Here is a 219,029-nt window from a genome sequence, read left to right as displayed (position 1 = left end):
ATAATATCTGTATTCTGTACAATATCATTACTCTCAGGGTCCAACATCCACTACTCACTGCACAAGATCATCATTATTGTGCAATATTTAAATTATGTGCAATAGCCCAATAGTGCAATCGTTATTATTCTTTCCACATGTATATAGCGTCGCAGAACATTTTTGCAACTTCTTTGCACCATTTGTGCATTTGTTTATTTACTTGTTGTATTCTACATATACAGTAAGTCTGCACTGAAGGAGCTGCTTTTAATCTCATTGTACTCGTGTCAAGTGTATAGTGACAATAAAAAGGCATTCTCATTCTCTTCTCTTCCCAGGTCCACCCTGCGTGGAGTTTGAATGTTCTCCCCGTGTCTTCGTGGGTTTCCTCAAAAAAATAGTCCAAAGATATGTAGGTTAGGTGCATTGGTGATCCTAAATTGTCCCCGTGTGTGTGTGTGTGTGTGTGTGTGTGCGCCCTGCACAGGGTTTGTTTCCTGCCTTGCTCCCTGTGTTGGCTGGGATTAGCTCCAGCAGACCCCCGTGACCCTGTAGTATGGATGGATGGATGGATAATTTTATTGATTTTATTGAAATCACACAACATTCCACACAAATAGATCGATTTGACAAGAATAGGATTGAAAGCAAATCAAGTGAACCTCCTACTCTTAGTAAGGGACTCGGGTTCGGAAAACAGACAGAACCTTAGCCCTAATTTGATCCCCTTTGATGAACTGCAAAAAATAATCGCCAGACCAATTAGGTCGATCAAAACAAACAGAGTATATATTATGAAAACCCAAACAGAATTATAAACTTTAGAAAATCCTACCCAAAAGAAAACGAAACCAGTAAACAGATACTAATTAATAGGATCAGACACCTGAACCACCACCCCTTATAATGAACTACACCAGCGTTTCTCAACCTTTAAGTATTTAACAGTTTTAATCGCGCCCCCCCCTAACATTTTTTTGAATATTCTACCTACTTAACTTTTATCGACATTTATCTAACTCTATATTTATTGTTCTAGTATCAGAATGTAGTTTAAGTTCATTTGTTTTGGTTTCAACAGATGTTTTTTTTTCATATTTTTGATTCTTGTTTTCTTTTTTTCACATCTTCGCGCCCACAGTTTGAGAACCACTGAACTACACTTAAAAACGACAAAGCAGAAAAGGAAATGAGTCGAACGATAAAGGGAAATAAGCCAACTTAGAGACAGCACACGAATATTCACAGCACACACATACAGTACATATATAATATAATATACTGCTCCAAATAATGAAAGACCCTCTTTGTAATGAGAGTACAGCATTCAATCAATGACACTTGTGGGCTGTTGATCTGCTCAGTTCAATAGCAGAGGGGCTTGTTCATCAGTTTCAGCTGCTTTGGTGCACTAGAGGGGGCAACAATGAGACGACCCCCCAAAACAGGCATGAATGGGTTAACAGGTTTAGGGAGGCCACTGACATTTTACCCTTCTCATCTGTTTTGTCACTCGTTTTGCATTTGGTTACAGTCAGTGTCACTACTGGTGTCACATGAGGCCATACCTGGACCCTACAGAGGTGGCACAGGCAGGCCAGCTTCTCCAGGATGGCAGGCACATCAATATGTGGCATTGCCAGAAAGTTTTCTGTGTCTCCCAGCACAGTCTCAAGGGCATGGAGGACATTCCAGGAGAGCTGGACAGGGTCCCTCGTAGAAGGTCCTTAACCCATCAGCAGGACCCACCAGTATCGGCTCCTTTGGGAAAGAGGAATAGGATGAGCACTGGCAGCGCCTACAAAATGACCTCCAGCAGGCAGGCAGGCCACTGGTGTGAACGTCTTTGACCAAACAATCAGAAACAGACTTCATGAGGGTGGCCCGAGAGCCCAACAATGTCCTCTAGTGGGCACCGTGGAGCTCGATTGGCATTTGCCATAGAATACCAGAAATGGCAGGTCCACCACTGGCGGCCACCCTGTGCTTTTCACAGTTTAGAGCAGGGTCACCCTGAGCACATGTGACAGACGTGAAAGGGTCTGGAGAAGCCGTGGAGAACGTTATGCTGCCTGTGACATCGTTCAGCCTGACCGGTGTGGTGAGGAAGGCATATCCATGGAGGGACACACAGACCTCTACAGGCTAGACAACGGCACCGCAGGACTGCTATTAAGTATCGGATTGAAATCCTTGGACCCATTGGCAGACCCTATGCTGGTGCAGTGGCTCCTGGCTGGCCTCCTGTGGTGAGAAAATGAAGGAATTGATACAAAAAGAGCACAGCTAAGAAAACTCACTTCCATAGTGTATGTAATATGCCACAAGAAACTACATTTCCCATGAGCCTTTAAAGGGTTGGAGGCAGTCCCTCAACTGTGATGGACATGTGGCCCCACCTCTTGAGGAACCACCCACAAAATACAGTACAGGGAACACAAGAGATTTTTAAAGAAAAAGGACATAAATATTGTTAAACACAGCAAGAAACATGATACATTAAACATATCACCTACATGGAAAACAAACAGAACAATATAACAGAAATATTCAAATTGAATAATTCAAACTGAAAAATGAATGAAAAATAGGCAAAAAAAAAAAGAAATGTAAACATAAGCCAGCACAGGAATCCTTAAAATTAACAGGGACCTGGCAAAATAACACAGAAACATCTCAAAATAATAGCAAAAGCCACACGTGGGGAGGACTGCAAACCTCCAGGAGAAATCAAGTACTTTTTTTACTGATCAATGTTTTGATTAATAAAATGAAAAAGGAAAACAGTAAAAGGAAATCCAAAAATACTAACTGCTTTTTGGACTATGTAAGAACATTCCCCACTGGTGCCCAACTGCCGCTCCCCACCTAAGATGGCTTATTAAACACTAAGACAATAAGCAAACACAAAAAAAATCTGTCAAATTGACACACATACACACAAATAATGAAACTTTATAAACACAACTAGAATGACCCTTTGGTCATTCCAAAGGGTTCATGCACTTTTTCTTGCCATTCAGAGTATTATTTGATTTATTGATTGACTAATTGTTCAATCTAGCTGTGTAGCCATCCAAGAAATTTTCAAATCTAAGTAATCAATGTAGACCTTCAAGTGTTAACATTTGCAATGCACTATCTACTGGAATGTATTTTGCAATGCATGTACTAATACAATTTTTCGCATTTGTCAATCCAACAGATCACAAGCATTTATACTAATAAATTACATTACTACAAGTGTTTGTGATGCACCATCTGTTGGAAAGACAAATGCAGTACAAAGGCCTCCGGTATATGCCATCTGGCATGAGGTACATAAAAGCAATGTTAATGTTGGTGATGCACCATCTGTTGGAATGAAAAAATACAATGTATTTTATTACTACAAATGCTTTTGATGTACCATCTGCTTGGAAAGACAAATGCAATACATAGGTCTCTGGTATATGCCATCTGGTATGGCATTCATAAAATCAGTGTTAATGTTTGTGATGAACCATCTGTTGGAATGAAAAAAAAAATGCAATGTATTTTTTTACTGCAAATGTTTGTGTTGCACCATCTGTTGGAAAGACAAATGCAAGGTCTCCAGTATATGCCATCTGGTACGGCATTCATAAAAGCAGTGTTAATGTTTGTGGTCCACCATCTGTTGGAATGAAAAAATGCAATATATTTTATTACTACAAATGTTTGTGTTGCACTCTGTTTGGAAAGACAAATTCAATGTGTATGTCTTTGATATACGTATGGCATCTGGTATGGGATTCGTAAAAGCAGTGTTAATTTCTGTGAGGTGCCATCTGCTGGAATGAAAAAAATGCAATGGATTTTCTTACAACAAATATGTGTGATATGGCGTCTGTTGGAATAACAAAGACATAGCAACTAAATGGACACTCAGACACACAGACAGTTATCTTTTCATTAGGCTTGATTCTATGAGGGCCTCTTCATTTATTAGCCAGGGTTTATTGGCTTTCTCCATATTTGTGAGTATTTTGAATGTTTCTGGGGCTCATATAAGTACACAGACGATTGTCCTTTAATTAAAGTGGATGACTGATCGACTAACAACTCGGCTCACTGAACGATTGACAGACTAGTTGGTGAATTTTCAGACTGGCGGACTATCTGGTTCATTGACTGGTCGATCGACATACGGATGAGATTCTTCATTGACTTACTGGCTTTTCCGTCCTGGAGTCATTTTGGGCCTTAACGAGGCAGACATGTCATTACAGAGGATGTCACAGCAGGATGAGAATGTGCGGACCCTGTTTCATCACTTTTTTTTCGAGCGCTCATTTACAATCCTCTGCTTATTGCCAGATTCTCGCTTTCTCCTTCTGCAGCCTCTCATGGTTTCTCCATTCCTTCTGCTGGTTTCCTGGATCTGGAAAAGAGATAGACTTTTCGTCACAGGACCTGTCAATGTCGTATCTTTGACAAATTCACTTCATTTGAATTTGACGGAGGGAGGTCGGCGCTTTTATTTTTTTTCTTTCCAATGGAACAGGAACTCATTTGACAGCAGGAGAGCTTTGAGGTAAATAAGGCTGTAAATGGGACAGCGGCTTTCACTGTCGTACTTCATCCGCTAAATTAAAGAAAGAAAGAAAGAAAGAAAGAAAGAGTCATAAGCCATTCTTTATTTTATACGGTGCCTCGCAATGCAAGGCTAAGAAACTGAATCAGAGATCAGAGAGACGCTGAGGAGGACGAGGGGTTAAAGCAGACTTGTGAATTCAACGCCATTGATCGACGTAATCAGCAGCAGTTGTTGTGATAGACCCCTAATGCAGACAATTGTTTCAATGCACATCTTTTTGATCATTTTAACTCTTTCAGGGCTGATGTCAACTTTTGTCGTAATCAGCTGTAATCTGCGACAAAACCCGCCCTTACATTTACGTTTGACTCTCTTTGCTAGAAGGAAAGTTAAGTAGCTTTGTTGATTTAACCTCGACTCCCTGCATGAGTAGCGAAGAACAAAGAACCTCTAAAATGGCATCGACATCTGGCGAGAGACTAAATACTCCATGGACATTTTACAAATTATCACTGAATCGGACTCTGACTTGTCGGACTTGGAATTTGATGCAAGTGATCAGGAGATGGACATCAAAAATGAAAGTGAGGTACCATTCCCCAGTGGATCGTTTGTGTAGCTGATACACCTACAGCAGCGTTCGCCTGGGAGGACCACCACTTATGATGACAAGAGGTACAATCCGTATTGCGTCACACTGTGACTGCCATTGCTGCCCATCGGCTGTGTGAAGACAGCCAGGCAGCTGGCCCACCGTGCATTCCTGCTGGCCATCGAGGTGCCCCTGTGCAGCCACTGCCGCCAGAGTTGCTGAACATGCGCCAACAGCAGCCACAGAACGTAGCAACAGACATTTTATGTTGAAATTATTGCTTTGTGTGAGTTTTTCGAAAAAATATTCAGCCCTCAAAGAGTTAAAAAAGCAAGTTTGGAGGGGGGGTATTATAGTCAGACACGGGGACTTTCATTATATGAGCTCGGCTCTGCCCAGATCCTTCTAGATCTCTCCTTTGCCTTTGGCACAGTCAACCGTGAGATCCTTCTTGCCACCCTCCCTGTCCTTGGCACCACCATGACTGCTCTAAGAAGATCTGAGCACCAACATCTTGGGCAGATCCCACCATTTGTCCTGTCAAGGGTGCATCAGACATGCATAGGGGTATCCAAGGGTCCTCTGCTCTTCCCTCTAAACGTCACCTGACTGGGCCCCATCATCTAATCCCATGGCTGCTCACATATCACTTTTGTGGTGACGCCGCACAGCTGTACCTGAGGATAACGTGGTCTTGGCTAACATCGCTGCATGTCTTATGGATATTTCAACCTGGATGAAGGACCACCATGTACAGCTCAGCATGCCAAAGACAGAACTTCTTGTTATTCCAGACTGCCATTCCGTTCATCTCTGTACAGCTTGGCTCATCGTCACTATAACACCTGCCAAGTCGGTGCCCAACCATGGGGTGGTGAGCGATAAGCGACCATGTCAGCTGTCTCTTATTCATACAGAGTCACCCTGTATGACATCTGCACCTTCAGCCCTGATCTGAGTGAGTATTCAGCACGACTTGTGGTCCGGGCTTTGGTCTGGTCACGTAGGGATTACTGCACCCCACTACTAGCTTACATGTCATTGCAGATGGTCTAAAAAGACCGAGCAACGCAGCACAAGAACAGGAGTTCCACTAAAAAGTCAGGCTGGGCTCAGACGAGGGAGATTGCGTTAAATAATAATCTTCTTCTTCTTCTTTTGGCTGATCCCGTTAGGGGTCGCCACAGCAGATCATCTTCTTCCATATCCTTCTGTCCTCTCCATCTTGTTCTGTCACCCCCATCACCTGCATGTCCTCTCTCATCACATCCATAAACCTTCTCTTAGGCCTTCTTCTTCTCCTCTTGCCTGGCCACTCTATCCTTAACATCCTTCTCCCAATATACTCATCATCTCTCCTCTGCACATGTCCAAACCAACACAATCTCACCTCTCTGACTTTTTCCCACCTGAGCTGACCCTCTAATGTCCTCATTTCTAATCCTGTCCATCCTCGTCACACCCAATGCAAATCTGAACATCTTTAACTCTGCCACCTCCAGCTCTGTCTCCTGTGCCACCGTCCCCAGCCCATATAACACAGCTGGTCTCACTACTGTCCTGCAGACCTTCCCTGTCACTCTTGCTGATACCCGTATGTCACAAATCACTCCTGACACTCTTCTCCACCCACTCCACCTTGCCTGCACTCTCTTCTTCTCTTCTCTTCCACAATCCCCATTACTCTGTACTGTTGATCCCAAGTACAGGGTGGTCCAGATCTTATTATGCAGATCCAGATCATCTGGATGACTTTGATTTATGCGGGGACGATTCCAGTTCAGCGTGAAGGTGATTCTTCATATCGTCAGTTCGCACGCTTCTCGATGGTCCGGGATTTTTCGGGTGATTTTCTATGTAATAAACTTAATAAGTTATAATGTAATGAAAATTGCATAATTAGATCTGGACCACCCTATGTTTAAACTCATCCACCTTTGCCAATTCTACTCCCTCATCATCCTCACCATTCCACTGACCTCCCTCTCATTCACACACATGTATTCTGTCTTGGTGGTCCTACTGACCTTCATTCCTCTCCTCTTATATCTCCACCTCTCCAGGGTCTCCTCAACCTGCTCCCTACTCTCACTACAGATCACAGTGCCATCAGCAGACATCACAGTCCATGGGGACTCCACTCTAATCTCATCTGCCAACCTGTCCATCACCATTGCAAATAAGAAAGGGCTCAGAGCCGAACCCTGATGTAATCCCACCTCCGTCACTCCTACTGCAGGGCTCACCACGGTCACACTTCCCTCGTACATATCCCTGTACTACTCTTACGTACTTCTCTGCCACTCCCGACTTCCTGCTCAGATTAATGAAAGGAACACTTTGAAAACCCATCAGATCTCAATGGGAAAGAAACTCATGCTGGCTCTCTCTGCTGCTATGGTGATGTGCGAGGAACGAAAGGATGGCAGCCACATCGTTTGACAGAGGGCTGAATTCAAAGAGACCCCGAAAATCAAAGGGAAAAAAATGAGGCAGCAGGCAGGCAGGCGAGTCCATTTGGCCGAAATGTCATTGCAGCAACTCCAAAACGTACTCAGTAGTTTGTATGCCGCCATCCCCATGCCTGATAACGTTCTAATGAGATCACAGATGGCTTCCTGGGGGATCTCCTCCCATATCTGCACCAGGGCATCATTGTGCATTCTGGACAGGCTGAGGTGTTGGGTGGACCGAAACATAATGTCCCATCCAGAGGTGGTCTATTGGATTGAGGTCAGGCGAGTGAGCGTGGGGGAGGGGGGCAGTCAATGGTATCAGTTTCTTCATCTTCTCACCACGTGAGGCCGGTCATTGTCGTGCACCAGGAGGAACCCACATAGGGTCTGACAGTGGGTCCAAGGATTTCATCCCAATACCTAATGGCAGTGAAGGTGCCGTTGTCTAGCCTGTAGAGGTCTGTGTGTCTATCCATGGATATGCCTCCCTCCCCAGACTGACCATCACAGACCCCCCACCAAACTGAACGATGTCACAGGCAGCATAACGTTCTCCACGGCTTCTCCAGACCCTTTCACGTCTGTCACATGTGCTCAGGGTGAACCTGCTCCCATTTGTGAAAAGCACAGGTTTCCCACCAGTGGTGGACCTGCCAATTCTGCTATTCTATGGCAAATGCCAATGGAGCTCCACGGTGCCCACTAGAGGACGTTGGGCCCTCAGGCCTCCCTCATGAAGTCTGTTTCTGATTGTTTGGTCAGAGACGTTCACACCAGTGGCCTGCCTGCCTGCCTGCTGGAGGTCATTTTGTAGGCTCTGCCAGTGCTCATCCTGTTCCACCTTGGCCAAAGGAGCAGATACTGGTGGGTCCTGCTGATGGGTTAAGGACCTTCTACGAGGGGCCCTGTCCAGCTCTCCGGGAGGAACTGCCTGTCTGTCTCCTGGAATCTCCTCCATGCCCTTGAGACTGTGCTGGGAGACACAGAAAACCTTCTGGCAATGCCACGTATTGATGTGCCATCCTGGAGATGTTGGACTACCTGTGCCAGCTCTGTAGGGTCCAGGTATGGCCTCATGTGACACCAGTTGTGACACTGACCGTAGCCAAATGCAAAACGAGTGACAAAACAGATGAGGAGGGTAAAATGTCAGTGGCCTCCCTCCACCTGTTAACCCATTCATGCCTGTTTTGGGGGTCGTCTCATTGTTGCCCCCCCTCTAGTGCACCAAAGCAGCTGAAACTGATGAACAAGCCCCTCTGCTACTTCACTGAGCAGATCAACAGCCCACAAGTGTCACTGACTTGATGCTATACTCTCATTAAAAAGGGGTCCTTTCATTTTTTTGAGTAGTTTACAAAACCTAGCATTTAAATCATCTCTTGAGCTTTCAACATGAAAATCGGTGTTTTACGTAAATGAAAAATAAAAACATGATATATTTTTCTTTGTACCTTTTCTGTTTCCGGGAAAAAAAAATTCTTTCGCTTCACTCACATCACGTGTCATTAAATACTTGAGTGCTCAGTTCACGGTCGGTTGTTTCATGATTGGAGTCAACAGCGGCGCATTTCTCCAGAGTGCCGCTAGAGGGCGCCCGCGTATTTTTCTCCCGTCTTGAGGTGGCTGGAGCGCTGCGGTTCAACTGTGACACATATATATATATCCGAAAAGCACGAGGGTGCCGCTCATTCCTTCGGAATATGTATATTCTGTATGCTGTCTTTAATGAAGATATGAATGCCTATGTGTTCACTGGGGCGTACGGAAACGTCGCGTGGTATTTTCTTTAAGTCTTTTTTTTCCACTTCGCGGTTTCAAATATCCCGTGTGGCAGAACTTTCAGGTTTCAAAGGGGAAACTGAAACGATATCTTGAAGTGTGTCTTTAACACAGTCGGATCGTCAAACTCAATCCACTTCCAAGCGGGACCTGCGCACTGAGTGTGTTTACCGAGTGTTACCGCAGAAGCGCACCTGGGAAGCTCTACCTGCCGCTCAAGATCGGGAGATCGGAAGAATGCGTAAAATCCAGAACAGGAATTGGGAATAAAGTGTGCAAAAATGATTTTGACATGGGAGGATCAAACAGCTGTTCCACTGTAATCATGTTGCACTTTACACAAATGTGGGTGCCGTCTGTTTGCTTATGATTTATTTTTCAGGAGAATCCTGGCAAAATGAAAAGCTGAAAATTTGCTTCTTCTTCTTACTTTACTTCTTTTTTTCGAGCGAAAGGGAAGGAAAGCGTGACGGGCAATAAAATGAAACCATTGTTGTTTTTGTTTCACGCGATTTTCGGCCTCGTGTGGAATAGCTGGGGACTTCTGGATTGCGTCCACTGCGGATTAGGGGACAATCACGTCCACTCGAGTTTCATTTACAGGAGGCTGCGCAACCACGAAAGAAGGGAGATTCAAAGGGAGATCCTGTCCATTCTGGGTTTACCTCATCGACCCCGTCCCTTTTCACCTGGCAAGCAGGCATCCTCCGCGCCCCTTTTCATGTTGGACCTCTATAATGCCATGTCGATCGAAGAAGATGATGGCATTGCGCCCAGCACCGGCAAAGGATCTTACGGCAAAGGTGGCTCGAGGAAAGGATATCACGCGGTGCCAAACGGCTACTCCCGTGGTGCCCAGCCATACAGGGCATCTCCGCTGGTCACCCAGACACCTCCGTTGGCGAGTTCGCATGACACCAACTTTCTCAATGACGCCGACATGGTGATGAGCTTCGTCAACTTAGGTATGTAGCTTCTGACGATTTTTAACGCTTCAGCTATGAAATTCAGCCACATTTTCCAAACCAAAGTATAACTTTAAGAAATAAATGCGATTGTGTTTTTTATGAAGACAAACAATAATTAATGTATACCTTGATGACGAATACGTGTATATAAATTGCAATGGATTTACAATCAATCGGTTACCGTGATTTTACGGTGATGGATCCATCCAGGGGTGAATCCTGCCTTTGCTCCTTAATGTTGGCAGGATGGGCTTCGGCTCCAAAACACAAGCAAGTTTAGAAACCGATTTGACGTTTTTATCAAATATCATATCTGACATATATCTGACGTTTCAAGGTTTGAATTAGCCGGAGACCACGCGGACGGAATTAACGTCAAGGTATAGAAACAAATTTGGGACGTACAGAATGTCATCTTAAAATAGTCACCTTCAAAGCTCAAAGGCAGCCTGGGTGGATTAATCAAATATCGTTTCTGACATGTAATGTGTTTTAGAATTTGAAGAAGTCGGAGACCACACGGACGGAAATCAAGCAGAAGCTAAAAAAAATCGATTCTGGACGGCGAGTCAGCCCCGAAAAGACACTCGCTCGTACCGGCAATATTTAGAGTCTCCGCCAGACGCTTCAATAAATAAAAGTAATAGATGGACAGGTGACACCTTGATTATTAAATATTATTTCACTCTCTAAACCCGCTGATCCGAAACTGGGACAGCTGGAGCCAACACTGGAAAGCATGAAGCGCAAGGCAGGAACAAACCCTGGACGGGGCGAGTGGTCACCGCTGAACCCGCCAGCCTTTCTTTCTTTCTTTCTTTCTTTCTTTCTTTCTTTCTTTCTTTCTTTCTTTCATACATAAGAAGAACGAATGAGGGACTTTGCTAAGCAAAGAACGTAATTTATTAACGCTGATATATTTACTCGTGTCTTGTAACGAGCACAAGGGTTTTCTTTTTATTTGAATACAAGCTATACATAAATGCGTACCGTTTTGACAGATACGAGTGTTTTTGCACTTTGATGCTTTGATGCTGGGCTCCGGCTCCCTTGCAATCCTCCGAAAAAAAAAAAAAGTTCGAAAACTGTCTGGATGTATTTATCAAATATTTTACCTGACGTTTAATGAGTTTTATGGTTTAAAGAAGCCGGAGACCTGCACGGACGGAAATCAGAAGCTAAAAAATCGATTCTGGACGGCGCGTTAGCCCAAAACGGACTCACTCACTCATACCGGGAATATTTAGAGTCGCCCCCAAAGGGTTCAGCAAATAAAAATAAGAGATGAACAGGTGATAGTTTGATTATATAACATCCATTCATTTTTTAAATCCGCTTATCCGGAACTGGGACAGCTGGAGCCAACCCTGGAAAGCACGAGGCGCAAGGCAGGAACGAATCATGGACGGGGCGAGTGGCAATCGCAGTACTCACTAGCCTTTTATTTATGTATGTATTTATTTGTTTGTTGATTTTTGTTATTTGTTTTGTTTGTATGTTTATGTATCTCTATAGAAAGCATATACAAGAAGAACGATTGAGGGACTTTGCTTAGCAAAGAGTGTCAGTTATTAGCGTTGATATGTCCACGCGTATCTTTTAATAAGCGAGCACAACTTTTTATCTGAATACAAGCTATAAGTAAAGGCCATTTTGACGGATACGTGTGCAATAGATTTACAATTAATCGATTACGGTGAATTTGCGATCATCGCCCCATTCAGCATGCTTTTTGCGAGTTATTGTTACGTTGGGCTTCGGCTCTTCTTGCAACCCTCTGAAAAGTAAAGAAAGAAAAAAAAAAGAAGTTCAAAAATTGGTTGGATGTATTTATCAAATATCTGGCATGTAATGCGTTTTAGGGTTTAAAGAGTCCGGAGAGCACACGGACTGAATCAGACAGAAAACGATTTTGTACGGCGTGTCAGCTCAAAACGGACATAGGCTACTCACTCATACAGGGATTATTAAGAATCGCCACCAAACTAAACTAAAATAGATGGACAGGTTACACCGTTATCATTTACAATTAATCCATTTACTAAACCCGCTTATCCGGAACTGGGACACGGCGGGAAGCTGGGGCCAACCCTGAAAGCATGAGGAGCAAGGCAGGAACGAGCCTTGGACGGGGCGACTGGCCACCGCAGTACCAGCAGCTAGTCTTGTGTGTGTGTGTGTGTGTTATTTTCCTATAAAAAACATACAGAAGAAGAAAGTTGGGGACTTTTTAACAAAGAGCATCATTTATTAGTGTTGGTCAGTTCGAGTGTCCTGTAATGTCGAGCACAAGTGTTTTCTTTTTCTCTGAAGAGCAGCTATACGTAAACGCATGCCGTTTGTTGGGTACGCGTGTATCTATTGTGATGGATCCATTCAGGAATGAATCCTGCTTTGGTGCCTTTATGCTGTTACGGTGGGCTCCCGCACCCCAGCCCTCTGCAAAACGGAAAAAGAAAATCAAAAACTGGCTAGGTGGATTTATGAAATATTGAATCTGCATGATATTTAATGTGTTTTAGAGTATGGAGAGGTGGGAGACCACACGGACGGAATCAAACAAAAGCTAGAAATCAATGCTGGACGACGCGTCAGCCCAAAACTGGCACATAGCGAGGATATTTAGAGTCGCCATCAAACACAAATTAAAGGGTTAACTACACGAAAATATTAGACAGATAGGCGACACGTTGATCGTTTACCATCCCTCCGTTTTTAATCCGAAGCTGAGTCACCAGCAAGCATCGGGCGAATGGTGGGAAGAACACCTGGAAATGCGGAGAGGCATCGTAGAGTGAACACACACACACACACACACACACACACACACACACTTCAGGGGCCAAATGAGCACCGCCAGCCCAGCTTCCTGCTAAAATGGCAGTTGTTCGTTTGGTCAGTTTCTCAATTGTATTATTGTTATCAATAGTAATAAAATGTTAAGCCATCATATAGCGCAAATAAACGGGTTGGGGAGCAGATGATGTACAGCGATGGGGGGTCCATAAAGAGTCGACTGTCACCCTGTCGTGACAGACTAAGTTACGGCGCTCTGTTTTCATTCGGGGCTGGCCCAGTAGTAGTGGACTAAAGTAAAAAATGTTTTAAGTGCGGGAGGGCGGATGGGCACCCGAACCCCGAACCTCAACCCTACAACTAACCCCCGCTTCCCACACCTAGATTTATCTGGTCTCTCTGATGGAAGTACAACGTTAAAGTGCATATTATAGTTTTCTGTCGGTTTATCTACCATTCCTTTCATATCTTTCTATTATACGGTGCCTTTCACATCTATCTATCTATCCATCCATCCATCCATTATCCAACCCGCTATATCCTAACTACAGGGTCATGGAGGTCTGCTGGAGCCAATCCCAGCCAACACAGGTCACAAGGCAGGAAACAAACCCCGGGCAGGGCGCCAACCCACCACAGTATATCTATCTATCTATCTATCTATCTATCTATCTATCTATCTATCTATCTATCTATCTATCTATCTATCTATCTATCTATCTATCTATCTATCTATCTATCTATCTATCTATCTATCTATCATTATGTGGTACCTATCATATCTTTCTATCAGTCTCTATAATGCTTTTAGTCATCATACAGTCCCATTCATATCTGTCAGACTGTCTTTTTTATCATTATATAGTGCCTTTCATAGCTATCTGGGTATCTGTAGTGGCCTTTCACATCTATTAATATCTATCAATAACTATAAAGTGCCCTTACGGTGGGCTAGCACCCTGCCTGGAGATTTGTTCCTGCCTTGCGCCTGTGCTGGATGGGATTGGCTCCAGCAGACCCCTGTGACCGTGTGTTTGGATATAGCGGGTTGGATAATGGATGGATGGATAATGACTTATTGACTGCCTATAAAGTGCCTTTCATATCTATACATCCATCTGTCTATTTATCATAATGTAAATTTCATATCTTACTATCAGTCTCTCTATAGTGCTTTTAATAGCTGTTTATTAGTATATCTATCTGTCATTATAGTTTGTCTTTCATTTCCATCTACAGCACCTTTCATATCTATCTATCTATCTATCTATCTATCTATCTATCTATCTATTATATAGTGCCTTTCATATCTATCTATCTATCTATCTATCTATCTATCTATCTATCTATCTATCTATCTATCTATCTATCTATCTATCGCCTTTCATGTGTCTATCTATCCATCTCTCATTATATACTGTCTTTCCCATTTATTTGCCTACCAATCATGATATAGTGCCTTTCATACGTGGGGTTCCTGGAGTATAATTAGGCAGCGGCCCTTAACAGCAGCCGGACACACTGCACAGCTCCAAGGCAGGGACTCCTTGCTACCAACTGTCCCTTAAGCATGTAGCCCTCCTCCTATGCATTCCGAACACGCCCGGCCTGAGAAGTGACGCGGGGACTTTAAAAGCCCCCCCGACGGAGCAGGGCCGTTTTCACTCGCAGTCTGACTGGCCCCCAGCTTCACTCTGTGGTCACTTGGGTCCGCCATCATCAGCAGGCGTTTACGAGGGTCTGAAGGGGTCTGCACGGCAGGTGGTGGGTAGCCGGTCTGGATTGTTTAACTACATGTCACACATTCGCCATTGGGACCCGCTGTATCTCCAAAATACCAGGAAAGCGACACTTTTTACAACTCAGTGCTACCATTTTCGCATTGCTGGGGACTTTTTCTCTTGCATTATAAGCCCTCAGATGTAACGCTTACTTACTTATTGTTATTAAACGTATGTTATTGTGCCTCACACACGATTAAAACGAGTCTTCCTCACTCTATAGCTGTTATTCTAACGAAATGCCTGGTCGGGTCTTCTTGAACATCAATTGCCTGTAATGACTTTTCACTTCTTGGACTTTGCTTCAGTATATCCCGTCTCTGTTTAAGCTATTAGTCATGTATAGCCTGCTGCCGTTTCCTCTTAATTTAATTGTTTCCTTCCTGTAACTATTCCTGTAGCTACTTAAAAATGGAGGATTTCAGGCCACAAATTTCCAGTGTCTAATGAAAATTAAAACTCATTCCATGTGTCATTCCTTCCAGTACGGCTTACACCACTCTGTCCATATAAAGTGGCCGCGGTGACTTGGGGGGGCTAAGGCGCAGGGAGAGGTCAGTGGACGTCGCCGGGCTGACTTCTTCACAGGGCAGAAGTCTTGTAAATTGTTAGGATTTTTAGGTTGAACGGATATTCGGGTCGCTTCTGAATTTTACATAACGCATTTACACCTAACCAGTTTCTTACCCGCTTATCCAACTGAGGGTCGGCGGTGCAAGTACATGCTGACTGAGGCACATCGCTACGGGGCAACAATACCCATTTGGTAAAACCCCCAACACACACACCCATTACAACGTGCAGCTTGTTGCGTCCCCTAATCAATGGTGACAGCTGAGCCGTCTGTCTTGGTGTTACAGTTCAAAGAATTCTGCAGGAGGCCCCTCTTTTTATTACTGTTGTTGTTTGTAAAAGATAATACGTTAGAAGAGGAATAAACAAAAATAAATAAATAAATAAATATATATTTATATTCCTGAGCTAACATCTTTAATCACAGTTGAAAACAAAAGCACATAAACTTAATCAAAATGCACAAATTAAAACTGTTTAAAAATACATGAACTAAAACTACATGAAAAAGCTGACATTGAAACAATATGAAAACGCTTTCCTGAAGCTATAAGATAAGACACGAGTTAAAAAATGCACAAATGAAACGGTTTGAAAATGCTAGAACTTAAATTTTATGAAAGAAATCACTAATTACAGCTGTAAACATTAATATATATTGAAAGGCATGATTTAAAGTAGATTGAGAAATGCACAAACTGAAATTAAACGAAACTGCACGTACTCAAACAATGTGAGAAAGTACAAACTGAAAGCGCGCAGTATGTAAGTTTTCTAATACACTCCGTGGTAAAGTCTTAAAATGACTGCATAACTTCCTCTCTAACAATACAAAACAGAAATTATTATAATGATAATGGAGAAAGGCAATGAATGTTAAGTTAATTACCGTTTGTATAAGTAACAAGCACACTACAACGCCATTTTATTACTTTCTTCCACTCTCTGAGCATGTAATATCCCACAGTGCAACGGGGTCTTCTCCAAATACAATTTTACAGTAATTTGCTGTCTTTTGACAGACGACAGCGTATCTTACTGTGATTACAACAAAAATTCTGAATACAGTATTTTATTGTGAAAACTTACAGTTAACACCTGTGAAATCCTGGCAATTTTTACAGTGTACATAAGAAGAACGAATGAGGGACTTTGCTAAGCAAAGAACGTAATTTATTAACGCTGATATATTTACTCGTGTCTTGTAACGAGCACAAGGGTTTTCTTTTTATTTGAATACAAGCTATACATAAATGCGTACCGTTTTGACAGATACGGGTGTTTTTGCACTTTGATGCTTTGATGCTGGGCTCCGGCTCCCTTGCAATCCTCCGAAAAAAAAAAAAAGTTCGAAAACTGGCTGGATGTATTTATCAAATATTTTACCTGACGTTTAATGAGTTTTATGGTTTAAAGAAGCCGGAGACCTGCACGGACGGAAATCAGAAGCTAAAAAATCGATTCTGGACGGCGCGTTAGCCCAAAACGGACTCACTCACTCATACCGGGAATATTTAGAGTCGCCACCAAAGGGTTCAGCAAATGAAAATAAGAGATGAACAGGTGATAGTTTGATTATATAACATCCATTCATTTTTTAAATCCGCTTATCCGGAACTGGGACAGCTGGAGCCAACCCTGGAAAGCACGAGGCGCAAGGCAGGAACGAATCATGGACGGGGCGAGTGGCCATCGCAGTACTCACTAGCCTTTTATTTATGTATGTATTTATTTGTTTGTTGATTTTTGTTATTTGTTTTGTTTGTATGTTTATGTATCTCTATAGAAAGCATATACAAGAAGAACGATTGAGGGACTTTGCTTAGCAAAGAGTGTCAGTTATTAGCGTTGATATGTCCACGCGTATCTTTTAATAAGCGAGCACAACTTTTTATCTGAATACAAGCTATAAGTAAAGGCCATTTTGACGGATACGTGTGCAATAGATTTACAATTAATCGATTACGGTGAATTTGCGATCATCGCCCCATTCAGCATGCTTTTTGCGAGTTATTGTTACGTTGGGCTTCGGCTCTTCTTGCAACCCTCTGAAAAGTAAAGAAAGAAAAAAAAAAGAAGTTCAAAAATTGGTTGGATGTATTTATCAAATATCTGGCATGTAATGCGTTTTAGGGTTTAAAGAGTCCGGAGAGCACACGGACTGAATCAGACAGAAAAACGATTTTGTACGGCGTGTCAGCTCAAAACGGACATAGGCTACTCACTCATACAGGGATTATTAAGAATCGCCACCAAACTAAACTAAAAATAGATGGACAGGTTACACCGTTATCATTTACAATTAATCCATTTACTAAACCCGCTTATCCGGAACTGGGACACGGGCGGGGAAGCTGGGGCCAACCCTGGAAAGCATGAGGAGCAAGGCAGGAACGAGCCTTGGACGGGGCGACTGGCCACCGCAGTACCAGCAGCTAGTCTTGTGTGTGTGTGTGTGTTATTTTCCTATAAAAAACATACAGAAGAAGAAAGTTGGGGACTTTTTAACAAAGAGCATCATTTATTAGTGTTGGTCAGTTCGAGTGTCCTGTAATGTCGAGCACAAGTGTTTTCTTTTTCTCTGAAGAGCAGCTATACGTAAACGCATGCCGTTTTGTTGAGTACGCGTGTATCTATTGTGATGGATCCATTCAGGAATGAATCCTGCTTTGGTGCCTTTATGCTGTTACGGTGGGCTCCCGCACCCCAGCCCTCTGCAAAACGGAAAAAGAAAATCAAAAACTGGCTAGGTGGATTTATGAAATATTGAATCTGCATGATATTTAATGTGTTTTAGAGTATGGAGAGGTCGGAGACCACACGGACGGAATCAAACAAAAGCTAGAAATCAATGCTGGACGACGCGTCAGCCCAAAACTGGCACATAGCGAGGATATTTAGAGTCGCCATCAAACACAAATTAAAGGGTTAACTACACGAAAATATTAGACAGATAGGCGACACGTTGATCGTTTACCATCCCTCCGTTTTTAATCCGAAGCTGAGTCACCAGCAAGCATCGGGCGAATGGTGGGAAGAACACCTGGAAATGCGGAGAGGCATCGTAGAGTGAACACACACACACACACACACACTTCAGGGGCCAAATGAGCACCGCCAGCCCAGCTTCCTGCTAAAATGGCAGTTGTTCGTTTGGTCAGTTTCTCAATTGTATTATTGTTATCAATAGTAATAAAATGTTAAGCCATCATATAGCGCAAAAAAACGGGTTGGGGAGCAGAGGATGTACAGCGATGGGGGGTCCATAAAGAGTCGACTGTCACCCTGTCGTGACAGACTAAGTTACGGCGCTCTGTTTTCATTCGGGGCTGGCCCAGTAGTAGTGGACTAAAGTAAAAAATGTTTTAAGTGCGGGAGGGCGGATGGGCACCCGAACCCCGAACCTCAACCCTACAACTAACCCCCGCTTCCCACACCTAGATTTATCTGGTCTCTCTGATGGAAGTACAACGTTATAGTGCATATTATAGTTTTCTGTCGGTTTATCTACCATTCCTTTCATATCTTTCTATTATACGGTGCCTTTCACATCTATCTATCTATCCATCCATCCATCCATTATCCAACCCGCTATATCCTAACTACAGGGTCATGGAGGTCTGCTGGAGCCAATCCCAGCCAACACAGGTCACAAGGCAGGAAACAAACCCCGGGCAGGGCGCCAACCCACCACAGTATATCTATCTATCTATCTATCTATCTATCTATCTATCTATCTATCTATCTATCTATCTATCTATCTATCTATCTATCTATCTATCTATTATATAGTGCCTTTCCTATCTATCTATCTATCTATCTATCTATCTATCTATCTATCTATCATTATGTGGTACCTATCATATCTTTCTATCAGTCTCTCTATAATGCTTTTAGTCATCATACAGTCCCATTCATATCTGTCAGACTGTCTTTTTTATCATTATATAGTGCCTTTCATAGCTATCTGGGTATCTGTAGTGGCCTTTCACATCTATTAATATCTATCAATAACTATAAAGTGCCCTTACGGTGGGCTAGCACCCTGCCTGGAGATTTGTTCCTGCCTTGCGCCCTGTGCTGGATGGGATTGGCTCCAGCAGACCCCTGTGACCGTGTGTTTGGATATAGCGGGTTGGATAATGGATGGATGGATAATGACTTATTGACTGCCTATAAAGTGCCTTTCATATCTATACATCCATCTGTCTATTTATCATAATGTAAATTTCATATCTTACTATCAGTCTCTCTATAGTGCTTTTAATAGCTGTTTATTAGTATATCTATCTGTCATTATAGTTTGTCTTTCATTTCCATCTACAGCACCTTTAATATCTATCTATCTATCTATCTATCTATCTATCTATCTATCTATCTATCTATCTATCTATCTATCGTGCCTTTCATGTGTCTATCTATCCATCTCTCATTATATACTGTCTTTCCCATTTATTTGCCTACCAATCATGATATAGTGCCTTTCATACGTGGGGTTCCTGGAGTATAATTAGGCAGCGGCCCTTAACAGCAGCCTGACACACTGCACAGCTCCAAGGCAGGGACTCCTTGCTACCAACTGTCCCTTAAGCATGTAGCCCTCCTCCTATGCATTCCGAACACGCCCGGCCTGAGAAGTGACGCGGGGACTTTAAAAGCCCCCCCGACGGAGCAGGGCCGTTTTCACTCGCAGTCTGACTGGCCCCCAGCTTCACTCTGTGGTCACTTGGGTCCGCCATCATCAGCAGGCGTTTACGAGGGTCTGAAGGGGTCTGCACGGCAGGTGCTGCGTAGCCGGTCTGGATTGTTTAACTACATGTCACACATTCGCCATTGGGACCCGCTGTATCTCCAAAATACCAGGAAAGCGACACTTTTTACAACTCAGTGCTACCATTTTCGCATTGCTGGGGACTTTTTCTCTTGCATTATAAGCCCTCAGATGTAACGCTTACTTACTTATTGTTATTAAACGTATGTTATTGTGCCTCACACACGATTAAAACGAGTCTTCCTCACTCTATAGCTGTTATTCTAACGAAATGCCCGGTCGGGTCTTCTTGAACATCAATTGCCTGTAATGACTTTTCACTTCTTGGACGTTGCTTCAGTATATCCCGTCTCTGTTTAAGCTATTAGTCATGTATAGCCTGCTGCCGTTTCCTCTTAATTTAATTGTTTCCTTCCTGTAACTATTCCTGTAGCTACTTAAAAATGGAGGATTTCAGGCCACAAATTTCCAGTGTCTAATGAAAATTAAAACTCATTCCATGTGTCATTCCTTCCAGTACGGCTTACACCACTCTGTCCATATAAAGTGGCCGCGGTGACTTGGGGGGGCTAAGGCGCAGGGAGAGGTCAGTGGACGTCGCCGGGCTGACTTCTTCACAGGGCAGAAGTCTTGTAAATTGTTAGGATTTTTAGGTTGAACGGATATTCGGGTCGCTTCTGAATTTTACATAACGCATTTACACCTAACCAGTTTCTTACCCCGCTTATCCAACTGAGGGTCGGCGGTGCAAGTACATGCTGACTGAGGCACATCGCTACGGGGCAACAATACCCATTTGGTAAAACCCCAACACACACCACCCATTACAACGTGCAGCTTGTTGCGTCCCCTAATCAATGGTGACAGCTGAGCCGTCTGTCTTGGTGTTACAGTTCAAAGAATTCTGCAGGAGGCCCCTCTTTTTATTACTGTTGTTGTTTGTAAAAGATAATACGTTAGAAGAGGAATAAACAAAAATAAATAAATAAATAAATAAATAAATAAATAAATAAAATTCTGTACTTGTTAAAAACTAACTCAAGCAATCTGGAATTTATATTCCATCAGTCCTTAAAGTCAGGACCCCCGGAGAAACGCACGCAAAGAGAAGACGAACTGGTTTGGAGACCTGATATTTTGTTTAAATTAAATTACTTTTAAAAGCGATATTTCAAATTGTTTCAGACCTTTTTTTTTACCACCATCAAACGCGCTGAAGTGTTAACAACAATTCCCCAAGAAACAGCAGAGCACACATAACACAAGTCAGTGACAAAATAATACACGGGAGCTACGCGGCTGTCCATTACTAAGCCCTAGGAGTTCTTAACTGTTCTGTTTTACGGTCAAAACAGTGCAAACTGTTACTTCAAATATAGTTTAAAAAAACGACAGGTGAAATAAATTGCTACATTGTTTTTCTTAAACCGGTTAACCTGGGTGTGGATAACGGGGGTTTCGTGTAACGAAGTGCCACATCTTCGGGGCAAAAAGAAGATTTATTTAACTATTCGTCAGCACAAAATTGGGCTTAAGCACACTTAATAAAAAGGCTGAACGTGTGTGTGTGTGTGTGTGTGAACGATTTGAGAATACCGCATCCCGGATGTCCCTAACACGTGACCATAACACACGCTGACAGATCTACAAACAGACAATTGCGCATAGAAAATGCAATGCTGGTTTATATCTAAAATAAACAAACGTATTGCAAATTTTTTTTAATCCACATCTACTGAGACTTTTAAAATTACGTTTTATTCCTCTTATAATAAGCCTACAGGGTAAAAAACACTTTGGCACCTCTCAGATTTTACTGAACCAGCATCAAGAATCACCTTAAATGCTGCCATGCATCAGTAAATTCATACGTGTGTTTGTTAAAATATTTATGTATGTATGTGCATTTATTTATGAATGTGTTCATTTTTGAGCTTCTGTAAAGAGGCACTTTTCCTCCTTTGGACAAATAAAGTGCTATTTATCCATCTATCTGTCTATAATTATACAGTGCCTCTCATTTCTATCTATCTATCTCACATTATATAGTGCCTCTCATTTCTATCTATCTATCTATCTATCTATCTATCTATCTATCTATCTATCTATCTATCTATCTATCTATCTATCTCATTATATAGTGCCTTTTTATATAGTTATCTTTCATTATATAGTGCCTTTCATGTCTATCAGTCTATAATGCCTTTCATATATTTCGTTAAGTGCCTTTTCTGCCTGTGTATCATTATATAGTTTTTTTTCATGTCTATCTTTAGTGCCTTTCATATCTATCTATCTAATATTATATAGTGCCTTTCACATATCTATCTATCTATTTATCTGTCTGATAATGATAGAATTTCTGGTATAATTTCTTATCCTAATAATAACAATAAGGCAGTACATTTATTGTCCAGCGCCTTTTTTCAAAGTGAATACCATCTGAAAGCTCTTTAAAAGCCCTTTGTGGTTATTCCCTTAATTGTGTGGACACCAGGAGATTTAATAAACCCTTTAGTGGGTGTCAATGCCAGTCAAAGGCAGTGGGAAAATGATCTATAATCTATCTCTCTCATTATATATTGCCTTTCATGTCTATCAGTCAATCAATCTATAGTGTCTTTCAAATCTTTTATTATACAGTGCCTTTCCTGTCTGTCTATCATTAGTGCCTTTCATATCTATTTGTCTGTAATTATATAGTGCCTTTCATGTCTATCTATCATTACTGTATATACATTGTAGTGCCTTTCATATCAGAGTTACAGAACATGGAGTTAAAACAATAAGCTTGACAGGCTGTCCATTTTCTTTCATCACCTATAAGCTCATTGTTCTTCTGTCAATGTACAGAACATTTTAGGAGTTTACCATTAATCCATTTTCTCACAACTTTTTCCCAGCACGGGATAAGGAAGAATCAAAGTGGCTTTTGAAAGGAATTCTCGACCATTCGGCCATAAAGCAGCTGTGATCTGGAGGGCAGTCCAGCACATGGCGAACCTACAATATGTGCAGGCAGTAATTTGATTTCCATTCGTTTTCTCTTTTCTCTAGAGATGATGTCACACTCACACACAGAATAGCACTGGTTATCTCTTTGGAATAATTTAGCATCCTTAGAAACGTATAGACGCACGGGTAAACTTAAACATAAAGGTGCCAAAGGGGTTCTTTAGAGCAATGCCAGACTGAAATGGTTCTTTGTCAAGCACTGGTAAGAGCCACACAACTCAGTAAAGTGCCAGGAATTTTAAAGGTGCGGTCAAAGACTGCAACTGGGAATCAAATTCAAGTGTCACATTGCAAGATCACAGCACAAGTCACAGTGAACCACCGTCAGTGCCCATGCCAAGTTATTTTGTGCCCTAAGCCAAGTTTATTAGTGTGCCAACCAACTGTTCGCTAGCTAACCTGTTTAACTGGCTTATGATCTGCGCCTAATTCGCCTAAATTGGCTTTAAAAGAAAAGCTAAATATTTTCAAGTGTTTTATTATTATTATTATTATTATTATTATTATTATTATTATTATTACATTTTATTGAATTTATTAAAATCAGAAAACATTCCGTAAAAGCAAGTCAAATTTTAAGCTCAAATCAAATCATACCCCACCCATGAGAAAGGGAGCGCATCAGAGTAAAACTTTAAAAGTAGGAAAAAATAAGTAAATAATAAATGGAATAAAAACGTGAAGAAAATCGTCTTCCTCAATTTAAATGCTTAATCCAATCTGTCATTAATTAGATCCTTCCAGGTTGTAAAAAAAAGGTTTGATTTTTTCCAATTTCAAATAATAAATATTGACCTTAATTTCCAATTTTTCCAGCAGTTATTGCAGCATATTGTTACGTTGGCTCTTACAATTATAAGGATTAGAAGGACAGATTAGACATAGCTCTCCCCCCTTATTATTATTATTATTATTATTTCACTCTGAAAAATGACATTGTCCGATATAGGGCCACGGGACTGGATCGTACGCAATATCCCAGGGCACAGCCCTGGAGAGTGCCAGTCCATCAGGGTACCCACGCCTCCACATTCTGGTCATTATGGAATCCCCAGCTTACCTGCCCATCTTTGGTGAGAAGAAGAGCGGAGGATACCCAGAGAGGAACCCACAAATCCTCATAAACAGAAAAGTGCCAAAGTGGCTCTTCAGAGCGATGGCATAGGGGCGCAATTTTTATTCCCACAAGAGCCGTCTATCCTCATGAAGGTTCGAGAAAAAGTTGGCATTTCGATCCGTAACAAGTTCCATAAACGATCACGAAGAGATAACGGGCTTGTGAATTGGCTTACTGATTTTAAAAGGGGTCTCACTGCCTATAAACACCTGCAGGCTCGGTTGAGGTTTTCCTGATCTGCTCGTGTCCTGCTTAGGTCAACCATAGCGGTTTGCTTTTCTTTTTTGTCCTCATGTAAGGACCCTTCTCAAAGCCCAAAGAACCAACTTCATAAGCAAAAAAGCAAAATGAGTCTTGTTTAAGCAATCGAATAACACCACCTCGTCAACTGGCATTGTTTTTAAGGGTCGCGGGCACGGGTAGAACGCGCAACTCGCACACGGACATCAACTTGGCACGGGATGCCAACCCACTGTGAAGTGGCGCTCTCCCCCTAACCCGTTTAATTTCCAGCATGTTAGATTTTCATTTTTCAAGCTAAATCAGATAACGCGGTTTCAAATTTCGAAGGACAGCAAGCGCAGTAATCGCAAGCCCCATGTGCGCTTTATCTTATCTTAATAAAATAATGAAGTCTGAGCATATTGGGGACATAAACACGCGCTGATAGCTCCGCCAATGAGACCTGAGAGCTTTCCTGCTGCTTACCGCGGCGAATCGATTCGTTTCGAGTTTTGTTTGATTTGAGTTCCTCCTTCTCACCGCCTGTAATGTCATTCGAACTGATTCCACTCCCCTGCGACCCCACAGAAACCTCCACCTTTCTAATTATTTTGGGGGGCATTCTCGCTCTTTCATTCATTTCCTCCCCACCTGCTTCTCTTTCTCGTTTTCTCTTATGCCCTCCAGTAGAAAAGACAAAAGTTTGAAGTCACTGAACTCTTAAATTCGCTTAGTGCTTTACTTCCCCCTCCGGCTGCCTTTTTTTTTTCTTTGGGGCTCTGCACGTAACGAGGAGGCATCGGCGGAATTAAAGAAGGCGTGCGGCACAAGGTGGGCGGGGGAGAGGGGGGTCCCTTTGTACGCCCATCTGTTTATAAGTGCAGCGTTTTTCTGGAGATCACAACGAACTGCATATTACCGTATCGTAAATACTGCGACTCTCCCACTTAACCACTGGCATGCACCGCGCGGGGGCATGAGGGGCAATTACCCCTACCCTTACTTTGTTGTTGAATGTAACCAGACGCACCTATGAATAAATATATTGTAGCGTCCCCGCTAGGTTGGAGCACGGGGTTTGGTAGTGACTGTTGGGTCGATCGAGGGTGGGCGCAGAGGACCGACATCGGGGTATGATTGACGGAAAAAGGGAGCGAAGAGGGTGGCGCCCTGAATGGAGAGGTGGGGGACGGAGGCAAGGGTTGGTTAGTGGGTGGGCTGTGTGGGATGTCAAGATGATGATGCATGTGCTTGTGAAATCACCGTATTTTGTTCGGGGTGGGGCGTCGCTCAGGGCCAGAACAACGAGAGATTCATAGACAACTGTAAATAGTTCAAGTTCAAAGTCGTTCGTTTTTGCTTTTAAAATCGTGTGTTTATTTATTTAGTTATTTATTTATTTTGACTGTTCCCGTAAACTGTTCTGCAATCCCTACTTTGTCCTTCTGTGTTTCTTGTTGAAGTCGATGCAATATATTCATATTTTACAACTAAACTGTGCTGCCTTTAAATTTTTTAAATTTAGCGACTTCTGTCATCTTGGTAAAAAGAACGGACAGGGCCGGGCAACATGCCGGGCAATACACACACACTCGCGCGCGCGTGCGCACACACACCAAACAGAGTTCAGCCAATGATACGCGAGTGCCGCTACTGGACCATAGACATATATAGATAGACGCCACATTCACTGTGTTGCCCAGTCGACAGGAAACGTTTGCGAGTGGCAAAAGTGCCATTTAAACCAATACAGGTAGACATGGAAACTGGGTTTTCTGATGAAAAAACAATAACGTTTAAAACAGTATCGTTTACATACAACAGATTTTGGCGAATCGTTTACATGCAATTATTTATATCCATTTATACACTAATAATGGCAATTATATTATTAAATAATTCCTCCCATGTAAGTAACATTTCTTGGACTGCCTTCTTCCATCTCCGAAACATTTCTAGACTTCGTCCTGTTCTTGCGCAGCGCATTACTGAAGTATCATTTAATGCCCGAGTCACCATATAGATTACCGTAATGCTGTTCTATCTGTCATCCCACAAAAACGTATCCATCGCTTACAACTTCTTCAAAATTCTGCTGCCAGGATAATAACCTGCTGTTCTAAATCCACTGAACACATCACACCGATTCTCTCTCAACGTCACTGGCTCCCTGTTCACTACAGAATACGATACACAATTCCGCTCTGAACATTTAAAGCTCTCCACAACCTCGCTGATCTCCTCCAGACTGGCACTCCTCTCTCTCACTCAGATCCTCATCTGCAGCTCGGCTTTCTGTACCACACGTCAGACTCAGTGCTATGGCAGCTCGAGCGTCTCTCATTGTGCTCTCATCCCTCTCATATCCGTCAGCTCGATTCAATATCACATTTTAAAACTGCCCTCTAAACTTATCTTTTCAAACTGGCATACCACTTGTGAATTTTGCACTGTTACTGCCAGTTATCTTTGTTTGTTTACTAATTATTGCTTTTTGATTTATCCTTCTCTTGTTTTAATTTTACTAATGTTGTTTAATTTTATTGTATGGTGACCTTGACTGCTAAGATTATAAAACGGGATTTTCAAATGGCCAAATATAACCAAAACAATTGTTCAGCCTTACCTATGAAATGTAATCCCCTGAGATCTGTTTTGCGGTTTGCAAAATCCCAAAAAGCACATTATTCATTACTTCATTCCACAGCAGTGCCACTCGCAATATGGCGGCGACGTTGACGTGCGATGCTGCAGGTCATGCGGCGTCTAGTAATTCTATGTCTATGTATTGGACGGTTGCCGCCCCTTTGGTCTGAATTTGATTGGGCAGTGCAGGTAACACGTGTAATCTGACGACACTGCATTTAATTTTAGTTAATACGGTAATGGCCCCAAAGTGTCAAAACACTTGTAGTGATGCTGCCAGTTCTCGAAAGCCTAAGAGAAGCCGCGAAAATAAGTTTATTATTGTGTGAGGAAGTTTTGCTTCTTCATTAACCACAACTTTATATCTCACTATTATAAAAAAAAAATCCTTACACATCCCGCAAGACGAGTCTTTGTGCCAAGAGATTTAAACACGCCCGGGGCTGGAAATAAAAGACAAAGAGTAGATGACAAAGTAGAACATCGTAAAGAACTCAAAAACGTTGGCGCAATACACATGCAGAGCAGGTTAGAGATAATGGATGTACGAAAATTCTCAAAAAGTCTCAAAAAAAAAAAAAAAAATGATAGTAAAGATCGCATTGGCCTAAACAAACGGAAATTATTACTCGGTAAATTAACGGAAACAGTAAAAAGAGAGGGTTGGTGAGCAAAGCGAGCAGGGGAAATATTAATTTAAGATTCTGCTTATTACTTCCAAGACCCTTCATAGTCTGGCACTTCCTTATCTTTCTGATCTTCTTCACATCTCCATTCTCTCTGCTATCCTTAGATCTTCTTCCTCTATCAATGTTATTCCTGCTCGCTTGACTACCATGGGGTTCAGAGCTTTCAGTCGAGTGGCCCATCGCCTCTCCCACAAGACATTCGTAATATCGGACTCTTCCTACCTTTAAATCTCATCTTAAAACACATCTTTTTAAGGTGGCTTATTCTGTCTGATAATTTTAGCTGATAAATTTAAATTTCATTTTATTATTGTATTTATTCTGGTTTTATTGTGCTGTAATATTTTATTAATTTTATGTTGTGACTGTTGTTATTCATGTGCTCTGTAAGGTGTCCTTGTGTGTCTTGAAAGGCGCTTATAAATAAAATAAATCGTTAAATTATTATTATCAATATAAATGGCAGATGACATTTCTCATCCTTACTATTCTGTGTGTGGGTGGCACGGTGGCACAGTGGGTAGCGCTGCTGCCTCGCAGCTAGGAGACCCGGGTTCGTGTGGAGGTTGCATGTTCTCCCCATATCTGCGTGGGTTTCTTCCCACAGTCCAAAGACATGCAGGTTAGGTGCATTGGCGATTCTAAATTGTCCTTGGTGTGTGTGTGTGCCCTGTGGTCGGCTGGCGCCCTGCCCAGGGTTTGTTTGCTGCCTTGTGTTGGCTGGGATTGGCTCCAGCAGCCTCCCGTGACCCTGTAGTTAGGATGTAGCGGGTTGGATAATGGATGGATGGATGGATTTATCCTGCATGTCCGCAAGTGGACAGCCGGAGTACGATTTGTGTTTCTTCTTAATTGGGCGACGTCGTGCTTTTGTCGTGAATGAACCACACGCAGAACAGAAACCGTCTGCATAATTAAGATAATTTCTAGGCATGATAACAACCGAAATCACTCGCAGTTAATGCCGTCTGCAACATAAAAATACAGACAGCTGTCGTTAAACCTTGTAATACGCTTATGGCTAATTATAACAAATAGTATGCAATATATAATTAGCCTCTTCAGAAAAAAGAAAAAAACTAGACGTGCTTGAGTAAAACTAAACGCAATCAGCACTGAAAAACACTGGAAAACCCTCCGAAAATTATGGCTGATGAAAACGATCTGCTGACGTGTGGAACTGATCTCATTTAGTTAGCGGGTCTTCTTGTCTCTTCTCTTATTCTGCATTCAGACACGTACAGCAGTATGATTTTTGCATTAAATGACATTTCAATTTTTTTTTTTTTGCTATAGCTTTAAATGCTTAACTCTTTATTGTTGTTTTCCTGGTCTTTTGCCTCTTTTTTGTTTGTTTTCTTGCTCTTATTTTTGCACATGTGCGTTCAGCGCTTGGTTAAGTGAATGCGCTCTGAGCGACTTAAGCGTTTACGTTGCGTGTTGTAGTGGCGCTTAACCCTTAACTCAGGGGTTCTCAACGTCGGTCCTGGGGACCCCCTGTCGCTGCAGGCTTTTGTTCCAACCAGCCTCTGTTTTTTTAATTAAACTCCTGGGCTAATTAAGTGAACTGATATTTCCCAATTTTTGTGTTTAGGGAACAATATATTAATTAGAAGACTAAGTTTGCTAAAAACAAATATATTAAAATGTACCAAGCAGTTATACACTCACCTAAAGGATTATTAGGACCACCATACTAATACGGTGTTTGACCTTCAGAACTGCCTTCATTCTACGTGGCATTGATTCAACAAGGTGCTGAAAGCATTCTTTAGAAATGTTGGCCCATATTGATAGGATAGCATCTTGCAGTTGATGGAGATTTGTGGGATGCACATCCAGGGCACAAAGCTCCCGTTCCACCACATCCCAAAGATGCTCTATTGGGTTGAGATCTGGTGACTGTGGGGGCCATTTTAGTACAGTGAACTCATTGTCATGTTCAAGAAACCAATTTGAAATGATTCGAGCTTTGTGACATGGTGCATTATCCTGCTGGAAGTAGCCATCAGAGGATGGGTACACGGTGGTCATGAAGGGATGGACATGGTCAGAAACAATGCTCAGGTAGCCCGTGGCATTTAAACGATGCCCAATTGGCACTAAGGGGCCTAAAGTGTGCCAAGAAAACATCCCCCACACCATTAGACCACAACCTCCAGCCTGCACAGTGGTAACAAGGCATGATGGATCCATGTTCTCATTCTGTTTACGCCAAATTCTGACTCCACCATTTGAATGTCTCAACAGAAATCGAGACTCATCAGACCAGGCCACATTTTTCCAGTCTTCAACTGTCCAATTTTGGTGAGCTCGTGCAAATTGTAGCCTCTTTTTCCTATTTGTAGTGGAGATGAGTGGTACCCGTGGGGTCTTCTGCTGTTGTAGCCCATCCGCCTCAAGGCTGTGCGTGTTGTGGCTTCACAAATGCTTTGCTGCATACCTCGGTTGTAACGAGTGGTTATTTCAGTCAAAGTTGCTCTTCTATCAGCTTGAATCAGTCGGCCCATTCATTCTCCTCTGACCTCTAGCATCAACAAGGCATTTTCGCCCACAGGACTGCCGCATACTGGATGTTTTTCCCTTTTCACACCATTCTTTGTAAACCCTAGAAATGGTTGTGCGTGAAAATCCCAGTAACTGAGCAGATTGTGAAATACTCAGACCGGCCCATCTGGCACCAACAACCATGGCACGCTCCAAATTGCTTAAATCACCTTTCTTTGCCATTCTGACATTCAGTTTGGAATTCAGGAGATTGTCTTGACCAGGACCACACCCCTAAATGAAGCAACTGCCATGTGATTGGTTGATTAGATAATTGGATTAATGAGAAATTGAACAGGTGTTCCTAATAATCCTTTAGGTAAGTGTATATCCATCCATCCATTTTCCAACCCGCTGAATCCGAACACAGGGTCACGGGGGTCTGCTGGAGCCAATTCCAGCCAACATAGGGCACAAGGCAGGAACCAATCCAGGGCTGGGGGCCAACCCACCGCAGGACACACACAAACATACCCACACACCAAGAACACACTAGGGCCAATTTAGAATCGCCAATCCACCTAACCGGCATGTCTTTTGACTGTGGGAGGAAATCATTCAGAACAGCAGGAGGGAGGAGGGAGGAACACTTTTGGGAAGGGAAACCAGAGGCAAGATTGGAAGGAGGAGTGAAGTCGGAAGAGAGGAGTCGGTGAGGTCGGACACTTGTGAGGGAGCAAAGCAATGGCAGTCCAAGCAATTGTGTTGGAGCAGGGATCTGGAACTAAAGCCTCCCAGGGACCCAAAAATGCACGATAACGGAGGTCCAGCTCCATGCGTTTTGCCAGACGCTTAGTGGAGGTTTGCAGGACGTGAGTCGGGAGAAACCAATCACAGCTGTTGGCATCTCTGCCAGCTGTGGAGAGCCGCCATGAACTGATTGGTGACCTGCATAGTTTACTGAGTGGATGTTAATTATTTATGGTGGTTTTTAAAATGCTCGTCAGTGCTGGAATTTATTTATTTCTATTTGAATAAGGATTTCACTTTGCACAGTTTTGTATCTCCTCTCTCATTGCACTGGCTCATCTTGGTTTACGACTATCTACATTCAGGGTTCAAGGGAGACTTAGCTGGTGCTGCCAACCCAGACCGTGACATGTCCAGCTGTGGGTTTTTAAGTAAGGGTCAGAGAATTGCGGCATTCAGTGTTGAACCGTCGACAGTGCTAAGAATGGGTGCTGCCAGGACAGCCAATGAGCTTCTCTCTAGTTTTGTCAGGATTGGATCCATGGAGCAAGTTATAGGTTCCATTTTTGAAATTAAAGTTATAACTTCCTGTTCTGCGACCATATTAAAATGGTCACGCAAGTCGAGACAGGGTACGCCAATCCTGTATTAAGTTTATGAGGTGACACTGAGGTGACACTGAGATCTGAGCTCTTATGCAGTCAAATTTCCCATTAAAGTTCAAAAAGTCTGCCCTGCTAATGTCTACCGGGATTTTACATGGCTGTTGAGAATTTCCAATCGTTCGATTAGCTGTTATTCCAAACAGTTCTTGAGGATTATTTCTGTTGTTATCCATTAATCTAGAATAGTAGTCCGAGCGGGCTATAAAGAGGGCTTTTTTATACCTTTTAATGCTCTCTGTCCCTGCAGCTTTGTCGCTCTCCTCCTATGCACCAGTTTTCTGCACTCTGATTTATGAGTGCCGAACTGATGGGAGAAGGACCTCTAGAGTAAAAGGGTAGAGGGGGGCAAATGTGACATTTGAACTTTCAAATCATCAATTTAAGCAGAACAACAAGACACAAGGTGGTCATCCAGCATCTCCAAGCAGACAGGCGTTTCCAGATATGCTGCCCAAGATTTTGTGAAGAAGCAGAAAGGGAAACTGGCCAATAGGGAGGACCAGAAATGGAATAGCAAGCCATGGAAATGCAGGGTGGCAGATGAGAGACACATCTGGTAAAATCAGAGTCCAGCACCACTACTGGAGAGACCACTGGAACCCAAGTCCAGCCCTTTAGAGTTGATGGAAGTGCTGTCAGAAATGGAAGAGTTGCTGCCCAAAAGCAAAGTGGAATCAAAGCCAAGAGGCTCGCAGAAGCTGAAGGACTGGGGTGCGGTAAGTGTCCTGCACTGACGAGTCCACATTTCAGGTTTTTGGCCCAGTTTCTCCAAGGAGGGGCTGCAGAGCGAGAGCTACACAGATGAGTGTCTGGGTGGGCCAACAGTGAAGCACATGGCAGAGGCAAGTGGAGTTGGTTATCTGGTTAGAAAGAGTTGAGAAGGACAAGCACATTGTCATCCATCACACAATCCCATCAGAGAGGCATCGGGTTGGTCTCAATTTTAACGAACCCCAAACGTATGGCCAAGGTTATAAAGAACTGGCAAAAAACAGAAAGAACAAGAAGTGCTCCAGCCAGATGAGAGATGGCCTCCACAGAGCTCTGAACTGAAGAGGATGGAGGCCATCAAGAAATGACGCAGAGAAACGGAAGCAAGCAGGATGGCGGCCAAAGTGTGCAGAAGAACTGAGCCGAGTGGAACAAGAGGTGGAGAACAAATTGCCTGCTGCACGACGGAGAAGAGGGACAAACAGTGGACCTGGTAGAATGCTGGAAAAAAGGCAAAGGGTGGACACCAGTGTTGCTACTGGTCCAAGGTTGTTCTGCCCAATTAAGCTACTTTTGATTGGCATCTGTGGGGGGAAAAATTAAGCTTTTGTGGGATGCAGTTTTTTGGGCTACTTTTCCAAATTTAACGTGGTATTTTGTGCTATTTTTTTCACCCCACTCCTCCCTGTTATTATCATGTTTTTCATCCATCACACAATCCCATCAGAGAGGCATCGGGTTGGTCTCCATTTCAATCACTCCCAAACGTTCGGCCAAGGTTATAAAGAACAGTGAAAACAGGAAGAACAAGAAGTTCTGCAGTCAGATGAGAGATGGCCTCCACAGAGCCCTGACCTGAAGAAGATGGAGGCCGTCAAGGAACGATGCAGAGAGATGGAAGCAAGTGGCCAAAGCGTACAGAGGAACTGGGCCGGGTGAAAGTAGAGGTGGAGAACAAATGGACAGCAGGACAGACAGACAGACAGACAGTAGACCAGAGAGAACTGAGGCAGATGGAAAAAGTAAAAAGGGTGGACACCACTGTTGCCACTGGTCCAAGGTTTTTCTGCCCAATTGGGCTATTTTTGGTTGGCATCCATGGGGGATTTAGCTTTTTCGGCTACTTTTTTCGAAATTTAATGGGGTATTTTGGGCTATTTTTTCACCCCACTCCTACACATTATTACTCATCCGGGCCTCCTTTCCCTGCTATTCACAGTTGTAGACGTACTTTGTCCTTAGGAAGTTGTCCTTTGGAAGTTGTGAGATGGTATATATCGATTCTATCACTCTCAAATATCTACAAGAGGACCCGTCCCCCTGGGTTTCAATGGTACGTACCTAATCCCTTGCTGTCAACACCACTCCACACTTTCCGGTGTGTCACTTTGGCTACGTCAACTGTTGGGCTATTTTTTCGGGCAACTGTGCTATTTTTAAACTGTCCTTGGGCTATACATGTTTAAAGACCTGTTAACCCTTGGTAGACATACCAAATGGTGATTGGATTTAGGTTTCTACCGCTCTCTATAGTCAATTTTTTTGATATGTAGTAAGTTTTCATTTCATTATTTTTGAAACTATCTTCGCTGTGGCCTTCAAGTTAGCATGTAGGCTCCATTACTATTTACATGGGCAGGGTATCAAGGCTTGTCCGAGGATGAGTGGGTGTCTGCATACCTCTCAGCATCACTAAGGTGCGCAAACCCCACCACCACGTCACCGTGACAGGCGTATTAAGTAGAATTTGTTCACTGTGAGTGTTGGACTCCATCCAGGCGTTGTCTTTTCAACGTTATCTCCCATTTGAGGTTTTCATGGACAGAATAGCTGAAAATCTGAGGGTGTCCAGTTGGGGATGCTATGGGGAGCATCGTTGCTTGATGCAGATGATGTCATCCTCTTTGAACTTCGGCGTGTGCTTGAGTGATTCGCTGCCAAGTGTGAAGCAGCTAGGATGAAGATCAGTTCTCATGGCTCTCTCATGGAAAAGCATGGATTGCTTTGTCCGGGTAAGGATTAAACAACCACTCTTAGAAAAGAAGTTCAGGTATCTCGAGATCTTCTTTACAGGGTAATGGAAAAAAGGGACGTGAGATCAGCAAACAGATCTGAGCAGTGGTGCCGTACCAGTCTATGGTGGGCCATGGTTCTAGAGACAAAGCTCTCGGTTTACCAGTCGCTCAACATCCTCCTCCTCAACTATGGTCATGTGCTGTGCAGAATGACCAAAAGAATGAGATCACAAGTACAAGCGAAAGATGTGAGGTTTCTTCACAAGGGTGGCTGCTCTGATACTCTGTGATGGAGTGAGAAGATCAACCATTTGGGAACAACTCAGAGTAGAGTCGCTGCTCCTTCAGATTGAGGAGAGCCAGTTGAAGAAGAATGTCCCCCATCAGGCGGCTCCCACCTCAGAGACCCAGCGACACAACTAGGATCCACCTCAGGAATTATATGTCTCGGTTGGCTGCCTGGGAATTCTACAGAAAGAGCTGGAATCTGTAACTGGGGACTTGAAAGTCCTAGGTTGACCTGCATTGGTCTGCTGCCACCACGACCCTTGCCAGGAAAAGGCGATAAAGAAGATGAGATGAGATGAAATGAGATGAGATGGAGGCTCCTTGTTTCCTTTGCCCTGAGTTGCAGCCCACCGAGTTTGAAATGATGAGTGTATCGCCGAGACCCCGATGCCCGTTTCAATTTGGCCAAGTCAGTGCCTGTCAAGAGACCCGCTGCTCAACGTGATTTCATGTTTACCTTCGCCTGCATGTGAAAGAGCCCGACAATGTTTGGGTTCCTCAAGTATGAGATCATAGGAGCGTGTGGGACAGGGGAACGGATGAATCAGCCTCTGCTATCTCATCTGATCGGATTGCCTTAAGCCAAAACAGTTTTGTAAATAGTCAGAAGTTCATAAAGAACAAAGGGCGATTTTTTCTTCTCTTTTTTTCCGCAAAATTAGCTGCTCTATGAAGAGCTGCAGGATCCCGACAAATAATTCCGACGCCTCCCGTGTATGCCACACCAAAGACAGAGGGTGCCGTGGTTTGTGTTATCAGCAGGAAGCCTGCGTTTGATAGCCGACACAGTGCAGCCCAGGTCTGAGGATCAAAAAAAAAAAAAGGGTGGTGGGCCAGGGGGGCTGCCATTATTGTTACTCCTGCAGCCTGATGGGCTCGGGGTAATCTGAGAACGTCCTCACTGATAAAAGTTTAGAAAAATGAAAGGATGGATGGACAGGTAGAGGCGTACATAGGGCAGCCAGCTCTCTTTCTCTGGAGATGTGGACATTTGGGTCAAAAAGTGAGGACTTTTGAGGACGCCTTTCCATGTAATACGCCTTTATACTGTCTTACGGTTTTTTAAAATGATATAAACCTTTAGTAGCAGTTTATCACTATAATGATGATATGATGGCCACAATCACAGTCACTGGCAAACTAAAAAGCCATTCGATATTTTGAATACGTCAAGCCTCTTTAAATGAACAGACTTCATTCCTTCCATTCTCATTGGGATAGCTTGACTGTAAAAAAATGATACACTTGGTAAATTCACTTCTAGTAGAATAAAAATAATTCTACTCTTTTCAATTTACAGCATATACTCGCATATAAGTCGGGGCTTGAAACCCGAAAAATCGATCAGAAAATCAGACCCTGACTCATACGCCCGTTCAAAAATGCGACACTTGATTATTTTTTTTTACATCTTCTTGCACCAGTTTCTCAGACACATCGAATTTTGTTGCAGCGGCACAGTTACCAATTTCTCTGCCCACAGCCTCAGATTGGCGCGAATATATTGTTCCTGCAAGAGAGCTATGATGAGAGAAGTCGCAAAATCAACTGGAATGTTCAGGCAAATTCTAGAAAAAAAACAAAACAATCTAAATCCATGAAGTAGTTCTCTCATTCGCTAGCTGAGTGGAGGTAAGGTTACGCCCCGAGGCTGGTGTATGAGTGAGCAGGGCCCGCCCGCTGCATGTCTCTTGGATTCGCACAAATAAATCGGTACCACAAGCAAACTCTGATGCACAGCGAAATGAGAGAAGTCACAAATTCAAGCAAATTCTAGAAAAAAACCCGATCTAAATCCATGAAGTAGTTCTCTCGTGAAATCCAGACAGACATACAGACAGAAGATGGAGTTTATATATATACAGTGCATCCGGAAAGTATTCACAGCGCATCACTTTCTCCACATTTTGTTATGTTACAGCCTTATTCCAAAATGGATTAAATTCATTTTTTTCCTCAGAATTCTACACACAACACCCCATAAGGACAACGTGAACAAAGTTTACTTGAGATTTTTGCAAAGAAAGCACATGTCCATAAATATTCCCAGCCTTTGCCACGAAGCTCCAAATTGAGCTCAGGTGTGTCCTGTTTCCCCTGATCATCCTTGAGATGTTTCTGCAGCTTCATTGGAGTCCACCTGTGGTCAATTCAGTTGACTGGACATGATTTGGAAAGGCACACACCTGTCTATAGAAGGTCCCACATCTGACAGTTCATGTCAGAGCACAAACCAAGCATGAAGTCAAAGGAATTGTCTGTAGACCTCCGAGACAGGATTGTCTTGAGGCACAAATCTGGGGAAGGTTACAGAAAAATTTCTGCTGCTTTGAAGGTCCCAAAGAGCACAGTGGCCTCCATCATCTGTAAGTGGAAGAAGTTCAAAACCACCAGGACTCTTCCTGGAGCTGGCCGGCCATCTAAACTGAGCGATCAGGGGAGAAGAGCCTTAGTCAGAGAGGTGACCAAGAACCTGATGGTCACTCTGTCAGAGCTCCAGAGGTCCTCTGTGGAGAGAGGAGAACCTTCAAGAAGGACAACCATCTCTGCAGCAATCCACCAGTCAGGCCTGTATGGTAGAGTGGCCAGAGGAAGCCACTCCTTAGTAAAAGGCACATGGCAGCCCGCCTGGAGTTTGACAAAAGGCACCTGAAGGACTCTCAGACCATGAGAAACAAAATTCTCTGGTCTGATGAGACAAAGATTGAACTCTTTGGTGTGAATGCCAGGCGTCACATTTGGAGGAAGCCAGGCACCGCTCATCACCAGGCCAATACCATCCCTACAGTGACGCATGGTGGTGGCAGCATCAGGAACTGGGAGACTAGTCAGGATAAAGGGAAAGATGACGGCAGCAATGTACAGAGACATCCTGGATGAAAACCTGCTCCAGAGCTCTTGACCTCAGACTGGGGCGACGGTTCATCTTTCAGCAGGACAACGACCCTAAGGACACAGCCAAGATATCAAAGGAGTGGCTTCAGGACAACTCTGTGAATGTCCTTGAGTGGCCCAGACTTGAATCTGATTGAACATCTCTGGAGAGATCTTAAAGTGGCTGTGCACTGACGCTTCCCATCCAACCTGATGGAGCTTGAGAGGTGCTGCCAAGAGGAATGGGCGAAACTGGCCAAGGATAGGTGTGCCAAGCTTGTGGCATCATATTCACAAAGACTTGAGGCTGGAATTGCTGTCAAAGGTGCATCGACAAAGTATTGAGCAAAGGCTGTGAATACTTATGGACATGGGGTTTCTCCGTTTGTTTATTTTTAATAAATTTTCAAAAACCTCAAGTAAACTTTTTTCACGTTGTCATTATGGGGTGTTGTGTGTAGAATTCTGAGGAAGAAAATGAATTGAATCCATTTTGGAATAAGGCAGTGACATAACAAAATGTGGAAAAAGTGATGTGCTGTGAATACTTTCTGGATGCACTGTATATAAAATATATATATATATATAGAGAGAGAGAGAGAGTGATGGTTATGCTGTTTATTTGAACTGCTTCCTTCCTTGTACAGCACTCTGGTTCAGTTTCGGCTCTCGTCCATGGGCTTTGAAAATAAAGTTTGACTTGACTTGACAAATGGGATTTTCATTTGACGTCCATACCACTGGTGAGGTGGCGGGCCCCCCCAGACTCTACCAATGCTCTTCACTTCCTCTTTTTGTTTTTTAAGACGTTAAAGAATCCTCATCTCTCAAACAAGAAAGCCATCAACATGCAGTCGCCCTCTGCTCCTTCCGTGCCGCCCCACATGCAAATTTGCACAAAGCGAAGGGTCCCATTGTTTATCACGAATGTCAAAACTTCCATCAGAAACCACAGGAACTTACTGCGCTTGTGGGGCTGAGCGGCCGGACGTTTATTAGACTTGCGGATTTGTTTGGACAACATCAGAGATGCACTTTATTAATCTGCTGGCACTTTTAGGACCGTCTTTACTGCCAAGCATTTATTTTGGCTTTAAGTACTAATGGCCTGCAGTGGACTTGAGGCTCGAGCGGAGGAAAGTTTCGCCTGGAGTGAAATATTTTCTAAGATTGAAATGATCGCCGGGTTAATGAGATGGGCTAAAATGCAAAATCATAATGGTGGTCTATCTCTCTCTGTCTGTCACGGACAGGAAGCAGCTGGACACACTGCCTCTGACGTCATAGGTGGTCACCGTCCAACAGCAGACTGACTCTCCTTTCCTTAGACTGAAATGTTGAGCTGTTTTTGAGGTGATTTGCACACACACGTGGGTGACAAAAAATGGAGTGTGGCCTCCAAAGCCGAACGAAAATAAGAAAATCGGATTGAGACCCAAGATGATGAACTTTAAACACATTGTCTACACACAGACAAGTAACGATGACTGTTCAATTGAAACATTTATGGTTCAAGCATATAATCTCACATGAATATTAATTTTAAAAAAGAAGAGGCAGGTAAGCATAAAGTTAATAAAACAAAAATTATCATTCAGAACTGGAAATCGACCCCTGAGGTACATCACTGTCAGCGTAAATGATTGGTGTGCTTTTAGTTAAGGTCAAGGTAAATGGTTTATTGTCACACGTACAATCTCCTTCCTCTTCTCTCAGCTGCTCCCATTAGGGGTCGCCACAGCAGATCATCTTCTTCCATATCTTTCTGTCATCGTCATCTTGTTCTGTCACTCCCATCACCTGCATGTCCTCTCTCACCACATCCATAAACCTCCTCTTAGGCCTTCCTCTTCTCCTCTTGCCTGGCAGCTCTATCCTTAGTACCCTTCTCCCAATATACCCAGCATCTGTCCTCCTCAAATGTCCAAACCAACGCAATCTCGCCTCCCTGCCATCCCACCTGAGCTGACCCTCTAATGTCCTCATTTCTAATCCTGTCCATCCTCATCACCCCCAATGCCAGTCTTAACATCTTTAACTCTGCCACCTCCAGCTCTATTCTTAGCATCCTTCTTCCAATATACCCAGCATCCCTCCTCTGCACATGTCCAAACAAACGCAATCTCACCTCTCTGACTTTGTCTCCCAACCGTCCCACCTGAGCTGACCCTCTAATGTCCTCATTTCTAATCCTGTTCATCCTCTTCACCCCCAATGCCAATCTTAACATCATGTTGACCCCAAGGATTTAAACTCCTCCACCTCTGCCAACTCGACTCCCTCACCATTCTCACCATTCCACTGACCTCCCTCTCATTCACACACTTTTATTCTGTCTTGGTGGTCCTACTGACCTTTATTTCTCTCCTCTCATATCTCCACCTCTCCAGGGTCTCCTCAATCTGCTCCCTACTCTCGCTACAGATCACAATGTCATCACAGGCCACGGGGACTCCTGTCTAATCTCGTCTGTTAGCCTGTCCATCAACAATGAACAGTGAAATTTTTACTAATGTAATGTCCCTTGTAGACACAACAATCAACATAATACATCAGGAAAAGCAAAACCTCACACCTAACACAAAAATCAATAATAATAACCCCAGTGATGAACATTAAAGACAACATCACATGCATGAGAATCACAGAGATGTGGCACTCCATTCTTTCAGTTCATTACAGTTTGTCACATATGAGAGCCTCACCACCCGCAGGCAGAACCTGTTCTGATATCTCACACTTTAGTTGGGATTTTGAGATCAACCAGTTTCAAAATCCTCCTCCAGAATACACAGAGGGTATGGAAGGTACTGGATAGATAGATAGATAGATAGATAGATAGATAGATAGATAGATATGGAAGGCACTATATGATAGATAGATAGATAGATAGATAGATAGATAGATAGATAGATAGATAGATAGATAGATAGATAGATAGATAAATAGGAAAGGCACTATGTGATAGATAGATAGATAGATAGATAGATAGATAGAACTGTATTTGTGCCTTTTGGCTTGTTAAAGTTATTTGAATACATTAAATAACTATTATACACACACACCATAGTCTTATACACCAGAATGACAAAAATTAACAAAATTAAAAAGAAGGAAAAACTCCTGCCTAGCATTCCCGGTGAGGCACTATACAGGTGGTGTACAGGAGCCCTCGTCATGTGTCCTGATCCTCTTCTGCTGATTGATTTGTTGGCTGAAAGTCCTCAGTGTTGATGTGTCACAGAGAGAATGTGCAGCTTTGTTCATAATGGCTCTTAGTTTTGCTTTCATTCTCTCCTCCTCTACGACCTCCAGGGGCTCCAGCACGTATCCCATAATTGAGCCTGCCTTTCTGATTAGCTTGTTGACTCGGTGGTCCTCTCTTGAAGTGATGTTACCAGACAAGCACAACACACTAGTCATCACAGAGTGGTACAAGATGTAAAGGAAGTGATTTCCCACATTAAAGGAACGCAGTCTCCTATAAGAAGATGACCCTGCTCTGCCCTCTGTATTACGATACCAGTCCAGCCCGTCGTTGATTTAGACCCCCAACTGCTTGTAGGAGTACAAAAAGTGTAGGGTCTAAATAATGTCTGAATCGACTATGAGATACAAATGTACAACTAAGGGGTATTAATGACTCGTTTTTGAAAGAACGTGATGCCCTGCCATTCCTGCCTACTGTGATCTTACAGTCAAGTGTGTGAGGCATCACCATTAATCTGCTGCTTATCTGTCACCCAGCCTGCTTGATAGTCTCAGTCTCTGCTTCCAATTAACAGTCATTACTGGTTGAGCTGAGTAATTCCAGTAAAAGACCCGGGTCACCTTTGACCTTTTTGTGTTAAGTAACCACAAGCTCTCTGAGCAGATAAGCTGCCATTTAACTGCACTCAGAACAAAATCTGTCGGTTGATTCATTGATACTGAAAATAAGCAGAAATGTCCAGCGTGCTTTTTTGGTTTATTCAAGTGGTCTTTCATTCCTATTAATAGAAAAAGACCTATTTAGACTTACCAATAAATATTATAAAAGTATAATATGTGCTCCACAAAGGAAATGTATCAATTAAAAAAGAAAGGTATTAAGAGTGTGCAGGGCTAAAGAAACTCCTCCATACTGAAACAAATCCATCTGAGATATCTGTGCCCTGTTGGGGGAAAAAAAAACAGCAGAAATTGGCAAAGGAGAAATGATATTCTTAGAAATAGGGGAAATGATATTGGATTATTTATTTTACTAATTTACCTTAACAAAAGGATATGTGTCTGTGTGTCAGCATATCTGCATGTCCATTTGGTTTCTATGCCTCTGTCATTCCAACAGATGGTGCATCAAAAACATTTGAAATAATAAAATGCATTGCAATTTTCATTCCAACAGATGGTGCATCAAAAAACATTGTAGTAATATACAGGGTGTGACTGCATAACTATGGTGCCAATCACACTCTGACTTTTTCTCCCAAACTTTCATGAGCCCTAGGTACCTTATTTCCTAAGTAGGCTCCAGCATTAGGTTTACAAAGTTTGGTATGGACCTCATGTCTGCTTTTAACTCTTTGCTATGTCTCTCTGCTGCATTTTCAGCTGCGTGCCCCAAAACTCAGATGGCACATCACAAACCTTTGCAGTGTTAAAATGCATTGTATTTGTCATTCCAACAGATGGTACATCACAAACATTTGTGGTAATAAAATGCATTGCAATTGTCGTTCCTACAGATGGCACATCACAAATACTGTATTTAGAGGAATAAAATGCATTGGAATTTATTACTTCATTACAGTCCAACAGATGGGGCATTTCAAACATTTGTAGTAATAAAATGCATTCCAATTGTCATTCCAACAGATGGTGTATCACAAATATTTGCAGAAATGCATTTTATTCAACATAACATCACAGGATAGGACTGCATAAACATGGTACCAATCACATTTCTACCTTTTTACCTGTGGATTAAACAAACTTTCAAGAAGCCTAGTTACCTTATTTCCTAAGAAGGCTCCAGCAGTATGATTACAAAAGTTGTTATGGTGGTCATGTCTGGTTTTGACACTTTACTATGTGTTTTGGATGCATTTCAACTGCTAGTCTCCCTGTTACTCATAATACACCTTGGGCACATTAACATGCCAATTAAACTTTTATTAAGATGGTGCCTAAAACACATTTGCTGTAATAAAATGCATTGCTGTTGTTATTTTAACAGGTGGCGATTCACAAACATTTTTAGTAATAAAATGAGTTGCATTTGTCATTCCAACAGATGGCGTATCACAAACATTAATACTGCTTTTATGAATGCCATACCCAAAGACATATAACAGAGACCTGTGCATTGCAATTATCATTCCAACAGGTGGGGCATCACAAATATTTGAAGTAATAAAATGCATTGCAGTTGTCATTCCAACAGATGGCACGGCACAAGCATTTCAAGTAATACATTTTATTCAACATGACATGACAGGATGAGACTGCAATGATATGGTGCCAGTCGCTCTCTACTTGATTCCTCGGTAGAATGAACAAGACCCCAAGTTACCTAATCCTTTCCTTATATTGCATCCATGTTGTAACCAGTACTTGCTATCCCGATTCACTTTTGTGCACTACCTGGCCAAAAAAAAAAACAAGAGAGTCACACACTTTAATATTTTGGTTGGACCGCCTTTAACTTTGATTATGCCACACATTCATCGTGGCACGTCTTTCGATGAGCTTATGCAACACTTCAACATTTATTTGTATTAATGTTTCAGTGAGATCATGCATTGATGACAAACGAGTCAGACTACTCCATAAGGTCTTCTCCAGAACATCCCAAAGACTTTCAATGGGGTCAAGGCCAGGACTCTGTGGAGGCAAGTTCATGTGTGAAAATGATTCTTCATGTTCCTTGCTGGTGAGTCTTGGCATTGTTGTCCAGGAATAGACCTGTGCCAACAGGGAAGAAAAACAAGTACAGTCATGTGAAAAAGTTTGGGATCCCCTCTTAATTCTTTGGATTTTTGTTTCTCATTGGCTGAGCTTTCAAAGTAGCAACTTCCTTTTAATATCTGACATGCCTTATGGACACAGTAGGATTTCAGCAGTGACATGAAGTTTATTAGATTAACAGAAAATATGCAATATCCATCATAACAAAATTAGACAGGTGCATAAATGTGGGCCCCCCAACAGAGATATGACATCAATACTTAGTTGAGCCTCCTTTTGCTCCTTTGAGACTCCAGACGCTGTCCTCCTATAGCCTGTGACGAGTGTCTGGATTCTGGACGTTGGTATTTCTGACCATTCTTCATACAAAATCTCTCCAGTTCAGTTCAATTTGATGGACAGCCTGCTTCAAATCATCCCATAGATTTCTGATGATATTCAAGTCAGGCGACTGTGACGTTCATTCCAGAACATTGTACTTCTCCCTCTGCATGAATGCCTTTGTAGATTTCTAACTGTGTTTTGGGTCATTGTCTTGTTGGAATATCCAACCCCTGCTTAAGTAACTTCAACTTTGTGACTGATACTTGAACATTATCCTGAAGAATTTGTTGATATTGGGTTGAATTCATCCGACCCTCGACTTTAACAAGGGCCCCAGTCCCTGAACTGGCCACACAGCCCCACAGCATGATGGGACCTCCACCAAATGTGACAAGAGGTAGCAGGTGTTTATCTTGGAATACGGTGTTCTTCTTATGCCATGCAAAGCACTTTTTGTTTGGAACAAATAACTCCATTTGTGTCTCATCAGTCCAAAGCACTTTGTTCCAAAATGAATCTGGCTTGTCTAAATGAGCATTTGATACAACAAGCGACTCTGTTTGTGGTGTGAGTGCAGAAAGGGCTTCTTTCTCATCACCTAAATTGAATTGTAGAACAATGTACAGATACACCATCTGCAGTGAGATGTTCTTGCAGGTCTTTGGAGGTGATCTGTGGTTGTCTGTCACCATTCTCACAATCCTGCTCATATGCCTCCTCTTTTATTTTTCTTGGCCTGCCAGACCTGCTGGGTTGGTTTAACATGAACTGTGCCTGTGGCCTTCCATTTCCTGATTCCATTCCTTACAGTTGAAACTGACAGTTTAAACCTCTGAGATGGCTTTTTGTAGCCTTCACCTAAACCAGAAGACTCAACAATCTTTGTTTTCAGATCTTTGGAGAGTTGCTTTGAGGATCCCATGCTGTCTGTCACTCTTCAGAGGAGAGTCAAAGGGAAGGAAGCACAACTTGTAGTTGACCACCTTAAATACCTTTGACCACTCATGATTGGACACTCCTGTCTATGAAGTTCAAGGCTTGACGAGCTCATCCAACCAAGTAATCAGCATTGAGCAGTGACAGGCATTCAAATCAGCACAATGACAAGGGGACCCACATTTGTGCACAGCCAGATTTTCACATTTGATTTCATTTCATACAACTAAATACTGCGTCAGCAGGCCCCCGTGACCCTATTTGGATACAGCGGGTTGGAAAATGGATGGATGGATGAAATACTGCGTCACTAAAAATCTTTGTTCGGAAAACACCGCAGTGCTCAGATGTTCCTAGGAAATGAAAGACACACCACTGACATCTTTATTGTTGAAAGGAGAGTCAGTGATTATGCAGGCTGAGAGGGGGTCCCAAACTTTTTCATATGACTGTATTCATGGAATAACCTGGACATTCGGCAAATTCATTTTATCACTACATAATGTTGGGGAGACGAGACCAGAGCATGTGAAGCAACCCCCACACCCTACCATTACCTCCAGAGGCTTCTACAGTGGGCACCATGTGTGACGAGGCCATCGCTTCATGCGCTTCCCTTCTTACCCTGATGCACCCATCACTCTGGAATTGGGTCAGTCGGGACACATCAGACCTCACGGCCTTCTTCCATTGTTCCACAGTCCAATCTTCACACTTCCTAGCAAATTGGTTTTCTTGTGGCCACACAGTCCTGTAAGTTCTCATCATGTTGTACGTGTAGAAATGTTCTTAGTTTCACTACTAGATATATTGTAGGCATGAGTTCTACGATCTCCCGTCACGAACATCCATCCATCCATTATCCAACCCGCTATATCCTAACTACAGGGCCACAGGGGTCTGCTGGAGCCAATCCCAGCCGACACAGGGCACAAGGCAGGAAACAAACCCCGGGCAGAGCATCAGCCCACCAGAGGGCACACACACACCTAGCACACACTAGGGACAGTTTAGAATCGCCAATGCACCTAACCTGTGTGTCTTTGGATTGTTGGAGGAAACCCCGTTGCGATCGTTCAAAATTTTATTAAGATCACATTTCCTCCTGAAGTGGTTGGTTTACCACTACCCTCCGAGGATTTAATAAAGTGTTGGACAATTCCATTTATTTCAGCAATCGCCTTAGTTGTTTTCTTCACTTGCTGTAGGCCAATACTGCAACACAGGAACATCTTTTATGTGAACACCAGAAACGACTTCAGATTTGGTTGTTTAAGAAAACGAGAAGCCATCAGTTACGTAAAATATATGAAAAAAGGATTTGGGGAATGTCACCCCCTTTATCGTGCACAATACGATTAGAAGATTCTGGGTGAAATCCTGGAAAAGACAGAAAGTGAAAGTTCAGACGGACAAGAATCTGCATAGCATGGAGACGACAATGGTAACTGCTTGATGGAAATCCATGCGTACAGCCTGTGGACACCAGGGGGTGCTCTAGCTCCCCAAAGCAAACTCATACAGGCACAGGGTACGAGTTTAAAAACACGAAACGTTTTTTATTATGGGAAACTCTTCCCAAAGCATTTCCCACCACAGCCACATGCACAACAGCACGCAATTCTTCTTCTTTCTCTCTCTTCCTCACTGCCTCCTCCACTCCTCCCAGTAAGCTTCGTCCACCTTCTCCACCCGACTCTAGCTCGTCTCTGTGAGGCCATCAGCTCCTTTTATGTTGGCCACCCCAGAAGTGCTTCTGCTCTTCTGCCCACATGGTCTGTAAGCATTTCCAGGCCATATAGCTCTACAGTCCTTGCAGCGCCCCCTGGTGGCACCCAAGGTACCCAACAGGGCTGAGATAAAGAGAGTCATGATGCCCTGTGGAAAACTGGGGGCACCACCGCAAACCAGGGGAGTTGCCCTCTAGTGTTCTGGTGCTGGCAGTGCCCTAAAGAAGCTGCTTTCCCTCACCCTTTCATCTTTTGAGAGTTTTCCAGGCGGGGTTGGGCCGCCGGCCGTCCCTTACAAACCTCAAATTCTAAAAATCATCTGGACAGCTTGCAAAATGCTAATAAAAACATTACGAGTGATTTGAAAATGGACTTATATAACGTATAAAGACAAGAACGTTCCATGCTGGACCTAATCAACTGCTTTGTTTTTTGAAGATACACAAAAACACGGTCCATAAAAAAAAAAAATTGCCCCCATGTACATTAAAAAAATCTTTTTTCAAGAAATCGGATTCAATCATAACCTCATTTATTTGGAATTCAAAAATTCCACACATTCAAAAGGTGACCCTACAACGACCTAAATCAGAAGGTGGCATGGCACTACCTAATTTTTATTTTTATTACTGGGCAGCAAATATGCAAGCTATAAAAACCTGGACATTGACACAAATAGATGAACACACACAGGTTTGGTCTGCAAAAAACAAATCGGGAGAGGAGTAGATTAGGACCGATGACGATGTGACAAGTTTGTAGTGAACCCACGTCTTTTAGAAAGTACGGAGGGTGCCATCAGATTTACGTATCAAAGGAGCCAACTGCACTTTTGAAATGAGGGACAGATAGAATCCGGCCAACACCTAAACCCTACTGTGTTTCCACCCTGACACCCAGATAAACACATCCAACAAAACAATTATTTGAATATTCCTTATTTACTATAATAACTACTTACATACACGGAAAGGAAGAAATATGGCAAAAGTACCAAACAGACACCACAAACATACAATGACATTTACAGTCCTGGCACAAGTCTTTCCTGTAGGTGATCAGGAAACGTAAACCACAGTTAAAAGATGTGGTGGGACGCGTCCCTTTAATAAACAACACCAGAAATCATTCTGCTCAGATTACAAGTACATGCCTTCTGCGTGGCACATCATGATGTGCAAAATACAGCAACAATGGAGCAATACAATTGAAGGCCGTGTCACACATTAGTGCATGGGGACCCCGTGCTGGGTTCTGAGAAGGTCAGCGGTACCACCCCGGGACAAGAGGGGCACTGACTACAACAGCATCTTCTCCTTTCCCCATAGCCACCAAAGGGTAATGCCTAGCCATGCCCATAAAGCACCCATGAACAATAACAACAACATTTACTTCTAGAGCACATTTTCATACAAACAATGTAGCTCAAAGTGATTTACATGATGAAGAAGGAGAAAAAAGACAAAGTAAGAATTAAAATCAGAGAACACTAATTAACATCGAATAAAAGTAAGGTGGTCCAATGGCCAGGGAGGACAGAAAAAACAAAAAAAAACTCCAGACGACTGGAGAAAAAATAAAATCTGCAGGGGTACCGAGGCCACAAGACCACCCAGCCCCCTTTAGGCATTCTACCTAACATCAATGATTAGTCCTCATTGTATTCAGGGTCCCCATAGAAGAACTTGATGATGACGGTCACGTGGACTTCTAGTCTTTAATCCATCAATGTAGGGACATCACGGTGCTTTGATCAGGTGGTGGTGGTGCAGGTCGCCACCACAGAAAACCGGGAAAAGAACAAAAGAGAGAGTAAGGGTTAGTACGGATTGTGGCGCCACCAGGAATAATAATGATAATCTCCTTAACGCACACGTACCGGTCCCGTTACAGTAATGTGTGCATGCCCATCTGCCATGCATCTCGACATACTACCCATCAAATGAAACTTCAAAGTCTCGTCTTACCGATGATGTAAACCATTTTGACACACAACAACCACAGCACTGACACTAAAGCCTTTTTTACAGAGAAGTACATACTTTTAAGAGTTGACTTTCCCTACCTTTGAAGACCCCCTGCAAGTCAAACATCAATATTTCCGAGCAGTATTGATCCCATTGTGTCCGTAAGGCTCCAGCGAATATAATCCAGTAAAACGATTAGGTCCAAAACACACGATATATCCTCAAAGGGACAAAAACTCCAGAAAACGTTTCATAACTTGAGACCACCTACGTAATTTTTTTTCATTTCTATTGCTCATATCAGACGTAATTTGTTTCTGTCGGCGATAACCATGCTACCGCATGAAACACGGAAGTGTTAGCTTCTGATCGACACCTAAGTTGGCCAATTACGACGGGTCTGGGGTTGACTGGCACCTCGTATAGCCAACGAGTGTCACAGATAGCTGAATGATGACGTACGACTCTAAACCCTGGTAGAATCTACCAGTTTGATTGGACACTGTGACTGACACTCAAAACTTACAGCCAATGAGCAGCCGAGCATTTTGATATGTAACTTGCCATACTAACTTGTAAACAAAACGATCGGAGCTGTGCGAAGGTGGCATTTGTGCCAGTCTGCAGAGTTGGTGCGTGGTTGTTTATTGTGATTTCGCCAAGTTTTTTCGCATTTTAAATATGAATAAAAGTAGAAGTTTAAACGTAAATAAATGCTCGATTAAATAATAGATGCATGTACGCGGCGTGAAAGTATTCAACCGCCCAGGGACGTCTAATGGCAGAGAGCGACATGTGACACGCCTTGTGCTTTCTGCTTGCTAGTGATTGCTGCCATCAAGTGGCACATGGAAAAACGCTGAGCTGTGTTGTAACAGTTTGTAAAAGAAATGTATATAGTTTGTGTGCATTTTATAAAAAAAGTAAAAATAAAAATATAAATATATTTTTGGCCCATAAGACTTGTATTGACTATTTTACATAGAAATGTGTATTTTTATTGTTTTTATTATTTTTATAACTAATAGAGTGACACTGTGTGTAGATATAGATTCCTTTAGGTGTAAGCTTTCAGTAGAGCCCTCATTGATATCTGTGGGTTGAAGCATTCAAAAGTTATTACACTTTTCCATACGTTCCAAAATGTGGATAATGGTCCTCTAAAAGCCCCTGGGCATGCCCACATAAAAACTGGTGTACAAATGTCATTTTTACAGGTATTCTTTTCAAATTTGAAATGTGAGTAGTCAACAAGTTATTCTGTTGGTACATAGTGTGTTTCTGTCCCCACCTACCTACTGCAGCTTTATTTTCCTTTATTTTCATAAAAAAACTTAGACGAGAACAAAAAAATTCGTTTTTTTTGTGAGTTCTAATGTGCATAACTTTTGATCAGTCACACCTACAGTGATTCTGACTACTAAGGGTGAAACTAGAGAATGTGACCTTTACAAAGAGACCAGACATGTGTTTATACTCCAGATAGTTCAATAACAGCAATGATTCGAATTTGGAGAGGTCGAATTACAAGCGATTTAGCAAAAATGACCCCGCTTGATAAGGGGTTTAAATGCACAAAGAGAAATCAGGGTTACACTAAAATGAAGTTATCAGAAAGCCATGTTAACGTAATGTGTTTTTAGCAGTTTTTTTTTTCAGCCTGGCGAATTCCTATTGGCAAGGCTATTCCAGATTTTAGGTGCCTAACAGCAGAAGGCCGCCCGCCTGCCTCACCACTTCTTTTAAGTTTAGCTCTTGGAATTCTAAGCAGACACTCATTTGAAGATCTAAAGTGACGATTTGGTATATAAGGTGTCAGGCACTCTGATTTATAAGATGGAGTGAGATCATTTAAGGCTTTGTAAACCATAAGCAGGATTTTAAAGTCAGTTCTAAATGACACAGGAAACCAGTGTAGTGACGCTCAGACTGGTGTGATGTGCTCGGACTTTCTTTTCCTTGTTAGGATTCTAGCAGCTCCATTCTGCACTCGTTTCAGTCCATTGGTGTCTTTTTTTGGGTGATCCTGAGAGGAGTGCGTTACAGTAATCTAGTCGACTGAAAACAAAAGCGTGAACTAATTTCTCAGCATCTTTCAATGATATACAGTAAGAGATCTAACTTTTGCTATATTTCTTAAGTGAAAAAATGCTCTCCTAGTGATCTGATTAATATGTGATTTAAAATTCAGGTCACAGTCAACAGTTACCCCTAAATTCTTTACCTCCGTCTTGAATTTTAATCCTAATGCATCAAGTTTATTTCTAATAACCTCATTATATCCAATATTGCCAATCAGTTTTTTCTTTATTTAGCTTGAGAAAATTGCTACTCATCCACTCAGAGACACAAGTAAGACGTGAAGGCTCCACCCCCTAAAACGGAGCCACTCCCGGAAGGTGACGTTGTATTCTGACCTGACTCTCAAGAAGGATGGAGCTCTGGTCTTTATTTCATTCTTATGGTGGAAAGCCCGTTATTTACGTTTGTGATTTGAACCCTAATGGCCATCTTTTTTGGTTTCGGCTGAACGGGGTGACCTGGTTGGTACCCTGATTATTTCCCAGAGTTTTCTTATCTATCTCCTGGCTGTGGTATACCCTGTGTATAGGATGAATGAGAGAAAATTATGTTTGCTAAACTTAACCATCTTGTGCCTTCAACACTCCAAATGCTTAATAAGTTGTGGAGTTGGAGACCACAAGTGAAGACCAGGAGAACTAAAGAAATTTTGGGGTGCCAACTGGGCTACCCTGTTTAGTGCAATTGTCCAATAAATAGAACAGAAATGAAACTGAAAATAGGTGTTATGTCGGCCCTTTTACCCTCAATGGCTTTTTGCTAAACAATCAGCTGTCTCAAGCGGGTCTGTGTCAGGAAACTCGTGCTTGAGGGACGAAGTTCTGTCAACTGAGATGACATCCTCCATGAGCTCTCAGTTTTATACCATCCTACCTTAAGGAAGAGAAAAGAGAAGATACAGTTAGCTTTGGTGCCCCCTTCTGTCCTGGCGGGTTATTGCATACCTTATCGGAGCCTGGAAGGTGATCCTCAGACACCCATGCGTGATAAAGTGTTATTAAAAGAAAAAGTGATGTGACACAGTGGGAAACGCTTGACTGTCCCCACTTTTGAGAAACATACTGCAGTTGTCCTATCTGACGTGAGTGGAGAAAAAATAAAAAGTGAAGTAACACTTCCGGTTAGTGGAAATAGCCCAAAAGTGATAGAAATCTACGTTTTGTACCTAATACTTGTATGCCAAATTTGGTTGACTGAAGTGAAAGCGAACTGAAGTTATCGTGTTTACACACACACACACACATAGACAGACAGATATAATTCCAAAAATGGTATTTTTGGACTCAGTGAGGTCTAAAACATTGAGATTCATCAGATCTGTGACATCGAATTTTTGGATGATTACAATACTTTCCCTATACTTCATATATAAGAAAGTCAGGGCAGTCTAAAACATCGAGTTTCATCAAAATCTCGACATCGAATTTTTGGATGATTACAATAGTTTCCCTATAATTTGTATACGAGAAAGTCAAGGAGGTCTAAAACGTCGAGATTCAATAAAATCTCGACATCAAATTATTTGGACGATTACAATACTTTCCCTATTATTTGTGTAGGAGAAAGTCAGGCAGGTCTAAAAGGCCGAGATTCATCAAAATCTCGACATCGAATTTTTGGATGATAACACTACTTTCCCTATACTTTGTATATGAGAAAGTAAGAAACAATGAAACTCGCAAGGTTGAACTTTCAATAATGTGCTGTTGTGGTGTTTTCAATAGAGTCCGCAGTGAAGAGAACTAACAAATCACATCTGTGCTTGCAGTCGCGTTCCCCATCCTGTCCCAAGTTTTTGTTTGGATTTTGGGGGTTGTAGCTGTTTTAATGGGCCTTCCCCCTTGAGCGTTCCTGTCCACGGCGAAACTCACACTCGCTTCTTCTTTCCCTCTTTCAGTGGAGCGAGATAAGGACTTCTCCCATCAGAGACGGCACTACAAGGAGTTTCGTTTTGATCTCACCCAGATCCCAGACGGTGAAGCCGTAACAGCTGCCGAGTTTAGGATTTACAAGGATCGAAGCCATGCCCGGTATGAGAATGACACTCTAAAGATCAGCATCTATCAAGTCATCCAGGAATACCAGAACAAGTAAGTGCCTCTTCTTTGGTGAGATCTTGTTTAAAATTCAGTGAGGGGAACTGGGATTGGGGGTCTACTGCCTCTCAGTTTATAATAATCTCGGAAGGGTTAGGGTTAGACGTTAGAGTTCATTCACTGTAAGGAGTAGGTGAAGGGCGATGGACTCGCCACCCAGGATGGACATGTGACAGTGCAAACGGGTCAAAGTAAAGCTGCAATGATCTCCAATATGCTTTCACAACTGGTTTCTTTGGAGCAAATGTTTTGAAACCCTTTAATAATTTGCCCCATCTGGTACATGAACATGGCAAAACAGCCAAGACCAAGGGCATCATGTATAAATGGTGCTTAAGCACAAAAATGTTGCGTACTTCCGTTTCCACGCTCAAATCGCGATGTATAAAACCTAAACTTGGTGTAAAGCCACACACATTTTCACGGCAGGTCATACTCTGGCGTACGCAAATCCTCTGCTCGGTTTTGCAAACTGGTAGCACCCAGCTTCAAAGCAGTGTGGTTTCCCTTTCTTTTATAGATCCACATCCCTGACGTGGCTTTATCATATACAACTGAACCGCATATTGTTTATTAGTATAAGGCATCTGATTGTAATTAACCTGTAACAATTTAATGGTTAGCGGAATAGTCAAACTATTCTAAATACCATAGCTGCTTAAGGTTGTTACTCTCACTGCACCTTCTTCTTCTTCTTCTTTCAGCTTCTCCCATTAGGGGTTGCCAGAGCAGATCATCTTTTTCCATATTCCTCTAACTGCACCACTCGGGGTATTTATATCACTGTATCTGACTGGGGAATCACAGATCTACAGCAGCTGATCAGAAAGAGAATTATCGGGATACAGCATCAAGCACACGCTGCCTCAGCCATGCACACAGTCTATTTGAACTGCTCTCATACGACAATCACTTATAAGTACAATCACCTCACTGTAAACTTGCACTACAGTTCTAATATCACACAACCTGAGCCACTTTATAACGCACGTATTTACATATGATGACAATATCATTTTTAAGATGAAATGCAGCAAAATATGTTTATTACATTATACAGACAAAACTTTAACTTTGTTTAAATAATCCATCCATCCATTATCCAACCCGCTATATCCTAACTACAGGGTCACGGGGGTCTGCTGGTGCCAATCCCAGCCAACAGAGGGTGCAAGGCAGGAAACAAACCCTGGGCAGGGTCCCAGCCCACCACAGGGCACACAGACACACACACACACACACATCAAGCACACACACTGGACAATATAGGACCACCAATGCACCTGACCTGCATGTCTTTGGACTGTGGGAGGAAACCCACACAGGCACGGGGAGAACATACAAACTCCACACAGGGAGGACCCGGGAAGCAAACCCAGGTCTCCTTACTGTGAGGCAGCAGCACTACCCACTGTGCCACTGTGCCACCTAAATAATTTATATTGTTAATAATTAAACATGCAAGGACATGGTGGAGCAACACTAGTGACGAGCTGGTGCTCCGTTCATGGATTGTTCCTGCCTCGCTCTGCATGCTTTCTGGGATTGGCGTGACACTGGAAAGATAGATGGATAGAATAATTAAACACGTACTACGAAGATATTTCAATGTTCCTTAAAAGTTTTGAAGAATCGGCGCTCTAAGCTTACAGATGGCTTATCATCTATTACAGAGCTGATTGTGTGGCGATTGGGTATTTGGGGAAAGAAAAGTAAGGATAGGAATTGGAACTTAGTACGTTCGAAAGAGACAGGACTGCTGCAATAAATGAGTTCATCGAAGGTCACACACGGCGCAGCAAGCATCCTGTGTGAGGCAGGAACAATCACTGCACCACCATGTTCCCGTGTTTAATAACGTGCTTTAACTCCAATCATCATGAAAATGATATCAAGCATACATCTCAGTATTTAAATTATTCAGAGAGCTGTAATATCACGACTGTAATGGATTCTGTGTCCTGTCAGAGGAAGAAAAAGCCGGTTTAAGATGCACGTAGTGATTCACACTCATAGAGCACATAGAAGAACAAATACAATACAAAGCTTTTAACGTGCTACTTTAGTTATGATAGGATTTGGGAAACTAGTAAATGAAACGATTTTAAGATGAAGTTTATTATGTTCTACTTTAATGATAAAATAAACTACGTGATTAAAGTAAAAATTTCGAGATTAAAGTTGACATTTTGTGCTTTTTTCTCACTGTGTGCCTGTTTTTTTTTTTTCTGTACCCTAATAAGCTTTCATATGACACTCAGACGGTGGGCTACGACTCGCCTTTTCACGGCGACTTTGATATCTGAGCACTTCTTATTTATTTTGGACACTGTGCGACTTTGTGAACTTGAGCTTTCGAGTTTCTCTGACTCTCTATGTCACTCGATCAACTTCCTTTTGTTGTTTAAGCCAACAAATAGTACGTTTTTCTTTGCTTCCATTTGGTATTTGCTGAAATTCTTCTATTCCCCCCCGTGCTTTTGCCATTGCCTTTTCACAGAATGCTGAGCTTAAGGGTTATTTATATTGATTTGCATATTCAAATTGTGTAATTCTGGGAGTTGTTTGGGGAGTGGCAGTTGGCACGTGCACTTGCATTACTTTTCACGCTGACCGGGATTTATGGAGCGGAAAAAAGTGGAAGTCGCACAAATTTATGCATCTGGATTTTTTTCTGTGTATGCACATTTCTGCTTTTGTCCTTACGCCAGCGGTTCTCAAACTGTGGGGCGTGCCCCCCTAAGGGGGCACTGAAGCAGTACAAGGAGGGCATCGAATAAATGAACAAGACATCAAAATATTTTTTTTCATTTTTATTTCAAATTTAAATTTGCAAGCATATAATCACAATGAATGCATTATAACTAAAATTAAAATAAAACATTTCTAAGGCACAGATCTAATGACTAATATGTGCCAGCTTTAAAGTACACAGCCTGTCCAGGTTTGGTTTGATATTCAAGATATCGAGACGCTCTGAGCTCCTTTTCTATTTGAAGTTTGTTTCCATGACGAGCGGCGCCGCTGCTGCTGCTTTTATAGTCGCGTATTTTCAAACCAGAGAGTTCGAGACGTTTCGGTATCTGTCGCCAACATCCGGGTAACAGCAGATGAGGTGATACTGCACCACATTGGCAGCGTAGCCAATATTGCCAAATTGAGTTAAATAATTTACTGCGTATTTGGGTTATTTTCATGATACAACGAACAGCGGGATAATATTTGTCGGACGAAAATACGTTTGTGTCGCGGTATCCTCATTTACGAGAATTTAAAAAATGAAAACATATTTAATCATTTCTTTACATAAAAAAAAATTAAATAAGAATAAATAATTTATTCTTTGTTTTTGGGATTAGAATTACTACCAAAAACCACACAAGGCATTTTAACAGTTATTAAAGCACTTTAAAAAAAATAAATTGCAAATATTTCATCGAAGTTAGCCGAAAACATTCAAATTTTATGGAAGTAAAAATGATAGGATATCTATCTATCTATCTATCTATCTATCTATCTATCTATCTATCTATCTATCTATCTATCTATCTATCTATCTATCTGTTATATAGTGCCTTTCAGATCTATCTATCTTTTATATAGTGCCTTTCGTATCTATCTATCTATCTGTTATATAGTGCCTTTCATACCTGTATACCACCTGTATAGTGCCTCACCGGGAATGCTAGGCAGGAGTTTTTCCTTCTTTTTAATTTTGTTAATTTTTGTCATTCTGGTGTATAAGACTATGGTGTGTGTGTATAATAGTTATTTAATGTATTCAAATAACTTTAACAAGCCAAAAGGCACAAATACAGTTCTATCTATCTATCTATCTATTATATAGTCCCTTTCATATCTATCTATCTATCTATCTATCTATCTATCTATCTATCTATCTATCTATCTATCTATCTATCTATCTATCTATCTGTTATATAGCACCTTTCATATCACATAGTTATGTATAGTTAAAGCTATGAGTTATATAGCGCTTTTCATATTTATTTATCTCAGTGGTACACTTTTTGGATGTATAATGGAGCTGATGGTTACAAAGTAAACCCACACAGACAAATTGTTCCATAACTTGGCTGGGATTTGAACCCGGATCCCTGGAGCCGTTAGACGGCGGCAGTTACCCATCTGTTCTGCGCAGGTTGTTTTCCGGAAGAAGAGTTGATAATGTAAGTCCAGACGCAATATACCAGGAATTTCCCCACGAGCAGAGCTGATTGGAGACGTCCTGAAGGCACACCACACATCTACAAGTGAAATCTGCGGGGAGTCGTACTTGTTGGCCGCTGAACTTTGTTTATGCAATCAGTTGTGAGTGCTGGACCAGGGCCTCTCGAATTATAATATTATTTCCTCCTTACTTACACCCAGGGGACACAGAGACTTTCTCCATGTGTGGCCTTTCATCCATTTTGTACATAATGAAATGGGATTAAAAGGAGGAAATTTCAGGGAATTAGTGAAACGTAAATCCAACAATGTTTTTCATCAATGGGGCACATCTTTAAAATAAAAGAGAATGAGCAAAATTAAGATAAATACTGAAGGCACAACATGTACCAGAATGATCCAATTGAATTGGCATGGATTTTAAGCCCACAGGAGAAGCATTATTTAAGGCTAGGATGTCATAACAAAAAAAAAATCCAAGTCTCTATTTGTGTCTCTGTCTTGTGTCTATTTTAAATGAGGGTGGCATGGTGGCACAGTGGGTAGCGCTGCTGCCTTGCAGTTAGAAGACACGGGCTCGCTTCCCGGGTCCTCCCTGTGTCTGTGTGTGTGTGTGCACCCTGTGGTGGGCTGGCGCCCTGCCCGGGGTTTGTTTCCTGCCTTGTGCCCTGTGTTGGCTGGGATTGGCTCCAGCAGACCCCCGTGACCCTGTAGTTAGGATATAGTGGGTTGGATAATGGTTGGATGGATATTTTAAATGAATTTTCTCCTGTTATGTAAGGGTGGCTAGGAGGCACTTTGGCATTCACGGCAGAGACATTCTTGGATTTCGACTTCATGCAATAAAAACGCAGCCAAGTCACTTCCTTCTTCAGGGCTCCTTCTTGAGCCTCCATTAATTATAAGTCATTTTCCAGACTCCAGATGAGTTCCTCTGTTCAGCTTTCCAAGGAACAAACTGTCCTTCACGTGCGCACGGAGGGCGACCTTTGTTTATAGGCAGCGCAAGAAAAACGAGTACGAAAAACGTCTCGATGGAAGTAACACCCGGGAGAGGTCTGGTGGATGACATTTTGAAGGCCGGATTGATATGATGGAATATACAAGAAGTAAGAAATGTCAGCTGTGACGTAACACTCAGGTGCAGCCTTGGACTTGCTTAGCTGGTTTGACACCAGCTGGGGGCAACTTTACATTTTGCAGAAAGTTTGTCCTCCCAGTTTTTGGGCACCATGTCTGCTCATCACTTTCTCTCTGGTGGCATCAGCCTCGCGCTGTGGAGGTGCTTCTCATTGGCAGGGTGAATGTGACCCATCAGAAATGACAAAAGGGTGAATGAAGCAAATACAGAGGGGGTCCTAGAACCAAAACCTACTCCAGAGTGGACATGGGGCTACCTGAATGACCTGAAGCACACGGCCATGATGATGCTGGAGTGGCTGAAGGTTAAGTCTTTGGGTGGAAAGCCCAGGCTCAAATCCCGTAGAACAACTCCAGTATTGGTGGGCCGCAATGGTTACAGGCTGCAATACAACAACAATTAATACAACTGGTGACCTTCATACAGTATCTGAAAATAAGGTGAGGGTCTCAGGAATGTTCAGCTGCTCAGGACCCCCAAAACATTCTCACAGTACTCTTAGAAAAGAGAAAATCAACAATTTCAGAAATGTCTGCTATTGCATAATGAGAGCAGCAACAAGCCACGGAATTAAAGAACGAGTTTAATTAACGACAAGACTCGGCGCCTCATTGAGCAACTGGTTGGAATGAAAGTGGTTGGAATTTGAGGCCCTGACTGAGGTGGTCTTCTGTTGGCTCACCCACTTCACATTTTATTTCTGCTTGGGTGCCATTTAAGGAAAGAAATGAAGTAATTGAGAGGAACAATGAAGAAATTCGGGGCAAATCTTAAAAAAAGCAATTCAATGAAAATAAGTTAATTAGCAGCACACATAGGACACTCATTAAAAAAAGATTGGAATGAAAACCTGCAGCCACTGTGGCCCACCGGGACGGGAGTTGGACACCCCTGCTCTACACCACGGACTCCCAGTACAGCACCAGCTCTTGCCATCTGCAGAGGTTACCATCATGGCTTTTACTGATAATGGAGGTGAGTTTGAGCACAGGATGCTGGTGAAGGACTTTGTTCTGTGGTACAGGAAGGACCACCTGCGGATCAACAGCAACAAGACAAAGGAGTTGGTGGTGGGTCTTTGTGACCACTATGGGGACACTGCAACCCCACAAATCCCAGGGGTCTGACTCTTCAAGAACAAGTCAATTCAAGTGAAATCAAAAGAAGTTAATTAGCAGCACTGATTAAGAAGATGGTTAGAATGAAAACCTGCAGACAGTGCGGCCCACCAGGACTGGATCCGGACACCCCTGCCATTGAACATGTGTGGAGAGACCGGAAAATGGCAGTTTACAGATGCTTCCCAAACATCCATTTTCTAAACCCGCTTTATTCCTCCCCCAGTGTTATGAAGTTTCAAGTTGAAGAAATCCAGAAATGGTTCTGTTAATTTAATTATGACAATTTGCACTGCCAGCAGGGTACAATACCTGCATGGGGGCATCCCCAGTAAATTTCAAATTCAATGCCTTAACCAACTGGCCCATTGCTGCCTTCCTTGGGTGTGGTAGCCATTTCTCAGGCTTGCTCTCCGGTATTGAACCCAGCTTCACCGTTACCCACGGTGGGCATAGAAAGGACCACCGACAGCTAACAGCGGCACATGATTGGCCTGAGGCTATCTAGTGTAACAGAAGGCCAAGAGAAAGAGAGAGGGGAAGGTTTGGGGGGTCCGCCCTGTGTATTGTAAGGCCAACTTAAATAGTAACCGAGTCCCAGATAGACTGCCTGACAGTGGAACCTCGGGTCACGACTGTAACTCGGTGGCAACCCGATTTGGTCGTGACCCGAAGTAATTTGTCCCATAGGATTGTATGTAAATACAATTAATCCGTTCCGGACCGTACGAGCTGTATGTAAATATATTTTTTATAGATTTTTAAGCACAAAAATAGTTAATTATACCATAGAATGCACAGCGTAATAGTAAACTAAATGTAAAAACACTGAATAACACGGAGAAAACCTTCAACTGAGAAAACTAACATTGCAAGAGTTCCCGCTACAGCCTTACGAGCCGCTGTAAACACTTTTTGTTTTAATGAGTTTTAAGCACAGGGAAAAAAAACGAACATTTGAAAAATCTGTAATTTATACAAAAACTAACCTTAAACAACCAAGAAAACTAACCTTGCAGGAGTCGAGTTCTGGCGTGAAGGAAGTGAGGAGGAACCTGGGTGGAGAGGAGGTTACAGTTTTGAGGCAAAGTCCTTCTGCGCGATGCATGTCTGACCGAGGACAACGTACAGGACTGGGAGAGACTGAACACGTGCGGAAATCACCGGCGCGTACGAACCGGAAGGGAAACTGGCACCCGAGTGTGTGGTCGTGAACAGATGCAAAAGTCTGGCGAACTGTTTGGTTGTCACTCGATCTGCATGTGGACCGAGACATTTGTGACCCGAGGTTCCACTGTATATATATATATATATATAGAGAGAGAGAGAGAGACATTACTGCTCTTTGTACATTTTCTTGATATTTTGAGACTCTAAATTTCATTTTTTCTGAAGGCATCTTCACCTTACTCATTTTTTTTTTCAATGTGCCCCCCAGTGTTTGGCGCCATACTGTGCTATTCGGAAACATCTGCTTTTAAGGAACAATCAGATAACTATATTTACCAATAAAAATAAAAGCTGAAATGGACACCATTAGGCAGAATGCAGTGTAAGCCCACCTGTTTTATCATGAGTTCGTTTTTTTTTTCATAATTAAAATAGTAAACTGCCTGGCGGAGCTCTAAATGAATCTTCACGGTGTTGGTGGAAGGGGGTCTTTTCCACCGGTGGTGGACATCTGTGAGCTCTGAAAGAAGCCCCCAGCCATTTGTGAATTTTAGTCAAGCATTAAAGAGCAAATTCCAGATCGACCTCTGATAATGACTAAACCATTTTGAATTATTTTTACAGTAACAACTGACTTGTGCCCCCCCATTTTTTTTCTCTTTCTGTGAACTGACTTAATTGCATGTTAAACTGCAAAAGAGATTTAGCCGAATTATCTGCCGGCTAGCAGGCTGCACCATAAGAGGACGTTACCCTCTGCACTCTACAAAAAAAAGTCAAGTTAGAAAATATCCGCATGGCACAATACTCAGGAGCGTTTGAGGCGCCGTGTGGGCACCTGTAAAGTACTAGTCGGACACGGGTGCCAACCATCCCCCCTTTAAAATTGGCAAAAACTAAACACAAATGAACGTGTGCCATCTCGCAATGTAACTCAGCTTTGTTTCAAGAGCTCCGTCTCTCAACTCACGTGGAGGTCAACAGACCCCGTCTGCTCTCGGCCGCCTGGTCTTATGGGCTACAGTGCCTAGAGGGCGGGGCTGATGGCGCACTTTGGGGGCAGGGCTAGGCATCTGTCAGGGTGACTGTTCAGATCTGGGGGGAAAGCAGAAGACACCGTCAACCCCACAGAGGCATTTGTCAACTTATTAGAGCCATCCTGACGATTCCAATACACACGTGCGTGACACTGCAGCACTCAATGAACTGAGGTCTGTGGGTCGGTTCTAGAACCTTCTCAATCCATCTCAGGGTCATGTGGGCCAGAGGCTATCCCACCGGGACTGGGCAATAGGCTGAAAACAGACCTGGGCAGGAGTCCATCACAGAGACCACGCTCACTTACACACACACACACACACACATATATTCGTATACAGTGACAATTTACATAACCTAAACAAAATAAATAAACATGCATTCCTTCTGTGCTTGAGCTTGTCTGGATGTAATAATGTTCATGAGACTGGCAGAGCTGTTCAGTTACGAGAAATAATAGGGAATATGAGAAGGGCAAGGCAGACATTACTGTTATGGGTATCAGCTGAATGTGGCACTCTGATGGTATATTATAGTGTGACCAGACTTTCAAACTTTCAAAGTTATCTATCTATCTATCTATCTATCTATCTATCTATCTATCTATCTAACTATCTATCTATCTATCTATCTATCTATCTATAGTACCTTTCATATCTATCTATCTATCTATCTATCTATCTATCTATCTATCTATCTATCTATCTATCTATCTATCTATCTATCTATCTATCTATCTATATAGTGCCTTTCATATCTATCTATCTATCTATCTATCTATCATATAGTGCCTTTCCTATCTATCTATCTATCTATCTATCTATCTATCTATCTATCAGTTATATAGTGCCTTTCCTTTCTATCTATCTATCTATCTATCTATCTATCTATCTATCTATCTATCTATCTATCTATCAGTTATATAGTGCCTTTCCTATCTATCTATCTATCTATCTATCTATCTATCTATCTATTATATAGTGCCTTTCATATCTATCTATCTATCTATCTATCTATCTATCTATCTATCTATCTATCTATCTATCTATCTATCATATAGTGCCTTTCCTTTCTATCTATCTATCTATCTATCTATCTATCTATCTATCTATTATATAGTGCCTTTCATATCTATCTATCTATCTATCTATCTATCTATCTATCTATCTATCTATCTATCTATCTATCTATCAGTTATATAGTGCCTTTCATATCTATCTATCTATCTATCTATCTATCTATCTATCTATCTATCTATCTATCTATCTATCTATCTATCTATCTATCAGTTATCTGTCTGCTCTCTCATTGTCTCCATGTCCCAAAATCAAGCAGTTTCGGTTCTGTGAAGATTTTGCCTTTCCAGCAGACCCCGTCTACTCAGTTCAGCCTCCGCCAATTGAAGATAAGGCTCTGGACCAAACAGGAAGGAGGACAGGCACTCTACTGTGCCACTGCTGCTTTGCTCTCATTGATTATTAGCGCTCATTCTTCTTACTCCATGAACGTTATACGCTGAAGTTAACTACGCTGGCTACTACAAATATGGCTGCTAAACTTTCAAACAAAACACACCGTCAGGTTCCAAAAGTTGAAATCCGCCAATAGCTGCAGTGCCATGTTTTGTAAGTTACCCAGGACAAATAAATTTCCATTGCAGGCAGTGTTGCTCCCCTCAGTGCAGGCTCCTTCTCATATTTGAAGATATAGAGATACCAAAATATCATTTGTGAAGAGCAATAAAATAAAGATGGCTTGTCTACTGATACATTCATTATCCAACCTGCTATATCCTAACTACAGGGTCACGGGGGTCTGCTGGAGCCAAGCTCAGCCAACACAGGGCTCAAGGCAGGAAACAAACCCCGGGCAGGGCGCCAGCCCACCACAGTGTACTGATACAGTCATTTGATAGTCACTGATAACTGCCGAAGACTGAGGGTGACTGTAGTTTGTCACATGTCATTTAAATATCTAGAGTCTAACATCTAGAGTGTTCTAATGTTCTAATATGTATTCACCCCCTCTGATATGAAATATCTAAATTATCATTGGAGTTGCCAGTTAGTAAAATATGCAGAGGAGCCTCAGCAGGTTACCCGCAGGTCTTCATGCATATTCTCGGTTGCGGTTAGATGCTAAAACAAAGCAGAACTTCATCGAACACAATTGTGCTGCACACCCTGAGCCTGTCATCACACTCCACAGGCCACACACACAAGTAGTCACTAATGGGAACATTCGCCCCAAGTTCAAGTGCAAGATCGTTGTCATGTGCAAAACATACACATCTCAGAACATCTGACAAGAAGTCTAATGTATGCAATGCGGCCATGAGGAAAGAAGGAACACGAGTGTTGTGGGCTACACAAACAGAAGAGAGGCTCAGGGGTCTGATGTCTCGTGTTTGTCATACGCAGCGAGGGTGTGAGGAAGGCTTTACTGCATCTACGCCAATAGATCACAAATCCAAGGGTCATGTTGATTGAGAGAAAGTTTTTTTTAAAAGTATTTTTTTTTATTTAAAAATTTACCGTATGTACTCACATTTAAGTTCTCATGCAGATAAGTCAGGATTTGATTTTAATGTATTTGAATTTCAATTTGATTTCAATGTGGAGCTGATTTCTGATATTTTATAATGTCGGTCGTATAAGTCGAATGCAGAAAACTCACGCTATTGGTCCAAGAGATTATGATCTGCTAACGGCCACCTGAGAGAAGAACCACGGAGCACACGGCCATTGTTTTCTATGTGGGTGTGGCAATGTGCCATATCAGCGGGGGCTCCTAACCCCCCTCTCTCTCTCTATTGTGCCTGCGTGACCACACGGTAATACCTGAACTATTCCGAAGCGACGTTTGCACTGTTTTGTGTTTGTTGTACCTCACACCCTCATACACCTTTATCGTAAGAGCATCCCTTATCTATGATGGAGCGCTCAATTAGAAGAAAATATGAAGCTGCTTTTAAATTAAAAGTCGTTGAAGTAGCGAAAGAAATTGACAACTGCACTGCTGCAAAAAAGTTTGATGCGTCTGAGAAACTGATTAGAACACTCTGTAGGAGACCAGGCCATTCAGCCCAACAAAGCTCGCCAGTCCTCTCCACCTATGTCTTCCAAGAAAACATCAAGTCGAGTTTCCACAGTCCCTAAAGTCTTACTGTCTGCCACACTACTTGGTCGCTTCATCCAAGTGTCTATCGTTCTTTGTGGAAAGATAAACTTCTTAATGTTTGTATGAAATTTACCCTTCACAAGTTTCCAACTGTGTCCCCGTGTTCTTGATGAACTCATTTTAAAGTCACCGTCTCGATCCACTGGACTAATTCCCTTCATCATTTTAAACACTTCACTCAGGTCTCCTCTTAACTTTCTGTAAAGGCTCAGCTCTTTCAATCTTTCCTCTTCACTCATCCCCTGTAGCCCGGAATCAGCCGAGTTCCTCTTCTCTGGACCTTTTCTTGTGCTGTTATATCCTTTTTGTAGCCTGGAGACCCAAACTGCCCCCCAGTACTCCAGATGAGGCCTCACCAGTGTGTTATAAAGCTTTAGCAGAACCTCCTGTGACTTGTACTGCACACGTCAAGGCGCTATATAACCGGACATTCTGTTAGCTTTCTTAATGGCTTCTGAACACCGTCTGGAAGTTGATAGTCCACTATGACTCCAAAATCCTTCTCATGTGATGGACTCTCGATTTTCAGACCTCCCATTGTGTATTTAAACCTCATATTTGGACTTTTTATGTGTAACCCTTTACATTTACTTACATTAAATGGTTAAAAGGCTCAGATCTTTTCATCTTTCCTCATAACTCATCCCCGGAAGCCCTGGACTCAGCCTAGTCACTGTTCACTGGACTTCTTCTTGTGCTGCTATGTCTTTTTTAATAGATTGGACACTAAACCTGTACCCAGGACTGCAGATGAGGCCTCACCAGGGTGTTATAAAGCTTTAGCAGAACCTCCTGTGACTTGTACTCCACACGTCAAGGCGCTATATAACCTGACATTCTGTTAGCCTTCTTAATGGCTTCTGAACACCAACAGCTGACAGTGTCTTTTCATTACTAAAGATGGCACTGGCAGTTGGCAAGTCCCATTTAAGAAGGCTGCCCAACCTGACATTCTATGAGACTTCTTAATGGCTTCTGAACACTGTCTGGAAGTTAATAGTCCCTTTAGCTGCCTCCCATAAGCAAGTGTGAGGTTTGAATACACAATGGGCGGTCTGAAAATCGAGAGTCCACCTTAAGAGAAGGATTTAGGAGTCATAGTGGACTCTCGATTTTCAGACCGCCCATTGTGTATTCAAACCTCACACTTGCTTATGGGAGGCAGCTAAAGGGACTATCAACTGTCAGACGGTGTTCAGAAGCCATTAAGAAGTCTCATAGAGTGTCAGGTTATATAGCGCCTTGATGTGTGGAGTACAAGTCACAGGAGGTTCTGCTAAAGCTTTATAACACACTGGTGAGGCCACATCTGGAGTACTGGGTACAGGTTTAGTGTCCAATCTATTAAAAAAGACATAGCAGCACAAGAAGAAGTCCAGTGAACAGTGACTAGGCTGAGTCCAGGGCTTCCGGGGATGAGTTATGAGGAAAGATGAAAAGATCTGAGCCTTTTAACCATTTAATGTAAGTAAATGTAAAGGGTTACACATAAAAAGTCCAAATATGAGGTTTAAATACACAATGGGAGGTCTGAAAATCGAGAGTCCATCACATGAGAAGGATTTTGGAGTCATAGTGGACTATCAACTTCCAGACGGTGTTCAGAAGCCATTAAGAAAGCTAACAGAATGTCCGGTTATATAGCGCCTTGACGTGTGCAGTACAAGTCACAGGAGGTTCTGCTAAAGCTTTATAACACACTGGTGAGGCCTCATCTGGAGTACTGGGTACAGGTTTAGTGTCCAATCTATTAAAAAAGACATAGCAGCACAAGAAGAAGTCCAGTGAACAGTGACTAGGCTGAGTCCAGGGCTACAGAGGATGAGTTATGAGGAAAGATGAAAAGATCTGAGCCTTTTAACGATTTAATGTAAGTAAATGTAAAGGGTCACATGTAAGAAGTATAAATGTGAGGTTTAAATACACAATGGGAGGTCTGGAAATTGAAAGTACGCCACATGAGAAGGACTGAGGAGTCATAGTGGACTCTAAGCTATCAACTTCCTGACAGTGTTCAGAAGTCATTAAGAAAGCTAACAGAATGTCATGTTATATAGCGCCTTGATGTGTGGAGTACAAGTCACAGGAGGTTCTGCTCAAGCTTTATAACACACTGGTGAGGACTCTCGATTTTCCGACTGCCCATTGTGTATTCAAACCTCACATTTTTACTTCCTATGTGTAATACTTTACATTTACTGACATTAAATTTCATCTGCCACAAATCTGCCCAATTCTGTCTGCTATCTAAGTCCTTCTGTAATGATATAATGGATTTCAAATTATCAGCTAATCCACCTATCTTGGTATCATCTGCAAACTTAACCAGCTTGTTCCTTATCCATCCATCCATCCATTTCCTAACCCGCTGAATCCGAATACAGGGTCACGGGGGTCTGCTGGAGCCAATCCCAGCCAACACAGGGCACAAGGCAGGAACCAATCCTGGGCAGGGTGCCAACCCACCACAGGACACACACAAACACACCCACACACCAAGCACACACTAGGGCCAATTTAGAATCGCCAATCCACCTAACCTGCATGTCTTTGGACTGTGGGAGGAAACCGGAGCGCCCGGAGGAAACCCACGCAGACACGGGGAGAACATGCAGACTCCACACAGGGAGGACCCGGGAAGCAAACCCAGGTCTCCTAACTGCGAGGCAGCAGCGCTACCACTGCGCCACCGTGCTGCCCTTGTTCCTTATATTCCTATCTAAATCATTTATATAGTATATGTATATTAAAAATAACATTGGCCCCCACACTGACCCCTGCTGGTCACCACTCTTCACACTGGCCAGTTCTGATTTGGTTCCTCGCACCATCACCCTCTGCTTCCTGTGTCTGAGCCAATTCTGCATCCACCTCACCCTGACCTCCCACTTCTTTTAATTTGATGCCCAATCACTCATGTGGCACCTTATCAAATGCTTTCTGAAAGTGCAGATAAATAATATCATAAGCTCCTCTCTGCTCGTATCCTTTTGTTGCCTCCTCATAGAATTCCAGCCTGTTAGTAAAACACGACCTTCCTCTTCTGACCCCACGTTGACTGTTAAGAATAACTCCTGTCCTTGCCATGTGCTGCTCAATCTTATCCTTAATGATGTGAGATTGTAGGAGCAAGAAGATGTTAAAAAAAAAAAAAAATTAAGTGTCGCATTTTTGAACGGGCATATGGGTCTGCAGAGATAATAGAGAGAGGATTAATGCACTCTGCCACCCCCTGGCCTGGCGTGGAATCACCTTCTTTCAATCCCTTTAGCTGTCTCCCTTAAGCACATGTGTGACAGCAGGTTGACTTATCATGCTCAACTGGAAGAGTCCCACCACACCACTTTTAAGTCAGTGGGTAGCTGATGTCCTGTACTCTCTGAAATTGGAAAAAATCTAATTCTCACTCAGAGAATCTGTTCAGAACGTTATTAAAAATATGGCAAGATCTAATCAAGAACATTTTAAAATAAGCTTCTGTAGCGGAGAAATCACAGATTTGCTCGGTTGGCTGGCTCTCCTCTCTTTCTTTTGGTTTTGTTAAGTTTCATTTGATTGTTATTTTTCTTATTACAATTTTAAATTCCATTTTTTTAATGTACAATTTTTTTTTTTAATTTTAAAAATATAAAATTAAAAAATGTTAACATTTACATTGTAAAAATGTTAAATTTTACATTTATTAAAATTAATTTTTGAAAATGTAGCTTTGAGTTTCCATGCACTGCGGTGGGTTGGCACCCTGCCCAGGATTGGTTCCTGCCTTGTGCCCTGTGTTGGCTGGGATTGGCTCCAGCAGACCCCCGTGACCCTGTGTTCGGATTCAGCGGGTTAGAAAATGGATGGATGGATGGAGTTTCCATGCATTTTACAGTATATGCTGTTAAAATCTGGAATGTGTTACGTTGGGGTGAGCAGCTACAAGACGTCAAGTTTTTATTTGAGTGTGGCATTTGTTTCATTCAGATTAGCCACCACGCCATTTCATTCTGATGAGATGTTCATTTGAGAACATATGATATTTTCGGAAATGATTTGATTGATTTTTGAAGGCAATACCTACTTTACACCCTCCCTCCATTGTATTCTAGTAGATGTTGATTATCGTGTTTGTCATACCACAATGTGGGACATCTTGAGGGTTCGCAGGGTCCCCTCGAGGTTGCTGGATATCATGGCCGGCCTGTGCACTGGTACTGTGAGTGCTGTGCAGAGTGGAGGCAGGACCTCCGTATTTCTCCCAGTTGATTCAGGGGTCCGTCAGGGGTGTGTTCTGCTCCTACTCTGTTTAATGCTTGTATGGACTGGGTGTTGGGCAGGGGCGTGGGGTCCAGCAGCTGGCGGGCATCTGTTGGTGAAGAAAGATTCACGGATCTTGACTTTGCTGATGATTCTGTGATCTTCATGGAGTCAATGGAGGCTCTGATCGGGGCGCTCGAGAGACTGAGTGAGGGGTCTGAGTGTCTGGGCTTGCAAAGTCCTGATAAAAACCAAAGAGCCAGGCCTTTAATGACCTCGTGGGCACGGCCATCAGCAGTGGGTCTGTCTGTGGAGAGAGTGTTGACCTCGGAGAGAGGTTTACTTACCTCGGCAGTGACATTCATGACTCTCGTGACTCTTCCTATGAAGTCAGTAGACGGATTGGGAGAGCATGGGGGGTCATGTGGTCGCTGGAAAGGGGTGTGTGGCACTCCTGATATCTATGCAAAAGGATGAAGGTCCAAGTCTTTAGAGTCCTGGTGCTCCCTGTTTGTGAGACATGGACGCCATCCAGTGACCCGAGACGAAGACTGGACTCCTTTGGTACTGTGTCTCTCCGGAAAATCCTTGGGTACCGTTGGTTTGACTTTGTGTCGCTCATGGAGTCCTGAATGAGGCACATGACCTGCATGGTGAGGGAGCGTCAGTTACAGCACTACGGCCATGTGGCACATTTCTCCTGAGGGTGATCTGGCTTGTAAGATCCTCATTGTTGGGGACCCTAGTGGCTGGACCAGGCCAAGGGGCCGCTCACGTAACACTTGGCTGCGGCAGATAGAGGGTCATTTCCGGAGGCTGGGACTGGACTGCGTGTCTGCCTGGGGGGTTGCCAACCGGGATCCTGAGTTGTTTCATCGTGTAGTGGGTGAGGCAACACGCTGTACCAGTACCCGCTCCCCAACTTGACTTGACTTGATACCACAATAAAATTGTGAACTCGCTATACCTGGAAAGACTTTTTAATTTTTTATAGATAACTTTATTGTTTCATATTCTGAAGCAACAAAAACAATTGGCAAACAATTATTATTAGTATCATAAAAGTATCACAAATTGTATTCCACCCCTCTGGTAAATTCATCCATCCATTTTCCAACCCCCTGAATCCGAACACAGGGTCACGGGGGTCTGCTGGAGCCAATCCCAGCCAACACAGGGCACAAGGCAGGAACCAGTCCTGGGCAGGGTGCCAACTCACTGCAGGACACACACACACACACACTAGGGACAATGTAGAAATGCCAATACACCTAACCTGCATGTCTTTGGACTGTGGGAGGAAACCCAAACATGCAAACTCCACGCAGGGAGGACCAAGGAAGCGAACCCGGGTCTTGGTAAAATCATAATAATTATAAGTATCTTCATATAGTCCTCCATTACCTGTTCCCCTCTCCAGTTAGAGACCAGTTAAAAATAAATGTATAGATTCTAAATAAATACACCACCACCACTACCCCCGTTACACATCCCATATTTTTCACATTGATTCATGACATTCCAAGGCATATACAGTAAAACAGCAGTTTGCTAGTTAATAAATACCAACAACAAATAATGAAGCCATCCCCACATTTCAACATCACTTCACCAATTTACCATCATCTCGTCCCTCTCAACAGAGCACAGCACTTGTCCAACCCCCCATAACTCATAAAACCCCCTGACATCTTTCATCAATTTATCCATCCATCCTCTTCCGCTTATCCGAGATTGGGTCGCGGGGGCAGCAGCTTGAGCAGAGATGCCCAGACTTCCCTCTCCCTGGCCATTTCTTCCAGCTCTCCCTCCAGCGTGTCCTGGGTCTTCCCCGGGGCCCCCTCCTGGTTAGACGTGCCCGGAACACCTCACCAGCGAGGCGACCAGGAAGCATCCTGATCAGATGCCCAAGCCACCTCATCTGACTCGTCTTAATCCGGAGGAGCAGCGGCTCTTCTCCGAGCTTCTCACCGTGTCTTTAAGGGAAAGCCCAGACACCCTGCGGAGGAAACTCATTTCAGCCGCTTGTATTCGCGATCTCGTTCTTTCGGTCACTACCCATAGCTCATGACCACAGGTGAGGGTAGGAGCGTAGATCGACTGGTAAATTGAGAGCTTTGCCTTACGGCTCAGCTCCTTTTTCACCACGACAGACCGATGCAGAGCCCGCATCATTGTGGACGCCGCACCGATCCATCTGTCGACCTCACGCTCCATTCTTCCCTCACTCGTGAACAAGACCCTGAGATACTTGAACTCCTCCACTTGGGGCAGGATCTTGCCCCCAACCCTAAGAGGGCACTTCACCCTTTTCTGGCTGTGGACCATGGTCTCGGATTTGGAGGTGCTGATTCCCATCCCAGCTGTGAACCGACTCAGAGAGAGCTGAAGATCACGACCTGATGAAGCAAACAGGACAACATCATCTGCAAAAAGCAGTGACCCAATCCTGAGTCCACCAAACCGGACCCCTTCAACACCCTGGCTGCGCCTAGAAATTCTGTCCATAAAAGTTATGAACAGAATCGGTGACAAAGGACAGCCCTGGCGGAGTCCAACTCTCACTGGAAACGGGCTCGACTTACTGCCGGCAATGCGGACCAAGCTCTGACACCGGTTGTACAGAGACCGAACAGCCCTTATCAGGGGGTCCGGTACCCCATACTCCCGGAGCACCCTCCACAGGATTCCCCGAGGGACACGGTCGAACACCTTTTCCAAGTCCACAAAACACATGTAGACTTGTTGAGCAAACTCCCATGCACCCTCCAGGACTCTGCTAAGGGTGTAGAGCTGGTCCACTGTTCCACGACCAGGACGAAAACCACACTGTTCCTCCTGAGTCTGAGGTTCGACTATCTGATGGACCCTCCTCTCCAGGACCCCCGAATAGACATTTCCAGGGAGGCTGAGGAGTGTGATCCCTCTGTAGTTGGAACACACCCTCCGGTCCCCCTTCTTAAAGAGAGGCACCACCACCCTGGTCTGCCAATCCAGAGGCACTGTCCCCGATGTCCATGCGATGCTGCAGAGACGCATCAACCAGGACAATCCTACAACATCCAGAGCCTTGAGGAACTCTGGGCGTATCTCATCCACCCCTGGGGCCCTGCCACCAAGGAGATTTTTGACCACCTCGGTGACTTCAGTCCCAGAGATGAGGGAGGCCACCTCAGAGTCCACAGGCTCTGCTTCCTCATTGGAAGGCATGTTAGTGGGATTGAGGAGGTCTTCGACATACTCCCCTCACTGACCCTTTCATCAATTTATAATACGTATATTCAAGTTTCAGTCTGCTCTTTACTAGAATTTGAAACATTAGCAGTGCGTCAGTTTTTTCTTTTTCTTCTCATTTTGTCTCATTTTTAAAACTGCTAATTTTTCTTGTCCTAAGAGGAAGTTCCCAACTGTAGACTTGTTCTTGAGCCCCTTGCTGTATTTTAAACCAAAAATGAAGACCTGGAAAGACTTGCTACAGCACCAGCTCTGTCAGGCAGCACGTGATTGGCTGTCAGAAGGCAGCAAAGTCTTCGTACTTTAAAAATTTGAAATTGATGTGGAAAGTCATCACGAAAACAAAAACAAGTCTATCATCTCCGGTGATGTCTAGTCATGTAATTTGATATCCTCAAGGCGATGAGGGTTACCCAGAGAAGTGAAGAATCAAAAAAGAGATCTTGTTAATATCATTTTGGGTTCATCTAGATGAGATCAGAAAGAAATAAAATGGCGACATGTTTCTTTTTTGTTCTTTTTGAACTTCAAATCCCACTGCTGACACCATTGTGTGACCACGTGCCAGTCACTTTGGCTGCCTGTTTTCCCATTAGAAATTGAACTGACTGTATCTCCGATGCTGTACGTCACCTTGGATAAAGTAAAGTAAACATGATGAAGTCTTGGAATCGATGTAAACAAAAGTAGAAAGAGATCTCACAAAATTGAACGTGCTTTTCAGAGAAAATTCTCGATTCTGATTCCTTTTTACCGCAACTGTATCTCATGTCTCCTTTCTGTCTAAAGCTGTTATGAAGAATAAATAAATCGAGGAATACTTGAAAAAGGTTTGGGGAATAGCCCCATATAATGTCCATAGGTTTGGGCAGAGAATAATCATAAGAGGATCAAAATAAGTCATTTGATAACAACTCGTGGAAAACATGACATCAGATGCGGGAGTACGGAAGTGACATCATCAAAGAAGGATGTTCTTGAGATGTGCCTGGCTCGATGTCAGTTTGGTGTGCCGGGATTGACGTCATCACAGGGGAGTCGGAAGCGACGTTGTCGATGGGAAACGGAGACAGGAGTGATGCAGGATAGTTATTGCAAATGGTCGAAAATACCGGAGGTGGGTTATTGTTTGCTTTTTTGGTTCTGTTGATAGAGAAAGAGAGGCATTAGTAACCACAATCGACCTCCTATCCCTTGTAGTATCGCTCACCTTAGGGCTTGTTCAAAAATCAGGCAAGACCAGAAGATCAGTTAGTTTTGTTTTTTAAGAATTTATCCGCAAATTGGATAAAGTTTGGTGCATACGCTGGCATTTTGTCCCGTCGTGTTGATGAACGCCCTTAGAAATACGGGATGCATCGTGCAAAAAACGGTTACACAAATTGGCATTCGATATGGAAAATAGAAACAGGACCCTAAAATGTGTTTTAAGGCAACTGTATTTTGCGATTGTGTTCTTCGAAAGCGTTACTCCGATTATATTTTTTGTTAAAGTAAACTTTTAACTGTATAAAAACTCATCAACGCCTGTTTGTGCCTTGCCGGGGATTTTGACGATGTCCCCCACTTCTCCCTTAGTGCTTTGGCAACTTTTTAGGGCTTGCGGTCTTTGAAACTTGGAGTGTCACGTGAATTTGACCAGAATTGCTTCTTGAATTTTCTCCACATTTTGGTCCGTTTGAGAAGTTTGAAGAACAGCCAGGAGGTGATGAACCATCGACTGACATATCACCCATCTTAAATAGCTTTTTAACGAATTACCAAAAATGACTACAGTCCTGTTTTTCTTTTCCCTTTCTCGAGTTTTGAGTATTGCTTGATGAATGGGGAAAAAAATGAATTGAAATGATTTTAGCAGAAGGCTGCAACCCAACCAAATGTGTAAAAAGTGAAGGGGTCTGAAGACTTCCTAGGGGCTCGTAGTTTTTCAGAATTTTTCATGGCACATGGCCCATGAATGAAAACCTTAGTAGTGGAAACACCCGTAAACTGTAAATGCACAGAAGCCAGGATGAAACGCCTTCCCTCTACTGTAGGTGCCTCTTTGATCTTCACTCCATTGTTGAAAACAGGATGGGATCGCATTACTCCGGTACAGAACTGAAGACATATGGAAAACATTTGTAATTATACCATAGAGCTCTGCGAGGCGGGGAAAAGAAAACTGCACATCAACAACGTGTTTGGGCTTCATACCCAATGTGGATCAGCAGACGGTGAAAGTAGCCTTTTAAAAAGTAATTGCTCTATCATTTAGTTGAATGTCTCAGATGTAAAACGACTGAAGTCTGGAATGAAATCATTCACTTCTGAAAAAGAACGTCTGTTCTGTGGTAGATCTACAGTACCTGTGGCTTGAACATCGTTCGAATGTCTCCGTTTGGATCTGCAGGCGTGACCCGTTTTTATTGATTTCATCAAATTTCCATAATAAGAAATAAGAAAAGCTCGACTGTAAATATGAAACAAAGGACAGACCACTCAAATCAAGAGAAACAGTGAAATGGTTGTGGAGAATTCTCTGCAAAGAAATTCTGCAAGCACTTGATTAATAATCAATAATTCACAGTTATTTCATACTGTGCCATCTCCATCTGTATGGTGTACCAATTGAGTACCATTTATATGTTGAAAGTTTTGTGTTTTTCAAGGCTCATGTTATATTGCTCAAACGTTTATGTTGATTCATCTTTGCTGGACAGTATGTTTCTTAATTTTGATGCAAGTACCAATAGAATGAATCTTCATCTTCTTCTTCTTTCGATTGCTCCCGTTAGGGGTTGCCACAGAGGGTCATCTTCTTCCATATCGTCCTTTCGTCATCATATTGCTCTGTACCTGCATGTCCTCTCTCACCACATCCATAAACCTTCTCTTGGACCTTCCTCTTCTCCTCCTACTTGGCAGCTCTATCCTTAACATCCTTCTCCCAGTATACCCGGCATCTCTCCTCTGCACATGTCCAGACCAACGCCATCTCACCTCTCTGACTTTGTCTCCCAACCGTCCCACCTGAGCTGACCCTCTAATGTCCTCATTTCTAATCCTGTCCATCCTCGTCACCCCCAATGCCAATCTGAACATCTTTAACTCTGCCACCTCCAGCTCTGTCTTCTGTGCCACCGTCTCTAGCCCATATAACACAGCTGGTCTTACTACCGTCCTGTAGACCTTCTCTGTCACTCTTGCTGATATCCATCTGTCACAAATCACTCCTGACACTCTTCTCCAACCACTCCACCCTGCCTGCACTCTCTTCTTCACTTCTCTTCCACACTCCCCATTACTCTGTACTGTTGATCCCAAGTATTTAAACCCATCCACCTTCGCCTCCTCCACTCCCTGCATCCTCACCATTCCACTGACCTCCCTCTCATTCACACACATGTATTCTGTCTTGGTAGTCCTACTGACCTTCATTCCTCTCCTCTCCTCTCATATCTGCACCTCTCCAGGGTCTCCTCACCCTGCTCCCTACTATTGCTACAGATCACAATGTCATCAGCAAACATCACAGTCCACGGGGACTCCTGTCTAATCTCGTCTGTCAACCACTGCAATAAGAAAGGGCTCAGAGCCGATCCCTGATGTAATCCCACCTCCATCTTGAATATATGTTTGATTTTAGCGACCATTTATATTTTTATTCCTGTGAGTGGTTGTGCAGGTAGGAGCCCCAAGTGCACTGCTTTGCCCCGGGGGGGCCTATAAATGCTGTTAAGACGGCCCTGGTATGTGGAGGGGCACGAGGTGGATGCTCTAACATTACAAACCTAGAGAAACACAGTCTTCCAGTTTATGAGATCAGGAATGAGGACAACCTTGGAGAACTGGGTAAAGCTCTTGTCTATTACCCACACTCCACTAGACTGGTTCAGATCCTCCCTCTCAGGCCGCACTCAGTTCATTCAGCTTAAAACCTTCACATCCCAACCCACCGCTGTCACTTCAGGTGGGCTCTGTCCTGGGGTCTCTTCTTTATATTATTTATCTTCTACTCCTTTTTAATATCTTTTGTAAATATGACATTCATTTTCACTGGTATGCTGATGACACCCAGCTCTACCTTGCTAGTAGACCCTCCTTCCTTTCCACCATCTTCGCTTATTGACTGTATTGCTAAAATTAAATCCTGGTTTTCTTCGAATTTTCTTAAATTAAACAGGAACAAAACTGAGGTTCTCCTCATTGGCTCAAAATCATCCTTATCCAAAGCCGATAATCGTTCTCTTGTGATTGACAACTCCGTTGTTTCCCCATCACCTCAGGTCAAGAGTCTGGGTGTCATCCTCGACAGGACTCTTTATCTTTCCAATCTCACATTAATTAAATCACCCGGTCTGCTTATTTCCACCTACGGAATATTAAATCACATCCACCCCATCACTCCCTCCCTCACTCCCCATACCACCGCCATTCTTGTTCACAGTCTTGTCACTTCTCGTCTGGACTCCTCTCTAATAAATCTCTTCATAAGCTTCAGCTGGTCCAGAATTCTGCCGCTCGCCTCTTTACTCGAACCTCATCTCTTCACCATATCACTCCGGTCTTGCAGCAGCTTCATTGGCTCCCGATTAAGTTTCAAATTGATTTTCAAATTCTGCTATTAACATTTAAGGCCATTCATAACCTCGCCCCTCCACATCTGTCTGACCTTCTTCACGCTGCCATTCCCTCCCGTAACCTTAGATCCTCTTCCTCCATCCAAAGGCGTAGCTAGGGTTTTCAGCGCCCGGGGACAACTGAAGATTTCGTACCCCCTCCTGTTTGCCAAAATGCAATGGGGAAGGGAAAGAAAATTTAAAAAATGTATTTAAAATAATAGTATTTTGAGCGGCACGGTGGCGCAGTGGTAGCGCTGCTGCCTCGCAGTTAGGAGACCTGGGTTCGCTTCCCGGGTCCTCCCTGCGTGGAGTTTGCATGTTCTCCCCGTGTCTGTGTGGGTTTCCTCCGGGCGCTCCGGTTTTCTCCCACAATCCAAAGACATGCCGGTTAGGTGGATTGGCGATTCTAAATTGGCCCAAGTGTGTGCATGGTGTGTGGGTGTGTTTGTGTGTGTCCTGCAGTGGGTTGGCACCCTGCCCAGGATTGGTTCCTGCCTTGTGCCCTGTGTTGGCTGGGATTGGCTCCAGCGGACCCCCGTGACCCTGTGTTCGGATTCAGCGGGTTGGAAAATGGATGGATAATAGTATTTTAAGAAAAAAAAAAAAATTTTTTATTAATATATATATCTTCTTCTTCTAGCCAACTCATGGTTGTTAAATAAACTTAATAAAGTTTGTAATTTTGCGATTTTGCAGCATCGTTTCTTACAAAAATCAAGAATATTTATATAATAATTAAAAATTTATGTATTACTTATCCCTTAAACTATGTTGTCTGAAACATCCATGCATCCATTTTCTAACCCGCTGAACCCGAATACAGGGTCACAGGGGTCTGCTGGAGCCAATCCCAGCCAACACAGGGCACAAGGCAGGAACCAATCCTGGGCAGGGTGCCAACCCACCACAGGACACACACAAACACACCAAGCACACACTAGGGCCAATTTAGAATCGCCAATCCACCTAACCTGCATGTCTTTGGATTGTGGGAGGAAACCCACGCAGACACGGGGAGAACATGCAAACTCCACGGACTCGGGAAGCGAACCCGGGTCTCCTAACTGCGAGGCAGCAGCGCTACCACTGCGCCACCGTGCCGCCCTGTCTGAAACATTGAAAAAAAAAATAGATACCACTATGCAAGAATGCATGGGATCCTGATTATTTTATTGTAATTAAAAAGTCAAATGTTTGTACGTGTTTGTATAATTTAATAAATAAAAAGTCTCTGAAAATGATAACCCCGCCTCATGTTCTTTAAAGTCTAAATCTGTCATTAGTTTTTGTAAGAAAAAATGTGTTTTCCGCATTTAAAAATGATTTTAAAGAACGTATATAGCAAATTATAAAGCAAAATAATAATATATTTATAAAAACTGCATTACTTACAATTTATTCGTACGAAAATATGACGGGGAAACGTCTAGACTTTTGCAGCCATCTACTAGAATACCTCACCACAGCCCAATCAATTTTCTATCAAACACATAAACACAAATCACTTGGCACGCAGAAATGGCGTTTGCGACAACTTAGACGGACAACGATACACTAATGCCTCGTGTCAGTCGTGCGGTGCGACCTGTTTAATAACGTCAAAAATGTTCCTGGGTGGGAGTCAAGCATGTTAGAGTACGTGCTTCCAAATCAGAAAGAGACAAAAAAGATCTCCTCATACTGATGGAGTGATGGACTGAGTATGCAAATGTTTTTTTATTTACTTTTTAGTGCATTTGAGAATGGAAAATATTTCATTCTAAAATTTCGTAACATCCATTTTTTAACATCAGATGCCCCCCGTTGCCCTCCCCCTAGCTATGCCACTGCCTCCATCCACCTGACCGTCCCTCTCGCTCGTCTAACCTCCATGGGGAGCGGCGCATTCAGCTGTTCTGCTCCCAAGCTCTGGTATTCATTACTTACTAAGCTCAGAAATATCGAATCATTTTCAACCTTTAAATGTATATTTAGAAGGCATCTGTTTAAAATGGCTTTTTCTTTATGATTACAGTGGCTTTGTTTGGTTTTAATTTTTATATCTTCAGTTTTTTCTGATGTTTTAAGTTGTTTATAATGTGTCTTTTTATTTATTTATTTATTTATTGTTTGTTCGTGTCCTTGAGTTCTCAGAAAGGCACCTTGTATAAATAAAATGTGTTATTATTATTATTATTTCAAATGAGAATTCGAATATCTGATTGGCTATTGCTTTGTTTTCAGGGATGCAGACACCTTCTTGTTAGACTTCAGGAAGATAAAAGCATCAGATGGCGGCTGGCTAGTCTTCGATATCACTGCGACTAGCAACCACTGGGTCCTGAATCCTCACCAGAATATGGGGCTTCAACTCTGCGTGGAGACAATGGACGGTAAGTAAAAGGGTCTCGTTGCTTGTCGATGGATGATGAATGTGGGAAAAGTGAAGAGATCTGGACGTTTTCCGAAGGCACTGTAGGTACTTCCTCAAGATGAGATGGCTTTCCAGAATTCTGTAAAGCTAGGAGAAAAAAAAAAAGAAATGAATAAAAAGAAATCCTTTGGCACTTGCTTCAGATTCTTTACTGGCAGCAGCACCATGGCGGACTGGACAGGGTGTGGGTGTTGGCACAGAGTGGCCTTGGGAAGCCCTCAAGTTATTCCAACCACTCTTCTCCCAGCAGGAGTGAGGGTGGAGTTATTTTGGTTAAGGGGGGGGATTACAGGAATGACTGAGAGACTGTAGAGCAGAAGAAACAGACATGTGCTTATTTGTAAAGTTCACTGGTGCAGAACCGCTAGCTGACTCCATAGACTCCGTGTGAGCTCACAAAACAAAAAAAGACGTTTGGTTAATCTAAACCTGAAGAAAGTCCTGCAGGATTGAAAAACAGAATCTTTAAAATAAAGAGTGTTAGAATATAATAAAGTGCAGTATGTATGGGGGGGCTTGTCATATCAGGGCAGCGGGGCCACGGGTTCAAATCCTTCAACAACAACATTTATTTATATAGAGCACATTTTCATACAAATAACGGAGCTCAAGGTGCTTTACATGGCAAAATAAGAATTAAAATCAGAGAACACTAATTAACATAGAATACAAGTACAGTCCGATGGCCAGGGAGGACAGAGAAAAGAAAAGAAACTCCAGACAGCTGGAGAGAAAAAATAAAATCTGCAGGGGTACCGAGGCCACGAGACCACCCAGCCCCCTCTAGGCATTCTACCTAACATACATTTATACTTACCTGGCAGGGGAGATACCATGATCACTAAGGTGGTTCTCCCAGGGCGAGGCTCATCCATTGCACTCTGGGTGTGCTGACCCCTGCGATTTCCCCAAATGCGGGAAACTCGACTGCATAATTTGTGGTAGTTGGGGACTGCGTTCGCACTCTCCCTTGATTTTTTTGTGAATTTCCCCTTGGGATTAATAAAGTATCTATCTATCTATCTATCTATCTATCTATCTATCTATCTATCTATCTATCTATCTATCTATCTATCTATCTATCTATCTATCTAACATAAATGACCTCAATCAGTCCTCATGGTATTCAGGGTTCTCATGGAAGGACTTCATGATGACGGTCACGTAGACTTCTGGCCTTTAATCCATCAATGTAGGGACATCACGGTGCTTTGATCAGGTGCTGGTAGCGCAGGTCGCCACCACAGAAAACCGGGAAAAGAACAGAAGAGAGAATAGGGGTGAGTACGGATTGTGGAGCCACCATGAATAGTAATGATAATTAACTGAATATGCAGATCATTAGCATTAAACTAAAATGAAGTTTATTATAGTGCTCTGCTGTATTAGCCTGGCGAGTTTCTATCGGTCAGCTATTCCAGATTTTAGGTGCCTAACAGCAGAAGGCCGCCCGCCTCACCCCTTCTTTTAAGTTTAGCTTTTGGAATTCTGAGCAGACCCTCATTTGAAGATCTAAAGGTTATGATTTGGAGTGTAAGGTGAGAAGCATTCTGAGATATAGGATGGAGCAGATTATTGAAGGCTTTGTAAAGCATCAGCAGGATTTTAAAATCAAGTCTAAATGTCACGGGTAACCAGTGCAGCGACGCTACGACTGGTGTGTGATTTTCTTTTCCTAGTTAAGATTCTGGCAGCTCCATTCTGCACTCATTGCAATCGATTTGATGTCTTTTTTGGGTGGTCCTGAGAGGAATGTGTTACAGGAACCTAGGCGACTAAAACCAACACACCCAGCCCTTGGCCCGACCTGCACACGCTCACCGACAGAGACTCGAATCAAACAAATGTGTGAAATATATTGAGTGAAAAATCATTTAATAACAACAAAAATCAGACAACCCTCCCATTCCCCTTTGACGATACAAATACAGTATATACCGCATATACTTGGGTAGACGTCGGGTCTTGAAACCCGAAAAATCAGACCCCGACTTATACACCCGTCCAAAAATACAACACGTAGAATTTTTTTTTTACTCCTCCAATCTCACACCAGTTTCTCAGACACATCGAATATTATAGCAGCAGCACAGCCACCAATTTCTTTTGCCACTGCAACAACTTTAAATTTAAAACCAGCTTCATATTTTCTTCTGATCGAATGCTCCATCGTAGATAAGGGATACTCTTACGATAAAGGTGTATGAGGGTGTGAGATACAAAACAACACAAAAAGGTGCAAATGTCACTTCGGAATAGTTTGGGTATTACCGTGTGGTCACGCAGGCACAATACATAAAATAAAAATGGCCGTGTGCTCCGTGGTTACCCTCTCAGGTGGGTGTTAGCATATCATAATCTCTTGGACCAATAATGTAAGTTTTCCACATTCGACCTATACGACCGACATTATAAAATACCAGAAATTATACTGTTAAAATTAAGCCCCGACTTATCCGCGGAGAACTTAAATGTGAGTATATACGGTAGATTGATAGAACAGAATACGCCTTGACACAAAAAAAGGTTTGGGGCAGCCTCCCATATACTTGGAGTGTGGCCGCAAAAATAGGCAGAACAAAAAACATAAGTGCAAGCTTCTTACAGATGAGAGTCCAAAACAGAACTGTTTGACAGAAGGAATATGATAGTTTTTAATGTCAGGCAGGGGAAAGGATGTCATCTGGACAGGAAACAGAAGTGACGTCCTCAGAACCGGAAACCAGAAGTGATGTCATTGGACTCAGGGGGAATTTCCTGTGTTTGGTCTGTAGGGATGAAAAGAGAAAGGATTAGCGCACTCTGCCATCCCATGGTTCACCTTCTTTCAAGCCCTTTAGCTGCCTCCCATGCACACGTGTGTGACAATAGATAGACAGACAGATCGATCGATAGATAGATAGAGTGAAAGGCACTATATAATAGATAGACCGGACGAAGAAGTGATGTCCTCAGACCCGGAAACCGGAAGTGATGTCATTTGGCACAGGAGGAATTTCCTGTGTTTGGTCTGCAGGGACAAAAGAGAGGGGATTAGCACACTCTGCCATCCCCTGGTTCACCTTCTTTCAAGCCCTTTAGCTGCCTCCCATGCGCACGTGTGTGACAATAGATAGACAGACAGATCAATCGATCGATCGATAGATAGATAGATTGAAAGGCACTATATAATAGATAGATAGAATATGAAACACACTATATAATAGATAGATAGATAGTACTTTAATTTTCCCAAGGGGGAATTTAGTTTTAAATTTTAAGAAATTTAGATTTAAAGTTCATAAAATTTAATGCAATAGTCTAACAGATCGACTAAATGCCCTCAATGCTAACACGTCACAGACAGAAGATGTCCAGCATTGTTCATAACATCAATTAGTTTTGTCTTAATTCACTACTACCTCCAGCGAGTCCAGAGAGCATCCCATAGCTAACTCCTACCTTCTTAATCAGCTTCTTAATTTTGTGGGCCTCTTTTTGAAGTAATGTTACTGGATTAACGTTATTAATGCAAAGTAAAATTACAGGGTGACATCAGCAAAAAAGGCTCAAATACAAGGTGAGACACAAAAATAACCGGATTGGACTTGGGGCTTTCCTGGAAAACCGTCTGGAGGTTGGCCGAACGTGAATCATAGAACTATATCTCCTTCTACATGCCCTCTCAAACCGCTGACCGGTCAAGTATATCCTGTGAAGAGCTCAGTCAGTATTTGCACAACAATGGCTACACGAGTTAATGTGAGATAATGTCGGGTGAAAAAAAATCGAACAGCGAATCAACATCAAATTTCTCTTGAAACTGAACAAAACGGCCACAGAAACTTATGAAATGATAAAACAGTGTATGGTGATCACAGTTTGTCTTACACACAAGTTTTTGAGTGGCACAAATGTTTCAAGGAAGGACATGAAAATGTGGAAGACGTTCAACGCCCAGGTAACCCACGCTCGTCTCGGGATGGATGAAAACAGCCAAACGGTGAGTCCGATTGTTCGAAATTATCGTACCGCTTTTTCTGTAAAGCAGTTTTTGATGAACAAAAACATTCCTGTCCTCCATCACCCTCTCTGTTCGCCAGATTTAGCTCCCTGTGATTTTTTACTTGTTCGCAAACATCCAAAGTAACCTGAAGGGGACACATTTTCCCTCAATGGATGAAGTGAAGACAGAAACAGCAAGCCTGTTTGAAGAGCCTCAAGCAAGAAGACTTCCAGCACTGTTTCCATCAATGGACGATACGTATGAAGCGGAGTAGAGATCGGGAGAGGAAGTAGGTGACAATGTTTAGAATGCTGGAATTCATCAAGAAATATATTTTTTTTTTTTACCAATCTGGTTATTTTTGTGTCTCACCTCGTATACATAAAACAAGAGGTATAATAATCTTACATATGCCAGCAAGGTACAAATACAACATGAATTATCTATAAGTACTGCAAATGAACGGGTATCTACTGAGTGTGAAGTGATAAGAATTGCCTATACTTAAAAGTTACAGTTTCACCGTGCAGGATGCCAGGCATTGGCACAATGTACCGCAGATGGCATCATTGTCAGTTAAGATGACTGCTAGACCAGCTCAGTACCATTCAGCAGACAGGGCACGAGATCACCTCGGCCGTGGAGGGGAGAGATGTCTGGGGGTAGAAGTAACCTCCCATGGTGCCCCTTGGAGCAGCACGGCTGTCCCAGTCTGTTAATGAAGGTGGTCCTCTGTTTAGGCCAAGCCTCACTCCAAAGGTCATCCAGAATAGTAAGCAGCTTTCTGAGTGACCATCTGTTCAACCAGCTCTCCATCATCATGGGGGGCTAGAATCCTGACGCCACTGGACAGGTAGGCTGGATGGCTGAGATCGGGGTTAAAGCTCCAGAAGACCCCACCAATGACAACACTGGTGTACAACACACTATAATATTGACATATTTTTACACTTGTGTGATCATTTTGTCTATGGAGGTGTTCACTTATTGAAATCATTGAGCACCTTTAAAGACTTTTGACAATATTTAGAGACATTTAGGGACAATGACAATATCGATGATGTCTGTCTCTGGTTGTCTGTGGCAGACGGCAGTTTTTCTTGGCTGAGGTTGAGGAGACCTGCTCACTGATCCTCTTACAATCTGGCCAGCAGTTACCGTACATAAACTATTAATACGTCGACCTTAAGGATTTCCATCGAAGCATGTGAATGATTGACTTGTGTTCCGTTAAAATGTTTTGTTTCCACAAAAAAGGAATTCAAACATGAAGTAGAAATGGACATGTTTAGTGAATGGGAAGCGGTAAACTTTCAAAGGTCTTCAACAAATAATTGCCAAGTACTCTGGAAAAAAAAAAATAAGGCTGTGTGGTATTCATTTTTAGAATTTAGTCTTGGAAAATGGAACAAAACAAAAAAAAATTAGCATGTGACAAAATTGAATTCTGTGCGATATAAATCAGTTTGTTTGCTAAATGTTAGCTCAGGCTTGTCAGATTTAGTAAAGACAGACAAAGGCTTTGTGTTTTTTATCACATTTTGACAAAATGGAGTTCCGTGCGATACGAATCAACTTGTGCTATACGTTAGCAAAAGCTCTTTGGAGTCGGTAAAGACACCCTAATGCATTTTGTCGTATAATTCAATAAATGTGAATTGCCCAATTATTTCAATATGGGCTCTGATTTTACTGTATAAATGTTAACATACCGGAGAATGTGGGGAGTTGTATTGAGTGTCACCAACTACATCTTAAACCTATTAAAGGAAAACACCTGAATAAACATGTTGTTAAACTGTTTTTTATCCCAAAGCGGGTCAGTTCAAGGTATGCGATTTGGTTGAATGTTATCCAGCAAACATCCAAGCCAGGAAAAGAAAATCTGAAATGAATTAATGCATTTGTTACAATGAAAATGCGGACGGAAAAATAGCTCAAGTCTCAAATTAAAAACCCCCTCACCAGATTTTTGGATGTCGGGATTGTGTTTCTGGAAAGTAATTTGCACCACTGAGTAGCTTTGTGTAAGAGGCAAAGTGAGAAAGATACCTAAAAATAATTGTAAGGGAAAACGATATGAGGAGATGAAGATACCAGAGCCTGAAATGCAGAAGTGAACAAGCTAGACAATGTACGTAAAGTGCGTATCGGTGACTAAGTTAGAAGATAAGGAGTTGGAGCGTTTCACAAGTTTTAATTTACTTGAACAAGTGAGATAAGGTATGCAAATCGCATGTTTGGCGAAAACGTTAAAAGATATGGAAGTTGGAGTATTTCACAAGTTTTAATTTACACGTACTTGAACAAGTTTGACAATATACGTAAAGTGCGTATCGGTGACTAAGTTAGCAGATAAGAAGTTGGAGCGTTTCACAAGTTTTAATTTACTGAAATAAGTTAGACAATGTACACAAAGTGTGTGTTCGGCGAACAAGTTAGCAGATATGGAAGTTGGAATTTTTCACAAGTTTTAATTTACTTGAACAAGTTTGACAATATACATTTTAAAAGACTCAAGAGAAAACAACATAATGGTTTGGGGTTTCCGGCCCCGTATATTGCAGATAAATCCACAATCAGAATTCAAAACAGGTCAAAATATATAAAGTCAAATAGTTCATATGCACGACCACAAACATGGCGTCGGCGGCCATTTTATAAAGGAGGAGCCGGAAGCGGAGGAATGCTGGGAAGGAACCGCGAAGGAGGATGGGACTGATGACGTCAGGAAAAAATGGCGGAGGAAGGGCGAAAGTAACGTGCTGTGGTAATGAGGCTTATGGTGGCGGAGCGTCTTTTGTCCTGAAAGAAAGCAAAGGAGGAAGGTTAGTACCCCGCCACTCTCTGCCGGTGAACGTCTTCCGATGTGTGTTAAGGTCCGTCCGCGGTCTCCTATTCGCGCTTGCGTGACAACGTAAAGTGCATATCGGTGACTAAGATAGCAGATTTGGAAGTTGGAGCGTTTCACAATTTTTAATTTAATTGAGAAAGTTAGACAATATACGTAAAGTGCGTATCAGCGACTTAGCTGATAAGAAAGTTGGAGCGTTTCACAAGTTTTAATTTACTTGAGAAAGTTAGATAATGTGCACAAAGTGCGTATCGGCAAATAATTTAGCAGATATGTAACTTGAAAGTTTCGCAAGTTTAATTTACTTGAACAAGCCAGACAATGTACTCAAACCATATGTTCGGCGACTAAGGTAGCAGATATGGAAGTTCACAAAGTTCACAATTTTTCATTTACTTCATCCAAAGGTGATTTATCACATTTTTGTTAATTAAACAGTTTTGCAGCAATGAGTCATCGTATTCAACAGTAATAGCAATAATCTAACGTGTTAGCAGATGATATTAGATCCTCGCTTTTTTCACAGTCACGTTCAAAACAGAGCGGAGAGAGGCTTGTGGCGGCTCAATGTCTTTCATACACAGAAGATTACGATTCAGACGATAAGACAATGGCATCCACTGATGTGTGTTAGTGGTGGTGCGGGGGGTCTGTAACTGATTGTTGTTCAGTTCTCTTAAACGTTACATTATTGAAGTATACCCGACAGGGTAGTATCCAATAATTAGCAATTGAAAAATATCTATTAATACAAGTGACTGATACTAGCATAAAATCGGCATCACTATCACCCTACGACAGGAGAAAAGGAACTGAAATACGTTCCCCATCAAGCTATTAATATTTGTTAAAACACTGAAATTCATTAAAATAATATAAAGTAGTAAGAGTTTGAAAAGGAAATGATTTGTTTTATAACAGTAATAGAAATGGCACATAACTGGGACTGAAGAGTCAGGGGGGTGGGCTGCACCCTTAAGCCGCTGAAGCCCCGCCTCCTCCTGCCGATACCACTAGTTGATTTTAAACTTGTCCGTTTCTGTTTTATTAATGAGTTAGAATGTCATTTAGTGGCAGGTTGATAACATTGGTTCTTTGCAGTAATAATTTGCAGATAATGGTGTCTTGTTTATGTTTGATTGCTTTTCCCTTCCGTTTATTTCCAGAGAAGTGACTTTCTGCTTTGCGCAAACCCCCCAAACCATAACCCATTGTCTATGGGGGAGGAGAGAAAGCTTTAGATTTGTGAAAAATTTTTGTTCTCCAGTTTTCGACAGATCTCGCTGTTTTATGGTCCCCTGATAGATTGGTAGTGGCTGTGTGTGTCTGTCTGTCTGTATGTTTCTTGAGGACGGCCTAAAGCTAAGATGGTCAGACGGAAAAAATACCAAACTTAAACTTGTTATGAGATGATAATGATGTGCGAATTAGTTTTGGAGGCAAATCATGCAAGGGAAATAAAGCCCTCAAGTACCGTAATTCTGCAATTAATTATGAATTCTTCTTATCAATTGCAATCGTAACAACCTATTTTATGATCAGAAAGATCCGTGTCAGGGTGGAAATTTTATTGAATAGTTTGGGTAACTTGGTTCCGAGGGTGCAAAGCCTACCGATGCTCACGGTTACATTTTTGGTCCTCTATTAGTTATCTTACTTATAGCACCAGGAGAGGGCGCTGTTGTGTGAGTTGTTTGCACTGAACCGGCGTCTGACTAACTTGTATTGGGCATCCGAGGGGCCCTCAGACGAGTAAAAATTACAAAAATGTACAAGTTGAAGCAACTGCTCTCAAGGTTAAAACTGAAACAGTAAACTCGCTTCTAGTTAATAAAGTATCTATCTATCTATCTATCTATCTATCTATTATATAGTACCTTTACATCTATCTATCTATCTATCTATCTATCTATCTATCTATCTATCTATCTATCTATCTATCTATCTATCTATATATATATATATTATATAGTGCCTTTACATCTATCTATCTATCTATCTATCTATCTATCTATCTATCTATCTATCTATCTATTATATAGTGCCTTTACATCTATCTATCTATCTATCTATCTATCTATCTATCTATCTATCTATCTATCTATCTATCTATCTATATATTATATAGTGCCTTTACATCTATCTATCTATCTATCTATCTATCTATCTATCTATCTATCTATCTATCTATCTATCTATCTATCTATATATTATATAGTGCCTTTACATCTATCTATATCTATCTATCTATCTATCTATCTATCTATCTATCTATTATATAGTGCCTTTACATCTATCTATCTATCTATCTATCTATCTATCTATCTATCTATCTATCTATCTATCTATCTATCTATTATATAGTGCCTTTACATCTATCTATCTATCTATCTATCTATCTATCTATCTATCTATCTATCTATCTATCTATCTATCTATCTATCTATCTATCTATCTAGTTGAAGTTGCACCGAACGTATCCCCATTTTAAGATGGACGAGTTCGCTGATTCAGCGATGCTTTTCAAAGGGAGATTTCGAAATGTTAAACCTTCGTACAGCACGATCGGTCTGAGATATCTAAATGAAAATTGAATGGACTCAACACAGTTTCTTTGACGAATACGTGTGCCACAAGATTGACCCACCATTGAGTTGTTTAATGCTGACAGACAAACAGACAGATGGGGGCTTTCACAATAAGTGCTTCATTTATTACATGTGAACGCACCTAAAAAACTAGATGGCTGAAAAAGTTGTCATTCTTATTGGAAGCGGAAACTAAAATTAAAAGTCAAACGAGCAAGCAAGCGTTGTAAGCCACAGGAGCCGGACCCTTGCTGTAGCGATTTTTTTATCTGTCACCATAACCCGTTGTCATATAAGCTCAGGCAATAGAATGTTCAATAGAGGGTTTAGCTGGCCGGGGGTCTCCGGGACTGTGATCACGTCAGACGTCCGTCTGTTCTAAATGGCCGTGGACCCCCAGAGGTTCCCCTTCTCTGCAGTTTTTGTTTTACTCTCATTTGTTGTCAGCTGCCCGGAGCTCATTGATAACATAAAGAGACGTGAAGATCCATTTATGTGAATCGGTGTGGAGCTGCTTTGTGTTTGCTCCATGTTTACTTGAATGTATGCTTGAGATGATGAACATGATGGCGTTTCTTACATTTTCCTGGCCTTGAGATATTCTTTGTTATGCTGATGGGTTTGAGGTGTAAGAAATTTGCTTTCACTTTTATTTTCCACATTGGTTTTAATTCAGGACTTTTTACTCTTATTTTTTAGGGAGCCATTTTGTATGTCTGCTGGTATAATGTGCCAGCCTCTTGGTAGGGAGTTTTTATGGTGGATTCCCCAAGGGCAGGCAACAGAAAGTTGAAACAAGTGGGGTGACAATTCAAACTAGCGGCACACACAAAATAAGAGGTGACGCAGGGGCAAACTTAAAAGAAGGGATGTGATCAAACAAGTGAAATGCACAAAATAAGAGGAGACGCATGCAGAAAATGAAAAGAAGTGACGCGGACAAAATAAGAAATGACATCCACAGACAAATTTTGTGAGTGGTGCACTCACAAAATAAAAGGTGACACATTCGCAAGATTAAAAGAAGTGATGCGATCAAACAAATGACACACGCAAAATAAGAGATGACACCCACAGAAAACTGTACAAACTGTGGTGATATGTGCTCTATAATCCCCATTTTTCCAATTTTTATTGAAATTTGTACTGTTCCAGTTTGGTGGTACAAAAGAAAACGGTAGACTGTCTGGGGTTTGGAGCTCCAAGGTGCCCCCTGCAGGCCACACCACATAGACATGCCCATTAGGCTAATTTGCAATTCAAAATTGGTCTCATGTTTGCGCCCTCTGATGGACTGGACAGGCATCACATCCTTGGCTGCTTTCTGCCCTGTGACTGGTGCTACAGGGGTAGTCATTAGCACCCCAGGGGCCAGAACTGGATTAAGGGGGTTGAAAATGTAATGTTATATTAGAGATTTTCCATGCATTGAAAAGTGCTACGTCAAGTATAGAATGACCGTCCATTAAAGATCGAATATCCTGACCCTTTTGTTCCCCCTCATTTCTGTTTCTTCAATAGGTCGCAGCATCAACATCAAATCAGCTGGCATCATTGGGAGAAACGGGCCTCAGTCGAAACAACCCTTCATGGTGGCCTTCTTCAAAGCAAGTGAAGTTCTGCTTCGGTCGGTGAGGGCAGCAAATAACAAACGAAAGAATCAGAACAGAAGTAAATCTGCTGGGAATCAGGACTCATCACGAGTGCCCAATGCAGGAGGTATGAAGAGAGCTTTTAACGTCCAAAATAATTTAAAGAGGCTATGGATTGAAACGAGGGTTAGGAACGATGAGGGAGAAACTGAACATATCACTCCGATAAAAAACAGGGTGGACTCGGATCAGCTTGTCTACCTGGGAATTTGTAAAGCTCTTGAGGGTCAGCATGACAAATCTATCTATCTATCTATCTATCTATCTATCTATCTATCTATCTATCTATCTATCTATCTATCTATCTCTTATATAGTGTCTTTTATATCTATCTATCTATCTATCTATCTATCTATCTATCTATCTATCTATCTATCTATCTATCTATCTCTTATATATTGTCTTTCATATCTATCTATCTATCTATCTATCTATCTATCTATCTATCTATCTATCTATCTATCTATCTATCTATCTCTTATATAGTGTCTTTCATATCTATCTATCTATCTATCTATCTATCTATCTATCTATCTATCTATCTCTTATATAGTGTCTTTCATATCTATCTATCTATCTATCTATCTATATATCTTTCTATCTCTTATATAGTGTCTTTCATATCTATCTATCTATCTATCTATCTATCTATCTATCTATCTATCTATCTATCTATCTATCTATCTCTTATATAGTGTCTTTTATATCTATCTATCTATCTATCTATCTATCTATCTATCTATCTATCTATCTATCTATCTATCTATCTATTATATAGTGCCTTTATTTATCTATCTATCTATCTATCTATCTATCTATCTATCTATCTATCTATTATATAGTGCCTTTTATCTATCTATCTATCTATCTATCTATCTATCTATCTATCTATCTAACTATCTATCTATCTATATCCTTTAATGTCTATCTATCTATCTATCTATCTATCTATCTATCTATCTATCTATCTATCTATATATAGTGTCTATCTATCTATCTATCTATCTATCTATCTATCTATCTATCTATCTATCTATCTATCTATCTATCTATATCTTTCTATGTCTATCTATCTATCTATCTATCTATCTATCTATCTATCTATCTATCTATCTATCTATTATATAGTGCCTTTATATCTATCTATCTATCTATCTATCTATCTATCTATCTATCTATCTTCCTGTTCTTGCTGTCGCTGTGCATGCTGGGTGGTTGTCTTGAGTGTGAGCGAGTGGAACTGGTGGTGGACGCTGAGGTGAGTGTGGTGATTCTTTTTCTTCTAATTTTCTAGTTTCTTATTTCTATCTTTTCTTTGGTGAAAACAGCTACACTTGTTTTTGTACTGAGTGGCTTAGGCCACGGCAGCCGCAATGGCTGCTAATCTTGAGCGTTTGAGCCGCCGCCATGGGATTAAACTTATATCGGAGGAGTTTGTTCCTTTAGAGGCGGGGGTTTTGGCGGTAGGCGAAGTGGTCGGATGTGACAATATTAAGTCAGCTTCACGAATGAGCGGGAATATCGTGGTTTTTTTGAGCTCTGTGGATTTAGTTCCGACAGTGGTTGAGAAGGGGGTGGTTATTAATGGCTCCTTTGTACAGGTTTCCCCTTTAGCCGTCCGTCCCGTAGAGTAACAATTTCAAATGCGCCGCCTTTTCTCAAAAATGAAACTATAGCGAAAGAGTTGGAGCGGCATGGGCGTCTGGTATCGAAAATTCGGCACATTCCTTTAGGTTGTAAATCGCCTGATTTAAAACATGTCTTGTCATTTAGGAGACAAGTTTTTATGGTTTTAAATAGAATGGATGACGAATTAAATGTGGCAATGAAGTTTAGAGTGGACGGTTTCGATTATGTGATTTTCGTCACTTCTAACGAAATGAAATGTTTTGGGTGCGGGAGTGAAGCACATTTAATTAAACAGTGTCCTGAGAAACACCACGGGAACAAGAAAACTAGCCGTACAAATACAGAAATAGAGGGGCAGAAAGTGGAAGATCACGAAATTGTGGCTGATGGCGCAGAGGCGCAAGGTGATAAGAATAAAATGCTACTAGAGCTGAAGGGCAGGAGAATCAAGTGCCGCCCAGAGATGAGCCGAATGAAGGCGGTAGTGAAACGGTAGATCAAACAGCGACTGCAGCAGAAAGTGTGTGGGGAGAAATTGATATGGATGAGGGAGGCAGCAACGAGACAGAGGAAAAAAGTGAATTTAAACGTCCTGCTCAAAAAGGCAAGGAGAAAGAGAAGATCGGGCACGAAAGAAAATTGTTTTAAGTCAGGGCTCGGGGGTCGTTGGAGAGGATCCCGCCTATGGTCCTTGTCAGGAGGATTTTCCGTCTTCGCGGAGACGGCCGATAACGTCTCAAATGCGGGAGTGTCGGGGAAGAAAACGACGACGGTAATATCTCCGATGGGTCTGCTGCCTCGGAGCCCCCAGAGTTAAAAGCCAGGGGGGGTTACAGCGCTCAAAGTGTGAAAGAGTTTTTGGTGAATACCGCCGGAAAAAAGGGGGTGGATGTGGCCGAATTTTTCCCTGACATTGACCTCTTTCTATCGTCTGTCCGCGGGTTGCGACGAGACAAAGCAGTCTCCGCAATGTTTGATGTTAAAGAGCTCGTGAGGCTAAAGAATTTAACAAGTAAACTGAGAAAACAGTCCAATCTAAACACCACCTAATGGCTAAGCCCCTGTTAAATCTACTCCACAGTCTTTGTGGTGGTCCCTGTGTTTCATTGTGTGTTCATCTATCTATTCTGTTACCATGGCAAGTGTACACATAGGAACCCTAAATATTAACGGTGGGAGAAGTCCAGATAAGAGGGTCGCATTGTTTGATTTTATCAGACAAAAGACTTGAATGTCACCTTTCTACAAGAAACCCACATTGATGAGCAAAATCAGTGGGAGTGGAGCAGAGATTGGAAGGGGGACATTTTATTTAGTAATGGGACAAATGTTAGTGCTGGAGTGGCCATTTTATTTCTTGGAGGACTTCAAGTAGAAGTTTGCAGCACTGATGAGCTGGTGAAAGGGACTCCTGAAAGTGACGGTGAAACTTCAAGGCAGTGTCGTCACTTTCATTAATGTGTACGCCGAATGAGGGTGAGGAGAGGCTCCACTTCTTTAACAAGTTAGGAGATCTTTTATCCAAGTGTGACCCTGAGGAAGTGGTGGTGTTAGGAGGGGATTTTAATTGTACACTTGATACCAGAATAGACAGAAATAATGGGCTGGAACGCACCCTCGCTCAGCACGAGCTTTAGGTAAAATAATTAAGGACATTGGGCTGGAAGATGTATGGAGGGCTAAAATGGGGCCTGTCGGCAATACACCTGGGGCGGACGAGTGGAAATACGATCTCAATGGCGAGACTCGATCATTTTTATAGTTTTAAGCACCTGTTAGGTTTATTTAAGGTGTGCTCTATTGTGCCTACTGGATTCTCTGATCACAGTTTGGTGTGTTGTACACTTATTTGTAACACTTACAGACCCCGTAGTCCATACTGGCATTTTAACACACTCCTCCTTAAAGATCAGAACTTTAAAGAGTTATTTGTTCATTTCTGGGGAGGCTGGAAGGCTATGAAGAAGGAGTTCACCAGCTTACAACAGTGGTGGGAGGTTGGGAAGAGTCACATCCGGGCCTTGTGTCAGGAGTATACCAGAAATGTCACCCAAGTATTGCGGTCAGAAATGGCAGCTTTAGAAATTAAAATAGCTGAATTTCAACAGCTTCTAGAGAAGGGTCCAAATGAGCAGCTTCAGGCGAGCCTGACTTCTGCTAAACTGGGGTTGGCTCACCTGCTTGAGACCAGAGCTCAGGGGGCTTTAGTGAGGGCCCGGTTTCAACGACTGACTGAGATGGATGCACCAACTCAATATTTTTGGTTTAGAGAAAAAAAACTCGCAGAGTAAAATCTTACATTGCATAAGAACACCCGATGGCAGTGAGACACAAGAGCCCAGTGAAATAAGGCAGGTGGTCCGAATTTTATGAACTTCTGTTTGCTGCAGATGGAGATGGTGGCAGTGAAGACCAACAGGCCTTTTTGCAGGACTTACCGCAGCTGCCCAATGCAGATGTGGCACAGCTAAATAGAGAGGTGACCTTTGCAGAACTCACCACAGCCCTGGGACAGCTGAAAACAGGGAAGGTCCCGGAATCGATGGAATACCAGTGGAGTTTTATAAAGAGTTCTGGGATGTCATCGGCCTGGACTTATTGGAAGTGTTCCAATGGAGTTTTAAAACTGGCTTGTTACCGCAGAGCTGCCGTAGAGCCGTGATCACGCTGCTGCCGAAGAAGGGAGACTTGTGTCTCATTAAGAACTGGCGGCCTGTGTCTCTCTTATGCGCTGATTATAAAGTTCTCTCTAAAGCCTTAGCCAACAGGATGGTCCAAGTTTTAGGGAGAGTGGTGCATCCTGATCAGAATTACTGCGTGGCTGGCAGGTCCATCTTTAATAACATTTTTTTAATTCGGGACATTTTGGCTGCTGCAGAACTGTTTGGTTTTCAGACTGGTCTTATTTTTCTTGACCAGGAAAAAGCTTTTGACAGGGTCAGTCACTCATTTTATGGAATGCCATGAAGGCGTTTGGGTTTGGGGGGTCTTTTATTAAACATATTCGTTTACTTTATAGTGACATTTCTGGTATCATAAAGGTCAATGGTGGCTTGTGTGCACCTTTCAGTGTCAGAAGAGGAGTCAGACAGGGATGTTCTTTGTCCGGCATGTTATATGCTCTGGCGCTGGAGCCTTTCCTGGTGCACCTGAGGAAGGTGCTGACTGGTCTCTCCATCCCCAACTGCAACATGGACCCTGTGAAAGTCACTGCTTATGCAGATGATCTTGCTGTGGTCATCACAAGCCAGAAGGATTTGGACAAATTAACTGATTGTCTGAGGAATTACAGCAAAGCATCTTCGCTAAAGTGAATTGGAACAAAAGTAGTGCAGTGTTGGTTGGGAACTGGAAAGGATGTAGTCCTCCTCGACTGAAGGGGTCTGCAGTGGACAACTGGAGGCTTCCTGTACCTGGGAGTCCATCTCGGAGATGACCACTACATCCAAAAGAACTGGGAGGGTCTGTTGGACAAGGTTACAGCTCGGCTTGCCAAGTGGAAGTGGATACTCCCTCAGTTATCCTATAGAGGACGGATGCTGGTCATTAATAACCTGGTGACCTCCAGCCTGTGGCATAAGTGTATTTGTCTACAACCTCCACCTTTGCTTGTTCAGCAGATACAGAAGGCGATCATGGATTTTTTTTGGACTGGTACCCATTGGATACAGAAGGGCGTTCTATTTTTACCATTGGATGAAGGCGGACAAGGACTTATTGACATTACCAGCAGGATTGCTGCTTTCCGCCTTCAGACCATTCAAAACTGCTGTATCCTGTCGAGCAGAGCCAGTGGATGAACTTAGCCGTACTCTTCTTTAAACAAGCCAGGCATATGGGACTTGGGAAAAGTTTACTGCTGTGCCACTTAGATAAGATCAAGACTTTACAGGTGCCAGGTTTTATAAAAGCCTTCTAGCAGCGTGGCAACTGCTGTTGATAAAAAAGGACTGTGATGACCTCTCCACATTTTGGGTCCTTCATGAACCACTGTTCTACAATCCTGCTGTTGGCACTGCTACAGGACTTTCTGAAAATTGTATTAATCATTTCATAATACATGGAATAACCACAATAAAGGACATAATTGACTGGGAAAATTACACTTGGAAAAGTGCACAAGTGGTAGCAGTGGAGACAGGGTACACTCAGTCCGCCTAATGGAGAAGTTTCTGTGGCAGGTACAATCATCAATGGACAGGGAATCCATGACACTCCTGCACGGAATTTTCTCATCACAATTGAAGCCAACTGACGAAACACCTTTTCCAACGCTTACTGTGTCTCCGGCTGTTGAACTGAGGGATGGTGAGACTAATGTTTTAGCCTTAAGTTCTCTAGAGGCGTTATCTCTACCTACAGTGCCGGGGAAACAGCTGTACAGGATTTGTGTGAAGGTGAACAACCTGGAGCAGCTGAGGACACGAAGACACGACACACCATGGAGAGACAAGCTTGGAGCCCCTCAAGGACTGAACCCCGCATGGAGGTCGTTGTACAAGCCGCCATTGGCCAGTAGGGTGGGAGACCTGCAGTGGAGGTTGGTACATGGGATACTAGCGGTGAACTCCTTCTTATCGATTATATGTCCGGGGGTCTCAGATTGCTGCCCTTTTTGTGGTCTGAGGGAAAGTGTCTTTCATGCATTTATGTATTGTGAGAGGCTCCAGACCTTTTTTAGTGAAATTGAAAGAATAGTAGAAGGGCTGGGGGTCCCGTATAATGGCACGGTGTTTGTGTTTGGGGTTAGAATTACAAAACACACCAGAGAAAATATGAACTTAATTAATTTTATTATCGGGCAAGCAAAACTGTCAATATGGAAGACCCGTAAAACAAGATTACTGGGAGTGGAAATGAAAATGTTGTTGTATTTTTAGAAAAGTATGTGAAAGTAGGATATTAGTGGATTTTAATTTTTATAAGTCCACAAATAATTTAGCAAAGTTTAAGGAAATGTGGTGCGTGAATAATGTGCTTTGTGTATGTGATGAAGATAATTTGCAATTTGTGCTTTGACTTTGGTGTTTCATTCCTTTATAAATTGGGTGGATAAATTGAGAATAAGTGGGATTGGAGGGTGGAAACAATGGGGGGGATTAGATAAATATATACTCCAAGAACAATATGAATATGTAATGGTTTAAAAATGAATATTCATCATTAGGAAAGTGTGTACGTGTTTTTTTGTAAGACTTAAGATTTTGAGTTTTTACTGTGTTTTTTTTTTTTGTATTTATTCCTGTGTTTATTTAATAAAGTTTGCTTTTAAAAATAAAAAATAATATCTATCTATCTATCTATCTATCTATCTATCTATCTATCAAAAAGCTTTAAAAATGACAGTGTGTGTGTGTGTGTGTGTGTGTGTGAGGTTGGTCTGAACATCCCCATTCCGCACAGCAGTTTACTCACTAGTGCCCCCCAGAGGCTGAGCACAGTAAATAAAATCAGGAGCTATGTGTTACATAAGAAGGCTGCAGACATAAGACGCTGGCCTGCCTGTTCTCACCTGCCATGCTGCCACTGCTGGCAGGTTATGAATGTCAGACCCTTATCACTCACTATTGCCCCTAGAGGACAGACCCACCACTTAGTATTATTTGCTGATGATCCCCTAAAGACTTCAGCTGCATGTTCTCCTCTGTCGTTATATCTCATCCAGGATTTCCTCACCAGTTTGGTGTTCAACCTCTTGTTTCGTGTCTTTTTTTTGTTCATTTTCAGTCTTTGATTTATGTTACTGTTACTTTTTGTTTGTTACTCTCCGTGCTCTCGATGTCTGTGCTGTGTTTCCTTGTGTTTTGTGGGTGGTTCCTTGAGAGGCGGGGTCACCTGTCCATCATCACTAAGGACTGCCCTCAGCCCTATAAAGGCGGGGATAACCCACAGTCCTTTGCGGTTCATCTGATTGCACTCGTGGTGTTATTCTGTGTTTATTCTTATGCTGTTGTGATTTTTTTTTTTTTGATTTTTGAACCTAGGGCTGTTTTTGATGTTTCCTCTTGGATTTTGTGCTTCTTTGCCTTTTGTGCTCCATGGAACGTTTTTGTGCAGCAGAGCCCTTTAAAAAAAAAATCTTTTATTTATAGCTATAATACATTACCCTGTGTGATACTAGCCAGGGTTTTTAACAGGACTTCCCCCTCTAGTGGGTCTTTTTGAAATTGTTCAGGACATTTTGTGCTTTGGAACACTGCAAATGGGAAGCATTTATCTGAAAGTAACAAATATTCAGCAGTAACCCCCAAGAAGTGTAATGTTAGGGCTTGATGATCCATCGTCGTTGGTGTTTTCTTATTTTTGAGTTGCACATAAAAAAAAAGATATTTGCAGCAAACGTCTAAATTAGGCAAAGAGATTGTCATGTGGAAATTGCTTACCAGTGCACACTGTGGGTGGGAGACCAGCATTGCACAGAGCGGCTCCTTATGCCAGACAACCATTGTCTTGAGGAAATTGTTTTGCTTTTGTGGCCGCTGAGGCATGTCTCTGAAGCTGCTGCCAACACTTGCCTGTTTCTGATTGTGTTCCCCCTCATATTTCATGTAATTTGCACGCCTCGTTTGAGTCATTGCCTTTGTTTGAGTCTGTGAACGGCGTTGTGGCTTCTTGCAGAAGCCCGATCCTGACAGCGACATCCCAGTGACTTGACCCGACCAAAGATGTCCACAGTAGACACCTGGCAGTACAGCTCTTGGGTCCTGAGGCGGGCACTGCTTTTTCATTCGTGTTGTGAGGATCAGCACACTGGGACTGGCATCCTGACCGGACTTGATCTGGGATCATAACCCGGCTGAGACGCCAGTATCACAGTAGGACAGGGGAAGGCAACGCATGCTGGTCATTATCTCCCCCAACACGCTAGGTGGCATCCATCCTGGGCGACAACACCTCTGCAAATACCCACAGGGGCATCATGGGAATTGTGGTTCTTTGGGCCAGCCCTGTTGGGTTACTGTGGGTGCCGCCGGATAGAGCTGAAGGGACTTTAAGTCCTACTTTGTGGGGCTTCAAACATGCTTCAAAGCCACAGATTTGGGGACACTCAAAGTGCTTCAGGGTTTTGTATGAAAGGAGCAGCCTGCTTCCATATGGGGAGCCCGAGAAAAGAAGACAAAGCTGACGTGGAGGAGTGGAGGAGAGATGGAAGGTTTGCTGCGAGTCTGATTTACATTCTGTGAGTTGTGGAAACGTGTGTTTCACACAATAAAAACCCTTTGTCCTCACTAGAACTTGGGTCCGAGCCGCTGTGTTGGGTGTTTGGGGTGCGGCAACGGCTCCCCCGGTGGTCACAGTGGCTTCATGGAGAGTCCCTTTAAGAATCCCTCCTGTTCTGATGCACCTTTGGGATTGTCAATCATGTCGTGATGGACCCCAGTGGTGTAACTATAGGTAGTGTGGGTGGGACACATTATGTTACGGCACTGGCTTTGTCCCCCGGCTTATGTTTATTTTCGATTTTATTGTTATTTTTCTGTGTGTTTTTTGTTTTTATGTAATATTACAATAATCTATCCATCCATTCTCTAACCCGCTGAATCCGAATACAGGGTCACGGGGGTCTGCTGGAGCCAATCCCAGCCAACACAGGGCACAAGGCAGGGTGCCAACCCACCGCAGGACACACACAAACACACCCACACACCAAGCACACACTAGGGCCAATTTAGAATCGCCAATCCACCTAACCTGCATGTCTTTGGATTGTGGGAGGAAACCGGAGTACCCGGAGGAAACCCACGCAGACACGGGGAGAACATGCAAACTCCACGCAGGGAGGACCCGGGAAGCGCTTGGTCTCCTCACTCACTTACCAGCTTCGGGTCGTGTTCCATTAAGTCCGCTTAGCTAGCAAATGAGAGAACAATTGAATTCAACTTTGTCTGATATTTAAAACTAGCTGAAATAACCAGCGGGTGGCACGGTGGCGCAGTGGTAGCGCTGCTGCCTCGCAGTTAGGAGTCCCGGGTTCGCTTCCCGGGTCCTCCCTGCGTGGAGTTTGCATGTTCTCCCCGTGTCTGCGTGGGTTTCCTCCGGGTACTCCGGTTTCCTCCCACAATCCAAAGACATGCAGGTTAGGTGGATTGGCGATTCTAAATTGGCCCTAGTGTGTGCTTGGTGTGTTTGTGTGTGTCCTGCAGTGGGTTGGCACCCTGCCCAGGATTGGTTCCTGCCTTGTGCCCTGTGTTGGCTGGGATTGGCTCCAGCAGCCCCCGTGACCCTGTGTTCGGATTCAGCGGGTTAGAAAATGGATGGATGGATGAAATAACCAGTGTTGCACGGGAGGAAAGTAAAGTGTTTTTTTGTTTAATTGTTTGAGAACAATATTATTAAAAAAAAACCCCATACATTTAAAAATAAAAATAAATTAACAAACAATGAAGACTCACTAATGTGCTTGTCTTACAGTCTTTTATGCACGTTATCATCCAGTTGACGTTCGGAACTGGCCAACTCTCTTTAATTTCAAAAGCAGCAGGTGGACGCAGTGGTGGCGCCCAAACATAAAGAATCACCTCCAGTTCGCCCTCTGGTGGTCGTTCCGAGTGTAACTGGATGATAACATGCATACAAGACCGCACGATGAAATACCACCCCGCCGCCCTATCCAGAAGGGGGTGGGTTAGGGCTGATTGCACCCTACAGTATTTTTAATGGACCAATGAGGAACATGTGTGCCAAGTTTCATGAAAATCGATCCAGCCGTTCGGATGTGATGCTGGAACATACATACGTACACACATTGACTTTTACTGTACATACGGTCATATGAAAAAGTTTGGGACCCCCTCTCAGCCTGCATAATAATTGACTCTCCTTTCAACAATAAAGATGTCAGTGGTATGTCTTTCATTTTCTAGGAACATCTGAGCACTGCGGTGTTTTCCGAACAAAGATTTTTAGTGGCGCCGTATTTAGTTGTATGAAATGAAATCAAATGTGCAAAACTGGCTGTGCACAAATGTGGGTCCCCTTGTCATTGTGCTGATTTGAATGCCTGTCACTGCTCAATGCTGATTACTTGTTGGATGAGCTCGTCAAGCCTTGAACTTCACAGACAGGAGTGTCCAATCATGAGTGGTCAAAGGTATTTAAGGTGGTCAATCACAAGTTGTGCTTCCTTCCCTTTGACTCTCCTCTGAAGAGTGACAGACAGCATGGGATCCTCAAAGCAACTCTCCAAAGATCTGAAAACAAAGATTGTTGAGTCTCCTGGTTTAGGGCATGGGTGTCAAACTCCGGCCCTGGAGGGCCACAGTGGCTGCAGGTTTTCATGCTAACCATCTTCTTAATTTGTGACCAGTTTTCGTTGCTAATTATCTTCTTTTGCCTTCATTTTAATTACCTTGACTCAGGCCCCTTTAGTTGTTCCCTTTTTCTTAATTAGCAGCCAAATAATAACGAGACACAAAACAAGAATCCATATGACCAGCTCACCTGTGCCCATCACAAAATATGTGAAAATATAGAAAGGTGGTGGTCTCAGTGAGGCTGATCTCTCAGCTCACCAAAACATTGTTGAGGGTGGTCTTAGAAAAAAACAGAAAATTCAACACTAGTTCTGGAAATGTCTGCTGTGGGAGAATGAGAGCACCAGCAAGCCATGGAATTAAAACATGAGTTTAATTAGCAGCAGCTCATTGTGAAACTGGTTGGAGTCTGAAGCCCCGATTTAGCTGGTCATCTGTTGGCTCGTTTCACGTCTCATTTCTGTTTTGCTGCCATTTAATGAAGAAAGGAATCAATTCAGAGGGATGAATCCTTAAAAACAGGGCTATTAAAATGAGGGGAACAGGAGTTAATTAGCAGCGAAAAGTGGTCACTGATTAGGAAAAGGGGTTAGAATGAAAACCTGCAGCCACTGCGACCCTCCAGGCCCGGAGTTCGACACCCCATCTGAGAGGTTTAAACTGTCAGGTTCAACTGTAAGGAATGGGATCAGGAAATGGAAGGCCACAGGCACAGTTGCTGTTAAACCAACCCAGCAGGTCTGACAGGCCAAGAAAAATACAGGAGTGGCATATGAGCAGGATTGTGAGAATGGATACAGACAACCCACAGATCACCTCCAAAGACCTGCAAGAACATCTCGCTGCAGATGATGTATCTGGACATCGTTCTACAATTCAGCGCAATTTGCACAAAGAACATCAGTATGGCAGGCAGGGTGATGAGAAAGAAGCCCTTTCTGCACTCACACCACAAACAGAGTCGCTTGTTGTATCAAATGCTCATTTAGATGAGCCAGATTCATTTTGGAACAAAGTGCGTTGGACTGATGAGACAGAAATGGAGTTATTTGGTCATCACAAAAAGTGATTTGCATGGTGGAGGAAGAACACCGCATTCTCAGAAAGTCACCTGCTACATCCTGTCAAATGTGGTGGAGGTCCCCTCATGCTGTGGGACTGTGTGGCCAGTTCAGGGACTGGGGCCCTTGTTAAAGTCGAGGGTCAGATTAATTCAACCCGATATCAACCAATTCTTCAAGATAATGTTCAAGCATCAGTCACAAAGTTGAAGTTACTTAAGCAGGGTTTGGATATTCCAACAAGACGATGACCCAAAACACAGTTCAAAATCTACAAAGACATTCATGCAGAGGGAGAAGTACAATGTTCAGGAATGGCCATCACAGTTCCCTGACTTGAATATCATCGAAAGCCTATGTGATGATTTAAAGCAGGCTGTCCATCAAATTGAACTGAACTGGAGAGATTTTGTATGAAGAATGGTCAGAAATACCTCCATCCAGACTCCAGACACTCGTCACAGGCTACAGGAGGACAACATCAGAGGCTCAAAGGAGCAAAAGGAGGCTCAGCTAAGTATTGATGTCGTATCTCTGTTGGGTGCCCACATTTATCACCTGTCTAATTTTGTTATGATGCATATTGCATATTTTCTGTTAATCCAATAAATTTAATGTCACTGCTGAAATCCTACTGTGCCCATAAGGCATGTCAGATATTAACAGGAAGTTGATACTTTGAAAGCTCAGCCAATGAGAAACAAAAATCCAAAGAATTAAGAGGGGATCCCAAACTTTTTCATATGACTGTATATAGATAAAGATCTTGATAAGTTTGAGTCCGGATATTCTCTTAAGTGTATCCCACATTGACAAGACGGATTGCAATTCAGATTGTGGATCCTTATTTTGTGTTAAAGGGATTGTGATATGATTTTTTGGAAAGATAGCCCACCCCTAATTTGACTAATTTATGTAGGATTCATTAACCTTTTGGTGAGCTACTTGGAAAGGGGTTTGCGAGTTACCGGTAACTTGTGAGCGACGTATTGGAGACCCCTGGACTAGAGGGATAACAGTCATGGAGTTAAGGGGACATCATCAGCCAGTCCAGAGGCAGAAATATTTCTTTAAAAAAGAAGAAACATTTTTTTTCAAGTTAATACACTTCACGTACCCCTAGGTGGCAGCACAAGGTGAGCTCGTACAGAAGTCCCGCCATGTAAATACTCACCTATTGTCCCCAATCCAAAAGGGGTGTTGTAGCACCAACAGGCCCCCCTCCCCTTCTCTGTCAATGGCTACCCCATTAAACACTGGCCAGGACAGTTTGTCTTACATTTCTGCAAAATTGCCCCTTATAGATTATTCTTAAAAATGCTTGATCTGATTTGGGGTCACTAAACGCCATTCCTTTTCAGTTTTTACACATGCATGCCTTGTTAATTGGAAACTCTATACAGGCCTGGTTTGAATATGGACTGGTGCCTCCTACTGGTCGAGTTTCCATCCCTTGCACTCTTGTTGCTACCTAACAGTCCAAGGGGAGTCCTCTACAGCGCATAGTCAACCTGAGCCTGGAACAGGGAAGAGTCCCGAGGCTTTGGAAAACATCCTGCATCACCCCAATCCCAAAGGAATCACATCCTGGTGAGCAGAGTGACTTCCAGCCTGTTGCCCTGACGTCACATGTGATGAAGACCATGGAGCGGCTGCTGCTTCACCACCTGAGGCTACAGGTACGCCACACCCTCGGCCCTCTGCAGTTCGCGTACCAGGAGAAGGTGGGAGTGGAGGATGCCATCATCTACATGCTACACCGATCCTTCTCCCACTTGGACAGAGGCAGTGGTGCTGTAAGAATTATGTTTCTGGACTTCTCTAGCGCCTTCAACACCATCCAACCTCTGCTCCTTAGGGACAAGCTGACAGAGATGGGAGTGGATTCACACCTGGTGGCACAGATCGTGGACTATCTTACAGACAGACCTCAATATGTGTGTCTCGGGAACTGCAGGTCTGACATTGTGGTCAGCAGCACAGGAGCGCCGCAGGGGACTGGACTTTCTCTGGTCCTGTTCAGCCAACATACATCAGACTTCCAATACAACTCGGAGTCCTGCCACGTGCAAAAGTTCACTGACGACACTGCTATGGTGGGCTGCATCAGGAGTGGGCAGGAGGAGAAGTATAGGAACCTAATCAAGGACTTTGTTAAATGGTGCGACTCAAACCTGAACACCAGCAAGACCAAGGAGCTGGTGGTGGATTTTAGGAGGCCCAGGCCCCTCATGGACCCCGTGATCATCAGAGGTGACTGTGCAGAGGGTGCAGACCTATAAAGTGCAGCTGGATGATAAACTGGACTGAAGTGCCAACACTGATGATCTGTGAGATGACAGAGACGACTATACTTCATTAGAAAGCTGGCATCCTTCAACATCTGCAATAAGATGCTTCAGATGTTCTATCAGACGGTTGTGGCCTATCTATCTTTCTATCTATCTATCTATCATATAGTGCCTTTCATATCTATCTATCTATCTATCTATCTATCTATCTATCTATCTATCTATCTATCTATCTATCTATCTATCTATCTATCTATCTATCTATCTATCTGTGTAGTAAACGAATTGGCCATTTCATTCACAGACCTTTTCATTCCCTCGTTTTCTGTCGGTAGTCCAAATCTCGTTCCATTCTTACACACTACAGGATGTTATGTCTAAGGCTCGCGTGTTTCTCTGCCAGTTTTCTAAACTGGCTCGCTTGTTTCGGAGCGCCGCAGTTTTTGCTTCTCCAATACCCAAACAACGGCGTGATGTAAGAGCGGCTCTTATTGATCAGCAGCCCCACGGAGCGATTCGTTTTGTTGTTCTTTTTCTTCTTCTTCTTCTTCTTTGGCTCGAAGCAGGCGGCTTTTGAAAACATAATTAAAGAGCTGGATGCGAAAAAAGAATGAAGCCGAACTTCCTGCCCCCTCGAGCGGGTGTGTGTGGGCTTTCTGTTTTAGCCTCAGGGGCCCAGCTGCTTCCCACAAGGTATTTGTTCATCCCTGGTAGGAATTCTAAATAAAACTAGAAGGAAAGGGCCGTGCTTATCTAACCTTGTTAAAACACAAAAACATTTGCGAGGTGCTTTGTTTCAACCTGTTAGCCTGTAATTATCCGGTAATTCAGATTTACACGTCACTTAATATGGCAGTGAGGAGGATCTTTTTATAACAGCCAAAGTATACGGCACCCCTACAGACGCCTCAGATGTTAAGAGACACGTTTCTAAAATGCTCTTGTTGCCGAGGATTTATGGTGTCATTGGTGGTTTGACGCTTCTGTGCTAAGGCTTTTCCCTTACATTTGATGTATTGTGCTCTTTTTTTGGGAATCGGGTGGTCCCTGAAGTATCCGTGTCTGAATAAGCGCACAAGGTGCTCATCAGAGGGAAAGCACTGCCACTCCGGGACGTGAGGGGGCGCTGTGGCTGACCTCTTTTGTCTCTTTTTTTCCACCCAAAACGCAGAGAATCCCACCCAATGAGTGCAGCTGACTCCCCTTTTTCTAAAGCCGAGAGTATTAAAAAAGGAATCGGGAAGTGTTGGGTTTGTGCCACACGTGCTGTTAACTCATGATGGCCAAAAAGGTTCAATTTTTACTCTCATCTGACCAGAGAAGCCTATTCCGTGTTTTTGGGGAGTCCATCAAATGTGTTTTCTTATTTTTGTTCCTTCTGTGTCACTCTTCCATAAAGCCCCTCTTTGAGAGGCGTATGGGCTAATAGTGGTGGTCCCTATGGACGGATACTTCCATCTCCACGGTGGATCTTTGCAGCCCCTTCAGGGTTATCCTTGGTGTCTTTGTTGCATCTCTGATCAATGCCCCCCTTGCCCGGTCTGTGACTTTGGAGGGGTGACCACATACATTTGGCCTTATAATGTAAGTTCAGGTAAATAAACACCTGATTAGCAGCAAAAGCGGGTCACTAATTAAGAAACAAGTTAGAATGAAAATCTTCAGCCACTGCAGCCCTCCAGGACCAGAGCTGAGGACCCCTGCCCTATCCTGTGATGCAGTCTGTTGCTAAAGGTGCTGGAGAAAGTAAAGAACGTGATCATGACAGTGGTGCCAGCTATGCCCAGGTGGGAGATGGCACCGTGGGGCACAAAAATTCACAGCGTCCTCCACGCAGATTCATGCTTCACGTAGACGTTCAAGGTCTGGACAAATCTGAACAATTTTAGCCTCGGCGGCAATATTTTTTTCTCTAAATAAAAACCGACTGTCTTCACTTTTTTATATATGGAGAGACGTCGCTGCCAAAATAAACTGAACTTACAGCAATGCCGAGGGGCAGCGTTAATTTGGTTGGAAGTGCTGAACAGCTTGCCCTTTGTGTCTCCTTCTTCGTATCACACGTTTAAAACCAAAGCCCTTGATATCAGACCTCGGCTTTACTGTGGTTTTGAATATCATTCCGTATGTTGGGATATTCCCAAATTGTGAATGCTTTATTCATTGCCAGGATTATCTAAATGGAAATATTTCAAAACGCTTACATTCTGCTCGGATTTAGGTCTTTGAAGCTGTGCCTCTAGAAAGTACAGCGCCTTTAACAAAAAAAGCTGTCACATGCTAATGTTACACAACACTGAATCCCAGGGCCGTGCAAAAGTATTCACCCCCTTTGCGTCCTGTTTTGTCACATTACAGTCTGGAATTAAAATGGATTTTCATTTGGATTTTATGTAATGGACTTAACAATGTAGTTCGAATTGACGAACTGGAATGAAAATAAAACAGAGGCATATGTACATATAAAATAACAAGTAAAAATTGTAGAGTTATGAATACATATGTGTACATCCCCTTTGCCACGAAACCCCTAAATAATATGTGATTCAACCAATGAACTTCAGATAAACATAACTACAAATGTTTGTGATGTGCCATCTGTTGGAATGAAAAACGCAATGCATATGCCTCTGCTATATGTCGTAAGGTATGAGTTTCATAAAAGCAGTGTTAATGTTTGTGATGCACCATCTGTGGGAATGACACATGCAATGCATTTTAATACTACAAATTAATGTTATGCTTCATCTGTCAGCTTGACAAATGCAATACATTTCTTAACCAGAAAACTGCTCCAGGGTCGCTTTACAATGGCTGACCCTCAGCACTGACCCCTCAAAGTCATGTGAAAAGACATCATCAATCATCCCCTTGGAGATTAATACTGTGTACCAAAAGATGTTATTGCTATAAATATTTGTGATATTACCATCTATTGGAATGACACATGCCATGCATACAGTATGCCTCTGTTATGTGCCATTTGGTATGCTATTCATGAAATTAATGTTAAAGATTGTGATGCACCATCTGTTGGAAAGACAAATGCAAAACATGTTAATACTACAAATGTTTGTTATGTTTCATCTGTTGGCATGGCAAATGCAAGACATTTCTGAACATGAAAATTACTGCAGGTTTGCTGCACAATGGCTGACCCTGCACTCTGGCCTACAAAGGTCACAAAAAGACAATCTCCCCTCGAAGATTAAGACAGTACCAAAAATTTGTATTACTACAACTGATTGTGATGTGTCATCTGTTGGAATGACAAATGCAATACATCTTATTATTACAACTGTTTGTGATGCGCCGTCCGTTGGAATGAAAAACGCAATACATTTTAATACTACAAATGAAAGTTATGCATCATCTGTTGGTCTGACAAATGCAATATAGTTATTAACCTGAAAATTGCTCCAGGGTCACTGTAGAATGGCTGATCCTGCCCTTTGACATAATACCCCCCCCCAATACAATTTCCCCTGAGGATTAATACAGTACATCAAAAAATAGTTTTACTACAAATGTCTGTGATGTGCCATCTGTAGGAATGACAAATGCAATACATCTTATTACTACAACTGTTTGTGAAGCGCCATCCGTTGGAATGACAAATGCAATACATCTTATTATTACAACTGTTTGTGATGCGCCATCTGTTGGAATGACAAATGCAATACATCTTATTATTACAACTGTTTGTGATGCGCCGTCCGTTGGAATGAAAAACGCAATACATTTTAATACTACAAATGAAAGTTATGCATCATCTTTTGGTCTGACAAATGCAATATAGTTATTAACCTGAAAATTGCTCCAGGGTCACTGTAGAATGGCTGATCCTGCCCTCTGACATAATACCCCCCCCCCAATACAATTTCCCCTGAGGATTAATACAGTACATCAAAAAATAGTTTTACTACAAATGTCTGTGATGTGCCATCTGTAGGAATGACAAATGCAATACATCTTATTATTACAATTGTTTGTGATGCGCCATCTGTTGGAATGACAGAAGCATAGCCACCAGACAGACACACAGACACATATCCTTTTATTAAAGTGGATAATTGTGGTAAGTCTGTGAGAATAAACTGCCTGTACATATTTTTGTTTCAACCCTGAACTGCGTAAGCCGGTTTGAAAGTGGATGAGCATACGGATAGCAGGCTTATTTTTTTCCGTGTTTATTTTGGCTCCCCTCTAATGTGTCTTTTATTCCCTTTTGATATTACAGATTATAACACCAGTGAACAGAAGCAGGCCTGTAAGAAGCACGAACTCTACGTCAGCTTCCGTGACCTCGGGTGGCAGGTTAGAGACATTCTTTGCTTTGAACATTTCCTAATAATCGACTTGTATACACATAAAATGTGCCATGTGTAACGCCCCCCTCCCCCCGCCGGGAAATGGATCGACGACAAAGAAGCTGTTATGCTTTGGCTCATGTGTTTTGATTTAAAAAGGGGAAAAAAGGGAGAGAGAGAAAGAGAATGTGCAGACTGTTTAATTGAGTTTGAACACTTGTCCCCAGTTAGATCTTTATCATAAAATGTCCTCCGTAATGAAATCCAGATGTCTCCCTCTCTCTCTCTCTCTCTCTCTCACTGTCTCTCTGCTTCCAGAGGGTTTAAGTTACCATGTTGAAGGGGTGCTAATGTGGTGCTGGAGGTGCTGGATGTTGCAGAGCCTGTTATGCCGATGATCACGCACGCCCTCCGCAGCTTGTAAATGTCTGCTCCTGATAAGAAGGGCCTTGTTCACTCACTTCGAGAGCATGTGGGATCCTGTTTTGTTTTGCTTTTTTTTTTTTTTGGTTAAAGGTGGTCACTTCATAATCCTCTAATTTATTCATTGCTGTTATTTTTTCTCCCCAACTGTAACTGAAGGATTGGATTATTGCTCCTGAGGGATACGCGGCTTTCTATTGTGACGGAGAATGCTCGTTTCCTCTCAATGCCCACATGAATGCTACAAATCATGCCATCGTGCAAACCCTGGTAAGGTGACACTTTGACTCCTTTATCTTCAGAATTGTGGGGCTTTGACATCCCTGATGTTTGCCAAAAGTTTTCAACGCAATGTGGACATGAGATTGGTATACGTAGAAAGTGTTTGGATACCAGCCTGATAGACCCCATTTAATGGGCCTGTGGTAACAAGATGGGTAGATGTGAAAAGTTTTGGGGTGCCAGCCTAATAGACTCTAATCAAATGGGCCTGTGGTAACAAGATGGGCACACATGAAAAGTGTTTGGGGTACCAGTCTGATAGACCCCATTTAATGGGCCTATGGGAACAGGATGGGCAAATATGAAAAGTGTTCGGGTGCCAGCCTGATAGACCCCATTTAATGGGCCTATGGGAACAGGATGGGCACACACAAAAAGTGTTGTGGTACCAGTCTGATAGACCCCTTTTAATAGACCTATGGGAACAGGATGGGTAGATCTGAAAGGTGTTGGGTGCCAGCTTGATAGACCCATTTGAATAGGCCTGTGGAAAAAGATGGATACATATGAATAGTGTTAGGGTACCAGTCTGATATACCCTGTTTAATGGGCCTGTAGAAACACGATTGGTAGAAATGAAACGTTTTGGGGTGCCAGCCTGATAGACCCCATTTAATGTGCCTGTGGGAACAGGATGGGCACACATAAAAAGTTTTGGGGTGTCAGCCTGATAGACCCTTTTTAATAGTTGTGTGGAAAGAAGACGAGTACACAAAAAATATGTAGGTGTACCAGCTTTATAGACCCCATTGAATAGGCCTGTGGATACTAGATGATTACACATAAAAAGTGTTGGGGTGCCAGCCTGATGGACCCTGTTTAATGGGCATGTGGGAACAGAATGGGCACACATGAAATGTTTTGGGGTGCTAACCTGATAGACTCTATTGAATGGGCCTGTGGTAACAAGATGGGCACACATCAAACATTTTGGGGTAACAGTCTGATAGACCCTGTTTAATGGGCCTGTGGAAACAAGATTGGTAGAAGTGAAAAGTTTTGCGATGCCAGCCTGATAGACCCCTTTTAAAGGCCATGTAGAAAGAAGATGAGTAAATGTAAAATGTGTTGTTGTACCAGCTTTATTGACCCCATTTAATGGGCCTGTGGAAACAAAATGGGCACACATGAACATTTTTGGGGTGTCCCGTTTAATGGCTGTATGGAAAGAAGACAAGTTCGTGTAAATGTGTAGGTGTACCACCTTGATAGACCCCACTGAGCAGGCCTGTGGAAGCCAGGTGGTTAAGAATAATGATGATTGCTGATTCATTGAAGAGTATTATATTCTATGCATATCTAGTTTAATAATAATAAATCCTTTGGGGGGATCAGAGCACAGGGTTACCAACTGTCCGGCGCCCCGGAGCAGTTTTCAAGTTAAGAGCCTTGCTCACAGACCCAGCAGAGTAAGATCCCTTCTGGCAGTACTGGGATTTGAACCGACAGCCTTGCAGATGCCAGTGCAGATTGTTAGCCACAGAGCCACTTCTCTGACGTAAGACTAGAACTACAATGTAGTCACAGAAAAAGCCAAACATAAAACTAAATGATCTACAGTGTTAGTCTGGCATAGCTCTATCAGTAGAATATACCAGATTTTTGATGCAGAACAGCGAAAGCCCACCTCACCGTTTCTGTTGTACTTGGCTCTTGGAATAACAGGAAGACCACTATTAGAAGATCTACAGTTGCAACTTGGAATGTGGGGGGTCTGGCACTCCAAAACATGGAAAGACTAGTCACGGCTGGCATTAGTCGTGTTTGCAAGTCAATTCTAAACTACACGGGTAACCAGTGTAACGACGCCAAGACTGGTGTGATGAGCTCAGATTTTCTTAACATGGTTAAGATTCTTGCTGCGGCACTCAGGACTAATTGCTCCCAATTATCGTCTTTCTTCTGTAGTCCAGTCAGGAGTTACATTACCGTTATCTAATCAAATTCAAACAAAAGTATTCATTCATTTCTCTGTGTCTTGTATTGTTATAAGAGACCTACATTTTTTGTAATGTTCTTTAAATGGAAACACGCACTCCTAGTAATCTGGTGAACGTGCGATTTAAAGCTTAGGTTAGAGTCCACGATTACACTTCAATTCTTCACCTCTTATCTTGTATCTTAATGTTAAGTCAATCACTTTCTAACCCACTTAGTTCTGAACAGGGTGGCAGGGAGTATTGGAGCCAGGACAGGGTGCCCGTCCATCGCAGAGTGAACACACATACACACCCCAATCACATTGCTAGGGCCAGTTTAGGAATGCCTACTGTGATGGACAGCCGGGACTGTTACCCACCCGGGACGCCTGCTTAAGGGAAGGACTGGGGGAAGAAGGTTGCATGCAGAAATTCCTCTCCCCAGATGACAGAGGAAAGCCCTTGGGTTGTGTTGGTGCCAGTGGGTTGGAGCACATGGAAGCTCAACATTGCCAGGGCCCGTGGCTGCATGGGAAATGGCTGAGCCTTCCTTAGCAGGACTGTCGCCACACCCGGCACTTCTGGGAGAAGCCAGCAGCCACTACTCCAGGAGCCAGAGTCGGGAGGAAGAGGGCAAAGCTTCAGGAAAGAGTGGATGCGGAAGAAAGAGAGACAAGGAGAGAAATAGAGAGAAAAAAAGACAAAACACTGTGTGCTACGCTTGGTGCTGTGTTGTGCTTTGGGAATGAACGTGGGCAGGTGGGAAACGACTATTTGGAAGTGTTTCCCACAAGGAGCTGCTAAATAAAAATCCTTGTTTTGTGCCACACTTGTGCCAGGGACTGCTGTGTTGGGTGTTTGGGGTGCTGTGCGCCCACTGGTGGCCACTCTATCTAACCCGAATGTCTTTGGACTGTGGGTGGAAACCCACCCAGACACCGAGAGAACATGAAAACTCCATGCAGGTAGGAAACGAGACCCACACCCTGGTATCCTTACAGCGAGGCAGCAGAGCTACCAATGTGCCACCCTGTCACCCACTTTTAATGCTAAGGGATCGAGTTTATTTCTAACTAGCAAAATACCCGCGCTTCGCAGTGGCAAAGTACTGCCTTAAAATTTTTATTAAGAAGAAAATTAAACCTTTTTAAACTGAGGGAAAATCTACCAATAATTATTTGTTAAGGATCTCTTTGTATACCACGTTGTGAGTTCGGCCCTCCGGTTGTAATATGACCAAGCTGTCCGCTGAGCTTACTCTTGAGCATGTAACGTACAGTCGGCCATGTGAACAGTAATCTTGTCTCAAATCTCACAGCTTGGATTGCTGCTGTCATAATCAGTTTGAGTTTCATGTTTTGTTTCAATGACGACAGTATTTATAGGACTTGTGTTGAAGTGACATTCGGCATCTGTCAAGCGTTGTAAGCACACAACCGGTTTCATCGATAAAATCACATCCAGCTTTTGAGAGTTTAAACATTCATAAACATCAAAGTGTCCACTACTGAAATCGTCACCTGTCAATCTAAGATGTTTAAGTGGCATTGGCGGTTGTCCAAAGGTGTAAAATATTTGGCCATTTCGTTACACTTGAAAGCGACAACAGTTCAGCGGCAGCCATCAACTCACATGCAGATCCATAGGTGAAGGGCTTAAGCATTTCACTCTTCTAGTGCTCCTGTGTAGTCTAATTATCTCCTGTACCGTCATCAGTCCACACCTTGAACCTGTGCCAGTCATTCAATACATAAGACACAATGGATATCAAGAGTGAGCCTGATATGGCCGTGCAATATGTAACACAGAGAATGGAAAAGGTAGGTGCCATCTGCGGGCATGGAAACCACTCGGTAAGTGACAGTTCTTTGATCGATGATGATCACCTCGATAGACATGTTAATGGGGGTACGGTTGGAATGATAAAGGAAATGGGTATCTGAACAATGTAAAGTAAGTCTAAAATACCTAGTTACATTAAAAAGTTACATTAAAACCAAGCACACCATTGTTTTTCTTGTGAAATTCCCAATAAGTTTGATGTGTCACATGACCCTCTTCTTAGTGAAAAAACAAAAGTTGGATCCAAAATGGCCGACTTCCAAATGGCCACCATGGTCACCACCCATCTTGAAAAGTTTCCCCCCTCACATATACTAATGTGCCACAAACAAGAAGTTAATATCACCAACCATTCCCATTTTATTAAGGTGTATCCATATAAATGGCCCACCCTGTATTATGATATTGCAGAACATCTGGCGGTGCTCTGACCCGCTGTCTCTCCATTTTAGAATCCTCCAGAAGGTGTGCCGGGCTTTCAGTTAGCAGGAAAGGTCCCTGGTGTCAGAATGATATCATAGCAGACAGAGACACTTCTCAGACGTGTGGAGTCCAGTAGCTGTGGTGGTCTGCATGTGTCTGTCTCTCTGTTTGTATCCACCATTACGATGTGCACATGAACTATTAAGCCTCATTCCCTTGTGCTAATGAGCTTATGACTGCATGAGAGTAACTTTAGCTTTCTGATTTCTCAAACCCTGTCGATGTTTAGAATCCTCCAGAAGGTTCCGTCACATGCTGGGCTTTAGTGAATTATTAGATTTCTCCCTTCACGTTCCCGGTGTCAATTCTGAAATGTGCTTTCGACTTCTTGGTGCCTCGGTCTCTTTTAGAGAGTCACGTCCTTCACGTCCTCCCCTGAGATCTTCAGGCCTACCCTCGCCGTAGATAAGGGCCGCTGGCCTTTGCTGCCCACTGTGCCTGCCGATTTTTCTCATAAGTAACCCGCCATTCACCAAGAAACTCACAAACCGGCTGGGAAGAGGGCAGCATGAAAATCTGCACACAAACTCAATTAATTTGAAAGACGTGAATGGAACTTGACAAATGAAAATAGCTGTGGACGGGGATGGCGCACTTGGCAGTGTGCAGGCCTCATGTGTGCCACACGCAAATAAAGCAGGCTACGGAAAAACGGGGCCCATGAGATTTAAGTTACGGTGGAGTGGTGGTCTGCTGCATAACAGGCCCTCGTGGTTGAGGAATATGAAAAAACTGAGAGCGTAACAACTGCCACTAATGTACGTTTTAACCAACATGTGCAATTCTGACCATTTGAAAAAAGGAATTCTGTTTAATCAGTGCCTGGCCACGATGCGTCACGGCCAACTAACTTGCAAGTTGCCCCCAAACTGAACCTCAACTGCAATAACCGAATTCCATTCTTTCAGAAAACTTTCATAACTAAATACTTTCAGTCAAGGAATTTGCCGCAGAGCGTGAAGTGGATGTGATGAGGATCAGCACCTCCAAGTCTGAGGTCAGGGTCCCCTCTTGGAATGGCTGCTTTCTGCAGGTTGGGGGGAACAGCTGCCCATAGATGAGATTTCGGGATATCTGAGCTATTAACTGATGGACTGAATGGTCTCCTCTCGCTTGTCACATTTCTTATGTGTAGTGGAAGAGTTTGAGTATCTCAGGATCTCGTTCAGGGGTGATGGAAGAAGCAAGCGTGAGATCGACAAGTTGATTCTGTTCGGCTGTACCAGTCCATGGTGGGAAAGCATGAGCAGAGTTGTGTCACACCACAGTTAAAACTCCTATAGAAAAGGATATTCTTAAAGTTGATCAAGTCAGGTCAGGTTAGGTTGGGGAGCAGGCACTGGTACAGCGCGTTGCCAAACCCACCACACGATGAAATGGTTCAGGATGGGCAACCCCCCAGGCAGACACATGGTCCATTACCTGGAAATGACCATCGATCTGGTGTTATATGGGTATACCCTTGACCTAGTCCAGCTACTCGGGTCCTCAACAATGAGGAACCGGTGAGCTGGATCACCCTCGGGTAATGGCGCTACATGGCTGTGGTGCTGTAACTGATGCTCCCTCACAATGCAGCTCATGTGCCTCATTCAGGACTCCATGAGCAACACAAAGTCAAACCACTGGTACCCCAGGATTCTCTGAAGAGATGCTTTACCAAAGGAGTCCAGTCTTCATCTTAGGTCACTGGATAGCATCCATTTCTCACAGACAGGGAGCCCTGGGACTCTAAAGACTTGGACCTACATGCTTTTGCAGAGAAGAAGAAGCAGAGGCGGCATCTGCTGATCCAGAAATGACTGGAAGAAGAAGATGAAGCAACATCTGGTGAGTCTGAAGCAAATTGAAGTGTCAGGATGAAGAAGGAGAAGTGTGAAGTGGCTGTAATGAGGATCAGTACTTCCAAGTCTGAGGTCAAGACCCTCTCTTGGTAAAGTGTTGACTGCTCTCTGCAGGTTAGGAGGTAACAGCTGCCCATAGATAAGATTTCGGGACAACTGAGCTATTAGCTGACAGAATGAATGGTCTCCTCTCATTTGTCACACTTCTTATGTGTCGTGGAGGAGTTCAAGTATCTCAGGATCTCGTTCAGGGGGTTTTGGAAGAAGCAAATGTGAGATCGACAAGCGGATTCTGTTTGGCTGTACCAGTCCATGGTGGCAAAGCATGAGCAGAGTCGTGTCATGTCACAGTTAGAGTTCCTATAGAAAAGGATATTCTTAAAGTTGATCAAGTCAGGTCAGGTCAGGTTGGAGAGGAGGCACTGGTACAGCGCGTTGCCACACCCACCACACGATGAAATGGTTCAAGATGGGCAACCCCCAGGCAGACGCATGGTCCAGTACCCAGAAATGACCATCGATCTGGTGTTACATGGGTAGCCCCTTGGCCTGGTCTAGCTACTTGGGTCCTGTGAGCCAGATCACCCTTTGGTAATTGCACCACATAGCCATAGTGTTGTAACTGATGCTCCCTCACAATGCAGGTCATGTGCCTCATTCAGGACACCATGAACATCACAAAGTCACACCAGCAGTACAGAAGGACCCTCTGAAGAGACACACACTACTGAAGGAGTCCAGTCTTCATCTCAGGCCAATGGAGAGCGTCCATGTCTCTGAAACAGGAAGCACCAGGACTCTGAAGACTTGGACCTTTGTCCTTTTGCTGAGATATCAGGAGTGCCACACACTCCTTTCCAGTGACCTCATGACCCCCCATGCTCTCCCAATCCGTTTACTAACTTCATAGGAAGAGGCACCAGAGACTTGAATGTCACTGCCAAGGTAATAAACCTCTTGATGAGGTCGACACTGTCTCTGCAGACAGACACACTGCTGATGGCTGTGCCTAAGAGGCCATGAAAGGCCTGGATCTTTAATCAGGTTTTTATCAGGACCCTTGCAAGCCCAGACACTTAGACCCCTCACTCAGACTGTCGAGAGCCCTGAACAAAGCCTCCATTGACTCCACGAAGATCACAGCATCATCAGAAAAATCAAGATCAGTGAGTCTTTCTTTACCAACAGATATGCCCCACAGCCGCTGGACCCCACAACCCTGCCCAGGACCCAGTCCATGCAAGCATTGAACAGAGTAGGAGCAGAACACACCCCTGACGGACCCCAAAATCAACTGGGGAAAACGCAGAGGTTCTGGCTCCACTCTGCACAGCTTCCATGCTCCAACTCCGTGGCACCGTAGCAAGCCAGCAAGGGGCTGCCCTGTGCCATCCCGGGGGAGGTATTGCCCCATGCAACCTCCTTCCCCCAGTCCTTCCCTTAAGAAGGCATCCCGACCGGGTAAGAGTCCCCGCTGTCGATCACAGTAGGCATTACTAAACTGGCCCAAGTGTGTGGTTGGGGTGTGTATGCATGTTTGCCCTGTGATGGATTGGCACCCTGTCCTGGCTACAGCACTCCCTGCCACCCTGTTCAGAACTAAGTGGGTTAGAAGGTGATTGACTTAACACTAAGATAAAAGACAGAGTTGAAGAATTTAAGTGTAAAAACTGGATGATTTGCATATTTTTACATTTAATGGTTAGCATATATTTATATTGGTGGATTTGCATATATTTACATTTGATGATTTGCATATATTTTAAGAGACTCGTGAGCATATATGAAAATAAGCATTATATCCTAGTGCACATTAGTATAACAAGGGTTAAATCACAAAAGGCCTGTGCCGGTATAATTTTTATTTTTCTTACTAAGCTGTAAAGCACCAATAGTTCATGATTCAAGGTCAGGGACGTGGTGAGAGGCTGACAGGCAAGCCCCCCACTTTTTTTCCAGGTGGTGATCATCAGCTGAGGACTAGAGATAATGGTGGCAGGAACTGGACGGGTTCAGGGTGGGGAGAGGGCCTGCCAGGTGGCCATAATGGATAAGATAGAGTGCTACGCTCATTAGGCTGGGAAATGTGGGTGGAGCTAATTAGAGGTGGGACCAAGGCAACGGGAAATTGGGAGTCAGATCGGGGGGGTGGGGGGGAGGGGTTCATCAAATGAGCTGAGTGAGGTAAACTTGTGACAAGGACTGGAATAAATGAAACGGAGCTGGGCTGTTAATTTGCTCAGTTCATCTGATCTGAGACCGTGTGCACATCACGCAGTAAAGTTTGATTCCGCCTGCGCATCCAGAGGTCTCCGAGTGCCACAACATTCCTCCCATGGCTGAGGTTCAAATTGATGTTTCCTGTCTCTTTTGTTCATTTTTGATTCTTTTATATATGTTATTGCCAGCATTCTTTATTTTTGGTGCTCTCTATGTGTTGTAAGCACTCAAGAGGACAGACAGGCATCCCGGCCGGGAGGGGGCATCATTTTTTGCCTGGAAGGGAAGCCAAGATGGAAGGTCAGATGAGCTAGATGAGGCCCAGCAGGAATGAAATAACTGTTGGATAACCAACGGAAGCTGGAAATGCTGGGAGCAGTTTCATCCCACAGAGGGCAGGTGGCAGTGGTCCTCTGGGTGTTGTCGGAGGGAGGGACTCTCCCTGCTTTCCATATGACTTGGAAGACATGCTGTGGCACTGGTAGCATTTCCAGGTCCAGCTTGAAAAGGAGCACACTGAGTCACGAAGCCGTGGGCAAACACTCTTGGAGGACAGAAGGAGGAAGAATTTGTTTTGGGTCGTGTGTTCTTTGCTCATGTGATCATTGTGAGGGTAAATAAACAGAATCCTGTTTGGCGTTACTGTGTCTGTGGTTTAGGGCTCAGTGGTGCCCCCCGGGTGTTTACAATATATAAAATGCCTTTGTTGTGCTCTATATGTCTTGTGGGTGGCCACTTCCCAAAAGACGGGGCCACCTGCCAATCATCTCCAGGGTCTGCCCTCTGCTCTATAAATCCAGAAGGTTCTCCCACAGCTCCTGGTGGTTCATTCTGAATGCGTTTCTTGTAGTCTTTTCTATTGTTTGACTTTATTGCTCTTTCGTTTGGCCACTCTTTGGATGATGTATTAAGACCATGTTTGGCTTTGGGAATTACTTTTGATGGGTGTTGTAAGCTTTTTTTACTCTTTGGAACTTTACAGCACTACAGAGAATTTTGGTTGTCAGTCAGTCATCGTCCAACCTGCTATATCCTAATACAGGGTCACAGGGGTCTGCTGGAGCCAATCCCAGACAGTACAGGGCACAAGGCAGGAACAAACCCCGGGCAGGGTGCCAGCACACCGCAGGGCACACACATACACTAGGGACAGTTTAGAATCGCCAATGCACCTAACCTGCATGTCTTTGGACTGTGGGAGGAAACCCACGCAGACACGGGGAGAACATGCAAACTCCACGCAGGAAGGACCCGGGAAGCGAAACCGGGTCTCCTAACTGCGAGGCAGCAGCGCTGCCTACTGCGCCACCGTGTTGCCCTCTCCCAGACTTACCACTGTTTATAAGGTATTGTACTTTATAACTTCTACAACCTCAGGCAAATAGGTGTAGTAAAAGACAAGCAGGAGTTAAGTTACACTTTAAACAATGTATTATTGGTAATATTCATAAATAATAACACTATGTAAAGTACATTTTAATATTGGCAACCATACAACCTGATAAATGGTGATGTGTAGTTTTAGACTGCACACAGACTTGTTTGTTACTTAAAATGTCTCTGTTAAGGCATCATTTGTGGTCATCTTTCTTCAGAACAGGCCACATGCCTGTCTCAATATGGCTGCTCTCCATCATGTTGTTCTTTTCAGTTTGGTAAGAGAACGAGTGAGGTTAAGCAAGCACATTTATAGATTCTCTGTCCAACCCCTAGAGCCAATAGAACAACATGTACTTAAAGGCTTCTGATACAATCCATCCATCCATCCATCCTCTTCCGCTTATCCGAGATCGTGTCGCGGGGCAGGAGCTTGAGCAGAGATGCCCAGACTTCCCTCTCCCTGGCCACTTCTTCTAGCTCTTCCGGGGGAATCCCGAGGTGTTCCCTGGCCAGCCGGGAGACATTGTCCCTCCAGCGTGTCCTGGGTCTTCCCCGGGGCCTCCTTCTGGTTAGACGTGCCCGGAACACATCACCAGAGAGACATCCTGATCAGATGCCTGAGCCACCTCATCTGACTCCTCTCGATGCGGAGGAGCAGCGGCTCTACTCTGAGCCCCTCCCGGATGACTGAGCTTCTCACCCTGTCTTTAAGGGAAAGCCCAGACACCCTGCGGAGGAAACTCATTTCAGTCGCTTGTATTCGCGATCTCGTTCTTTCGGTCACTACCCACAGCTCATGACCATAGGTGAGGGTAGGAGCGTAGATCGACTGGTAAATTGAGAGCTTTGCCTTACGGCTCAGCTCCTTTTTCACCACGACAGACCGATGCAGAGCCCGCATCACTGTGGACGCCGCACCGATCCGCCTGTCGATCTCACGCTCCATTCTTCCCTCACTCGTGAACAAGACCCCGAGATACTTGAACTCCTCCACTTGGGGCAGGATCTCGCCTCCAACCCTGAGAGGGCACTCCACCCTTTTCTGGCTGAGAATTTCCACGGTCTCGGATTTGGAGGTGCTGATTCCCATCCCAGCTGCGAACCAATCCAGAGGGAGCTGAAAATCATGGCCTGATGAAGCAAACAGGACAACATCATCTGCAAAAAGCAGATACAAGCTAGTTCCAAACAGCCATACTTCAGACCAATGGTGGGATAGAACATCTTCACACCTGCCACCCCCAAAAACCATTTGTTGAGCTAAAGTTTGCCAGTTAGACAGCCAGACTTTCCTATGGGGGTTGTCTGGGAGACTTCAGAGAAACATTAACCAAACTTGTTTAAGGCACTTACCTCCAACTCTGTCGTAAAATTCAAAGAGACCCATTCCCAAAAGGCAGGGGCAAACATGAATGCTTCTCACTACTGTAACACCAATATTACAAATAAAAACATACAAAATATTTTTCAACTTGTATGCAACAGGTGTGCCGAGGATGGACAGGATTAGAAATGAGGACATTAGAGGGTCAGCTCAAGTTGGACGGTTGGGAGACAAAGTCTGGGAGGCGAGATGGCGTTGGTTTGGACATGTGCAGAGGAGAGATGAAGGGTACCGTATATACTCGAGTACAAGCCGACCCGAATATAAGCAGAGGTACCTAATTTTACCTAGAAAAACTGGAAAAACTGATTGACTCGAGTATAAGCCTAGGGTGGGAAATGCAGCAGCTACTGGCAAGTTTCAATAATCAAAATACCAATATAATTACCGTACATTAATTGAGGCATCAGCTCATTAGTTGAGCACACAGCCCGGAATGAGTCTCACCGAGGCTGCACAGCACCACACAGAGCCCACAGCAGTTCTTCTACCGCCCGCAGACCAAACCGGGTACAGTGGAACCTCGGGTCACGACCGTAATTCATTCCAAAACTCTGGTCGTAACCCGATTTGGTCGTGACCCCAAGTAATTTCCCCCATAGGATTGTATGTAAATACAATTAATCCATTCCAGACCGTACAAACTATTTTTTTTGAAGATTTTTAAGCACAAATATAGTTAATAATACCATAGAATGCACAGCGTAATAGTATTGGGAGAAGGGTGCTAAGGATAGAGCTGCCAGGGAAGGGGAGAAGAGGAAGGCCTAAGAGAAGGTTTATGGATGTGGCGAGGGAGGACACGCAGGTGATGATGGGTGTAACAGAACAAGATGACGAGGACAGAAAGATATGGGAGAAGATGATCTGCTGTGGCGACCCCTGACGGGAGCAGCCAAAAGAAAACGAAGTCCTGTGGCTCTTTGACTCGTCAGAGAATCCTTGGGTGCTGCTGGTTTGACTTTGTGTTGCTCGCGGAGTCCTGAATGAGGCACGTGACCTCCATTGTGAGGGAGCATCAGTTACGACACTACGGCCATGTGGTGCGAATACCCGAGGGTGATCCGGCTCACAGGATCCTCATTGTTGAGGCTAAGGGGATGCCCACGTAACACCTGGCTGCGGCAGATAGAGGGTCATTTCTGGTGGGTGGGATCGGACCGCATGTCTGCCTGGGGGGGAGGTTGCCAACTAGGATCCCGAGCTGTTTCGTCATGTGGTGGATGTGGTAACACGCTGTACCAGTGCCTGCTCCCCATCCTGACCTGTTTATGCCCATTAAGTAACATACTGATCCTGAAAAATGCTAATCGGTTTAGCTAATCAGTTTGTTACAATGAATTTTGCCTTTCCATCTGGATTTTCACCTGTAACAAAATTCAGAAAAGTCGTAGATCACGTGAACTTCAGAAATGTTCACCGTTTTCTGCATTTATGAAAGTGTTGTCCGCAATTTCCTTACAGTGATCACATGCTTTTTCATCTGACACGTCTTTAATTGAACTAAATGTTCAAATATTAGTCAACTTAACATGTACACCTAAGGAACAGAATGTACACTAGGACCACGTTATCGCAACGCAATTCAGCTTTTCAGCTTGTAAAAGTCCTTTTTCTTTGCACTCACCGTCGCTACCTGACACTCTGCAATGTGGTTGGTTTCACATTTTTGTTTCCCTTTCTTTTTTAGGTCCACCTGATGTTTCCAGGTAACGTGCCAAAGCCTTGCTGCGCTCCCACCAAACTCAATGCCATCTCGGTACTGTACTTTGACGACAGTTCAAACGTCATCTTGAAGAAATACAGAAACATGGTGGTCCGCTCTTGTGGATGTCATTAACTGGACCTGATGGGAGTTTTCTTTATAATGTTACAAAATTCATATTTCTTATCATAATTAAAAAAAAAAAAGAAAAGAAAAAACGAGATTCTACTCGAAAGATATGAACGTATGTATAGTGTAATGTATATAGCAGTTTCTTGGTTTTGTTATTTATTTTATATTTTATTTAGAGGTTGAAAACGTTGAGCTTTAAATCCACACAGTGTCCTACAGATGAAAAAAAAATAAGATAAGAAACAGATTGAACTAAGAGCTCACAGAAATACGGCACCCAGAAATAAAATCATATTTTTTTATGTGATACTTACTCCATGTTCTTGGTAGTGATGGCTGAGAAAATGTTTTTATGTAGAATGGACCTAACAGCATTTCTGATCGAATCAGAGCCGGCAGTCACCAATGCTGGACAACAGCAGATGAAATCAAAATGTCCATTAAAAAAACTCAAGTTCTCCACGCCTCGTAATTCTTCTTATTGTCACTTCAATTAACTTCAGGCTCAGCAGATGTCAATTCTTCTTCTTCTTCCAGTCACTTCTGTTTGCTTCAGGCTCAGCAGATACAGCTTCTTCTTCATCTTCTTCTGCTTCTTCTTACTGTCACTTCAATTAGCTTCATGCTCAGCAGATGTTGCTTCTTCTTCTCATCATCATCATCTTCTTCTTCTTCTTACTGTCACTTCAATTAGCTTCAGGCTCAGCAGATGTTGCTTCTTCTTCTTCTGCTCTTTCTTACTGTCACTTCAATTAGCTTCAGGCTCAGCAGATGTTGCTTCTTCTTCTTCTGCTTCTTCTTACTGTCACTTCAATTAGCTTCAGGCTCAGCAGATGTTACTAATCTTCTTTTTCTCTCTACCGTGTCACCTTCTCAATCAGTTTGCACATACAGTTTGCCGTGAGAAACACAACAAGCCCTGAAAAGCTCATCCACTGCCCCAGCAGTCTCCTCCTACCTTCTTGAACCTTCCTGGGCTTGGAATGTGCAATGTGAATGTTTTCGGTATTCATGGAGTGCAGAGGTCAGCGTACCTGCGTGACATTTCACAGTCAATCATCCATCTGGCCCCGCCTATCTTCAGGGTAATATGGTGGATATCAGAGTATGGTTTGAATCCATAACCACCTGTTGTGTGTTGATACCGTGGCATCATTTTGCGATTCACATATGCGTGCTCATCCACATTGGGGCATTGATCTTTACGTGTGTGCCAGTTTGCAGGAATGCAGCTTGCTTTAACATTATGTAACAAGACACAAGAAACATCATAAAGAGTCGGGGCAAAGTAGCGATCCCCGTAAACACAGGATGATTCAAAAAGATTCATCCGATTTCAAAATGATTTATTTCACTTGTAAATCATTACAGAACAATGCAGTAAATTGTAAATGGTTTAGGTGCGCATCAAGTTTATTACGTCATTTGACAAGTAATAATAATAATAATGACAAGTGCTCAATAGGACCTCCTCCAGCAAATTCATCCCATGAGCACGACGGGTGTCACTGTACCCGCGGCTCTTTCAATGCGATTTCAGAGATCATCCAGTGTTGTTGGGAGTGGTGGCACATAAACTGAATCCTTATCATGCCCCCACATAAAAAAAAAAGTCACACGATATGTGATCTGGTGATCTTGGGGGCCCAGAAATGAAGTTGCCAAATCGGGGGCTCGAACTTCCAGCAGATTCCATGACCTCCCTCATTTAATTAGTATGTGATTGGTTCCTAGGCGTTCCTCACAGTTATAAAAAGTATGGCACTTAGAAATCGGAGGAATCTTTTTGAATCACCCTGGATTGTATATATATATAAAACCCATGATAAAATAGTGAGATTGTTTTGTTCAGACGTGAGCCCTCCCCCCCCAGACTGCCACAAGATGGCGCTGGAGTCAGTTATGACATCTGCAAAGGTAGAAAGGGCGAGTTCAGGAGGGCGAAACACAGGAAGTGACATCAGAGCCAGAGGAGCTGCCAATCATCCTTTCTGCAGAGGGGAGGAGACAACAGTGCCACCCTCTGGCTCGGAGTATAACACTTATTAAATCAGCCCTGAGGTGGTCTCACAGATTACCTCCTGTGGATGAAATGGTGGGCAAATGTATAAACCTGCGTATAACGTTACATGCTGTAAGGACTGAAATGGCTGGTTGTGCTAGACCCAGATCATCACTACGCTAATCCCGTGCCCAAAAAAATGTAACATTAGCAACGCTTTCCTTTTGGTTAACAGCACATGGCTTCTACCTGTAGGTGGACTGATCATGTAATGTACAAGATACAAATATTATTATTTGACAAATTGATATCTTTGTATAAGTTCAGTGCTGTCCAGCGTTTACAAAACATTTAGCCTTAGTGCTGGGACGTGCATGCTGAGCGCCATCTACTGGCAGCTCCTGGCAAGTCAGGCCATCTCACAAGCTCTCCAAAAGTCCTGGTGAAGTTATTTATCTGTGGTTTAAATTAGAAAAATTAATAAAAACGCTTTTAGGCCTACGAGTTGCACCCTGTTTGTGTCACTCTAAGATTCTGGAGCCAGTTAGGACTGTTTTCCTATTCTGAGATGCTTGATAAATGCGGGCACAGACCATTAAAGCTCATGACCTTTGAAACCCACCCTATAAACACTACCCCCATTATTTTTCAAAGCTAAGGAAGCTACTATTAAAAAAATAAAATTAATAAAAATAAAAAACAAAGTCCAGCTCATCCTGACAGACATGTGGACTATGAGCCACGATGCGCCACGAGTAACGTGAAGTCTTCTCGTGGACCTTCTTGATGTCGTTTGCTGTTGTCCAGTGTTGATCATCATTGGGTCCCAAAACTTTGTCATGTTTCACGACCATCACTACAAACCACGTGGGGTAAGTAACTTGTTAAAATACATTTTGGGTGGAATATTCCTATAAATGGAAACTTAAGATGCCAGTACCTGCCTGCTGATGAGCCTTCAACACATCACAGTGTTGTGGCGATTGAGGTGATGGTTAAAAGATTAGAACAGGGCTGTCGAGCTCGGCTTCTTTATGGTTTTATTTTAGCCAATTATTTAATTGAATAACTAATTACTGCTGCTAATGGCACAGACTTGTTTATCGGCTCAAGATGAAGGGACTGTGGAGGGCATTGGAGCAAACTGCAGGCCCCATCACGTTTGTGGAGGCAGCTTGAGAAGGAGTGTTCTTGGTGACATGTCCATTTGAAAGTGGGCAGACTGCGGCCATTGAAGGGATGCCCGTGGTTGTGGCATCAATGCCTAAGGTGGGCTGATGATCTGCCAAGCTAACACCCCACCGGCACGCATGATGGATCCATGGATACACAAACTTGTTTCCACAAACTTCAGACGCTAACACCAGGATGTGACCACAGAAGAGTTAGACTCGTCAGGTCAGCTTGTATTGTCTCAATTCTAAATTGTCCAGTCTCTTGGGTTTAGGGGTCATGTGTCCACTGACAGAAGTGGAAAATGTAGCGATGGATGTCCACCACATTGTATGGGGAGAAATGTCCTTCTGTAAAGCACTGCATTAAAGGGCTGTTACTGGAATATGTGGGGTCTTTTTATTACACTGGACAAGTCTGGCATTCCTCTCTTATCGTAGAAATGATTCGGCTTTTGATTTTACAGACCACTGTGCATCAGCTTTCTTGATACAATACTCGTTTTCTGGGCCCCTGAATTCATTTCATGGAATTGATTTATTTATTTCATATTCTAATCAGTTGAAATTGCAGCTGATTTGTTTGGGCACTCATTGCTAGGGAAGGTGATGGTTGTTATGGGCGTGTTTTCAGAGGTCGTGACCTGAGTATTATGACACAACAGTATAAGGGGGCTTCCAGGGTATTCCATCCCATAATCTATCTATCTATCTATCTATCTATCTATCTATCTATCTATCTATCTATCTATCTATCATATAGTGCCTTTCATATCTATCTATCTATCTATCTATCTATCTATCTATCTATCTATCTATCTATCTATCTATCATATAGTGCCTTTCATATCTATCTATCTATCTATCTATCTATCTATCTATCTATCTATCTATCTATCTATCATATAGTGCCTTTCATATCTATCTATCTATCTATCTATCTATCATATAGTGCCTTTCATATCTATCTATCTATCTATCTATCTATCTATCTATCTATCTATCTATCTATCTATCTATCTATTGTCACACACGTGTGAGTTGGAGGCAGTCAAAGAGCCCAAAGGTGAGTGAAATTTCGCGAGACAAGAATTTATCACGTGGTACTTACCTGAATCTCTTTCTACCTACAGAAAACTGGAAGAAAAATAAACCCATCCATTTTCAGTTCCAAAATGGCCGCGATGACATCACTTCCGGTTCCCATCCAATGACATCACTTCCGGTTCCACATCCATCTATCTATCTATCTATCTATCTATCTATCTATCTATCTATCTATTATAAAGTGCCTTTCACTCTATCTATCTATTTATTATATATTGCCTTTCTATCTATCTATCTATCTATCTATCTATCTATCTATCTATCTATCTATCTATCTATCTATCTATCTATCTATCTATCTATCTATCTATCTATCCCTTGTCCAGTCAGGTACATTTATATTACAATCAGGTGAAACCTCAGACAGGTGAAACCTCCACTGAACTAATTCTGTGACTTCTAAACCATTGGGTGGCACCAGTGACAATTTAGGGGTGCCACGGTAAAGGGGGTGAACACTCAGGTGATCAATTATTTTGCATTTTTTATTTCGAGTTAATTTAGTTCATGTTGCACAGATCTGTTGTTCATTTTGAAAAAGCCAAAGTTAATCCAGTGGGATTCAATGTTGTATAAATGTACAATGTGAAAACTCTCAAGGGGGAGGACACTTTTTTGCAGATTATTAATGTAATCTTTTATAGTCAATGTGGCGGGCTGGCGCCCTGCCTGGGGTTTGTTCCTGCCTTGCGCCGTGTGTTGGCTGGGATTGCCTCCAGCAGACACCCGTGACCCTGTGTTAGGATATAGCAGGTTGGAATAATGGATAGAAGGATAGTCAGTCAATCTACAGGATTTCAGTCTAATTTCTCCAAGGTGCCATCTGGTCAAGTTTTGAAGCTCCCCACAGCCCCGACGTGTTCTTGGATGCTCACCTGCCGCAGCTTCCCGTCTCCACCACTCCACTAATTCATCCCATGTGTCTGTGATTTTCTGTGTAAAGAGAAACCTTCCAACATTTGTGCAACATTTCCCCTTAATAAGTTTCAGTCTGCACCCCCATGTTGTTTTTGTAGAATTTCTCTGGCCAGAGCAAGAACGTATAGGCCAATCACCTTACACGCATCACAGGAAAAATGATGGAAGCAATTATTAAGGAAAAGATCAAGAAGCACATGGCCAGGGAGCAGTCACCGTGGGTTCAGAAGGGAGAAGTCGTGTTTCACTAATACGCTGGAATTCTATGAAGAAGCAGCAAAAGTAGATGATCAGAGAGGTGCAGATGAGACCGTGGGCTGGGATTTTGGACAGCGTTTGAGAAGGTGCAACATGGGAGGCTATGAGTGGGGATGCGGGACGCGGGGTTTAAGTGGGTGCAGATTGTGCCAAACACACGGGTTGAGGAACCTTTTCTGAATTGGGTGATGTTAAAAATGGTGTCTTGAATAAGAATTTAAACAAGGAGCTGGTGAAGTGTGAAGATGATCCTGAAGAAGGTGGAATGGTCGATGATGAGAAAGCATCTGAATCATTGCAAGTGAACTTAGAGGGCATCCAGGCTTGGGTAGATGGGTGGCAGATGAACCTTAATGTCAGTAAATAGGAAGTAGAAATTTGAGATTTGAATACACAATGGAAGGTCTGAAATGTGAAAGTACTGCTAATGAAAAGGTCCTGGTGGTCATAGTGGACTCATCACTGTCTACAGTATGTCCAGACAGTGCTGAGGAGCCATTAAGAAGGATGGCTGGATTTTATTCTTTACTTGGACAAATGACACATGACATAGACATGTTGTACTCGCTCTCATAATCCAAATGAACAATTCTTCACATGGAAGAAGTAAGTCCACCCCTACGATAACCACCGCTTCAAATGCGCCACATAAAAATCAAGTGGTCCAGATGAGATGCCAATGTTTAGAACCTCCTTATGGAGTCTCCAGGTGGACCCCATCTCATTTAAATGGCAGATATCAGGCGCCTGATGTTCTCTTTTCCATTGACTCCTGCGTGGTGTCATCAAGTAAAGCACAGAAGACCCCTATGAGGACCTCAGAAAGAAGGGTGTGGATGCCTAGCAGTCTGCTAAGAGATGTCAAAAGTTCCCCTAATTATTTGAAATCAATAGTTCTACTGTAAGGAAGACCATCTACAAGTGGAGTAAAACCAAAAACTGACCCTTTTGATACCAAAAGAAGTCTTGAAGAAGCCTGAGATTTCATTGCAGGATCTGCAGGTAACTCTTGAAAAAGTTGGTATTAGTTGTCTACAATCGGAATGAGGGTGAACCAATGTGACCTGCAGGTGAGATTCTCACGGAAATAGTTTTGCTATCCATAAAGAACCTTAGAGCAAGATGACAGTTTGCCAGTGAACATCTAGACAGAGACCAGACCTTTAGCAGCAATGTCATAGAGTTGTTTGGCCACAGTCTTCTTCTTCTTCTTTCGGCTGCTCCAGTTAAGGGTCATCACAGTGGATCATCTTCTTCCATATCTTTCTGTCCCCATCATCTTGCTCTGTCACCCCCTTCACCTGCATCTCCTCTCTCATCACATTCATAAACCTTCTCTTAGGTCTTCCTCTTCTCCTTTTGCTTGGCAGCTCTATCCTTATCCTTCTCCCAATATACCCAACATCTCTCCTCTGCACATGTCCACACCAATGCAATCTCGCCTCTCTGACTTTCTCCCACCCGTCCCACCTGAGCTGACCCTCTAATGTCCTCATTTCTAATCCTGTCCATCCTCGTCACACCCAATGCAAATCTTAACATCTCTAACTCTGCCACCTCCAGCTCTGTCTCCAGCCCGTATGACATAGCTGGTCTCACTACCGTCCTGTAGACCTTCCCTGTCACTCTTGCTGATACCCGTCTGTCACTAATCACTCCTGACACTCTTCTCCACCCACTCCACCCTGCCTGCTCTCTCTTCTTCACTTCTCTTCCACTCTCCCCATTACTCTGTACTGTTGATCCCAAGTATTTAAACTCCTTCACCTTCACCAACTCTACTCCTTGCATCCTCACCATTCCACTGACCTCCCTCTCATTCACACCCATGTATTCTGTCTTGGTGGTCCTACTGACCTTCATTCCTCTCCTCTCGTATCTCCACCTCTCCTGGGTCTCCTCAACTTGCTCCCTATTCTCGCCACAGATCACAGTGTCATCACAGGCCACCGGGACTCCTGTCTAATCTCGTCTGTCAACCCGTCCATCACCATTACAAATAAGAAAGGGCTCAGAGCCGATCCCTGATGTAATCCCACCTCCATCACTCCTACCGTAGACCTCACCACGGTCACACTTCCCTTGTATATATCCTGTACCACTGTTACGTACTTCTCTGCCACTCCCAACTTCCTCATACAATACCACAGCTCCTCTCAAGGCACCCTGTCATATGCTTTCTTCAGGTCCACAAAGATACAATGCGACTCCTTCTGGCCTTCTCTCTACTTCTCCATCAACACCCTCAGAGCAAACATCACATCTGTGGTGCTCTTTGCCATCATGAAACCAAACTGCTGCTCACTAATCATCTCCTCCCTTCTTAAATGAGCTTCCACTACTCTTTCCCATAACTTCATGCTGTGGCTCATCGATGTTATCCCCCTGTAGTTGCTACAGCTCTGCACAGCCCCCTTATTCTTAAATATCCGCACCAATCCACTTCTTCTCCACTCCTCAGGAGTCCTCTCACTTTCCAAGATTGCATTAAACAATCTGGTTAGAAACTCCATTGCCATCCCTCCTAAACAGTTCTGCTGTGTCTTCCCTGGTGTGGTGACCAGAACTGTAGTCAGTACTCCAGATGTGGTCTCACGAGTCCGTTATATCGTCTGAGCATAATGTCCCTCGATTTATAATCCACAGTTGTTATGATATGATACGATACGATACAAACAGTTCATTTGTCTTTTTAATCGCTTCTACACATTGCTCACTTGATGAAAATGTTGGGTCAACATAAACCCCTGGATCCCTTCTTGGAGGAGATGGTCTCCTATCTTGTATTTATAATTGATGTTCCTGTTGCCCACACGTAACACCTTGTGGTTTTCTACGTTAAACTCCATTTTTCCATGGGTTTGCCCAGTTCTGAAGCTTGTCCAGGTCCTCCTCAGTGTCTGCCGTTCCTCCAATCTTAGCATCATCTGCAAATTTCACACGTTTACTAAAAATACCAAAGTGTGTGTCCTTAATGAAAACTGGAAAATGTTAGAAGGGTCCAAGGACAGACCCCTTAAGTGATCAATCCCTCCCTCATCTCAACCAACTTGAGATTCAAATGACAAGTGAATTGGTGTCTACACTGTAAACTAGTCCTGTGATGGCCTGGCATGCAAACAGGGTTGGTTCCTGCCTTGTGCCCGAAGCCATTGGCTCTTACCCCTCCACCTGGTGACCAGCAAATGGATCGTTTTTTGTTTGAGTTTCTTAGGTCAAGTGTTTTTGATCTTTTGATCCTCACGCTCCAGCCACTGATCATCCCTTCTGCTTCCTTGTGCCCGTCTGGTTCAAAACTGTATTGCCCAAACTGAATCTAACTATTATTGTCACGTTATTTCAGCGGTTCTCAAACTGCGGTCCACGATGCAGTTTCGGTGGGACCGTGAGAAATGATTGCATTTTTATACTATTTATATTTTTATAATTATTAACCTTAACCGTTTGAGGGGATGTAAGTGACTGAGCTCCGTCGTTACCCCCACCACCTAGAACCGAACACTAATCCGCTGTTCCGTTATTCGCTGCCACCGCATTGTTTTCCCACTGTTATCGCTCGGCACAAACCAGCCCTTATTATTTTTATCATAATCAAAAATTATCGATTCTTTTGTAGAATCAAAACACTTGCCAACAATTTAATTCAAGAACGGTTTATTGATTTGATAAATGATGGGGGTGCAAAAAATTTTTCCGTGAAATGTGTTGTAGTGATTTTTGGATTGGAATGGCACAGTCCTATTCCGATGTTGCAAAGATGGCTCTAAGAGTGCTGATTCCATTCGTAACCACCTATGAGTGTGAGACGGCTGTTTTGCACACGACTTACTATAAAAACAAAACCTCGAAACAGATTAGACGTGACAAATGATATGAGAGTTGCACTGGCCAAAACAGTGCCAAACATAGACAAACCGGTTAAGGCAAAGCAGGTGCATCCATCCCATTAAAATTTTAACTTACATTTAATAATTAAGATGTACGTAATATTTTCTGAATAAATAATTGTTTCACAAAAAATGTTTTATTCACAGCAGCCTGTACCTATGCAGTGCCGCTTAGTGGGTATGTGGCACCCTTGTGCAAAGTATTTGGCGTCCCCAATTTTCTTGAAATAATATTGATTTTTTAATTTTTAATAAAAGGGTCCCCGAGCCACCGAACAATTTTTAGAGGGACCGCCACGCAAGAAATTCTAAAGAAGTTTGAGAACCGCTGCATTATTTCTTCCAATGAAGGCAACACCAAGTCTTTGTTTTCACTGTTTAATAAATTCACACAACCTCCGGGTTCTTTACCTTCTCGTCTTTACTCAACTGATTTTTGCAAATCCCTTACAGTGGTGTGAAAAACTATTTGCCCCCTTCCTGATTTCTTATTCTTTTGCATGTTTGTCACACAAAATGTTTCTGATCATCAAACACATTTAACCATTAGTCAAATATAACACAAGTAAACACAAAATGCAGTTTTTAAATGATGGTTTTTATTATTTAGGGAGAAAACAAATCCAAACCTACACGGCCCTGTGTGAAAAAGTAATTGCCCCCTTGTTAAAAAATAACCTAACTGTGGTGTATCACACCTGAGTTCAATTTCCGTAGCCACCGCTAGGCGTGATTACTGCCACACCTGTTTCAATCAAGAAATCACTTCAATAGGAGCTGCCTGACACAGAGAAGTAGACCAAAAGCACCTCAAAAGCTAGACATCATGCCAAGATCCAAAGAAATTCAGGAACAAGTGAGAACAGAAGTAATTGAGATCTATCAGTCTGGTAAAGGTTATAAAGCCATTTCTAAAGCTTTGGGACTCCAGCGAACCACAGTGAGAGCCATTATCCACAAATGGCAAAAACATGGAACAGTGATGAACCTTCCCAGGAGTGGCCAGCTGACCAAAATTACCCCAAGAGCGCAGAGACGACTCATCCGAGAGGTCACAAAAGACCCCAGGACAACATCTAAAGAACTGCAGGTCTCACTTGCCTCAATTAAGGTCAGTGTTCACGACTCCACCATAAGAAAGAGACTGGGCAAAAACGGCCTGCATGGCAGATTTCCAAGACGCAAACCACTGTTAAGCAAAAGAACATTAGGGCTCGTCTCAATTTTGTTAAGAAACATCTCAATGATTGCCAAGACTTTTGGGAAAATACCTTGTGGACTGATGAGACAAAAGTTGAACTTTTTGAAGGCAAATGTCCCGTTACATCTGGCGTAAAAGGAACACAGCATTTCAGAAAAAGAACATCATACCAACAGTAAAATATGGTGGTGGTAGTGTGATGGACTGGGGTTGTTTTGCTGCTTCAGGACCTGGAAGGCTTGCTGTGATAGATGGAACCATGAATTCTACTGTCTACCAAAAAATCCTGAAGGAGAATGTCCGGCCATCTGTTCGTCAACTCAAGCTGAAGTGATCTTGGGTGCTGCAACAGGACAATGACCCAAAACACAGCAGCAAATCCACCTCTGAATGGCTGAAGAAAAACAAAATGAAGACTTTGGAGTGGCCTAGTCAAAGTCCTGCCCTGAATCCAATTGAGATGCTATGGCATGACCTTAAAAAGGCGGTTCATGCTAGAAAACCCTCAAATAAAGCTGAATTACAACAATTCTGCAAAGATGAGTGGGCCAAAATTCCTCCAGAGCTCTGTAAAAGACTCATTGCAAGTTATCGCAAACGCTTGATTGCAGTTATTGCTGCTAAGGGTGGCCCAACCAGTTATTAGGTTCAGGGGCAATTACTTTTTCACACAGGGCCATGTGGGTTTGGATTTTTTTTCTCCCTAAATAATAAAAACCATCATTTAAAAGCTGCATTTTGTGTTTACTTGTGTTATATTTGACTAATGGTTAAATGTGTTTGATGATCAGAAACATTTTGTGTGACAAACATGCAAAAGAATAAGAAATCAGGAAGGGGGCAAATAGTTTTTCACACCACTGTATGTCCTTTTTTTAGTCTCTCGGTACAGATTCCTCCAGTGCTTCATTTGAATTTCACACCCACCAACTCACTCAATTTCCTCTTTTCAGCTTCCTACTTTCTCAGAAATCTCAAATCTCTAAGTCTAAGCCATCCACATGTCAACTGGACCCCCTCCCTACAGTTCAGTTCAAAGCCTGCCTCCCATCTCTGGTCCCCCTTATCTCTCCACTCTTCTCTCACTACTGGTACTGTTCCTTCATATTTTAAAACTGCTGCAATAACCCCAATACTGAAAACACCAGGGGCCTCATGCATAACGCCATGCGTAGAAATCACACTCTAACATGGCGTAAGCACAAAAGCGGAAATGTGCGTATGCACAAAAAAAATCCAGATGCATAAATCTGTGCGTTCGCCAGCTTCCACGTTCTTCCAGTCCATAAATCCTGGTCAGCGTGAAAAGTAACGCATGTGCCTGCTGTCCCACCCCAAACCCTCCCAGAATTATACCTGAATATGAATATGCAAATCAATATAAATAGCCCTTAAGCTCAGCGTTCTGTGAAAAGGCAATGGCAAAAGCATGGGGGGAAATAGAAGAATTTCAGTGAATACCAAGTGGAGGCAAAAAAAAAAAAAAGTGTACTATTTGTTAGTTTAAACAAGTGATATACACTCACCTAAAGGATTATTAGGACCACCATACTAATACGGTGTTTGACCTTCAGAACTGCCTTCATTCTACGTGGCATTTATTCAACAAGGTGCTGAAGGCATTCTTTAGAAATGTTGGCCCATATTGATAGGATAGCATCTTGCAGTTGATGGAGATTTGTGGGATGCACATCCAGGGCACAAAGCTCCCGTTCCACCACATCCCAAAGATGCTCTATTGGGTTGAGATCTGGTGACTGTGGGGGCCATTTTAGTACAGTGAACTCATTGTCATGTTCAAGAAACCAATTTGAAATGATTCGAGCTTTGTGACATGGTGCATTATCCTGCTGGAAGTAGCCATCAGAGGATGGGTACATGGTGGTCATGAAGGGATGGACATGGTCAGAAACAATGCTCAGGTAGCCCGTGACATTTAAACAATGCCCAATTGGCACTAAGGGGCCTAAAGTGTGCCAAGAAAACATCCCCCACACCATTACACCACCACCACCACCAGCCTGCACAGTGGTAACAAGGCATGATGGATCCATGTTCTCATTCTGTTTACGCCAAATTCTGACTCTACCATTTCAATGTCTCAACAGAAATCGAGACTCATCAGACCAGGCCACAGTTTTCCAGTCTTCAACTGTCCAATTTTGGTGAGCTCGTGCAAATTGTAGCCTCTTTTTCCTATTTGTAGTGGAGATGAGTGGTACCCGGTGGGGTCTTCTGCTGTTGTAGCCCATCCGCCTCAAGGTTGTGCGTGTTGTGGCTTCACAAATGCTTTGCTGCATACCTCGGTTGTAACGAGTGGTTATTTCAGTCAAAGTTGCTCTTCTATCAGCTTGAATCAGTCGGCCCATTCATTCTCCTCTGACCTCTAGCATCAACAAGGCATTTTCGCCCACAGGACTGCCGCATACTGGATGTTTTTCCCTTTTCACACCATTCTTTGTAAACCCTAGAAATGGTTGTGCGTGAAAATCCCAGTAACTGAGCAGATTGTGAAATACTCAGACCGGCCCGTCTGGCACCAACAACCATGCCACGCTCCAAATTGCTTAAATCACCTTTCTTTGCCATTCTGACATTCAGATTGGAGTTCAGGAGATTGTCTTGACCAGGACCACACCCCTAAATGCATTGAAGCAACTGCCATGTGATTGGTTGATTAGATAATTGCATTAATGAGAAATTGAACAGGTGTTCCTAATAATCCTTTAGGTGAGTGTAAACAACGAAAGGAAGTTGATTGAGTGACATAGCGTGTCGGAGAAACTCGAAGCTCAAGTTCACAAAGTCGCACAGTGTCCAAAATAAATAAGAAGTGCTCAGATATCAAAGTCGCCGTGTAAAGGCGAGTTGTAGCCCACTGTCTGAGTGTCATATGAAAGCTTATTAGGGTACAGAAAAAAAAATAGGCACACAGTGGGGAATGAAGCACGAAATGTCAACTTTAACCTTGAAATTTCCACGTAGTTTATTTTATCATTAAAGTAGAACATCATAAACTTCATCTTAAAATCGTTTCATTTACTAGTTTCCCAAATCCCATCGTAACTAAAGTAGCACGTTAAAAGCTTTGTTTTGTATTTGATCTTCTATGTGCTCTATGAGTGTGAATCACTATGTGCTTTTTAAACGGGCTTTCTCTTCCTCCGACAGGACACAGAATCCATTACAGTCGTGATATTACAGCTCTCTGAATAATTAAAATACTGAGATGTATACTTGATATCATTTTCATGATGATAGGAGTTAAAGCACGTTATTAAACATGAGAACACGGTGGTGCAGTGATTGTTCCTGCCTCACGCAAGATGCTTGCTGCGCCGTGTGTGACCTTCGATGAACTCATTTATTGTAGCAGTCCTGTCTCTCTCACACTTACTAACCTCCAATTCCTGTCCTTCCTTTTCTTTCTCCCAACACCCTATCGCCACACAATCAGCTCCGTAATAGACCTTAAGCCATCTGTAAGCTTAGAATGCAGATTCTTCAAAACTTTTAAGGAACATTGAAATATCTTCGTAGTACGTGTTTAATTATTCTATCCTTCTAGTGTCACGCCAGTCCCAGCAAGCATACAGCGCGAAGCTGGAACAATCCGTGAACAGAGTGCCAGCTCATTGCTAGCGCTGCGACACCGTGTCCTCACATGTTTATATATTAACAATATAGATTATTTAAATGAAGTTAAAGTTTAATCTGTATAATGTAATAAACATATTTTGCTGCATTTCATCTTTAAAATGATATCGTCATCATATGTAAATACGCGCTTTATAAACTGCTCAGGTTGTGCGATATTATAACTGTAGTGCAAGTTTACAGTGAGGTGATTGTACTTGTACACTCACCTAAAGGATTATTAGGAACACCTGTTCAATTTCTCATTAATGTAATTATCTAATCAACCAATCACATGGCAGTTGCTTCATTTAGGGGTGTGGTCCTGGTCAAGACAATCTCCTGAACTCCAAACTGAATGTCAGAATGGCAAAGAAAGGTGATTTAAGCAATTTGGAGCGTGGCATGGTTGTTGGTGCCAGACGGGCCGGTCTGAGTATTTCACAATCTGCTCAGTTACTGGGATGTTCACGCACAACCATTTCTAGGGTTTACAAAGAATGGTGTGAAAAGGGAAAAACATCCAGTATGCGGCAGTCCTGTGGGCGAAAATGCCTTGTTGATGCTAGAGGTCAGAGGAGAATGAATGGGCCGACTGATTCAAGCTGATAGAAGAGCAACTTTGACTGAAATAACCACTCGTTACAACCGAGGTATGCAGCAAAGCATTTGTGAAGCCACAACACGCACAACCTTGAGGCGGATGGGCTACAACAGCAGAAGACCCCACCGGGTACCACTCATCTCCACTACAAATAGGAAAAAGAGGCTACAATTTGCACGAGCTCACCAAAATTGGACAGTTGAAGACTGGAAAACTGTGGCCTGGTCTGATGAGTCTCGATTTCTGTTGAGACATTGAAATGGTAGAGTCAGAATTTGGCGTAAACAGAATGAGAACATGGATCCATCATGCCTTGTTACCACTGTGCAGGCTGGTGGTGGTGGTGGTGTAATGGTGTGGGGGATGTTTTCTTGGCACACTTTAGGCCCCTTAGTGCCAATTGGGCATTGTTTAAATGTCACGGGCTACCTGAGCATTGTTTCTGACCATGTCCATCCCTTCATGACCACCATGTACCCTCCTCTGATGGCTACTTCCAGCAGGATAATGCACCATGTCACAAAGCTCGAGTCATTTCAAATTGGTTTCTTGAACATGCCAATGAGTTCACTGGACTAAAATGGCCCCCACAGTCACCAGATCTCAACCCAATAGAGCATCTTTGGGATGTGGTGGAACGGGAGCTTTGTGCCCTGGATGTGCATCCCACAAATCTCCATCAACTGCAAGATGCTATCCTATCAATATGGGCCAACATTTCTAAAGAATGCTTTCAGCACCTTGTTGAATCAATGCCACGTAGAATGAAGGCAGTTCTGAAGGTCAAACACCGTATTAGTATGGTGGTCCTAATAATCCTTTAGGTGAGTGTAAGTATAGACAGTTCTATAAGGAGCACTTCATGGACTGACTGAGTGCGTTTACAGTTCTTGTGATGAAACTGTTTCTGAATCGCGAGGTCCGTACAGAAAAGGATCTGAAGCGTTTGTCGTACGAGGGCAGTTCAAATAGACTGTGTGCATGGCTGAGGCAGCGTGTGCTTGATGCTGTGTTCCGATAATTCTCTTTCCGATCAGCTGCTGTAGATCTGTGATTCACACTCAGATACAGTGATATAAATACTCCAAGTGGTGCAGTGAGAGGAATATGGAAAAAGATGATCTGCTGTGGCAACCCCTAACAGGAGCAGCTGAAAGAAGAAGAAGAAGGCGCAGTGAGAGGAACAACGCTAAAGCAGCTGTGGTATTTAGAATAGTTTGGCCATTCTGTGGACCGTTATATTGTTACTGGTTAATTACAATCAGATACATTAAACTAATAAGCAATATCCGGTTCATTTCAGTGTATTTGGACTTCACTACCATCTGAGCTTAGAAATATTGAATCATTTTCACTTTTTAAATCTAAACTTAAAACTCATTTGTTTAAGACAGCTTGCTGTCAGATTGCTCTGTCTGATTTTAACTTTTGTATTTTACTTTTGTTGTGCTCTGCATCGGTCTGTCGTGGTGAAAAAGGAGCTGAGCCATAAGGCAAAGCTCTCAATTTACCAGTCGATCTACGTTCCTACCCTCACCTGTGGTCATGAGCTATGGTAGTGACCAAACGAACGAGATCGCAAATACAAGCAGCTGAAATGAGTTTCCTCTTCAGGGTGTCTGGGCTTTCCCTTAACGATAAGGTGGGATGCTCAGAGTAGAGCCGCTGCTCCTCCGCATTGAGACGAGTCAGATGAGGTGGCTCGGGCATCTGATCAGGATGCTTCCTGAACGCCTCGCTGGTGTGGTGTTCCGGGCACGTCTAACTGGAAGGAGGCCCCGGGGAAGACCCAGGACACGCTGGAGGGACTATGTCTCCCGGCTGGCCTGGGAATGCCTTGGGATTCCTCCGGAAGAGCTATAAGAAGTGGCCGGAGAGAGGGAAGTCTGGGCATCTCTGCTCAAGCTGCTGCCCCCGTGACCTGATCTTGGATAAGCGGAAGAGGATGGATGGATGGATGGATAGAAGGATGGCCCCTCCCTCACTCCCCACACCACTGCTATCCTCATTCATAGCCTTGTCACTTCTCGTCTCGATTATTGTAATTCCCTTTTCTTTGGTCTTTCTCGCAAATCTCTTTATAAGCTTCAACTGGTGCAGAATTCAGCTGCCCGCTCACATTATTACTAGAATCCTCTCTATTCACCAGATCACTCCCGGCTTGCAGGAGCTTCACTGGCTTCCAGTTTAGTTCCACATTCAATTAAAAATTCTTCCACAACCTCACCCTGCATATCTGTCTGACCTCCTCCATGTTGCCATTCCCTCCTGTACCCTCAGATCCTCTTCCTCCATCCACTTGACTGCCCCCTTCATCCGTCTTACCACCATCTGAGCTTAGAAATATTGAATCATTTCATTCCGAACATTATCCAACCTGCTATATCCTAACTATTGGGTCACATGGGTCTGCCGGAGCCAATCCCAGCCAACACAGGACACAAGGCAGGAAACAAACCCCGGACAGGGCGCCAGCCCACCACAGGGCACACACACACACACCAAGCACACACTAGAGACAATTTAGGATCAGCAATGCGCCTAACCTGCATGTCTTTGGACTGTGGGAGGAAACCCACGCAGACACGGGGAGAACATGCAAACTCCACGCAGGGAGCACCCAGGAAGCAAACTAACTGCGACGCAGCAGCGCTACCCACTGCGCCACCGTGCCGCCCTACTTTTCAAATCTAAACATAAAACCCATTTGTTTAAGATTGCTATTTCTCTTTGATTACAACTGCCCTGTCTGATTAAAATTTTTGTATTTTAGTTTTGTTTATAATGTGTGTTTTATCTATTGTTCAGTGTCCTTGAGTGTTTAGAAAGGCGCCTACAAATAAATAAAATGTATTATTATTATTAAACCTGCCAATCCCTCTCCATTTCTTTGCATGCTGCACAACTTCTAAAATTCCCAGACAACATTTCTTAACCTTGAAAGAGCATTCAACATGGATGGTCCATACAGATGTCATGTATGGGGGGAGAAAGGCCTGGTCATTGAAAGGAGGAAAGAGCCGAAAGCGGCACATCTACAAGCCACAACAATCTGGCAGCGGTTGCTTTTGCGTGTCTCATGCGACACGGATATTTATTGTTGCTCAGGCGGCCTCTCTTTTTTTTTCTGTTCGTTTTGTTATTATTGAAAATTCTGCGGATGCTTTCCACTGCATTTGCGGCATCACATTTCTGAAATTGATAAATAGCTGACAAGTCGAATATAAACATTAGGGTTCACCCCGGGAGGCTCGCACATCTGTCTCCAGCTGTGCATTTCAGGAGTGAAAAACATGGAAAGGGTGGCCTGGGATATTTATTTATTTAGTTTTCAATTTTTACAGTAGTTTAGAGAAATAAGGAATGATGCTTATCAGACGGAGGCTTATGAAGGCTTAGGATAGAGTGCCACGTTGAGAAGTCTGGAGGTGCACGAGAGAGAGAGAGAGAGAAAGGAGAACGAGAGTCCAGGACACGTATGAAGAAGTGGGGACTTGGGTTAGAAGCAGAGACGTTGGAAAGCATTTCTTTATGCAAAGAATTGTGGGACGCTGGAACAAACTACAGTGAAACTTTGACAACCTTAAAGAAGAATCCGAATGATATACTGGGTGAGCTGTGCCCACAGCTAGACAAATGGGTCTGATGAACAGAATGGTCAGGTCAGGTCAAGTTGGGGAGTAGGCACTGGTACAGTGAATTGCTGCACTCACCACATGATGAAACAACTTCGGATCCTGGTTGGCAACCTCCCAGGGCAGACCAGTACCGCCATCCGGAAATGACCATCTGGAATAGCCAGTTGTTATGTGGGCATCCCCTTGGTCAGGTCAAACCGCTCGGGCCTTCAAAAATGAGGATTCTGTGAGCTGGATCACCCTCGGGTAATGACGCCACATAGCCGTTGTGCCATAACTGACACTCCCTCACAGCGCAGGTCATGTGCCTCATTCGGGACTCCATGAGCAACACAAAGTCAAACCAGTGACACCCAAGGATTGTACGTGGAGACACTCGTGAAGAAGTCCAGTCTTCATCTCAGGTCACTGTCTCTTCATTAAGTTCTGATGTTCAGTGTTGGGGTAACAAACAACATCCCGCTTAGAGCAGGTCTGCATACAAGGGTCTTCTTCAAGTCCAAGTCCTGACCTCATTGATCTGACTATGGATGTGTTGACTTGCAGGATAAACTGAATTATGATAACGTGATGAGGGTCGACACCTCCAAGTCTGAGGTCAGGAACCTCTTTTGAAAAGAGAGGGGAACAGCTGCCCGTAGATGAGATATCGGGACAACTGAGCTATTAGCTTAACACATGGCCCTGATGGACTGAATGGTCTCCTCTCGTTTGTCACATTTCTTATGTTTAGTGGAGGAGTACAATACAATACAATACAATACCATTTATTTTTGTGTAGCCTAAAATAACACAAGAAGTGCCGCAATGGGCTTGAACAGGTCCTGCCTTTTGACAGCCCCCCAGCCTTGACTCTTTTAAAAGACCTCACGAAAATAACCTTTGTAGGGAAAATATGGAATAAACTTTGGGAAAGGCAGTTCAGAGACAGACCCCTTTCCAGGTAGGCTGGGCGTGCAGTGGGTGTCAAAAAAGGAGGATCAATACAGCACAATACACAGAACAGAACACAAGTAATCTTCAATACAATATAATAGTGCAATAGAAATATTACAAGTACAGAGCAGAATTCAACAGTAGATGTTATCCCATGGGTGGCACGGTGGCACAATGGTAGCGCTGCCGCCTCACAGTTAGGAGACCCGGGTTCGCTTCCCCTGCGTGGAGTTTGCATGTTCTCCCCGTGTCTGTGTGGGTTTCCTCCCACAGTCCAAAGACATGCAGACTTGGTGGATTGGCAATTCTAAATTGGCCGTAGTCTGTGCTTGGTGTGTGGGTGTGTTTGTGCGCTGGCGCCCTGCTTGGGGTTTGTTTCCTGCCTTGCATCCCTGTGTTGGCTGGGATTGGCTCCAGCGGACCCCCGTGACCCTGTAGTTAGGATATAGCGGGTTGGATGATGGATGATATTGAGAGATGGATGGATGACATCCCATAATACGATTTGTCCGAGAGACCATCAAGCTGCCTCCCCCTATTGGCCATTCCACAGCTGAGTCAGCACTAGGCCAGCCAATCTGATGAAAGGACCCCTCTACCCGACGACTCCTGTGATCCTCCATCAAAGATGACTTTACCTTAGGCTGGCAGAACAACTTGGTAGGTGGGCCGTGGCACCAAGTACCACATTTGAGTACCGAGAAGAGAAACAGAACAGGTGAGGGTTAGTATTCAATTCTAACTATCATGTTACTTATGTTTTAGTGCTAATGACTAACAACAGAGATGCAGTCTGTAGAGTTAATCAGCAGCTCTAGTCAGGGTGTGCTAAACTGAAGTAGTGAGATGTGAAAGGTGAGACCGAAGGGGCATCTCTTATAGTAGCAGGCAGACCAGTCAGCAGTTTAGGGGTCCTGTAAACTAAAAGCTCGACCTCCCAATGTTATTTTATTAATCCTTGGAATCCTAAGCAGAGCGGCATCTTAATGTGCGCTCAGATTTGTAAGTAATGATAAGTTCAGACAAGTAAACTGAACCTTGGCCATTTAAGGCTTTATATAAGAGTAGGTCTGCATACGAGGGTCTTCTTGAAGTCCAAGTCCTTACCTCTCTGATCTAATTATGGATGTATTGACTTGCAGGATATAACAACTTTGCCCCCGGTGCAGACATTTTACTGATGACATTGTGTTGTGTGAAACCAGAAGGGAGGAAGTGGAGAGAAAAGCTGGAAGAATAAAGAAAGGCTTTGGATGATAGAGGATTGGGGATACACAGGAAGAAGACAGAACACTTCAGGTTGAGTGAAGATCAGGATTGAGAGATGGAGATAACGCATAGGGTACAGCGTGGGTGGCAGAGCCAGAGAGAGCCAGCGCTTGGAGTTCTGCCCAAAGAGTTCAATTGTTGTCTCATCAGACCTCAGAATCTTTCCCCTCATGCTCTCTGATTCCTTTAAACTGTCATATGCTATGGAACTTAGGAGGGGCTTCCATCTTGTCACTCCACTATACAGTGGGGGAAATAACAACAACAACAACAACATTTATTTATATAGCACATTTTCATACAAACAGTAGCTCAAAGTGCTTTACATATTAAAGAATAGAAAGATGAAAGACACAATTATAAAACAAAATAAATCAACATTAATTAACATCGAATAAGAGTAAGGTTCAATGGCCAGTGGGGACAGAAAAAACTCCAGACGGCTGGAGAAAAAATAAAATCTGTAGGGATTCCAGACCATGAGACCCCCTGACCAGTCCCCTCTGGGCATTCTATCTAACATAAATGAAACAGTCCTCTTTGGATTTAGGGTTCTCACGGAAGGGCTTAATAAAGATGATAGTCATGTAGACTTCTGCCTTTTAATCCGTCCATCATTGTTGGAGCATCATGAAGCTTTGAGTAGGTGGTGGTGGCGCAGGTAAAAATAAGTATTTGAGTCCCTGCTGAATTTGTAAATTTGCTCATTTACAAAGAAACGAACAGTCTATAATTTGTATGGTAGGCTCATTATAACGGAGAGAGACAGAATATCAACCAAAAATCCAGAAAAAAAAACACATTGCATGTCATTGAGAGAAATAAGAATTTGATCACCTATAACACAACCAGAATGCTGGCTCCCACAAATTGGCTGTGTGCCCACGTGGCACACAGATTACAATCAATAGCATGTAGCTATTGACAATAAGATTAGCTCCACCATTGTCTTTCTTAGGTCTAAGTGGTGACCGTGATCTGTAATCAGCCCGCTTATATCTGCTGGCTCCAGAAAGGGGTGGTGCTTTCAATGCCAGGCAGGGGCGGGGCTAAGTGTAATTTCCTGGCAATGCCTCCATGCTGCACAGGAAACTAGATAGATAGATAGATAGATAGATAGATAGATAGATAGATAGATAGATAGATAGATAGAAATGAAAGTCACTATATGATAGATAGATAGATAGATAGATAGATAGATAGATAGATAGATAGATAGATAGAAATGAAAGTCACTATATGATAGATAGATAGATAGATAGATAGATAGATAGATAGATAGATAGATAGATAGAGAGGCACTATATAATAGATAGATAGATAGATAGATAGATAGATAGATAGATAGATAGATAGATAGATAAATAGATAGATAGATAGATAGATAGATAGATAGATAGATAGATAGATAGATAGATAGATAGATAGATAGATAGATAGATAGATAGATAGATAGATAGATAGATAGATAGATAGATAGATAGATAGATAGATACTTTATTAATCCCAAGGGGAAATTCACATGATTAGTGGCCGCTCGTCCTCCTGCATGGCAGTGGTAGTGCTTAGCTTAGCTGAGGAGATCCCTAAGCGAGCATGTGTGACATTTGGTTCAGTGAAGCTCTGTACAGCAGTCATCCAGTGGTCTGCTCTTTCCCAAAATGAGACACCTCCTTCCAGGAGCTTCTCAGCTTTATAGTCCCAGGGCCTGAAGAGGTGGAGTCATTTGCCCTCAATGGGTGTCTACTGAGAGCTGTGGGTGGAAAAAGAGACAATAGTTTCAGCGACCACGCCCCCTCGTGTCCCAGAGTGGTAATGCTTACCTTTGATAGGTCTAAAAGGTGACCCTTGGATAATGCGTATCCAGGGTGATAAGTGCCCACTTGCTGACTACCCTTAACATAGTGCTCTTGTGGATGTCACTCGGTTGGTTGAATAACAAACATGTGACAATCCTACTGGAAAACTTACAAGACCAAGAAAAGTCACAGCCCATTAGTGATTTGGATTTCTGCTTTTATTTTCCTTCACTTCTCTCTCTCTCTCTTGAGTTTTCAAGCAGCATTTTTATGTTTGTTCCCAAAGATACAGCTAAAAGAATGTTTAGGAGTTTGAAAAAGTATCTGACAATAATATGCAGTATGAAATGCACTGGTAGTTTTGATAAAAATTTTGCATTGCAAAATGATGGATTTTTGAACATTTTCCAAAAAGGAGAAATAATAATGCAAACCACTGCAAAAGTTAAACTGACATATATGAACATGTCAAGATTTCACCTTCATTCAAACAGTATCTGTAGATAAAGTTGATAGAATTTAATTCTATTAGAATAAGAATTTACATTTTGTAGTCTATTGTGTAATTTGTAACTAACTGTTAACATTTTCAGTGCACCATCAATCAGAATATATTTTCAATGCATGTAGTAATAAAATGCATTGTGGTTTTCTTTCCTACAGATTTGTAGCAATAAAATTCATTGCATATTGCATTCCAACATATGGTGCATCTCAAGCATATGCAGCAGTAAAATGCATTGCATTTCTCATTCCAGCAGATGGCACATCACACAATTTTTTAGTAATATAATCATTGCATATTTTACTCCAACAGATGGTGCATCACAAACATTCGTAGGAATTAAAATGCATTGCATTTTTCATTCCAACAGATGACACATTACAAACTGCTTTTACAAATCCTACAACAAATGGCAAACAACAGAGACATAGCCCCACGTCGACACATACACAGATAGACACTGGCGTTTTGTTAAGGTGGATGAACAACAAGACAAATTTGTCCAGGCCAGGCCACCCCAGCGAGTTTAGTCTGACATCAGAACATGAGATGCAAAAAGAAAATCTCGAGGAATCCCAGTGGCTCATGTTAAAGTCTGCCAAAGAGGCTGCACAAATGAGGTCTACGTGGGATGTGTGCCAAGATCAAATCCAAAAGAACATCAGGGGAAGGCTCACATCTGTCCATGAATACTTAGGCAAAGACCAGGATTCCTGGAGCAATGTGCTCTGGACAGACATATATAGAGCTGTTTGGACACAAAATTGGCACAAGCCAAAGATGGCATTGGAATTGAACAGCCTGATAGCAGCTGTAAAGCAGGCTGGTGGAGATGTTCTGGTTTGGGGCTGCTTTGGTCCCACCATTGTGTCCACTAGGAATTCTTCATTATGCTATGGCAAAAGGTGCTGGCAGGTTTAATTCCAGCAAAAATGAAAAAGTCCTACCCAAACCCAAAAGCAATTGCTCTTAAGTTACTGCAGACTGTAGAGGGACAATCAGGGGCTTCATCTTTTCATGCAAGTCACACGCAAATGATGTCATCAAAGCGTTGAGTTGGTCAAACCAAACATGGATGTCATTTGAAAGAGTGGTTGACAGGTGATGGCTGGGAAAAAGAGATGTTTGACATCCTAAAATCACCCAAAGCCTCCACTTTCTGAAGCCAACAATGACGCCTATTATACATAACGAAATGCTGTCATCCACCACGCACACCAGAAACTTTGCCACCCTAGATGACCATCTAGTTCACCTACATGGTAGAGCCAGTCCTCGGTGTAGGAGAATAATATGAGACCATCTATCAATGAAGGAAAAACAACTGAAGGTGACCAATGACCCTAACAACACCTGTAAGACCACCAAAGAATGGGTGGCAAGGAAGAAAGGAAAAGTTCTGCAATTGCCAAGTCAGATCTGAATGTGTGTGTGTGTGTGTGTGTGTTTGTGCAAACAAGAGACCCCTCAAACTCTACAGGTGAAAGAATTCTGCCATGGAGGAGCAGGAAAAACTTTCTGAATTCTGAAACGCAGACTTAATGGGACAATACTGACTATTTGAGCCAGGGGTTTACTGTTTCCAGGGATGGATGAGATATCTGTTTATTTGTACTGAAGAAATTACTGAAAGTGAAATGTTCTGTTTTTTCTTCAATTGCATCACCTTTATCTAGAGATAATAATAATAATAATAATAATAATAATAATAATAATAATAATAATAATAATAATAATAATAATAATCCATCCATTATGCAACCCGCTATATCCTAACTACAGGGTCATGGGGGTCTGCTGGAACCAATCTCAGCCAACACAGGTTGCAAGGCAGGAAACAAACCCCGGGCAGGGCACCAGCCCACCACAGGGCGCGGGCGCACACACACACACACACACACACACACACACCAAGCACAAATTGGGGGCAATTTAGGATCGCCAATGCACCTAACCTGCATGTCTTTGGACTGTGGGAGGAAACCGGAATACCCGGAGGAGAACATGCAAACTCATGTAACATGCAAACTCCACCTAGGTAGGACCCGGGAAGCGAACCGGGGTCTCCTAACTGCGAGGCAGCAGCCCCACTGTGCCGCCCAATAATAATAATAATAATAATAATAATAATAATAATAATAATAATAATAATAATAATAGTAGTAGTAGTAAATGTTATTTATATCGCGACTTTCCCATGCTCAAAGATAAATGAGGACTAAATCTCGATATGTCCACATATGCTTGAAAACGAGGGGGTGCCCTCACTTTTTCACACCGCCGTATCTTGATCTGTACTTTACAGCTCCTTTCACCCTCACTGAGGTGCTTTAAACTGCAACCTAATCAAACTACAAAGACCGTGGATGAGCGAGCTGGAAGGGTCTCTGCGGCGGTGACCTTCGGCTACCTTCTCGTGAATCACAAAGACTGTGACCGTGTCCGGCCGAGGGGGTCACACGCAGCGCAGCCTCGCCTGTCTGCTACTGAATTACTGTCCCACCCTCGGGAATTCCCAGGACACGTTTCTCATCAATTTGAAAAGCGAGGTTCTCATAAGTCTACATTTTCTCATCAAGACCTCATAATGCCACTCTTTTCTTCCGTGCCTGCGCCTCACGTTCTTGTCCTTCATCACCTGTGATTAGATGATAAGGGGCTCAGTAACGCGCCTTTGTTTTCCCAGCACTTCCGCCCTTAGATCTTCTTACTTTACAAACGCTGCCTCTAATAGCTCGTGAGCCTTTTGTCCCCAAAAGCCTTTAATGCTTCACAAGAAAGACGAGGATCAGTTTCCCGCGAGCCGGCCAGACCTCGGGCTCATTTCGCTCTCCGCCGTTTTCTCACAATTTTGCTTTCTTCAGATGGCAGATGAATATGGTGGGAGAGCGTGTGGGGTTGTCTTTTTCTTATAACTGTGTATCACTCAACTGAAAAAAGAAAGTTCTGGGCCTCAATAGCAAAATAAAAAGAATGTAACGTCGGACACGGAGCTGCTTAGAGGAGTCGGCCTGCTTATTTAATTATTTACTTAAATGTGCGCCATCGGAGCGCAACACTGAAGGCTGCGGGTTTAATGGAGAATGAAAACGACAATGAATAATTCACAACGACCAGCTCTGTATTTACAAAGTTAGTAACAGGAACTACTGAAAATGAATGAATAAATAAATAAATAAATAAAGAAAGAAAGAAAGAAAGAAAGAAAGAAAGAAAGAAAGAAAGAAAGAGTGAAATTTAGGGGATTGGGACCATCAGATGTAGACTTTTTTATTTATCAGACGTGCAGTCCTGGCAGACACTGCGCACCGGACAGCCGGCCTATGGGATGAAGAACAGGGAACGTTAGGCTAGAAAACGGTGACGTTTATGAGGTCTTTGCTTTTTTTTACTTTTATATTTTAATTATTAATCGTGAAAGGGGTTACTATGACCCCAGGAGGAAAACACCTTCCATGCATTCAAGGGGTTAGGGGCCTGGCAAAGATTCACCCATCCACCAGGTGTCCAGTTTGACCACCCGTTACAACATCCTCCAACATCTATCTATCTATCTATCTATCTATCTATCATATAGTGCCTTTCACTCTATCTATCTATCTATCTATCTATCTATCTATCTATCTATCTATCTATCTATCTATCTATCTATCTATCTATCATATAGCGCCTTTCACTCTGTCTATCTATCTATCTATCTATCTATCTATCTATCTATCTATCTATCTATCTATCTATCTATCTATCTATTAAATAGCGTCTTTCATGTCTATTTTCTTGTTAAACATTGTTTTTCAGACCACCATAAACATCTATGTGCAGAGTGCCCTGGAGATAAGGAATTTCATAAAACAGTAATTTTGCATACTAACATGTTGATTTGTATTTGCCTTCAGTCCTAGATGTATATACCCAAACTCACTATATTTCATACATCTAATGAATCAATTGTAGTTAATTAAAAAAAAAATGTGCAATTTATGATAGTCAGTGTATTAACTCAATGTATGTACTTATTTAGTTCCATATACCAGGAAAACATTTCAATGAGTTTTAACAGAAATTAAATCAAGCACTTTATTTTATTTTATATTAATTGAAATTAGATTAAATTAAGTAGGCTTAATAAACCCCAAGGGGAAAATTAGATTAAGTGATATTTATTTATTTATTTATTTATTTATTTTTAATTTATTTATATGGTAGTTTGTTTATTTAAACCAAAGGCACTCTCTTTTATCATTAATAAAATATTATATGTGCACTCAGTTTATTTATTTGTTTCTTTGTTTGTTGGTTTAGAGTTGCACATCGTAAAAGACATCTTTTAAGCTTTACTTGAAATTTCTTTATTTATTTCTGTTTAATTAATGTATTATTTAAGAGGACTAGACTTTTTTAAATGTAAAAGAAACTAGCAGAAAAGCGCTTTATAGAAAGTAAAGATTTGACTTGTTTAGTATCATGAATCAGAGAATTAAACAAAAGTGTTTTATTCCTATGACAATGCATTTTGACTTCATTGATAATTATTCATTTGTTTGTTTATTTGTGTGTTAATATTGCACACCAAGCAGAGAATACCAGTGAATGTGCAGTTCGTTTATATGGTAGTTCGTTTATTATGGTGTACAAAAGAAATCCATTAATGCTTTTTGAGTTAATAACGAATTAAACGTGTTTTCTTTCTTTCTTTCTTTCTTTCTTTCTTTCTTTCTATGATTTGATATGATAATTTGACATATAATCTGATAATATTGAATATCAAACAATTAGGCAATATCTTTGACATTCACAAGAAAATGTGCTATCAGTTCTTTTACTTGTTAATTCATTCTTTATGGTATTTAAGAGAATGAAACAAATGTGCTTTTAGGTTTAACAAAGCAAACTGTGCATTAATGTATGTATGTCTATGTGTGTGTATATGTTTGTTGGTGTTTAAATGTGTTTTTTTTTTTATAATATAGTGCCTTTTGGTTTCATATGCTGTTTATAATGTACTCCCTCGTTTTTCGTTAATTTTAAACATATTTTATAATATAGTACAGCTTTGCCACTCTAGTGTTTTTTCCCATATCTAATTCATTTTTAAGGCACTTGTTCATTTTAAATGTATTTTGTGATAGCACGGACCCTTTTTGCTTTCAGATCTTTAGAGAACTCCTAATGTCCTTTTCTTACTCTTGAAAGTGTTTTTTATAATTTAATGCCTGCCCTCTTGCTTTCTCCATCGTCTCAGAATTCACATATTTGTTCTATTGCTGTTTTATTTTAAATGCATTTTAATAACAGCTTTCATATTTCCCCTTGTTTTCTAATGCACATATACCCTCTTTCATGCTCTCTTATTTTAAATGTTATTTTCATAATATAGCACCTTTCACTAGCTGCTATTTAGTGTCTTTTTTGTTTTATGTGCACCTTATCTAGTTCTTATACTTTTATTTAATGTTGATATAGTATAGAACCTGTGTGCTATCGTTTATCGCCTTTTCCCTTTATTGTTTTAAATGTCATTTTAATAATTTTGCAGCCTTCCTGCTTAGATATAGCGCCTATTTTTTTTATAGTGCCCCTAATTTCTCTCTCTCTTAATTTCTTTAATAATTACGCCTAATCCTGAGGAGGGTCGCGGCGAGCTGCAGCCTAACCCGGCGAGCACCGGGCACGAGGCAGGATCAAATCCTGGAAGTCTTTTTATAATATAGTGCCATTTTGCTTTCATACAGTTAATTTTTTAGTGTTCTATAATTCCCATACCCTGATATTACTATCTTTTATTTTACATTTATGTTTTAAAATTTCACAAAATATTTTTTCTGAGTATACATGAACATTAAAAGGCGCTATATGATCTATTTTTCTGTCTTTCGTATGTTAACTTTTCCCACTCATACTGTACCTTTTATCTCCCCCCTTTTAAGTTTATAGTGACTTTCACGAACCTTTGAATGTATTTTTCCAAGTCTTTCTGTTATATGACACATTTTCTTTCCCCATCCTGTTTATTTTATGGCCCCTTTTCTGCCCCCCTTCCGCTCTCGTTTCCTTGGTACCTCGCCTCCTTCCCCGCGGTGTATTTCACTGTATTTTTAATCACATAATAATCGTGTCCGTTTATGCCATTGGCGTTTACTCCCGTATCTTCATATACCCCACGTTATCACACCGTACCGGCCGAACTGCGCTTCCCTAGGACCACCTAAGCAGTTTGTTTGACAAACTCCAGATTGCTGCCCGCTTCTCCCCCTCAAGCCCTTCTGATAAAAGCCCCAACGCTGCTCGGAGATGTGCTCTCCTCCTGTCATCTGCTCACTGTACTCGTCTTCAAATGATTTTTTTATCTGCACGTGCGCTTTTATTCAAACACGAATGCCTTTCGAGCTGTCTATTCGAAGTCAGGACCTTCCGCTGGAATTCAAGCAAATCCCCCCTTTCACCATTTCTCGGTGTCTCCTTTTAAAGTCAGAAATGCCGGTGCGCGTCTTCAGCGCTTTACTTAAATGCAACATTCCCTTTTAAAGATTTCGAGATAAATGAATGTTAATTTTCAGAAATGTTGATCAAAGAAATTCTGTACTGTATGTCACGCTGGACGAGAAGTTACATCGCAGTGCCCTCTTTGACCACGACGCGAAAAGAGCGCTCCTCTCACACGTGACAAGTCCACTTAAAATAACACGCGCGGAAAAGTGAAGGAGGGGGTGCGTGGAAGAGCAACTGGGGGGTGTTGGCTAAAGGAAGAGCCTGGCGCGGAGTGAGAAGCGCCAAAAAACGAAAAAGCGCCCACGGGACTCCCGTAGAAAGAAGAAGATCGGGTTGAACCATCGGACTCGCACATTGATTTATTTAATCAATCTCTCTATTTGTCATGAAATTGGAAACCTTTCAAAAAAAAAAAAAAAGAGGAATTAAAGGGACAATACGATGAAGCAGATATTGATACATCCAACTACTTTCCAGATGGTTTTGAAAGCGTTATATAAGATTGTTTGATATGAAATGCATCATATACTACCGATCTTGTATTATTTAGTCCTGAATACTTCACAGATAGATAGATAGATAGATAGATAGATAGATAGATAGATAGATAGATAGATAGATAGAATTTACTATAGTAGGCAGTATTAGAGATAGATAGATAGATAGATAGATAGATAGATAGATAGATAGATAGATAGATAGATAGATAGATAGATAGATAGATAGATAGATAGTGTGGCGGATGGCCAGGGTCCGTTATATGTTCAGGGGGAGCACCCATGGACTTTGCAATATATCCTCATAGACCACTGGGTTGGTGTGGTGCCTCGGTTTCTCGCAGGGCTCCATCGGAATTGGAGTTGGGTGCAGCCCTGTTGGGTCCCTCAGGCACCGCCAAGGGGTGCTGCAGCTGCGACTCTTGAGCCCTTATGGGCAGTGTATTCGCCACACCTGGAAGTGCAGCCGGAACTCGGCAGTCAACCACCTGGAGCACTTCCGGGTGGACTAAAAAAGGGGCCAGCAACTACCACTCAATGGCCAGAGTCGGGATGAGGAGGATGAGGTTGCGGGAGGAGTGGTGGAGGAAGAAGAGTGTGGTGTGCTTTATTTGGTGCACTTGGGACTGTGTTGTGCCTGTGGGGGTCACAGGGAAGACAGGTCCCACAGGTGAAGAAAAATAAAATGTTTCTTTGGATTTATACGTGCCTCCGGTGTGAATCTGTGTTCAGTCAGGTGCCTATATAGTGCCTTTTTGTTACAATAGATAGATAGATAGATAGATAGATAGATAGATAGATAGATAGATAGATAGATAGATAGATAGATAGATTACCCTGGAAGATCACTTATAGTGTTGTGTCATAATGCTCAGGTCACAATCTCCGAAAACAAGCCCAGATCATCAGCCCACCTTAAATATTGATGCCTCACTGGCATCCCTTTAATGGCCAGCAGTCTGCCCACTTTCAAAAGGAAATGTCACCAAGAACACTCCTTCTCAATCTGCTTCCATAAACATGATGGGGCGTGCAGTTTGCTCCAATGGCCTCCATAGTCCCTTCATCTTGAGCCGATAAACAAGTCTGTACAATTAGCAGCAGTAATTAGTTATTCATTTCAAAATATCTGTCTGTTGGCATTTTTGGTGGAAATAAAGAGCAAAATAAATGATTCTCTCCAGATCAAGCGTTCACCTGGCATTTCCAACTCACAACTTGGATTTACTGTCTGTCCAAGAGCACATGAGAGCAGAATATCTATCTATCTATCTATCTATCTATCTATCTATCTATCTATCTATCTATCTATCTATCTATCTATATTATCCTGCCTACTATAGTAAATTCTATCTATCTATCTATCTATCTATCTATCTATCTATCTATCTATCTATCTATCTATCTATCTATCTATCTATCTATCTATCTATCTATCTATCTATCTATCTATCTATCTATCTATCTATCTGCTTCCTTCCTGTTTCATTGTCGCAGTGCATGTTGGGTGGTTGATCTGGCGCGAGTGCTGGTGGTGGGCTCTGAGTCTGGTGAGTGAAGTGTTTTGTTTAACTTTTTTCCCCCCTTTCCCATTTTCATTTTCTTGGTGAATTGTTTGAAAGTTTTTCCGTTTTCTTTTGTGTGAAGTGGCATCTGGCCACAGCAGCCATAATGGCTGCGAATTTAGAACGATTGAGTCGCCGCCATGGGATAAAACTTCTGTGTGATGTTTTTTTCCCCTTAGAAAGTGCGGTGTTGGCGGTAGGCAATGTGATCGGTTGTGAGAACATTAAGTCCGCCTCACGAATGAACGGCGCAATCGTACTATTTTTGAGTTCTGTCGATCTGGTGCAGACAATTGTAGAAAAGGGTGTAGTGATCGATGGCTGTTCGTGCAGGTGTCTCCGTTGGCGGCGCCAGCACGTAAAGTAACGTTATCGAATGTCCCCATTTTTGAGGAATGAGACTATAGAAAAGAATTAGTACGTCACGGTCGTTTAGTTTCAAAAATCCGCTATATTCCTTTGGGGTGCAAGTCGCCGGAGTTAAAACATGTAATGTCTTTTAGGAGACAAGTTTACATGGTGCTCAACAAAATGGATGAAAGTTTAAATGTTGCTATGAGGTTTAAGATTGATGGTTTCGATTATGTGATTTTTCTGAGTTCGGATGAAATGAAATGAAATGTTTTGGGTGTGGAAGTGAGGGGCATTTAGTTAAAAATTGTCCAGTGAAAGTGAACAGAGCAGTTGTTCGTGATAACCTGCATGCCACTAATGACGATTTACAAGATCGGCCTTTACTGCTTAATGGTAATGAAAACACAAAGACACCAGAGGAAGCGCGGCCCGAGGAGAGTGTAAATGTTTCTGAACCTTTAAATAAGGGAGATGAGTTGCTTGATGGGGAAATGCACAGACCAGCATCGATGGGGACATCGGAATGAAAATGCAGCAGAAGATTCTGCTACAGCACAGGGAAGTGTGTGGGGAGAGATTGAAATGGAGGAAGGCGACGATAACGCACCTGAGCCATACGATGGGTTTAAACGGCCTGCTAAAAAAAGACAAGCTGGGGAGGAGGAAGGAACCGCGCGAAAACGCAGTAATGTTACGGCTTGTGCTGCTGAGGAAGGCGAGGGTCCCGCTGCAGCCCCACCGGTTACGCAGGGCAGGTACGCGGCCCTAGCTGAGGCAGACAGTGAAAACGCGGCTGGGCTGAGTGAGGGAGACGAGGAGGCGGAGGGGGAAATGTCGGATAGTTCAACTGTGTCTGACCTACAAGAATGTAAAGGTAGAGGGGGATACAGTGCTCAAAGTATCAGAACATTTGTGACGGAAACTGAGGGCAGAAGGGGTGTAGATGTGACCGATTACTTTCCTGATGTGCAACTTTTTATCTCTTCAATACAAAGCCTAAGAAAAGAAAAATCCTCTTCTGTCTTGTTCACTGATAAAGAGCTTCTCAGATTAAAGAATCTGTCAAGCAGGCTGAAGAAACAGTTCAAACTAAATAAGCAGTAATGGAGAGGGCAACTGCACCATTTCCAAGATCCTGTATATTCTGGGATCTGTGGTTTATTTTGACTATTTTATATTTTCATTTAACATGGCTTGCTTTAATGTAGGAAGCTTAAATATTAATGGTGGAAGAAATAATAATAAGAGGCTAGCTTTGTTTGAATTCATAAAGCAAAAAGACTTAAAAGTTACCTTTGTACAGGAAACCCATATAGACAGCACAAATCAATGGGAGTGGAGTAGGGATTGGAAAGGGGACATTTATTACAGTAATGGTACAAATATTAGTGCTGGAGTAGCCATTTGTTTTCTAAGAATGTTCACGTAGTTCTTTGTGATGTTGAAGAAATAGTGAAGGGAGGCTGCTCAAAGTGCGTCAAACTTCAAGGCAGTTCTTTTACTTTTATTAATGTATACGCCCCGAACGATGGGAATGAGAAAATCGCTTTTTTTAAGAAGTTGGAGGGTGTGCTGACACAATGTTGTACAAATGAAGTCCTCGTTCTAGGTGGGGATTTTAATTGCACCCTTGATACTCAAAAAGACAGAAATAACGGGCTGGAGCCGCACACACGCTCAGCCCAGGAATTAGAGAGAGTTGTGAGCGAGATGGGACTGGAAGATGTGTGGCGAAATAAAAATGGGGGCACCAGACAATATACATGGGGGAGGATGAATGGGGGGATTATTTCAATGGCGAGGCTTGATCGTCTTTATTGTTTCAAGCACCATATTGGTTTATTTAAAAACGGTCACATTACCCCTGCAGGGTTCTCAGATCACAGTTTGGTGTCTTGTTCTGTGATCCTAACTGATTACAAGCCTCGTAGTGCCTACTGGCATTTTAATACGCTCCTCCTTCAAGACCAAAGTTTTAAAGACTTATTTAAATTTTTTTGGGCAAGTTGGAGACTCATGAAGAAGGAGTTCACCAGTTTACAACAGTGGTGGGAGGTTGGGAAGACCCACATTCGTTTATTATGTCAGGAATACACCAGAAATGTCACTAAGTCACTACAGGCTGACATGGCAATGTTAGAAACTGAAATCATTCAGATTCAGCAGCTTCTACAGCAGGGTCCAGATGTCAAATTGTTGGAAACTCTTGGGGTTAAAAAGAAGGGCCTTGCCCACTTATTGGAAACAAGGGCTCGGGGGCTCTAGTGAGGCGCGATTCCAACAGATAACTGACATGGATGCACCAACCCAGTATTTTTTTGGACTTGAGAAAAAGAACTCTCAACATAAGGTCTTACATTGCATAAGACAGGATAACGGTGAGGAGACTCAGGACCCGGGTGAGATAAGGCGGGCGGTCCGGAGGTTTTATGAGACTCTTTTTGCAACAGAGGAAGGTGAGGCTGAGGAACAGCAGACCTTCTTGAAGGATTTACCGCACCTTCGTGATGCAGACTCCGAAGAGCTGGAGAAGGAGTTGTGCTTAGGAGAGCTCACTGCTGCACTGAAGAATTGAATAATGGAAAAGTCCCAGGCATTGATGGCATTCCAGTGGAATTTTATAAAGACTTCTGGGATATATTGGTCCTGATGTATTGGAGGTATTCCTCTACAGTATTAAAATGGTGTGTTACCTCAGAGTTGCCGAGGGCGTAATAACACTACTGCCAAAAAGGTGACCTACAAAATCTCAAAACTGGCGGCCTGTGTCCCTCCTTTGTGCTGATTACAAAATCCTGTCAAAGGTGCTAGCTAACAGATTGCGAACTGTTTTAGCTCAGGTGGTGCATCCTGATCAGAGCTATTGTGTCCCTCATAGAATGATTTTTAATAATATTTTCTTAATTCGAGATATTTTTGCAGTATCCAAACTCTTTAACTTTCCAATTGGTCTTATTTCTTTAGATCAAGAGAAGGCCTTTGACAGGGTCAGACATTCATTTTATGGGAAGTCATGCAGGCTTTTGGGTTTGGGGACCGTTTTGTTAAATATATTCAGCTATTGTATAGTGACATTTCTGGTGTAGTTAAGGTCAATGGTGGTTTGTGCGAACCTTTTGATGTCAGAAGAGGAGTCAGGCAGGGGTGCCCTTTGTCTGGAATGCTCTACGTGTTGGCCTTGGAACCTTTTTTAGTTAAACTGAGAGGAGTGTTGACTGGTCTATCAATTCCATGTTGCACTGCGGAGCCTGTTAAGGTTTCAGCATACGCTGATGACATCATCATCGTCATTAAAAATCAGGAGGACGTTGACATTTTGCTTCAATGCCAGAGATCTTTTGAAATTGTTTCATCAGCTAAAATAAACTGGGGAAAGAGCAGTGCTATCTTACTGGGCAACTGGACTGGTTTAAAACCACCACAACTGGTTGGTGACCTGCAGTGGTCCTCTGAAGGATTGTTATATTTAGGAGTGTTTCTTGGGGATGAACACTTCATACGAAAGAACTGGGATGGAGTACTGCAGAAGGTGAAGGATCGGCTTGCACGGTGGAGGTGGATTCTACCTCAGTTATCCTACAGAGGCAGGATGCTCATCATTAACAACCTCATAGCCTCAGGACTGTGGCATAAATGCATTTGTTTAGAGCCTCCTGCACAGCTGCTTCAAAATATTCAGGAAGTTTTAATCAACTTTTTTTGGGATGGCCTGCATTGGCTTAGGAGAAGTGTCCTGTTTCAGCCACTGGATGAAGGTGGGCAAGGCATTATAGATGTGTTCGGGAGAGTTGCTGCATTTCGGCTACAGACTTTACAAAATTGTTGTATCCTTCTGAGCATCAGCCGTGGATGGATTTGGCACAACGTTTCTTTGACCACATTGAAAACCTGAAATTTGGAAAAACTCTGCTGCTGTGCCAGGTGAATAAATTTGATATGTCGGACATACCGGACTTTTATAAGAGTCTTTTAAAGCCTGGCAGATGGTGACAATTAAAGGGGATGAGGACAGCCTGTCATTGTTCTGGGTTTTGGAAGAGCCCATTGTTAATAATGTGAAGTACAGTAGTTCAGTGGGACTGTCTCAAACTTTCATTAATCATCTTAAAAATGGAGTGTGCACAAAACTAAAACATGTTATTGACTGTGAAAAGTTTTGTTGGAAGAACGCAAATGAAATTGCACACCAAATTGGAGTGCGGTCAGTGAGAGTGGTGCAGACCTTTTTAACACAAGTGAAGGCTTCACTGTCAGCTGAGAGATCAGCACTCCTGAGAGACGTTCAATGAACGGACTCATCCACCTGAGGATCCTGATTTTCCTACACTTTTGGTATCTCCTGGGGGTGACTGGACAACGGCGGAGCAGAGCAAATTTCTTTCGGTGGAGAGGCTGATGGACCTGCCTTTGCCAACGGCTACAGGGAAACAAATGTACTGGCTGTGCGTAAAAGTGAGACATCGAGACTCCCTGAGGATGATAACAGACACTCCATGGAGGAGAAAGATGGACTGCACAGAATTCTCAGAGCCAGCCTGGAGGTCTCTATATAAGCCACCATTGACCAGTAGGGTGGGTGATTTACAGTGGAGGGTCTTACATGGGATCTTAGCTGTGAACTCCTTCTTGTCAATTATTATACCTGGGGTGTCTGACAGTTGTTGTTTCTGTGGGGAAAGAGAGACCGTGTTTCACTGTTTTATGTTTTGTCCAAGGCTTGAGCCTTTGTTTAATTTAATAGAGAGGCTTGTTGGGGGATTGGAAATGGTGTACACTAGGGTGGGCTTTCTGTTTGGTTTTAAAAAAACTAAAAGAAACACAGATAATGTGAATTTGGCAAACTTTATTATGGGGCAAAGTAAATTAGCTATTTGGAAAACAAGAAAGCACAAAATTGAAGGGAATGGTTTACAAGATCCGATTGTGTTTTTTAAAATACTGTGCCTTAGTCGCATTTTGATTGATTTTAATTTTTACAAATCCACAAAGAATATGGACAAGTTTAAAACAATATGGTGTGTGAATAGTGTACTGTGTGACTGTGATAATGAGGAACTGCGGTTTGTTTTTTAGGGGGTTTGTTTGGTTCATTTGTGTTTTTTCAAAAAAAAAAAATGAACATGTAAATATATTTATAATAATGTGTAAGTTGTATATTTGATGTTTTTGTCAATAAAGTTTGTTTTTTAAAAATAAAATATCTATCTATCTATCTATCTATCTATCTATCTATCTATCTATCTATCTATCTATCTATCTATCTATCTATCTATCTATCTATCTATCTATCTATCTATCTATCTATCTATCTATCTATCTATCTATCTATCTATCTATAGTACAGCTCATTTATCATTACAGTTGAATTCTCGACTCTTTAGTAAAGAGAAGTGATCAGATGCCTGTCCTGGAGACCCTCCGACTCCTGTATGCACTCCTTTATATTGAGCACAGTTAGCTGAGATGATCATTGTGGTCTCCTCATATAAGATCTACCAGGTGTGCCCCTAAGCCCACGAGGAATTGAATCCTAAGAATCTTCCAGAAGGCTTCATCCTGTAGCCCGCGGTTAGCTTGACCGTCATCAGGACAAGTGCAGGTCAAAACGGATGAATGCACATGAATGAGACTGGGAGCTCCCGAGGCTGACAGTGATTTCTTTAGAACAAGACCCTCCTTCATATCTGAATCGTGCCGAGCAGCCATAACAGCAAAAAAAAAAGTGACATCAAAAGAATAAATTGCCACCGAGAGATTTGGATCTGCCAACACGCTTAAGCTAAAGTTACTGAGCCATTCTGGCTTCTTTGATGCCGCTGGTTTTTCCGGCTCATTTGTTTCGTCATAAGGTGAGCAGTCCCTTCTGTCAGGGTGCAGATGGACACCATTACATTGCTGAATGTTTTTGTTTGAACTTGAGTGTCCCAGATGTGGATGTCAGTCAGAGTCCTGGGCCCACATTTCTCAAGCATTTCAGGCTAAGAAGACGGTCCCAACTGGCTCAAAAATCTGAGTGACGCCAACTGGGTTCTTCTCTTAGGAGTCGGAGTGAAAGCATTTCATCGAATTTCCTTATTTACAAAATCAACTTTACCAGGACTTGGGAGAACTCGTGAGCTGATCTGACTCATTAGGACTTGCCGTAAGATGGCGTCTAGGCAGAGATTGGCACGCACATCCTGGGAAAGGTGGAATGTTTTTGGAAATGCTGGACTGTAATGAACTCGTAAGAAGAAATCAATCTGGCAAAGATGGAATAATATTTATAACATTACGATATTCTGGTATGTCACCTGATCGAACCGTCTACATGGAAAGGCCAAAGGATGTCCTGAGATGAAAGTTCTGCTAGCGTTACGTCTAAAATGGAGCTTTTCAAAGGAGATGATTTTGTTTTGTTGTAACCAACCATTTCTCAAATTTGGCAACCACCCTTACAACACAGATTTGTCTGCAACTCCGCATAAAAGTGGCATTCATGCAAATCGTCGAACACGTAAAGAGTGGACGAGTGTGAATTTGTGAATCACGATATCAACACCCAGGAGGTCATGGATTCAATCTGTGCTGCAGTAGCCAGCATTTTACCCTGAGGGTAGGTGGGGCCGGATCGATGATTGACAGCGAAATGTCACACAGGTATGCTGAGCTCTGAAGTAAAGTATTTGAATTGCATTGAATCTCTCACTGGGGAATTCATGTTTCATTCTACAAGACTGGGAAGGTTCAAGAAGGCAGGAGGAGACTCTGAGGACATTGGACAGAAGATGGGGGGGGCGGGGACTATAGAGAAAGAGGCAATGCGCAGCACAGTGGAAGACAATCGGGGACTCTGGAATAGTTAACGCGACTGCAGAAACAGCAAAAGAAATTGTTGTGGTAAACTATTACTTTATGAGGCGTTTCCCACGGCCAGGATGGCAGGAAGTTAACTCATCTGAAAGTACAGCTCTGGATCATCCATTAGTGAATAATGAGGTGGATATTGGGCTTTACACTCTTTATTGTGTGTGTGTGGGTGTGTGTCTCAGTCACTCCATCTTGGTGTGCGTTGAAATATTATTATTGGGTTTGCAAAGTGGCAGACGCTTTCATGCAATTTAGCACAATTTTCCACCTTATGTTTTCCTTCTTCTTCTTCTGCTGCTACTTCAAATATTGTTGTTATTATCATCATCTTCATCTTTGTGGTGTTGCCTTACCATTAGTATTTAAAAATCTACATTCTTCCATTGTCCCACTCTGAGGCAGCCCAAAATCTCCTCCTAGCCCAGCGGTTCTCAAACTATGTGGTGCACCCCCTTGGGGGGGACGCTGAAGCTGTACAAGGGGAGCATCAAATAAACGAACAAGACATCAAAATGTATTTTTTACATTTTTATTTCAAATTTGAATTTGCAATCACAATGAAGGGCGGCGCAGTGGGTAGGAGACCCTTAGGGGTTCGCTTCCCGGGTCCTCCCTGCGTGGAGTTTGCATGTTCTCCCCGTGTCTGCGTGGTTTTCCTCCCACAGTCCAAAGACATGCAGGTTAGGTGGATTGGTGATTCTAAATTGTCCCTGATGTGTGTGTGCTTGGTGTGTGTGTGTCCGCCCTGTGCTGGGCTGGTGCCCTGCCCGGAATTTGTTTCCTGCCTTGCGCCCTGTGTTGGCTGGGATTGGCTCCAGCAGACCCCCGTGACCCTGTAGCTAGGATATAGAGGGTTAGAAGATGGATGGATAATATAATATAATATAATATAGGGGTGACACAGTGGTAGCGCTGCTACCTTGCAGTAAGAAGACCCATCTGGGTTCACTTCCCGGGTCCTCCCTGCGTGGAGTCTGCATGTTCTCCCCGTGTCTGCGTGGGTTTCCTCCCACAGTCCAAAGACATGCAGGTTAGGTGGATTGGTGATCCTAAATTTTCCCGTGTGTGAGTGTGTGTGTGTGCCCTGCGGTGGGCTGGCGCCCTGGCCAGGGTTTGTTTCCTGCCTTGCGCCCTGTGCTGGCTGGGATTGGCTCCAGCAGACCCCGGTGACCCTGTAGTTAGGATATAGCGGGTTGGATAATGAATGGATAATCACAACAAATGCATTATAACTAAAATTAAACTAAACATTTCTAAGGCACAGCTCTAATGACTAATATGTGCCTGCTTTACCTGTCCAGGTTTGTGTTTGATATTCGACATATCGAGACACTCTGAGCTCCTTTTCTATTTGAAGTTTGTTTCTATGACGAGCGGCGCCGCTGCTGCTGCTTTTATAGTCGCGTATTTTCGATCCAGAGAGTTCGAGACGTATCGGTATCTGTCGCCAACATGCGGGTACCAGTAGATCAGGTGATCATGCGGCGCGACTGCACCACATTGGCAGCGTAGCCAATATTGGCAGATTGAGTTCAATAATTTACTGCGTATTTGGGTTATTTTCATGACACAACTAACAGCGGGATAATATTTGTCGGACGAAAATACGCTCGTCTCGCGCAGAATGACTTCATTGGTGTCCACGTTTACGAGATTTTTAAAAATTAAAATATATATAATCGTTTCTCTACATAAAAACATTATTAAATAAGAATAAATACTTTATTCTTTGTTTTTGGGATTAGAATTACTAGCAAAAACCACACAAAGCATTTTAACAGTTATTAAAGCAGCTAAAAAAATAAACTGCAAATATTTCATCGAAGTTAGCCGAACACATGCAAATCTTATGGAAATAAAAATGATAGGATACCACGCCACCGCACGAGTATCATACCTCTGTTAGTTGTATCTTGGGCTATTCTCATCTATCTTATATTATGCAGGGGGCGCAGAATTATTCCAGGTAGGAAAGTGGGGGGGTTGTGCGAAATACGAAAGTTTGAGAGCCGCTGTCCTCGTGTGACATTTAGTTCAATTCCTACGAGTGATTCTGAGATGATTGATAAATGAGGGTCCTGGATGAGGTCCCCCATGAGAATAAACAGGTTTAGTCCTTTGAGCTGGGCACTGACTGTGATTCCCCCAGACGGGCCTTCCATCCCGCTCGTCTTCCTGCCATCATGCTCAAGGATGGAGCCGCCCGAATGGATCCTTCCCAAGATCAAGATGCCCATTAATTCAAATACAATGTCATACAAATTTAATCCATGTTTCCCAATGAAGCAAAACAGGAAAACAAAAAGGCACACCAGGAACTGAGATCAGATGTGTAAGCGCATTCCTGGGTGCAGTAATGAGTTCAATGTGCTATGAGGGGCTTTCGTGGCTCTTCTGAGATTAGATAAACATGTCAAAAGCTGGACGTCTGAAGTACTGCACTTGATGGAGTCCTGGGGGCCGGGTGTTTGCTCTTCAAAGATACCGGCAAGCCACTGGCCTCTTATCTCGGAGGCATGGCAACCATTCCGGTTTTAGTAAGAGGGAAAGAGAGCACACGCTTAACCCCCCATATCCCGTTTCTTATCAGTATCTCTTTTCCCTATTAATAGTCAGCTTCTTGCTTTAATGAGGCCCGTTCAGGAAGCGGATGGGTTATGGGGAGGGGTGATGGTATGGTTGGGGGGTTTTGCCATCAAAAAGACATCAAATGTCACATAAGAAGGCCAGCACCAGCCTACAGGACTTGACACAAGTTCTGATCAGAGACTACAATCTCATTGCCTCTCAGGGTCTCCAATTATACAACTAGGAATAACAGGGGTGACAAATTACTTGATTCTCCCACCACTTTTCTTCCTTGTTAGCAAATCTCATATTGTACTGTGAGGTCCAGTGGCCTATTCGCACTGTGGGTCAATGGTGTTGTGAACTACAGAGTTCCTCAGCTAAAAAGTCCCTAAAAATGGTGATTAGAGGGGGAAAGCCATTAAACCCTGGCTTAGTAACAAAATGGGCAACCATGAAATCTTTATAAATAAAAAGATTCATTTTTTGCAAAAATGTTTCAAGGTACAAAATAAGCTGCATGGAGCACAATGGGCCAAATAAGTTGTCTAAATCAACTCAGGTAATTAATGTCCCAATGCACGAATCCAAAACCTTGTCACAAAAACAGAGCACGGATATCAAAAACCCAATAATTCACAATGGCACAGAAAAATAATCAGGAAAGAAACTCACCAATGCTGGGCATTCAATGAACCGCAAGGGACTGTGGGGCTTCCTAAGCCTTTAATGGACTGAAGGTAGACTGTTTGATGGTGAATGGCAGCAGGGCAATCTTAACGTATGGGCACAAGGGGCACAGCATAGGGGCCCACAATGTTTCTGATGCTTATGTATGTTTCTGTTTTGCTATCAAAATAGCAGCCGTAGAGTACTGCTTTGCCCAGGGGGCCATGATGATGTTAAGATGGCCCTGATGGGCAAGTGGCCCAGCCTCTTTAGGAGCCACCCATAAAACACATGGCACACAGTAAAAGATACACAGACATCTAAAAAATGAAATGATTAGCAATGGCAACATACACAGTGAATAAAACAGACATAAATGAGCAAGTTATACCCCAGTCGGGGTGGGAGGGGGCACATGTGATGCCCTGGCTGGTCACAGCTGGCACACTTGTCCTTGAACCTGGACATTGATAATCATAAACTGAGATGTGTTGGGCAATGAGGCACACACAGCAAAGGACGGTGCAAATTGCTGAGGGCTTTTATTGTCAAAACAAAGTTTTCCAAACTCATAGAAAGTACAGTGTAGATCTGCAAGTCAATAAATAATCCATAAAAATGGTGTTTGGTGGGGGACTAAAACCACATCAGCTATCAATAAATAATCCAATGATGAAAATGAATTTAAAATCACTACTGGGATCTGACCATTAAAACCAATACAACCTTCTGCGAGTCTTTCTGCAAGGTGACATCTCCTTTCAGGACCATCTTAACGCCTGGGCACACTGGGCAGTTGCCCGTGGGGCCATATGGGTATAGGGGTCCCATGCTAATTTATGTATGTTGTCACTTGCTGTCAATAAATAAATACTATACTATACTAAACTATAAATATTTGTTATTGTGTTACAAGTGGAAATTGGCATTCGCCTCTGATTTAGTATCACGGTCACCTCATGTGCCTGCATGTGTACGGGTCTCACACATGACATCACATAAAAGCATATATGTTAACGTCACTTCAGCTCAATTCTCCGCAAAGAAATTTTGCAAAAACTTGACTAATAATAAATACCATATTTATGCGTGTACCACAAGCAAACTTTTTCCAGAAAATTAGCATTAAAAAATCAGGTGCGCATCATACGTGAGGAAATGTAATTCTGTAATGTTTAATTCTTCTGTTTGGGCTCACACTCTCTCTCTCTCTCTCGCTCGCTCACACTGTCACTCTCTCTCTCGCTCGATCGCTCGCTCTCTCTCTCCTTTGCAATCTCTCTCTCTCTCTCGCTCGCTCACAATCTCTCTCTCTCTCTCGCTCGCACTCTCTCTGTCTCTCTCGCTCTCTCACAATCTCTCTCTCTTTCTCGCTCGCTCTCTCTCTCTCTTTCTCGCTCGCTCGCTCTCTCTCTCTCTCGCACGCACTCTCTCTCTTTCTCGCTCGCTCACAATCTCTTTCTCGCTCGCTCTCTCTCTCTCTTCCTCGCTCACTCTCTCTCTCTCGCTCGCTCGCTCTCTCTCTCTTTCCCACTTGCACTCTCTCTCTCTCTCTCACTCTTATTTTTGAATCAGTTTGGCGTCATCATTCAGCATGGATAGTGGCAAGCGTCAACGCTCCTTCATGGCGGGAGAGAAACCAAAAGTGTGCCCTAAACGCTTCCTATACAATCACAATGCGCATTGTACATGGGGCAAAACGATTTTTCGTAATTTTCTTTGTAAAAATTAGGGTGCACGTCTTATACAAGGGTGCGTGGTACACGAGTAAAAATGGTAATTCATAGTAATTTCATACTGTGCCATCTGCGTCTGTATGGTTTGCCAACTGTTTGTATTTTTCGAGGCTCATGTTCTATTGTTCAAACGTTTGTGCTGATTCATCTTTGCTGCACGGCATGTTTTTAAATGTTTAAACACTGATTTTGTTACAAGTACCAATACAATAAGTAAATGTTTCATTCCTGTGAGTGGTTGTGTAGGTAGGGGACCCGGTGCAATGCTTTGCTAGGGGCATATAAATGCTGTTAACCCTTAAACCACTGGGACTGGCTATAGTCGGATCCCAGTGCAATTTGCCAGCATGCCAGAGCTGATCAGTCGGTGCCGTCCATTCATTAAGCAGCCAGCTCATGACCACTGGCGCCCCCTAGTGAATCAGCATCACTGTCCCTGGGATTCACTCGAGTGGCCTGCAGGCATCAGTGTTGGCATCTGTGTGCAGCCAGTTCAAGCGTAGTCAATGGTTTACTGAATTTCATCAATGGCGTCAGTTGCACACTGTACATACAATAACAAATTGTTGTAGTAGTTTTAAATAGCTTTTAAATTTCATTGGCAGTGGTCAGTGTTGCATTAATTATGATGCTCTTTGCATGAAAGAAATATGTGTTCCATTAAATATCACTTTATCTTGGTGAATTGTGACGTTTCCTTAAAAAGTGCAGCAAAAAAATAATTTGACATCTGAGGGGGGCATTAACCCCAAGTATGTGGTAGTTTAAGGGTTAAGACAGCCCTGTCTCCTCTGCTCACCCAATCAGGTCTCCTTAGTACGAGGAGATGTCCTCCCTCACAGCTGGCAGTCATTCCCACCATCATCTCTGGGCCTTCAGCAGGTGAAATCGCTTGCCCTGCTCTGCCACCGTCCCTTGGCCCCCTTGGAGCGGAGGGTCACTTCTGTCCTGTGAGTGTGACCATGCCCCCATGAGTGCCATCCGCTTGCTCCTCTCGTGGCCACTTCCCGCCCGCTTGCCTCCTCAATAACACACCAGCTCGGCCACGGTCGATCCTGCCTCTCTTTGCTCTCATTTCGTGGGCTCTTCCTCTCAAATTCACCTCTGGACTTCTCTCCCTCTTTCTGGATTTCTTACTCTTGGTCTTCTTCACTTGTTATCTCTCGTCTTTCCTTCTCAGGCTCTGTTATATGCTGCTCAGAAAAACGAAAAAGACCCCTTTTTAATGAGAGTACAGCATCCAATCCATGACACTTGTGGGCTATTGATCTGGTCAGTTCAGTAGCAGAGGGGCTTGTTCTTCAGTTTCACCTGCTTTGGTGCACTAGAGGGGGGTAACAATGAGATGACCCCCAAAACAGGAATGAATGGGTTAACAGGTTTAGGGAAGCCACTGACATTTTTCCCTCCTTATCTTATTTTGTCACTCGTTTTGCATTTGGCTACGGTCAGTGTCACTACTGGTAGCATGAGGCCATACCTGGACCCTACAGAGCTGGCACAGCTAGTCCAACTTCTTTAGGATGGCAGGCACATCAATACGTGGCATTGCCAGAATGTTTTCTGTGTCTCCCAGCACAGTCTCAAGGCCATGGAGGAGATTCCAGGAGACAGACAGGTAGTTACTCCAGACAGGGCCCCTCATAGAAGGTCCTTAACCCATCAGCAGGACCCACCGGGTATCTGCTCCTTTGGCCAAAGAGGAACAGGATGAGCACTGGCAGAGCCTACAAAATGACCTCCAGCAGACAGGCAGGCCACTGGTGTGAATGTCTCTGACCAAACAATCAGAAACAGACTTCATGAGGGTGGCCTGAGGGCCTGATATCCACTAGTGGGAACCATGGAGCTCGATTGGCATTTGCCATAGAATAGCAGAATTGGCAGGTCCACCACTGGCGGGCGCCTTGTGATTTTCACAGATGAGAGCAGGTTCCCCCTGAGCACATGTGACAGACGTGAAAGGGTCTGGAGAAGCCGTGGAGAACTTTATGCTGCCTGTGACATCGTTCAGCCTGACCGGTGTGGTGGGGGGTCAGTGATGGTTTGGGGAGGAAGGCATATCTATGGAGGGACACACAGCCCTCTACAGGCTAGACAACGGCACTGCAGGACTGCCATTAGGTATCGGGATGAAATCCTTGGACCCATTGGCAGACCCTATGATGGGGCAGGGCAGTAGTGTAGTCCAGGGTATATGCAGGTATGCGGCGTATACCCACTTCTTATTGGATCGTCACAGTGTATGCCCACTTCTAAATCCCCCTGTTACTGGTATACGCTGCAGTATAATAGAGGGTACACGAGGCTATATGGCGCTTTTCAGCCCACACACTGTGACAGTCTGCATCCACACTGACACCCAAATACGCATTTATGTGCTGCAGGCACTGCCATTGTTGTCTGTTTTGGTTACGTTTTGGGAGGACAAACGATTGGTTAGGGCAAACGGATTACGCCAATCAGAGGCAGAGTAGGGCGGGACATGCCGTTCCGTTGCTAAACCGGGAAAAATATCCTTTGCCGCCATCTTCCTGTCGGTCCATTGTTACACACCAAAATATGTCCTCACGCGAAAAGTTAATATAACCAAGGTAACAGTGAAAATGAAGCGAACCATACAAACAAAAATTAGCTTTCAGAACAAACGACCTCGTGAAGCTCCATTATTGCTACCATCCAGCCGGACAGGCAGCCACAGCCTCTCAGTCCCCAACCCCAGTCGGTGGAGGCACTAAATCTCTGATCGACATTGCAAATACAATGGAAGAACACGTCAACCATGGTGAGTACTTTATAACAGCAAGATTTGTAAATTATGTTAATACAGCGTTTCTACTGCATTAACTAGCAGCTTTTTTATTCAGTTTCATTTATTTTTTGTTGTTCCAATTAGCTCATGCTGCGGCTCGTGTTAAGTTAGCTCCCCTGACTTTCATTAGCGTCAAAGCTGCTAGCTGTCAACAAGTTGCATTTTAAAACGCAGATACAGTGCGTCCAGACAGTATTCACAGCGCTTCATCACTTTCTCCACATTTACAGCCTTATTCCAAAATGGATTCAATTCATTTTCTTCCTCAGAATTCTACACACAACACCCCATAATGACAACGTGAAAAAAGTTTACTTGAGGTTTTTGCAAATTTATTCAAAATAAAAAAACTGAGAAATCGCATGTCCATAAGTATTCCCAGCCTTTGCCATGAAGCTCCAAATTGAGTTCAGGTTCATCCTGTGTTCCCTGATCATCCTTGAGATGTTTCTGCAGCTTTATTGGAGTCCACCTGTGGTCAATTCAGTTGACTGGACATGATTTGAAAGGCACACACCTGTCTATAGAAGGTCCCACAGTTGACAGTTCATGTCAGAGCACAAACCATGCATGAAGTCAAAGGAATTGTCTGTAGACCTCCGAGACAGGATTGTCTCGAGGCACAAATCTGGGGTAGGTTACAGAAAAATCTCTGCTGCTTTGAAGGTCCCAGTGAGCCCAGTGGCCTCCATCATCCGTAAGTGTAAGAAGTTTGAAACCACCAGGACTCTTCCTGGAGCTGGCCGGCCATCTAAACTGAGCGATTAGGGGAGAAGGGACTCAGTCAGGGAGGTGACCAAAAACCCAATGGTCACTCTGTCAGAGCTCCAGAGGTCCTCTGTGGAGAGAGGAGAACCTTCCAGAAGGACAACCATCTCTGCAGCAATCCACCAATCAGGCCTGTATGGTAGAGTGGCCAGACGGAAGCCACTCCTTAGTAACAGGCACATGGCAGCCCACCTGGAGTTTGCCAATAGGCACCTGAAGGACTCTCAGACCATGAGAAACAAAATTCTCTGGTCTGATGAGACAAAGATTGAACTCTTTGGTGTGAATGCCAGGCGTCACGTTTGGAGGAGACCAGGCACCGCTCATCACCAGGCCAATACCATCCCTACAGTGAAGCATGGTGGTGGCAGCATCAGGAACTGGGAGACTAGTCAGGATAAAGAGAAAGATGACTGCAGCAATGTACAGAGACATCCTGGATGAAAACCTGCTCCAGAGCGCTCTTGACCTCAGACTGGGGCGACGGTTCATCTTTCAGCAGGACAACGACCCTAAGGACACAGCCAAGATATCAAAGGAGTGGCTTCAGGACAACTCTGTGAATGTCCTTGAGTGGCCCAGACTTGAATCTGATTGAACATCTCTGGAGAGATCTTAAAATGGCTGTGCACCGACGCTTCCCATCCAACCTGATGGAGCTTGAGAGGTGCTGCCAAGAGGAATGGGCGAAACTGGCCAAGGATAGGTATGCCAAGCTTGTGGCATCAGATTCTTCAAAAGACTTGAGGCTGGAATTGCTGCCAAAGGTGCATCGACAAAGTATTGAGCAAAGGCTGTGAATACTTATGGACATGCGATTTCTCAGTTTGTTTATTTTTAATAAATTTGCAAAAACCTCAAGTAAACTTTTTTCACGTTGTCATTATGGGGTGTTGTGTGTAGAATTCTGAGGAAAAAAAATGAATTGAATCCATTTTGGAATAAGGCTGTAACATAACAAAATGTGGAACAAGTGATGAAGCGCTGGGAATACTTTCCGGATGCCTGTATTTCAACCTGATCTTCACATCGGTGCTTATTTTTGAGTCTAGACAGATTAACAGGCGAGTTTATAACGTTACACTTACACCGTTTTCCCCGATCACTAGCCTGGTGTCCACACGGGCCGGACATTAAAGCATTTCTAGCTATTCGTCCTGAGAAATGCTGATTTTAAACTTGAAACTGTGTTAGTGTGTTGGTAACAAGGATGCCTTGCCAAAGAATGAAAAATGACATTACTTGTTATTGCTCCCTGTTGTCATAGCTAATGAATATTCAGAATGGTCAAATCCAAGTATTTTACTTTGAAAATCAGATGTTTAAATTTCGTAAAAATAAACGTGTCTCTGACTGAAAAGGCGTTGGCTTCATGTTAAATGTATCTGCTATTAATGAAAGGGGCCTCTGGACCACCAGTAATTTTCGCACCCTGCCACTGACAAATCATTTTAATTTTATAGTTGGGTCACTCTCTGGCCTTCACTATCTGCTGCAGATTAGATATTCTAAGACGCTGTTTACAAAAGAATCTCCTTTCCCTATGGACTAAGAAAATGTGCGCATTATGCAGTTGACTCTCTCTGTAATCTATGAAGCAGACAGATCTGCAAAATCTGCATCTCTGGTTTGTTGACCCTTGAAGTGAACGAAGTCAGGCAGCAGATGTACAGAGTGCTGTCCCTTTCTAGTGGGACCTAAATATGTAAGACTGTCACTATTAATAACGGGACACTTTTTTCTTTTGCTGTGTAGGCCGTTAAAAAATTTGGGGGCTAACTTTCCAGTGTGCCCACTTCACCAGACACCACTACACTACTGGTGCACGACAATGCCCGGCTTCATGTGGAGAGAGGATGCAGGAATTGATACCATTGACTGGCCCCCACGCTCTGCTCGCCTGACCTCAATCCAATAGAACACCTCTGGGTGGGACATTATGTTTCAGTCCATCCGACGCCTCAGCCTGTCCAGGAGCTCAGTGATGGCCTGGTCCAGATCTGGGAGGAGATCCCACAGGACAAAATCTGTCGTCTGAGTATGATTTGGAGTTGCTGCAGTGACATTTCGGTCAAATGGACTCGCTGGCCTACCTGCCGCATCACTTTTTTCCCTTTGATTTTCGGGGTGTCCCTCTGTCGGTTGATCGTTTTCATTTCCACCCTTTTGTTCCTCACACATCACCATATCAGTCCATGGCAGTAGGATTTTATTTCCCATTGAGGTTTGTTGTGTTTTCAAAAGTGTTCCTTTCATTTTTTTGAGCAGTTTATTTCAATGGGCGCAGGTGCCTTCATTGTTTAACCCCAGAGTTCTATTGAGGAAATCAGCATGTGAGTGGGGGCTCTGCCAATGACCTCATCAACACCAGCCATGCTACTGGGCACAGCTACACCCGCACCCCGAGTCAGGATGCACCATTTTTACTAAAACTGACACACTGCCTGCCATGGACCCCAAAATTCACTTTACCACCTGGCAGACTGGTGAGCTATGCTGGGACAACCTGAACTGCGTGATGCGTGACGTTATAGTTGCAATATTATGATTTCCGCCACAAAAAAAGCATGATGTTGCAGCCAAGGCTTGCATTTAACTTTTTTGAATGATTATTTTACATGTAATTTCTGTTATGTTGGTCTGTGATTTAGTAATTGTGTCCTGTAACTTAAATATGAAGCATTTCTGTGAACTCAGTGGGTGGAGCTCTAGGAGGCGGGGCCACTCTGGCGTCACCGCTGTTGGCCCCGCCTTCAAGCTTTTATATTCAATTAGGAAATGAGAGACTCAGTTTGACTTTTTGTTGAAGTGGTGAGTGTTGCATTTCTTGTTATTTTCCTCCTGGGTTTTTGTTTTGGGATTGGATTTCAATTCATTGCTCACCTTATTCGGGGTGGCAGTGCTGCTGCCTCTCAGTAAGAAGACTAGGGTTCAGATTCTCCTTGGTTGAAGTGGTTCTCCCCGAGTCTGCGTGGATTTCCTCCCACAATCCAAAGACGTGCAGTTTAGATGGATTGGCAATCCTAAAGTGTGTGATTGGGTTGTGTGTGTGTGAATTCACCCTGCGATGGACTGGCGGCCTGTCCAGGGTTGGTTCCTCACTTGTGCCCTATGCTGGCCGGGATAGGTTCCAGCAGACCCCTGTGACCCTGTTCAGGACTAGGCAGGTTAGAAAATGACTGGAGTTTCGCAGGCCTAAGGCCTAACATAGCAGGACTTGGTGTTGAGCAGGAGCCCACCCTGGATGGGATGCCAGATCAGTGGAGAGTAACATCTAAAGCAAGATGGGATCCCACCCTGCATGTGATGTCAGGCTATCCCAGCTACGCCGTTCATTTTATATAGTGCCTTTCAAGGGTGTTATAAAACTCACAATTCTCACCATCTAAGAAAGACTGCAGACATGAAAGGCACGGCTGGCTGGCTGGCTGGCCGGACGGCTGCCCCCGTGTAGGTAACCTGACGGATTAGGTTAAAGATTAATATTTATTTACACAACTGGCTTGACCCTCACCGAGCACAGGATATGTACTCAGTTCGGCTTTTTTACTGTGCGGTTTCCATGCTTGTAGGAACATTGAGTGACTGTATTTCACTTAATTAAAAGCAGCGACCGCCCGGCCCAGATGTTTTATGGGCTTCATCTGAAAAGAGTGTTGACATTAGATGAATGGAAGAGGCCACCTGCTAACTTTACTCTTGGCTCGCCGGATGATTTGCATTCCTGTGGCCTGTTACGCTGCGTGATTACTCCTCGCACTTCACAATCCTGTGTACTGTTTAACATCATGGACTCTTTCCAGTCATGCAAAATATCCTCCTCGCTGGAGCGTACGGAAAATGAATGGGCGCCTATTGAGGAGACGGAGCCGGGAGCTCGTGAACTTCTAGCATCAATCTTGAGAGCTGCAGAAGAGGAAAGGAAAACAGGCGCTGCTGGGCGGGCTGGGCGTGAGAGGTTAGGAGTATCAGCACTGACACCACACGACAAACCAACTCAGGATCCAGAGTAGGACCCGAGTGCCGCCATGCTGCACCACACGAGTTCAGATGGAGTGGAACAGTGGGAGCATTTTTTATGGTGGCTGGAGTGCCAATTCTGCCACCAACCCCCAGGTTTTTTCCCTGCAGGTTGGAGGGCATACATGCAGGGATGGATGTAGATTAACGTCATACCCAGGACAGAGCAACTGCAGGTTAAGGGTCTCGCTCAAGGGCCCAACAGAGCAGAGTCCCTTTTGGCATTTACAGATTCGAACCGGCAACCTTCTGATTGCCAGTGCAGATCCCTAACCTCAGAGCCACCACTCCATCCTCACAGGGGTGAACTGGTGGAAGAAAAAAAAAAAACAAAACACACACACACACATGTGCACAAGTGCTCACTGTGCATACACGGAGGGACACACTTAGACATGGCGTATCTGTGGACATATGTGAGTACCCACATACAACACACACACACACACACACACACACACGTGCACAAGTGCTCACTGTGCATACACGGAGGGACACACTTAGACATGGCGTATCTGTGGACATATGTGAGTACCCACATACAACACACACACACACACACGTGCACGAGTGCTCACTGTGCATACACGGAGGGACACACTTAGACATGGCGTATCTGGAGACGTATGTGAGTACCCACATACAACACACACACACACGTGTACGAGTGCTCACTGTGCATACACAGAGGGACACACTTAGACATGGCGTATCTGGAGACGTATGTGAGTACCCACATACAACACACACACACACGTGCACGAGTGCTCACTGTGCATACACAGAGGGACACACTTAGACATGGCGTATCTGGAGACGTATGTGAGTACCCACATACAACACACACACACACACACACACACGTGCACGAGTGCTCACTGTGCATACACAGAGGGGCACACTTAGACATGGCGTATCTGTGGACATATGTGAGTACCCACACATGTACATACTGGGTGCACAAACATATTGTACATGTGCCCTCACTGCGTTTGAAGCCCCATGCATAACACATACAATACATGCTTCCTGTATAAGCATAAAACAGGTGTACATACTGAGACCGTTCATGTATACTGTACAGACATGCACATAGATCTGAACACAGCACACTCACACCTACATATGTACTATACATGCTGTATACATGCTACATTAATCCCGTACACACTCACGCTCATTCATCCTGTATACACAACACTCACACATATACATACTGCATGCTTAACACACACATGGACACACTGCATGCACACATGTTATACATTTGCTTTCACATACAGTATGTACAGTATACACACTTCATACCTACTGTATACACACCCTCAAAGATCCTTTATGTACAAACATGCCCCTGTAATATTGTATTCCCACTTGTGCACATGCTGTACTCATACCACAGGCCTACATTCTGTAAATGCAAACCCTCATACACACACACATATGTGTGTAATGCTCACTACATACACTACATACACACAAACACCCTTACACATCCTTTTTACACAAACATGTGCATGCACATACCATATACACACACATACATGAACACACTGCATACAAACATATTGTAATAGATAGATAGATACTTTATTAATCCCAAAACAATATTAAATTAAAGACTGATAAAAATGCAGGTATATACATTCACAGCACATGCACATAAGTTCTGTATACACACTTGTTGTGATGTGGGATTTTGCATATAACTTGATAAATGTTTTGTATGTCTTTATTTATAATTTAGGCAAACCAAGTGGTGAGAGGTATTCGTGTTTGCCCCCCCTTTTTACGACTGTCTCTTTGTAATTTTATGACAGGCGTGACCCTGTGTTCAGATTCAGCGGGTTAGAGAATGGATGGATGGATGGATTTGGGGGATGTGTCTTAAACCAGTTTGATGAGCATTTCTCTGCTAAAGTCTTTGTCTCATTCCTCACACAAAGCCAGGTTAGCTTAACATATGGTCTTTCATGGGTTGAGGTGTTAAAATGTATTATTTCTTTCATTGGTCTGAGATATGGCTGTTTGGAATTGGCTTGTCTCAGAGGCCTTTAAGTACCATGATGTCCTATTGGCTCTAGGAATTGGAGAGAACATCTATGAATGTACTTGCTCAACCACATTCTCTCTCTCTTACCCACATATGATGAAAGAAGCATCATTCTTGCTCACCTGTGATGATGAAGACAACACAATGAAGAGCACAGCTCAGCAGCCATATTGAACAGACATGTGGCTGAAAGCTGAGCACCAGCGATGCCTTAACTAGAGACATTTTAAGTAACTGCAAGTCTGTGTGCCACCTGAATTACACATCACTATTTTATCAGGTTGTATGGTTGCCAATATTCAAATGTACTTTGCATTTTGTTATTATTTATGAATGTTATCAGTAATACATTATTTTATGTGTGACTTAACTCCTGCTTGTCTTTTTACTACAACTAATTGCCTGAGATTATAGATAACATTAATACCTTATAAACAGTGGCAAGTCTGTGAGATTAGGCATTCTAAGGCTACATATTAATAATACAATAGGGGAAAGTAGAGCAAAATATATCATCTACCAAGATAAAACAACACTAAACGCCTTCTGTAAATCCACCCTGTCACACACATGCGCGCTTAGGGGACAACTAAATAGATGTAATTCCACGCCTGACCAGGGGGCGGCGAAGTGCACAGATTCTCTCTCTCAATTCCTTGCAGACCATTCTCGGGAAGTCCCGCCCAGTTCCGTGGCAACCAATGATGTCACTGCCTGATGACATCACTTCCTCTACTTGCATTTAAAGGCCACCATTTTAAGACAGCAAGTCAGTTCTGTTTTGGACTCAGTCGTGTGAACATGTCTGTTCTTTTGATCGATTTTGCAGCCCGGAAATATTATACGGGTGGCTGGCCCAAATCTTTTCAATGTCACTTTGTTGTTCTTGTGACAACCCTCAGACATTCTTTATGTACAATTGTCCACCTGTACATACTGTACACACACACTGATGTACATATTGAAAACACACCACATGTTTATATACAGTAAATCCACACACACACACACTCACACATACTGTACTATACACACATATTTGTACAAACTGTAAACCCAAAATATATATAATTTAAATACACACAAACACCCTGACACATGCTTTGTGCACAAACTGTACTGTATAGACACACACACACAGTATATGCGCATATAAATGCATAAATCTTTCTGTTGTGTAGTATGAACACACACATGTACGTACTGTACACATACTTCATATATACTGATATACTGCAAATGCACGCTCTCATACACCCCTTATACACACACACACACACACGCTACATAGACACACAAGCACATAACAGTATCTTATATATAAACGTCTACACGTGGAAGTGAGTGTGTCTGTCTGTCTGTCCGGCCGGCCCAGAAGTACGAGGCCACACCATGAAGCTCAAAGAGAAAGTGAAACCACCGAAGAAAGACAAACAAGAGAGAAACTCGCTTAGCCACTGATAGACAAGCAAGGCGAGCACATTGGCAAAACGAAAACCACCGATTCGGCATTTCAATTTTTTTTTTTTTTTGACAATTTCAATAGTTTCTAGGAGCCTGGGCTTTTTACAGTCTGTAATAAATACAGACGACAAGGTCAAAGGTTTGGGGTTTTTAGCCCCGTATACCGCAAAACAAAGGTCAAAATAAGTCCAGCAAATCATTAGACACACAAGGATGAGTAGACAGACAATTTATGGAGGCGGGCCGGAAATTAAACAGTGGGATACTGGGAAAGACGTGCTGATGGATGGGTAAATGACGTCATTAGATGGGGACCAGAGGGTAGAAAGGGACCCTGAAGTGTTGAGGTACTTTGAGTCGTCCGGGTGGAATTATGGCGGCGTTGCTTCATCTTTTCTGAAGAAATAAAGAGAGTTTAGTGCCCTGCCATTGTCCCCTGGCACGACTTGTCGTGTAGCACGTCGGGTTCTTAAGCTGCTCCCCAAGTGCTCGTGCGTGACTATATATATATATATATATGTGTATATATATTGTGATGGACGGCCGGCAGCTTATCCTGGTCGACACATCCAAGATGCTAGAGGGCGTCTTCCCTGCAGCCTAGAGGTGCCCCGGATTCCCGCAGGGCATCATGGAAGATGGTGTTCGGCTTCAGAGCCCTGCTGGATGCTGTGGGTGACGCCATGTGATGCTGCAGGGAGACAAGGGGATCGTTGTTTTCCGTATAGCCCGGAAGTACTCTAAAGTCATGGAGACAAAAGGACAGAAGCACTTCTGGGCCGAAGCAAAATAAGAGTCTTTATCTGACCCGGAAGTGCTATTAAATCACATGGACAGAAGGGCAGAAGCATTTCCGGGTCAAGGACTTTATAGCGGACTATGAGAGACCTAGCAAGCTGAGCCAGAGTTGGGAGGGAGTGTAACAGAGCTGCTGGGAGTGGAGGATTGATTTATTGTATTGATTATTGTTATCAATATTGTTATTGGAGAATTGTGGAGTGTGCGGTGCTTTGTGCACTTTATAGAAGAAAAATATTAAAAGATTCTTCTTGGTGTTTTTATAAGTGTGTCCTGGACGTCTGTCTGTTGGGTTTCATGGGGCAACAGCGACCCCTAACGTTCACACATTGACAATATATATACTGTCACAAACTCCACAAAGAGCCATAGCAAGGTTTGGGGCTGCCACCCATATATTTGGTTTCCTGGCTGCAAATTGCAAGTAAATGACAGCACTGATGTGCAAAAAGTGGAGTCCAAAACAGAACTGAGGGAATAAGGAAAAGGATGGAGGCTTTTAAAGGTCAGGGCAGGAAGTGACGTCAAAGGGGCCGGGATCAGAAAGGTCTTCAGCCATAGGCTCAAGCCTGGACGTGACATCAAGGGGACCAGAGCCGGCAAGGCCTTCCTCTATAGGTCCAGACCCGGAAGTGACGTCAACAGGGCCAAGTGGAAATTCCCATGAATGGTCTGCAGGAAAGCAAGAAAAAGAGTCGGTGCACTCTGCCACATCCCGATCAGATTCGGAATTTCCCTCACTCAAGCCCTTTAGTTGCCTCCCATGCGCACGTGTGTGACAATATATATATATGCGTGATTCGGAGGCAGCCAACAAACCCTAAGGTAAGGAAAACATCACGAGATGAAGGGTTGTTGAATGGTACTAACGCTTCCCTCTCTTTTTTCTCAGCCACAAGAAAGAAAAATAAACCGCCCTTACCTGTTCCAGTACTCACAATGGCCATGGCTGCACTTCCGCTCCCGTTCCCTAATAGATGACACCACTTCTGGTCCCTCTTCGAAGACATCACATCTTTTGTTTTCATTTCCTGTCACCATTTTGTGTTTGTCTAAATAACCCTGTATCCCTGTATCTTGTGTCAGATGTATATTTGGAACCTCTTGCTTCAATTTTTGTTTGACCTGTCCAGCGGACATTATACGGGGCATTCCCCCAAAACTTCGACACGACTGGAGTCATTTCTTTTATATATATATATATATATATATATTGACGAGGATACCAGGGGCCACGACCCGGCCGGGACGCCTTGAAGGACCGAAAGTGGGCGTGTGCCCATCTGGAATCATGTGGGGGCCACCTTCCTGGTTCCTTTGTGGGCCACGGGTTCAGGGCATGGAAGCCCCACCCTGTAGGGGCCCGTGGTCACTGCCAGGAGGCGCCCCAATGGGGTCTTGTGAGCTCAGCACTTCTGCCACACCAGGAAGATATAAGAGGACACCCGGAGAGCTGCCGGGAGAACACGCTGGGGCGTGGCCAAGAGGGGAATGCCGGGAACCACCTGGAGCTCATCCGGGAGGACATAAAAGGGGCCGTCTCCCTTCATTCAGGGCTAGAGTCGGGTGGAAGAGGACAAGGCAAGAAGAGAGGTGTGGAGGCGGCCCGAGAAGAAGGCATTTGTGGCCAGGACTGAGTGTGTTTGGGGTTTGTGCGCTTTATTGAACTGGGTCTGAGTGACCAAATCATTGTAAATATTGTACATAATAAACGTGTGGTGGTGAGTAACAACATGTCCGTCTGTCTGTGTCCGGGTCGGCTCCACAATATATATATATATATATAATATATATATATATATATAGGGCTGCATGGTGGCACAGTGGGTAGAACAGTGGGTAGCATTTTAATGTATTTTGCCACTCTATGGTAACTCATCAATATTCATGAGTGGGGTGGAGCCAAAAAAAAAACAAAAGCAATGCTGTGAAAATGGAAAGCTGTAAGGGCAGTTTTAGAACAAATGGAAACTGAACCATCAGGCGAATTGAGCGATAGAGAGGACAATGTGAACTGGTCACAGACATGAAACTGATGCACTGGGCACTGTGTGACCGCACCGCTGTAGTATGCCTGCTGAATTTGGTCTCCTGAAGGTTCACCGTGGTGTAAGTAGGTGTGTGGAAAAAAGGCAAAATGGCTGCGATCAGGTGGAAGGACAAGAAAGATGTTAGAAAGATCAAGATCCAAATGAAGATCATATATAGAGATATATCTCCATCCATCCATTATCCAACCCACTATATCCTAACTACAGGGTCACAGTGGTCTGCTGGAGCCAATCCCAGCCAACACAGGCCGCAAGGCAGGAAGCAAACCCCAGCCCACCACAGGGCACACCCACACATCAAGCACACACTTGGGACAATTTAGGATCGCCAATCCACCTAACCTGCATGTCTTTGGGAGGAATTCCACGTAGACACGGGGAGAACATGCAAACTCCATGCAGGGAGGACCTGGGAAGCGAACCCGGGTCTCCTAACTGCGAGGCAGCAGCACTACCCACTGCGCCACTGTGCCACCCTGTGATTGTTCCATTTTGTTAAATTTTCAAATAAATATGCAAAAATTGCTCCTATCCTGTAATCACTTTGTCACTCAGGGGTATCAGGTGTTAGAACATTAGAACATTAGACCACTCTAGACGAGAACAGGCCATTCAGCCCCACAAAGCTCGCCAGTCCTCTCCACTTGTTTCCTCCAAGAAAACATCAAGTCGAGTTTTGAAAGTCCCTAACGTCTTCCTGTCTACCACACTACTTGGTCGCTTATTCCAAGTGTCTATCGTTCTTTGTGTAAAGAAAAACTTCCTAATGTTTGTGCGAAATTTACCCTTAACAAGTGTCCTACTGTGTCCTCGTGTTCTTGATGAGCTCATTTTAAAGTCACCGTCTCGATCCACATTACTGATTCCCTTCATCATTTTAAACACTTCAATCAGGTCACCTCTTAATCTTCTTTTACTTAAACTGTAAAGGCTCAGCTCTTTTAATCTTCTCTCATAACTCATCCCCTGCAGCCCTGAATCAGCCTAGTCACTCTTCTCTGGACCTTCTCTTGTGCTGTTATGTCCTTTTTGTAGCCTGGAGACCCAAACTGCACACAGGACACCAGATGAGGCCTCACCAGTGTGTTATAAAGCTCCTGTGACTTGTACTGCACACACCAAGGCGCTATATAACCTGACATTCTGTGAGCCTTCTTAATGGCTTCTGAACACTGTTGGGAAGTTGATAGCTTAGAGTCCACTCCGGCTCCTAAATTCTTCTCATAAGGTGTACTTTCGATTTTCTGACCGCCCATGTTTACTTTCGATTTTCTGACCGCCCATCCTATGTGCAATTCTTTACATTTACTTTCATTAAATTTCATCTGCCCAAGCCTGTCTGCTGTCCAAGTCCTTCTGTGATGATATAACGGATTCCAAATAACAACAACAACAACAACAACATTTATTTCTATAGCACATTTTCATACAAACAGTAGCTCAAAGTGCTTTACATATTAAAGAATAGAAAAATGAAAGACATAATTATAAAAAATAAATCAACATTAACATCGAATAAGAGTAAGGTTCAATGGCCAGGGGGGACAGAAAAACAAAAAAACTCCAGACGGCTGGAGAAAAAATAAAATCTGTAGGGATTCCAGACCATGAGACCCCCTGACCAGTCCCCTCTGGGCATTCTACCTAACATAAATGAAACAGTCCTCTTTGGATTTAGGGTTCTCACGGAAAGGCTTGATGATGATGATGATGGTCACGTAGACTTCTGCCTTTTAATCCGTCCATCATTGTTGGAGCATCATGAAGCTTTGAGTAGGTGGAGGTGGCGCAGGCCACCACCACAAAGAAACCGGAAAAAGAAACAGAAAAGAGAGTAGGGGTCAGTACCGATTTTAGAGCCACCATGAATAGTTGTTATGATGAATTGAACATACAGAGTATCAGGATTAAGTTAAATTACGATTAAAATGAAGTTATAAAAAGGCCATGTTACAGTAATGTGTTTTCAGCAGTGTTTTAAAGTGCTCTACTGTATCAGCCTGGCGAATTCCTATTGGCAGGCTATTCCAGATTTTAGGTGCATAACAGCAGAAGGCCGCCTGCCCGCCTCACCACTTCTTTTAAGTTTTGTTCTTGGAATGATCTGCTAATCAACCTATCTTGGTATCATCTGCAGACTTAACCAGCCTGTTACTTTATTATTTGAAGTGAGAAAAGACAAAAAAGAAAATCAACAATTTCAGAAATGCCTGCTATTGCACAATGGGAGAAGCAAGAAGCCATGGAATTAAAGAAGGAGTTTAATGAACGTCGAGACTCGGCACCTCATTAAGCAACTGGATGGAGTGAAATTGGTTGGAATTTGAGGCCCTGACTGAGGTGGTCTTTCTGTTGGCTCCCTCACTTCACATCTCATTTCTGTTTGGGCGACACTTAAAGAAAGAAATGAAGGAATTCAGGGGAGCAAATCTCAAAAAAAAAACAAGTCAATTAAAATGAAAGGAAAATGAGTTAATTAGCATCAAATATGGGTCACCAATTAATAAAAGGGTTAGAATGAAAACCTGCAGCCTCTGTGGCCTTGGGGACCACTGATGATATTAAAAACTGGATTCAATGTAACGCATATTCATTCAATAACTATTATTAATTTTAATTTGAACTGAAATGATTTCAGCACAAGGCTGCAACGTAACAAATATGTGTAAAATGTTGAGGGGGTCCGGAGACTTTCTGGAGGCGATGTGCACTTTCCACGCCTTCTCTGACCTGTGATGGCCGCAGGTCCTCCATAGAGCGCACTTTTGTGGCCTAAAACTGAAAACCGCCCATGAAGTCAAAGCTCGAGGATGACACGGGCCCCCCTAAAATGCACAATCCCAGACAATGGCGAATCTAAGACAGGACCCTGATCCTTAATGACTTGTCTTAATGACCCGCATTTCTCTACAGAGCTTGAACCGTTAATTAAGTGCAGCCATAGCCGTCCCACACCTTTCCGCTAAGACCCCTTTCTTTATGAGCTCAAAGGCCCCTTTGTACGTTTTCCTGATCTCGTTTCCTACTCTCTCTCTCTTTTTAAATTTTTGACTTCAAGGCTCGCTTTCATTTCATTCTTTCAAGTCTTAGCTTTACCGATTTCAGCTGCTTGAATATTCAAGCAGAGAGCAGCAGTACAAATGGCTTCCTGCTGTAAACACACATGTGCCGCTTGGCACGGCTGGCTCAAGTTCAAAGGCAAGTAATTTGCAGCAATAAACACCTCACTTCATTTACTGCGCGGTGCCCATCGCCAGTTCTCAGGAGGAAGTTTAGTCAAATGCTCGTTTCTCCTCTTCATCGATCACTGGTACCCATTGGATTTTGCTGTGGCGTTTGGTTACTCTCCTTTTTTATTTTTTTCACATGGTGATAATTCTAGAATTTTCCGGCTGGGCAAGTTCCCATGCATTCTAGTTCGGTGCCCATTCATTCCTAACCCATCTGCATCCCGTTGTTTGAATTCAGATTTTGTATCCAGTCAGAAGTCATTCTAATAGTACAATGAAAACTTAAGGCTCAAAATCTAACTACTGTCTCACGCGTGGGCACCTAGGGTCTGGCAGCTGTAATGCTGCTGCCACTCCAGGGGTTGGCGCTGTGTCCTCATGTCTTTCTCCCTTCCGCCCTCTGCAGACCAGTTGATTGACAGCTAGAACACCTCTGACATCACTTCCAGTGTCCATCCACCTGGATCCGCCTCTTCCTGTCAAACAGGCCCTAAACTGGAAGCTCCGCCTTCCTGGGACAGTTCTGTTTTGAACTCGACTCTGCAATAATTGCGTGTTTTTTGAATTTTGCTGTGTAAAACAAAAGACAGGAAAGGTGTGGGGCACCTTGGGGCTCACCGCGTGTAATTGAACAATTGTGAGAAAATAAAGAGCAGGGTAAAACACAAAAATGAGTCGCTCTGAATGGCAGCTGTAAGTCAGGTTAGGGAGATGGCAGAAAACATGTGAAGGACACACAAGCAGGTTGTGCCAGATGGGGCTGATGTCTGCTTGACCAATATGGCTAACGAAGCATTCATCCATCCATTATCCAACCCACTATATCCTAACTACAAGGTCATGGGGGTCTGCTGGAGCCAATCCCAAGGCAGGAAACAAACCCCGGGCAGGGCGCCAGCCCACCACAGGGCATCAACACACACACACCAAGGACAGTTTAGAATCGCCAATGCACCAAACCTGCATGTCTTTGGACTGTGGGAGGAAACCCACGCAGGCACGGGGAGAACATGCAAACTCCACGCAGGGAGGACACAGGAAGTGAACCCAGGTCTCCTAACTGTGAGGCAGCAGCGCTACCCACTGCGCCACCGTGCTGCCCAAGTTCTAACGTTCCTTCATCAAATTTGAATTTTAATAAATAGGATGGAGGGGCTTGATGGGTGCAATGGCTGCTCTCGGCTCAGTTTTTCTAATGCGTGCTTACCGGTTGTGCAACACTCTCAGTCTTTCCCCGCCATGTTGTGGTTGAAGCAGAAACCTCGACAGCCTTTAAGAACGATCTGGATGAGATATTGGTGTAGTATATTGTGAATTAAGACTTTAAATAATGTTATGAACCAGACAACAAAGGTAAATATAGGAATAAATAAGGGGAGTGGTTAGCAACAAAGAGAAATGGTGTCTTTTGCAAAGATCTACTTTTCTGAGTTAATAATCTGCCTTGCACTGAATCATTTACGGAAGCTTCTAGAGTGAATATAGAATACTACAATTAGCGATCCGCTAAACAAGCGGGATTGATAGACAGACTGCCCTCCTCTCGTCTGTCAGGTTTCTTATAGATGTCCTCGGTCCCATAGGAGACCCCCGAAGCTCACGTGTGTGACAGATATCGAGGACCCTGATGACAATGACACCAAAACCGAAACCCAAAAGCTAACCAGTGCTTTCAAATATTAATTTAATCAACAATTAGTCACAGATTGGCAGCTGGCACGGGGGTCCATTGCTTAGCAACCAAAACAAACCGCTTGCCAGATCTGAGTGACAAGGCAGCAGATGTTACCAGCGTCAGCGCGCACTTCAGTTTAGATAGATAGATAGATAGATAGATAGATAGATATGAAAGGCACTATATAATAGATAGATAGATAGATAGATATGAAAGGCACTATATGATAGATAGATATGAAAGGCACTATATAATAGATAGATAGATAGATAGATATGAAAGGCACTATATGATAGATAGATAGATAGATAGATAGATATGAAAGGCACTATATAATAGATAGATAGATAGAAAGATAGATAGATAGATAGATAGATAGATAGATAGATTTGAAAGGTACTATATGATAGATAGATAGATAGATAGGTAGATAGATATGAAAGGCACTATATGATAGATAGATAGATAGATAGATAGATAGATAGATAGATAGATACTTTATTAATCCCAAGGGGACATTCACATTAAAAACATATGAGTCATATAAGAATACCTGCATGTAAGCCAGCAAAGCGCAGACCTGTTGTTCTTCTCCAAGAAGCAAACCCGGGTCTCCTAACTGCAAGGCAGCAGCGCTACCCACTGCGCCACTGTGCCGCCCTTGATTTTGTATTCATATTATCAATTAGTTAATTAGTTATTATGAGAAACAAAGAGATTTGATATTTGAGAAATATTATCCAAGTGCAAGTGGTTCCTCTGCCTCAGTATATGAGAAAGTCGAGGGGTGCGCACACCCGGTTTGATTTCAACCTGCTGTTTTTCAGAACACAGGCTGGCCCCCTAAAACCATTTTCTGCCTCCGACTCTTTTCTATTACAACATCCTTATCTCTTGTTGAACTCTTTCAGTCACGGTGGTCTTCCAGGTGGCAACAATAAAACAGAAGCACCAAATGACGTCAAACAGAGATAGCAAGTGGCTTCTATTTCAGGACTGAACTTGAACTGGCACTCTTAAAGTGTCACTTCAGCTGAATGTCACTGATAAGTGGCGTCAGCAGACCCCAAGGTCCAAGGGAAGGGCTGCAAGGCAACATGACAGCCAATCAAGGCTGGGCGCCCATCGTTTTTATTTATGGAACCATATCTGGAATGGAAAGACGGATTCCGGGGCACAGAGCCTCAAGTTGCACAAATCAGTCGAGGGACTTACGCAAAGTAACAGGCCTGTGACAACGAAGGCAAAGTAAAGCCAAGCCAGCATGGCACACAGGGGGCAGACACTTTTTAGAAGTGTTTACGTAAGCATTCAGATGAGGGCAGGGCACCAACACCCAAAGCTCTCCTTACTCACCTCCTTAATTACTTTAATGTCTGAGAGGTTTGGCTACTCCAGTGCTGGCACAACCCACACATGGGCCTGGGAGTGGGTAAACCAAAAAAGGGCCAAACTGCAGCTGTGCCCCTGTGTCCCGCAGGCGGCGGAAGTGCATCAAACATTTCAAGAGACTTTAGCAAAGTGTGTAATGTAATACTTGTTTCATTTACGTAAAGCAAAAACGTTCTCAAATATCCATGTATTACCATTTGAGCGTCAAGCGGAAAATTGGGATTGTCTCGAAAACTGGTCGTTTTTCAAAAAAATGCAAAGTGACAAAAAATGCATAGAATGTGGTGCTTTACCATAATATGATGTGAAATTATCAAGATTTTAATATTTTTAGGGAAACATTTCAGGTAAAGTACCACTTCCAGTTAGCAGAAATTGTACAAAAGTTGATAGTAATCGTTGTGTTGTACCGAATACAGTGGTACCTCGGTATACGTCCTTAATCCGTTCCTGATCCTTTGACTTATACCAAACAGGACGCATACCAAACGAATTTTTCCCATAAGAAATAAAGGGAAAATGATTAATCCGTTCCCATGAAAAAAAAACTATTGTTATTGCCATATTATACATTGATGGGGTTGCATAAAATAATTTAAACACTGCTTAATACTAACATATATAAATAAAAAAACAATTTGATGAAATAAATGAAAATTTAACCTCACTTTTCTTTTTAATAACGTGTTTGTCTTTCACAATCGTAGATACCGTCGTTCTCGGCATACGGTATGCAGCAGCCAAGTCCCGAATACGCACACCACCTTCATACTTTTCAACAATCAATTGAAATTTACGTGAAAAAACAGAAAATCACATGAAAATTCACCGAGAGTTCTAGCGCGGGTTGTTCACTGAATGCTAGCAACTCGTGGGCAGTCGTGGCTTTGTCTCGAGAGAGGAAAACAAGGGTAGCACACACACGGTGTTCTAGCGCACAAGTCATATTCCAAATAAAGGTCGTATACCAAGCAAAAGTATTAACGTTCAAACAGGACGTATACCAAGTTGGACTTATTCCAAAGTGGACGTATACCGAGGTACCACTGTACTTGTTGTGGTCCCCGGCCAGGAGGACGAGAGGAGGGCTTGTGCCTCCTCCAGACCACGAGGGGGCGTACGTCCTGGTTATGTTGGGGGCCTCGGGTAGGGGGCTTGGAAGCCCAGCCCTGTAGGGACACGCGGCCACCGCCAGGCGGCGCCCCGATGCCGGTTTATCTTGTGTGGTCCTCGGCCGGGGATGGAGCCCGGCCGGGGCGCCTTGGAGGACCAGAGGAGGGCGTGCCTCCTCCAGACCGAGAGGGGCGTCCGTCCTGGTTATGTTGGGGGCCTCGGGTAGGGGGCTTGGAAGCCCAGCCCTGTAGTGACCCGTGGCCACTGCCAGGCGGCGCCCCAGTGCCTATTTATCCAGGGAGTCCTGGGGGGAAGACAACAGGGGACACCCGGACGGCTTCCGGGTGCGCAGCCGACACTTCCGCCACACAAGGGCGTTTCTGCGGAGGAGTGCCGGGGAGCAGCTGGAGCCCATCCGGGTTCCCATAAAAGGGGCCGCCTCCCTCCAGTCATTGGTGGATGTCAGGAGGTAGCGAGACAGAGCTGGGGAGAGGATTGGAGGCGGCCAGGAAGAGAAGGCACAGTGACTGTGAGCCCTGGACTTTGGGGGAATCGGTGCAAGAGGCACTGGGATTGATGCACGAATTATTATTGTAAATATTGTAAATAAACAGTGTGTTGGGTGAACTTAAGATGTCCGTCTGTGTGTGTCCGGGCCAGCGTTCACATTGTATACAAAATTTGGTTGACCGAAGTGAAAGCGACACAGACAAACACACAGAGATAATTACAAAAATGGTATATTTGGACTCAGGGATATCTACAACGTCGAGATTCATCAAATCTGTGAAATGAAATTTTTGGAGGATTCCAATACTTTGCCTATACTTCATATATGAGAAAGTCAGGGAGGTCTAAAATGTCGAGATTCATCAAAATTGAGAGGTTGAATTTTTGAACAATTCCAATACTTTCTCTATACTTCATTTATGAGAAAGTCAGGGAGGTCTAAAATGTCGAGATTCATCAAAATTGAGAGGTTGAATTTTTGGATGATTCCAATACGTTCTCTATATGAGAAAGTAACAAGGAGAAGGATAGGATTCCAAACTCAGACCTCGGGGACTAGAATTTCCGGAGCCCAGCATCATTAAAAGTTAGTCCAATTACCTTTTAAAGAAATACATAAGCTAACACAATGATTATTTTGTTAAAGTACAATCACCGCAGCAAGGTCACATGTTTCCTATTTTGTGTTTTGCTCCACACCTTCCGGTAGCTGCAGCCAGATACTCTTGCCACGGTTGACAGGAAACGCGTTACCGCCATACAGAGCGGGTGAGTCCATTAGGCGACACAGGAAGTTGCCTATGGTGTCGTCATCTGAGGGCACACATTCTGGACACCGAGGACTACCTGCACCCAGTTTGTAATAATATGATGATAATGTCCGTGATATTTATGCAAAGGGGCACTGTTTGTCTTTCTGAAGGCATGCATGCTCTGGACACAGATCGGGAAACTATGACTTCCCCACCCGCTAATCAACTATGGTGATAGCGAGTTGGCACTGTTACCCACTGGGCCCAGTTAAGAAAGTAAAATTTGCAGGCACCATACTCCTAGGGGCCTATGCTCCTTACAGCCCATGGCATATGAACAAAGGGGTGCCATTCGTGCTATTGTACGGATACACCCTCCAGACATAGAGCCCCCCCAAGGGGGACCCGATCGCCACAGATCGTCAAAGTCTACCAATACCGACTACCTGCTCTGTGGATAACGAGGGGAGACATCCATCAATCTTGCCAAATTGACTTTAAGTGGCACTGCCTCCATGCTCAAAATCGTGAAGAGTTCGCTTCGATTACGATTATGATTAGGGTTGGGTTTAGGGTTACCTGACTCAAAGAGACATCAAACGAGCTTCTGTGGACGTCACGTGTTTCCGGTGTAGCCTGGAACTCCACAGTTTACAGTATCTGCTGCCAGACCCCTCTCCATAAGTGGGAAAAACGCAGGAACTTCGCGGCCAAAAGTGGTTTTGTTAAACTTTTACCAGTCAGCTCTTGTCGGTGGTGTCGATCACGCGAAGAAGCGCTTGCGCAGATTTTGAATGTCGGTCCCTTTTATAGGTAGGATGTAATGTTAGGAATTTTTATAACATTTGTGAGGATACTGATGGGTCCGGCAACGAGAGGGGAGTCAAAAAAAGGAAAAACGAAAACCTGGGTGGTAAGGTTATGAAATAGCTGAAGGTGGCAGCCTGATAAATAATCTAAAGGATGAACAGCGTGACTTTTTCCGAAGCGCCGGGCAGCTACAATCCCCACCTCTTCACACAAACAGGTGTTAAGCGAGAATTTAAAACCTGCCTCGCCGGAATGCGCTAATCCCTCAATGGCTTGATTGCTGATTTCTTTGCGGTGTTATTTGGCTTTTCTGCCGATAATGACACTCGCAGCTGCGGGAAAATGTGACCCCATAGCTCCACTTAAATGTAAATCCAAACAAAGCGAACTCACTTTGAAACCAAATCCTAGCACTGCCGTGTTTTTTGTTGGGCAATCAAGACTGACAGGTTTCTCATTATTGTCTTTATTCTCTATGGTTTGGTGTTTTATTTCTGCCTTGAGCCTGTAATTAAACACGAAATCTCAAGTTTAGGCTTTAAAGGGGACTGGGAAACAAAAGCAAAGAATCCGTCCTGAATTTTAATGTAAAGTTGATAAAATAACGAAGTAATGGTGCCAGAGGCTACAACTCGCAAAAAAAAAAAAAGTGAACCGAGTCAGACATTTGCACGAACGGCCTGTTGGAGTCTGAACGGCACAGCGAGAGCGGAAACGAGACGCAGCACAGCTGATGACACGAAGCGCCGCTATGTTAGCGAATCGGACAGCCCGGCCGTTTGACGAGATCTGATTGGCTCCACAGCCCTATGAGGCGTCATCGCTGAAACCTTTGGGATTTCAGAAAGATTCTTACAATGTGAGCAGAAGGCAAGTTTGAGGTTTTAAAAATGAATCAAATGGCCGTCCGTGCACTGGTCAGTCAGAAAATATGCCTAATTCAGAAGAACGCTGTCGGTTTGCTCGGACGAATCGCTTCAATATTCTGGTTTATAGGGTTATTATGGCCACGCGTATTTGAACGTGCTAATCAAAACGAAACACGTTATTAAAGCAGACACACATCGGGAAACGACATGAAAACGCATATCGCCAGGTATGAATCGCACCGAGTTTGATAAAAACAACCGAGCAATGCAGACAGGTGGGAATCCGCTGACAAGGTGAAGAGAGGCCGCAACCAAATGAAAAGTACGGCATTCAGCTGTCCTTACGAAGTAATCGTTAGGGCAGCTGGCATAGTGGACTGGTGTCGTTAACTTGGCATGATGGCACAGAAGAGACACCAGGGCGGGGAGCTGCTTTAAAATTGTGCCACGAGGTGTACCCATGAGATATCTATCTATCTATCTATCTATCTATCTATCTATCTATCTATCTATCTATTATATAGTGCATTTCATATCTATCTATCTATCTATCTATCTATCTATCTATCTATCTATCTATCTATCTATCTATCTATCTATCTATCTATCTATCTATCTATCTATCTATCTATCTATCTATCCTGAGCACTACCTTACAGATCTAACTCTGACATAATTGGAGATAGCTGTAGTAATAAAAGACCCATCTTACAAAATGCATTTCAAATCCATCTTTGAAGTACGTGGATATAGAAATAGTAATTAAAGATCCATCGTATGCAGTTCCTTTTGGTGTTTTCTGCAAATTAGTTGGGTATACTGTAATTATGGTAATGAAAGGTATGACTTGTATAGTGCATTTCAAAGCTCTCTGTAGCTACAGAAGTAAAAGGCTGAGGAACTTCTTATTGACTTTCACTGCACATAAGAGTCTTCACGCCCCGTTACTTCTCAGGGAGTGGATTTGAAAGTGGCACATTGGTACACGTATTTATGGGTCCACATCAATGACAGGTTGGACTGGTCTCGTAACACAGAGGAACTAGAGAAGGAAGAGCAAGACAGGCTCTTGTTCCTTAGGAGACTTTAATGTGAGAGGTGACATCCTTTACATCTCTACAACTCTGTGATGGCCAGTGTGGAGTGCTGGGTCAGTATCTATTTATGCCTTTCCCACCTATCTTTCATATAGTGCCTTATCTATCTATCTATCTATCTATCTATCTATCTATCTATCTATCTATCTATCTATCTATCTATCTATCTATCTATCTATCTATCTATCTATCTATCTATCCTATATAGTGCTTTATCTATCTATCTATCTATCTATCTATCTATCTGTCATATAGTGTCTTCTATCTATCTATCTATCTATCTATCTATCTATCTATCTATCTATCTATCTATCTATCTATCTATCTGTCTGTCTGTCTGTCTGTCTGTCTGTCTGTCTGTCTCTCCTGTATAGTGTCTTACAGATCTAACTCTGACATAGTTAGAGATAACCATAGTAATTAAAGTCCAACTTTATAGATTACCTTTCAAATCCATCTTTGACGTACGTGGATATAGAAATAGTAATCAAAGATTTTTCTTATAAAGTGACTTTCCAATCTGCTGCGCTCTCTCTTGCTCATGTTAAAGTTTGCTGCTTTTGTGAGATTTTGACACACGGCCGCTGTTTTGCACTCGCTTTGCTGTTGTGCTATGTATGTGAATCCTTTCCAGGTTAACATGCTGACATGTCTCTTGATGGTCCGACGTGTCAGTAAGGTTTGCACTGCACTCCCTGTACGTGGCACTGTCACCACTACGACTACAACTACAGCCACTGAGGGATTAGGTGGGTTTAAATCTGGACGGACGGACGGTGACCATTGTGCCCTCTGGTATGTATTGGCTTGTAGAGCACCACCTAGTGGTCACACTAGTTAATGCTGCTAGATTTCTAATGATATACCCTGTCAAGTCATTTTCTAACTTGCTTAATCCACACCAGGTTTTATGGGGTGGTGGAGCCTTTCCCAGCCCTTAGTGGTCCAAGGCAGGAGCAAATCCTGAATAGGATACCAGTCCATCGCAGGGTACACACACACACCACTCAAACCAATTTAGCATCTCCAGTTCACCAAACCTGCATGTCTTTGGACAGTGGAAGGACACAGAATCACCTGGAGGAAACCCACCAGACACGAGGAGACCATGCAAACTCCACACAGGAAGCGCCCAGGACTTGAACCCCAGTGCGTTCTTTAAAATTCAAAAGAAAACCCTTCTCTTTAGAACACAGTTTCACATGGCAAATACAACTGCAGCACGTTTGTGAAGAAAAAACTTCGACCTTACAAAAAAATACCAAGCTTATCCTTTAAGTCCACTCACTGGTCAATGAACCGTAATGACAGCGGGTCGATGGGATGACCCGGACGCAGTATACAAACTCTGAAAAGTCCAAAGCTGATCTCGCATTAACCTCTGGGAGAAAACACAAACAAGACGGGAGGATTTCAATTCCGTGTGCCGGCCGTTTTCTCCACAGTGTAATTAACCAACCTGCACAATCCATTACTGGCCTGTTAAATCATGTCAGCCGAGAGACGCGCGCCCGGGCTGGGTGTACCTGTTATTCATGAACGGGCCTTTCCAGGGGTTTCCTATTTAAATTAATCACTGGACTTCTGGAAAGATCAAAGCAGATGCAGCAAAGCGTACCGAGGGTGAGTTATGTGCTCCTAATGCGGCACACGGCGGACTTGGGGAAATTCAGCACAGATGTGGGGGCTTTTCAGAAATGAGAGCTGAAAAAGAGCAAAGCGCTGCACAAGGAGTGTGAGCCTGCGTTGGTGAGTGAGTGTGAGCCTGCGTAGGTGTGTGAGTGTGTGTGTGTGTGTGAGTGTGAGTGTGTGTGTAAGTGTGTGAGTGTGTGTGCGTGAGTGTGTGTGTAAGTGTGTGTGTGTGTGTGTGTGGTGTGTGTGTGTGTGTGAGTGTGTGTGTGTGGTGAGTGTGTGTGTGTGAGTGTGTGTGCGTGAGTGTGTGCGTGTGTGTGAATGTGTGTCGTGAGTGTGTGTGAGTGTGTTGCGTGAGTGAGTGTGTGTGACGTGTGTGTGCGTGAGTGTGTGTGTGTGTGTGCGTGAGTGTGTGTGTGCGTGAGTATGTGCGAGCATGTCAGCTGGGTGTGCTCTTGGTGTGCAGATACACTGCAGATACACACTGGATGGTTTACCATTATTGGGAATTGTTACTTATGACTAATAGAACTATTTTTCATTACAGTGAGTAATTAACCTTAGTAAAAAAGAGTAAAATTTAATAAATTGAAAGTAAATTTCATGGGCGGCACGGTTGCAGTGGGTAGCACTGCTGCCTCACAGTTAGGAGACCAGGGTTGCGTGGAGTTTGCTTGTTCTCCCCGTGTCTGCGTGGGTTTCCTCCCACAGTCCAAAGATAAGCAGTTTAGGTGCATTGGCGATTCTAAATTGTGGTGGGTGTGTGGACTGGCACCCTGCCTGGGGTTGGTTTCCTGCCTTGTGCCCTGTGTTGGCTGGGATTGGCTCCAGCAGACCCCCGTGATCCTGTAGTTAGAATATAGTGGGTTGGGTGATAGATGGATAGATGGATTACATTTCATGTTGTGATAGACGTATTTGTTGCGTAATACGATTTCTTTCTGTTTGGCTTTGAAATTAACACGCAAATACTTTTTAAACTTACGCTTTTACTATAAAACTTCAGCAAAAAAAAATTATTGAATTACATTTTCGTCAAAATCGCACTGAATTTTGATTCCTTGTTTGGACTTTCATCGTGACAATGTGACGTATAACTGCCCGTGAGTGAATTTTGTTTCTTTCTCTCTATTAAATAAAACGACTTTTTCGAACGTTTGTCCCTGTGATTTGTTAATTGTCTTTGTAAAAGCTATTCTAACGGGAAACTGTTAACGTTTTAATACGAATGGTATATCAAGATCTCCATTGGTGTCTAACGTTATCCCTTGAAGATGTACTTCATTACCTTTCTTGGATCCGTCCTTCTTTCAACAGTAATTCGGGTGGTGGAAGACCAGATGGTGTTAACGGTTGTCGATATTCTTCGTGATATTGTATGCTGATGTTTTCATCTTCCGCACCATCACCACCAACTGTTTCAGCAGAGTCTATTGATGCGCATTTAATCAATTTGCCGTGTAACCTATCGATATTTTTCGCATTAATTCGTTTGACTTCCTCGTTTCTCGGTGCTAGGATTGCCCGTGTACTCATGTCTTCTGTTGATAACCCTTCAGGATGAAATTCTTCAATAAGATTTGGACATAAAACGTTAAAATGTATAAGAGCGGAGAGAACAAGAACTGTGTCTGACAAAAGCATTCACACCAATGAGAGGTGAGAGGGTCGTGGGCGTGGTTAAATATGGTCGAGAGGAGGGCGGGACTTGAAACAATCTCGTCAAAAAAGTCTCGTCTTGTCGCAGGATTTTTTTCATAGAATAGAGAGATGTTTGTCTGGTGTACTGAAGTAGACTAACAAGGATTTCAGAAATTTCAAAGGCATTTATTGACAGTGACATGAAGTTTATTTGCTGTGCTGGCCCTTCTTTCTTGTTCAAGGCCTGTGCAATTCGCCCTGGCAGGCTGGCAATCAACTTCTGGGCCCAACTGATGACAGAATCAGAATTTGAGGTTTTGTGTTTATCTGCCTGGCACCCTGCCCGGGTTTGTTTCCTGCCTTGCACCCTGTGTTGGCTGGCATTGGCTCCAGCAGACCCCCATGCCCCTGTAGTTAGGATATAGAGGGTTGGATGATGGATGGTTAAATGAGTTGTTTATCTCCCTAGAAATTCTTATCGGTGTCACGTTTCTGTTTATTTTCGTTATTGCCTCATAAATTTCAACTGCTGTGTCTGATGCCGTCACAGAAGGACAGTCGGAAAATTATTTTTGAAGCATCTGTGGGTAAAAATCAGAGAATTTGACTTTTTTTCATTCATGAGTGATATTTTTATGAACCCTGCTGCTTACACGCGAATTGCCGTGAGCCTTTTGGCCAATAATCTCGCACCTAAAAATGTGCCACCTGGGGCAGATTGCCCCCTCTGCCCGACCCTAGCTCCACCACTGCATTTACGACAGCCTGCTTTAATGATAAAATAAACTGAGATGTCAAGATTAAAGTGGAAATTTCCACTATAATCAGAAAAACCTTTTCACCATGTCCTTCACCATTCAAACATCTAGTCCCACCCGCCCAGTCTGCTATCACACAGTCATCTCACTCCACCCAACCTGCTGCCACTCATATATAGCCCCACTTAGCCTTTTGCCACTTAAACCAATAGTCCCGCCCTACATGCTGCCACTCATATATTTAGCCCCACCTTGTATGCTGCCACCTAAACATCTAGACCCATCCAGTCTGCTATCACGCAATCATCTCACCTTACCCCACATGCTGGCACTCAAACATGTATTCCCACCCAGCCTGTTGCCACTCAGACCAATAGCCCCACCTTCCCTGCTGCCACTCATACATCTAGCCCCACCCAGCCTTTTGTCAATCATACTTCTAAGCTCACTCATCCTGTTGATACTTCATACCGTATCTAGCCCTTCCCGGCCCACCGTCACTCAAATATCTAGCCCTGTCCAAATTGCTACCACTCATACATCTAGTCCCACCCAACATGCTTCCACTCATCTATATAGCCCCACCCATTCTGGTGCCACTTAGACATCTAACCCCACTCATTCTGCTAATTCTGAATGTCTAGCTCTGGTCTGCCAGCTACCCCTCAAACATCTCATCCCACCCAACATGTGGCCAGTTAAACTTCTCTGCACACCAAACCATCTGCCACTCATAATCTAGCCCGGCCCTATGCATTGCCACTCAAACACATAGTCCTGCCCCAATGCCTAGCCCCGCCCAGCTTTCTGCTATAAGCATCTAGCCCCGCCCAGCCTCCTGTCACGCACTCCTCTTGCTCCGCCCAGCCCATGAAGCACACAGCCTTCTACCAGCTCATTGCCATCTGCTACAACGCAGTCATTTATAACACCATTAAACGCTTTTTAAAAACAAAATTTTGGGAAGCATCCACAATTTTTATTTTCAAATTTTTCAGGATTTTTTTTTTTTAAGGGGGTCCCAGGCCTTGCATACCACCACCATCTGATCCACAGAGGGCATCTCTAAAGAAAGCAATGAAAGAACACGTCATGAGAATAGAGTAAGGGACTGAAATAAAGAGCTTGGCATGGCTTGGCGTGTGGTGGCACACCTCATATACGCTCATTGGAGTTTGCATTTTCTCTTTTTATTTCCCAGGGTGGCAAGACAGCTGAGAAATGAAACTATTTCAAGGTCAGTGATTACGAATATGATGTTATTTTTGACTTTTGATTCTTTAATAGGTGTCTAGCCCACTCCTCATGGACCTCTATCAGTGGGTGACGAATGACAAATATTCTAGAATATTTAGACGCTAAACATTTAAACTGAAGCACATATTTCAAATATTTGGCACAGCTACCCTTGTATATTGTGTCCATCCACCTTGTGAAGTAAATCATTACATTTCTTATGAACTTTCGGGGGGCTCACACTAATTCAGACTCTCCCCCCGCCCCTCATTCGTTCACCAGTAAATATTTATGTGCCGTCCATTCCAATGGATTTACGATAAAACGTGTTTAAAGGTTCAAGGTTTTCACTGACCCGTCACCTGCACTTGACAAGCAGGTCAATGAATGTTGTAACCGGAGACCACGGGTACCAAAAGAGGAAATGGCTGTGAAATAATCTCTCTTACATATGGGGTCTCGGGAGAGAAGGGCTGCGGAAAGTTGGCCTGGTACAGACTGGCTTCCTGAACGACGTGAAAGAGGTAACCTGCTATGTTTATAAAGTCGTTAGCTCCATTTGTGGGAAAAAGTCAAGGAATCAGATCCTCGGGGGGCAGCTTTACCTACAAATAAGGCTCAGCAGAGGTGGGAACGTTTACTGCAACTGGGAGATCCCCTCATGTTGGTAATTCTCGCTCGGTATATGGCGCGTCATGCTGAGGCCGACCCAGAGTTAAATCTTTTAGGGAAAAAAGTTTGTGCTGATGGCCCAGCGGTAGATGGGCATCCTATCTTGTGGTGGTCCCTGCTTTGCTGTCAATGCTGCTTCAGCTCCAGGCTCTTACGTCAGCATACGGCGCCTTCAGAAACTCTACAGACTCACTTAACGCTTTTATACGTTGTGTGGTGTTGCAGCTTTCAGCTCAAATTATTTAAATTTCCACATGATACCCCCAGAATGACAAAGTGAAAACGGGATTTTTAGAAATTTGTGGACATTTCTAAAAGTTAAAGACTGAAATATTCCATGGACACAAGTATACAGACCCCTCTACTCAGTATACTTCATTCATGCAGCCATGCGGGTCTTCTCAAGCTTTGTCAGGGTGGGTGGCTGTTTTCAGGTTTCTCCAGAGATGTTCATTTGGGTTTAAGGCTAGCCTATGGCTGGGCCACTCAAGGACATTCCCAGAGTGGTCCCTAAGCCGCCAAAGGACATTCCCAGAGTGGTCCCTAAGCCATTTAAGGACATTGCCCGAGTGGTCCCTAAGCCACTCAAGAACATTCCCAGAGCGGTCCCTAAGCCATCCAAGGACATTGCCCGAGTGGTCCCTAAGCCACTCAAGGACATTCCCAGAGTGGTCCCTAAGCCATTTAAGGACATTCCCAGAGTGGTCCCTAAGCCATCCAAGGACATTCCCTGAGTGGTCCGTAAGCCACCCAAGGACTTTCCCAGAGTGGTCCCTAAGCCACCCAAGGGTTTTCCCAGAATGGTCCTTAAGCCACCCAAAGACATTAGAATTAGAATTAGAATTAGAACAATCTAGACGAGAACAGGCCATTCAGCCCAACAAAGCTCGCCAGTCCTATCCACTTGCTTCCTCCAAGAAAACATCAAGTCGAGTTTTGAAAGTCCCTAACGTCTTACTGTCTACCACACTACTTGGTAACTTATTCCAAGTGTCTATCGTTCTTTGTGTAAAGAAAAACTTCCTAATGTTTGTGCGAAATTTACCCTTAACAAGTTTCCAACTGTGTCCCCGTGTTCTTGATGAGCTCATTTTAAAATACAAGTCTCGATCCACTGTACTAATTCCCTTCATAATTTTAAACACTTCAATCATGTCACCTCTTAATCTTCTTTTGCTTAAACTGTAAAGGCTCAGCTCTTTTAATCTTTCCTCATAATTCAACCCCTGTAGACCTGGAATCAGCCTAGTCGCTCTTCTCTGGACCTTTTCTAGTGCTGCTATGTCCTTTTGTAGCCTGGAGACCAAAACTGCACACAGTACTCAAGATGAGGCCTCACCAGTGCATTATAAAGGTTGAGCATAACCTCCTTGGACTTGTACTCCACAGATCGTGCTATATAACCTAACATTCTGTTAGCCTTCTTAATGGCTTCTGAACACTGTTTGGAAGTTGATAGCTTGGAGTCCACTATGACTCCTAAATCCTTCTCATAAGGTGTACTCTCGATTTTTCGACCGCCCATTGTGTATTCAAACCTAATATTTTTACTTCCTATGTGTAATACTTTACATTTACTGACATTAAATTTCATCTGCCACAAATCTGCCCAAGCCTGTATGCTATCCAAGTCCTTCTGTAATGATATAACGGATTCCAAATTATCTGCTAATCCACCTATCTTGGTATCATCTGCAAACTTAACCAGCTTGTTACTTATATTCCTATCTAAATCATTTATATATATTAAAAATAGCAGCGGCCCTAGCACTGACCCCTGTGGAACACCACTCTTAACATCGCCAGTTCTGATGAGGTTCCTCGCACCATCACCCTCTGCTTCCTGTGTCTGAGCCAATTCTGCACCCATCTAAAAACATCACCCTGAATTCCCACTTCTTTTAACTTGATGCCCAACCTCTCATGTGGCACCTTATCAAATGCTTTCTGAAAGTCCAGATAAATAATATCATAAGCTCCACTTTGATCGTATCCTTTTGTTGCCTCCTCATAGAATTCCAACATGTTAGTAAAACACGACCTCCCCCTTCTGAACCCATGCTGACTGTTCAGAATAACTCCTGTCCTTGTCATGTGTTGCTCAATCTTATCCTTAATAATTCCTTCCATTAATTTTCCTGTGATGCTTGTTAAGCTTACTGGCCTATAGTTGCTTGGATCTGCCCTGTCACCCTTTTTATATAATGGGATGATATTTGCCATTTTCCAGTCCTTTGGAATCTCTCCAGTGCACAGTGACTTCCTAAAAATATGTGTCAAGGGTTTATATATGTACTCACTAGCCTCCTTAAGAACACGAGGATAAATATTATCTGGGCCTGGTGATTTGTTTGATTTCATCTTATTTAATCTGAGCAGCACTTCTCCCTCTACAATTTCCAAATCCCTCAGTACCTCCTTAGTAGTTGTGTTTACCTCTGGCAGGTTATCCACTTGCTCACTTGTAAACACCTCAGAAAAATGTAAGTTTAGGGCATCTGCTATTTCATTGTCTGTATCTTTTAATTCCCTTTACTATTCCTGATGAACTTGACCTCCTCCTTAACTGTTCTTTTACTACTAAAATACTGAAAGAATCTCTTGGGGTCTTCTTTCGCCTTATCTGCTATATTCCTCTCCAACTGTCTTTTAGCCTCTCTGATATCCTTCTTAATGGTTGCCCTCATTTTCTCATACGCTACGGTTCTCTTTGCAGTCATTAGTCTTATATGCCTTATACAGCAGTTTTTTCCTTTGCAACTTCTTTTTTAAATCTTTATTAATCCATCGTGGAGATTTTTTAGTTTCCTATTACTTCCAAATTTAGGTATGTATCTGTCCTGCATTACATGTAAAACATTTTAAACCTGTTCCACTGCTCCTCGACTGTCTCCACATTTAAAAGCTTATCCCAGTCTATCCTACTTAGACTTTGTCGCATCTGCTCAAAATTAGCCCTACTAAAGTTCAACTTAACAATTTTAGTCTTTGCATCTGTACTCTTACAAAATACTGAGAATTGTATTACATTATGGTCACTTGACCCTAGTGGTTCAATCACCTCTACACCCTCAATTCTATCCTGATTATTACAGAATACTAAATCCAGATAGGCTTCACCCCTTGTTGGTGCTTTAACATGCTGTGTTAAAAACAGTCGCGATTACTTCTAAAACTCCTGCTCTTGTGCTCCTCCATCTGTAAGGTTATCCCAGTTAATATTTGGATAATTAAAGTCCCCATGACTATAATATCCCCTGTAAACTTGCCTTTTGATATTACTAAAAGATGTGTGTTGAAATTACTGTCTGAATTGGGTGGTCTATAACACACTCCTAAAATGAGACCTTTTCCCTAATATTTTCCAGGCGAAGCCACATGTCCTCACTAAGATGGGGCTCATCATCCAACTGAAGATGACTTACATTTAATTCCTGTTTGGCATAAACAGCAACCCCACCTCCTTTTCTGTTCTGTCTATCCTTCCTAAAAATGTGTATCCCTCTATGTTACACTCATCCCCATCTTTGTTATTTAGCCAGGTTTCCGTTATTGCTATAATATCATAATTGTGCTCTGCTACATACAACTCCAACTCACTTACCTTATTTTTGATACTTCTAGCATTAAGGCAAGCTATTTTTAATGTGTTAATCCTTCTATCTTTACGTGTTTGCTTAAAATTTACATTACTATGCATTTTTATTTCTACACCATTGTTTGTTCTTCCATGTATAGATCTAAATCTGGCCTGTCCTAAACTCCCTGCCCCCATTCCCTAGTTTAAACAATCCTCGACTAGCCTACACATACGCCTCCCCAATACATTGGTGCCCCTCCGGTTCAGATGTAACCCGTCACGGCGAACAGGTCCCATCTGTTCCAAAAGGAGTCCCAATGCCCCATAAACCTATACCCTTCTACCCTGCACCAAGATTTGAGCCACGCGTTAAGCCTTCTAATCTCCTCAATCTTACCTGGACTGGTGTGGCACAGGCAGAACTTCGGAGAAGACTACCTTGTCAGTTCTGCTCCTCAGCTTGGTACCTAACTCTTTGAATTTGGATCGCAGAACTGACAGACTACCCTTATGTATGTCATTTGTTCCAACGTGGACAATGACAACTGGATCCACCCGCTCTGGCCAAGAGCCTATCCACCCTTCCAGGAGGTCTCCCACCTGTGCTCCCGGAAGGCAGCACACCGTGAGACTCTCTCTCTCTGGAGCACACCTGCGCTTCAATCCCCCTAATGATTGAGTCCCCAACTATCACTACCTCTCTCTTTTTGGGAACTGGTTTTGAGGTGGCCCGTTGGGGCTCCTCAACCCTGCCTACCACCTCAGAATTATCAGAGTCACCGTCCAGCTCCGCCAGGACATGATAACGTTAGACACTTCTAATTCTGGGGTTGATGCCCCCGGACAGTGTGCACCCTTTACCTTACGCCTTGCGACCGTGACCCACCTATTCCTACCTGTCTGGTCTGGAATCTCCTCCCGCCACCTTAGGGGTGCACACTATCTCTAAAGGACACCTGGGCCAAGTCCGCCAATTCTCTATTACAACGCAGGTCAGCCAACTCCTCCTCCAGTTCAGCGACCCTGAGCTCGAGGTGCTGGATCAGCTGGCATCTCTTGCAGATGTAGCCCTCATAGACAACTGGCTCTTCCAAACCATCATCTAAAAAGTCCAACATCCAACAGGACTTGCATTGCACTGGCCTCATTATTAAAATTTGATTTGGGATTACTAAGCTGCCTTAACTATATATTTTTTTTTTCTTTCTTAAAATTAAATTTCTTCTTAACTTAAATGGTAACACTAAGATCTGCTACAGATATTTTACACCTTTTCCCCTTAAGCTCCTGTACTGTTCTCCCTCTCAGCTGCCTGCTGTTTGCCTTTTTATGAGGTTAACTTTACTTTTCTCTGTCTCTTCTAGCTTTGCGCTCTTCTTACTTATAAGCTCTTCACTCGCACTGTTTGTATTCCCCCGTATTAATTCCCAGAGTGGTCCCTAAGCCATCCAAGGACATTCCCAGAGTGGTCCTTAAGCCACCCAAAGACATTCCCAGAGTGGTCCCTAAGCCATCCAAGGACATTCCCAGAGTGGTCCCTAAGCCACCCAAGTACTTTCCCAGATTGGTCCCTAAGCCATCCAAAGACATTCCTAGAGTGGTCCCTAAGCCACCAAAGGACATTCCCAGAGTGGTTCTCTCTCTCTCTCCCCCCCTTTACTCCATTCTACTATCCCTCAATCCTGTTTAGTCTCACGGTTCCTGCTGCTGAAAGAGACCCCCCACAATTGCTGGGGTTGGCTCCAGCTGCACTGCAACCCTGCCCTGGATAATCGGGTTAAGAGGGTTGGATGCTTAGACTAATTCAGACTAATCAGAGTCATGTCAAGCTGAAGTTCACTCTGGCTATAAGCGTCAGCAGGGTCTGACGCCAGGTGGGACCCCCGTTCATATATTCATATGGGGACAATATAGGTTAGGTCAAGTCAGGTTGGGGAGCCTGCACTGGTACGGTGCGTCAACATGCCCACCACATGACAAAACAGCTTGGGATCCTGGTTGGCAACCCCCCCAGGCAGACAAACGGTGGTCCAGTTCCACCCTCCATAAATGACCCTCTATCTGGCACAGCCAGGTGTTATGTGGGCATCCCCTTGGCAATCTAGAGACTCTAGTTAGCCATCAGTTAAGCAGATCAGCATATGTCTAACAAACCTATCAAATCCTTCTCAAATCTGCTAAATAAAAGCAAATGCCTAGCAGCCATCTTAAGTGAGTAGAAGGACCTGATCTCGAAACGCCCGTCCTTCTTACCTTGGTTGGATCAAAAACTTCTTTAGGCAGTTCCACTTAATGAATGAATGGCCCAATAATTGCTGGGATGGGCCCCAGGTGTCCTGTGACCCTGCCCTGGAAAATGCTGGTTAAGAAAATGGAAAGATGGATGCTTAGTCTAATTGAGAGTCAAACGGAGCTCAGCTAGAAGCATCGAGTGGGAGCTGACCCCAGGTGGGACACCAGTTCACCTATTCATACAGGGTCAATTTAGAGACTGTAATTAGTCACCAATTAGCTATGACAAAACCTTCTCCAACCTACTTAAATAAAGGTGTAGAGCCTACTCTGCCAACATCTGGCACAAGGTAGGGTGGAAGTGCCAATTGTCACACAAATGCGCGCTTGGGATGCAGTCTAAGAGCTTAACCTGGCATAAGATGCAGAATCAGGGGTTAACCCCTTCAGCCCTGACATCCTATTACAAGTACATAAATATGCAGCCATTTTTGTAAAGCACAGGTACGTTTGCAGCCATTGGATGCGGGCGCGCTACCATTAGCGCAAACTGGAGAGACTGGCATACAGTCAGTGAGACACGGAAGTGAAAATGGACGCTCCCGGACTGTGTGCACCACTTTCAATTTTATCTCTTCAAAAAGATTCAAGTATTTGGCAGCTATTGGATAATAATAGTGATCCTTTTTTTTGTTTTGTTTCTCATTTCTGGGCTTGCTAGACGCCCCAAAGTCTCTCAAAATAATTTTTCCCATAAAAACAGAAACTCCAGGGCCGAAATGGTTAATGAACTGTACTAATGTTGTATCTGCCTCCTCCTTAAGACCAGCTAGAGCTCCTCCCACTTCCAATGTCAGACCACCCCCCCCGACAGACCTCACTTCCGCCTGAGAACCCGCCCTTTCCTGCAGAGGCCAATCCCTCCACCCTTCACTCACTCCACATTGACTGCTGTCTTCTTTGCCAACAATATACGGGGCGGATCCTCCAAACCTTTCTGCTTTGTTTGTTCTCTTTCACACAATGCACTGCAGGGCCCACTTAGCCACACATCCCCTAATGAACCAAAGTCACCCTCTAAGAGCGCCTCACACAGAGAGACAAAGGCTAAGAAAACTGCCAGTTGAGCCCAGATCCCCGAACCTGTGAGATGTGACCAGTGTGGTGCCCCCGCCAGGATAATCAACAGTCGGTGAACTTGCAGGCCATCTGTTAGAAGAACACGGGTGAACCATAGTTGGCCAGAGTTAGCCATTCTCCTCCCATAATTAGAAATACGTGAACGTGCAAAGCACATGGAGACTTTGAAATAACATTGTTTTTTTTTTTTTGTCGTTTATGCTAATTTGCCTCGTTAGCCGCTTTGAATAATTAGACACGCCCACTTGTTCCGCTAAGGATCTGGCTACTCAATAATCGCTCCTTTGACATTTTCATCATTGTGAAAGCTTTTCAAGTTCCTATCCAGCCAGTGTTAAATCTCCTCCGCGTCAGTGTGTCTCACACACACACACACCATGTTTGACTTTTCAACCAGATTTGACCCCCGGTGTCTAAGCCTCATCTGTTTTTATTTTCAAACTGCCTCCTGATTGCCGCATTCTGTGTTCCCCACACCTTCAGGATTCCAGCGTCAGCATGGGGGCATTGTGTAGGAAAAGAAAACGCTTCCCGTCATCCTCTTCCCACGTTGATTTTTTTTTTGCCCTGTGGGCCTCCTGCATTCTTGCCATGGTTCACAGGATGCCCCTGCTTTGGCTTTTGCATGTGGGCAGTACTGGGGGCAAGTTATAGCATTCCCATGGAGGAGTTTGGGGCTCGTCTCTGGCCGATGTGATGTGACATCACTCGGGGTGGAAGAGATTTATAGATGAACATTCTGAAGAAATCGGAACCCTCACGATGGACTGGCATGTCCTGCGGAGTTGGATCCTGATTTGCACCTACTGCTGTTATTTTAGCCCCCACCATGTCTCTGTAATGGAAAATTCAGGCATAATACAGGGGTGTGAAAATGTGAGAACACCCCATGGAAATGGCTGACTTTTTCAACATATCTGAACCGGCAAGCAGTCGACCTTCAAGCAGACCGGGCCTACTGATAAAGGAGATAGACTTGAATTATAATATACAGTCATATGAAAAAGTTTGGGAACCCCTCTCAGCCTGCATAATCACTGACTCTCCTTTCAACAATAAAGATGTCAGTGGCATGTCTTTCATTTCCTAGGATCATCTGAGCACTGCGGTGTTTTCTGAACAAAGATTTTTAGTGACGCAGTATTTAGTTGTATGAAATGAAATCAAATGTGAAAAACTGGCTGTGCACAAATGAGGGTCCCCTTGTCATTGTGCTGATTTGAATGCCTGTCAATGCTGATCACTTGGTATGATGAGCTCGTCAAGCCTTGAACTTCATAGACAGGAGTGTCCAATCATGAGTGGTCAAAGGTATTTAAGGTGGTCGATTACAAGTTGTGCTTCCTTCCCTTTGACTCTCCTCTGAAGAGTGACAGACAGCATGGGATCCTCAAAGCAACTCTCCAAAGATCGGAAAACAAAGATTGTTGAGTCTCCTGGTTTAAGGGAAGGCTACAAAAAGCCATCTGAGAGGTTTAAACTGTCAGTTTCAACTGTAAGGAATGGAATCAGGAAATGGAAGGCCACAGGCACAGTTGCTGTTAAACCAACACAGCAGGTCTGGCAGGCCAAGAAAAATACAGAAGTGGCATATGAGCAGGATTGTGAGAATGGTGACAGACAACCCACAGATCACCTCCAAAGACCTGCAAGAACATCTCGCTGCAGATGGTGTATCTGGACATTATTCTACAATTCAGCGAAATTTGCACAAAGAACATCAGTATGGCAGGGTGATGAGAAAGAAGCCCTTTCTGCACTCACGTCACAAACAGAGTCGCTTGTTGTATCAAATGCTCATTTAGACAAGTCAGATTCATTTGGGAACAAAGTGCTTTGGACTGATGAGACACAAATGGAGTTATTTGGTCCAAACAAAAAGCGATTTGCATGGCAGAAGAAGAACACCGCATTCCAAGAAAAACACCTGCTACCTCCTGTCAAATGTGGTGGAGGTCCCATCATGCTGTGGGGCCGTGTGGCCAATTTAGGGACTGGGGCCCTTGTTAAAGTAGAGGGTCGGATGAATTCAACCCAATATCAGCAAATTCTTCAGGATAATGTTCAAGCATCAGTCACAAAGTTGAAGTCACGCAGGGGTTGGATATTCCAACAAGACGATGACCCAAAACACAGTTTGAAATCTACAAAGGCATTCATGCAGAGGGAGAAGTACAATGTTCAGGAATGGCCGTCACAGTCCCCTGACTTGAATATCATCGATAATCTATGGGATGATTTGAAGCAGGCTGTCCATCAAATTGAACTGAACTGGAGAGATTTTGTATAAAGAAAGGTCAGAAATACCTCCATCCAGAATCCAGACACTCATCACTGGCTATAGAAGGACAGCGTCTGGAGTCTCAAAGGAGCAAAAGGAGGCTCAGCTAAGTATTGATGTCATATCTCTGTTAGGGTGCCCACATTTATACACCTCTCTAATTTTGTTATATTGCATATTGCATATTTTCTGTTAATCCAATAAACTTCATGTCACTGTTGAAATCCTACTGTGTCCATAAGGCATGTCGGATATTAAAAGGAAGTTGATACTTTGAAAGCTCAGCCAATGAGAAACAAAAATCCAAAGAATTAAAAAACTTTTTCTTATGACTGAAAGCACAATTTGCCTTTTCAATCATTTATTCAAGTAGAATATCAATAGACGTAAAAAGTAAGCCCACCTTCGGCCTCAGAAGCCGGAGTTGCCTCCTTTAATGGAAATGACTTCTCTTAGACGCTTTGCCTAACTGCCCACCAGTCTATGACATCGGCTTAGTGAAAGTCCTGCATGCAGCGTTCCTTCAGTTGCAAGATGTTTAAGGGTCTCCTTGCATGTCCCACCCTTTTTAACATCTCGATGGGATTCAAATGAGGGCCTTGACTGGGCCAGTCCATAACCCTTAGTTTCTTCTTTTTTGAATCATTCCCTTTCAACTACTTCACAGATTTAGATTTGTTTTTTTTTACTGTAATTTGCTTGAACATTTGAGTTGATTTTGCAACTTCTCTCATCTCGCTAAGAATCAAAGTTCGCTTGCGGCAGCGATTCATTCACACGAATCTGCGAGAGAAGCGGCAGGCCGAAGGGAGAGGGTGGCGAAACCTCAGGAGTAGGGAGCCGGGCAGGACCCTCCTCTCTCCATTCGAGTCAATCTACCTCACGCCGCATGTTGGAGCGCACCTTGCCACCGCTTAGCTAGCGATACCTGTTTGTTCAGCAGACATTATAATGTGTATATCTACAGATTGTTAAGGAGTAACGTTTGATGTTGGCTTTTTGAGAGAGAGAGAGATCAGAGCTACGTCTGTTTTGGAGGGTAGCTGCTCATTGGCAGAGATATACAATACAATACAATTTATTTTTGTTTAGCCCAAAATCACAAAAGTGCCGCAATGGGCTTTAACAGGCCAGGCCTCCCTCTTGACAGCCCCCCAGCCTTGACTCTGTGAGAAGACAAGGTACAACTCCCAAAAAAACCCTTGTAGGGAAAAAATGGAAGAAACCTCGGGAAAGGCAGATCAAAGAGAGACCCCTTTTCAGGTAGGTTGGGCGTCAAAAAGAAAATGGGGGTCAATACAATACAATACACAGAACAGAACAAATCCTCAATACAGTATAAAATTAAAAATGTTAGAAATACGGAGTAGAAATTAACAGTAGATGATATCACAGAATATGATTTGGATTTGTTTAGAGTCCTGGAGACCTCGGCCATCAAGCTGCCTCCCCGTATTGGCCATTCCACAGCTGAAATAGCGCTAATCCGATGAAAGGACCCCTCTTTCCCATGATTCCTGCGATCCTCCATCAGGGATGACTTTACCTTAGGCAGGCAAAACAACTTGGCAGGTGGGCCGTGGGCACCAAGTGCCACATTTGAGTACTGAGAAGAAAAACAGAATAGGTGAGAGTTAGTAACAAATTCTAACGATCATATTACTTATGTTTCAGTGTTAATGACTAACGACAGAGATGCAGTCTGTAAAGTTAATCAGCAGCTCTAGTCAGGGTGTGCTAAACTGAATTAAAAGGTGAGACCGAAGAGGCATCTCTTATAGTAGCAGGCAGACCACTCCACAGTTTAGGGGGGTCCTGTAACTAAAAGCTTGACCTCTCACTGTTATTTTATTAATCTTGAGTAACATAAACAGACCGGCATCTTGAGATCTTAATGTGCGCTCAGGTTTGTAAGTCATGATAAGTTCAGACAAGTAAGCCGGACCTCGACCATTTAATGCTTTATATGTTAAAAGGAGGATTTTGAAATCTGCCCTAAACTTAACCGGGCGCCAGTGTAAGGATTTGAAAACTGGAGTGATGTGTTCGTATTTTCTTGTTCTAGTAGTAATTCTTGCAGCCGCATTTTGGATTAACTGGAGGCTGTATAAAGAACAGTTTGAACAGCCAGTGAACACCGCATTGCAGTAGTCAATCCTACTAGAAATAAATGCATGATTTAATTTCTCAGAATCCTGTTTATTTAGAAAGCACCTTAATTTCCCAACATTTTAAAGATGGAGGAAACCTGATTTGGACAACTTTGTAATGGTCCCTAAGCCATCCAAAGACATTCCCAGAGTGGTTCTCTCTCTCTCTCCCCCCCTTTACTCCATTCTACTATCCCTCAATCCTGTTTAGTCTCACGGTTCCTGCTGCTGAAAGAGACCCCCCACAATTGCTGGGGTTGGCTCCAGCTGCACTGCAACCCTGCCCTGGATAATCAGGTTAAGAGGGTTGGATGCTTATCATCAGCATATGTCTAACAAACCTATCAAATCCTTCTCAAATCTGCTAAATAAAAGCAAATGCCTAGCAGCCATCTTAAGTGTGTAGAAGGACCTCAGAATCCTGTTTATTTAGAAAGCACCTTAATTTCCCAACATTTTAAAGATGGAGGAAACCTGATTTGGACAACTTTGTAATACGCGCTTTAAATGACCTGCTGGAGTCAAAGAGAACTCCGAGATGATTCAGTAAAATGAATGGAGACTCCAACTGAGTTAAACGATGACAGAATATTGTTGTGATCAGCGTCATTCCCTCCAACAATTAACATCTCTGTTTTATTGGTGTTAAAAGACAAGTCGTTCTCATCCATCCACTCCTAACACAACTAATTAAAGACCACATCGCCTCCATTTGATCTAAATGAAAGGTATAACTGGGTGTCATCTGCATACGAGTGAAAATGAACATTAGGTTTCCTAATTAGAGATCCCAGTGGAAGCATGTAAAGTGAAAACAGTGAAGGTCCCAGTACTGAGCCCTGCGGGACACCATATTGAACTTCTGTGTATAATGATGGAGTCCTGTCAGCACATTTCTGTACGTATTGGAATCGATTTGATAAATAAGAACTAAAACAAGCGAGCACGGGGCCTGTAAGCCCAACATCGTTTTCTAGCCTGTGCAGTAAAATCGAATGGTCAATGGTGTCAAACGCTGCACTTAAGTCTAACAACATAATTACAGTGGAGTTTCCTTCATCAGAGGATATCAGAATGTCGTTTACAGCCCGCATTAGTGCCGTTTCTGTACTATGACCAGTGCGGAAACCAGACTGGAATTTCTCAAATAAATTGTAATGCGTAAGGTGTGACTGAAGCTGACTGGCGACTACTTTTTCTACTATTTTAGAGAGAAAGGGTCAATTTAAAATAGGCCTATAATTATTTAGTTTGTGTGGGCCTAGGTCTCACTTTTTAAGCCACGTGCTCTTCTCCCCTCGCGGGGGACGCTCTCCCGTCAGAGCTGAACACGATCAGATAGAGTGCCAACGTTTGACTTTGTAGAGTACCTACCTTCCACTTGGCCGCATACCTTGCCAACTTTTTCCATTTCTGGCAAAGAGATCACGGCTCCATTCTCGCCCCTGATAGCAAAACCAAAAATATTGTATATCAAGAGGATACAGAAGCTATCAATATAAATTCTTCTCAATACAAATTATTACATTTTTTAAATTATTGCTTTTTAACGTTTGTCCTGTTTCAGTACTAAGTGGGCAGAGCCGCGGCGGGACAGCTAGTTATTAATTTGTAGTTACCATCGAGAATAACAGCTAAGCTCCTAACCTAGGAAGAAGAAGAGATTAGAGAGTTGTCAATAGTCAATGAAATTTGATCACACTTACCCAAAACGGAATGAGTTCCTGCCAGGAGAACCTCTGTTTTATCACTAACTAGCAGGAGTACCCGGCGTTGCCCGGGAATCTATAACTGGTGAATTTCCCAAATGAAAGAAACAGAACATAGAAATAGCACAAACAGTTTTCCGATTAACATTTTATTGTAAGTTCCTTCACTCTGGATTCTATCTGCTGTGGCGTTTTCAGACGCCCTTGAAATAGACTGGCATCTGAAGTGGACCTTCCAATTCTACGTCTTTTTTTCGGTGGCATGGGTATATTAGGTTAAAGTAGAATAATTATAATATGTTACATGCTTTTACGTACGGAATAAGCACCACAGTGAGATGAATTTACTTTATTTACAATATGTCGGAAAGTGTCTGTGTTGAACCGTGCTGCCATCTAATGGACGTTGGCGATGGCACATACAGAGAGAAGTGACATAAAACCAGTGCTGCATCTGGGGAAAATGGTGGGGGAAGGATGCTGTCTTTTTAAGGCGAGTCTCCGTTCAGAGGTGCTTGTATATAATGGACGTTGGCGAATGAAATACAGCACGGTTAGTGCGTCTGGGAGAGTGACGTGCGGAAACGCGGGTGTGACAGCCGGTCACGTGCACTGGGTCGTTTACGTTTTACATGCGTATGGCAGTTCCCCTTCACCCGATCAAAGCAGTCGGCCTTCTCATACTTGGACACTTCCGCCATCTCTTGGCAATTTAAAGAGCGACGCACGGAGACCAAAGCTGCCGCTAGATGGCGCCATGGTGAACGTCTGTTGCAATCTTGTCGATGATAAGTACAGGAACATGTGCCGAATGTTGTGTTGGTGAAAAGGTGCCCAGCGCTTCACCACAAACATTTTTCCCAACCAAACATACCCCATGACCTTCTCCTGGCCACAAAGGAACCACATCCCCAGTTTGGTGCCGATCGGACGCCCAGTGCAGATTTGTATGGCGGACAAACAAACATACATACACACATACACACATGCATACATCGACTCTGCTTTATATATTAGATTAATTTAAGAAAATTCGCAGATTTAACTTCCTGTAGAAAGACGGAGAGGGAAGAAGGTGGAAGAGTGGAATCGGGCTTAGTAGACAGACAGAGCTGTGTTGTCAGCATAACAGTGAAAATGAATATCAAATTTTCTAAAGATATGACCAACGGGCAAGGAGGGGTCCCAAGACAGAGCCCAGGGGGACTACCGCTAACAACTGGACAAACTTGTGATCTAAAATTTTTTAAACTGTATGATATCCAAGAGATAAGATTTAAACTAGGTATGTGGAGTGCCAGTAATACCCGATTTAAACTAGGGATGTGGAGTGCCAGTAATACCCGTTGATTTTAATCTCTCAAGGAGAATATCATGAGAGACTGGCATTGAAGGCAGAGCTCAGATCAAGGATCACAAGTGTGGCCAAATGCCCTTCTTAGGTCCTCAAGGGAGCACCGGCATCCAGAAGGGGATCGGCTCTTTGGTACTCGGTGCCCGCCGCGTTCCCTTTGTTCACAGCCCCACTGTTCTGACTCCATGAATTTCTTTCTTTCCCAGGATCTTTGCTTTATTAATAAAGAATGTAATCTTAGATGGTTTCACAAAACAGCCAAGCCCATATCTGCATAGCGGCCACATCCTGTACACATGTCAGGTTATTAGTGACAGGAAAAGCCCGCGGGGGCTACGGGTCGCTTTTCATCGCAAGAACCTGAACGTCACTTTTTTGACAGGTTAGCAAAAGAGACTCGTTTTTGTTTGTGGAAATGAATGCAATCTTCCGAGCTGAGAACAAATTTAACAAAAGCAAAGTGAGTGCCAGGCATTGCCAGCTTTATGCCAGCTTGTATCCTTGTTGAATTTGCTGTCCAAAATTCTCTTATTCTGTACATGTAGCTGAAGGATAGAAATATTGAACAGCTAAGGTGTTGGGCACCATGATGTGAAACTAAGTGGCTCAAAATAAACATGCATGGTACATCTGGGGCACCTGACAGCATAATGTGAAGATGGTTGGGTCCAAAGTACAATAACATGAATCAACTGGACACCAGGCATAACAAAATGAAACAAACAGGCCCACAGAATATCGCATGAAGCAGTCTGGAATTCGGCATGGTGACACAAACAAAGTGGGGTACCAGCTACAAGGACATTGACAAAAATGGGAACTGAGCAGCAAGACGAGGAGATAATTAGGACCAAAAGGCAATAATATTGAACAACAAAGGTCCCTGGTATCATGATGGTGGAGCAAACAGGCTCAAAGTAAACATACATGGTGTATCTGGGGTCCTGGACACCACGATGTGAAGATGGTTGGTTCCAGGTGCAATGACATGGAGCAGCTGGGCACCGGGCACAACAAAGTGAAACAAATAGGCCCATGGAATGTTAAATTTCGTTATTTGGCATTGGGTATCGTGATACAAGCATAGTTTCATTCTAGCTGCAATGACATTGAGAAAATGGGAACTAGGTACCATGATGAGGAGCTAATTAGGCTTCAGGTGCAGTAGCATTGAGCAGCCAGGTGCCGCATAGCTGGGTGAAGGACATGAAGAACTGAAACAAACAGGCAGAGTCCGATGACACAAAGAGTTTTGGGTCCCAGCAACAATGAAACTGAGAATATGGGAACTGGTCACTATGATGAGGAGATAATTAGGAGAGAAGGACAGTTGTACTCAACAACTAAGGTGTTGGGCACCACATCTGGGGTCCTGGATACCACAATGTGTAGATGGTTGGGTCCAAAGTACCATAACATGGAGCAGCTGGGCACCGGGCACAAGAAAGTGAAACAAACAGGCCCATGGAATGTTAAATTTAGTAGGCTAGGACACTGGGCATGGTGATACCTGCATAGTTTTATCCCAGCTACGATGATAGTGAGAAAATGGGAACTAGGTACCATGATGAGGAGCTAATTAGAACCTAAGGACAAGAATCTATATATATATATAATTCACTAAGGGCACGCAAGACAGTGAGCGCAAGACAGAGAGCCATGCCCGCCAACTCACAGAGCCCCGCCCACCAACTCTAAGACCATGGGATATGCACGATAGAGCCCCGCCCGCCAACTCTAACTCTCCTGCTGTGTCATGGGATATGCACGATAGAGCCTCGCACGCCAACTCTAACTCTCCTGCCGTGTCCACCCTCACTCTCGAGGCATGCGTACTGCCTGCTCATGTGCCCGCACGGAGCACCTCACCAAACACAGCCTCAGTCGCTTTCGTCTCTGCTATAGTCCATATGAACCTGAGAGCCACGTTGACTTTTTACTGTTCTTTTCGATTCCGGCTGCTTTTCTATATATATAATCGACCAAGTCGCCCGACTATGGGGTAGGCACGACAGATCCCCGCCCGCCCACTCTAACCCTCCTCCCACATTATGGGGAACGCACGACAGAGCCCCGCCCACCATCTCTAATCCTCCTTCCACGCCCACTGTCGCTCTCGAGGCTGAAGGGAAGGCTAAATCAAACAGCAATAATTAGCAAACAAACAAAGATAACTGGCAGTAATAGTGCAAAATTCACAATTGGTATGCCACTTTGAAAAGATAAGTTTAAAGGGTAGATTTAAAATGTGTTATTGAATCGAGCTGATGGATATGAGAGAGAAGAGAATTCCCGAGTGGAGGAGCACCAGGAGAGACACTCGAGCTCACATAGCACTGCGTCTGACGTGTGGCACAGAAAGTGGAGCTGCAGATGAGGATCTGAGTGAGGAGAGGAGTGCCAGTCTGGAGGAGATCAGCGAGGTGTGGAGAGCTTGAAATGTTCAGAGCGGGATTGTGTGTTGTGTTCAGTAGTGAACAGGGAGCCAGTGACGTTGAGAGAGAATCAGTGTGACGTGTTCAGTGGATTTACAACAGCAGGTTATTATCCTGGCAGCAGAATTGTGAAGAAGTTGTAAGCGATGGATACGTTTTTGTGGGATGGCAGATAGAACAGCATTACAGTAATCTATACGGGAGGTGACTCGGGCATTAACCGATACTTCAGTACTGTGTTGGGTAACAACAGGACGAAGTCTAGAAATGTTTAGGAGATGGAAGAAGGCAGTCCGAGAAATGTTACTTATATGGGAGGAATTATTTAATAATAATAATAATTATTATTATTATTTAATAATTGCCATTATTAGTGTATAAATGGATATAAATAATTGCATGTAAACGATACTGTTTAAAACGTTATTGTTTTTTCATCAGAAAACCCGGTTTCCACGTCTGCCTGTATTAGTTTAAATGGCACTTTTACCACTCGCAATATGGCGGATGCGCTGACTTATCGTGTCGACTGGGCAACACGGTGAATGCGGCGTCCATCTATATATGTCTATGTTTTCCATAGCCTGCTACAGGAAGGTACTCTCTCGACCATTGGCATTGGTTTCGCTCCTTGCTATTTTCGTTATACCGCGACGGTGGTTTCCTAAGCCTTTGTTATACCGAATTCCTTTCTCACCGTTTTCCGTTCCTATTCTTAGGCTTCGGCTAGTATTCAATAATCAAGGTGCCTGGCACCATGAAGTGTAACAAACAGTCTCAAAGTAAACATACATGGTGAATGTGGGGTCCTGGGCACCACAATGTGAAGATGGTTGGGTTCCGGGTGCAATAATATGGAGCTGCTGGGCACCGGGAACAACAAAGTGAAACAAACAGGCCCAGGAAATGCCATGTGAAGTATTCTGGCACTGGGTATGATGACACAGATAATGGGGTCCCTGTTACAATGACATTAGGAAAATGGTGGCTGGCCGCCATGAGAAGGAGAACATTAGGACTCAAGGGCAATAACATTCAAAAGCCAAGGTGTTGGGAACCATAATATGGAACGAACAGGCTCAAAGTAAACTCGTACAGCACATTGAGGACCTGAGCACCATGATGTGCGGGTAGTTGGTTCCCAGGTGACCTAATATTACACAGACGAATCCTGGGTACTTTGATGGAGACCAAAATCTTATTAGATGGAACAACTGGACTCTGGGCTCCGTTAACTTCCCCCAATTCTGTCATGACCCTGCGTAATTGTTCATCTTGGGCTTCATTTGAAACAGCAGCAGCAGCAGGTAGAGACGTCGGGGTCCGGAGCTAGCGCCGCCATCGAGAACCTGCTTTACGGGGTCATTGCAGCCCACCACTGCAGGTGCATTTTTCCATTTTTTAAAAGGCTGAAATTATGAAGCCAGCAGGAAGCAAGCAAAGTGAAAGCAAGAGAAAGGATCTGCCGAGATCGGAGCCGCACGCAGGCCAAGGTTTCCTTTTCATTTTCTGACTCCGTTTGGAATGCCGAGGCTCCCACGGATTCAAATTGCTACTAAAAATGCTTTCTGACTCGAGGCTGTTAGTTTAGGAGCCGACTGCTGGCCACCTCTGCGCTGGGACCACTTTTGGACAGGAACACTTGAATGTCTTTTTCCATTTCCTCAGTACCTCTTTGGCAGCCCCCTGCTTATTACTCTAACAGTTTCCTCCTGCTTTGCCATTCTTAACTGCAAGCGCAGCCATTCCTGCACCGCCATCAAAGCCGACGTGAATTCAGCCCACCTAACTCTGTGACCTGCCGTGGCTGCCTTTCAAAAAGAGCCGGGGCCTTCCACTGGTAAGGCACACCGAGGGCTCCAGGGGGCACCGGACATGAGAAAAAAAAGGAAATCTTATGTTGTAGTTAATTTTGGGAGGAAAATGCGTGGTTTTTGTTCTCACTGGACTCCCACATCCCTAAGACATTGGAAGCATTTCTCACCGTTCTGTGCAGCACCTCCCAAAATACAATGGCAGGAGAAAAGGAGGTGGCATGTCGTGTGAAAATACACCTGGCTGGCCTACTAACTCACACGAGTTCTCCGTCCAGACGACTGTCCTTATGGGCGAATTTAACACGTCCGCTAACAGCCCACCATGTAGGCTCCCACTGGCTGGGCTGTTAGGACGAGTTTTCGTCTGTGATTTGTAGAATCTCCTGTTTGCTGTTTCGACTGTAATACAGAACTTAGTCTAACGTGTGTTAGGAATGTCTTAGGTAGCATTTAATGTCTGACATTTCTATTTAATTCAGTGCAATTTATGGGATCTTCTTCTGTGCTCTTATTCCTATTGTATCCTCTTAAATATTTGAGAAGGACACTCTATATGATGATTGTCCAGATTATTGTCGTGTCCATAAAAGAATGAAATTCTTATTTCTACGTCTCTTCAGAATAGTTGACAGAGATATAAATAAATAAACAAGCAAATAAATAAAAAGTCTGCATAACATGCAACAGTATACATGTGTACCATATACAATTGTATGTGCTAGATAGATAGACAGATAGATATGAAAGGCACTATATAATAGATAGATAGATAGATAGATAGATAGATAGATAGATAGATAGATAGATAGATAGATAGATAGATAGAATGATATGAAAGGCACTATATGATAGATAGATAGATAGATAGATAGATAGATAGATAGATAGATAGATATGAAAGGCACTATATGATAGATAGATAGATAGATAGATAGATAGATAGATAGATATGAAAGGCACTATATGATAGATAGATAGATAGATAGATAGATAGATAGATAGATAGATAGATAGATATGATATGATAGATAGATAGATAGATAGATAGATAGATAGATAGATAGATAGATAGATAGATAGATAGATATGAAAGGCACTATATGATAGATAGATAGATAGATAGATAGATAGATAGAAAATCTTTATTTTATAATAATTGGCAGGATAGATAGATGCACTATATAATAGATAGATAGATAGATAGATAGATAGATAGATAGATATGAAAGGCACTATATAATAGATAGATAGATAGATTGATAGATAGATGAAAGGCACTATATAATAGATAGATAGATAGATAGATAGATAGATAGATAGATAGATAGATAGATAGATAGATAGATAGATGATAGAATCACAGTGACTTTAGTACAGCTTACTTGACATTAATGAACAAAATACACTGTATTGTGAAAGTGAAAACAGATCTATGTGAAAGTCTAAATTAATTACATCTATAAAACAAAAAATAATTGATTACATATGTATTTATGTACTATTTTAAGCACTGTACACACAGTTTATACAATATATTCAGTTTACATTTGCAAATATGTGTTTATATATGTATATTGTGGTCATCCAAGGGAATGACAGGCTAGACAGAAAATAAATTTTGGGGCACCAACCCTGCTGTCCCATTTACTTAAAGAACAAAACAAAAACAAACTCTCAAAAGAGTGAAAATAAAACAAAACAGCTGCCAACAAACTAATTTGGCTTGACAAAACCTAAGCATTTCCTCTTGATCGAGGAGCTACTTCTTCACTCTAATCGCTGGGTTGAGAAGTGACGCTTCTTTCAGGGCAGGAGTGCTTTTATGGACCTGAGACTGGAAGGGGTGGAGTCAGTTGCTCTCACTGGGCAGTTTCTCTGAAGTGTGGAGGATAAAGAAGACAAAACAGTCAGTGGCAGTGCCCCCTATCGGTTCAGGGTGGAACGGTGGCCCTGTGCCACACACGTGTGACAATATATATACAAGTGTCAGTTAGTCAGTCAGTCAGTCAACTATCCAACCCACTATATGCTAAAACAGGGTCAAGGGGGTCTGCTGGAGCGAATCCCAGCCAACACAGGGCGCAAGGCAGGAATAAATCCCTTGGCAGGGTGCCAGCCCACCGCAGTATACAAATGTGTATATATATATATATATATATTGTGACACTCAGGGCATGTACAGCTGCCCTATCCCTGACACAGACAGGCAGGACACGACTTTGGCACACAGCACACGGTTTATTTTTTCCAACACAAGCCTATATCACAGTTCTGTTTTGCCACCAGTCCTTCCGCCTCCACTCATCCTCAGGCTTTGTCCTGTTCCTCCAGGCTCCATTGAGCGGTGGTGACTGGCTCTTTTAGTAGGGCACCTAGAAGGAGTCCAGGTGCCCAACAAGCTTCTTCCAGCAGCACTTGACAATAGTCATTGGCCCCTTATCAGGGTTGAGCTTCCATGCTCACAACCCCGTGGCCGCGCTACAACCCAAGGGGGCAGCCCTCCGTATGTCCAGGGATCTTGCAAATACTCTCTCCCCTGGTCCTTCCATACTCAGGGCGTCCCGGCTGTCTGCCACAATATATATATGTATGGTGAAAGAACATGACAGAATGTTTGTGTCCCAAAAGATGCCTGTTGAACGTAACTATCTGGAAGCCAACACAATACGTACAATTGTGCAAGGTAAGCTAGTGGCTTCTTGCTATGAGTGAAAAGATGTGATACAAGAGTATGGAGCTCCATGTTGTTGTGAAGTTGGTATGGAGATGAACTTTGACTTCTGGTGATAGGTCAGTTTATGTAGTGGATGTTCCAGAAGGGGCGGAGCTCGTGCTGATATAGCGGACGTGAACTCACCATTTTTTCCAGAGAGTTCTACTGTTTCATTTAGTTGGTTGAAAGTCCTCAGCGTTAGTGTGTCACAGAGAGGATGT

General features: G+C 43.2%; 1 protein-coding gene and 1 non-coding gene across 2 annotated transcripts; both read left to right on the top strand.

The window, feature by feature from the left end:
- Window positions 1-9,255: 9,255 nt before the first annotated feature.
- Window positions 9,256-123,997, top strand: bmp5 (bone morphogenetic protein 5). The gene is made up of 7 exons (XM_039737900.1): window positions 9,256-10,335; window positions 52,624-52,816; window positions 78,958-79,106; window positions 90,096-90,293; window positions 108,702-108,778; window positions 109,354-109,464; window positions 122,239-123,997. The coding sequence occupies exons 1-7, from the start codon at window positions 9,852-9,854 to the stop codon at window positions 122,386-122,388; spliced, it is 1,362 nt and encodes a 453-aa protein (XP_039593834.1). The 5' UTR covers window positions 9,256-9,851; the 3' UTR covers window positions 122,389-123,997.
- Window positions 79,957-80,120, top strand: LOC120517058. Its single transcript, XR_005630982.1, has one exon. It is a non-coding gene; the product is annotated as a U1 spliceosomal RNA (small nuclear RNA).
- Window positions 123,998-219,029: the final 95,032 nt, after the last annotated feature.

The sequence above is a fragment of the Polypterus senegalus genome, chromosome 16, assembly GCF_016835505.1.
Source record: "Polypterus senegalus isolate Bchr_013 chromosome 16, ASM1683550v1, whole genome shotgun sequence".
NCBI classification, from domain to species: Eukaryota; Metazoa; Chordata; class Cladistia; order Polypteriformes; family Polypteridae; genus Polypterus; species Polypterus senegalus.
The sequence above is the reverse complement of the archived record's forward strand: the minus strand, read 5'-3'. Positions and strand labels throughout refer to the sequence as shown.

Bases quoted from the DNA above. Each gene is read 5' to 3' on its own strand.
- bmp5 (XM_039737900.1), top strand. From the start codon at position 9,852: ATGAAACCATTGTTGTTTTTGTTTCACGCGATTTTCGGCCTCGTGTGG. The intron at 90,294-108,701 runs GTATGAAGAGAG...TTGATATTACAG, and splicing joins ACGAGTGCCCAATGCAGGAG to ATTATAACACCAGTGAACAG. The intron at 109,465-122,238 runs GTAAGGTGACAC...TTTCTTTTTTAG, and splicing joins ATGCCATCGTGCAAACCCTG to GTCCACCTGATGTTTCCAGG.